The following is a 288,358-nucleotide window of genomic DNA, read 5'->3' on the forward strand; positions in this document are numbered from 1 at the left end:
TCTAAGTCAATCAGGTGTTTGATAAGAGAGTTGCACATACTTCCAATTTGACAGGAAGTATGTGCAACTCTCTTATCAAACACCTGATTGCCACTGAGACATCCTTCAATGAAACAGTTCTGTGCTGGGGCTTTCTGTCAAAATCAGAGCTCAATAGGTTAAACTCAAAAAGAGGAATGAAGATATGACACATTTGTGGCATAGCCTGTAGCCAGTAGGGAGCGCTTTGGTGAGACTGTTTGCATGTGAGCGTGTTCCATGTGATACTGATGTCTTGCAATAAAAAGCAGAAGATCACACAAAATTATTAACTAAAATTGTAATGGGTTAAAATCATATGACACCATCAAAAATGTCCTATTGGCTGAGCGCTAAGGTCAGCCCTACACATGCATCTCTATGTATAGGTTTTAACCTGTACTTGCTGCATATTTGTCACACTCAGATGTAACAGGTTATCAAACTAGTTTTTGTATAAGATAAAGTTAACCTGAGTAAATATTAAAGTCAGTTTTTCAGTGATGATTTCTCTTATTAAGAATAAATCCATCCGTACATTTCTGTGTAGTTTTCTCTGTATGTGTTGGCTCATTGTCTGACTGGAAAATTAATTGTCTCTAAGCTGAAGTTCTCTGTCAGACTGAAGAGGATTGTCCTCCAGGATTTTCCTACATTTAGCTGCATTCAATTTCCCCTCTACCCTTACAAGCCTATCAGGGCCGGCTGCTGAGAAACATCCCCACAGCATGATGCTGCTTAGAAACATCCCCACAGCATGATGCTGCCACCAGCGTGTTCCACAGTGGGGATGGTGTGTTTGTGGTGATGTCAGTGTTTGGCGTCTTGTCTGATGGTCTAAAAGCTCCATTCTGGTCTCATCAGACCATAGAACTTTCTTCCTCTTGACCATGGAGTCTCCCACAGTCCTTCTGGTGAACTCTAGTCCAGATTGAATCTGAGTTTTCTTCAACAGTGTCTTTCTCTTTGCCACTCTCCCATAAAGCTCTGACTGGTGAAGAACCCGGCCAACAGTTGTTGTCTGCAGAGTCTCTCCATCTCAGCTGCTGAAGCTTGGAACTCCTTCAGAGTAGTCATAGGTGTATTGGTGTCCTCTCTCACTAGTATCCTTGCACGCCCACTCAGTTTGTGAGGACGGTCTGATCTAGGCAGATTTACACATGTGACATATTCCTTCATTTCTTCATGATGGATTTAACTGAACTCTGGGGGATGTTCAGAGACTTGGAGATGTTTCTGTCTCCATCCTCTGACTTAGACTTTTCAAAAACCTTTTCTCTTTGAGTGTTCTTTTGTCTTCATGGTGTAATGGTAGCCATGAATACTGATGAACCAGTGACTGGACCTTCCATATACAGGCGTCTTATACCACAATAGCTCAGCTGAGCCCCATTTCTCTAACTGTAAGACTACTAGCACCAACTGTCTGGACCTCTGCTGGTCAGTCACTTTAGAAGGGGTGAATATTCATGCAGTCACGTATTTTACATTACAGATTTTTATTTAATTGACATTACTTTGTAGAAATCTGTTTTGACTTGGATTTTAAACGGGGTTATTTTGGTCAAAAAAGCCCAATTATATTGACCATGAATGATTTATAAAATCCATAAAATCTATTAGAAGAACATCCAGGTGGTCACTTCTTTTTATAGGCGCTGTATGCAGCCAGAATTCACCTGAAATAAAACATGATAAAACAAAGCACAGCCGTCTCGACTCTAATATGGCTCTAACACGTCATCAGTTTGTGAGACGTACATCTCTGCAGGTTTAAAGTCAGCCTATTAAAGGACCAGCAGTCCTCTCTGTCTGCAGAAGATCTGATGAATGTGCTGAGTTGTTCTTTATCTGATTTTAGTGTATGACTTTATTGTTTTGGTAGGATGAACTGCAGGTTTTCTACCAGCAGTATGAAGGTTTATTGTAGATGGTACATGCTCTTGCTTCATGCTTTTAGGTTCTTTAAGGGTTCAGTTTTAATGGTATAATTCATGTTAGAGCCTTTTTCACTAGTTTAAATGGTTCTTTCCTCCTTGAGCATTTAGATGCTCCTGCATGCAGTGAACCAACGCTGGTGGCTTTTAAATCCTTGTCTGAAATATTAGAAAATGTTCAACATTATGTGTATTTTTATTGAAGCAGGAATATTTTGCAGTTCATCTAAAGTATTATGAGTAAACAAATGAAGAAATTTCTGATATTTTATTGCAAAGTTGCTCTTTTTAATGTCTTTTCACCAAATCTTTCATTCATCTTTTCATCGTTTCACTCTTCTTCCAGCTCTGCCGTGGTTCAGACATGAAGAGTAACATGAGTGTGAATCCTTCATATTTCCAGTTCTCTCTGTTTGCAGATTATGGGTCCCTCAGATATCTGTTCTTCAGTCTGTGTCTGCTGATCTACATGACTATAATCTCTGCTAACGTTGTGATTGTTCTGGCAGTGTTCCTGGACAAGTCTCTGCATCAGCCCATGTATATTTTTATCTGCTGTCTGTCTGTAAACTCTCTGTACGGCTCAGCCGCCTTCTTCCCCAGGTTTCTCATGGACATTGTGTCTGATGATCATTTCATTCCCAGAGCAGCTTGTTTCACTCAGGTTTATGTTATCAGCACTTCTGCAGCACAGGACTTAGCTCTCCTCACCATCATGGCCTATGACAGATTTGTTGCTATTTGTCAGCCTTTACACTATCACAGTAAAATGACAGCTAAGACGGTGCTCTGTCTAATCATTATTTCTGTTCTCTACCCTGCGATTGTGATTGGCATGTTTCTTTATCACCTTGGCTCCGCTCCTTTCTGTGAAAATAAGCTGCAAAAGATCTTTTGCTCCAACTGGTCTCTGGTTCAGCTCTTATGTGAGGACACGACCGTGAACAATATAACTGGACAGACTCTCACTGCTGCAATCATCGCCCTCTCCCTGTCCTTCGTCCTCTACACCTACCTGCGCATTCTGCTGGTCTGCAGCAGAAGCTCATCTGAAATCAGAGGAAAGGCCTTACAGACCTGCCTGCCTCACATAGTCTCATTACTGAACTATTGCATCTCATTTTACTGTGAGTTTGCACTGACTCGACTCAGGTTAGACAAGAAGAATACATTAGTAGTAATTGTTTTATCTCTGGAATATCTGATCATTCCTCCCATCAATAACCCTCTAGTTTATGGTCTGAGTCTGCCCCAGATCAGAGGAGTGATCTTTAGACGTTTTAAAGTTTAAATGAGGAAACAGCCCTATACTGAGCAAGCTGTACGTTTAAAGGCCTTGTCAGGTATACTCAGATGTTTCCATGGTCTGTGTGTTTATGAACGTTCACTCATTGATCACTTCATTAGGTATACCTGTTTGATTATTCATATTGAATTAGTCAGTCACAATGCAGCACCCAGTGCACTGAGGCATGCAGACGCAGTGAAGTGGATGTGCTGGTGGTCACACCGAGCATCAGAACGGGGAGGAACAGTGATTTCAGTGACTTTTTACATACACTGGGCTGTACCTTGGCTCTGTGGTTAACACTGCTGCCTCACAGCCAGAAGGTCTGCTTCTTCTTTCAGTAACAATGGCAGGATTATTAAAGAAGAGTAAAAAAAATACAAGTAGACCTTGAGTTAATGATGTTTAACCTCTGCCTGATGGTTAAATCCACCTCTGCTTGTCTCTACAGAATGCTTTTATTCAGAACGTTTTCCCTTCTCAGTTCTACGATGAAGCGGGCCTCTTATAGGGAGATTTATTGAGGTCAAACTGATGGACACAGAGAGGGTTGTCTGATATGACCATTGTTACGACAGAGGCCAGAGCTGAAGCACTGCAAATGTCATGCAGAGAACACACACCCAGTCTGATAAAGGGCCTTTAAAAATACCAGACTGAGACGACAGTTCACACTGACTCACAAAACGGGACAACAGAAGGCTGGAAGAACCGTGCCTGGTCTGATGAGAATCAATTCTCCCTGCCAGATTTGAATGGTCAGAATTCAGAATAAATGAGATCAAATCTTCCACATCACCACCAACCCATGGTCTGATTCATAAAAAGGTCTTTTTTCTCCATTCTGAGGCGTAATTTGACCTTCAGAACATACTTCACCATGTCTACAAGCCTAAATGCATTTATTGTCGGTGTACCTAATAATGTGGTCAGTGACTGTTTTTCAAACTTTAGCAAACAGATTTAAAAACTAAGGTTGAAGTATTTTCTACCATTAATGTGATTTGCTCATCAAACAAAATGACCAGCTGAAAGCTGAGGCAGATCACTTCTGTCCCACGGTTTATCCTGATGCATGTCTTTATTTTTCTCTTTAAATGTACTTCACCAAACTTCAGTATGATAAAGTTTTATGTTTGTTTAAGTGATGATTAGATGAAGCAGCTTGTGTAAGAGAAACAAAGGTGAGGATAGACCACAAATACGAGAAGGTGTTTATTTTGACTTATGAAAACATGTATTTTATGTAAAAGAAGGAGAAGATGACTTTATTATAAATATAAAACTAACAGGATGTGAAAAGGAAACTGAAACAATAAAGAAAGGAAAAGTGTTTAAGGCCACAGCAGGTTCTCAAAGTTTCACTGCAGTGTGTCTGTCTGGGCTGTAGTATCCTGTCTGACCACTAGGTGGCAGCACAGCTTTGAAATGAAGACACATCTCACTGGCAGTGTGTCTGGCTGAATCTCATTCTCCTCCCTAAACCCTGAGTCCTGAACCCTCATGGATCACTGACGGCACCTGGAAAGTGACTGAGTGCATGAGGCTGCAAGGGCTCCAGTGGTAGAAACAGGATTGGGACTGTCCTTTGTGTTTTTGTTGACAGCATCTTGGAGAGCCTTAAACAGACATTAAAACAAGCGTACCTTACCTATAGACCTGTTTTCTCAGAGGATGAAGGCTGTTTTATTTAATATACTTACAGGAAAAAAATACGTATTTTTTGCAGTGTCCACCCCTTTTTGCACCTTACATGTTTTTTGTTAACATTTTCGCTCTTTCCACTTCACTTTTATAGGACTTACTGGCGGGCATCCCCCGAGATTCCCTGTCATATGTCACAATGCAATGAACTATGGGTAATTCCGTCACACTAAGTCTGCAGAGATGCCCATTCACAGAAAGGGTGCGCGAAGGGCTCAAAAAGTCAGCGAAAGATCCCTCACGCACTTTACAATTTGACAGTGGGACAGCCCTAAGCCCTCACGCCTCAAAGTCAGTGAGTGTGTGAGTGTGGACGTTGGGATTGGGCCTCTGTGTCGACTACAGGTGCACCTCAGTGAATAAGAATATCATCAAAAAACTGATTTCAGTAATTCAATTCAAAAAGGTAAACTCATATATTCTATAGTTATTCCACATAGACTGATATATTTCGTGTTTATTTCTCTTAATTTTGATGATTTTTGGCTTACAGCTAATGAAAACACAAAACTCAGTATCTCAGAAAATTAGAAAATGAATTAAAACCTATAAAAAATTATTTCAGCCCAGAAATGTTGTTTAAAGCCGTTCTCAGATTTTCCCCTCATGATGTCATGTGGGGAGTTAGCCCCTCCCCCAGGTTTGGTTGGCCCTTCCTGCTTGGAGGAAAGTTCTGCCCTTCTCTCCTGATCCTCCTCTCAGCTGAGAAGAGGAGCCACATCCATTAGACTAAATCTGAGTCTAGAATAACCTGACACGCCAGATGGATTAGTTTCACACATCCATCTGGGAAAGCTTCAATAGGAAATGTTTGAGAAAAGGCAGAGGCTTTGAAAAAAAACTCTGTGTGATTGGATGAATGTTATGTCTGTCACATCTCTACGGGCCAATAAGAGCAACAAACACGTGACGCAGCAGTTATCGAGCTGCGCGTGCGCAGCTACTAAGGAATAACGTGAAACATGGTGATTATAGACATGTCAGTACTCGACTTCTGTCGTTTTTGAAAAGAAAACAACTCACTGATGTTCTTTGTTCTTCTTTTAAAGAAGAAATGTCGTCAAGTTCTGATCAAACTGGCGCTTTAGCAGCATCCACGCTAATATCTTCCTCCAGGTTTACGTCACGACTCTGAAAGTACTGCCCCTCGTGGCTGATTGGTCCTGTCACTTTCTAATAGGGCCCAAACGTTTCAGATGGGTGTTTAACAAGATGGATTCACCAGTGACAAACAAGGAAATGGGCGTGTCCATCTGCTTTGCAAGGTTAAGTCTAGAAATCCGTCATAGCTGAGTTTGGATGTTTGAAATCAGACCCCCTTTATTTACATCTCAGTGGTGCCCTGGACTCCTGCAGGATGAGGACACGCCTCTGTTTCTGCTGTAGGGAAACTCTTTCAGAGCTTGTCTGTTAGAAGAAGCCTTCCTTCCACTCACTGAGCAGAGTTCCACATCTGTAGACCCATCACACACCACACAATATTTAGTACATTAAACTGGAATGGAGCTAATTTAATTGAAAGGACTGAAATTCAAGAGGTCAGGGTATGAGAAGCGTTTTAGAAATGGTGAGGGACATGTTAATATTTATCAGACCACATCATGCCGGTCTATAAGAAGAGGAGGACACGCCTCTGTTTCTGCTGTAGGGAAACTCTTTTAGAGCTTGTCTGTTAAATGAAGCCTTTCCTTCAGCTCACTGAGAAGAGTTCCACATCTGTAGACCCATCACACACCACTGTCTCTTGTCTTTATGCACTTTTCGTCGATAATTCTTTAAACAAGATGTGACACCATTGTGTGTCACTTAGACACTGTGTAACTGTGACTTTTTACACTAACCCCTGCTCCTGAACACTGAAGAAACACACCAGCCTGACCGAAACAGAGCAGTAGCCCAGCTGGAGAACACGGTCGATCTCCTTTTAGCTTTAGAACATTACACCCAGGTCTACCAGCTGGTGTCCTCAGCTCCAGCCCACCATCATGATACAGAGGATTTACTCACCTGTTAGCCTTGTGTGACATTTCCATCTTGCTCTGCTGCTGCTGTGATATAGTGGACAGGAGACAGGATGAAGGAAGCTCTTGGTGTGGTTTATTCTGGAATACATGGGACAGCACACAACCACAGTCGTGAAGAATTAACAGCAAGTCGCTCAGACGTCTGTTCCCACTTAGACCACAGCATAAGATTGTTATCTACTGAGACAGTGATCGTATGGTGGTATAATTTGTTCAGTTAACCCTTATGCCCTGTTCAGGGAAATCTGTGTATTTTGGAGTGCATTATATGAAATAACTTTTGGTGTGATTGAGACTTTGCCACAAAAATTAGTCAGGAGTGTGTTTTTGCATGAATTTTGATATTTTTGAGTTTCACCCATATCCACTGTATTTTGACTGTGTAGTCAAAAAAGTTATGTTCGGTTTGTTCCCTACAAAGTTTGTACCAGAGACTTCCATTATTAACACATTTTTTGACCTCCCATGTAAAACAAAGTGGAAAAAATATGTTCCCTGTAATTTCCCATTTCTCTGTAGCAAACTACTTGAAGTTTTGTAAAAATTAAGTCAATCATAAAATTGCCCCATTTTCACATCACCCCACCCAACCAAATAAAAAAAACTGACTTCCAGTGGCCAAATAAGTAATTGGCATGGCTGCAGACCAGTTAAAAAAAAACTTTTTTACAACTAAAATGGTTTTGATGTGTGGTTAGTGATAAGATCTTTCAGTCAGAGTGGTTTAAATTAAAAAAAAAAAAAATCCAGGTGTGTGTCAGTGTGTAATCTACTCACAGACAATGGGAAATTACAGGGAAAATATTTTTTTTCACTTTGTTTTACATGGGAGGTCAAAAAATGTGTTAATAATGGAAGTCTCTGGTACAAACTTTGTAGGGAACAAACCGAACTTATTTTTTTTTTGACTACACAGTCAAAATACAGTGGATATGGATGAAACTCAAAAATATCAAAATTCATGCAAAAACACACTCCTGACCTAATTTTTGTGGCAAAGTCTCAATCACACCAAAAGTTATTTCATATAATGCACTCCAAAATACACAGATTTCCCTGAACAGGGCATAAGGGTTAAATAGAAATAACCTTAAATGTATTGAAGAAGGGCCACAGTTGGCCCAGGAGCCGTTATTTGGATAACCATGATATAAAATGATCATAACCAGTATAACAGTCAGATATTTCCAACATCTTAAGACACATTCATGTGTATAATCACATCCTAACAGGTGTTAATAATGTATATGAAGAAATCCTTCTGTTCTCTCAAACACAGAGTGATAGTAACTTAGTAAGAAGGTCACATTACAGTTAAATGGTTAAAAGTAAACCTGTTACCCAGAGGGTGCACTGGACTTTTTTGTTGTCTGTCATTTTGATGGAAAGGGTCGTTAAACTCTGTCATACCATTTTTACAATCCGTCATTAATATCTGTAATGTCATATATTTCAATATGAATTGATTAGTAGTGTTTAATTAATGAAGCACCCTTTCCCAACTTATATTTAAAAAACATTCTTTAAGGTTCTGCATTTTAATGACATTGAGAGAAAGATGTCATTTTTACGCAGTGACGGTGGAACAGCAATCCCTGTAAGCAACTATGAACTGCACCATTTAAGATATCACCTACAGTTCTAAGGATATTTTTAATGTCAAGATGTTGTAGTTTGACGACCCTAGCTAATAACAAGTAGCTAAAAGGCTGCACCGTGGAGCCGTGCGCATTTGTGTCTGCTCCACAGGATGCATGATCCAAAAAATATGTCATGCACTCGGATCTTGCACACTGAGTCAGGTGCATTTGTATTTGCCTTCACTGCGAAAATTTGTAGAATGTGGCAAATAGTTTTGTACTGCAAGCCTGTGTCTCTGTCACTTCTTTAAAGTCCCGCTGAAGCCATCCTGACAGAGAGCTTCCTACAGCACAGGCTTATGTGTCATAGCACTGAGACAAGTTGGAGAGATGGAGAACAGTTTTTTAATTCAGTCTCTGTTATGACCTGTGAGTAGGCTACAAACATATGCCGTTATCTGTTATATTTCCATGGTTGATATCCACATAATACACGGGCAAACTACGGTATTTAATGTGAGGTTTTAGTGCAAGAGAGGGGGAGAGATGGGGAGTGGGTGGATGGGGGTGCGTGAACAAGAGAGAATAAAACAGCAGGTACTGATCTGAATCATCAATCACCCATCTCTGTTATATTTCCACGGTTGATATCCACAGAATAAATGAGCAAACTTTAATGTTTAAAGTGAGGTTTCAGTGTGTGTGTGTGAGAGAGAGAGAGAGAGAGAGAGAGAGAGAGAGAGGAGGGTCGGGCGGTGGTGAGCAAGCAAGTTGGAAGCAGCGGGAACTGTTTGAATCATTAATCACCCATTTAAATGACATGGACTGATACGAAATTTTGCATAAAATCTGACCTGTTCTGAATAAATGGAACAACAAAAAAACGTCAATTTCAGCGTCAGTGTGCAGAAATGAGTAGAAAAACATGAAACAGACTGATTATGTAAAGGCCGTTCACTCTGCATCCCTCTGTGGCGTACTGAGACACCTGCAGCAGCCTCTCAGCTCTGTCAGCACATAGACTAATGCACTTTCACTAATCTTTTGTGTCAAGGTCAGTGAGAGAGCCCACTGACTACAAGATACAGTTGCAAGAAAAAGTATGTGAACCCTTTGGGATTTCTTGGATTTCTGCATAAACTGGTCATCAAATGTGTTCTGATCTTCATCTTAGTCACAACAATAGACAAACACAGTCTGCTTAAACTAATACTGCACAAAAATGATATGTTTTCATGTTTTTATTGAACAAAACATGTAAACATTCACAGTGCAGGGTGGAAAAAGTATGTGAACCCCTAGGCTAATGACTTCTCCAAGAGCTAACTGGAGCCAGGAGTCAGCCAACCTGGAGTCCAATCAATGTGATGAGATTGGATGTGTTGGTTAAAGCTGCCCTGCCCCATAAAAACACACACACCAGTTTTGAATTTGCTGTTCTCAAGAAGCATTGCCTGATGTGAACCATGCCTGGCACAAAAGAGCTCTCAGAAGACCTACGATCAAGAATTGTTGACTTGCATGAAGCTGGAAAGTGTTACAAAAGTATCTCTAAAGCCTTGATGTTCATGTGTCCACGGTAAGACAGACTGTCTACAAATGGAGAAAGTTCAGCACTGTTGCCATTCCCCCTAGCCGTGGTCGTCCTGTAAAGATGGCTGCAAGAACACAGCACAGAATGCTCAATGAGGTTCAGAAGAATCCTAGAGTGTCAGCTAAAGACTTACAGAAGTCTCTGGCACATGCTAATGTTTGTGCTGACAAATCTACAGTAAGTAAAACATTAAACAAGAATGGAGTTCATGGGAGGACACCACGGAGGAAGCCACTGCTGTCCAAAAAAAACACTGCTGCATGTTTGAAGTGTGCAAAAGAGCACCTGGATGTTCCACAGCACTACTGGCAAAATATTCTGTGGACAGATGAAACCAAAATTGAGTTGTTTGAAAGGAACACACAATGCTATGTGTGGAGAAAAAAAGGCACAGCACACCAACATCAAAACCTCATCCCATCTGTGAAATATGGTGGAGGGGCCATCATGGTGTGGGGCTGCTTTGCTGCCTCAGGGCCTGGACGGATTGCTGTCATTGACAGGAAAATGAATTCCCAAGTTAATCAACACATTTTACAGGAAAACTTAAGACCATCTGTCCACCAACTGAAGCTCAACAGAGGACGGGTGATGCAACAGGACAACGACCCAAAGCAAAGAAGTAAATCAACAACAGAATGGCTTCAACAGAAGAAAATACGCCTTCTGGAGTGGCCCAGTCAGAGTCCTGACCTCAACCTGATTGAGATATTGTGGCATGACCTTAAGAGAGCGATTCACACCAGACATCCCAAGAATATTGCTGAAGTGAAACAGTTTTGTAAAGAGGACTGATCCAAAATTCCTCCTGACCGTTGTGCAGGTCTGATCTGCAACTACAGGAAACGTTTGGTTGAGGTTATTGCTGCCAAAGGAGGGTCAACCAGTTATTAAATCCAAAGGTTCACGTACTTTTCCACCTTGCACTGTGAATGTTTACATGTTTTGTCCAATAAAACATGAAAACATATCATTTTTGTGCAGTATTAGTTTAAGCAGACTGTGTTTGTCTATTGTTGTGACTAAGATGAAGATCAGAACACATTTGATGACCAGTTTATGCAGAAATCCAAGAAATCCCAAAGGGTTCACAATCTTTTTCTTGCAACTGTATTTAACAGATGAAGTAACCTCCTTGACAGTTCATGTGGGCAAAATGGAAAAGATCTATGCATCTATGTGTGTGCGCTGAAATGCAGGCTCATCCTCATCATTCCAGTCCCACAAAAGTCTGTAACAGTCCATGCAGTTTGATGCTGCATTGTTTAACTCCTGACTATTACGGTCCTCTCCTCATCTCTCTCCATCCTCGCTGTCTGTCCGCCTGCCTCATATCAGACTGCTACGTTATTACAGACACGTGATGGCCCCTTAAGCAACCAAAGAGAACTATCATCTGGGTTAAAGAGCTTCTACATATTGGTGTATTAACCATTGCAGAAACATCAAAAATGATTTTGATAATTACCAATGCTGTTAATTTAGGGCAGCTGTGGCAGAAACCTGACTTTGGGTGGTGGTCTAATAAATCTGTTAAGCACTATACGTTCTGCTAGATACTGCGTCTGTTCTTTTGTTGGACAGAAGGACAAGAGAGGATTAAGTTCAGTTCTGGACTCAAACTTTCTACCAATGACCACATAAAAGGTAAAAGTCAGCAGAGCTCTTTGTTCACACAGGAGCTAGAAGAGAGCGATGTGTGCAACATTTACGTTTACAGACTGGCAGGCTTTGTCAGTAGAGCAGTGGTTCCCAACCTTTTCAACTCAGGGCCCACTTTTAAGTCTCAAAAATGTTCACGGCCAACCTCCGACCCCATAAATACGGAGGCCATATAATGCGTTCTCAGAGCACTTTTTTAGTGGAGATTGAACATAAAGGACTGAACTGAATACAGGAGAAACATGTTGGAAGCTCCACAGTCGCCAACACAGCATCTGTAACATGTTGCAACACCTTCACATTTTAAATTTTATTTTTTTCTGAAAGTTCCAGTTAAAGAGTGTCGCTCACGTTCACTCTTTAGAGCCAGCGTGGCTAGCTAACAGTACTAGCTCTTACAAACTGAATCAAAAGTGGCTAACAAAGCAGTAAAGTTACTGTTTCTCCCAGCATTCTGTTAGATATTCATGTAAACAAGAATACTGATGGATTTTATGCTTTATATCCTCAGAATTTTACATTTAAAGCAGAATTTATGTCTAAGCGAACAGAGAAGCAACTTACCCACAACATAACGTTGTTTTCTACTGAGAGAAAGCTAAGTGCACTGTATTTAGCGCAAGGCAAACTTCCGCTGTGGATTTTCAAAATAAAATACAAAATGGTAAAAAAAAAAATGGTTGCAGTCCCAGTATAACAGGAATTTAACAATAATTACATGTCAACTTTTTTTTTACACTGTTGCACTTACCTGTGACCTCTAAGAAGATTGAGAGTGTCATTTTGTTACACAGACTCAGGGCCAAATCCACTAAATGACTGCAGTGATTGCGTGTGCTAAACCTGTGCAAACAGGAGAAAAATAGTGTGCATAGGAGGGATCCATGCAAACTGTCTGAATAACTGAGTAACATCTCAGAATTCTGTTCCATCTGACTGCTTGTAAATTGGGAATAATTTTAAAATGCATGCTAAATGGTTTCCTTCTCATGGCAGTGATCTTCGTGGTAAACAGAAAGAGCAGCACTGAGCGTGGGGGTTGGGTGCAGTGCATACCGAGTGGCACACTGATTGGTGGTGTTGACGGGCTCTCAGGTGGAGAAGGAGCTGGTGTGGATGTGTAGCGCTTCCAACTAGATAAAGGTTGTTTTTTTAAGATATTGTTTTGGGCCTTTTTATGCCTTTCATTCAAGAGAGGAGAACAGCAGATGAGTCGGAAACAGGGATGAGAGAGTGAGGGGTGACATGTGGGACAGGAGGCGGGTCTTCAACCCAGAGAGGGACTAGACTCTGGTTGGGTGGACTCTGGGTTGCTCAGGTTGAGAGGCGCTGGGTGGGTGTGCGGATACTCACAAGCCCCGAGCTGAGCACCGCTGTGCTGAAGTTCTCTCCAGTGATCGAGACAGTTGCCTCACAGAGACTAAGGCCCTGACTGAATGTCCAAAAGAATGAGATCACGGATCCGAGCGGCTGAAATGAGTTTTCTTTGGGGGGTGTCTGGGCTCAGCCTCACAGATAGGGTGAGGAGTTCAGACATCCAGAGGGGACCAGGAGTAGAGCTGCTGCTGTTGAGGGGATTCAGGCATCTGATCAGGATCCTCCTGGGCGCCCCCCTTTGGAGGTCTTCCGGGCACATCCAGCAGGAAGGAGACCTTTGGGTAGACCCAGGGGATTATATATCCTCACTGGTCTGGGAACGCCTTCGGAGCCCCCAGAAGGACCTGGAAATTGTTGCTGGGGAGAAATATGTCTGGGTTGACTTGCTCTGCCTGCTGCCACCGTGACCCGGTCCCGGATAAGTGCAGGAAGAAGAATGGATGGAAAACTTGGGCTTAAACACAGTTTCTCTCTCTTCCTCTCCACTACTGAACTGTGTGTCAGTTCTGGACAATGGAACCAGAAAGGTCCAGAACTGACCCCCCTTTGAATATGATAGAAACCTTAAATACTCTGGTACACACACAGCTGCATGAACACAGAGAGAAGAGTTTCACAAAGCCTGAAAACAGAGCCGTCATGTGCCTGAGCTTGAACGGTTCATAGCTGCCTTACACAATGTCCATTCCAACATCCCTCACACACAAACAACCCACCCCGGTGTTTTTTCTCCTTCTAACTCACTTTAAACTCTCGTCTTAATCTTGGCGTTAAAGAGAGGCTTACACGTATGTCTTGAGGCCTTCCAGCATCTACATATCCCTGCCTCACCCTGTGAGTAATACAGCTCACACACAGTCAACCTCCCCCCTCCTGTGGATCTCTTGGGAGCTCTGCCACACATTCTTGAGCGCACACTTCATTGTAACACTGATTCAGAGCCGCTCATGGCCAAATAAGACGAAAACCCCTCAGCTTACTCTCTGGATCTACTTCTGAGAGGCTGCTGTACACAGAAACACACAGACTGGGCCGTTCTCTGTGGGAGCTGTTAGTCAACGTTAGGGTGTCAGACTGTTGTACAGGCAGAGAGAGCATCAGCATCAACGACTGTAAATGCAGAGCTACAAACACGGAAAAACACAGGAATTGTCCTGGGATTTCTCTCGACCATGGTTTTACCCTGCAGGCCTCCACATGACCTTGGCTCGGACTAAACTGTACGGCGATGCCTTTGACTTGTGACTAGTAACAGTGACTTGTAACTTTGTTGGCTGTAATCCACTCTGCTTTAGAGTTATGACTTGCCACGTCCTGACACAGGACCTCTATGGCTGACTTTTCATAATGACATGGCATTACTTTAATCATTTATTTGGAATTATTTCGCAGACCCCCAGGGGTCCCTGGACCCCAGTTTGAGAACCACTTATTTGTTCAAGCAGACCACAACCCTGACAGTAATTCAGGGCCCAGCTGCAGTCTGACTCCTGGTCTTTATTAGAGGAAGAACAGGAACTAGTTGTTTTTCCTCTGACGATTTTAGACTTTTGAGAGATATTTGGGGCTCGAGCCCTGTAAGCCACCTCCCCACCTAAGGCCCCGCATGATCAGATGACTTTATTTTAGGGGCGTCAAACTCAATCACAGCAGGGGCCAGAGTCTAGTTTCAGGACTAACCTGAGGGCCTAACAGGGTCAGCTTTTTAACCATAAACTCTCAAGCTCATTTCACAAGTACGTAAAATATGAAAAAAAAAACTTGATAAATAATTTAAAAAGTTAAATTAGGACTGACAATCTGAGAAAAGTAAATGTCTTAGCTCAAAAAGGTCAAAACATGAAATTGAGATAAAAAATCGTCAAAATCATGGGTTTAAAAGGTGAAACTATGAAAAAATATTGGTTATCATGAAATTAAAAGTCTAAATATAATGGATATAACTGGTTAAAAGGGTGAAGATGTGACTTAAATTTAGAATAATGAATCTTAAAGTTTAAAATATTATATGAGAAGTCAAAATTATGAGTCGAAATGCTCAAAGTATGAAATTAAAAGTCAAAATCCTAACTTCTGAGTCCTAATTGTGAGATGCAAAATTTAAAATGTGAAATTAAAACACAAATAAACTTCTGTTTCCACATTCCTGACTTCTCATCTAAATATTTTGACTCCTTACTTTTTCAGATTTTAAGGCGTAACAAATACTTTTTGAACCATCAGGATAAGTTCAAGTTTTATACTTGAGGAAGTCTGCAGATCTCAGACTGATGGGCCAGTTAGAACAGAAATATGAGATCATCTTGTGGGCCAAATTTAACTGTTCCACAGGCCGGATTTGGCCCCCAGGCCTTGAGTTTGACAACCCTGCTTTATTTAGCATCCATGTTATTGCTAACATGAATCGGAATGATTTGAATCAGTCTGTGAAACATTTCCCATGTAAACACATCTAGAGGTAACAGTGCCAGAAGAGCTGATCCGCTTTTATTCAGCAGTTAAAATCTAAAGTTGTGGGATTTAAAATAATAAGATTTATCTTTAAAGTAACTCTCATCTTGTTGTTCTTCCCTGTAACGTTTTTAAACATTAGTACAGCAGTAAACATCATAATAAACAGAAGACATGTAGAAATGTTGTTGAAATGCGTGTTCCCTTTAATCAGTGCGGCTGGATGAACTTCCTGTTGTACGTCGGGAATCTGCTCCGTCAAGTTACTGCTCATGTGCAAAAACACAGGAAATGCAATCAACCTTCACAATAAAACCTTACTTTGTGATGAGCAAATGTGAAATGTTTAGTTCTTACATGATTCTTTAAAATCCTTGTAAAATAGAAATAATCTAATTTTTATTGGTCTCAAGCTCAAACCGTTTAAAAGAATTAGACTAAAATCAATCCTTTTATTCAAACTGAAAGCCACAGAAATCAGAAAAGATTGGTCTAAAATTCTTTAGTAGCCATTTTATGTGCCATCTTTAAAGAATGTTGTTGTATGTTTTTATAACCGCAGAAAACTCACAGTCCTGATCCACACAGCTATCCTGATTCAAGAGCAGTGGTGTGTGGGGGGTGGGGGGCACGCGGCCCAATTGTTGAAAAATACACGTTAAAGTACCCTCTTGGGACCCAGAATGCGTGATAATGTGCCCTCCTGATTGGCAAAACACTACTGTTGCAATGACTTTTATGTTGGGCCCTTTTTTGATCTATACTGAGCCAGAACGATACCTCACAGAACCAGTTTGGATTATCTGGTGCTAATATGGTGTTAAAATGCACTCGAATACAGGAAATGGCTAACCTCCAAAGCAGATGGATACGCCCATTTCCTTGTTTTTCACTGGCAAATCCATCTTGTAAAGCTCCCGTCTGCACCGTTTGGGCCCGGTCAGAAAGTGACAGGACCAATCAGCTACGAGGGGCGGTACTTTCAGGGGCAGCAGAGTTGTGACGTAAACAAGCAGCAGCAAGAGCTGGTGCAGTTATGGAGGAAGAGATTAGCGTGGATGCTGCTAAAGCGCCAGATTTACCAGAACATGACGACATTTCTTCTTTAAAAGAAGAACAAAGGACAGCAGTGAGTTGTTTTCTTTTCAAAAACCACAAAAGTGGAGTACTGACATGTCTGTAGTCGCCATGTTTCACGTTATTGCACAGCTCGATAGTTCTGATTGGCCCGTAGAGATGTGATCGAACGTTAATCCAATCACACTCTGAGTTTTTTTCAGATCTTCTGGCTTTTCTCAAACGTTTCCTATTGAAGCTTTCCTAGATGGATGTGTGACACACATCCATCTGACGTGTCAGGTTAGGAAATGGCATCTACTTAACTGAAAACATTCTGGGGGATCGGATCTATCAGACCTCTCCCAGTGACTGCCATTTTTCCTTTTGTGATGTTTTTTCTGCAGAAACAGGACCTCGAGGAGATTTGCTGACAGCATTTCTGGTCTAAACTTCTTCCTGTTCAAAGATGAGGCTGAGCTTTTCAAGTCATCAGGTCCTACTGATCCCACAGAAGTGTTAAAAACTTTATTCCAAACAAAAGCTCAGGTCTAAGGAGGTAAAGACAGCAGTAAAATACAAAATGACACAAAGACAGTTTTGAATATATTACAGTGGAGTTTAAAATATTATCAAAAATCATGTGATTAACTGCTGCTAAATACAGAAATTTTTAGTTTAGTCACAATTAGAAATTACAGTCTTTTGATAATGCTACCCAAAATATACCTCAGAAGAATTAGAAGTTCTGATTATAAAATGTACTCAAAATCAAGTACAATAAAAAGCCACTTAATTACAGTAATATGAGTCAATGTGAGTCGTTACTTACCAGCCCTGCTGGTACTTGTACTGTCGCACCAATCATAGAATACCATGGTAAAATGTATTTCGGGTTTCTACCACTTTAAAAGGCTTTTATTGTGAAGGAGGCTAACCGGATGCCGTGTAGCTAATGTTTCGCTAGCTTTAACTCGGCTTGCTGGGACCAGCCTGAGATGACACACTTAGATGTACACACTCACACATTCACGGCCTCTCGCTGGGCTCCCTCGCATGTTTCTCTCTCTTTTATCGGCTAAAACAGGCTAACGGACCGCTGAACACCGCCGACCGGAACCTGGCCTCTGTTAGCCGCTTCTACGCGTCCACCGGCCGAGGAACAAAGCGGATATTCGGTTAACTGACCTCTTCATGTCGACTAGTTCTCCGTGGTTTCTGGTGGAGAGCTCATGTAAAGAAGGCTGAGATTTGCCATCACTGTGGGCGGATATTTACCTACTAGCTAACTAACATCCATCGGTGTGTCCATCCTCACTCTCCCCGGGGGTTTCCAGCAGCCATGGCCGGAGGAGGACGCGCTGCTCTCGGTCTACTCGCCCTGCTGTGTTCGCTGTTCTACCGCTGCAGCTCCTTCAACCTGGATGTGGAAAACCCGTCTGTGTTCTCTGGACCGGAGAGGAGCTACTTCGGCTTCTCCGTGGACTTCTTTCAGACCTCAAACAACTTAAAGTAAGTCAAACACGACGAGGAAGATGGACACGGAGTTAGGGCTGGGTAAGAGGACCAGCTGAATGGAGATAAACGATATAAAACTGGACGTTTTTATTGACAAAAACAATATTCAGTCAGGCCATACACAATGTAAACCCACAGTTTATAAATCTCAGTGTAGACACAACACTTATTCTCAAGATGTAGATTTTAGCTTAGTGGCAAGAAATGGCATATATCACGGTATGAATAGGTGAATGTCGACACACGATATTTATCTGGATATTTAGTAGTAAAACAACACTTGGTCATTACAAAACCTGAACTTTAAAGGCGAGTTTAAATCAAACCACACTGAAGCCCGTTTCATACCACAACAATGAAATAGGAGTCTAACACACCCAGTACTGGGCAGATTTCCCTATTAACTCTGTCTCATTGCCCAAGTTGTACAAAAACAAGCCTATATCTGCTGTAAATATCAGCCTTACTCAGCTGTAAATATCAGTCTATATCAGCTTTAGATATCAGCCCAATTCAGCTGTAAATATCAGTCTATATCAGCTTTAGATATCAGCCCAATTCAGCTGTAAATATCAGTCTATATCAGCTTTAGATATCAGCCCAATTCAGCTGTAAATATCAATCTATAGCAGCTTTAGATATCAGCCCAATTCAGCTGTAAATATCAATCTATAGCAGCTTTAGATATCAGCCCAATTCAGCTGTAAATATCAATCTATAGCAGCTTTAGATATCAGCCCAATTCAGCTGTAAATATCAATCTATAGCAGCTTTAGATATCAGCCCAATTCAGCTGTAAATATCAATCTATAGCAGCTTTAGATATCAGCCCAATTCAGCTGTAAATATCAGTCTATATCAGCTTTAGATATCAGCCCAATTCAGCTGTAAATTTAAGCCGAATTCAGCTGTAAATATCAGCCCAATTCAGATGTAAATATCAGTCTATATCAGCTTTAGATATCAGCCCAATTCAGCTTTAAATATCAGTCTATATCAGCTTTAGATATCAGCCTAATTCAGCTGTAAATATCAATCTATATCAGCTTTAGATATCAGCCTAATTCAGCTGTAAATATCAGTCTATATCAGCTTTAGATATCAGCCTAATTCAGCTGTAAATATCAGTCTAATTCAGATGTAAATATCAGTCTAATTCAGATGTAAATATCAGTCTAATTCAGATGTAAATATCAGTCTATATCAGCTTTAGATATCAGCCTAATTCAGCTGTAAATATCAGTCTAATTCAGATGTAAATATCAGTCTAATTCAGATGTAAATATCAGTCTATATCAGCTTTAGATATCAGCCCAATTCAGCTGTAAATATCAGTCTATATCAGCTTTAGATATCAGCCCAATTCAGCTGTAAATATCAGTCTATATCAGCTTTAGATATCAGCCTAATTCAGCTGTAAATATCAGCCTATATCAGCTTTAGATATCAGCCTAATTCAGCTGTAAATATCAGTCTATATCAGCTTTAGATATCAGCCTAATTCAGCTGTAAATTTAAGCCGAATTCAGCTGTAAATATCAGCCCAATTCAGATGTAAATATCAGTCTATATCAGCTTTAGATATCAGCCCAATTCAGCTGTAAATATCAATCTATATCAGCTTTAGATATCAGCCTAATTCAGCTGTAAATATCAGTCTATATCAGCTTTAGATATCAGCCTAATTCAGCTGTAAATATCAGTCTATATCAGCTTTAGATATCAGCCCAATTCAGCTGTAAATATCAATCTATAGCAGCTTTAGATATCAGCCCAATTCAGCTGTAAATATCAATCTATAGCAGCTTTAGATATCAGCCCAATTCAGCTGTAAATATCAATCTATAGCAGCTTTAGATATCAGCCCAATTCAGCTGTAAATATCAGTCTATATCAGCTTTAGATATCAGCCTAATTCAGCTGTAAATATTAGTCTAATTCAGCTGTAAATATCAGTCTAATTCAGCTGTAAATATCAGTCTATATCAGCTTTAGATATCAGCCTAATTCAGCTGTAAATATCAGTCTAATTCAGATGTAAATATCAGTCTAATTCAGATGTAAATATCAGTCTAATTCAGATGTAAATATCAGTCTATATCAGCTTTAGATATCAGCCCAATTCAGCTTTAAATATCAGTCTATATCAGCTTTAGATATCAGCCTAATTCAGCTGTAAATATCAATCTATATCAGCTTTAGATATCAGCCTAATTCAGCTGTAAATATCAGTCTATATCAGCTTTAGATATCAGCCTAATTCAGCTGTAAATATCAATCTATATCAGCTTTAGATATCAGCCTAATTCAGCTGTAAATATCAGTCTAATTCAGCTGTAAATATCAGTCTAATTCAGATGTAAATATCAGCCTAATTCAGCTGTAAATATCAGTCTAATTCAGATGTAAATATCACTCTAATTCAGATGTAAATATCAGTCTAATTCAGCTGTAAATATCAGTCTATATCAGCTTTAGATATCAGCCCAATTCAGCTGTAAATATCAGTCTATATCAGCTTTAGATATCAGCCCAATTCAGCTGTAAATATCAGTCTATATCAGCTTTAGATATCAGCCTAATTCAGCTGTAAATATCAGCCTATATCAGCTTTAGATATCAGCCTAATTCAGCTGTAAATATCAGTCTATATCAGCTTTAGATATCAGCCTAATTCAGCTGTAAATATCAGTCTATATCAGCTTTAGATATCAGCCCAATTCAGCTGTAAATATCAGTCTATATCAGCTTTAGATATCAGCCTAATTCAGCTGTAAATATCAGTCTATATCAGCTTTAGATATCAGCCTAATTCAGCTGTAAATTTAAGCCTAATTCAGCTGTAAATATCAGCCTATATCAGCTTTAGATATCAGCCTAATTCAGCTGTAAATATCAGTCTATATCAGCTTTAGATATCAGCCCAATTCAGCTGTAAATATCAATCTATAGCAGCTTTAGATATCAGCCCAATTCAGCTGTAAATATCAATCTATAGCAGCTTTAGATATCAGCCCAATTCAGCTGTAAATATCAGTCTATATCAGCTTTAGATATCAGCCCAATTCAGCTGTAAATATCAATCTATATCAGCTTTAGATATCAGCCTAATTCAGCTGTAAATATCAGTCTATATCAGCTTTAGATATCAGCCTAATTCAGCTGTAAATATCAGTCTATATCAGCTTTAGATATCAGCCTAATTCAGCTGTAAATATCAGTCTAATTCAGCTGTAAATATCAGTCTATATCAGCTTTAGATATCAGCCTAATTCAGCTGTAAATATCAGTCTATATCAGCTTTAGATATCAGCCCAATTCAGCTGTAAATATCAGTCTATATCAGCTTTAGATATCAGCCCAATTCAGCTGTAAATATCAGTCTATATCAGCTTTAGATATCAGCCTAATTCAGCTGTAAATATCAATCTATATCAGCTTTAGATATCAGCCTAATTCAGCTGTAAATATCAGTCTATATCAGCTTTAGATATCAGCCTAATTCAGCTGTAAATATCAATCTATATCAGCTTTAGATATCAGCCTAATTCAGCTGTAAATATCAGTCTAATTCAGCTGTAAATATCAGTCTATATCAGCTTTAGATATCAGCCTAATTCAGCTGTAAATATTAGTCTAATTCAGCTGTAAATATCAGTCTATATCAGCTGTAAATATCAGTCTATATCAGCTTTAGATATCAGCCTAATTCAGCTGTAAATATCAGTCTAATTCAGATGTAAATATCAGTCTAATTCAGATGTAAATATCAGTCTAATTCAGATGTAAATATCAGTCTATATCAGCTTTAGATATCAGCCTAATTCAGCTGTAAATATCAGCCCAATTCAGCTGTAAATATCAGCCCAATTCAGCTGTAAATATCAGCCCAATTCAGCTGTAAATATCAGTCTAATTCAGCTGTAAATATCAGTCTATATCAGCTGTAAATATCAGTCTATATCAGCTGTAAATATCAGCCCAATTCAGCTGTAAATATCAGCCCAATTCAGCTGTAAATATCAGTCTAATTCAGCTGTAAATATCAGTCCAATTCAGCTGTAAATATCAGCCCAATTCAGCTGTAAATATCAGCCCAATTCAGCTGTAAATATCAGTCTAATTCAGCTGTAAATATCAGTCTATATCAGCTGTAAATATCAGTCTATATCAGCTGTAAATATCAGCCCAATTCAGCTGTAAATATCAGTCTAATTCAGCCGTAGATATCAATCTATATCAGCTATAAATATCAGCCTAATTCAGCTGTTAATATCAATCTATAGCAGCTTTAGATATCAGCCCAATTCAGCTGTAAATATCAATCTATAGCAGCTTTAGATATCAGCCCAATTCAGCTGTAAATATCAATCTATAGCAGCTTTAGATATCAGCCTAATTCAGCTGTAAATATCAGCCTATATCAGCTTTAGATATCAGCCTAATTCAGCTGTAAATATCAGTCTATATCAGCTTTAGATATCAGCCCAATTCAGCTGTAGATTTAAGCCGAATTCAGCTGTAAATATCAGTCTATATCAGCTGTAAATATCAGCCCAATTCAGCTGTAAATTTAAGCCAAATTCAGCTGTCAATATCAGTCTACATCAGCTGTAAATATCAGTCTATGTCAGCTGTAAATGTCAGTCTATGTCAGCTGTAAATATCAGTCTAATTCAGCTGTAAATATCAGTCTATATCAGCTGTAAATATCAGTCTATATCAGCTGTAAATATCAGCCTAATTCAGCTGTAAATATCAGTCTATATCAGCCGTAAATATCAGCCTTATTCAGCTGTAAATATCAGCCTATATGAGCTGTAAATACAGGTCTATATCTGCTTTAAATTCAGGCCTATATTTGCTGTAAATACAGGTCTATATATGCTGTAAATACAGGTCTATATATGCTGTAAATACAGACCTGTTTCAGCTGTAAATATCAGTCTATATCAGCTGTAAATATCAGTCTATATCAGCTGTAAATATCAGTCTATATCAGCTGTAAATATCAGTCTATATTAGCTGTAAATACAGTCTATATCAGCTGTAAATACAGGCCCATATCAGCTGTAAATATCAGTCTATATCTGCTGTAAATACAGGCCTATATCAGCTGTAAATATCAGTCTATATCTGCTGTAAATACAGGCCTATATCAGCTGTAAATATCAGTCTATATCTGCTGTAAATACAGGCCTATATCAGCTGTAAATATCAGTCTATATCAGCTGTAAATATCAGTCTATATCAGCTGTAAATATCAGTCTATATCAGCCGTAAATATCAGCCTAATTCAGCTGTAAATATCAGCCTATATGAGCTGTAAATACAGGTCTATATCTGCTTCAAATTCAGGCCCATATTTGCTGTAAATACAGGTCTATATATGCTGTAAATACAGGTCTATATATGCTGTAAATACAGACCTGTTTCAGCTGTAAATATCAGTCTATATCTGCTGTAAATACAGGCCTATATCAGCTGTAAATATCAGTTAAAACACTTAGAAAGATTTGAAATGACAACAAATCAAACCAGTTATTAAGAGAAAAATCATCCAATCCTCTTTCATCTTTGGGATTTTTATGCTCACATTGATAGAGACGGTCAGTGGATAGAGTCAGACATCGAAGTGAGAGAATGGGGGAGAGACATGCAGGAACAGAGCTGCAGGTTGTACTTGAATCAAATTCGCCAGCACACATGGGGCACACCCTAACCACTCATCCATCTGTGTCTTACCATGCCATAGTTTTACTTTTTTCCTTACATTTAAAATAAAACAACCTTCAACCCAACAACTTCAAACAAGAAGCACCCAAGTTTGAGGTTGGCATGGTCTTATCTTGATTAAAACTGTTTTTTTCCATTAGTTTTCCTGATAGGGCACTTTGAGAGTGCATGTGTTTTGGCCAATCATGACATAGAATGATATTTTAGCTACTTTCTTCCTAGCCCTCATGATGTCAAACTCAGTGATAGACTTCATGAAGGCCCCAAAATATGAAGCTAAAATCATCCCCTTATGGCTGACTGCAGCATAGGTGAATGACCTCAAAAGGTTAAAGTTCCATTAGTTTGGATGGACATAACAATATTTTTACAAGAATATGTTAATCAGACCAAAATCTTGCTTTCATTGCAGTATTTCATTGCCTGGCCCCCACAGCATCTGTTAAGATAAAGCTGGCTCTTGTGTAAATGTAATTGATGACCCCTACATTAGAGCCAACATCATCTTTCAGATCTGATTGTTCCTCATCGTTGTTAAACTATCATGTTGAAAATCAATAATTTCCTTTCTGCTTCTTAATAATAGTGTCAAGTTCTAGAATAGTTAAATCTGGTGAGCTTAGCTACAAGAATGCCATTTCCATATAGTGTGATCCATTATTGTGTTTTTTCTTTTGCACTAAACTATCATGACTCCAAGCAGATAACAGAAGATTCAAGGCTTTTGAGGAAACCTTTGGGATTTGAGCCAGTCAGCCATCCCCTGGCTATGACACTGAAGCTACCAATATACCAGTTCATAGTGCAGCTTCATGTACGCCTGTCCCATGGAGGACCACAGAGGTGCAAACGTATGTAGGGATCATTGGCAAACAGGAAGTGCAGAGGGACCTGGAAAGTGCTGGTAGGAACGAGACCATGTTCCTTTTTGTCTTTAAAAGCTGCAGACCGTCCTGAACAGGGATGCACTGATCCCACATTTTTCAGACCAGGTACTTTCAGTTGTGCTTCACCAATGCAAAGTCCAGATATGAGTTAGTTAGCTTCATTCATGTTCAGATGTTACCAAACAGCAGACACTACTTTTCCTACTTCATATAATAAGAAACTAACATCGTGCTGGGAAATAGCAGCAGAATTTAGGCCTGGTATCAGTATCAGCAGATCCCTTAGTACCAGTCAGCATGGTGGAAACGCACCGTCAGAGTTCATGTATTGATCCTGAATGGGTTTAGGGCTGAATGATTTGCAAAAACAATCTAGTTGTGATTTTTTTTCCCTGATATTGTGACTTAATATACGATTGTTATTAGATCACTCAACTTATGCATTTTTCAACAAACTCAAGCAGTAAATCAATATTATAACCTACATTCAGTCAGGAACACTTATACATTTTACCATTTCATTTCAGAATGGATGTAGTCGACAGTTTGACTTGTCAGAGAAGGCTCTAGATGCTCCCTGGGTTAGTCAGCAGCTGCTTTGAGTTTCCAGGGAGCACATGACTAGAAACCCCATATGGATGGACACATAAATGACAATGTGTACTAAAAAAAGTGAAATTATTTCAGAAAAAATTAATCCATAGTAGCATGAATCTGAATATGAGGATACAACAAGCTTTAAGCTATAAAGGAGGCGGCTGGGGTGGAGGAGGTTTAACTTGTAAAGCTGCTGCTGCTGCAAAAATAATGTATCAAACTGCTATTTTGACATATCTCAAGTTTAAGGAATATTGCAACTTCTGTGATTTGTAAATTGCAGCAAGCCATATTGCGATTTAATCTAATTTGCAATTAACTGCCCAGCCCTAAATGGGTTAAATTCCAGCCCTGTAACTAAGGCGGTTTAACTCATAAATAGAGGATAAAATTAAGCAGCTAAAGTTGTGAAACAAAGGAATAGAGTGATGTAATGCAGCCAGGGTCATGTTCAGTTTTATTTTCTTGCAGTTGTGTAAGAGTTTTTAAAGAGAAATGTGTCCCCTGGAGAGACATTTCCAAGGTACGGATGTCAGTAATTTACCCATCATCAGTCTTTGTATCCCTGTGACACCACTGTAGTTTTCCTGCTCTTGTTTCCTGCTGACTGTCTGTTTAAATGATTCAACCACAGCTGGTACAGGACGGCCTTCAATCTGACTTTACATCTATTTTATTTCAAATGATTAACAGTCATAAAGACTGACTTTAACACGTTTATAGAAGAGTAAAGGGTCATGTAAGTGCTCAGGTACTGTTAACACTGTGATCAGGATCTACCTGGAGATGTTTCAGGGATCTCCTCTAGAGGATCACATCAGCAGGGGATGATTCTGAGTAGGGCGGGGCAATGAATCACAAATTAGATTAAATCACAGTTTGGCCTGCTGCAGAGTACAAACCACTAAAGTTGTAATGTTTCTTTAACTTGAAATGTGTCAAAAGTCCAGTTTAATACTTTACTCCAGTAGAGATTTTATACACATTTGCTAACATTCAAGTTTTTTTAGAATAAAAATTCCTGCTTTACTAATGTTTATGTTTACCAATGTTTATGTTCTTACTAATGTTCAAGTTTTTCTTATTTTAAACAAGATTGACGTAAAAATTATCCCCTTTAATGTAGCGATTGGTATCGAATTTGCCATATGAGCCAAAATAATCACAATTATATATTTGTTTAAAATCCCTTTGCTCTAGTATATTCTGTCTTATATTGTGTAGGTTATAATATAAAGTGTTTTTTTGCTGTATTTATTGAAGAATATAAGATGAGTGAAATGAGATGTTAAGGAGCAGAGGTGGACTTATTTCACATCACTGTGGCTGCAGGGAGACACGGCTTAACTAAGGTGTGCTGAAAAGGTAATACAGGCACATCTCAAAAGATGAGATTATCATGAAAAAGTTGAATATTTTTGTCTCATTTCAGAAAGGTAAACCCATATATTATAGTTGTGGGAGAAAAAATCAATACAGCATAGTGTCGCGATATTTTGTCTGGTGATATGTCGTATCGTCTCATCTACCAAGTATCGATGTTTTCAAATTAATTGCTAATATGAACTGAAGTCTATGATAATGGAAAAATAAAATCAATAGTTTGAGGTTGGCAGAGGTGACGGTTATAGAGCAGGAGAAAGTTAGTACAGCAATCATGGCAGCACCAGAGGAAGGACATTAGGAATGCAGGCAGGGCACGAATGAGATGGACATGACACATGAGGTTTGTGAGAAGTGCTGCATGACAATAAAATACTGCAGAAATACAACAAACATGAGGACAAGACTAGTGCTGAATCAGCTAAACAGTTGAAGAAAGTATAGATCACAATGTATCGCAATATAGGGTATGCAATACTCACTGTATCACAAACTGTTTAAAATCATAAAAAATATCAAACCGTGGCCAAGTATCGTGATAATATGTTATCATGGGGCCACTAGTGATTCCCACCCCTAATATATTATATAGACTTGTAACACATAGAGTGAAACATTTCAAGCTGCATGAAGGTTATGTGGCTGGATCTGTTATTGATGTGTGAAACTCTGGGTGCATGTGAGTTGTTGTTTTTTATCACTTATACGTTGTCTGGGACCTTATTCTATGCAGCACTTGGAGTCCACGACACATTTCCCTGAGGTGACCATAAAGCGTATTGGATCATGTCATATCATATTGTCACATATCGTCAAATCAAGCAAGAATTTATTTTAAAGCTTAGTTGTGAACATTAACGGTTAATATCAGTAAATGATGCTAACATGATTATAAGTAAAAGGGAAAATCTGTGGACAATTATTAAAGCTGAAAACGAATAATTAATAGAAGATGAGACTAAAACAATGAAGGATGGCCAGAAGAGGACATGAGAAAAAGCTTTATGAATGGTGAAATCCATTTAGAGCATTAAAGTTAATCAAAGATGAGGTAAAAATAAATGAAAACGTTTGGATGATCACGTTCCTCTCGTTTCTTCTTTCCAGGTCAGACGTTCTGATCGGCGCTCCTCGGGCGAACACATCATCTCCCAGCAGCGTCGTGGAGCGAGGGGTGGTGTACAGCTGTCCCTGGGCTTCTTCTTCTTCCTGCCAGGAGCTGCTGTTTGACAACACAGGTACCAAAACCCCCCTCTGTTTTCCTTTTATTCAGACAGCGGGCTAATGTCTTGATGGGAGGGAGAATCAGAGCTCGGAGCTGTTTCCTTCTCCTGGTGTGTTTTTGGGTTTCTCTGAGGTATCAGGGTTCAGACTGCTGGGGATGGGATGGGGGTCAGTAGAGGCTCTATGGGACATTTTTACCCAGCGGCCCCTAATAGGTTAATCTGTCCTGCCTCAGCTGCTGTGCTGAATGAACCACAACAAGCCCAGTCGTGGGTATTATGGGAGAATGTCCACTCTGTGCCAGGAATAAGATTTATTCAGAGTGTAAATCTGTAAACTGCTGCTGCAGCCACATGAACACAGCTCTGACTGAAATACATTTATCTATGGACAGAAACAAGGCGATCACATAGCTGAATGTGTGGTAACATGTGGGATTAAAGGAAAAATTAAACTTAATGGGGGTTATTTTATTTATTCTTTTATTTTTCAGCTATCAATCATTTGATCTGCGAGGAAGAAGCAAACTTGATTTTGTTGACTTTTTAAAAGTGTCTCCTCTCCTCCTGTTTTTACTGAGACTTGAGGATCTGTTGGACTTATTCTTGACTCTAAAACATCTCTTTCTAATCATTGATCTCTGTTCTTGTGAAATTACTGCCTGCAGAAGATCAAACCTTATAAGGAGCTCATTATGAGCGTCCTATCTGTGGATGCCTGTAATCATCGGAGGGTTGGACACGTGTGGGCGGCTGGTGAATCAGTAGAGGATCAGACGTGTTTTGAAAGAACACCTCTCAAATGAACTGCTCCCAGCTGCTGATTATCTGATTTCAGTTTTTCAGATGAAGAAGCAAACCGCACACAGAGCTTTAAAGCAGCCCAGCAGCACGCTCCTGTAGGGTTGAAAGAGAGAGATGTCTGAGTCTATCTCTGAGATCAGAAACAGGCTGAGGCTCCGCTGTGATGAAGGTGTTCTGGTTTGACTTAGATTGATCTGCTCATCAGGCTAATCAAGTGTAAATGATTTGATCTTTCCTAATGACATTAAGCTCTTTAGGCCAATTTATTAAAGGAGCTTCATTTTAGTTTGTGAGGATCTCACACTCTATTTAAACAACACAGCAGGATTTATGTAGGTTTGGCCATTCGGCTACCAACAGTGATTCTTGATGCGTTGTGTTGAGTCATCTGTGTGTGTTCTGAAAGCAGTTTTAGGTCAAGGTCAGGTCAGGTTTTTCCGTCAAGCAGTCTGGGTCAGGTTGGTGCAGATTGGTACATGTTTGCTTGTTTCCATTACCCAAAGTTGGAAAGAGGGAGAGCAGGTGGCCTAGTGGTTAAAGGCGCTCCCCCCGTACGCGGGCGGCCTGGGTTCGAATCCAGCCCGAGGCCCCCCACCACATGTCCCTCCCCCACCCTTGACCCCGCCTCTGACTCCATCCACTGTCCTCCTCTATTTAATAAAAGCACAAAAAGCCCAAAAATTAATCTTAAAAAAAGTTGGAAAGAGGTCCCAAATATCAAATAACATAACAGCATATACTGTGACTCTTTTTGGCACCCTTCTTTAGGATCACCACGCTTACTGATCTGTCCCCAAAGGGTGGAGCAACATGACTGCTAGGGATGGGCGATATGGACAAAAAAATGTATCACAATATTTTGCTGTATTTATTGCGATAACGATATTAGTCATGATTAAAAAAATTAGCACCATTCAATACAGTCATTGTGGCTAGGTAAAATGTATCAAATTGGCTGCTTTACTACACCAGCTACAAATAAATAAAGATTTATCATTATATCTTTAGTTATATAAATAAATAGATATCAATTCATGTTGGGATATTTTAGTAAAAAAAACAAAACTATGTTGCTTCTACTTTTAAGAGATTCAAAGAGAAATTTAGTTGGAAATAGTACAAAGAATGTTCCAACTTGGCAGATTATTAAAAATTTTAGTGTTAGCGTTAAAAATTGACCCCAAACTCGAAGTATTTACAGCACTATTTGACCTCATGTGGCCCATCCTGGATAAGTCCAGTTTGCCTCTATCTTTAGTGTTTAAATGTAAAATACAGTCTGATATCCTCTTTTAAGTTCTGGAGGCAGAGCTGCCAGGCTCCACCATGTTTGTTTTTACACAGATAAGTCACTTAATGCAAGTCCAAGTTAAAACTCTTGTTGTTAAATTAATAAAAACAAGTTAATTTGATACATTATTTTTTAACTAAGTTTGATTCAGTCCATGATGTATAATTAGACTGAAGCTTATAATGTGGTCGTAGTAGTAATGCTCACATTTTCAGATATAGTGCATACAGTGTGGTGCTTTAATGTTTATCTGTCCCTCCACCATACACTTCTGTGTCTGTCTGTGAGGTGTGTACTAAAGACACACACCTGTGCTCTTTAATTAAAAGACAAAACCCACAGCGCTGATAAAAAATGAACATGCACCATGTTATCTATCATTTTATGTACATTCTGTGTTGTTGTAAATGTTACATTATGCTAACCTTATAGAAAATATACATGAGATGTGAGTTTAGTACTCATATATTTCTAAATATTAGACTAAGCGCTCCGTTATTTCCTCGAGTAAATGGTGGGGCCGTGTGTATTTGCGCGGCTGTAGGAATAGGGGATTGTAGAATAAAGCACACTGTGCAAATTACCGTTGTCTGCTCCTCGTCTGATTTCCTCTGACCAAACCATTTCCAGATAATGGAGGTAGCTCCTCGTTTAACAAACTCACCCTCTGTTTCAACTCCGCCTTCGGCCATGTTTGTTATGTCTCTGCATAACAAGGTTACGAGTGTGTCGCAGTTGATGACGTACGTATGCGCGATCAGTCATAGTTTATGGTTATTATCGTTGAATGCCGTTTTCTCATCGTGGAATTTTTTTTTTTTCGCGGTATATCGCAAACGATAGGATATCGCCCATTCCTAATGACCACTCAACATGACTGTCAGGGGAGAAACAGGCTCATCTCAGCCTAAATTAGGGACTTCACAGAGATCTGTACTGTCCCCACACATGTGGGCCTGACATCATACCAACCTGGTTTTGAGAACATGAAGCAGAGCCTGAAGACTCACTTCAGCCTGGTTCATCCTTGATGGATCCATCTATCCCACCATTTTTTTATACCGCTTATCCCATTCGGGGTCATGGGGGGTGGAGCCTATCCCAGCTGTCATTGGGCGAGAGGCGGGGTACACTCTGGACTGGTTCCTTAATGAATGTGAAAGTGAATTAATTTGAGGTTTTGTGATTATGAAGCTTTAGATCAGCTGTTTCTCTGTGCTTCAGTGATGCCATCATTATTTTACTTCGTTAATCAGTGGTTGTTAAATCTGTCAACAATCTGGTGTTATATTGGGGTCGTATTTTCAAATAGGATCGATGTACCCAGGACTTCTGACTTAATCTAGTACATTTTAACCCGAGTTAAAGCTTCATGTTATTTTTGGCGTGACAAACTCTCATGCTACATCTCTCAGCTGTCATATTCTGTGGTATAAACTGTTATAACGTCAGATATACGTTCACTTCATGAAGTGCTCACCAAAATAAATGCTGTATTAAACCAAATAGAAATGCTTAATTTTGAAAGGCTACTTTAGTTAATCTGTGATAAATATAGAGCTGGGCAATTAATCCAAAACTAATCCAAACGGACATTTGGTGCTTTTAATTGACATAAACCTGCCATGTCAATTATTTCAATAATTCTCTCTCCACTAAAGCATCACCACCTTAAAAACAAACTACTGGCTGTGTAGTCATGTGACAGGAAGCCAGGTGTCTCAGGGCACGTATCCTGCTGGGAAAACCCAAGAGAAGAAGTAGTTGCAGTCATGTGACACCATCCCGTTGTTTATTTGTGTGTTCCTTTCAGTTATTTGTTTTAAATTATGCAAATATTTATAGAACAAATAGAGTCAGAGTTTGGGGGTGGAATAATCATTCATTAACCGTAATCAAGGTAAAAAGTTTCATTAATTGTGACTGAGATTTTTGCCATAACTGCCCAACCCTAGATAAATATCAGTGATTCACAACTTTTTGGTCTATCTCCTGTAAACTGTTAATAAGACCTCACGGTGTTATATATACATCTATAAAACATAATCCTTTATCACTGTTATCTTAGATATTAGTTTACCGTCTGGTTGCTCTGCTGAAATGTAAGGTCTTAGTTTTCCTCTAAGGCCAGAGGAAGGCGTATGGAGGGGGGTTCAGATTAGATTCATCACTAACTGAATCTACTGTATCTACTGTAATAGTCTTGTGTCTTTGTTAATGCACCGTTATGACTGAGAACATTTCTATTAACAGATTCTATCAGCTGAGGATCTGGACCGACCACCGTTAACATCTTTAAGTTGTAATTATTAAAATGACGGCACTTTTCAGCTGAAGTAATGCGGTTTACTGTTTTCTGAAACCAACACTACTGCTCATTTTCTCTGAAAGATAAAAACTTTAAATACATGAAAACCAGTCTCTGGATCCTCGATCGCAGCACGTAGAAAAATACATTAAAATTTTAAAAAGTAACACTTCTTGTGAAAAACATGCATGCCTTGTGTTACGATAGGTTTAGGGTCTTTCTCTTTCTCACTTTTCTTTTACCCTGAAACTATGAGCTGGTATTAAACAAAGATGCAGCACCTGTGTTGTAAATATATGTTGAGTAAAGTCTGGGAAATAAGGACCACAAATCCCAGCAACACAGGTCGTTGTTGGAGACGTCACTTCCTGTCTGTGTGTATGAAGACCTGTTGATTGTGGAATTGGGGAAACCTGTACAGAGAGTGGGGATTCGCAGCCGCTGCAGAGCCATGACAGAGATGCCGTAAAGAACCCGTCTTTACTTTTACATCTGATGAACTTTGTCCTTACAAAATGTGAAGGCATATAGTTTGGCCCACACCGTGCTCACCTATTAGCATGAGTTTAGCCCGTGTGTTTTTAAACCGGCACCACCGTTTCCACCATCTCTCCACCACAAGACAAAACCTGGACGAAACCAACCAGACGGGGCTGGCAGCTCGTGGGAGCTGAAGACTGTGCTCGTCAGGTAAAAGAGGAAGGACGCTGTGGTCGAGGTCCACACTTCATGCCAGGTACACACAGCTGCCATTCATTCACCTCTGGTTTACTGCTCAGCTCATAGTTGAGTTTTCTAGTTTTCTCATGTTTGGGTGCAGAGACCTCAACTTCATTAATTGGGGTTGTCTAAATCACATTCATAACACTTGCATGAAATCATTGATGGACAGGCGTTGCACATCCCACTGTTTGTGTCATTTATTATTATTTTTTGTTTGTTTTTTTGTTTTATTTTTTTAGAATTTATTTTTTTGCTTTATCGTGCCTTTATTTGAGATAGGAGGACAGTGGATAGACTTTTAATCGTTAAGATTAAATGTCAGTGATGTCCATAGATTGAGCCAGTTGGAGCCGGTTCTCGATTCCCATCCCTACTTTTTAGAGATCTGGATTATTTGTCTCAGCTCAGTGATAAAGGTCAGCTCTTCGTTTGTGCCAGTTTGACTTTCTATGTCTTTGCGTTAACGACAAAGATGTTTCTGTCACAGAAAGAGCCAGCTCTTAGAACCAGCTCTTCTCACTGATAAAGAAGAATTCAAATGAGATACCACCCTGAACCCTCCTCCTGCTTCTGTCTCCTTCATTTCTGTTCTTTAAAAACTCAGAACAGTCACTTTCTTCTCTCTAATCGGTGTTTAGGAACATGAAGAGAGTAGAAGTCGAGCTGTGGACGAGCCCACACATCTCCAGCTCCACAAACATTCCTGAATGTGTCCTGACATGAGATAAGAGCAGCCGGCTGAGCTAAAGCTTTATTATCTCATCACTAACACACAGTTAGAGTTCAGTGAGAAAGCTGCTGCTCTCTGCTGTAAATCCTCCTGTACCTTCACACGCTGATGGCCTGATTTAGTCTTTTTTGGTTCCTCATGTTTGGAGGTTTGGGGTTTATACTCATCCACACCTCTATAGCTGGTGTTTTTCTCTCTACAGCCCGTTTGCTCTGGTCTGAATCATGGATCAGGTTGTTCCACTGTTTCGTTATAACCTTGAGTTTAGTCTGTGTTCACATTGGGACTTTTAGCAGACAGAAAATATGAGATATGATGAGAATGCCTCCAATTGGTCAGAATTTCTCACAGTTTATAGTTACACAAGAATGAAATGTTTTTGTAACCTGGGATAAAAACACATGAAATAAACGATTCTGAGTCTTAAATAAAAAGAACTGAAAGAGGATCAAACCGAGGCATGACGGTTTCCAGAGTCCACTAAACCACAGCAGGAACTGACGTTTAACAGGAGAGATGATGGGACAGTGCTTTCTTTCTGTTTTCTTGTTGTGGAAGTTTCTGGTTAAAAATCCAACTAGTGATCTAAAGTTTTCAGTTCTCTCAGACGTTACAATGACAGAGCTTTTTAGAACGCTGTATCTGAGGTGTCAAAGTGCTGAGACTGTGTGAGGATCAGTGGAGAGGCTGTTTGTTTCTTTGTGTTGAGCCTGTTTGGTATTCAGTGGGCGACCTCAGCCATGAAAGCAGGAAATAACAAACACACCACAGTCCAACAGCAATGCCCTGCCCCCATCAAACACAGAGACAGAGCGGCACAGGAGCCTGTAGATGTCGCACTGTGTAGAGGAGTTCCTCCTTCACCTTCTCTTCATAGACATAGAAGTGAGGATGATGAAGATGCTTTTTTATTTTGAAATATTCAGATTAGAAACTGTGGATGCCTTAATCGCTGGTAGGATCAGCTGATGCTCAGCCTGTCCTCGTGGGCTGTGTTTATCTATTTCAGCTCTTTATATTACTGATCTTAACCCTTTAGTGCTCCAGTGTGGCTCCACTGTAAGGTCTGCCTTCCCCCCTCGCCTTCTCCATCAAACAGCAGTCCTTGTACCGGGATCTAACAAGGTAGAGATGCAGACACATGGATCAGATTCTATTAACGTGAATCTTTGGCTAACGGCCTGTGATGATTATGTGTAGGGTAAAAAGGCTCTCAGGTATGCTGCTCCTGAAGCCTGGACTCTTCTGGAGGAAAATGTTTGCCTTGAAGAGCTGACCTCTTTAAATTGTTTTAGAAGTAGATTGAAGGCATTGGAGGAGGATGCAACAGGATGTAGATGTTTTGACTTACTGACTTTCTGATCTGTGACTCTGGATTGGTTGATCTGTGTTTTGTAGAGTTAATTGTTCAGCTACCAGTCTTGGCCAGGACACTTTTGTAAAGGAGATTCTTAACCTCAATAAATCTGCATAGAAAAATAGAATAATAAAGTGGAGTTTGCCTTTTTAATACCATGTGTTAAAAAGAGGCTGGCCCCTTGGGTAAAAGACGTTTTGGTGAATCATGCCAGCAGCTGATCAGTCTGATGTGCTGACTTCCTGTTGTCAGGTGTTCAGCTGGAGAGAGAGGTGTGATAAAGTTTTTATCTAACTGCTGTGCAGTTAAAGTTGTGGGGATATCAAAATCAGAGGCATTGTTTTTCGTCTAAGATGCGCTGCATCATGTTTAAGGTGCTAATCCATCAGGTCGAGATGTCCTGCTGCAGTCTTTTTGTTGTCATTCCGGACCGAACCGTCACAACCTGCAGGTGTGAGAAGGCAAGAGGAGAACAACTGGAGTGTGCTCTTATCGTCCAGGTGCAGCCACATCCAAGATGCTGCACTAGCCTAACCCTAACCCTAACCCTAACCCTAACCGTAACCGTAACCCTAACCGGCTGGTGGATGTGTGCAGCAAAACGGTATCAGACCTTTAAGGGTGTTACAGTTTTTTGACTGGTCCTTAACTGTGACGGGGGATGGGCGATTATGGCAAAAATCAAAACCATAATTGACTGAACTCTTGACCTTGATTATGATTAATGAATCGTTATTCCACCCCAAACCTCATCCTCTGTTTGTTCTGAAAATCTTTTTTGTAAAAAGTCAAATTTTCTAAGAAAAGTAGAAAATCAACAACTTGTATTTCTTGCTAACAAAATACATTTTTTCTATACTGTTGTATAAAAAGTAAAAAATAACTTTGCTGCTCACATTGCACAGTCAGCTCTGTGTTTGAGTTTTAGTGGACTGAATGGGGACGAGCGCATAACTAGTACTTCTTTTTCTGTTAGGTTTACAGCAGGCTACATGCCTTACAACACCCGGCTACCTATCCCATGACTACACAGCCAGTAGTTTGTTTTTAAGGGGGTGGTGCATTAGTAGAGAGAATTCCAGGGGAAAAAATTGAAATAAATGACACAGCAGGTTTACGTTGGTCATACGCTCTAAATGTTGTTTTCAATTAATTTTGATAACTACAAGGACTTTCTTAAATTAAAGAATGACAAAGCTTCCTGCCAGGGAAAACTCGTTGACAGCCTCTACTTCAGTCGTTCAGCAAAGCTAAAGAATACAGCAGAGACCATCCAAAGGTAAGGAGCTGAACAGGAAAATCATTGAATTTACATCAGCCTTTCAGCGTGGTAGAATATACGGGCTTCTGCAGGCTAATGATGCATTTAAAGCCCCGCTACGTTATTCCTAGCAGGCGCTTACAGCCTTACCTGAACTGCAAAACTACATTTCCAGTCAAGTAGAGAAGCTCCTCATTAAAGCTGGACATGTTAGCTTCACCACGGATATATGGACATAAAGTGTTCATCCTGTTAGCATGTTGAGCCTCACTGTCTCAGTGGATATGAGGATTTCACTCTGAAAAAGGAGTGCTCTCACTCACAGGAGTGCTCCGGTTCTCACTTTTAATAACATGTTTTGGATATGGAAAATAGAGATAAAGAACATGCATGTTGTGCTACGTGACAGTGTGTGAAACATGGCAAAAGTAATGATGGACTTCTGTGTGCCAGGTCTCCTGTGGATAGTGCTCTGGCTGTGCACGGTGCTCTGTCTGCAGCAGTGGAGATGTGGGTGTCACTGTGTTGTTACAGAGCTGTTTACAGTGAAATGCCCATTAAACTTGGTTGCTTAATTAGTTTGGGTTGTTTAAATCAGAATCAGAACTACTTCAGTTGAAGTTTTATTTTTGTTGTTCATCTTGAGTCTCAAAAATTTAAAATCATATTTAAGCTCTAAGCTCTGAACTATAGCTAGATTTTTTCCATTAAGCATCTGTCTGTTTGTTGTTGTTGTTGTTATTTAACGGAATTTGTCAGGAGTATCTCAGGGAGCCATCCTGCAAACTGGCTGAGTAATAAGGAGAATCAATCTGAATTTAGATGCTATTTCTTTTTTTAGGTTATTTTGTTGCTGTTTATTGCCCTCAAAGATGCAGATGACTTTGGCTGTACTGTTAAAAATACATGTAGCATGTAATGCACATGTAACCCAGGGACATTACTGGAAGTTTTTCATTAGTGTATAGCTGCATTTGAAAAAAAACAAAAAACAATACATCCTCCATTTATTTTTGGTCAGCCCTACATATGGGTCTGTATCTGTGACTGACTGACTGAGTGACGGTACTTTCAGAGCTGTACATACGGAGTTGCGCTAGTTGAACTTAGTAGTGAATGTTTACATGTTTTGTTCAATAAAAACATGAAAAATCTCTCCTTTTTTTTGCGGTATTAGTTTAAGCAGATTGTGTTTGTCTATTGTTGTGAATTAGATGAAGATCAGAACACATTTTATGAGCAATTAATGCTCATAAAAATCCAAGAAATCTCAAAGGGTTCACATACTTTTTCTAGCGACTGTATGTTCACATGGGCATGAAAATAATTATTAGAAATTGTCAGCAGGTCATTTGTGTATTGCTACTTCTTACTGAATCAACATCAAAGCATTTAGATCAATATCGAATCGTTATCGAATTGAATCGCAACCTAAAGAATCGAAATTGAATTGAATCATGAGGTTCTTAGCTATACCCAGCCCTAATCACAATAAGTTCATGTCATCCTTCTTGAATTGCCAAAAGTCTGAGCCTCTTTAAACACATCAGAATAGTAATCGTAATAGTTTTTGGACTTGCTAATTAGCATTTGCCTTGCCGATTTTAACGCAGATTTCAATTTTGTATCAACATTTTTGACTAACAGGACCTAGTATAAGGAGTTTGGTGGGGTTTTTTATCACTGCTACTCTGACCAAGGCTGAGGAGGATTACTGTTCAGCAGCAGAAGTTAATAGGGGTCTATGCTACTAAACAGCTGATGGAGTTTTTCCACCATTCAAAGGTAGGCTGGCTGCATTTTAGTTTAATGTTTCATAAACTAGAATACAGTGAAGAACTAACTTTTTGATCAATCTGTCAGCTCCTCTCGTCTCATCTCTGTAACAGAAAGTAATCTACTTTTCCTCAGAGTTTTTTAGGGGTGCACCGATTGCAGTTTTCTGGCCGGTCACCGATCTTTTAAAAGCCTGACCTGCCGATTCCGATTTTGGCCGATACCAATTTTTTTATAACTGACAGCATCCACCTTCAATGTTCCAATCTTAATTTATTGAAAAACATTGAACAATACCTGTGAAACAATACAAGCTTGTTGTTCTAACTGCACATGAGGTAGTTCTCTCAAATATAAATGAAAAGTTTAGAGCATTGCTGTCCAAACTACTAAATTATATCATTTCCTTTAGTCTTTCATTTTTCACATTTTAGTAGGTAGAGGCATCTGAAATCGATCTTATCAATCTTATTTACAAGGATCGGCCGATTGCCAATCTCCTAAAATTAAGGAAATCGGCACCGATACCGATCGATCGGTGCACCCCTAGAGTTTTTATCATCAGTGATCTATTTTTAGCAAATCCTTGTCCCGTCTTCCTCCTTAAAAAAGTTTGTTAACAAACATTAAATAAACACTGCTGTCTGTCATTACTTTGGTCCTATTCAAGCCATATCTCTCACAACAGTATGCAGCTTGGATCTGTCTATTCTTCATCATGGACGTCGACGACTGCCATCATTGCTCATGACATTATTCCCTGAGGGGCCGATGCCCTTTAACGGGACGACCATCGGCTGATAGCAGCGTTGCACTGATAGACTGTGACATTATTAGTTCTAACTCTCTTCGGTCTCACCTAACGCCCTGCCCACATACTCTCTGATCTACTAGAGTGGATCATCTCAGACCTGTTAAGAAGGAGTTTTATCCATTAGTCCTCAATGATGGAGACTTTTCTGTCTCCTCAGGCTAACAGCAGCAACCCAGCATGATAAAAAGCCAGCATCAGTGATGACTCCTGAAGTCAGCCTTCCTTGTGATTGGCTCCTGGCCTGTCTTTGTCCATAAAAGGTTAATTTGTGTCAGATGGCCCTGGTGAATCTAAAGTGCTGTTTGTAGGGGATGTTTATGTTTCAGCTGCTGTCTGTAGACTCTAAAAGGCCTGACAGAAAACCAAACCTTTTCGTCAGTATTCTGCCTCTACTAGTGTCTCTACTAATAAAAATGTTCCGACTGGTTCAAGTCTAAATTATTTTCATCCATCTTTTTTTGTTCTGTTGGGTTGTGGATTTCAACACATTTATACTTCTTCCATGTCTGTCTGCATTTTGAATGTAGAGCATTGATTTTCACTTTTGACCAAAGAAAAAACAAAACTCTTAAAGCACACCATGCTCTTATCCATGCAGAATAACCTCTTTAGCTTGTGTTAAAGTATCCTTAGCTTATGTCTGGTTTTAGTTATACTGTAAGTTTTTACAGCTCACCAGACTGGCCTCTTAGCACACCCTTTTGAATCCAATAATGCAGAGCATAAAAGAGCTTTAACACTCTCAAAATAATCCAATGGAGGTATGAGCCAAGTCTCACCTGTACTGCTGTATGTCCTGTGGGAAATACTGAGTAGAAGTCCGATCACTGAGTCCTGTCAAAAATGTTGACTTTAAATCTTATCACAACATTAGAGGCACGATATGGTATCATATCTAGTGATATTTACGACCAATATATTTAGCTTTAAATATCGGCCTATATTGGCTGTTAATATTTACCTTTATAAATGTAAATACTGGCTTATAGTGACTTTGAATATAGGCTCATGTCAGCTGTTAATATCTGGCTGTGTAAGTTTTAAATACCAACATATATCGTCAGTTGATATCAGCCCATGTCATCCTAGGATATCAGTCTATATCAGCTGTAAAAACTAGCCCCTGATGACTGTAAATATCGGCCTCTGTTAGTTGATAATTTAGCGTTTTTTGTGGTTTAAACATCAGGTTGTAAAAGTCATGGATATCAGGCCATATCACCTTTAAATATTGGCCTGTGTTGACTTATAATATATCTGCATTTAGAGGCTATAAATATTTGGTTGTATAAACTGTAGATATCAGGCTATATCAACTGTAAATATTGGTGTAAACCACTGTTAAATTTGGCATGAATAAGATGTGAAAAGTGGCCAATATCGATTGAAAGTATTGGCCTTTCATGGTTGTAAATATTGGCCTAGGTTGGCTTATAATTTTCAGAGCTTCCCTCTTAATATTTTGTTTGTAAATATCAGTCAATGTCAGCTGTTAATATTGGCCTATACCGGCAGCATATATCGGCCTACGCTGTCCTCAGATATCAGCTTAAAACAAATATCAGCTTATAGTGGCTATAAAACTTGCCTGTAGCAGCTGTGGCTGTAAATATGGGCCTATAGTGGCTGTGAATATCAGCCTATAGTGACTGTAAATATGGGCCTATAGTGGCTGTAAATATCAGCCTATAGTGACTGTAAATATCAGCCTGTAGTGACTGTAAATATGGGCCTATAGTGGCTGTAAATATCAGCCTATAGTGGCTGTAAATATCAGCCTATAGTGGCTGTGAATATAGGCCTATAGTGGCTGTAAACATCAGCCTATAGTGGCTGTGAATATCAGCCTATAGTGGCTGTAAATATGGGCCTATATTGGCTGTAAATATCAGCCTATAGTTGCTGTAAATATCAGCCTATAGTGGCTGTAAATATGGGCCTATATTGGCTGTAAACATCAGCCTATAGTGGCTGTAAATATCAGCCTATAGTGGCTGTGAATATCAGCCTATATTGGCTGTAAATATCAGCCTATAGTGGCTGTAAATATCAGCCTATAGTGGCTGTAAATATCAACCTATAGTGGCTGTGAATATCAGCCTATAGTGGCTGTAAATATCAGCCTATATTGGCTGTAAACATCAGCCTATAGTGGCTGTAAATATGGGCCTATAGTTGCTGTGAATATCAGCCTATAGTGGCCGTAAATATCGGCCTATAGTGGCTGTAAATATCAGCCTATAGTGGCTGTAAATATGGGCCTATAGTGGCAGTAAATATGGGCCTATAGTGGCTGTAAATATCAGCCTATAGTGGCTGTGAATATCAGCCTATAGTGGCTGTGAATATCAGCCTATAGTGGCTGTGAATATCAGCCTATAGTTGCTGTGAATATCAGCCTATAGTGGCTGTAAATATGGGCCTATAGTGGCTGTAAATATCAGCCTATAGTGGCTGTAAATATCAGCCTATAGTGGCCGTAAATATCGGCCTATAGTGGCTGTAAATATCAGCCTATAGTGGCTGTAAATATGGGCCTATAGTGGCAGTAAATATGGGCCTATAGTGGCTGTAAATATCAGCCTATAGTGGCTGTAAATATGGGCCTATAGTGGCTGTAAATATCGGCCTATAGTGGCTGTAAATATCGGCCTATAGTGGCTGTAAACATCGGCCTATAGTGGCTGTAAATATCGGCCTATAGTGGCTGTAAATATCGGCCTATAGTGGCTGTAAATATGGCCTATAGTGGCTGTAAATATCGGCCTATAGTGGCTGTAAATATCAGCCTATAGTGGCTGTAAATATCGGCCTATAGTGGCTGTAAATATCAGCCTATAGTGGCTGTAAACATAGGCCTATAGTAGCTGGAAATATGGGCCTATAGTGGCTGTCAATATCGGCCTATAGTGGCTGTGAATATCAGCCTATAGTCGCTGTAACTATCGGCCTATAGTGGCTGTAAATATCAGCCTATAGTGGCTGTAAATATTGGCCTATAGTGTCTGTAAATATGGGCCTATAGTGGCTGTAAATATGGGCCTATAGTGGCTGTAAATATTGGCCTATAGTGGCTGTAAATATCAGCCTATAGTGGCTGTAAACATCAGCCTATAGTGGCTGTGAATATCAGCCTATAGTGGCTGTAAATATGGGCCTATATTGGCTGTAAATATGGGCCTATAGTGGCTGTAAATATCAGCCTATAGTGGCTGTGAATATCAGCCTATAGTGGCTGTAAATATGGGCCTATATTGGCTGTAAACATCAGCCTATAGTGGCTGTAAATATCAGCCTATAGTGGCTGTAAATATCGCCTATAGTGGCTGTAAATATCAGCCTATACTTGCTGTTAATAACAGCCTATAGTAGCTGTCAATATGGGCCTATAGTGGCTGTAAATATCAGCCTATAGTGGCTGTAAATATCAGCCTATAGTGGCTGTAAATATCGGCCTATAGTGGCTGTAAATATCGGCCTATAGTGGCTGTAAATATCAGCCTATAGTGGCTGTAAATGTCGGCCTATAGTGGCTGTAAATATCAGCCTATAGTGGCTGTAAACATCAGCCTATAGTGGCTGTAAATATCAGCCTATAGTGGCTGTAAATGTCGGCCTATAGTGGCTGTAAATATCAGCCTATAGTGGCTGTAAACATCAGCCTATAGTGGCTGTGAATATCAGCCTATAGTGGCTGTAAATATGGGCCTATATTGGCTGTAAACATCAGCCTATAGTGGCTGTAAATATCAGCCTATAGTGGCTGTGAATATCAGCCTATATTGGCTGTAAATATCAGCCTATAGTGGCTGTAAATATCAGCCTATAGTGGCTGTAAATATCAGCCTATAGTGGCTGTAAATATCAGCCTATAGTGGCTGTAAATATCAACCTATAGTGGCTGTGAATATCAGCCTATAGTGGCTGTAAATATCAGCCTATAGTTGCTGTAAATATTGGCCTATAGTGGCTGTGAATATCAGCCTACAGTGGCTGTGAATATCAGCCTATAGTGGCTGTAAATATCAGCCTATAGTGGCTGTAAATATCAGCCTATAGTGGCTGTAAATATCAGCCTATAGTGGCTGTAAATATCAGCCTATAGTGGCTGTGAATATCAGCCTATAGTGGCTGTGAATATCAGCCTATAGTGGCTGTGAATATCAGCCTATAGTGGCTGTAAATATCAGCCTATAGTGGCTGTAAATATCAGCCTATAGTGGCTGTAAATATTGGCATATAGTGGCTGTAAATATCAGCCTATAGTGGCTGTAAATATGGGCCTATAGTGGCAGTAAATATCAGCCTATAGTGGCTGTGAATATCAGCCTATAGTGGCTGTAAATATCAGCCTATAGTGGCTGTAAATATTGGCCTACAGTGGCTGTGAATATCAGCCTATAGTGGCTGTAAATATGGGCCTATAGTGGCTGTAAATATGGGCCTATAGTGGCTGTGAATATCAGCCTATAGTGGCTGTAAATATGGGCCTATAGTGGCTGTAAATATGGGCCTATATTGGCTGTAAATATCAGCCTATAGTGGCTGTAAATATCAGCCTATAGTTGCTGTAAATATCAGCCTATAGTGGCTGTGAATATCAGCCTATAGTGGCTGTAAACATCAGCCTATAGTGGCTGTAAATATCGGCCTATAGTGGCTGTAAATATCAGCCTATAGTGGCTGTAAATATCAGCCTATAGTGGCTGTAAATATCAGCCTATAGTGGCTGTAAATATCAGCCTATAGTGGCTGTAAATATCAGCCTATAGTGGCTGTAAATATGGGCCTATAGTGGCTGTAAATATGGGCCTATAGTGGCTGTAAATATTAACCTATAGTGGCTGTAAATATGGGCCTATAGTGGCTGTAAATATGGGCCTATAGTTGCTGTGAATATCAGCATATAGTGTCTGTAAATATTGGCCTACAGTGGCTGTAAACATCAGCCTGCAGTGGCTGTAAATATTGGCCTATAGTGGCTGTAAATATGGGCCTATAGTGGCTGTAAATATGGGCCTATAGTGGCTGTTAATATGGGCCTATAGTGGCTGTAAATATTAGCCTATAGTGGCTGTAAATATCAGCCAATAGTGGCAGTAAATATCAGCCTATAGTGGCTGTAAATATGGGCCTATAGTGGCTGTGAATATCAGCCTATAGTGGCTGTAAATATGGGCCTATATTGGCTGTAAACATCAGCCTATAGTGGCTGTAAATATCAGCCTATAGTGGCTGTGAATATCAGCCTATATTGGCTGTAAATATCAGCCTATAGTGGCTGTAAATATCAGCCTATAGTGGCTGTAAATATCAGCCTATAGTGGCTGTAAATATCAACCTATAGTGGCTGTGAATATCAGCCTATAGTGGCTGTAAATATCAGCCTATAGTTGCTGTAAATATTGGCCTATAGTGGCTGTAAATATTGGCCTATAGTGGCTGTGAATATCAGCCTACAGTGGCTGTGAATATCAGCCTATAGTGGCTGTAAATATCAGCCTATAGTGGCTGTAAATATCAGCCTATAGTGGCTGTAAATATCAGCCTATAGTGGCTGTAAATATCAGCCTATAGTGGCTGTGAATATCAGCCTATAGTGGCTGTGAATATCAGCCTATAGTGGCTGTGAATATCAGCCTATAGTGGCTGTAAATATCAGCCTATAGTGGCTGTAAATATCAGCCTATAGTGGCTGTAAATATTGGCATATAGTGGCTGTAAATATCAGCCTATAGTGGCTGTGAATATCAGCCTATAGTGGCTGTAAATATTGGCCTATAGTGGCTGTGAATTTCAGCCTATAGTGGCTGTAAATATCAGCCTATAGTGGCTGTAAATATTGGCCTACAGTGGCTGTGAATATCAGCCTATAGTGGCTGTAAATATGGGCCTATAGTGGCTGTAAATATGGGCCTATAGTGGCTGTGAATATCAGCCTATAGTGGCTGTAAATATGGGCCTATAGTGGCTGTAAATATGGGCCTATATTGGCTGTAAATATCAGCCTATAGTGGCTGTAAATATCAGCCTATAGTTGCTGTAAATATCAGCCTATAGTGGCTGTGAATATCAGCCTATAGTGGCTGTAAACATCAGCCTATAGTGGCTGTGAATATCAGCCTATAGTGGCTGTGAATATCAGCCTATAGTGGCTGTGAATATCGGCCTATAGTGGCTGTAAATGTCGGCCTATAGTGGCTGTAAATATCAGCCTATAGTGGCTGTAAATATCAGCCTATAGTTGCTGTGAATATCAGCCTATAGTGGCTGTAAATATCAGCCTATAGTGGCTGTGAATATCAGCCTATAGTGGCTGTGAATATCAGCCTATAGTGGCTGTGAATATCAGCCTATAGTGGCTGTAAATGTCAGCCTATAGTGGCTGTAAATATCAGCCTATAGTGGCTGTAAATATGGGCCTATAGTGGCTGTAAATATGGGCCTATAGTGGCTGTAAATATCAGCCTATAGTGGCTGTAAATATGGGCCTATAGTGGCTGTAAATATCGGCCTATAGTGGCTGTAAATATCGGCCTATAGTGGCTGTAAACATCGGCCTATAGTGGCTGTAAATATCGGCCTATAGTGGCTGTAAATATCGGCCTATAGTGGCTGTAAATGTCGGCCTATAGTGGCTGTAAATATCAGCCTATTGTGGCTGTAAATATCAGCCTATAGTGGCTGTAAACATGGGCCTACAGTGGCTGTAAATATGGGCCTATAGTGGCTGTAAATATTAACCTATAGTGGCTGTAAATATGGGCCTATAGTGGCTGTAAATATGGGCCTATAGTTGCTGTGAATATCAGCATATAGTGTCTGTTAATATGGGCCTATAGTGGCTGTAAACATCAGCCTACAGTGGCTGTAAATATTGGCCTATAGTGGCTGTAAATATGGGCCTATAGTGGCTGTAAATATGGGCCTACAGTGGCTGTTAATATGGGCCCATAGTGGCTGTAAATATTAGCCTATAGTGGCTGTAAATATCAGCCAATAGTGGCAGTAAATATCAGCCTATAGTGGCTGTAAATATGGGCCTATAGTGGCTGTGAATATCGGCCTATAGTGGCTGTAAACATTGGCCTATAGTAGCTGTCAATATGGGCCTATAGTGGCTGTAAATATCGGCCTATAGTGGCTGTAAATATCAGCCTATAGTGGCTGTAAATATTAGCCTATAGTGGCTGTAAATATCAGCCAATAGTGGCAGTAAATATCAGCCTATAGTGGCTGTAAATATGGGCCTATAGTGGCTGTGAATATCGGCCTATAGTGGCTGTAAATATCAGTCTATAGGGGCTGTAAACATTGGCCTATAGTAGCTGTCAATATGGGCCTATAGTGGCTGTAAATATCGGCCTATAGTGGCTGTAAATATCAGCCTATAGTGGCTGTAAATATCGGCCTATAGTGGCTGTAAATATCAGCCTATAGTTGCTGTCAATATCTGCATATAGTGTCTGTAAATATGGGCATATAGTGGCTGTAAACATCTGCCTAGAGTTGCTGTAAATATGGGCCTATAGTGGCTGTAAATATGGGCCTATAGTGGCTGTAAATATGGGCCTATAGTGGCTGTTAATATTGGCCTATAGTGGCTGTAAATATTAGCCTATAGTGGCTGTAAATATCAGCCAATAGTGGCTGTAAATATCAGCCTATAGTGGCTGTTAAATATTGGCCTATAGTGGCTGTAAATATGCGCCAATAGTGGCTGTAAAGATGCGCCTATAGTAGCTGTCAATATGGGCCTATAGTGGCTGTAAATATCGGCCTATAGTGGCTGTAAATATCAGCCTATAGTGGCTGTAAATATCGGCCTATAGTGGCTGTAAATATCAGTCTATAGGGGCTGTAAACATTGGCCTATAGTAGCTGTCAATATGGGCCTATAGTGGCTGTAAATATTAGCCTATATTGGCTGTAAATATTGGCCTATAGTGGCTGTAAAAATTGGCCTATAGTGGCTGTAAATATTTGACTATAGTGGCTGTAAATATTGGCCTATAGTGGCTGTAAATATTAGCCTATTGTGGCTGTAAATATTGGCCTATAGTGGCTGTAAATATTAGCCTATAGTGGCTGTAAATATTGGCCTATAGTGGCTGTAAATATTAGCCTATATTGGCTGTAAATATTGGCCTATAGTGGCTGTAAATATTAGCCTATATTGGCTGTAAATATTGGCCTATAGTGGCTGTAAAAATTGGCCTATAGTGGCTGTCAATATCAGCCTATAGTGGCTGTAAATATCAGCCTATAGTGGCTGTGAATATCAGCCTATAGTGGCTGTAAATATCAGCCTATAGTGGCTGTGAATATCAGCCTATAGTGGCTGTGAATATCAGCCTATAGTGGCTGTGAATATCAGCCTATAGTGGCTGTAAATGTCAGCCTATAGTGGCTGTAAATATGGGCCTATATTGGCTGTAAATATCAGCCTATAGTGGCTGTAAATATCAGCCTATAGTGGCTGTAAATATCAGCCTATAGTGGCTGTAAATATTGGCCTATAGTGGCTGTAAATATCAGCCTATAGTGGCTGTAAATATCGGCCTATAGTGGCTGTAAATATCAGCCTATAGTGGCTGTAAACATTGGCCTATAGTAGCTGTCAATATGGGCCTATAGTGGCTGTAAATATCAGCCTATAGTGGCTGTAAATATAGGCCTATAGTGGCTGTAAATATCAGCCTATAGTGGCTGTGAATATCAGCATATAGTGGCTGCAAATATGGGCCTATAGTGGCTGTAAACATCAGCCTACAGTGGCTGTAAATATGGGCCTATAGTGGCTGTAAATATGGGCCTATAGTGGCTATAAATATGGGCCTATAGTGGCTGTTAATATTGGCCTATATTGGCTGTAAATATTAGACTATAGTGGCTGTAAATATCAGCCAATAGTGGCTGTAAATATCAGCCTATAGTGGCTGTAAATATGGGCCTCTAGTGGCTGTAAATGTCAGCCTATAGTGGCTGTAAATATCAGTCTATAGTGGCTGTAAACATTGGCCTATAGTGTCTGTAAATATGGGCCTCTAGTGGCTGTAAATATGGGCCTGTAGTGGCTGTAAACATCGGCCTATAGTGGCTGTAAATATGGTCCTATAGTGGCTGTAAACACCGGCCTATAGTGGCTGTAAATATGGGCTTATATTGGCTGTAAATATTGGCCTATAGTGTCTGTAAATATGGGCCTATAGTGGCTGTAAACATCGGCCTATAGTGGCTGTAAATATGGTCCTATAGTGGCTGTAAACATCGGCCTATAGTGGCTGTAAATATGGGCCTATAGTGGCTGTAAATATCAACCTATAGTGGCTGTGAATATCAGCCTATAGTGGCTGTAAATATCAGCCTATAGTTGCTGTAAATATTGGCCTATAGTGGCTGTAAATATTGGCCTATAGTGGCTGTGAATATCAGCCTACAGTGGCTGTGAATATCAGCCTATAGTGGCTGTAAATATCAGCCTATAGTGGCTGTAAATATCAGCCTATAGTGGCTGTAAATATCAGCCTATAGTGGCTGTAAATATCAGCCTATAGTGGCTGTGAATATCAGCCTATAGTGGCTGTGAATATCAGCCTATAGTGGCTTTGAATATCAGCCTATAGTGGCTGTAAATATCAGCCTATAGTGGCTGTAAATATCAGCCTATAGTGGCTGTAAATATTGGCATATAGTGGCTGTAAATATCAGCCTATGGTGGCTGTGAATATCAGCCTATAGTGGCTGTAAATATTAGCCTATAGTGGCTGTGAATTTCAGCCTATAGTGGCTGTAAATATCAGCCTATAGTGGCTGTAAATATTGGCCTACAGTGGCTGTGAATATCAGCCTATAGTGGCTGTAAATATGGGCCTATAGTGGCTGTAAATACGGGCCTATAGTGGCTGTGAATATCAGCCTATAGTGGCTGTAAATATGGGCCTATAGTGGCTGTAAATATGGGCCTATATTGGCTGTAAATATCAGCCTATAGTGGCTGTAAATATCAGCCTATAGTTGCTGTAAATATCAGCCTATAGTGGCTGTGAATATCAGCCTATAGTGGCTGTAAACATCAGCCTATAGTGGCTGTGAATATCAGCCTATAGTGGCTGTGAATATCAGCCTATAGTGGCTGTGAATATCGGCCTATAGTGGCTGTGAATATCAGCCTATAGTGGCTGTGAATATCAGCCTATAGTGGCTGTGAATATCAGCCTATAGTGGCTGTATATATCAGCCTATACTGGCTGTAAATATCAGCCTATAGTGGCTGTAAATATCAGCCTATAGTTGCTGTGAATATCAGCCTATAGTGGCTGTAAATATCAGCCTATAGTGGCCGTAAATATCGGCCTATAGTGGCTGTAAATATCAGCCTATAGTGGCTGTAAATATGGGCCTATAGTGGCAGTAAATATGGGCCTATAGTGGCTGTAAATATCAGCCTATAGTGGCTGTAAATATGGGCCTATAGTGGCTGTAAATATCGGCCTATAGTGGCTGTAAATATCAGCCTATAGTGGCTGTAAACATCGGCCTATAGTGGCTGTAAATATCGGCCTATAGTGGCTGTAAATATCGGCCTATAGTGGCTGTAAATGTCGGCCTATGGTGGCTGTAAATATCAGCCTATAGTGGCTGTAAATATCAGCCTATAGTGGCTGTAAACATGGGCCTACAGTGGCTGTAAATATGGGCCTATAGTGGCTGTAAATATTAACCTATAGTGGCTGTAAATATGGGCCTATAGTGGCTGTAAATATGGGCCTATAGTTGCTGTGAATATCAGCATATAGTGTCTGTTAATATGGGCCTATAGTGGCTGTAAACATCAGCCTACAGTGGCTGTAAATATTGGCCTATAGTGGCTGTAAATATGGGCCTATAGTGGCTGTAAATATGGGCCTATAGTGGCTGTTAATATGGGCCTATAGTGGCTGTAAATATTAGCCTATAGTGGCTGTAAATATCAGCCAATAGTGGCAGTAAATATCAGCCTATAGTGGCTGTAAATATGGGCCTATAGTGGCTGTGAATATCAGTCTATAGTGGCTGTAAACATTGGCCTATAGTAGCTGTAAATATGGGCCTATAGTGGCTGTAAATATCGGCCTATAGTGGCTGTAAATATCAGCCTATAGTGGCTGTAAATATCGGCCTATAGTGGCTGTAAATATCGGCCTATAGTGGCTGTAAATATCAGCCTATAGTGGCTGTAAATGTCGGCCTATAGTGGCTGTAAATATCAGCCTATAGTGGCTGTAAATATCAGCCTATAGTGGCTGTAAACATGGGCCTATAGTGGCTGTAAACATTGGCCTACAGTGGCTGTAAATATGGGCCTATAGTGGCTGTAAATATTAACCTATAGTGGCTGTAAATATGGGCCTATAGTGGCTGTAAATATCAGCCTACAGTTGCTGTGAATATCAGCATATAGTGTCTGTTAATATGGGCCTATAGTGGCTGTAAACATCAGCCTACAGTGGCTGTAAATATGGGCCTATAGTGGCTGTAAATATGGGCCTATAGTGGCTGTAAATATGGGCCTATAGTGGCTGTTAATATTGGCCTATAGTGGCTGTAAATATTAGCCTATAGTGGCTGTAAATATCAGCCAATAGTGGCTGTAAATATCAGCCTATAGTGGCTGTTAATATTGGCCTATAGTGTCTGTAAATATGGGCCAATAGTGGCTGTAAATATCAGCCAATAGTGGCTGTAAATATTAGCCTATAGTGGCTGTAAATATCAGCCAATAGTGGCTGTAAATATCAGCCTATAGTGGCTGTGAATATCGGCCTATAGTGGCTGTAAATATTAGTCTATAGTGGCTGTAAACATTGGCCTATAGTGGCTGTAAATATGGGCCTATAGTGGCTGTAAATATTGGCCTATAGTGGCTGTAAATATCGGCCAATAGTGGCTGTAAATATTGGCCTATAGTGGCTGTAAATATGAGCCTATAGTGGCTGTAAATATTGGCCTATAGTGGCTGTAAATATGGGCCTATAGTGGCTGTTAATATGGGCCTATAGTGGCTGTAAATATTAGCCTATTGTGGCTGTAAATATTGGCCTATAGTGGCTGTAAATATTAGCCTATAGTGGCTGTAAATATTGGCCTATAGTGGCTGTAAATATTAGCCTATATTGGCTGTAAATATTGGCCTATAGTGGCTGTAAAAATTGGCCTATAGTGGCTGTCAATATCAGCCTATAGTGGCTGTAAATATCAGCCTATAGTGGCTGTGAATATCAGCCTATAGTGGCTGTAAATATCAGCCTATAGTGGCTGTGAATATCAGCCTATAGTGGCTGTGAATATCAGCCTATAGTGGCTGTGAATATCAGCCTATAGTGGCTGTAAATGTCAGCCTATAGTGGCTGTGAATTTCAGCCTATAGTGGCTGTAAATATGGGCCTATATTGGCTGTAAATATCAGCCTATAGTGGCTGTAAATATCAGCCTATAGTGGCTGTAAATATTGGCCTATAGTGGCTGTAAATATCAGCCTATAGTGGCTGTAAATATCGGCCTATAGTGGCTGTAAATATCAGCCTATAGTGGCTGTAAACATTGGCCTACAGTGGCTGTAAATATGGGCCTATAGTGGCTGTAAATATTAACCTATAGTGGCTGTAAATATAGGCCTATAGTGGCTGTAAATATCAGCCTATAGTGGCTGTGAATATCAGCATATAGTGGCTGCAAATATGGGCCTATAGTGGCTGTAAACATCAGCCTACAGTGGCTGTAAATATGGGCCTATAGTGGCTGTAAATATGGGCCTATAGTGGCTATAAATATGGGCCTATAGTGGCTGTTAATATTGGCCTATAGTGGCTGTAAATATTAGCCTATAGTGGCTGTAAATATCAGCCAATAGTGGCTGTAAATATCAGCCTATAGTGGCTGTAAATATGGGCCTCTAGTGGCTGTAAATGTCAGCCTATAGTGGCTGTAAATATCAGTCTATAGTGGCTGTAAACATTGGCCTATAGTGTCTGTAAATATGGGCCTATAGTGGCTGTAAATATGGGCCTGTAGTGGCTGTAAACATCGGCCTATAGTGGCTGTAAATATGGTCCTATAGTGGCTGTAAACACCGGCCTATAGTGGCTGTAAATATGGGCTTATATTGGCTGTAAATATTGGCCTATAGTGTCTGTAAATATGGGCCTATAGTGGCTGTAAACATCGGCCTATAGTGGCTGTAAATATGGTCCTATAGTGGCTGTAAACATCGGCCTATAGTGGCTGTAAATATGGGCCTATAGTGGCTGTAAATATGGGCCTATAGTGGCTGTAAATATGGGCCTATATTGGCTGTAAATATCGGCCTATAGTGGCTGTAAATATGGGCCTATATTGGCTGTAAACATCGGCCTATAGTGGCTGTAAATATGGGCCTGTATTGGCTGTAAATATCGGCCTATAGTGGCTGTTAATATTGGCCTATGCTGGCCTCAAATATCAGCTGTAAATTTCAGCCTATATCCAGCACATCTGTATCAGTATATGAAGGTTATTCATTTTACCAATTAATTTATCAGCATACTGATATCGGTACCAATCCAGAAGCTTTACTATCTTCATGCCTGTTTTTATTTTTGGTTTCATATATTAATATTTTATATCCACTGTTTACTGTTTATATTGATTATTTTCTTCAGTGAAACAACGTCAAAAAGAAGAATCAAAGTATTTCTGTGAGAGGATCAATTCTGCTCTCTCTGGTTGTTTCTGTCTGTTGGGTTGTTTGTGAGTGGCCTACTTATGTAAAAGTGTGTGTGTTTGTGTGTCTTTGTGTGTGTGTTTTCCCCTCAATAGAGGCCTTTGTTGTTGATCTGACCTACAGGATTTCAGGCCAAAGCTTTACAGGACCATCGAGCAGAATTAACGGGAATACTTCAGCCTGTGTTTGTGTGTGACTCAGCCCTCTGTCTGTCTGTCTGTCAGTGATAATGCTGGGCCTTTATTATCAGATTAGCCTCCTACCGGATCACGTTTCCCTCTTCTCTGCAGAAAAGATGCGACTCAGAGACCTAATATTTGTACATTTTAGGGTTTTAGGCTTGAAGTATTGATATGTAACCTGACACACCAGATGGATGTGTTTCACACATCCATCTGGTAAACCTCTTATAGACAGCGACTGGGAAAGGGCAGGGCCTTTGGAAAAAAACTCAGAGGGTGATTGGATGAATGTTCTGTCTGTCACATCTTTACGGGCCAATCAGAGCAACAAAACATGTGACATGCCCTACCGAGAACTACAGAGAACTAGAACTATAGAGAACTTCATAACGTGAACCATGGCGACTGTAGACATGTCAGTACTCGACTTTTGTGGTTTTTGAAAAAAAAACAACTCACTGCTGTTCTTTGTTCTTCTTTTAAAGAAGAAATGTCATCAAGTTCTGATAAAACTGGTGCTTTAGCAGCATCCACGCTAATCTCCTCTGCCATAACTGCACTGGTCTCTTGTTGCTGCTTGCTTACGTCACGACTCCTCTGCACCTGAAAGTACTGCCCCCTCGTTGCTGATTGGTCCTGTCACTTTCTAACCTGGTCCAGACTGTTCAGATGGGAGCTTTGCAAGATGGATTCGCCAGTGAGACACACGGAAACGGGCATATCATATATCTGCTTTGCAAGGTTAATTGGTATGAGTATCAGATAAAATGAATTCGTAAATTTTGCCATATTGGATATAGGCACAAATTCTATCGTGTGCACCTCTAATATATCATTTTTCTGAATCCACTGTTTGGTTTCTAAATGTCTTCATTAAACTGAAAACAACACAACAGATAAAAACATCAGCTGCTAACATTTATGCACATGTGATTTGCTGATATTTGTCAAAAGGGCGGGTATCAGCCAATTGTCATGCATCTGTACATCCCTAATACAAATTACCAATCCATTTTACCTGAAACTGATATCCATCATATAGATGGAGTTCAGACTAGTGGGATTTAGTAATAATGTGCAGTTATATTGGACAATATTACAGTTGTGTTTATGGTATAATCTATAAATGGTATGATGAGTCTGCCTGCTTGGTTATCAGTGAAAATACAGAGACTGATGAGAGTTTAGACATGTCTATTTATCAACTCATAACATACAAGTATTAGACAGCATTAGAAAGTACTTCTACTAGAGGTGTCCCGATCCGATATTGATATTGGATAGCGGTACGATATCAGCAAAAAAACTACTATCGGATTATATCGGATTACATCTAAAATCTCTGATTTAAGCACTCCGATACAAGCAGTCCATTCCAGACTCCGCTCCAGCACTTCTATCCAGCAGCGCCGCAGGATCCAGTATGCAGAGCCCACATGATCACAACAACAGCGTGCTTGAGTGCTAACCGGTGCAAACCACTAACACAATAGCAAGGAGTAGGAGTGATGCCGGCCGTGTCGCAGTATTTTTTGTTAAAGTCAGATAAAGACGTTGCAGCTGAGTGCAAAACTTGTCATGCACAAGTTCCCCGCAGTGGCAAAGAACCAGGGAAGTTTAATACAACCAACCTCATCGGGCATTTGAAGAAGCATCACAAATAATTTTCACAAGACCACGAAGAAACAACAAGGCTCTGGCTCCTTCAAACAACTGACGCTGTCCGAAACATTTGGAAAGCGTGATAAACTCCCACGGGACAGCAAAAAGGCATTAGCTATAACAGAAAAGATCGATGACGAGCCCCTGTCAGTGGTGAGCAGTGTTGGCCAAGCTACTTGGAAATAGTAATTAGTTACTTATTAGTGATTACTTCTCCAAGAAAGTAATCCAGTTACTTTACTAATTACTTATTTTGAAAAGTAATTAGTTACTTTACTAATTACTTTACTTAGTTACTTTTCAAAAACATGATGCACAACCTGAGTACGCTATAAAGCAATGCCTGCCTCTAATTCTCTTACATGCTAGAGCGGCCTTGTTGCACTGTAAAGTGGGATTAATCCAGTGAACTGTTGCACCCATAAAACTTTTATTATTTACCGTCCAGATGTCAGCAGTGGTGGAAACAAGTTTACATCTTTGAGTGCAGCCTTCAAATTAGCGTCCATTATGTCGTATTCTCTCCCAAGGTATGCTGCAAATGACTTTCTCTGCGGCAGCTTGACACCGCTTTTGGTCAGTATTTTTTCTACGATGCATCAGAATGATTCAGAGTCTACAGTGGAAATGGGCAACATGTCTTTGACAATATAGCCAGCGACAAGCTTCTTCTTATCAGCGGCACTAAGTCCTTAAGTCTATTTTCACCTGTTTAGCAGGAGACGGGCCCTCGGAATTGGATGTGGTAGCCGCAGTGTTCATGTCAGTGGGGGTCTCCGGGGGTTTTTCAGTGAGTTTCACATTCCTATGCCAGCTTGCTAGGTGCTTTGCTCAGATTTAAGGTGGAATTTTTCGCTGTAGATAAAAGTTTTCTTCCCATGCAGAGTGTACAACGTACGCTAATGTTTTAGTCATCTTTTACCAAGTCAAACTCAAAGTAATGTCTGTACTTCCAAGCATTAAACGCTGCGTGGTCCTGCTCTCTCCTGTGCTCCATGTTGTCTTTTGTTGATCACCACACGTTTCTGTTGTTTACCACTGACGCCGCACCACTCATACGTCATTGTCACGCGACTCACGAGACAGTCTCACAAAACGAAATTACGGTTTAGGAACACAGTAACGCAGCCTGCTTGCAGGAAAGTAACAGTAATCTAATTACTATTTTTGAAATTGTAATCCCTTACTTTACTCGTTTCTTGAAAAAAGTAATCGGATTACAGTAACACGTTACTTCTAACGCGTTACTGCCCATCAGTGGTGGTGAGTGATGTCAGGTTTAAACGCTTGATTGAACCTCGAGCCTATTTTTAACCGATGGGTTACATAAATTTTGACCTTATTCTACAATTGAATAGAATACATCAAAAATAAATTAGACAAGCCTGAAAAATGACCTCAATAAATCCAATAAAAACAAATCATACTTTTAAAGTGCAAAATAACAAATGAAGTTCACCTCAGTTATTTTTTACTGCCAGTATATGGTGGGAACAACTGAGGGCAGGGGAAAAAAAACACAATATTGTCTACTGTCCAACTGCTCAAAGTTAAGAGTCCACAGCTCCAATTTCCCAATAAACACCTCACTCTAATAACAAGAGCAGAAAACAAATAATAATCAGTCAGTTAACTAAATTCCTAACAGAATCCTTCCTACTCCTCCATCTCTACTTTCTGCAGTCCGAGCATGATGTGGAGATTCTTTTTTAAGAAGATAAGCATTTCTGCTTTTCCCACCCTGTCCCCACACATTCATGCTCACAGAAAGAAACACAGTATAGACAAGCTTGTCTAATTTATTTTTGATTTATTCTATTTAATTGTAGAATGTGCTTATGTTTAAGGTCAAAATGTATGTAACCCATTGGTTAATAATAAATGGGTCAGTTTTTCTCGTACCTACTGTTGCTGACTTGTTCTCTGAGTAATATCACTTGATCAAGCCTTTTCTAACATTCCATACTACAAAATAAGTAATAAAAGTATGTTTGATTCATGCTGATATCGGTATCGGCCGATACTCAAGGCTGAAATATCGGTATCGTATCTGAAGTGAAAAAAATCTGATCGGGACATCCCTAACTTCTACAAATGTCAGTCGTGTCACTACAGTAAACCTAATAGAAACCTTTACAGTACTACTTGTACAAAAATAATTGCAGCCTTTTTTAAGTAATTGCACAGCCTGACATGGCGAGTGTTGGATTAACTGTGCAGCTCTAGCTCAGACCTAAAACATCAGTCCTCTAAAGGTTAAATCATGAGGATGAAGGAAGACTTCAGCTGACGTAGGTCTGCAGGTACAGCCTAAAACTCCACAACCTCAGTCCTACACAGCCAGTATTCACGGTGAAGGTGTCAGTTTTAAATAGCTGCAAAACATTTTACCAAAGCCAATAATTCACTTTTCAAGATAATATCTGCTGATACTGATATAATGGCAATAATATGGTGCATCCCTAATAAAACCATTGATTTTTAATGGCTGAGGGGTCCTTAACCCTACAACTGCTGTACTGGGATATAATCATGCCTGTAACATGCAGTCTGACCACAGGGTTATCAGTCTCTATGGTCTCCTCTGTAGCTGTAAGGACTTGGCTAATATTAGCATGGTAAACAGGCCAAACACATCTCATGTAGATTCCTCTGCTCCTCCTATACTGTAGAGATTGTTTAATAACACAGCCTTGTCTCTGAGCAGGCTGATGCTGCCAACTTTATGTAAGTGTAATTCTGCAACAGAGCTCTGCTGTCATTAAACACTAGATTACCTGTTTCCAGACACCTTTAATCTGACCCCGCCCACAGACGGATGATCGCAGGCGTAACACGGTGACTCAGTCCCGTCTGATTTCGCACAACCTTAGTCAGTCACTGTCAGCACTAATGGACATCTTGGCTGAGATTTAGAGCCCTCTGTGGTAAACACAGAGTCTGTCACCATGGTTACGGTGTTGTTCAGCTGGTTGGACGCTGGTTCGAACACTTGGCACCATAGTTGGTCCACATTGTGACCTTTATTAAAACTGCTAGGGTTGAAACTCTGTGTTTATTCCACAATGAAGCACTTTAGAGATGTTGGGATATCAAAACGGACCGGAGTTTTGGAAAACTGGCAACCTTGGTAGGACACCAGAGCCATTAATAGTGGAAAAAGTAAAGTAACTTTAAAATCAGTCATTCTCACAGTTAAATCTTCCCTCTATGTCTCAGATTGTCCTCGCCAACGTCTGCAGACCTTCCCAATGTGACAGGGAAATCCCCAACATTTCCTCAGTCTGCTCCACAAATAACTCCTGACACCGGCCGAAGTATTAAACTTCTATCTTCTGTATTTGTGTAATTTGTATTAAATAAACCACTACTTTTATCTCAGAGCTTGGTGGTTTTTCATGCTCGGGTTTTTACAGCCAGCTCTCTGCAGGCTGAGAGACAGAGGACAAAAACAGTTTATGGTGTTTATTCAGGAGGCTAAATGTGTGTTTGAATGATTATTGATGTTCATCTGTGAGCTCAGGGCTTATCTCTGACTTAAGATCCTGTTTTATCCTGTAATAAGACTCATAAGAATCTGGAGATATACCCTGATAATGCAGCTTCTCCTCGATGAATGGGTGATTCTCTTTAATTGGTTCCCTCATGTTATTTATTCAGAAGACAGAGGAGAAAAGACAGCTTGTCATAAAAAAATGCAATAATAAGTCCTTTCTGAATTCAGATCAGGGTGATCATTTCCCTTCGACACTACTTAAAATGTGAAGATTGAGCTTTTTCCATGTTGCCATGTTGCATAAACGCAGTGTTTGTTTATTGAGATACCAAGTGACGTCACTTTAGTCCATGCGGCCACCCTCTGCATCAACGATCCGTCTTCAGTGATGACCTGATACCAGAACTCTCTACCTCCTCTAACAGCAGCCTATCCGTCCTCTCTAACTGTGGCTTAGTATTTCTACATGCTGATCAGAATGACTGCGGGCCAGTTAGTCACCAGCTAAGAGACTAGCGGTGCCTCTTTAACAGCTTTTCTCCCTCATATTTAGCTTAGATTGAATTGGCACCTTAACTGGCATTTTTCCTTGTTTTCCATCACTACAGGCTATGGATGATCAATCCCTAAACCTCTAAACAGAAACACGGTTGGTCATTTTAAAGAATAAATAATCAATCTCTCTCTCTTTGTCTGTCCCCAGATGACCGGACGAACCCAAGTGGAGTTAAGATGGAGTTTAAGTCCAAGCAGTGGTTCGGAGCATCAGTACGATCAGATGGAGAGCACATCTTGGTGAGTAAAACACGCTTTATACTGTTTTAAACCATCTATCTGATCATGTGAGGTACATCGACCACATTTATCTCCTGTGTAGTTTTAATATTCTGTATACTTCCCTTGTCTGAAGGTTATACGGCTCATTTTAGTATGTTAAGGTTGGAAAAACCAACGCAGTTTGGTGAAAACGGTTGCAGTCGGTCATTTGAACCTTCCAATGAAGGTGATGCAGTCAATTAGCCTAAAGCCTGATTTATGCCTCTGCATTGCGTCGGCATAGCTGCGCGTAGCCCTCTGCGTCGATGCGGACCCTTGTGCTGTAGCCTGAAGCGCACCTCCAAAAAATTCTAACTACGCGTCTATGCGGACCGCAAGGGCTGTGATTGGTTCGCTCAAAACGTCATTTCCAGCAGTTGCTTTTTCTCAACGTCGGTCTCCGTGCTGACAGCGCACAGAGAGGCTGCTGTAGCCTGCAAGTGTTTCAGTACACAGGTCGACATGCAGAGGTCTTTACACAATGAGTCTGTTTCATGTTCATCATCATGTCTGCACACTGATGCTGAAATTGTCATTTATTTCCCGTTTCCTTCTTAACAGGTTAGGTTTTATGCGCAATTTCGTATGTGTCCAAGGTGACTGATGATTGAAAACAGTTCCCGCTGCTTCCACCTCGCTTGCTCTCCACTGAGACATCACTTTAAACACCAAAGTTTGCTCTTTTATCATGTGGATTTCAATCATGGAAATATAACAAAGAAATGGCTGAATGATGATTCAGATCAGTGCCTGTTGCTTTATCCTCTCTCGCTCGCTCACCCCCACCCAACCCTCCTCTCTCTCTCTCTCTCTGAAACCTCACTTTAACACCGTAGTTTCCATGATATCAGTCATGGAAAAAAACAGATCAAGGCATATGTTTGTAACCTACTCGCAGTCATAACAGAGACTGAATTAAAAAGTTGTTCTACATCCCTCCAACTTGTCTCAGCGCTGTGACGCACAGTATGAAGCTTTCTGTCAGGATGGATTCAGCGGGATTTTAAAGGAGTGACGGACAACAAAAAAGTTGAGCGCAACCTCTGGTTTGTGCTTATGTGCAAACAACATGTAATATTGACTACTGCTTTTAACCACACACCCAAGCATCCACTCTTTCATTCAAAACAGACGTCGTCCAGTTCAGCGGAGAGCAACACAGCCTCTCAGACATGACCCCTCTGAAACCGCACCCCCCGTGGACACAACGCAGAAGCATAAATCAGGGTTAAGTTTTTGTCTATCCACATAAGTGACTTAGCAAAGGTATGTGGCCATCCATTGATGTGTTTTCTGACACTGATGACATTCCACTTAGTAGTTATTTTATTCTTACTTTGAATTTTAATCATAATTTTTGGTCTAGTGCAGGGCTCCAGACTGACGTTTTTTACTAGGAGCACAGTGGCCCCTAACTTAAAATTTTAGGGGCACAAGCAGAAAATTTAGGGGCGCACACCGTACATTGACTTGCGAAATAAATGTTCACGTTTCCTCTCATTTTCACTGTATTACTGATAAATACACATTTTATGTTTTATGTTTTCACCTGAGCAAGGCTTGAACGGTGTTGCCAACTTAGCGACTTTGTTGCATATTTAGCGAGTTTTCAGACCCCTCTAGCGACTCTTTTTCAAAAAAGGGACTAGCGACAAATCTTGCGACTTTCTCTGGTGTTACTGGAGACTTTTGGAGACTCCGACGTTAAAGCATGTATCGTTGTTGCTCCTCTCCATCGCCCCCTCCCCGTCCCAATGCACTCACAGGCAGCACAGTCCTCGCAGCAGTCTGTCTCTGCCTCTACAGTCTATGGTCTCAGCTGCAGTCGGAGCAGGAGATGCTCACACCCCCATGTCAGACTGCAAATTAATCGCTTTGTAAAGGGGCCTTAACAATTTCTTCTGTGGCCTCTATTGGTTGATTTAAAGTTGTTAATGAAGACTTTATACAAAAAATATTTTTAAATGTTATGGTTAAAAATGTTAAGGTTTCACTGGAATTTGATGTTGGCTTGTAAGTGGACCATAAGGCTTAAAACTAAACCAAAAGTAAGAAAGCTAAACTTTTAAGAAAAAATAGAATGATTAATAGAATAATTAACTAAAAATTAAAATTACCCTGCCGGAGTATCTCTCGAGTCATTTTTTGCCAGTCACAAGCCCAAATAAAGGAGGAGGGTTGGAATTGTGATGTTATAAAAACAAGAATTGACAGGAGCAAGTTCATTTGGAGTTCTATACATCTTAAAGATCTTTTTACTCACTTTTAGTCTCTCTCGTGACGTTTTCCCTCTCTCCTACAGCGTCCATTACAATTAAATGCATACCCATGATTATGCAAATTAGGCGATGACATCATTTAGCGACTTCTGGTGACTTTTAGGACAGCCAATAGCTACTTTCTTTACTGAGGAGTTGGCAACATTGGGCTTGAATAATGAAGCGTGTACTGATATGATACTGATATAATCAGTATCATTACTTCTTTATTCATCAAAACACACTCCTTACACCTGCTGTCAGACAGAGTTAATGCAGGATATTGTAGTAGCCTACTGGTCACCTACAGATGAAACCGTCTCCTCTTCATCTCCTCCCTCTATGCTGCTTCCTGTCTGTCTACGTCACATACAGGTGTGCAGTAGGAAAGACAGGTTTTGGCATGATCAATAAACAATAGTATCCACGATCACTGGTTCACAGACTTCATCAACAACACAGTCAGAAGGACAAACCAGAGCAATCACGATAATCACTCCAAATATCCATGAGAGTAGAATCAGCTGTTTACAGCCTTCCGCCCTCTCTGTGAGTGACAGATGTCAGCACCGTGGACAGCGCCACATTAACACACGTGACATTTTCAGCTTTAACATCAACAGTCTCATCTTTTACAGCATGAATGCACACTTGTACACAACCTTGCATTCATTGAACAGCAAAGGTATTTATATAATCATCAAATGTATCAATCTTCTGAATGATAATATCGACTTCACAGCAGCAGAGTAAAAAATAACAATAAAACGTGAGCTTACCTGTTTATTTTGCTCAGACAGCCCTCTATTAATCCCTTGGCCTCCTTTCTTTCTTTCTTTACCTGACTGATGCTGTTAGTGTTAACTTGTCTTAGTTTTTCACGCTGTTATTAATGTTATCACTGTTCACATTCTCCGCTGACACTACTTTAGTCCGACAGACGCACCAGCTTAGTATGAAACGTATCAAAGTTGATCGTCGTTTTCACATTCCGACATTCCCTCTTGCTTCTAAACCAGATTTCAGAAATTCAAAACTTAACTCATGTAATGAGCTCAAAAAACTCCTGCTTTAGGTGTTATTTGTGACAAGACCTTTGTTCCCAAGACAGGAAATCGCCGATATGCTTTCCGCCATAGAGGCACGATATGATGCATATTTAAGTTGATGAAATAGGCCTATTTGTGAAAATAAAGTTAGAAGAGAATGAAAGAGCTACATTTTTTGGATAAAATGTTAGTGCTGTCAAATGATTAAAATGTTTAATCAGATTCATCACAGGGTTGCTGTGGATTAATTTCAATTAATCATGATTAAATATTCATTTTTAATCTATATTAATTGCGTTTCAATTTGCATAAGCAAACAGACTTTAGCTGAGCGTCTTCCATATTGAGTTGGTTGGTCACTACCGGATCATTTGCGCATGCGCGGCGGCATGCTCAATGATAACTCTACTTGGACAAAGAGGTTTCAGGGATTTTGAGTCGTTCTGCGCTGTAGATGGGTTAATTGCGTTAAAATTTTTAATCAGATTAATCATGATGATGGATTAATCTGCATTAACGCGTTGATTTTGACAGCCCTATAAAATATACAAAACTATCTCGAAATAGCATTACAAAAAATATTCGTCTAATGTGAAACGTTTTTTCCTTTATTCCAAATTTGGCACAGCTGCAGAGAGCCACTTGGGAGGGGCAAAAGAGCCGTGTGTGGCCCCGGAGCCATGGGTTCCCGACCCCAGGACTAGGCAAACGGCCAATCACTGTTCAGGGTTTTCAGGGGGGTTAGTTTCTTTTCATTAACTCAAAGTTGAACTAAATGAAACCTGATTTTTCTGTGTTTTTCAGGCGTGTGCTCCTCTGTATCAGTGGTCCACACATGGTTTGTTGGAGAGAGAGCCTGTGGGGACATGTTTCATGAAGAAAGGAGACACCGTGGTTGAGTACTCGCCCTGCAGATCCAGTCAGTTCTTTATATTGTATCTTCTTTTATTCCTTTATTTCCTCTTTTTTCATGGACATGTTATATGCACAGGGTGGGAAATATCGTGAATTTAATGTATGATTTCTCAAACATTTCCCTGCATGTCTCTGTGTTTGTCTTCCTGTCCAGACGCCATGTCTCCTGAGGGTCAGGGTTTCTGCCAGGCCGGGTTCAGCGCTGATTTCTTGAAGGTGAATATCTTTACATCTCCTGACTGACCAACAGCATGATAAATACACCAAACTTCTCCCCATTCTTTTGACCCATTTGAGCGCCAACATTTCGTCTTCACCATGTCTACGTGCCTAAATGCTGCCATGTGATTGGCAGATTAGATTTCGTTTTGTTGAACAGTGAATCTCCTGTACCTAATAAAGTGAACAGGAAGTGTATGAATGATTTCCATCCCACATAATCTTCAATATTATGTCTTAAATTCAGAACACAACAGAAGCTTCAGCTGGACCTTCTTGTGTCTGAACTTTAATCAGATAGTGTGAAGGGGAAATGTCGACTTTTTCTGCATTTCCACCCAGTGATGTGGTACAAAACTACTTCTGCTCCACTTTTAGAAGCTGTGAAATGTCCTAGAATGACAGATCCACCTAACCAGCCCTATAGAGTTTAGCTAGACTCACTGCAGTCAGCTGATAAGTTGGAAGAAGTGTCACTTCCTGTGTGACCGTGGTGATGATGGAGCCGATCCTCCCTCCTAGAATGCTGTTTATATGGCAGGGCCTGTGTTTACGTTAGCGTGGTTCTAGAGATCCAGATGTTCACCTCACTCCCGTCAGCATTTAAGTCCTCATAATTCCTCTCTGTGCGTTTGTGTTTTCAGACGGAGAGCAGAGTGGTGGTGGGAGGACCGGGCAGCTTCTACTGGCAGGGTGAGTGTTCCCGTCTGGAGGTGGTGACATCAGAGGAAGTTCAGCAGATGGGCCCTGAAGCATCTGGCAATAATAAACAGGATTCCCTCCAATGTGTAACGACAGCAGCTGCTGATGTCCTCAGGGTTCAAACAGGCTTGAAAGGATAATGAGTCTTTATCTCAACCTGTATGGAGTTTAATCTTCAGTTCCATGTTCACTAAGATCTGAAGAATCCTCTCAGAGACCTCTTATATTAGCGTAAATGTTCCTAGATAGAGTCCTAGCTTTGGATTAATCCAGGACCTTTGTCATGCATGTCTCTCTATAACATCTCTGTCCCCTCAAGCTCATTCAGTGGCTGCACTTTCCATCTCCTCACATGCCTCCTCTCTTTCCTACTATAGAATATAAGCAGTATAATCAACTGATATTCAATATTTATCAGCTCAAACTCCAACAGAATCCTTCCTGATCACTCTGGCATCCCTGTTCATTATTCTCTTTCATTTCTACCTCGGTACAAAACAGTACTTTATTTCCATTTTAACAGGAATATACAACTTTCTTTGTTCCATAAAATGTTAAATCCAGATTTGGATGCAGTGAGCTCTGGAGTTCTGTTGAGGGTCAGACCCATCGAAGCCAGTGTTGATTTCATCAACTAAAACTATGACTAAAAATATTCGTCGACAACCTTTTTTTCGTGACGAAAACTAGACTAAGACTAACAAAAAAACGATCTGTGATAACTAAAACTGACAAAAACTAAGGTTAGTTTTCATCAAGATGATTAAAACTAGACTAAAATGTAATGTAGTTTTCATCAGACATTCTAAATCCGTGATATTTCTCCACCGTGGGAAAAATCTGTCAAAAACAGCATCTGTATCTATTCTGCCTCTCAGCTGTAGAAAGCAGGGACCCCAGGTTTAGCAGAGTGCAGAGAACACACTACCATGATTAGGTACCAGATTTAGGCAAGAAAATAAATGCTTGGACTAAAAGTAAAGACTAAAATGTTTTGAGTTTTGTCAATTAAAACTAGACTAAGACTAAAAGGATAGAAATGACTAAAATGTGACTAAAATTTAAATGCATTTCATTTAAAGACTAAAACTTAGACTAAAATTAAAAGATAGCTGCCAAAATTAACACTGATCAAAGCCTGCATACAGAATATCATTAGATGAATGAGGACTTCCTGTTAGGGCATCCTGCACCCAGCATGTTTACCTGGTGGAGCCAAACGTCTGCTTACAGCAGATAGAAGCAGATGTTTGGCTAGTTTACAAGAAGCAGCTTTTGATTAACGACACCATTAAAAGAAAGACAAGCTGACACATAAGGAACAAGCGCTCGGGTTTGTAGGAGAAAATAAAGCTCAACACCAAAGTCAAAGACGGTTTCTGATCCCTGCTGTGTCAAACCAGACTGACATATGACAGGTTTTAAAGATAGTAGCACAGCCATGCAGTTATAATTATTGGATGCTGCTGGTGTTTTCCAGCCGCCTCTCCTTCTTCAGGATAGGATAAGCCAACTCATCCTGCTTCTGTTTACAGAGAAAGAAGACTAACATTTAAGAATATATCATGTAGAAAGTCCCAAGCAGTCCTTAAAGTCTACTCCCTCAGCGCTGGGATGACGTGCTGATGTTTGCTTGATCTCTCTGCTCCTCTGTGTTTTTGGTCTTTCAGTGGTTTTTGATGCTGCTGGATTAGCATGAACTCACTGCTGGGTCATTGTGGCCTCTGGATGACTCCTTCAGGTCTAAATGATTACCTGGTACCACCTTTAATCGCAGTCTTTTATAGAAACCGACTGTGACTCAGCCCAAACCCCGGTCCAACCTCTGTGAAGACTGACTGTTTGGTAGATAAACCTCAGAGAGAGCAGGTCTAGTTTAGCCGATGAAGTTAGCGGTGCATCTCTACTCCTCATCAGTTGTTATTGTCTTTACTCAGACACCTGAGTAGAAGCCCCATGCTGGGATTAGATTAAACCTTCAGGTTATTATGAATGTCGTCATTGTGACCACCTGCAGACCTGAACAGGTAGAATCCAGGTCTCTGATAGGTGTGTATGTGCACATACATGTGTTTTTATCCATGTTTGTCTGGACGTCTGAGGGTGTGACACACCGCTGACTCAGTCACACACTTCCTCTCTCTCTCTCTCTCTCTCTCTCTGTCTCTCTCACTCTCTCACTCCTGGGGTGTGTTAGCCTAATTACTGTTTCCTGTTGAGTCGACAGTTGCGCCCTCTCTCTCTGTTACTGATTAGCATCTTGTTAACACTGTGTTTCTGTGGCGGTGTTTTTGGCTCCATAATTAGAGATGGAGGGTGTTTTTCTGAACCGGCCTGTAAACAAACTCACGTTAAATCACATCAACTTTTTCTATTCTTCTCTATTTAATCCTTGGCCCTCTTTTCTTTTCATTTCTTTTGTTTTCATTTCATTTCTTTTCTTTTCCCTCATGTTTGTCAGTATGAACAATGACTTTGTGGAGTTTTATTCAGGTCTAACAGACCTACGTCTGCTGAAGTCTTTCTTTTATTCATCATCATTCCTTACACTTTAAAGCCTGCTTAAAGAACTTGTTCATCCTCAAGCTTTAAACTGTGTTTTAAGGACTAAAGTTGGACTGTAGTATATTTAGATATCAGGGTCCATATCAGTATCGGGTATTTTGTTGTTAATATTGGTATAACAGCAAAAATCCACTATCCTAATGTAAAGGTTCATGTATTTGGACTGTACGGATGAGGTACAGCCCTCTTGGTTAGGCATAGTTCTCCCTCATATTCCCCCTTTGTTCTCTCTTTGTTTCATGATCCTTCCTTTCTAATGGCGTTCTCTCCTTTTTGGTTCTCTCCTCAGGTCAGCTGATTTCTGACGACGTCTCTGAGATTTTTACCCGCTTTGAGAAGAAGTTCATCAACTCGTACGTGAACACGCTGACTACAAAGTCTGCCAGCGCTGCTTATGACGACAGTTACCTGGGTAACCTCTCACACAGAAACACTTCCACATGTTCCACTGATCATGCTCCAGACTCTGACAGTCCACATGTGTTCATGTTGGAAGTTCCTGATCATGAAATGGTTTACATCACAGAATCAGATCAGCTACAGACACAGCCTCACTGAGTCATATTTGCCCTTTAAACATGGCTGCTTGCTGACCTGAATAATTCTGCACAGAGCTGGTTGGTCATTTAACAGAAATGTATGTTAATAAATATTTGAGAGTTTCACTCAGAATTCTTGTCATGATCGTAAAAACATTACAAACAATAGCTGTTTAAGACATCAAGGACAGAATTTTAGTATAGTTTTACTGATTTGTTGCCTGTGTTTCCAGGATATTCTGTGACTGTTGGAGACTTCAATGATGACGGAAAAGAAGGTGAGAAAATACAGAGCCAGAAGACTTCTGCATGCCTTTCCTTTTATTTGTCAGCTGTGGAAATGGGCTCTTATTACCCTGCATTTGCAGAGATCCATGTTGTTGTATGCATTGTTACCCATAACACTTTGGCTCAGTGCTTAAAGGTTTGATATCCAGTAGGTCAGACTGCAAACAGAGATGGTCTGGTATGTCTTCATTTAGACTGGTTTACATGCAGGCATGCATTAAAGACCCCATACCAGCTGATGTTATCTGCTCTATTCTGCTAGCAGACAGAAAGCATGGCTGTATTTATTATGTCTGTCCAGCCTTGTTTGTCTCAGTCTTTCAGCTCCCAAACAACTCTTCATTTTGTTCCGTTTCGCATTTTTTATGTGTTTAAAACAACAACAAAACTGGGATAAATGAGCCTGGCCTCAGTCGCTCACAGAAGGTGTGAGATTCTGGGATTCTCATGTTGTGCTCTGACTTTGTCAACACAGAGGTAAATCTGCCATCCAAGGTCGTGATACAAAGCCCCACACTTCTGTTTCTACACGGGCCTGAAAGCACCTGACCCTGTATTTTTACAACAGAAAGGTGAAATGAAACAGTAGAGAAGAAAATATTTAACAGATGTTATCTGAACAGTGAGCGTGCTGTTAGGACTCTGTTAGATAACCGTGTAGAACCGTACCCTAAGTGCTTGGTCGCTGTTCAGTCACAATTTTTGGAGCAAAACATACACAAACTCCTTCTAGGCTCTACAATTTAGACAGATTTATCGTACGATCCACTTGTGCTGGAACCAGTTGACCTGTACTGTGACCCCTAACCCCCCCCCCAGCCAGGCCTGGGATGTGCCATCACTTCCTCATATGCCACATGCAGTTTACAGGGAGCAAACTCTGTGCAACTGTTAAAAACCATTGTCTAGAGCAGTGATTGTCAAACATTTTTTTTTGCCCAGGGCACACCCAAGATCAAGCCAAAACCTCTAGGCACACTATCTCCATATTCATGCACAGTCTCCTCTTTAACATGTCTTTATTTCTATCTATGTTTAATGTATAGTTGTAGAAATAATGGATGGTTGTTTAAATCCACAACACAAACCTAGGCCTTCTATGCTGTAAAATGTATGTTTTTGCAGCATACATTTCAGCTATATCTGCCTTATTCACAGTTGTTGATTTAAGCTATATGCTGTAGCAAATCCACAACTTTTTGCACCTGCTATGAGCAATTTTAACACCAAATTATCCAAAATATGTAGTTAGAAAATACCTAAAGTTGTTGTACAGTCAAAGTAATCATGCGTGGTTGTACAAATACCCAAGGCACACCAGGGTGTGCCTCGCCACACCATTTGAGAACCCCTCGTCTAGAGAAATGCTCGTATTGAGTAAACATCATGACCATGTTGCACACTGCACTTGTGCTCAAGCAGTCATACCATGCCAAAGCCAACATCCTCCATCTGTGTCGGACCGAAGGAAGTGTACTGGCACTGTGGCATGGAGCGCTCTCAGTGGTCAAACAAACAGAATGTCTGGGGTCAGAGGCACTCAAGTAGAGAGGATGACCTCATGTGAGTGCACTCAGACTGACCTAATACTTATGGACTGAATAATCAAGTTTTTTCATACCTTAGATTAAATTAAACCAAAAAATAAACTGTTTGATCATGCAGTAAAGGTAAAAAGGTCATTGCAGCTCCAGTAAAACATCTTGTTTTTATATTGTCTCCTCTCTCATCTACAGATTACGCAACTGGAGTCCCTCGTGGAGAGAAGGCACTGGGTTATGTAAGTGTTACTCTATTATCATGTGCACATGATACAATACCAAATGTTAAGCTACCGTTTATTAACATACATTATCAGATGTTTCATTGGCTATGATTCAATATAAGATACCACAGTAAAAGATATGATTCAGTATCATTGATATTAAACCATAGAATAAGATACCATACCACTGGATACTGTACAGTAGGATATGATGGGATGCAATACAGTACCATACCATAGGACAGGAAATCATCGATGATACCGTAGAGTAGTGTGTTTAATATGAGGAAAGGATATGACACAACACAATAACATTCATCAGATGCAAATGTGCAGTCACACTAATCTACATTAAACCAGAAAGTGGTGACAGAATGATGATTTCTGTGCTTTTTCTGTGTTTCAGGTGAACATCTTTAATGGCCTGAACATGGAGTCTATGGTGAACTTCACAGGAACACAGGTGAGCTCTGAGTAGTCAACTCTGGTCAATAAAGACTGGATTTAACCTAAATTTAGACACCAACTTAAATCAGCTACTATTACTCTTTTATTTGAGTTATTCCTAAATAATGTCTGAAATGTGAATGAGAGTGAAAACAGTTTACAGAGGGAGAAAAGAGAGAGAGGGAGAGAGGTCTGTAGAAACAGGGAGGAGAGGGTTTATCATCAGAGATAATGACAGAGTCCTCTCTCACCTCCTATTCATCCTCATAACTCGCCCTCTTAACACGCCAACCTCTCTTTTATCTACTTCCTGTTTCCTCTCCTTCTCTCTCCTTCAAGCTGTAAAACAAAACCCCGAAAAACAATGAAGCAAAGTCTCACATGCACCACCTCCTAATTTCAACCCAACATTTTACTCCAGTGGTTCTTGGCATGTCTAGCCTCAGGACCCATCACTTCCTCCTTCATGAGAAATTGCCACCCAAATGTCCCAAAGATTTCAACCCCTTAAATGTATGTCAATAAATACATAAAAGTTTTTATATTAAATGAAACAAACACATGATTTAACAACAAGACAGGACATAAAAAACTGTTTAAAAATGCATCATTACAGAAACCTATGGAGGACTTGCATTTATTTAAAGCTCATGCACATTTTTGTTGCTTTCCAGAGGTCTCAAGAAATGAACACATTAAACCAGCCTTCATATCCTAAAGTGTTGAGATGAACAAGTTAAGCTCTTTTATAAACAAACAAAATTTGACGATTATTACAGCAAACAGGAGTATAATAAAGTATATCGATGCATGTCTGCTCAGGGCTTCCATACATAATAGACTTTATGCTCACATTGGCGACCCACTATAAACAGCCTCACGGCCAATTCTGGGCCCTGACTCACCAGTTGAGAACCCCTGTTTTAAATCATATGGAAGTTAAAATTAAACACCCGTTCTGATATTATAAGAAGAAGTCTGCTCACAGATGCATGTATTACACATGTGGCCTTTAATGTTAACGATAATTAGAGCAGAGAGGATGTCTGTTAACGGACTACAGTCTGCAGGGTTGTTCACACACTCCATTAGTAAACTGACTTACATAGAACAGAACTAACTGCATGTCGCGCTCCCCTCCATCTCCCTCTTCCCTGAATCACCATTCTCTAAAAGAGAGGATCAGGCTAGCAGGCCACTTTTTAACAGCTTTTCTCCCTCTTTATGTTAAAATCATACCTTTAAAGATTGACTGATTGATTGGTGTCTTTATTTTGAACATGTAAACTCTAAACCAGCTACTTCCATCTTCAACTCCGTTTACATAAGCATGAGGAAGTATAAACGTATTTAATCCCACTCCTTTAATAGGGCATTAGTAAATGAACCATTTGGAGAGGGTAGAATCGAGTTCTACTGCTCTGTCTTTAAGTTTGATAAGATGACATTAAGCCTGAACTGGCCAGACCCGACCCACCCAAAGGGATCCTGACTCCACCTGGCTCCAGGTTCCAGGCTGGGCTGGGACAGTTTTAAACTTTGGCAGAGAGTCTGACATGTGGTCTGATTTCATCCAAAAAATTCTGATTTGGAATGTTTATATTAGACAGAAGTTTATGTGTTTTTATGTCCTCTGTGTTGAGAATAACAGTTTGTTTGAGAATGTAGACTTTTAAATCTCTCTAATAAACTCAGTATAAACCACCTATTTGATCATAGCCTTGCTCTCTCCTGCAGATGGCTGCATACTTTGGCCATTCAGTCGCTGCTACTGATGTCAATAATGACGGGTGAGTCTGTATCTGCATTTGTGTTTTTTCTAAGGTATTGGTATTTCTCAGTACCATGTTTTAAAACGATATACGCCTGCTACATCAAATGTCTTGTTGCTCTGATTGGCCCATAATTAAAGTAACTGAATGTTCGTCCAGTCACCCTCCAAGGATTCTTTTAAAGGTTCTGCCCTTCCCACACACTGTCTAAGGTGTGTTGCCCAGATGGTTGTGACATAAATCCACCACCATGGAGATGTAAAACAGTCTATCTTGTGTGTTCAGCTGATAGACGAATCCTGGTGCTGATTTGTGGGCGCTGCCATCTTGTGGTGGCCTCAGCGTTGCTTCAGCTGCCTGCTGACTGTGACAGCAGCATGGATAGTTGTATTAAAGTTGCTCGCTGTAGATGATTATACCTTCCTAAGATGATCTTAACGTCATTTACATTTTACATAATTAACATTTTTAATGTAGATGCCAAGGCTGACCCACTGCTGCAGACTGCCTCTTGTTGGCACTAAAGAAACTTCACTACACTGAGGCATTGGCTTCATTTTTCACCCCTCAAGTTGCTTCTTAGATGCCACACTGTAAATAATGTCCTAAAAACCAGACACATTTTCCTCCCAGCTGCAGAGAGAAAACAGCTGGAGGCATTTATGTCATTAATGTACCAAATCAAAAACAAGAGAAGAAGAACAACAGCTGATGTAAACAATTCAAAACAAACACTGTCCATGTGTTTCTGATGAAGTGAATGAATGAGGCATGTCTCTGAGGCTTCAGGGTGTTTTAGTTACACATGATAATGGAAATATGTTTGTTAATCATAAAATACCCACAGGTCATCTGTCTGCAGACTCACTGAAACCCTCTACCACTAAATCAAACTGTTTAAGATAATTTAGGATTTTAAAGTTGATTTTTATTGTATTTTCTGTGTTTATGTGCCAGTATGGTGGATCTTCTGATTGGAGCTCCTCTCTTCATGGACCGAGGGTCTGATGGGAGACTGAGAGAGGTGGGACAGGTATGAAACCAACACCTGTGCACAAACATTTTCATGCTTATCTTTAGAAGACATTACTCTGACTCATTGTCATTTCCTTGAGATTTCTGCTTCATTTTTTTTAATAAAAGCATCTTTTAAATGTGTTGTTTTAGAGCTTTAAACATATTTTTATGATTTAATTACGTTTCTTTGCACCAAAAGCTACATGCTTTTGATTGTTTTTGATTTTTTTTTGTTCATTTTCTAAGAAAAGTAAACAATATGAACTAAAGAAACCAACAACAGTGACACCTATACTACACCTAAAGACGGCAGAGCATGAAAAACAAGAACAACAACTAAACAGAATTAAAAACATGAAATTAAAGCCAAACATCAAACCAGCACGCTCTGTCTGAGGATCCTAAAGAGATACTTCAACATTTTGGCAAATTCGCCCATTGCCATACTTCCTAAAGTCTTAGTAATAGGTTTGTTTCCTTTAGTTGTCGGTGCAAGCTGTTTTTAGATCTGGGGGACCGATACACCAGCTGCAAAGCTAACACTATGGAAGCAGACAGTATTTTTTGCTTTCCTTCATCAAACTCATCAATTACACAATCCAACAACTCCAAAACGCTCTCGTGGACAAGTTGTGACCTGCACATTCACCACCCTATGAAATAATAACGTATAATTATGTAACATTACAACACATGAAGGAAATACTCGGAACTATTTCTTGAGTAAACCACTAAGCGGAGTGACACAGTGCAGAAGCCATGTCTGGAGTGTAGTTCTGGCTTTGCATTTAACTTTAAAACATCCCCGTCTCATAACGTTCCATGATTATTTCATAGCGTGGTGAACGTACAGGTCACAACTTGTCCACCAGAGCGTTTTGGAGTTGTTGGATTGTGTATTTGATGAGTTTGATGAGGGAAAGCAAAAAATACCATCTGCTTCCATAGCGTTAGCTTTGCAGCTGGTGTATCAGTTCCCCAGATCTAAAAGCAGCTTGCACCGACAACTAACAGAAACAAACCTATTACTAAGACTATAGGAATTATGACACTCCTCCTACCTCCACATCTACCTACAGTTCAGAGGATGAGATGAGCCCGTGCTGCACAGAAGACATGTAGACCTGACTCTGCAGCACAGTTGTGTTCACATCTCCCACTGTCTGTGCTCAACTGCACACTCAGTCTACACAGACTAACGGGACTCAAACCCCAGCACAGTATGCTTGTGTTCTCGCTGAACACATGCCCCAGACTTTGGGGTTTGGTGTAGTCTGGTCTGAGCTGAGGTCCCTGATGTAAAACCTCCTTAATCAATGTAACGTTAAAAAGATCTTTCAAACAAGAAAGTCTATACAGCTCGTCCAGAGAGTTTTCTGCCGCTTTTTTCAGTTTTGTTCTGTTTCAGCCTAAAGCTTCAGTCATTTAAATTCATTTTTATTCTCATTAATCCACACTCAATCATGACAAAGGGAAAACACAACTTTAGATTTTTTTGTTGATTTGTTAGGAAAAAAACCCTGAAGTCTCACACTGATGTCGGTATTCATAGCCTTTAGTAACTTTAGCTCAGGTTCCTCCATGACTCTGATCTTTGCTGAGATGTTTCTACACCTTGACTGGAGTCCACCTGTGCTAAACTAAACTGATTGGACATGATTCTAAAGGCTTGCCCCTTTCTATAGAAGGCCTCACAGCTGACAATGATTGGGCAAAAACCAAGGGTCAAAGGTCAAATAAGCTGCAGAGACGGGGTTGTTGACAGGCACAGATCTGGAGAAGGCTACAGAAACACTCTGCTGCTCTGAAGGTTCCTAAGAGAACAGTTAATCAATTAAATTTATCACAGGTGGACTCCAGTTCAGGTGTAGAAACATCTCAGCAACAGTCCAGAGAAATGGGAGGAACCTGAGCTACATTTACAACGTTGTTGGAAAGGCTCTGAGTTCTTGTGTCAATGTGAGGTATCAGTTTTTTATTTCTAATTGATTAGCTGAATTTCTAAAGTTCTGTCTTCACTCTCTAATTCTGGGGCACTGAGAGTAGTTTGATGTGAATAAAAATAAATGTAAATGACTAGAATCAGGCTACAGCATAGCAAACTGAAAAAAGTGTAGTGGGTCTGAATACTTTCTGAATAAAATGCATATATGCAGACAGGCGTGTGAACAGTGGAAATTAGGAGCTTTAGTTAGATAGGAAACACACATGGACACACTGTCCTTCACGTGTGGTTTCTGTCTGCAGCGTCACTTCATCAGGAGGAAGCAGAGACGAAGATAAGAAACCGAAACGTCAAACAAATATCACATTTTATATTTGAACTTCCTCTGACTTTATCCAACTGTTCCACTGCCTGTTTCCACTGTAAATATTTCCTATGGCTGATAATAGTAGTGGGATATTTCCCCAGTCTGACACCATACCACTGCTGAAAAGATCCAGACATGGAGACGGCATGTTGTATGTGAAAAGTCACAGTTAAAGTAGAAATGAATCACAGGGTACACTCTAAAAGTCCTCCAGTGACGATAGGTCAGCTGCTCATTTGTGTGGTCTTCTTCTTTTTTTAACTTCCTGATTCATTTAAGATGGAATAAACTTTTTTGTGATGCCTCAAAATTTCAGAAAATCAAGGAAAACGTGTGAAGAAATCCAGAAAAATGATCAGCATTGTTGAAAAATGACCAGCATTTCAAAAAACAACGCTGCTATAGCATTTTCTCTGACCGCTTTCTTCTTCTTTCGTTATTAAATTGCAGCTTGCAAACAGTATCTGGAGTTTTAGAACCACAGATGGGTGTAGGGATCTGCAGTTACAGCCAAAAATACATCTGTAAGATGATATAACATGAAAACTTGGAATTTTTATAAGTTAAATTACTATTCCAGTTATTCCTCTATGTAAGAGATCATATCATCTCTAAAGCATCATAATTACATAATTAGCTCGTTAACTTGCAAACAAACAGCTGTGGGTGAACACTGAGCAGTCATCAACATTCAGGTAAATGAGCAGATTTATCAAAGTTTAACATCTCTCTCAGAACTATAAACATTAACAGATGAAGAGAGAGTCACTGCTATGCCGGTGTTATGGTTTAATAAGTTAACCATGCTAAGTGGTATCTGCCTAACAGCCTGTGTTTCTGTGTCCTCAGGTGTCTGTTTACCTGGGTAAAGGTGGCTTCTCTTACCACCCTCCTCAGCAGCTCACCGGCTCGGAGGATTACGCACGATACGGCTCCGCCATTGCGGCACTGGGAGACCTGGACATGGACGGGTTCAAGGGTGAGAGACAAACATACACTCACACAGTCACCTTAATCAGATCTCGTCTCTGACCCCGTCTTCTCTCTTTCTTTAGACGTGGCTATCTCTGCTCCCTATGGCGGTCCAGACCGCTACGGTCTGGTCTACATCCATAATGGCCGTCCACAGGGGCCCGACCCCACACCTTCACAGGTAAACACATCACATAGTGGTGTAAAGGTAAACCGTCAAAGGTCTGAGTGCTTTGGTCTGTGGAGCATGAATCAGTCCAGCTTAACACCATAAATAATATCTCTGATAATTTTACAGCTCATCCTAAATGCTCTAGTTCAGGGTCCTTAATCCACACCGACCTTTCACCTTTACATGAGAGTTACATTAGGGGTAGGAGCTCTCAAGGTAGCTAGGTGTGCTACTTAAGCGTCTTACAGTCTTCTAGCTGAAAAGAGTCATGTGAACTCAGTATGAAGGAAAGAAAACTCTCCAAATGCCTGCCCGTCTGTACCCTTTAGAGAAAATCGCTGGGAGACTAACTAAACCCTCAGAGCCCTGTATTTCAGCTGTAAACCTATGCTAAAGTACAAAACAGAAGCATGTTTCCTACGGTCAAAAATGAGATAGAAAATCATTTAATCTCAGCATTTCTCAGAGAATGTCAAATCCAGGATCCTGGATTTTAATAGTGAACAGGAAGGAAGCTCCACACAGTCAACCCCAGTAAAAACACTCACTGTCTGATTTATGTTTGTGGTGTCTCAGGTCCTCCAGGGTAAATGGGCATCCAGCTACATGCCTGCCAGCTTCGGATACTCCATGACAGGGAACACTGACATCGACAAGAACGGATACCCAGGTACATACTTTCTCTCAGACGGGTCATTTGTCTTCACATGAACCCCTGTTTGGGACATTCAGACTCCAGGTGGTAATAATGTGCATCAATGCTTAAATGTCTGATAGCTAAGAGTGCATGCAAAGGTGGTCTGGGATGTCTTCATCCGTACTGGCACACGTTAACAACCGTCCCAGCCAGCTGACGTGATCTATTGTGTTCTGCCAGTAAACAAAATGTCTGCCCAACCTCGCTCAGAGTGATGGAAATGGTGGGGGTTTTTTTTAGAGATCTGAGCGTGTGCACGTGGAGTATGCAAATACAACCACTGGGCTTCTGCTGCCTTTATTTTGGAAGAAGAGTGGAAAAAAGAAGGCCACTTCAGTGGGAGCTGGGGCTTTAATAAGGGGCTCGTTTGCTAACAACACCCCCCTACAGCTGTCATACCAGTCAATATAACTACTGTATCACTGGGTATGTCTGCCCCCATTCTTTTATCTTGCCAGCTCATTCTCTGCACATGGCAGGTAGGGATACCTAGCCATGTAAAAGTAAGAGAAGAAAATCAGAATCACTTTATTGGTCAAGTATTCTCACACAAACAGGGACTTTGATTCTAGTTAGCATTTTTACCTCCGCCAAGGAGGTCATGTGATCGGGTGGGTTTGGTCGTTTGTTTGTTCGTTTGTTTGTTCATTTGTTCGTCAGCTAGCAACATAACTCAAAAAGTCGTTGACGGATTTTGATGAAATTTTCAGGAAATGTCAGAAATGGCATAAGGAAGAACTTTTTAGATTTTGGGAGTGATCCGGATCACCGTCTGGATCCAGGAATTTTTTAAAGGATTCTGTACTATTGGGAGATAGGGCTGATGGCGGAGGTCTGCGCTCTCCGATTGCTTTTCTAGTTCTCTATGTAAACAAATTAAACAGTACATATCTAAACTAAAAATGGAAATTTGGATTTGAAATTTAAATGTAAACATGTACAAGCTCTAATGAACCAAATACTACAGTTGTAAGGATTGAATGCCAGCATGTAGGGATGCCAAGCTGCAGTAGAAGAGCCTCAAAGATGAAGTTTTGGCTGTTGTTAGAACCAGAGGAGCGACCCAAAGCTCTGATGTCAGGCCACTGAGGATGGAGTGTTAATGCAGACACATGGACTAAAATGAACTCACCTGGTTTCTGAATGTTTGAAACAGATGTTATTGTGAGGTATAAACAGGGTCACCCAGAGCCACAGCAGGGATGAGACATGCTGCTGTTACAGAGCTGACGTTTGTTTCTGTTTCTTTCAGATTTAATAGTGGGCGTGTTCGGAGCTGATAAAGCAGTTTTATACAGGTAACTTCCTGTCTGTGTGAGCGTGCTCCTGCTGTGTGAGAGGAGAGTAATGAGCGAGGCCACCTCTGATATCAAAGAGCTGCTGTTTTACAGCTGCTGGTAGAACATTTTAACCCTTTAAGTGCTGATTAAATTACATTAAATCAATTCCACATTATTCCTGCAGATACATTGCTGTAAAAAGTGTTTCCCTCTTCCTGATTTACATAAAAGAGTCTGTTTTTAAATGATTGTTTCATTTGTTAGGAGAAAAATCCATCCAAACCTACCTGGCACTATGTGAAGTATTCAGTGCCCCCATTGTTAAATCATGAATTAACTGTGATCAACCACATTTTTAGTGAAGCTGAGTTCAGTTTGACTATCCACACCCAGTCCTGATTACTGCCAGACCTGTTGAATGAGTAAGTCCCTTAACTAGAACCTGTCTGACAGAGTGAAGCAGGCTTAAAGATCTCTTTAACACATCATGGAGCCATCTAAAGAAATTCAAGAACAGATGAGAAGCAAAGTCTCTGACATCTATCAGTCTGAAAGGGTTACAAAGACATTGCTAAGGCTTTGGGATTCCAGCGAACCACACTGAGATCCATTATCCACAAATGGAGAGAACTGTGAACAGTGGTGAACCTTCCCAGGAGTGGCCGGCCTACTAACATGACTCCAAGAGCACAACGACCACTCATCCAGGAGGTCCCAGAAGAACCCAGAACAACATTTACAGACCTGCAGGCCTCACTGACTGAGTTAAGGTCAGAGTTCATAATTCAACAATCAGAAAGAGACTGGGCAACAGTGGTATCATGGGAGAGTTCCAAGGCCAAAACCACTGCTGACCAAAAAAGAACACAAAGGCTGGTCTCACATTTGACTACAAACATCCTGATGGTCCCCAAGGCTTCTGGGAAAATATTCTGAGGACTGACCAGACAGAAGAGGAACTTTCTGGAAGGTGTGCGTCCCTTTCTCTGCCATCAGTTCATGACCTCAAGATCAAGCACACTTGGGTTATGAAGCAGGACCATGATCCCAAACACACCAGCAAGTCCACCCCTGAATGGACTAAAAACTAAATGAAGGTTCTGGAGTGGTCTAGTCCAAGTCTGGACTTGAATCTGACTGAGATGCTGTGGTGTGATCTTAAACAGGCCGTTCATGCTGGAAAACCCTTGTATGTGGCTGAATGAAAACTATTCTGCAGAGAAGAATGGGACAACATTCCTCCACAGTGATGTTAGAGACTCACTGACAGTTATCACAGGCTTGCTTCAGTTGTTGCTGCCAAGGATGGAACAACCAGTTATTAGGTTTAGGGGGAATGACTGTTTCACAGAGGACCAGGTAGGTTCGGATGGACTTACCCTCATAAATGAAATCATCATTTAAAACCTGATTTTAGTATTTACTCAGGTTATCTGTGTCTAATTTTAACATTAGTTAGAGGATCTAAAATTTGTGTAACAAATATGCAGAAAAATAAGAAATCAGAAAGCGGGGTAAAAAAATATCCTAAATATGGGTGTGAATATGATGACATTTTAGAAGCAAGCCTCAAATTTTTAGCTTTCATCTGAATGTGTTTTTTTAGTAAAAGCATTATGGGAAAAGGCAAAATGATGTTGGAAAGAACTGACATTGTGATATTTATTCTTTCTTTGATTTTTAACATTGTATTTTTATGTACAAAGGACTGACGCTTCGGGCATGAAATACTTATTAAATATCAGTATCCATATTGGAATCATAAATATCAGCATCTCTGATATTAGCAATGATCCAGTTTTGTGCATCTCTAGTTTAATTGGATGGAAAATTATGTGCTTAGGAACATCTTTACTGGTTTTGTGTCATTTTGAACTTTTCTCCTGTCAAACTGAGGCTAACATGTCCATGTCCATGAGTTTCATTATGAGTGAATGAACGGTTGAGCGAGAGCTACATGAGTGCTAACTGTCCTCTTCTGACCTGTTCACAAAGGTTCATGCTAGCTTCCACATGGCTTCAGCTATCCGGCTAATAAGGCTAAACTGAAACTTTGATGTGTTTCAGAGCTCGCCCTGTGATCAGCGTGAACGCCACGTTGGACATGACGCCTCAGATCATCAACCCAGAGGAGAAGACGTGCACACTGACTGGAACCTCCACACTAGTTTCCTGGTGAGATTTTATCAACTGCTAACTTAAATATCTATTCATTTTTTTCAGTGTTTTTCAACAAGTGTGTCAGGACCCCAAATAGGCCACAGAGCTGCAGCTGCAGCTTCAGTGGGTCGGAAATAAAACTGTATAGAAGTCTGATGTACAGAAACCTTAAGCATGCTGGATGTGCATTTATTCTAATCATCTGTCATGATAAAGGGAAAGGTCTTTTCTAAAGGACTCGACTGATTTATCTGCTTTTCTCTAGGGAAAACAAAGCTGTTTTCTGTCCCGTAATAATGAGGCAATTCCTCACTATCTTTAAAACAGCTAAAATGTTCATGCCGTCACGGGAAGCAGAGCAAAATGAAATGTCTGGATGCATGTCCCTCCAGGGCTTCTGTGCTGATCTACTTATTAAACATGCTTGTTTTCAGTCATGTTTTCCTCCATGTAAGCTCCAAACTACAGCATTTTCCCCTAAACTCATTTGAGGTCCAGATTCCTCGTTAAGAGGCGATGGGTCCTGATACTCTGGTGAGAATCACTTCTTCTCGGTCTTATTCAGGCTTCAGCTAACTGTTTGTGTGTCTGTGTTTAGTTTCAGGGTGAAGTATTGTATTAAGGCCAGCGGACTCAGAGCTCCGCCAACTCTCAGTGAGTACAACACATCCTTCAACATTACAGAGAGGAAAACACACTTTATTTACTGAACAGACTACAGGATCAATCATGCTCTAAGAATCATTTGAAAAGTGGAGGAACTTTACCAGAACTTTCTGAGTAAATATTGCAGAATTTAGAGTGAGTTCTTTGAAATTGGTTTCTATGATGTTAGCTCACCTGAGCAGAGAGACAGAAATCTACAACAGAACAGGAAGGACAGACAGAGCAGCAGCCAAGGAGAGGTGGGGGTCTGTCAGAAACAGCGACCTCTAGTGGATAGATTTAAAGGGAGATAAAAATTAGCCTTAACGCTCCTATATTAATGGTTTAACACACGATCGTTCATTATATTGTAGACGATATGCACTGACATCGCTTGACCACTAAGCCATGCCTCTTAAGCCAACTGAGTGTCCAACACTCTGAAACATGGCGGTCTGAAACAGGGAGCAAAAGAGACGGATGTCTGTCGGGTGCTTTCATTCCTAACCTCTATGGTTTGATTTAAAACAGGGGTGTTAAACTCAATCACAGCAGGACGGATTCTGGATTCAGGTCTAACCTGAGGGCTTAACCATAAACTGTCAACCTCGTTTCACCAATAATAAAATATGAAAACAAAAATTTAGCACTGATGATAAATGATGAACTTAACTTTGACATTTAAAAGGTTAAAAAGATAAGTTTAAAGGCTCATAATCTGAGAAAAGGCTAAAACATGAAATTGAACACGAAAGGTTTTTTAAGGTAAATATATTAGAAAGAAGTAAAAATCATGAGTAACAAGGTCAAAATATGAAATAAAATTTGTTATCATGAATTTAAAAGTCAAAATATGTTTCAAAATTTTAAATTGTGTGTCTAATAGGTCAAACTATGGGATTATGATGTCAAAGTTTGGAGTTGAAAATATGAGATAGAATACAATATAACTGGTTAATAAATTCAAAATATGACTTAAAAAATAGATTTATGAATCTTAAAGCTCAAAATATTATATGAGGAGTCAGAATGAGTTGAAATGCTCAAAGTATGAAGTAAAAAGTCAAAATCCTAAGTTTGAGTCCTAATTGTGAGATTCAAAATTGAAAATATGAAATTAAAACACAAATTAATTTGTTTCCTGACTTTTATCTAAATATTTTTACTCCTTACTTTTTCAGATTTTGTGACTACCAAGGATGTCTTAAATCATCAGGATAAGTTCACATTTTTATACTTGAGGAAATCTGCAGACCTCAGACTGATGAACCAGTTAGAACAGAAATATGAGATCATCTTGCGGGCCAGATTTAACTGTTCCACGGGCCGGATTTGGCCCCCGAGTTTGACACCCCTGATTTAAACGGGCTTGAGTGGGTTTGCTGAGTTGGTTTGGTTTGTCTGTGCTGTCTGCTGATATCTGGTGCAGACCAAACAACCAGACTGGACAGAAAGTATAAATATGCAATGGAGTGGCAGTAACATGAGGTCAGTAGGGTAGTTTACATTAATGAGTGCAGATTTTCAAAAGAGGTAAGGCTAATGCAAATGAGATATTTCCTCTGAATCATAAATAAACTAGAACAAGTGTCTGCAGTGGTTCTCCTCTGTCTGTCGTTTCCATTTTTTCATATTTGGGTCATTTTATGGGTGTCACTGTTTGTGCAGGGCAGTCATCAGTCTGCAAAACTGGAAAACTGGACCAGGAGAAGCCTCTGTCTGTAACAGACACTAACGTTAACACCTGTATCTCTATGAGAGGCTTGAGACACTTGATTAGACGTTTGTGCAGGCTGCTGAAGTAAACAGAGAGGATTGAGGCTGTGATGGAGGATGAGCAGAGAGTCACCTCTTCATCATCAGTCAGACTAATTTCTAACCTTGCAAAGCAGATGGATTTGCCCGTTTCTGTGTTTCTCACTGGCAAATACATCTTGCAAAGCTCCCGTCTGAACCATTTGGGCCCGGTTAGGAAGTGACAGGACCAATCAGCGACGAGAGGCAGTACTTTCAGGCGTGGCAGAGTTGTGACATAAGCAAGCGGCAGCAAGAGACTGGTGCAATTATGGCGGAAGAGCTTAGCGTGGTTGCTGCTAAAGCGCCAGGTATATCAGAACTTGACAACATTTCTTGTTAAAAGAAGAACAAAGAACAGCAGTGAGTTGTTTTCTCTTCAGAAATAACAAAAGTCGTGTACTGACATGTCTACCGTCGCCATGGTTCGTGTTATTCCTCGGTAGCTCAGTCGTGGCTACATCATGTTTTTTGTTGCTCTGATTAGCCCGTAGAGATGTGACAGACTGAACGTTCATCCAATCACACTCTTGAGTTTTTTTCAAATCCTCTGCCCTTTCCCAAACACTTAGTATTGAAGGTTTTCCATATGGGTGTGTGAAACAAATCCATCTGGCCTGTCAGGTCAACTAATTCCTGAATCTTCATCATTTAATGGCACAGCACTGCACACTGTCATGGCGGCCTGTGGCCCCACCCCCATACGAGTCAGAGACTCTGCCCACTTTGATGCCATGTGCATATCTTTAATATCTTTGTTCCGTGAAGACTCTGAGTCTGTAGTGGTGCAGCTGTGAGATCTCATCTCTGATTGGTCGTCACCCTGCAGGTTTCCGCATTGACCTGGAGCTGGATCGCCTGAAGCAGAAGGAATCAACTAAACGTGTCCGCTTCCTGCATGATCAAACGTTTCATTATACCAAAACTATGGTGGTGTCCAATGGGAGAGGCCCTTCCTGTGAGGAGCAGCTTGTCTACCTGAGGGTGAGCAGGAGTCTCAAAACCACAGAAGAAGAAACTCTCATCATCTGTCCCCGTAACACTTTAACCTTTATGCATTTTCTTATTTCTATAAGCATAGCAGCACTGACTTATGGTTCTAACAGGGAGTATCAGATATTCTCATGAGGAAAACTCTGCTCACATCTGGAAGGAATGAACTGAAAACAGCTGACGTCTCCTCCTCAGAGTCACAGTAAACGTTTCTGCTGCTTCTCTCTTCAGGATGATGGAGAGTTTCGGGATAAGATCACTCCCATCTCAGTGGCGATGGATTACGCCCTGAACTATCAGCTGGCTGCTGATGACACCGGCCTGCTGCCCATCCTCGACATGTCCACGCCGTCCAACGTCACCAAGCAGGTAACGCTGCAGTGTCCGTCTGCTTTTCACTCATCCTTAGTTTGATCGTCTGCTCTTTAATTTTGATGTTGCATTTTTTTATTTCACCTCTGTAATTTGTTGTCCGTCTTTCTGCTGGCCCTTCTGCAGGCTCACATCCTGCTGGACTGTGGAGACGATAACATCTGTAAACCTGACCTGAAGCTGTCAGTGAAGAGGTGAGACTCAGACACAGAAGATCAACCATCAATCACTTCACTTTTTACACATGCTTCAGTGGGGTTTAGATTTCTGTGTGCCGCTGTGAGCTAATCCCCCGCTCTCTTTCTTTTGCAGTGACCGTGAGGAGATCTACATTGGAGACGATAACGCTCTGACCTTGGGTATCATTGCTGAGAATAAAGGAGAGGGAGCTTACGAGGCTGAGCTGCACGTCTACCCGCCACAGCAGGCCGACTTCACCGGGGTCGTCCGCAGCCAGGTAACCTCACCTGATCACCAACACAGAGCTGCTGTCCAATCACAATCACAGACTCTTTGATTCTGGATAATCACCAGGATGAAGTTTGATTCATTAAGAGTTTCTAGCAGAATCATTATTAGTGTCAGAAAGTCTAAAATCACATCAGAGGTGTTAAGTGGTATATCCTGTTCTGATTATGAGACAAAGGCGTTCTCTGTAAGGAAGGAAAAGTTGTGACCACTGTTGTGCCCCTGGGCTCCATCCTGAGAAAGCATGGCATTTCTTTCCATTGCTATGCTGACGACAGTCAGATATACGTGCCGCTGAAAAAGAAAAATGCTTTCTCTCTCACCGCTCCTGGCATGTCTTGAAGACATCAAAGCCTGGCTGGCTTTGAACTTTTTAAATTTTAATGAGAAAAAAGCTGAAGTGATGGTGTTTGGTCCCAGTGGCCCTTGTGTATCCTCTCCTGTTGACTTGGGTCCTTTAGCTGATTATCTTAAGCCAACAGTGTCAAACTTGGGTTTTAAGATGGACAGTGATTTTAAGCTGGAGCATCAAATTAGCTCTGTAGTGAAGTCCAGCTTTTTTCAGATTATACAGTTGGCAAAGGTAAAGCCTTTTCTCGCACAACAGCACTTTGAAACAGTAATCCATGCCTTTATCACATCTCGGCTGGATTACTGTAATGCACTTTATTTTGGAGTCAGTCAGTCCTCCCTTGCACGTCTCCAGTTGGTGCAAAACGCAGCCGCTCGCCTCTTAACTGGAGTACGTAAGAGGGAGCACATTACTCCCATCCTGGCCTCCCTCCACTGGCTGCCTGTGCACTTTAGAGTCCATTTTAAGATTCTTTTATTTGTTTTTAAATCTTTGAATGGTCTGGCCCCATCCTACCTCTCTGAGCTCCTTCACCCCTACACTCAGTGCCTCAGGTCAGCTGATCTGCTGCTCCTGGAGGTACCGAGGTCAAAACGGAAGCTCAGGGGGGATAGAGCTTTTTCTGTCACTGCTCCCAAATTGTGGAACGAGCTTCCCTCCCACATTAAACAGTCCACTGTCAACTGTCAACTGTCCATTTTTAAAACTCATCTTAAAATGAGAGTTACAGCTGTAACTAAGGTTCTATGAATCCTGGATGACCGCCAGAGACGGTATGCAATACCTGGATATCATCGCGCTGTGGCGCAAGAGGTCGAGACATAATACCAACAAAGTCACATGTGACCTGGGTGACGAAAGGAATCTGATAAGAAGCCCTGTCACCCAGCAGTCGTCTCCTACAGAATCTTCTCGACAAGATTCCGAGTGACAGAGAACTCTGGCGGTCATCCAGGATTCATAGAACCTTAGTTACAGCTGTAACTCTCGTTCTATTTCATTCTTCCTGACCGCCAGAGACGGTATGCTATACCTGGATGACCCATACCAACAAGGTCACGAGGATACACACTCACCTTGCTTAGCAAAGAACTGAAGAAGCAGACAGGACTGCTGTTGCCACAGGATGAGGGGCTGCCACATTGACCCGATAGAACCGAGCGAAGGTGCTGGATGACGCCCAAGCAGCTGCAGCACATATGTCATTGAGCGGAACGCCCTTCAAGGCAGCCCAAGATGTAGACATGCTCCTGGTTGAATGACATTTCACAGAAGGGACCTGGAGGCCTCTCAGACTGTACGCCATGGAGATGGTATCAACAATCCAGTTAGAGAGCCTCTGTTTAGACAAGGCTTGTCCCTTCCTGGAACCGCCATGACAAACAAACAGTGCATCAGTTTTACGAAACTCTGCAGAAACCTGAATGTACTGTCTCAAGGCCTGGACTGGACAGAGGAGGCCAGCACCGTGGGACAGTTCCTCCACCCCAGACTGTGGGGTGAAAGCTGCCAAGTTGATAGGCCTATTGACATGAAAGGCAGAAAGCCTCTTAGGAAGAAATGAGGGGTTGGGCCACATGGCCACCCCCGAGCCATCAGAATGCCAACGTAAACAGTCACTGGAAATAGAGAGGGCGTGAAGGTCACCAACACGCTTAGCAGAGGCCATAGCGAGTAAAAAAGCGGTCTTACCAGATAACCATCTGAGTTCAGCCTGATCCAGTGGCTCAAATGGTGAGGAGCAAAGGGACTCTAAGACAACAGGCAAATCCCAGGAAGGTACCCGCGTGGCAAAGGGAGGCCGCAACTGCAGCGCACCCTTCAAGAAGCGACCCACCAGAGGATGTGAACCCACGCTACGACCATCCACAAATACATGCTGAGCTGAGATAGCAGCAACATCTACCTTAATGGTTGAGACGGAGAGACCTCTATCCAACAACAACTGCAGGTACCCGAGCAATACAGGAACAGAGCAACACACTGGATCCTCATGCTGATCTGTACACCAACTGGAAAAGAGTTTCCATCTGTTGGAATTCAGTTCCCTAGTGGAGGGAGCTCTCGAATTTAGTACTGTCCGGACCACCGCCTGCTCACAGGAGCTCAGCAGGGAGCCAGGCCCTTCAGCGGCCAGACCTGCAGTTGGTGACGTTTCGGCTGAGGGTGCCAAATGCGCCCCTCCAACTGGGACAGAAGATCCTGCCTCTGTGGGAGAGGCCAGGGCACTCCGTTGAGAAGCCGACAAACAACAGGAAACCAGACTCGCCCTGGCCAGTATGGGGGTTCCCAGCAGCACGGAATGGTTGCTTCTTTCTATCCTGTGAAGTGTCAGCATGAGCAGGGGGAGAGGAGGAAAAGCATACAGGAGGCAGTCTGGCCAGGGATGCGCTAGTGCATCCTGTCCCAGTGGACTGGTCTGTTCCGAGAGGGAAAACCACAGTGGGCAATGCGTCGAAGCCTCTGACGCAAATAAGTCGACCTCTGCTCTGCCGTACCTCTCCCAGATCATCTGAACCACTGAAGGATTCAGCCTCCACTCGCCTGGTGGGGGCTTCTCGCGGGAGAGCATGTCTGCTGCCTCGTTCTGCACTCCTGGCAGGTGCAGAGCTCTGAGGCTCGCAAGGTGGGGTGATGCCCACTGCAGTAGCCTCTGTGCCTCCCTTAGGGACTTGATGGACCTGGTGCCACCCTGGTGGTTCACATGGTAAACCGTAGATGTGTTGTCCGAGCGCACTAAGACATGTTTGCCTTCCAAGAAGGGGAGAAAATGCCTGAGCGCTTGATGGACTGCACGCAGTTCCAACACGTTTATGTGCCAGAGCCTCTGATGGGAGCTCCAAGTCCCCCCTGACCGTCCTGTGGTGCCACACAGCCCCCCAACCTGAGAGGGAGGCATCTGTCACTACTATCTCCCGGCGGGACAGAAGTGAGCCCAGGGGAACACCGCAGCACAGATAAGTTCTGTCTCTCCAAGGCTCCAGGGCCCGAAGGCACCGGCCTGATATCAGCACCGTCCTGTTTTGGTGTCTCTTGGGGTCGAGACCCAACCCGTTGACCCAGATTTGCAAAGGGCGTAACGAGAGGAGGCCTAGAGGGATGACCGTTGTTGCTGCTGTCATTTTCCCTAGTAACTGGAGCAGTAGTCTGTATGTTATTCTCTTGCCCCTCTGAAAACGAGAGACAAGGCTGAGGATATCGTTCACCCTCTGGAGGGAGGGTGTAGCCCTCATCAACATTGAGTTGAAAGCGATGCAGATGAATGTGATGCACTGACTGGGAATCAAAGAGCTCTTTGCAAAGTTCACCGTGAACCCCAGTTCCAACACATGGGACAGAAGGGTTTCTGTGTTGCAAAGCGCCTGCTCCTGTGTTGGAGCGCAAACCAGCCAATCGTCTAAGTAGGGAAGAGTTCGCATGCCTTTGGCCTGCAAAGGGGCAAGTGCAGCTGCAATGACCCTTGTGATTATCCAAGGAGCAAGCGAAAGCCCGAATGGGAGCACACGAAACTGGTAAACCTCTCCCTCAAATGCAAAGCGGAGGAACTGTCTGTGCTTGGGTGCCTCTGGCACATGGAAATAGGCATCCTTCAAATCGACACTTGTGAACCAGTCTCCCTCTGACACAGCCTGGGGAACATCTGCTGTGCGGAGCATATGAAAACGCAGAACCTTTATGTACTGGTTCAGCTTCCTGAGGTCGAGAATGGGGCGAAACCCGCCTAGTTTCTTCGGAACTAGAAAATAAGCTGAATAGAAACCACTCTTCTGACAAGAACTTTGTACAGTTTCGATGGCGCCTTTCCTTAAAAGTGCCGCAATCTCCTGTCTTAGAACCAGAGACCTCAAAGGGTCGTTGACAACAGTCACCTTGATGCCATTGAACTTTGGAGGCCGACGTCTGAACTGAATACTGTATCCCCTGGAGAGAGTCATTAACACCCAGGGGTCTGAAACAAAGGCCTTTCAGCGGCTGAGGTGCTGTGGGGAGAAGCGGCTGGCACCCATGGCTTGGGAGTCAGGTTCGGCCCCCATAGCCTTTTTGCGGCTTAGGGGGTCGGCCAGAAGAGGCCCCATGCTTGGGGCCCCTGTCCCTTGGTGCTCGAAAGGCAGGCTGTGAAGGGGTCCGATGAGCATGGCGCTGTTGAGGGGAGGAACGTCCAGCCCCCAAAGGACTCTGAGTCCTGGCTACAGGGCGATAACTGTTGGCATGCCTTGGTTTAGGCAGGGGCGCCCGGCATAGATCAGCAAACTGCTGTCTGACCTTATTAACTTGAGCACTGCGCTCCAAGGCCTCTTGGGCTGCAGACCCAAACATCTGTCCCCGAACAACCGGTAGTGTGCGTAGGGTCTTCCTGCATGCCTCTGATAAGGGGGACTGGGCCAGCCAAACTTGGCGTCGGGCCAGAGTCAAAGTGGACATAAGTCTGCCAAGCTCTCTTGTCATGAAAGCAAAAGCCTGAAGTGAAGCATCACTCAGGCTCTGTGTGAGGGCATCAGCTCCGGTGGTCTGAAGGGTCTGTGACAGAGCCAGAACAAGGTGGGATAAGGAGTTACCGATGCACCCCATCCTAGCTGCTATATCATAGCACTTGATGAGGAGGTCATCAGTGATCCTGCACTGTGGGCGCGGGCAGCGGGCATCTGGTCAGAGGGCCTCATCTGGGGAGACTATCAAAGAAGCAATAGATGCATCAATGGCAGGCATTTGGTCTAGCCCACACTGGGCAGCATCCTTCAAATTGGCCAAAACCCTGCAGTCACTAGGCAAATGGTGGAATGCCTTAGGGTCAGGCCAGCATATTTTAAGCTCCTCAATGTATGGTACCGAATGAGGCACTTGGAAGGTAGACTGTTGCGGAGTATTTTTGAAGAAGGCATTGGCCGGAGCCATCTCAACAGGGGCAACATCGAGGCCAAGCTGAGAGATAGCCAGCTGAATGGCTTTTTTAACTGTTGAATGCCCAGTGTCAGCATCTTTCATGGAATCTGACTCAAGAGAGTCCATTCCTGAAGAGTGTGAGGGCGCCTTCATCAAATCCTCCTGCTCTCCCCCCTCTTTATCACTAAAGCAGTTCCCTGAAGCTGCAATAGAAAGGACATCTTCATCTTGCAGAATAGCAACAGGGGATAGGGAAGACAAGCTATCACCCTCACCGATCATAGGAGGTGGTACTGGAGCAACAGAGCTAGCAACTGTAGCAACGGGAGGGTGGGCCTCAGGTTGCAAATTAAGGAGAAGGGCCTTAATCTGGGCAAATTCAGAGGCCAGTGTGTCCACCTTGAGAGCCAGCGGGTCCTCACGTCTCTGTTTCTTCTTAGCAACAGTGGAGCTCAACTTGTGTTTGCGTTTGGAGCTCAAAAAGGGGGTCCCGCTTAGGCTATTTTCATACCTAGCTGGCCTAGTGGCCCTGTCTGCCAACGGCATGCAGCTGCAATTACTGCAGGCCTGGTCTGTCATCGCCTGCTTTAGATGTTCAACGCCAAGGCATGTTGGACAAGTGTCATGGCCATCCTCTGCACTGAGAGGGGTCATGCAGGCATTGCAAGCTGAGAACATGGTCGCTGTCAAGCCCGGCTCGACTGCCTCCGTCTTCACGAACGTTCAGTTACGGTCGCGGGGAGAGGCACGCTAGTTAGTCAGCAAGAAGAAGCTCCAATATCAGGGTAGTGTGGGGCAAGAGCGGAAACACTCGGCTACACACCCCCCAGGAATCACTGACTTAGTACCGTAGGTCTAGCAAGCAGCAAGAGCGAATCACACTCAGTCACAAGCCTTGGGAAGCCAGATCGCGGTAGTAACGTTGGACGGTAGCTATGGAGTGAGAACACTTTCCGCTACTGTCCACAGACCTTATACACAGTTGTCGCTGTCAGGCGGGAGCACCTCAGCGAGACCGGTCAGTCGAAAAGGTTCGGAAGTAATAGCTTAGCTGAGTCGATGACACCCGAAAATAGTAAGTCAACACAAGCAACGTTAGCCGCTACAGCGGAGACGCTAACGGCAACGAGAGTAAACAAGAGTAATACCAGCCAGGAGAAAGGTGATAATACTTACCTGCAAAGGTGCGGCAAAACTCCCGGTTAGGTAATGAACACCGGCTATGCAGCCTCTGGAGGACGGGACGTAGCTCCAACCGATGGGTTACGAGGCTACTAGCATAGGCGGCTAGATGCTAAGCTGGCAAAACAAACTGCGCGACCTGCGCGTAATGGCGAGAAGATGAAAAGGAGACGACTGCTGGGTGACAGGGCTTCTTATCAGATTGCTTTCGTCACCCAGGTCACATGTGACTTTGTTGGTATTATGTCTCGACCTCTTGCGCCACAGCGCGATGATATCCAGGTATTGCATACCGTCTCTGGCGGTCAGGAAGAATGAAATAGAACCCATTTTTATTCCTTGGCTTTCAACCCCACATGAGACTCTGCTCCTGTTTTAGTGTTTTATGGTTTGTTTTTAGTTATTGTTTTATTGTTCTTAAATTGTTTTTTAAAAACAATGAAACGATTATTTTAGTGTTTATACCTATTCATTGTTTTAATTGTTTTATCCCTGCATTGTTTTGTCTACTTATGTACAGCACTTTGTTTCAGCTGTGGTTGTTTTAAAGTGCTTTATAAATAAAGTTGAGTTGAGTTGAGTTGAGTGTGTGCAGAACTAGTTGTGTCATTAAAAGTATGTTGAATGAAAAGTCGTCGTAGTTAATGAGCTAACAAGAGGGCCCTTAATAAAGTCAAAAGTCCCAAACTCTCCTGTGTTGATCTGTAACATCAAATCCGAAGCCTTTTATGATAAACTAAGCTATGTATAGAATTTTTGCATCAGTGCTTTATTTATTTGCCATATTCTTGCTTTAAAGTTAACCCCTGCTCTTCATTGCTCTGGTGTAAACAAACTGTGCTGCATATTTTTATGAAAGGTGGTGCAGACAGCGAGTTAAAGTTGTTTGTGGTTTGTAGGAGGAGGAAGTGTGAAGGTCAGACGGAACAAGAAAGAGGAAGCAGTGACGCCACAGTGAAGTGTCTTCTGTGTGAGCTGTCAGCTAATTTAATTCTTCAGGACAAAAGCTTGATCTCAAGTTGCTTATTCATCAGTCCTCTGTCTTCTGTCAAACTGGAAGTAGATTCTGATCCGCCATCTTAAAGACCGTCCCAAAGAGCCTTAGGCTGGACACACACTACAGGATTTTAAGCCTGATTTGAGGCCAGAATTGCCTCCCCTGACAATCGTGGGGGCATATCCTGAGTGGAGCCTCATCACAAACGATAATTTGTCTGAATAATCCTTGTGTGTGTGGTGTCAGCACGATTGTTTTACTACTTCAAATCGAGTCAAAGCCTCCAAAACCCCAAATCTTAAATATCAAACATGTTTGATATCTATGATTCGATGTCGTAGTGCCTCTGACAGAACACCACAACAACCAATGAGACCGAGTAGCCGGGGCAGTGTCACCAGCCAGATCATACGTACTTTCACTGCTCTGTGTTTTGACAGATTTAGCCAAGAGGAGAAATATCTCAGATTTTGAATGTCCGACAAAAACTGCATTACATTTTAGTCTAGATTTAGTCATCTTGATGGTAACTAAACGTGCCTTTTGTCAGTTGTAGTCATCACAGATCTATTTTTGTTAGTCTCAGTCTAGTTTTTGTCATAGAAATAAAGGCTGTCGATGAACATTTTTAGTCATAGTTTTAGTCGATGACATTAACACTGCTTTGATCAGGATTTTAACCTCCGACCTTCTGTAACAGCGATGTAAACCTCTGAGCTGTGGCTGAGAAGGATCAGTCAAAGATACTTACTTAGTGATGTGCTTTCTGCTTATGGAGCAGGAATCTCTTTCTTCACAAACACACTCAGGCTCTATCTAAGTGATGTTTTTATTTATTTCAGACCCTGAGCAGACTCTCCTGTGCCTACAAGAAAGAGAACCAGACCAAGATGGTGGTGTGTGACCTGGGAAACCCCATGAAGATGGGAACAGAGGTCAGCCATTGAAAGGAAAAAGTGTGGTGGGTTTGTTGTGATGGTGGTGGTGGGTTATATGTATAGGAGCTAATGATTGCACCTTAAAATATGCAAAGTCTTGCATGCCAGTTACATTAAAATAAAAATGACAGATGCATGATGGGGATAGGCACTCAGATTATTTTAATTTAGAAAAACTATCTTCTTCCTGATGTTCATGTCTGTCTTCCTAATCCCTGCCCTCTGATTGGCCCTCTGCTGTCTCCCTGCCCTCTGATTTGCCCTCTGCTGTCTCCCTGCCCTCTGATTTGCCCTCTGCTGTCTCCCTGCCCTCTGATTTGCCCTCTTCTGTCTCTCTGCCCTCTGATTGACCCCCTGTTCTCATGCTGCCCTCTGATTGGCCCCCTGTTCTCTCCCTGCCCTCTGACAGGCTCTCTGCTGTTTCCCTGCCCTCTGATTGGCCCCCTGTTCTCTCCCTGCCCTCTGATTGGCCCCCTGTTCTCTCCCTGCCCTCTGATTGGCCCCCTGTTCTCTCCCTGCCCTCCGAATGGCTCTCTGCTGTCTCCCTGCTCTCTGATTGGCCCTCTGCTGTCTCCCTGCCCTCTGATTCGCCCTCTGCTGTCTCCCTGCCCTCTGATTTGCCATTTGCTGTCTCCCTGCCCTCTGATTGACCCCCTGTTCTCTCCCTGGCCTCTGATTGGTCCCCTGTTCTCTCCCTGCCCTCTGATTGGCCCCCTGTTCTCTCTCTGCCCTCTGATTGGCCCCCGGTTCTCTCCCTGCCCTCTGACTGGCTCTCTGCTGTCTCCCTGCTCTCTGATTGACCCCTGTTCTCTCACTGCCCTCTGATTGGCCCCCTGTTCTCTCCCTGGCCTCTGACAGGCTCTCTGCTGTTTCCCTGCCCTCTGATTGGCCCCCTGTTCTGTCCCTGGCCTCTGATTGGTCCCCTGTTCTCTCCCTGCCCTCTGATTGGCCCCCTGTTCTCTCTCTGCCCTCTGATTGGCCCCCGGTTCTCTCCCTGCCCTCTGACTGGCTCTCTGCTGTCTCCCTGCTCTCTGATTGGCCCTCTGCTGTCTCCCTGCCCTCTGCTGCATCCCTGCCCTCTGATTGACCCCCTGTTCTCTCCCTGCCCTCTGATTGGCCCCCTGTTCTCTCCCTGCCCTCTGATTGGCCCCCTGTGTTCTCCCTGCTCTCCGAATGGCTCTCTGCTGTCTCCCTGCTCTCTGATTGGCCCTCTGCTGTCTCCCTGCCCTCTGATTCGCCCTCTGCTGTCTCCCTGCCCTCTGATTCGCCCTCTGCTGTCTCCCTGCCCTCTGATGGCACCCTGCCGTCTCCCTGCCCTCTGATTTGTCATTTGCTGTCTCCCTGCCCTCTGATTGACCCCCTGTTCTCTCCCTGCCCTATGATTGACCCCCTGTTCTCTCCCTGCCCTCTGATTGACCCCCTGTTCTCTCCCTGCCCTCTGATTGACTCCCTGTTCTCTCTCTGCCCTCTGACTGGCTCTCTGCTGTCTCCCTGCTCTCTGATTGACCCCTGTTCTCTCACTGCCCTCTGATTGGCCCCCTGTTCTCTCCCTGGCCTCTGACAGGCTCTCTGCTGTTTCCCTGCCCTCTGATTGGCCCTCTGCTGTCTCCCTGCCCTCTGATTGGCCCTCTGCTGTCTCCCTGCCCTCTGATTGACCCCCTGTTCTCTCCCTGCCCTCTGATTTGCCATTTGCTGTCTCCCTGCCCTCTGATTGACCCCCTGTTCTCTCCCTGCCCTCTGATTAAGCCCCTGTTCTCTCACTGCCCTCTGATTGGCCCCCTGTTCTCTCCCTGCCCTCTGATTGGCTCCCTGTTCTCTCCTTGTCCTCTGATTGACCCCTGTTCTCTCCCTGCCCTCTGATTGGCCCACTGTTCTCTCCCTGCCCCCTGATTGGCCCCCTGTTCTCTCCTTGCCCTCTGACTGGCTCTCGGCTGTCTCCCTGCTCTCTGATTGGCTCTCTGCTGTCTCCCTGCCCTCTGATTGGCTCTCTGCCGTCTCCCTGCCCTCTGATTGGCCCTTTGCAGCCTCCCCTCTCTTTGATTGGCAAGCTCCTTCCTTACTTCTCTCTGATTGGCCCCCTGCCGTCTCCCTGCCCTCTGATTGGCCCTCTGCTGTCTCCCTGCTCTCTGACTGGCTCTCTGCCTTCTTCCTGCTCTGTGATTGGCCCTCTGCTGTCCCCCTTTCTCTGATTGGCTCTCTTTTTTTCTTCCTGCCCTCTGATTGGTCTGCTGCCTCCATGCTTTCTGATTTATTCTCTCTTGTCTTTCTGCTTTCTGATTGGTCAGATAAAGGCTGAGCTGAGGTTCAGCGTTCACCAGCTGTCAGAGGAGGACACGTCAGTGAAGTTTGACCTACAGATTGTCAGGTAAGGTCAAACACAGCTCCGCCCACAGCCACTGCTTCATTGTTTATGTTGTTTTTTTTTTTTGTTTTGTTTTGGGTTTTTTTTTACTCTTTTCAACAAAAACGTGACTCCATAAACAGGAAACCACCAAGTCTCCTTTATTGCCCTTTTAACTACGGATGTTCTTAGGCGTCTAATTCTCCATCCAGCTAAATTACCTTTAACCGACTAGTCCAAGAGAAGAACATACCTACAAACAGTGAGCGTGATCTATTCTGTAGAGTGTAGCTAACATTAAGAGCTAGCACTGCTAGCCTTAGTTCCTCTTTGCAGATGAATATCATCCCTTGATGTGTGGCCTCTTTTCACTTTGGTTGAGTAGTTATTTATAAGGGCAGTTCAATCCTTGACAGCCTACATGCCGCTTAATTCACATTTATCACTTAAAAACACATCCATACTACGCTGCTCCTACTACACGCTAACTGCTAAGCTTCTCATATTTATGACCTGTGAAGGCTCAGATGGGAAGGCACCAGCTAAAACTGATGCTACAGGGGCCTCTAGTGGCGGGAGGCTCATCAACAGTTTAAAGGGGCATTATAGAATCCATGTTTACAAAGAATGATGGGTAATTAGTTTAACTGACTTGTAAATGCATTGGCTAATTTGATAACAAATTAAACCACACACGTTCCTACTTTTAACAGCTTTTCACCCTCATGCAGTGAAATTCGTCCATGAAACTAAAACATTGGTTCTTGTGTAGTAAATTAACCTGATGGAATGATGTCTTTATTGCATCTCCATAAAAGTTCACTTCCAGAAATATTTCAAAGATTTGACATAGCCTCAGTCATTTTGTATTTTTTGCATTCATTTTGGTGCAAATCTTCAACATATTGTTCCTTTATATAAATAAAAACTGACAACCGTGTTTTACACACACTGTTGAGTGTGATGTTTGTGTGGGTGAGAGAGAGAATGAGGTATGTTAATGATGGGTTTCAGCTGCTTTCACTGACAGCTCAGACTTCTTCTACTCCTTAAAAAGAGCAGCTGTCAGCAGGACGCCGTGTTCTGCAGTGTTAACATGAATTCTTAGAGATAGGGATACAGATTTTAAAACACAAGACTTTTGTTGTTTCTGAACTCAACAGGATAAAAAAGAAAGAATCCAAAACTGTGAAATGTAAGGTCATCAGTGTAACAGACCCCTATGGCTAATGGCAGACAACAGCACCATCTAGTGGCTGCTTCTAGAACAGCAGGAACAAACCTGTCACACTGTTATTTCATAGACTTAAATCAACAGGACTGCCTCGTTATGATCTGCTAAAGCTAATAACATCACAGAGATGTGAGAAAAATGAAGTATTAGAGATGTATCACATTAGATTTTAAAGTCCATAATAGTAAATTATTTTTTTAACTGCAATAAGAAGCTTTCTCGTCCCCTTCAGTTCATTTTGGATGTAAAATAAGTCCACCACTGCCCCTTAATGTCTCATGTCATTCTAAAAACTTACAGACAGGTCAGAGGTCATGTGGGCTTTGTCTTATCAAACAATTACATTCTGCTGTTCCTTCATTTCCTTTAAGATCCAGAACAATCCACTTTTGCTGTGGTTAAAAGTTCATGTTGTAATCTCTGGTCTACCTCTAAAAGCAGCTCTTCATCCTAACAGGAAGTCAGTTAGTTTAAGACAGGAGAAAAAAAACAAAATAAACACTTTCAGATGCTGAATAGTTGAACTTCAAACACAGTGCCAAGGATGTGGTTGACTACAGAGTTTTGATAATATTCAAGGCTGATGAAGGCTGTATTAGCAGGAATGTTGATTTCTTCCACTACAGATATTTAAGTCGTATCTGCTGGTACCGATATCATGCAGACAACTTTGTGCATCACAATGAAACATAGTAAAATATGAAAGTAAACTAAACCGGGATTTAAACCAGTCATCCAAAAGGATCTTAACATGATATCAATGTTATTAAACTTTTTGAAATCTAACACTAAAACTAATAAAATGAAGCATTTTTGAAAAATAAAAACTAAACTAACAAACCAGCAGTCAAAACTAATAAAAACTAAACTGAAATTGAAAAAAGAAAGTGAAAACAAAATAAAAATAAAAACTAATGAAAATTCCAAAACTATTACAACCTTGCAACTTAAAAAACATTTTGAAAAAAATACTAGATACTAGATCACTAGATTTGACTTCCCCCTTAAATTCTAAATTATAACCTCCCTCTGCTGAATAAAACATTTTCTGCAGATAATTCCTCGCCTTGTATAATAGTTGAGCCGTTTTGTGCTTCACCACGTCAGAAAATGTGTTGGATTTTAAAAAAAGCCATTGGTGTGTGCACAAATATTATAAATGATTCTCACCGCTCTTTTCTGCAGAATGAGAGTGGTTGTAGTGAGGTGTTGTAGGTGTTTCCCCATGCCTCTGTACAGTGATCTAAATAAGGTAGAACTAGTGAATTATACAGAATGTGGAGGGATTTTTGACATAGAACAGGCTTTGCTTTTGCCAGGACTGATATGCTATGAGACAGTTTGGATTTAACATGATTAGGGTGAGGTTTCCAGCTAATTTAGTCACCCATTATGACTCCCAGGAATTTAATTTAATTTACTCTTTCAATGTTTTTACCCTCTATTTGTACCTGTACCTGATTGTCTTTTATAGTTTCCAAATCTGTGTATATAATAATGTTCAGATTTAGTGATAATTTTTTTTGTCAAACCATACTTTTGCTCTACTGAATTCTGAAGTAATAACATCCAAAAGTTGCTATAAACTCTCACCAGAACCAAAAATGTTTTTGTTTTTGATTTAATAGTTTAGGTCCCAACACTGACCCCTGGTGGACGCCACACACAATATCCAGGCATCCTGATGAACAGTCTCCCATCTTCACATATTGCTGCCTGCCTCCTAAATAACTCTTATTATAACTTTCACCCAATTCAAAACTGTCCCCCTGATCCCAGACTGTTCTGATTTATAAATCAGTATGTCCTGGTTAATGGTATCAGATGCTTTTTTCAAGTCAATGAACTCTCCTGCTGCTTATTGCTTTTTTATCTCTGGACTCTGTAATGGTTTCTATGAGTTCTGTTAAAGCGGGTCATGTTGAGTGGTTCGATCTGAATCCATATTGACAGTTGTTGAGTCATCTGTTGTTAAAGAGTTTCTCTAGAATTTTAGAGAATTGACCTATGGCTAAGCCACGCCCCCTCCACTCACTCGGACAAACAATGATCATTCACTGACAGACGCTATTGCAGTTTTCACAGTAGGAGACATTTCACTGGAGGCCATTGATGGTCGATAAAAAGGTTCAGTTACAAGCCAACATTTACAGGTCCCAGTGCAAACGTGATAAACTGCATCTCGTTGCCATCACAATCTCAGACCACAAGACAGAGGATCAGCATGAAAGTGGCACTGAAGTTAAGGTTTTGGCTCATAATATGACAAAAATATAACGGCCTTTTTTACCATCTTTACCAAGAGTGTCTCTCTGGTAGTTTGGTGCTACAATATTTACACTGAATCATTCAGCATAACGTTTGCCAACCTTTGTTATCTCAGCAATCACAGATAAGTTCATGAAGCTAAGCTCCCGAAGTTAACATTAGTTCAACTAGAGCCCTTTGGACAACAGCTAACAATGATGTATGATCACCAAAGTACAAAAACTACAACAAAAAAATACCAACGAACTCCCAACAAACAACTTCACACAACGAACAATGCAGCTAGGAGCTAACGTTAGGCTAACGATAGGCTAACTTTAGCCAACGTTAGCGATATTAAAGATAACTTTATATTTCTTTCCTGCAAAGTGACAATATGTTGCCTCAAATACGATGTTGGCTTACCTTAGAACAGATGTTGCTAACTTTATCCATGTTGAGTTGATGTTGTGGTCTACTGCAAAACTTTTATCCAAAGAAGACACTGTTCTCTGTTTAGATGTGGCCCAGGAATGGGTAAAAAATACACTCCGTCGCTCAGCCTCTCAGGATACCTTGTGTTGGAGTCGCATGTGCCCCATGAACACCGTTTAAACATTTTTAAACCTAAAATCTCAAAAAAAACTCATAAAACCGGACGAAAACGGACCTTCTCCCATTCATTTCAATGGACATCCAGGCAGCCGATGTCTGAGTGTATTGGAGTGGTCTACGCACTGTGATTGGCTCATCGCGTTTGAGGGCGGGACTTAGCCATAGGTCAACTGAGGAAGGAGAGAAACAGGCCTGTAATGTGTTTTGATTTGATAATCGTGCTGTGGTTATCTAACCTTGCACCCGTTTTATCAGAACTTGATGACATTTCTTCATTAAAAGAACAAAGAACAGCAGTGAGTTGTTTTCTTTTCAAAAATGACAAAATCGAGTACTGACATGTCTGCAGTCGCCATGTTTCGCGTTATTCCTCAGTAGCTGCACACGTGCAGCTCGATAGCGGCTACGTCACTTGTTTTGTTGCTCTAATTGGCCCCTAGAGATGTGACAGACAGAACGTTCACCCAATCACACTCTGAGGTTTTTTTCACAGCCTCTGCCTTTTCTCAAACGTTTGCTATTGAAGCTTTCCCAGCTAAATATGTGAAACAAATCCATCTGGCATGTCAGGTTAGTGGTTATCACTGATGTTTGTTTTTTTTCTTTTCAGCTCGAATCAGTTCAACAACACAAGTCCTCGAGTGTCCAGCGTCACCAAACTGGCCGTCCTGGCTAAAGTCTCCATCAGAGGGTAACACTAATACACACGCCTACACTGATTCATCACACACCTCCTTCTATTGATCCCGGTGTAGTTCTGATGGCCCCGGCCGTCAGTTAGTTAGTTTATTTTTCTCCTCTTTTTAGTATTCCTGTTGTAGGTATTTGATTTTTTCAGATACCAAAGGGTTACGGAGAAAAGTCATTAGTGTATGATCTGTTTGTGTGCAGGTCGTCCTCTCCCACTCAGGTTCTTCTTCCCATCGCTAACTGGAAACCCAAAGATCCTCCTGTGAGCGGAGACGACGTGGGGCCAGAGATCATCCACGTTTACGAGGTACATGAATGCATCATTCATACAGACAGCTCTATAACTATAATGATTAAAAATCTACTCCTACTGCTCTGTTTCTATACACAGCACTAAAGTTACAGCTCCAAGGAGACATTAAAAACTAGCGTTACCACCATAACACATCAGTTTCACTCCATTCGTTATGAGGGGTGTCATGGTTCAGTTCGTACTTGGATGAAACGGCTACCAGCTGATGATCATGATAAAACTTTCCCTCTGTTATCCTTCCTGTTCAGATTTAAACATTAAAAAAACCTCATTGGTCTCCTCGCTCCTACATCACAGTCAGTGTGAGGTTTAACAGTCGTTAAGGAACAGGCACAGAAGACACTTTTACTAAACCACCGCTCCTGTGACCCATGCTCCATGTAGGCCAGGTCTCTGGTCTGCATGGACCAGGTCTCTGCTTCATGTGGACCAGGTCTCTGGTCTGCATGGACCAGGTCTCTGCTTCATGTGGACCAGGTCTCTGGTCTGCATGGACCAGGTCTCTGCTTCATGTGGACCAGGGCTCTGCACGATGTGGACCAGGTCTCTGCCCCATGTGGACCAGGTCTCTGGTCTGCATGGACCAGGTCTCTGCTTCATGTGGACCAGGGCTCTGCACGATGTGGACCAGGTCTCTGCCCCATGTGGACCAGGTCTCTGGTCTGCATGGACCAGGTCTCTGCTCCATGTGGACCAGGTCTCTGGTCTGCATGGACCAGGTCTCTGCTTCATGTGGACCAGGGCTCTGCACGATGTGGACCAGGTCTCTGCCCCATGTGGACCAGGTCTCTGCTCCACGTGGACTAGGTCCCTGCCTGATGTGGGCCAGGTCTCTGCTCAATGTGGATTAGGTCTCTGCTTCATACCGACAAGGTCTCTGCTCCGTGTGGTCTAGGTCTCTTCTCCATGTGGACCAGGTCTCTGCTCCTTGGGACCAGGGCTCTGCTCCGTGTGGACCAGGTCTCTGCACCATGTGGACCAGGTCTCTGCTCCATGTGGACCAGGACTCTGCTCCATGTGAACAAGGGCTCTGCTCCATGTGGACTAGGTCTCTTCTCCATGTGGACCAGGTCTCTGCTCCATGTGGACCAGGTCTCTGCTCCATGTGGACCAGGTCTCTGCTCCTTGGGACCAGGTCTCTGCTCCATGTGGACCAGGTCTCTGCTACAGTTGGACCAGGTCTCTGCTCCTTTGGACCAGGTCTCTGCTCCATGTGGACCAGGTCTCTGCTCCTTTGGACCAGGTCCCTGCACCATGTGGACCAGGTCGCAGGCTCCATGTGGTCTAGGTCTCTGCTCCATGTGGACCAGGTCTGCTCCATGTGGACTGGGGCTCTGCTCCATGTGAACCAGGTCTCTGCTCCATGTGGACCAGGTCTCTGCTCCTTGGGACCAGATCTCTGCTCCATGTGGACCGGGTCTCTGCTCCTTGGGACCAGATCTCTGCTCCATGTGGACCAGGTCTCTGCTCCATGTGGACCAGGTCTCTACTCCATGTGGACCAGGTCTCTGCTTCATGTCGACTAGGGCCCTGCCTGATGTGGACCAGGTCTCAGCTCCACGTGGATTAGGTCTCTGCTTCATACCAACCAGGGCTCTGCTCCATGTGGACCAGCTCTCTTCTCCATATGGACTAGGTCTGTGCTCCATGTGGACCAGGTCTCTTCTCCATGTGAACTAGGTCTCTGCTCCATGTGGACCAGGTCTCTGCTCTATGTGGACTGGGTCGTTGCTCCATGTGGACCAGGTCTCTGCTCCATGTGGACCAGGTCTCTGCTACATCTGGACTAGGGCCCTGCCTGATGTGGGCCAGGTATCTGCTCCATGTGGATTAGGTCTCTGCTTCATACCAACCAGGTCTCTGCTCCACGTGGACCAGGTCTCTGCTCCACGTGGACCAGGTCTCTGCTTTCTACCGACCAGGTCTCTGCACCATGTGAACTAAGGCTCTTCTCCAAGTGGACCATGTCTCTGCTCCATGTGGACCTGGTCTCTGCTTCATGTGGACCAGGTCCCTGCCTGATATGGGCCAGGTCTCTGCTCCATGTGAACTAGGTCTCTGCTCCATGTGGACCAGGTCTCTGCTTCATGTGAACTAGGTCTCTGCTCCATGTGGACAAGGTCTCTGCTCCTTGGGACCAGATCTCTGCTCCATGTGGACCAGGTCTCTGCTTCATGTGGACCAGGTCTCTTCTCCATGTTGACTAGGTCTCTTCTCCATGTGGACCAGGTCTCTGCTCCATGTGGACCAGGTCTCTGTTCATGTGGGCCAGGTCTCTGCTCCATGTGGACCAGGTCTCTTCTCCATGTTGACTAGGTCTCTGCCTCATGTGGGCCAGGTCTCTGCTCCATGTGGGCCAGGTCTCTGCTCCATGTGGGCCAGGTCTCTTCTCCATTTGGACCAGGTCTTTGCTTCATGTGGACCAGGTCTTTGCTTCATGTAGGCCAGTTCTCTTCTCCAATGGGACCAGGTCTCTGCTACAGTTGGACTAGGTCTCTGCTTCACATTGATTACGTCTCTGCTCCATGTGGGCCAGGTCTCTGCTCCTTGGGACCAGATCTCTGCTCCATGTGGACCGGGTCTCTGCTCCTTGGGACCAGATCTCTGCTCCATGTGGACCAGATCTCTGCTCCATGTGGACCAGGTCTCTACTCCATTGTGGACCAGGTCTCTGCTTCATGTCGACTAGGGCCCTGCCTGATGTGGACCAGATCTCAGCTCCACGTGGATTAGGTCTCTGCTTCATACCAACTAGGGCTCTGCTCCATGTGGACCAGCTCTCTTCTCCATATGGACTATGTCTCTGCTCCATGTGGACCAGGTCTCTGCTACAGTTGGACCAGGTCTCTGCTCCTTTGGACCAGGTCTCTGCTCCATGTGGACCAGGTCTCTGCTCCTTTGGACCAGGTCTCTGCACCATGTGGACCAGGTCGCAGGCTCCATGTGGTCTAGGTCTCTGCTCCATGTGGACCAGGTCTGCTCCATGTGGACTGGGGCTCTGCTCCATGTGAACCAGGTCTCTGCTCCATGTGGACCAGGTCTCTGCTCCACGTGGATTAGGTCTCTGCTTTCTACCGACCAGGTCTCTGCACCATGTGGACCAAGTCTCTGCTCCATGTGAACTAAGGCTCTTCTCCAAGTGGACCAGGTCTCTGCTCCATGTGGACCAGGTCTCTGCTTCATGTGGACCAGGTCCCTGCCTGATATGGGCCAGGTCTCTGCTCCATGTGAACTAGGTCTCTGCTCCATGTGGACCAGGTCTCTGCTTCATGTGAACTAGGTCTGTGCTCCATGTGGACTAGGTCTCTCCTCCTTGGGACCAGATCTCTGCTCCATGTGGACCAGGTCTCTGCTTCATGTGGACCAGGTCTCTTCTCCATGTTGATTAGGTCTCTTCTCCATGTGGACCAGGTCTCTGCTCCATGTGGACCAGGTCTCCGTTCATGTGGGCCAGGTCTCTGCTCCATGTGGACCAGGTCTCTTCTCCATGTTGACTAGGTCTCTGCCTCATGTGGGCCAGGTCTCTGCTCCATGTGGGCCAGGTCTCTGCTCCATGTGGGCCAGGTCTCTGCTCCATGTGGACCAGGTCTTTGCTTCATGGGGACCAGGTCTTTGCTTCATGTAGGCCAGGTCTCTTCTCCAATGGGACCAGGTCTCTGCTACAGTTGGACTAGGTCTCTGCTTCACATTGATTACGTCTCTGCTCCATGTGGGCCAGGTCTCTTCTCCATGTGGACCAGGTCTCTTCTCCATGTGGGCCAGGTCTCTGCTTCATGTGGACCAGGTCTCTTCTCCATGTGGACTAGGTCTCTGCTTCATGTGGACCAGGTCTCTGCTCCATGTGGACCAGGTCTCTTCTCCATGTTGACTAGGTCTCTGCTCCATGTGGGCCAGGTCTCTGCTCCATGTGGGCCAGGTCTCTGCTCCATGTGGGCCAGGTCTCTGCTCCATGTGGACCAGGTCTCTTCTCCATGTGGACTAGGTCTCTGCTTCATGTGGACCAGGTCTCTTCTCCATGTGGACTAGGTCTCTGCTTCATGTGGACCAGGTCTCAGCTCCATGTGGACCAGGTCTCTTCTCCATGTTGACTAGGTCTCTGCTTCATGTGGGTCAGGTCTCTGCTGGATGTGGGGCAGATCTCTGCTCCATGTGGGCCAGGTCTCTGCTCCATGTGGACCAGGTCTCTGCTCCATGTGGACCAGGTCTCTGCTCCATGTGGACCAGGTCTCTGCTTCATGTGGACCAGGTCCCTGCAGGACCATAGACCTTCATGTTGGCTGTAATTATCAGGTGTTTTGATGTTTTCAGCTGCTGAACAGCGGGCCGAGTACGTTCAGTAAGGCGTCTCTGGAGGTGGAGTTTCCGTATCACTACAAGAACGACTCCCTGCTCTACATCATGGACTTCTCCACTGAGGGGCCGATGAACTGCACCACGGACATCAGGATCAACCCCTCAAACCTGTCGGTGAGAGAACAATCACATTACCACACACCTGACTTCATCACATGACCCTTCGTTGGTGGGGGCAATGCTTCCTCTTTTAACTCCAAAAACAGAAAACAGCCTGAATATTGTCTAAATGGTGCAACTCCATCAGAAACATATCTTCATCAGGGCACTTCTGCTGTCATGCAGCAGCTTTAATCGGAAATCTGTCTAAAAATGAGTAAAGTGGTGGACCTTTTGATTCTGTCGATCATTAAAATAAATGGGTTGTGTCCTTAATAACACATGGTATTGACAGCTTTACCTTTGACTTCGCCTTTTCAGCTGTTTGTCCGGAAAATAAACAATGGTGTGTGTTTCTCTGTGTGTATTTTGTGTGTTAGAACCCGTCCTCAGAAAAGAACACCACCGTGGTTCCTCCCGGAGAGCGAGAGGCGGAGGGACGAAATGCAAACCAGGTCCGCAAAAGGAGAGAGCTGGAGTTGACTAGAGACTCGCAGACCGACCTGCATACACTGGTACACAGACTCACAAACTATAAATTAAAATCAGTGTGTTCACCCTGAATTTCCACATACTCCACCTGCACTGTCATCCAGCATGCGGCGGTTTTGCTCTGACGCCGTCATCCACTGGATAGACACTAGTTCACAGGATGACTGCCAGTATACATGGGAATAGTGTGAAGCAGCAGATTACGTAGCCTCTCTGGGGTCGATTCGTCGTTCACTTCAGTGGAGACTGTTTGCAGTCTGGTGGTCCTGATGAGGCTGGAATGCCTGATGTGGGTCTGGTAGTAGAAGCAGCCATTAGGAATGAAAGGGAATGGAGTAAAGTTAGCTCTAAATGGACGTTTACGCTACAATTATCATCAGAACATTTCTACATGCACTGGCTATGATCTCTAGTCAAGTGTTGTGTAATAGATCTAGTGCTTATATTGAGCAGAGCAGGGGGAAGCTTTTGGGACTCGCTGGAGAGCGAACAGCGTGCGATTTTATTTGCAGATCGCTGCACAGATGAAGGATGTGGAAATTTAGCGGTCAGACTCATCTCAGTTGAAGTTCAACTTTGATGACAACAGGATTTATGGTGTTAATCGATGTTTGTGTGTGTGTGTGTGACTGCAGGACTGCTCTACAGCAGACTGTCAGCGTATCCGCTGTCAGGTGGGTCGACTAGAGAGGAGGAAGAACGCTATCCTGTTCATCTACTCCAGACTGACCGTCAACAACTTCCTACGGGTAAACAACAAACACAAACAAAAACACCAATGGTGTGGTCCTGGGGGGGTCTCTGGTTTTTTTTCCTAACAGCGCCTTTAACTGTCGCTCCACTGTACCGTGGATTTAAATGTCCGAGTGTCCTTCATGACATGTTTCCTGTGGTGTAAAGGGAATTATTTCTGCTGTCATGACTGGTGTTTATTTCATCAGACGGAGAATCAGAATCGTTCCTATGTGATTCGATCGACGGCGTCCTTCAGCGTCATCGAGATGCCGTACAAGAACTTGGTGTCTGAGCTGCCGTCCAACAGCACCACAGTGAGAATCAGACTCATCCACTTCCTGTTTCTGGTCATATAAAGCTTCATATCAGTGTTAATGGCGTGTCTGTTTTCAGGTGAGCGTATCCGTCATGTGGGTGGCGGAGCCTATTCAGTCAGTCCCCGGTTGGGTCGTGGCTCTGGCGGTGTTGGCCGGTCTGCTGCTTCTCGCTCTGCTCATCTTCATCATGTACAAGGTGAGACACAAACATGATGAGCCGTAACAGTAGAAATAAAGACCTGGTCTCCTCTGAAGACTCAGGGTTTACAGTCAGAGCTAAGTAAGGTGGTTAAAATCCTCAAGTGATGTCACTCAGGCCAGCCAATTAGCTCTCAGTATGTTTTAACATTAGGCATGAATGTTTGGTGCTGTTCCAGGTCCTGATTTTTACTCTCCCCTCCGCCCTGCTGTCAACACCTATTCTTAGTTTAGTCTCAGTCTTCAGATTTAAATGTCCTTTAATTTTAGTCACACTATTGTCATTTTTAACCTTTATAGTTTTAGTCATTAAAGATAACGCTGTTATACCACCAGGCACACGTCTTTATGTTCCTGTATCGATTTCTTTGTTGTTGTTGCATATTTGTCAGATGTAAATGTTTGAGATCATCAGACAAATTGTAATATAAGACAAAGATAAGCTGAGTAAATACAAAAGTCTGTTTTTAAATGATGATTTCATTTATTTAGAGAAAAATCCATCTAAACCTACCTTGCCCTATGTAAAAAAAAGTCATCACCCCCCTTGTTAAATCATGAATTATCTCTGATTAACCACATTTTTAGTAAAGCTGAGTTCAGTTTGACTATCCACACCTAGACCTGAATACTGCCAGACTTGTTGAATGAATAAATCCCTTCAATAATTAGAACCTGTCAGACAAAGAGAAGCAGGCTAAAAGATCTCTGACACATCATGGAACCATCTAAAGAAACTCAAGAACAAATAAGAAACAAAGTCACTGACATCTATCAGTCTGAAAGGCTCTGGAACTCCAGCCAACCATACTGAGAGCCATTATCCACGAATGGAGAAAACTATGAATAGTGGTGAACCTTCCCAGGAGTGGCCGGCCTACCAACATGACTCCAAGAGTGCAACAACCACTCATCCAGGAGCTCCCAGAAGAACCCAGAACAACATCTAAAGACCTGCAGGTCTCACTGTCTCAGTTAAGGTCAGAGTTCATGATTCAACAATCAGAAAGAGACTGGGCAACAATGGCATCATGGGAGATTTCCAAGGTCAAAACCACTGCTGAGCAAAAAGAACACAAAGGCTCATCTAAAAACATCCTGATGATCCCCAAGACTTCTGGGGAAATATTCTGTGGACTGACCAGACAGAAGAGGAACTTTCTGGAAGGTGTGCGTCCCGTTCATCTGGAGTCAAACTAACACAGCATTTCATCAGAAGAACATCAGACCAAGATTCAGACATGGTGGTGGTAGTGTAATGGTCTGGACCAGGACCTGGACCACTAGAACCATGAATTCTGCTCTCTATCAGAGAATGTCCAGCCATCAGTTCATGACCCCAAGCTCAAGCACACCTGGGTTATGGAGCAGGACCATGATCCTAAACACACCAGCAAGTCCACCTCTGAATGGACTAAAAACTAAATGAAGGTTCTGGAATGGTCTAGTCAAAGTCTGGACTTAAACCTGACTGAGGGCGCTTTCACATTAGGCCCAGTTGTTTAGAACCGCACAGGGGCACGATTCCTCCCCCTCCCCCTTTCCCCCGCTGGCTTGCTTTCACACTATATGTTCGAACCGTGCCCGGGTCCACTTGCATATTTACTCAGTCTGAAACAGCAGGTGGCGGTATGCACGTAGCTGATTTACAACCCCGCCAAGGAGGAGAAAGAAGAAGAAGCTACCATGGCAACCACTGGGGTCATGACCTGAGCGAATTGTATTTGTTTTGCCCCTTCAAAAAGTCCATCCTGCAGCCATGGATGATTTAGAATCACTTTTGAAGATTCCGGCAACTTCACTCTTTGTATCTGTACATCTGCTACATCTCAGAGGATTAAATCGGCTTGCGCTGTGCAGATACAGCGGTTTTTGAGGTGACAGGAGACTTTTATTGCCTTTGCACCTCCTCTCACTGACACCAACTTGTGTCCATCTGTAAGGTGAGTCACAACAGACCATTTATTGACTGGATTCTAATGATCTGCACTTGATTGAGGAAAAATGTGAACAAAGTGCCGTTCTTTGGAAAGAAGTTTAGTTTTTACAATGACGTCATAAAGCTGATATGGCGCTCTGTCCCATATCCGGGCGCAGTTGCATTCACATCTTATCTGAACCGAGCCAGAGCCCACTTGAATTGGGCCCGGGACCACCTCCCCAAGTGGGCCCGGGTGCAGTTTGTTTGCATTCAAACTACCAAAACGAACCGGACTTTAGGCTCAAGTGCACTCGGATCTAGGACTGGGCCCCTAATGTGAAAGCCATCTGAGACTCAGAGCAGGAGTTTGTGATTTTTGATGATTTAGAAGAAGAGCTGGTCTGACAGACTTTAGTTTTTGTCGCTCATGTATCACACAGGTTTCTAGAGCGCAAAGTTTGAATTTCAGATATGCTGATAACCCAATGTTGACTGTATTCTTGTTCCCTGTCACTGATCTTCGACCGAGTGTAAGGTATTATAAAAATGAGTTTTAACCTTCATCCATGTCTTCTTCTCTTCTTCCTCAGCTGGGTTTCTTTAAGCGTGTCCGACCCCCCCAGGAGGACTGCACAGAGAAGGAGCAGCTTCAGCCGGAGGAGAACGGAAACACTGACGCCTAGTGGTCAAAGTGAGGAGTAGCGCCCCCCCCCCCACTGTTGTACAGAACTATTCAGGGTAACACGGCCGCTTAGACAGAGTCACTGTATTCACTGTTGGATGGGAGGAAATGGTACAGGTGAAAGTTTTCTACCTTTATTCTGTTCTTTTATTAGTCGGGTTATGTTTGTGCCAAACAGACTGAGTCACGCATGAAACTCTCAGAGGTCAGGTGATTTAAATTAAAGGAATAATTCAAACTTTTAGTGTTAACCGTACTGGTACTAGTCCATTTTGGGCCCTACATGCTCTGAATTTGAACAAAAACACAGCTGTGCCCAGAGCCTTGAGGAACATGATGAACTATTCCTTTAACTTAGATCTCTGAGGGTTCATGGGCCAAAACTTTGAGGTCATTCCACCATGAGAAGTTAGAGCTATCATGAGAAGTCAAGTGACCCTCAGAGATTTGAAGAATTCTCTGCAACAGAATAGGAGGAGTATGGCCTAATTTTTAATTTGCACATTTTTGTCCAAATCCAAAATTATCAAAAATGTCCAAAACTGCTGATAAATGATTATATTTTGTTTATTTTAGGCTAAATGGGAGCTGCTTGACTTTTATAAAAATGGCCTTGCGGGGCCACTGCAACACTCCTAAGCATGAAATGTACATACTGAATTTAAAAAAAACAGAAAAGAAGAACACAAACACTGAAAAAGTGAAATAATTCTGCTAAAGCACACATGATTATTTAAATTTAGGCCTATGATAGTAAGAAAAGCCACAGCCTATAATATCTAAAACAGCATCCCTGTTAGAATGACATGATTAAATGTTTGTTCAACAGCAATAAAAATTCAGCAATAATAAATCTGATCTTTCAATCTTTGATATCAGCGATAATGAGGACCGCAGTGTCCCTTTTTCTATGTTTGTTTTTTATTCTGAATAAAGTGGGTTTGATTTTCTTTGATTTGGGTTGATGAGAAGTGTTACAGTAATATATTTACCCTGAAATATTTTTTATTTTCTTTGTTTGTTCATTGGGAAGCTGGTTTCATTTGTTTCTGCTTTGTTTGATTTTATTTTTGGTATTTTTCTACAAAAACAACGATGTTAAAAACACAAGATGGTCCGGCTCATTTCAACACGGTAAAATAATGTTTGAACAGAGGTTTTTATTCTGGATGGAAAATAATGTTTGGCTGGAAAATCAATGAAAGTTCTTGAATTTATGATTCTGATGTTTAGTCAACAGTTTGCTAAGCTCCTCCTCCTTTCACTGATGGCCAATCACAGCTATCTGTCAGTCTCTGATGGGCTGTTCTGGTTTTAGAGGGGAATTCCAACTTTCAGATCCTCTATCAACATTTCAGAAAATCCTTATTTTAATATTTTTAATCCATAAACTAACCCAACCAGCTGCCTGGACACTCGTTACTGTTGAACATAAAAAAGCAAAAGAGTGTCATTCACTCCCCGGTACCTGTACCTCTGCCCTCCGGCCCTTTAACCAGGTGTTCACCCAAACAGCTAAAAGACCACGGGGTGCCCCAGCTCTCCCTCCTGCACCCCTAATGCTCCCGTCCTGTTAGTGGCTATTAGACTGTACGCCACAGAACGCTATTACCCACAATTCTTTTAGTGTTGTGATGTTTCAAACAGCCATAGGGGAAACTAAACAGTTGTTTCATGAAGCCAAGGAGATAGAGGAGATGTTTCTCTTTAAAATAGTTTTCATCATAAAACTCGTGAAGCTGAGGTCACTGATTCACAGCCAACATTAGAGTTTAGAAAGATTTCGCATGTGCATTTTATCAATGCTTCCAGCGTGAACATGGAAGTGCACTTTTCAGTGAAACTCCCTCATTGTGAGAAAGTTATGAATAAAAATGTCAGCTGTCCGTTCAGTAAGGATGCCTATGAGGTGACAGGACAGAGTCCTCGCATCAAAATCGGTCGTATCGGTCATATTGTTTTGATTGAGAGCCCCCTGGTGGTGGAATTATACAGGCTCTGCATTTACACAGTTGTAGAGAATAGAAAAAAAATTGGAACTGAGAAAGCTGTGAGTTTATGAACTCAAAAACTTCAATTTTTTAAAGTTTAAGATTTTTGTCATTATAAAGTTGTAAATTTAACAGAGCTTTATTATCGTGGTTGGATAGACGATAGTCTCTTCTTAGTCCAGATAGCAATGATAATCATTCTGGGATAAAAAAAAACCAAGTATTTCTTATTGATTAGTCCCAGTTTAAAGGATAATCTGATTAGAGTGCAGGACAGCAGCTTCATCTGGTTTAATTTTCTTCAGTTATTTCAGCTGTATGCTCTCTAAAATTCAACATTTGGCTCTGGTAAATTTGTGATTTTTCAAACTTGAAACTTCTACTTTTTTTCATGTAAAGTTTAGACTTTAAACTTAAAAATGTAATATTATTTTCTAAGTTTCTAAGTTTTTAAATGTTTTCAAAGTGGTCCTAATATGTCTTCGTTCACTTCCACAAATGTGCTCTGTAAGGAAAACCTGACGGTTAAAATGCAGGAGACAAGTAGAGGACTGTGGGTAGCGTAGTTCGTAAGCTGTTCTAGACTGGCAGCCATAGCAACAGCAATGAAGGGGAGGGGCTTAATAAACAGTCAGTTGGTTACTGTTTGTCTTTCCCGCCCTGCACTGAGGCTTCTTTGACATTAAATGATTTTTTTAAAGTATTTAGAACTTTTCAGAGTCATAAATCAAAGCTTTGGTCGCTGTTTTTATGTCTGTGTGATGAAGAGAATGAGAGAGTGTGAATATATAAAATAGAATCTTTGCTATGAATTCACCCATATTGGGTTTACATCCTGAGTTAATGTAAAAGGTTGGTGATCATTTATAATATAGTAATCATATTAATAACTCCACAGCACTCCTAGGTTAGCTTGCTATGTCATTTTTCATGTTATTCACTGCTTTATGTTGTTCATGTAATACCATCTGCTACCACAAGGTGTCACTATTTCATTTTAATATTGTGTTCAGTATCTCTTGGCTTAAATATAGAATGAGGAATGCAGTTAAAATGTCAAACTTTTCCTTTAAATCATGAAAATCTGGATTTAGAATGACTGGAAATATTATTTTTCTTTTATTTTTCATGTTTTTAAGAAGAAACAATCAAGTTAGACAAACTAGAGCTTTAAACCTGCAGTTTCCACAGATCCCTGTCCATCCTGTTCCATCTTCACCACGGTTTTGCTCCAGTGTGCACCTTTGCCCACTTGATCCTTTTCTGGCACTCAGCACAGAAGCATTAAAAATGTTGGCTTTAAATTGTGCTTGGTTCTCTAGCACAACTAACAGGACAGACCAGGATGAGCTCAGGTAGGGTCGGACTAGAATTACGGGGTCTGATCTGAGCTCTAACGTGGATTTATTCATGCTGGCAACAAGCTTTGTTCAAATAGACTGAGTGTTCCACATCCTGTGGTCTTAATCCAGAGATGGACTAGAACAGGCTGTGGTCCACTCTGGACTACAGGAGAGAACGTAGTGCAGACAGGGTTTGTGGAAATGCAGGTTAGTTTTTAAGAGTTTATTTTCCATATATTCAGCTGTTACTGGAGAGATTCAACAAGTTTGTCTTCATGGTTTAAAATCTGAGTTCTCACCACAGCAGGCAGTCTTTTTACTGAAGCCCTAACATGTTAAACACCAGATAGAGCTCTTTAGAGTTCGTAACAAACTAAATACTTCTCTGTCCAGCTATGAAGGCTAATAATGAGAAGGTTAGGAGCTCAGTCATGCAGATTTCTTCTGAACAATATCAGATTGATCCTCAGTGAACACATTTCTCTCCACACTGTTCAGATTTTGGATAATTCTTTAGGTGTCCTGGACTGACGCCCATTCAGTTTAAAATGTCCTGGGTTTATTCAAGATCAGTGAAACTGATCCAATCAGATCTGATGTGTCATCAGTCCTGCTGCCTGCCTGCTGTTATTTCACTTTGATATTTAACACCACTTTCTGTCTGTATGCCATGACAAAAAGCCTGAAACTATTTTATGATGTATGTATTCTTTCACCCAGAAATTAAATTTAACTGTTTGATACGGCGATGGATTCACTGAGCTGAAATAAACCCGTCTGGTCACATTTTAGACTCTGTTTCTTCTTTTTGAGCTGCAGATAGAAACTAAGAATATTAATGGGTTAAATGGAGGGTTCATGCTGTAGAAGCAGGTCAAATTTAAGCACATTTATCAAGCACTTTCAAGGCGTTTCAAGCTTTTCCAGCACCTTAGCTCTTTGGGATATTATATTATTAATGCTGATGCATTAAAAGTTATTCCACTGACTAATTTAAAAATGTTATACTGTAAACAGCCAGGATCATGTTTGGTGATAGCAACCTAGTGATGGATGACAAATTAAAGGAAAAAACAAAAAACATTATAAACTAATTTCCCAAAAACATTCCATCATATTGAAGAATTTCCTCATGGAAATGTGGACATGATGAGCCATAACAGAAACCCTCGATTTAGATTTTCTTCTAAAGAGAGAACATAATATCCATTATTTTATTCATTTTTATGTGAAAATACCATCAGATTTATTGTTTTTCTCAACCTTAAAACAACTTTTATTCACAGCTGTTTTTAATCATAACAACAAACACTTTATCTAAACTCCAGTAACCTTTCAAACCTTGATAGTCTAAAAGTTTAAAATTTAAGCAGGAAAAAAAAAGAGCTCTGAGGATTTTTCTTCAAAAATATTTATTCTGCTTCCACATACATGATCGTCCGATAAAAGTCGTCCACAACGGTGACATGATGTTGGTGACACTGGTAGTTGCTGCACTCTGATTGGTCACTGACTCAGCAGGAAGCTGAGGTCACTTCCTGGGTCATACTCCACTGCAGGCTTCCCTCTAAAACACAGAAACCCTATCACGGTTAGAGCTGGACTCAGAGATCTCTCAGGTGAGCAGTTCTGAGGTCTTACCTGGTGAAGAGTCTGGCCCGGGTTGTTCCCAGCAGCGTGGCTTTGTTTCCCTCCACCAGCAGCATGGAGCCCTCTCTCAGACCCTGAAACACCAAAGTACTGTTAACCTGCTGACATCAGGTACACCCTCACCTTAACCTGGACTTTACTGTCAGCCTTTCTTACAGTTCTACAACCACATCATCCAGGTGTCTCTCTCCCATTTAGCACCATTCAGTCCAAAGTTTGTGTTTTCTAACTGCAGGTAAACTGGCTGACAGATTGGATTGTGAAAAAAGATCCCCCTGAAGGTCGATAAAGTCGATCAGAGCCACGTCTAGCTAACGTTAGCTCCATCGACAGTTTCCTGTCTCTGACTGTGAACACGTTTAACCAGCAGGTAAAAATGAGAACTAAAGGTGGTTCTCACCAGAACACTGGGAGTGTCGGGTTCTTCGTGGAACTGGGTGATCCTCTGCTCTCTGGTCTCCTGGAAAATAAAAACAGCAGCATGATTACAGACATGAGAATACTGATGGATTGAGGAGCAGGGCAGCCTAGAGCATGGGGAAAATCTAGAAACAGGATGAGGCATTTAAAAAGAGAGGCTGGGTGTCTCAGGTATGCGGGCGGCCAGGGCTCAAGTCTAGCCTGGGGCTCCTGTCCCACGTCTCTCCCTCACTCCTGTCCTTGTTTTCTAATCTCTCCACTGCCCTCTCTGCAAAAATATATCTAAAAAAAAAAAAACAAGAAGGGACTTTCAAGAGCTCGTCTTTTTTATGTAAAGACCGACGGTAAAATATGCAGACAGAGACGTAAAAACAAAGACTGGAACCCTGTCCTTGACCCCCTAGCCCAGGAAGAACAGCTGATGCTTATGATAGGGCTAACGGAGATCCCCTGGTTTATGGCCGTTGTGGGATATATGTCAGGAAGGATAGAAAAACCTCAGAGGGTGATTGGACAAACGTTCTGTCTGGCTCATTCATTACGAGCCAATCAAAGCAAAGATGGATGTGACATAGTATGTGCAGCTCCAGGGTGAACTCATCCTGCTAACTGATCTATCTGATCACTAATACTGGGATAACAGACAGAGGAGAAGAGCAAAAACCTATTTTCCAACAAAAAAGTCTTCAGTGTGTCTCTTTGCTCTTCATTTAATAAAGAAATGTCCAGTTGTGATCAATCTGTCTCCTTGGGCTTGAGCAAATTGTGCAAAGTTGAATGAATCACTATTAGATCAGCCCAGACAGACGACCCAGAAACACCACACCTTCAACCTCAGCTGCTGCCATGGAGACATGAAAATACGCAGAAATAAAGACATGAAAAAAGCAAACACAAAGAACTGAACTCTACAAGGCTTGTCATAGACCAGTGGCTGTGGTGCACCTCAGGGAAGTCCAGATGCATGATGGGAATGTGATGGGAATGTGCCCACGTACAAACAGGCGTCAGGGGTCTGCAGTGATGTGGGCATCGTCTTGTAACACAGCTGCTAGCAGGTTACTGTAGCTTTAGCTACAGTAACCTGCTAGCAGCTGTTGCTCCAGGGTTATGGGCATGGTTAGATCCTCAGTGTTAACATAGAAGTTTAAAAACCACTGTCAGAGATGAATAAATCCTCTAATACTGCAGACGTCATAAAGACAAACAGTATCTGTGTGCTGACTCAGCGTTTCTTTTTAAAAGCTCAGCAGTTTTCACATGTTGGATCACTTCCTTTAGACAAGAGGAGAAGAGCATGAGAGGAAAAATAGAGCTTTAAATGAATGAACACTACTGATGATATTCACCCTGAGAGCACTAATGTCAGGATTGAATGTCACTGATTAACACTGAGACTGATATGGAGGACTAACAACCAACCAGAGAGAGGTACACATCACCTTTAGTCTGCGAGGTTTCAGCAGAACAAAGAGTTGTTCAGGTTTTACTGCATCTTTATCGGAGCTGTAAAGATCCACGTTATCAGATTACAAAGCTCAGAGAGGACTGAGGGAGGAATACACACCCTGGATTTCATTAGAGTCTATAAACCATGCTTTATAAATACTCCACTACATGTTAAAGTCCGGTTTCAAATTTTCTCTTATTACTAAAAGCACCGCAGAGAGAGGGAGCAAGCAGGCATTCAGAGCACTGACAGAGAACAAGGAGGAAGTTTAGAGCAAAGGCAGGTTTGAATCTGAGCCCAAAACCAATAAGCCACGCTCTCTGAATGTTCAGATTTGCTCTTGACTTTTCAGTGATAATCTAATCCCTTTTAACTGAACCCCAGATACTGTGAACGCTGGTGTGAATGTTTAGTTTTTGCAGGCGTGGGCGGTACTGGTGAAAGATCCATCAGAGGAAGGTTAAAATGACGTCCATCCTGCTGCAGTTTACAGATAAATATCTACAGAAACGCCCCGCCCTCCCTCTGATTTTCTCATTTGACAGGTCGCTAACAGACACCATGTTAGTCTGAGGGTGTAGTACTGACCCCCATGTGGCGGCTGTTGGGGTTGGTGTCCAGGTAGTGTGGGTTGATGTTGAAGGGGACAAGGCCGATGGCGGAGAAGGAGGGGGGGTAGACGATGGGCATGTCGTTAGTGGTGTTGATGCTGACGGTCGCCACGTTGGTGCCAGCGCTCGAGCCCATGTAGGGGATTCCGTCCTGAGGAGGGGGTGGGACTGTTAGATAAATCTTCTAGTCCCAGTATCTGTAAATATAACTGATAATACAAGTGTATCGTCACCTCCAGCACCCTCCTCCTGATCTCTGACACCACCTTGTTGTCATAGAGACTCTTCAACAGACGGAAAGTGTTTCCTCCTCCTGAAATGGAATAGTCACAATGATAACGTCTGATTACAGCTGAGAGAGACGACAAGCTGACACAGGTTAGAGGAGGGAACAGGCTGAGGAAATAAGGGGGAGCAAATAGAAGTCAAACACTAAAGATGCTCGGTCCTCTCACCAATAAAAATGGCCTCCGCCTTTCTGACGGCTTCCACAGGGTCCGACGCCTCGTGGATACCGTCAACCTCATAGCCTGAATGAGACAAACACAGACCAGAGTTATCGGGAGGATAATAAACCAATTTTAGAATAAACACTGATCATTACAACAGTAAATGATCCTTAATGTACATGATGTCATTTTTTATTTATAGTGACACCAATCTGCAGTCAGAGTATAAAAGATCAAAATGTGTGATGAACACACAGAAAATGTTATAAACCTGCATAAAATTACAAAACATGAAACCTGTTCAAAGACCACAATGAAGGAAAATCCCAAAAATCATAAGTAAAAACATTTAAAAATCAGACAGGAATATTTGAATAATCCAGGACCTGCATACACATAATAGGACCAGACTGGATCTGTTTATGAAGTGGTTAAAATGTTGGTACCCAGAGTCCTGAACTTGTCCCTGGCAGTCTTGGTGTAGGCGTCTCTGTCGTGGAGAGCGTAGGGAACGAAGAGGACCCTCTTCACATCTCTGAAACACAAAGTCAGTCAATAAGCAGCCTTCATACATCAAAATGAAACTCATATCTTTAATAATCACTGTGAAGTCCAGATCTGACCTCACACTGTCAGATAAAGTTATTATTTTATGCTTTACAGAGAAACATCACCATCTAGAATAAAATTATTTCATATTTTACATCACATTTACCCTACAAATAAGACAAAATAATAAAACAACTAAGTATTTCACAGATCAGTGAGACGGTTGGCTGGTTAGTTGGTTAGGCCACAGATTGGTTTGCTGGAGGGCTAGGTTGACTAGTTGGTTGATTGATTGATGGATAATGTAATTGTTTGATTGGTTGGTTGAATGATTGGTCAGTTGGCTGTTTGGTTGATTGATTGACTTATTGATTGGTTGGTGGTTGTTTAGTTGTTGGTTGGTTGGTTGACTGGATCAGTGCTTGGTTGATAAATTGGTTGGTTGGTTATTTTTTGTTCACTTGTTTGATTGGTTGGTTGTTTACTTGTTTGACTGGCTGATTGATTTGTTGGTTGTTTGACTGATTAGCTGTCTGGGTTGCCAGTTGGTTGGTTGGTGGGTCAGCTGTCTAAATTACCAGTTTGTTGGTTTGTTGGCTGGTTGGTCACCTGTTTGGGTTGTCAGTTTTTTGGGTGGTTTTCCGGTTGGTTGGTTGGGTTGCCATTTGATTGATTGGTGGGCTGTTGATTGATTGATTGATTGATTGATGACTGGATGGTTGATTATTTGTTGTAGATGGCTGGTTGATTAGCTGTTTGATTGACAGACTGAACATTGATTGACTGATCGATTATTTACTATAGTTGGTTGATTGGTAAGCCTTCTGGATTGACTGACTGATTGATTGATTGATTGATTGATTACTGTAGTTGGCTGGTTGGTTGGTGCTTGTTTGGTCCATTGGTTGTGTGTGTGTATAGTTGAGTGTTTGTTGCTCTGGTCACTTGAGTTCATCAGTATTACCTCAACAACACGGTTTGTTTATTTCATGTATTTGTTAATGTTATCTATCATTATTAAATATTTCATTTCAGTCATCTGTTTTCATTGATTGTTTTCTAAAGTATGAATGTTAAAGTGTTCAGAAGGTAGGAGTTAATAAATGCAAGTGATGCAGACTTTAATCCTGTTCAGTAATCATGATCTCAATAAAATCAAGAAAATAATCATGATGTTCAAACGTACTTTTGTCAAAGACAACCTCTGTGGAGTCTGATTGTTAACAGTAAAGCAGATCTGCATCATGACTTAAATACGTGGAATAAAAACCAACTTGAGCAAAAGAGCCGTGATTAGAGTGTCATACTTTAACATGGTCATTACAGAAATGTTTGCTTTAGGTGAGGAAATACTAAATTATTATTTTTTAAGCACACCTGGGTCTGCTGTTGCTGCTGAAGGTTTGAGATGTTGGTCTGATTTTAAGCTCTACAAAGTCTGATATGGTGTGGTTTTAGACTTACTTCTTGAAGAAGTCTGAGATGTTGGTCTGACAGTGGTCCAGGTATCCGCTGCCGTGCAGGGTTGAGTTTGACACCAGGAGAAGTCTCCTCTTCATGTTGGGGATCAGACTCAGACCCAAAAACAAAGGCTCTGACCCGGGACAGAGACGGGAGTAAACCTCCTTAAGGATCCTCAGCTCTGGGTCCAACGTCCAGCGGAGATCCCGCTGACAGCAGCTCTCTGTCGGACTGTAAACCCGCTGATAACGGCGGAAATAAACACCGATAAGACGGTTTAAGATAACCTGCTGCCGTTAACCCGAACACTCCGGTGCTGTCAGCTGATGAGGTGAAATCAGAGTTCAGTTATGAAGTTGAAGTTTCTGTTTGCTCCTGAAACAAATCTCATTTTGCAGTCACGTGGTTGACTTTTTTAAACTATAGAAATGTCAACCTAGAAGCCCTCTGGGCCACTACTGCTCACAGAGATGACTGTGCAGGCGCCATCTTGGAGAGGGGTGGCTGACGTGAATGTAAGCGTATGACGGAAGGAGGGGTATTTTCAGTTAAATGTTGATAACTCAATAAAATATGACTAGATGTTATATTTGTCTCCATAACTGCTAACATCAGTCATGTACTAACGATCCAGGATACTTGTTCCAGAGAAATGTAGACTTTTTTTTTATCAAATGTGACGTATCTTATCAGAGGTTACTGTGGTGAAAAGTGAAAACCCCTGTATTTTTAATAATCCAGTATCCTGGATCACTAAAAGACGTCTAAAAATTGTAAAAATTAAAACAATAGAAAATCATTTCACATTTCAGTTATGAACATTAAAATCACGGAAAGGGCCTTGCCAGCATCATCTACGTGTAGATTTCTGTGGTGAGAAGATAAAATCACGTGACTTCCGACCAGTTTCTTACAAAGTAAACTCATTTTAATACATTTACAGCTCTTTTCAGTTAACAATGACTAAAATGTGCTTTTTAAAACATTAAGCGAATAAAGGACACATGTACATAAATTATCATGACGTTTAATGTAAATTAATAGGAAAGATAAAATTCAGGAGCTATTTTCAGTGAATATTACAGATTGTGTCCACCAGGCGGCAGCACAGCATCAAACCAGTATGACCAGTTTAGTTTAAAGGGCCACCCCTCCCTACTGGTGACTTTCCAGATGAGGTGTGCTAACTCTGAGAGGACAGAATAATAATCTGACCATATTCTTACAGGCAACAAAGGGATGCAAATATTTCAGACACTAACTGTGAGAAAGTTACTATTATTGACATAAACCTGGGTGTTTCAAAGTGTTAATAATGTAATGTTTACTAAAACGTTGCTGTTTCTGTGCTTTTTCTGTCCCCTTATTCTGTAATCTTTTGTTGTTTAAATGTATATATCCATAATGCCCCGATGGATAAAGACAGAGCAATTACAGCAGTAAACAGCAGCATGAATCATCTTCATCATCACCACTGCTTTAACACCGGTCAGCTTCCTTTTTGTGTCTGAATGTGGAGAAGAGCCATCAGCGTTTCCCTTCTCTGCTGACAGAACGCCATCTTCATCCTGACCAGTGGTAGCTGGGACCAACCAGGACCCCTCTGGAATCTGAGTGGCCACCCTAAGATCCACCCCTGCACGGCACTGAAAACACACTGAGGAAACTGATTCCTGACTCAAATTCTAACATGGAATCAACCAGTAATGGTTTAAATAGTAATCAATCAATGGCCCTGGCTCTAAATTTACTTTCTTTAAAAATAAAGGAGATTTTATTTACTTTGACACCTGAAGGAGGAAATTCCTGAACTTGCCACCCTCATATGGGCTGCACCAGCAGGGTCCTGAGGATGTGCAGCAATACTCCAGTGAGCACCGCTGCCCACAAGGGGGCGCTGCCTGAGCAGCTAGGGGTTCAGTGCCTTGCTCAAGGGCACCATGGCGGCACTCATGAGGTGATCTGACACCTCTCCAGCCACCAGACGAATTCAGACTTGGTCTGACTTGAGTTGGCAACCCTCTGGTTCCCAGCCGAGCTACTGCTACCCCCACTAATCCTGCCTTTGTCATCTTTGCTCTGTAGATTTTTAGACTTTCCTGAACTGTAGGTCCTTCCCTCTGGTCTCTCTGAGAGCAGCAGACACGTCAGGAGAGAGAGAGAGAGAGAGAGAGAGAGAGAGAGAGAGATCAGCAGGAGGCGGGCCTTAACCACATCTGGATGAAAAACATCTGGCCCCTCTCTCTCTTTGACACTGGAGCCTTAGACCAACAGACGGAGCAGCAGACGGACTGACAGACCGTTCCCCTTAGGTTTGAGGATGATGGCTCAGTTCTGGACTCTTTGGACCGGGTTCCTGCTCCTCCTCACGACCGGTGAGTGAGTCCGTTCTCTGCCTGCTCTCTGTCCGAGTCTTAGGGCTGTTTGTGGAGCTCTAGAGGGAAGGGTGGATGGAGGAGGGGGTTTGTTTTGGAAAATCTGCTCTCATACAAGAAGTCATCTGATCCTTTATTAGATTAAACTAACAATACAGCGTTTTTAAAGCTTCAATGCAAGTAAAAGTAGTGAACCATCTAAATCCTGCCTGGTTAGGGTACTGCAGTATTCTCAGCTTCTTATAGCCAAAGTATAAGTAAGAATACTTCCTAAAGTCCAACCACAGAAGTATTCTCAGTGTCACTGGGTATTTCTTTATGATGCCACAACTTAAATGTAGTACAGCACCAGTAAAAGTCCTGGTTTCAAATCAACACAAGTACCAAAAACTTTCAGCTTCATTTAGAAGATGTTTCACCGTACATGCTGACAGACTTTCACAGCTACGTGTTGTTAAATAACCACGGTTACTTCATGTAGTTTAATGAGAGAATTGAAATCTTGCAGGTTTCATCTTTTAAAAGAGCTTAATAAATATCACTTTAAAAACTCCTTTTACAGTTCACTTAGTATGCAATTTAGATCAGAAGTTTGCCAATCAGATATTAGTGTTCTTCATTCAGAGTATACTGGCAATAGCCAAGACAGGAGGCATTATGTGTTTGAGATGTCCATGTATGTCAATGGTAGTCTGAGCATCAACACGTAGGCAGGTACACAGCTGCCCATAGAGTCATCGGGGCCCCTGATAAACCCAGAGAATGGACCCCGATAGACCCAGAGAATGGACCCCGATAAACCCAGAGAATGGACCCTGATAAACCCAGAGAATGGACCCCTGATAAACCCAGAGAATGGACCCCTGATAAACCCAGAGAATGGACCCCTGATAAACCCAGAGAATGGACCCCTGATAAACCCAGAGAATGGACCCTGATAAACCCAGAGAATGGACCCCTGATAAACCCAGAGAATGGACCCCTGATAAACCCAGAGAATGGACCCTGATAAACCCAGAGAATGGACCCCTGATAAACCCAGAGAATGGACCCCTGATAAACCCAGAGAATGGACCCCGATAAACCCAGAGAATGGACCCCGATAAACCCAGAGAATGGACCCCGATAAACCCAGAGAATGGACCCCGATAAACCCAGAGAATGGACCCCTGATAAACCCAGAGAATGGACCCCGATAAACCCAGAGAATGGACCCTGATAGACCCAGAGAATGGACCCTGATAAACCCAGAGAATTGTCCCTGATAAACCCAGAGAATGGACCCTGATAGACCCAAAGAATGGACCCTGATAAACCCAGAGAATGGACCCTGATAAACCCAGAGAATGGACCCTGATAAACCCAAAGAATGGACCCTGATATCCCCAGAGAATGGACCCTGATAAACCCAAAAAATGGACCCTGATAACCCCAGAGAATGGACCCTGATAAACCCAAAAAATGGACCCTGATAAACCCAGAGAATGGACCCTGATAAACCCAGAGAATGGCCCCTGATAAACCCAGAGAATGGGCCCTGATAAACCCAGAGAATGGGCCCTGATAAACCCAGAGAATGGGCCCTGGTTAATCCAGAGAATGGCCCCTGATTAACCCAGAGAATGGGCCCTGGTTAATCCAGAGAATGGCCCCTGATTAACCCAGAGAATGGGCCCTGGTTAATCCAGAGAATGGCCCCTGATAAACCCAGAAAATGGGCCCTGGTTAATCCAGAGAATGGCCCCTGATAAACCCAGAGAATGGGTCCTGGTTAATCCAGAGAATGGCCCCTGATAAACTCATAGAATGGACCCTTATAAACCCAGAGAATGGCCCCTGATAAACCCAGAGAATGGGCCCTGGTTAATCCGGAGAATGGCCCCTGATAAACCCAGAGAATGGCCCCTGATAAACCCAGAGAATGGGCCCTGGTTAATCCAGAGAATGGCCCCTGATAAACCCAGAGAATGGCCCCTGGTTAATCCAGAGAATGGCCCCTGATAAACCCAGAGAATGGCCCCTGATAAACCCAGAGAATGGGCCCTGGTTATTCCAGAGAATGGCCCCTGATAAACCCAGAGAATGGCCCCTGATAAACCCAGAGAAGGGGCCATGGTAAATCCAGAGAATGGCCCCTGAAAAACCCAAAGAATGGGCCCTGATAAACCCAGTGAATGGCCCCTGATAAACCCAGAGAATGGACCCTGATAAACCCAGAGAATGGCCCCTGATAAACCCAGAGAATGGACCCTGATAAACCCAGAGAATGGACCCTGATAAACCCAGAGAATGGCCCCTGATAAACCCAGAGAATGGCCCCTGATAAACCCAGAGAATGGCCCATGATAAACCCAGAGAATGGGCCCTGGTTAATCCAGAGAATGGCCCCTGATAAACCCAGAGAATGGACCCTGATAAACCCAGAGAATGGACCCTGATAAACCCAGAGAATGGCCCCTGATAAACCCAGAGAATGGACCCTGATAAACCCAGAGAATGGACCCTGATAAACCCAGAGAATGGCCCCTGATAAATCCAGAGAGTGGCCCCTGATAAACCCAGAGAATGGCCCCTGATAAACCCAGAGAATGGGCCCTGGTTAATCCAGAGAATGGCCCCTGATAAACCCAGATAATGGCCCATGATAAACCCAGAGAATGGGCCCTGGTTAATCCAGAGAATGGCCCCTGATAAACCCAGAGAATGGGCCCTGATAAACCCAGAGAATGGCCCATGATAAACCCAGAGAATGGGCCCTGGTTAATCCAGAGAATGGCCCCTGATAAACCCAGAGAATGGGCTCTGGTTAATCCAGAGAATGGCCCCTGATAAACCCAGAGAATGGCCCCTGATAAACCCAGAGAATGGCCCCTGATAAACCCAGAGAATGGGCCCTGGTTAATCCAGAGAATGGCCCCTGATAAACCCAGAGAATGGCCCATGATAAACTCAGAGAATGGCCCCTGATAAACCCAGAGAATGGGCCCTGATAAACCCAGAGAATGGCCCCTGATAAACCCAGAGAATGGCCCCTGATAAACCCAGAGAATGGACCCTGATAAACCCAGAGAATGGCCCCTGATAAACCCAGAGAATGGCCCCTGATAAACCCAGAGAATGGACCCTGATAAACTCAGAGAATGGCCCCTGATAAACCCAGAGAATGGCCCCTGATAAACCCAGAGAATGGCCCCTGATAAACCCAGAGAATGGCCCCTGATAAACCCAGAGAATGGCCCCTGATAAACCCAGAGAATGGCCCCTGATAAACCCAGAGAATGGCCCCTGATAAACCCAGAGAATGGCCCCTGATAAACCCAGAGAATGGACCCTGATAAACCCAGAGAATGGGCCCTGATAAACCCAGAGAATGGACCCTGATAAACCCAGAGAATGGCCCCTGATAAACCCAGAGAATGGACCCTGATAAACCCAGAGAATGGCCCCTGATAAACCCAGAGAATGGACCCTGATAAACCCAGAGAATGGGCCCTGATAAACCCAGAGAATGGCCCATGATAAACCCAGAGAATGGGCCCTGGTTAATCCAGAGAATGGCCCCTGATAAACCCAGAGAATGGGCCCTGGTTAATCCAGAGAAAGGCCCCTGATAAACCCAGAGAATGGCCCCTGATAAACCCAGAGAATGGACCCTGATAAACCCAGAGAATGGGCCCTGGTTAATCCAGAGAATGGCCCATGATAAACTCAGAGAATGGCCCCTGATAAACCCAGAGAATGGGCCCTGGTTAATCCAGAGAATGGCCCCTGATAAACCCAGAGAATGGCCCCTGATAAACCCAGAGAATGGGCCCTGGTTAATCCAGAGAATGGCCCCTGATAAACCCAGAGAATGGGCCCTGGTTAATCCAGAGAATGGCCCCTGATAAACCCAGAGAATGGCCCCTCATAAACCCAGAGAATGGCCCCTGATAAACCCAGAGAATGGCCCCTGATAAACCCAGAGGATGGCCCCTGGTTAATCCAGAGAATGGACCCTGATAAACCCAGAGAATGGACCCTGATAAACCCAGAGAATGGGCCCTGATAAACCCAGAGAATGGACCCTGATAAACCCAGAGAATGGACCCTGATAAACCCAGAGAATGGACCCTGATAAACCCAGAGAATGGGCCCTGATAAACCCAGAGAATGGACCCTGATAAACCCAGAGAATGGGCCTGGTTAATAGAAAGCCCAGAGAATGGCCTAAAATGACCCCAGAGATGGCCCTGATAAACCCAGAGAATGGCCCAGAGAATGGCCCTGATAAAGAGAGCCCTATCGAATGATAAACCCAGAGAATGGCCCTGAAATATCCAGCCATGTGTGTTTTTAGCAGTAGCATTGATGCTAGCATCCTTGCTTACAGTTTCCTCATTTTGGATTTTAATTTTGAAATCATTTTTTTGTTCTACTTCTAGCCTTTCCAACACTTTTCCTTCTATTTTTCACTTTTATTTTTTTCTCATCTAACCCATTTTTGCTCTTTTGCCCTTATTTGTCACTCTAAGAACAGTTGTAAGGGTTTTGGCCCCTGTGGCTATTATTTGCCACTCTTTTTCCACTGATTTACTTTCTGCCCTTTATGACACTTGCTTACTGCTTTTATGGCCATTTTTGCCACTTTTTGCCACATTTCTCTCTCTCTCTCATTTTCTTTTCCCAATTGTCATGTTCCTTTAATGTTGTCCTCATTTTATTTTCTGGCATCCTGATGTTTGTGCATATTATGCTCATCTAACGTTGCTTTTTGGTTTGGTTCAGTGTGCCCATCCACATTGTAACATCTCCATACTATTGTTGTGTAGCATACCTCAACCAGTCATTATAGATGTACTTTAATAATGACGGTCATGTTTGAGATTAGGGGGCCAAAGCTGACTAAAACCCATCGTTGATAGAATTTGATGGAGAACACTGGAGCTTTAGAGACCTTCTTCAGCTTTCTACAGATGAATTGCAGAAACCAACCCTGATGAACTTTGTTATCCAAGTAAATTTATGATAAATAGATGAGCTACTGAAACACTGTCGGCAGTTAGGGAGGAAAACTGAGCTGGAATGACTAGTTTTAGTGAGCTGTTGTTTTCTCTGTGGAAGCTAACAGACCCATCAGCTGATCAGATACATGGAGGAGGAAGAACTCGTAGCTGGTACGTGCTCTCTGTCTGAAAAAAAAATACGTATAAGTTTTCAATATAGCGTACCACGTGGCCAACATTGTTTTTGGCCCATTTGTACCTAAAATTCACCTAAAACTAAGCCATATAGCAGGGTTTTTAATTACAAATTCAACTGGGCCAAATTTTAAAATAAAGAATGTAGCTGGGCCAGACATGCTTGGCACCCAGTAAACAGCTGTTAACGTCAAATTTCAAACCAATACAGATCAATTTAATGAAAAACATGCACTTCTTTATCCATAGTCTCCCTTTTAAATTTGGCTACATGACAAAAGCACACCAAAAAAAGTGCGTAAAAACACAACAACAGAGCTGTTGTAGCTACACTTGAAAAGGACAAACTTGAAAGGTTTGAAATACTGCAGGAATTTATGAAAACTTGTGAAACAGGTTGCCCTCTGCATCTCTGGCATGACCACAGATTGGGCCACTTGGGGGTTGGTTCTGGGCCGCATGTTCTGATTGAATAGGCCTGCTGTATAGCCTAGTTTCTCCGTCCTGTTTGTAGGTGCAGCGGTCTCTGAAATCACTGCAGGATAATGCCTCTGTTAACTTTATTCACCATAACTACTGTAACTAGTAATATCAGTGTAACTGTTATACTGCTGAGTACTTTATAAAACCTAACTGCAAAACTCCAGAGATGTCCCTTTAAACCAACGGCAGAGAGTAAACTGATGCTGAATCAGGATTTTTCATGGACTAACAGCTGCTTGGTTTGGTTCTAGTTGGAGCCTGGTGAAGGAGGTCTGGATCCAAAAGTGGTCCACTCCAGAGGAGTTTACTGGTGAATCTCAGAATGATGGAGATGTAGCACAAAGCCCGACCTGGAGTTCACTTTCAAACAGCTCAAAGAGTTCAAACAGCTTCTCTCCATCCATCAAATGACACTAAAGCGCTGCTCCACTGAGGAGTGAAGAGCATCACGGAGTCTGACTGAAAGGACTCCTCAGGTCAACGAAGGGGGGCAGAGCTCAACGGTTTGTCTAAGCTTCCTGGACTGACTCAGTGGATCTGGACCCTTGACAGATCTTTAAACTTCACATCCATGTCCTCTGACTCAGGGATGAACAGATTTGATTTTGGAGGTCAAAGGTCAAAGGCCATGATTGTATTTATGACTGCCTGCTCTCATGACACTTACATTTCACTGACCACAGTCCAGCCTTCTTATTTGAAGCTCAAGATCAATTTAAACCAGACAGGAAGAGCTGTACCAAGTTTTATGGAAAAGAATCCACAGGGTTGACTGTGGTCCGAGGAAACCAGATCTACTCACTTCCACCACTGCAGTCAGAAAACATCAGCTGTTCACAGGCCTGAGGACAGCCAGTATGGCCGCCAGATGTCTGAGGATGGACAAAAACATGGTGATAGAAATGTTCCAGAGAAAGCTGCTGATAGAGTTTTCTACAGAAATCTGAGTCCACATTAGAGCTAATCACTTGGAGCTAACAGTACCCTTTCACAGACACCATAGTTCTGTCATTTATCTGTCACTGAGCAGCTGTTTATCTCCATCAACCAGAGGATTCATGTAAATACAACAGGATGGAAACATGCAGCAGGCGTTCTTCAGATTATCCTCCAAACTATTTGGTCAAATCTCCTCTCTTTAATCCCCAGTTAAAGATTTCCTTCCAGACTACAGGAAGGTGTAAACACCCGCTGGGATAGTTCTGACACACAGAAGCCAAAGCTTAAACCCTTACAGCCCTGTTCAGACCAAAGACCAGGACCCTGGTCTTCACCCACTCCTCATGGAGCATTGCAGCAGTGGTGTTGTTGAATGTGACGTCAGTGAAAACCCTCTAATGTGAGTAGCTCCACCTCTCTGGGACAGATAGGTTAGCCTGGCACCCACGGAAGGGTGCCAAAAAGTAGGACAGTACGGGTCAGTTATCTGGGACTCTTTCCAACGTTTGAAAATAGAAACACAACAACAGGAGTGCCGTGCTGTACCACACTGACCCGGGCTGCTCAGTGGAAATGGCCTGTCTTTGGAGGGGTGGGGGGCTCCGGCCGGTTTAGAGCGACATGGCCCTTCAAAGAGATTTTCTAGAGGCACACCTCCCAGAATGCATACTGAAGCATCAGCAAGGTTCGAACATTATGAAAACAATCCGTTATCATTATTTAAAGTTGCAGTGCATCATGGTCCTTTTGATCTGGAGAAAGCACTTATTTAAAAATCCCTGGTAGTAGAAATGTTCCACATCGTTGTTTCCCATAAATGCTGCGGACAACTACTGCTGATGAATCAGGAAGGTGAAAGGTGTTTGATTTGACCTTTAACCCCTGTGACCGTGATGATGGAGGCAGTCATTATAGAGGCTAAACGTTAGAGCCTCAGTCCTGTTCATTACGTTTCTGTTTATTTAGAGTTTCTGTGCCACGACTCTCTCACAGTGAGTGTTTCTCTCTCAGACTGAATTAGAGTCTCATGAATGAACAGAGTGTGTGATTAAAAAGAAACCCATTATCTCACATCCAACAAAGAGCGAGTCTCTCTGAGACACACCAACGCTCGCCGGAGCCCTGGCTCCGTCTGAAGACACTGGAGCGGAGAGAGACTGGCACTGACAGGAAGTGTGTATGTGTGTGGATAAATGTGTGTGTGGTTAAATGTGTGTGTGGTTGAGTGTGTGTAGTTAAAGTGTGTGTTGTTAGAGTGTGTGTGTAGTTAAAGTGTGTTTTCTTGGTGCTAATGTAGATACTGAGGTGTCGTGCTGATGGTCTGATGGTCTGAACACAGTCCCTCAGTCCGGCCCACAGCTGAGGATGTGGTTTCTGATAATCTCTGCTCTGTTCTGACACACACACACCCCTACACACACACACGCACACACACACACATAAAGAGTCATCTGAACTTTAACTCTTTGGTTTACTTGTTCAAACTTCAGGCTGGCTGATGATTTTATCCCCCCTCCTTCGGTGATCAGGGGCTGCTGCCTGTTCCAAGGCTTACCACTGCTAACATTTGTCCAAATATTACTCATATGTTTGTCATCAGTGGGATTATTTCCCTGCTCCTGATGGAGTCAGACCTAACTCACATAGACTGACTCCCATCCCATCTGCTGAGTTAGAAAAGAGTGACTGAAAGCTTTGTTTTAAACATAACTGTCTGCCTGGGGACTAGACCTTACAGCTCTGAGTCTGTGTGGATAGGTCCCAGTCAGGATCAAACATCTGGACTCTGGAATTTTACTCCATTCTTCTTTGACAAACTGCTCAAGCTCTGTCAGGTTGATCAGGGATCAGCTGTGAACAGACCTTTAAAGTCCAGACACAGATTCTCTGTTGGATTGAGGTCTAGGCTTTGACTTAGCCACTCCAGAACATTCCCCTCGTTGTCTTTAACCATTTCTGTGTAGTTTTCTCTGTATTGTTCGGCTCACTGTATGTCTGGAAAATAAATCTTCTCTGAGCTGTAGATCTCTTTCAGACTGAAGAAGATTGTCCTTCAGGATGTTCTTAGATTCTGCCCCATTCATTTTACCCTCTGCCTTTACAAGCCTTCCAGGGCCGTCTGCTGAGAAGCATCCCCGCAGCACGATGCTGGTGAGAAGCCTCCCCGCAGCACGATGCTGCCTAGAAGCATTCTCACAGCATGATGCTGCCTAGAAGCATTCTCACAGCATGATGCTGCTGAGAGGTGTCCCCACAGCGTAATGCTGCTGAGAAGCATTCCAATAGCATGATGCTGCTGAGAAACATCCCCACAGCATGATGCTGCTGAGAAGCATCCCCACAGCATGATGCTGCTGAGAAGCATCCCCACAGCATGATGCTGCTGAGAAACATCCCCACAGCATGATGCTGCTGAGAAACATCCCCACAGCATGATGCTGCTGAGAAGCATCCCCACAGCATGATGCTGCCACCAGTGTGCTCCACAGCGGGGATGGTGTGTTTGTGGTGATGTCAGTGTTTGGCGTCTTGTCTGATGGTCTCAAAGCTCCATTCTGGTCTCATCAGACCAAAGAACTGTCTTCCTCTTGACCATGGAGTCTCCCACAGTCCTTCTGGTGAACTCTAGTCCAGATGGAATCTGAGTTTTCTTCAACAGTGTCTTTCTCTTTGCCACTCTCCCATAAAGCTCTGACTGGTGAAGAACCCGGCCAACAGTTGTTGTCTGCAGAGTCTCTCCATCTCAGCTGCTGAAGCTTGGAGCTCCTTCAGAGTAGTCATAGGTGTCTTGGTGTCCTCTCTCACTAGTCTCCTTCTTGCACGCCCACTTGGTTTGTGAGGACGGTCTGATCTAGGCAGATTTACACATGTGACATATTCCTTCATAATCCTCATCTCACTAACTGTGAGACTACTAGCACCAACTGTCTGGACCTCTGCTGGTCAGACACTTTAAAAGAGGTGAATATTTATGCAGTCACTCATTTATATTTTACATTACATGTTTTTATTTAATTAACATTACTTTGTAGAAATCTGTTTTCACTTTGACATTAAAGAGTTTTTTTTCTGTCAAAAAATAACGTTGGCCACGATTGATTTTAAAAAATCGATAAAAGGGTAAAAAAGAGGGGTGAATAGTTTTCATAGGTCGTGTGTGAGCTGGATGTCCATGTCATTGTGGAGTTTCTGTAAATGTGATTGGCTCGTGGTGCTGGAGGGAGGAGCCTAATGATGTTATTTGTTTACCTCTGGAAGAATTCAACCCCAGGACTGGATCTAATTCATGTATCTCATATTTGATCTGCTGTTCGAGCTGTTCTCTGTATTTATGTCTTTGTTTTGATCTTTTTGTGATTTATTGGCTGTTTTATTCACTTTTTACATGATTTCTTTTAATTTCTGTCTTTACTGGGATTTCCACGTCTTGTGTGAAGTACCATGGCTCGTCTTGTGTAAAATAAAGCAGCTGCTCAGATGTGAAGGCCTCCTCCTAGCAGCGTGGACTGCTTGGATTTCCCATGAGCCTTTAAGGGCGGAGCACTGGATGCTAACTTGGCTCTGAATGCAGCACACTTCTGGCTTCAATTTATTTCTGGAGGCACACAAATACACACAAACACACATGCACACACACACACCGATACACAAATGCACAGAGTTCCAGCATCTAAACACAAACTGGTGTTAAACTGCAGTAAAAACACACAACTCACATTCAGCCTCTCTACTGTCTCTAACTCACTAATGCATGGATGTACTTACACACACACACACAAAACACACACACATCAGCAGTAACACACACATCAGCAGTAACACACACAGGTTGTGATGATAATCAAACAGAGCATTTTGCTGCTGACACACCCCGACCTACCCCCCCATTCCCTCTCTCTCTCTCTCTCTCTCTCTCTCTCTTCTTTGTCTTCGCTCCGTTTGGAAGAAACATCTGGAACAACTTCAGCTCTGTGTGTGCTTTTATGTGTGTGTGCGTATGCGTGTGTTTCAGTGAGTGTTTAAGTGAGTGTTTAAGTGTGTGTTTCAGTGTGTGTTTCAGTGTGTGTTTCAGTGTGTGTTTTAGTGTGCGTATGTGTGACTTGATGAAGTGTTGTGTAGTGTGTGTCCACTCCTGTGTGTGTACAGTCATTGTGATCATGGTTCAGTGTGGTCAGGTTAGTCTGTGTGGATCTGTACTGTTGTTGGTGCAGATCTTCATGCAGCTCCAGTTTCTGGTCTCCCTGGCATTCCTGGATTTGATCACCGCTCCTGTTATGATGTAGACGGAGCATGCTACACATAAACACACAGATAAATACACAAACATACCATGAATGCACACAAAGAAAGCCCATTAAAAGAGAACACAGAATTTCTATTGAATTTTTGCTGCTCTGCTTTTATATTAAGAGAAGATTCATGCCAGCGTGTCTGATCATCATGAGAGTTAAAGGGACACAGAGGTGGCAAAAGTACTCAAGTAGAAGTACTGATTCGACTCCTTTACTCAAGTAAAAGTAAAATAGTACAGGCTCTGAAATGTTTTCAAGTACAACAGTAATTCTGACAATGATAAAATGTTCATTTTAAACATCTTTGGTACTCTCATGGATTCTACAGGCTGGATGTCTCACCTGTACAGAGCTGGTTTCAGTTATACGGGTTTTAGGCAAAGATCTATGTCACACTAAAACTGGCATGTACAGGAGCAGATGCTGCATTCAAAGATCTTACATAGAGTAAAACCAACGTAAAGCACAGTTGCAGAGAAAACAGACACAACTTTGCAAGTTACTGCAACCAAAGAAGAAGTTTTCTGGTAAAATTTCAAAATTAAAGCATGGTGTGAAAACAGTAGTCTCACCACAAACACGGATCGGGATTTTACTTTGAAAAACAAACCAGAAGAGTACCAAAGCTTCAGGTAGAGACTGAGCAAAGTTCTAAAGCTACAGACTGAGCAACGTTCTTCAACTACAGACTGAGCTACGTTCTTCAGCTACAGACTGAGCTACATTCTTTAGCTACAGACTGAGCTACATTCTTCAGCTACAGACTGAGCTACATTCTTTAGCTACAGACTGAGCTACATTCTTTAGCTACAGACTGATCTACATTCTTCAGCTACAGACTAAGCTACATTCTTTAGCTACAGACTGAGCTACATTCTTTAGCTATAGACTGAGCTACGTTCTTCAGCTACAGACTGAGCTACATTCTTAAGCTACAGACTGATCTACATTCTTCAGCTACAGACTAAGCTACATTCTTTAGCTATAGACTGAGCTACATTCTTTAGCTATAGACTGAGCTACATTGTTCAACTACACACTGAGCTATGTTCTTCAGCTACAGACTAAGCTACATTCTTTAGCTATAGACTGAGCTACATTCTTTAGCTATAGACTGAGCTACGTTCTTAAACTACAAACTGAACTACATTCTTTAGCTATAGACTGAGCTACATTCTTTAGCTATAGACTGAGCTACATTCTTTAGCTACAGACTGAGCTACATTCTTTAGCTATAGACTGAGCTACGTTCTTCAACTTCAGACTGAGCAACGTTCTTCATAAACAGACTAAGCTACATTTTTCAGCTACAAACTAAGCTACGTTCTTCAACTTCAGACTGAGCAACTTTCTTCAAAAACAGACTAAGCTACATTTTTCAGCTACAAACTGATCTACATTCCTTAGCCTTATACTGAGCTATGTTCTTCAGATTCAGACTGAGCTACGTTCTTCAGCTACAGACTGAGCTACATTCTTTAGCTACAGACTGAGCTACATTCTTCAACTTCAGACTGAAATATGTTCTTCAGCTACAGACTGAGCTACATTCTTTAGCTACAGACTGAGCTATGTTCTTCAACTACAGACTGAGCTACATTCTTTAGCTACAGACTGAGCTACATTCTTCAGCTACAGACTGAGCTACATTCTTTAGCTATAGACTGAGCTACATTCTTTAGCTACAGACTGAGCTACATTGTTCAACTACAAACTGAGCTACGTTCTTCAGCTACAGACTGAGCTACACTCTTCAACTACAGACTGAGCTACATTCATAGCTATAGACTGAGCTACGTTCTTCAGCTACAGACTGAGCTACATTCTTTAGCTATAGACTGAGCTACATTCTTTAGCTATAGACTGAGCTACATTCTTTAGCTACAGACTGAGCTACGTTCTTAAACTACAAAATGAGCTACATTCTTTAGCTATAGACTGAGCTACATTGTTCAACTACACACTGAGCTACGTTCTTCAGCTACAGACTAAGCTACATTCTTTAGCTATAGACTGAGCTACATTCTTTAGCTATAGACTGAGCTACGTTCTTAAACTACAAACTGAACTACATTCTTTAGCTATAGACTGAGCTACATTCTTTAGCTATAGACTGAGCTACATTCTTTAGCTACAGACTGAGCTACATTCTTTAGCTATAGACTGAGCTACATTCTTTAGCTATAGACTGAGCTACGTTCTTCAACTTCAGACTGAGCTACGTTCTTCAGAAACAGACTAAGCTACATTTTTCAGCTACAAACTGATCTACATTCCTTAGCTATATACTGAGCTATGTTCTTCAGATTCAGACTGAGCTACGGTCTTCAGCTACAGACTGAGCTACATTCTTTAGCTACAGACTGAGCTACATTCTTAAGCTTCAGACTGAGCTACATTCTTTAGCTACAGCCTGAGCTACAGATTTCAGCTACAGACTGAGCTACATTCTTCAGCTTCAGACTGAGCTACATTCTTCAGCTACAGACTGAGCTACATTCTTCATCTACAGACTGAGCTACGTTCTTCAGAGTTCTTCAGCTTCAGACTGAGCTACGTTCTTCATCTTCAGACTGAGCTACGTTCTTCAGCTACAGACTGAGCTTCTTTCTTCAGCTTCAGACTGAGCTACGTTCTTCAGCTACAGACTGAGTTACATTCTTCAGCTTCAGACTGAGCTACATTCTTTAGCTTTAGACTAAGCTACGTTCTTAAACTACAGACTGAGCTATGTTCTTTAGCTATAGACTGAGCTACATTCTTTAGCTATAGACTGAGCTACGTTCTTCAACTTCAGACTGAGCAACGTTCTTCAGAAAAAGACTAAGCTACATTTTTCAGCTACATACTGAGCAACGTTCTTCATAAACAGACTAAGCTACATTTTTCAGCTACAGCCTGAGCTACATTCTTTAGCTTCAGACTGAGCTACATTCTTCATCTACAGACTGAGCTACATTCTTCAGCTACAAACTGAGCTACATTCTTCAGTTATAGACTGAGCTACATTCTTTAGCTATAGACTGAGCTACGTTCTTCAACTTCAGACTGAGCTATGTTCTTTAGCTATAGACTGAGCTACATTCTTTAGCTATAGACTGAGCTACGTTCTTCAACTTCAGACTGAGCAACGTTCTTCAGAAAAAGACTAAGCTACATTTTTCAGCTACAAACTGAGCAACGTTCTTCATAAACAGACTAAGCTACATTTTTCAGCTACAGCCTGAGCTACATTCTTTAGCTACAGACTGAGCTACATTCTTCAGCTTCAAACTGAGCTACATTCTTTAGCTACAGCCTGAGCTACAGATTTCAGCTACAGACTGAGCTACATTCCTTAGCTTCAGACTGAGCTACATTCTTCAGCTACAGACTGAGCTACGTTCTTCATCTACAGACTGAGCTACATTCTTCAGAGTTCTTCAGCTTCAGACTGAGCTACGTTCTTCATCTTCAGACTGAGCTACGTTCTTCAGCCACAGACTGAGCTTCTTTCTTCAGCTTCAGACTGAGCTATGTTCTTAAACTACAGACTGAGCTACATTCTTCAGCTTCAGACTGAGCTACATTCTTCAGCTATAGACTGAGCTACATTCTTTAGCTATAGACTGAGCTACGTTCTTAAACTACAGACTGAGCTACGTTCTTTAGCTATAGACTGAGCTACATTCTTTAGCTATAGACTGAGCTACGTTCTTCAACTTCAGACTGAGCAACGTTCTTCAGAAAAAGACTAAGCTACATTTTTCAGCTACAAACTGAGCAACGTTCTTCATAAACAGACTAAGCTACATTTTTCAGCTACAGACTGATCTACATTCTTTAGCTATATTCTGAGCTATGTTCTTCAGCTACAGACAGAGCTACGTTCTTCAGCTTCAGACTGAGCTACATTCTTCAGCTTCAGACTGAGCTACATTCTTTAGCTATAGACTAAGCTACGTTCTTCAGCTATGGACCGAGCTACATTTTTCAGCTACAAACTGAGCTACGTTTTTCAGCTTCAGACTGAGCTACATTCTTCATCTACAGACTGAGCTACATTCTTCAGCTACAAACTGAGCTACATTCTTTAGCTATAGACTGAGCTACATTCTTTAGCTATAGACTGAGCTACGTTCTTCAACTTCAGACTGAGCAACGTTCTTCAGAAAAAGACTAAGCTACATTTTTCAGCTACAAACTGAGCAACGTTCTTCATAAACAGACTAAGCTACATTTTTCAGCTACAGACTGATCTACATTCTTTAGCTATATTCTGAGCTATGTTCTTCAGCTACAGACAGAGCTACGTTCTTCAGCTTCAGACTGAGCTACGTTCTTCAGCTACAGACTGAGCTACATTCTGCAGCTTCAGACTGAGCTACATTCTTCAGCTTTAGACTAAGCTACATTTTTCAGCTACAAACTGATCTACATTCCTTAGCCTTATACTGAGCTATGTTCTTCAGATTCAGACTGAGCTACGTTCTTCAGCTACAGACTGAGCTACATTCTTCAACTTCAGACTGAGCTACGTTCTTCAGCTACAGACTGAGCTACATTCTTTAGCTACAGACTGAGCTATGTTCTTCAACTACAGACAGAGCTACGTTCTTCAGCTTCAGACTGAGCTACGTTCTTCAGCTACAGACTGAGCTACATTCTGCAGCTTCAGACTGAGCTACATTCTTCAGCTTTAGACTAAGCTACATTCTTCAGCTTTAGACTAAGCTACATTCTTCAGCTATGGACCGAGCTACATTTTTCAGCTACAAACTGAGCTACGTTTTTCAGTTTCAGACTGAGCTACATTCTTCATCTACAGACTGAGCTACATTCTTCAGCTACAAACTGAGCTACTTTCTTCAGCTTCAGACTGAGCTACATTCAAGCCTTCATTGGCCCGTTTAGCTTTAAAGGAGACATATTTTACCCCTTTTTCCTTCTAAGTATGTCATTTTGGGACACCTTTAGAATAGTTATTTATGATGTGCAGTTTAAAAAACTCCTCACTTATCTTATGCTGGCGATAGGAAACCCCTATTTTCAGCAGATCTCGCCTACTGATGAAAACGCTCCGTTTCAGTCCTGTCTCTTTAAGACTCAGAGATGTCCGTGACCTTACCGTTCTCTGATTGGCCAGCTTGGTCAAAGCTTCCTGGGGGCTGAACAATGGGCCGAACTGTTTTCTCGGCCCATTGATCACCGAGTTTTGCTTAGTTTACTCATCGGGCTTTTAATCAGCACAAGTCAAGACTTAGTACTGTAAAGGTACACAACGTTTCACAGCATAGTTTTGGGTAAAAGGGCGGATAGTTATGAAGAACTGATGACAAAGTTTAGCACACATTAGCTTCCCACTGACCCATGGCTGGTTTTAAAGTAATGTTATAAAGTGACTTACAGCTTGTGGTTCTAAGCCTCCCTGGGCGATCTTTACAGAGGGAACAGCTCCATGTTTTAGCAGCAGATTAGACACAAATCCAGCGTCTCACTGTCCTTTATTGACGAAACAATCGTCGTGAAGTGACGAGTGCAGGGAAAAAAGTTTGCGGGCGGTCGGCTCCATGAGACAATTCCCACTGCTTTCTGCTGCTTTCTTCCTTCGGGAGCACATACAGAGTAGATTTATCGTCACAACCAAAAAAACACCAATCAGTTTAGAAGACATGCTGACCAGAATAAATCCACACGAGAGCAAGAATCCAAACAACAGCAGCGGTGTATACAGCGCCGGGGAGGGGGCGTGGCTGAGAACCAGCTGTTCAGAGAGGCCGGTAATCTCGTTTGCAGGGTTTACGGAAAGACGCGTGTCTCTTGATAAAATGAAATCGGTATGGTTTAGAAAGGATCCTCAACATTGTAGCATTGTATGCAAGTGTTAAAATATGACTTAGTATAATATGTCTCCTTTAAACAAGCTGTGAGCCTTTCAGACAATGTAAGGAGCAGAAATTTCTGATATTTGTGTTCAAGTTTAGGGAGAAAAAGTTAAAAGTCATCAGAAAAATAAAAACTCAAGAAAAGTTCAGACACCAGAAAAAGTACCTAAGCACTTGTACTCTGTTACTTCCCACCCTGCCTTTCTCCATCGCCCCCATTGTCACTGCACGAGTCAAATGATGATGAGTCTAAGGCTGGTTTCACGTTAGGGACTTGGCTCTGGTCCGAGCGTATCATAATGAAGCAGGAGTCTCTCAGGTCGTTTGCAGATGAAATCCCCTGATGGGGGCTGGAGGTGATTTGTGCACAGAGCAAAGCTAAAGGCTAAAGTTTGTGCTGTTTATGGCTGAGCCGACCATTCAAGCCATGACAAAGAAAAGTATCTCTTCTTCTTAACATTGCTCCTCTCTGTCTCGCCCTGCAGGTCCTCTCGCTGTCGTCCACTCTTTCAGCCACCTGAGCTTCAATCTGTGTAAGTGGTGCGAGTCGTCCAGTCCGGTGTGTAAAGACAGCGTCTGCTCCAGTAACTGCAGCCTGTCCTCCTTTTGCACCGTCACTGAGGAGATCTGCATCGCTATATGGTCAGTATGACCCCATCCTGTCCTTACACTATCACCATGTTGGCTTTTCTCTCTCTTTATATTAAAACACTTCATGTTCCACATATTCCACATTTTCTGCCCCCAAACTGCGCTGAAGGGTGTGAGTCGTTGTCTTATTTCTGTTCAAACCACAATCATAACAATAGTAACAGGTTCTCCCTCTGAACTCACCAAACCATGTCTCTGTAGTCCTTCTTTGTGCTCTGGGCTGGAGTCATGTTGGAATAGAAAAGGGCCTTCTCCAAACTGTTGCCACACAGGTGGAAGCATAGCATTGTGTAGCATGCCTTGGTCTACTTAAGTATTAAGATTAGCCTTCACTGGAGATAAGGGGTCTAGCCCAGACCCTGATGTTTGAGACTGCATGGATAGGTGAGGATGTTGTACACCTGTGGGTCTGACTGAAACACCTGAGTTAAATAATAAATAGGTGTGGACAAATACTTTTGTCCATATAGAGTATCTCTTTTATGTGAGGCTGCTAGGGAACCACTGTGATGGTCCATCTAAAGTCCAAATGACATGTTTTTAACAAAGATGTTTGATTGGTGGAACATTTTGAGAAATTTGGGTCGTAACTTCTCATGGAGGAAGTCGTTCTGATCCCTGGGGCTAGAAGCTGCTCTACATTATCCTCAAACATCTGACGCATGTCTGATAGTCCTGATTTACTGCTCTTTCTAAAGATGATTTAGCATCTCGCCCAGTCAGTCTCCTCGTTCTTGCCTAACTGAAGAGCAGAAATAAAACCGCTATGTCCTGCAGCCTCTGGTGTCCCACAGAAATGCTGAAATCTCCTGTGCACTCCTTGTTTTCCTTCAGCTGGATCCCTGAGCCAGCAGTCCACCACAGAACAGCTAAGCTGCTCCAACATGTTGTTGATCAGCGCTGTGAAACATCCTAGAGTCATTCCTCTCTGTTTGCTACTGCTGCAGAAATAAAACATGTGACAGTGATTTTTCATAGTGAATTCAAAGGTTCACACGGTCGTTTTGTGCTGATGAGAGCACGCAGACCCTCCAGAGCTTCAAAGATTCGCTGGCATCACTTTCTCCTTCTGGGTCTGAAACTTTCTGCTGAGTCGTGCTTTTGTTTGGATAGCAGAGCGACGCTGGGATCCCCCTCGCTGCTCCCCTCTCATTTCCTGTTCATGTCGGGCTCACAGCCCCTCCCAGATAGCTGCAGGAAACCAGTGATAAGAAGGAGTGAGTGGAGAAGAAAGAAGGAAGAGGAAAAAGCTGGTTAATTCAGGTCAAAGTTGAACAGAAGCAGTTCAGACTGTCTGCAGACTCATAGACAGAGGCAACGATTGTGAACGCAACTCTACTCAGCCATCACTTCAGCCAACAACCAGAGAAACCAGAGTTATTTCCCAGTAACTAAACCCTCCTGAGGGTGACTCTAGATAGACAGAAGATCATCAGGTCTTAGCTGGTCTACCCTCAGGATCCCCGAATGACTCTTCAGAGAGAGAGCTCCACCTAAACCTATGGTACCAGTCAGATTAACCTGATAAAATCTAGTGCCTGAAATCTTCTAGTGTGTTGTCAGCGTTACAAAAACATTGATTGATGATTTCATTTATGAGGGTAAATCCACCCAAACCTACCTGGTCCTCTGTGAAACAGTCACCCCCCTCTAAACCTAATAACTGGTTGTTCCATCCTTGGCAGCAACAACTGAAGCAAGTGTTTGTGATAACTGTCAGTAAGTCTCTAACATCACTGTGGAGGAATGTTGTCCCATTCTTCTCTACAGAATTGTTTTCATTCAGCCACATTGGAGGGTTTTCCAGCATGAACAGCCTGTTTAAGGCCACGCCACATCATCTCAGTCAGGTTTAAGTCCAGACTTTGACTAGACCACTCCAGAACCTTCATTTAGTTTTTAGTCCATTCAGAGGTTGACTTGCTGGTGTGTTTGGGATCATGGTCCTGCTCCATAACCCAAGTGTGCTTGATCTTGAGGTCATGAACTGATGGCCAGACATTCTCCTTCAGGATTTTCTGCTAAAAGGCAGAATGTATGGTTCTAGTGGTCCAGGTCCTGGTCCAGACCATCACAGTATCACCACCTAGTCTGACTGTTGATCTGAAGTTCACCTGATGAAATGCTGTTTGACTCCAGATGTACGGGATGCACACCTTCCAGAAAGTTCCTCTTCTGTCTGGTCAGTCCATAGAATATTTCCCAGAAGTCTTGGGGATCATCAGGATGTTTGTAGTCAAATGTGAGACGAGTCTTTGTGTTCCATTGTCAGCAGTGGTTTTGGTCATAAAACTCTCCCATGATGCCATTGTTGCACAGTCTCTTGGAGTCATGTTGGAAGGCCGGCCACTCCTGGGAGGGTTCACCACTGTTCACAGTTTTCTCCATTTGTGGAAAATGGCTCTCAGTGTGGTTATCTGGTGTCCCAAAGCTTTAGAAATGTCTTTGTAAGCCTTTAGACTGATGGATGTCAGTGACACCTCTGGGCGTGGATAGTTAATTCATGATTTAACAAGGGTGGTAACGACTTTTTCACATGGAGTCAGGTAGGTTTGGATGGATTTTTTTTCCTTGATAAATGAAATCATCATTTAAAAACTGACTTTTGTATTTACTCAGGTTATCTTAGTCGAATATTAAAATTAGTTTGATGGTCTGAAACATTTAAGTGTGACAAATATGCAGAATATAACAAATCAGGAAGGGACAAATACTTTTTCACAGCTGTATTTTGTATCTTGGTGATTACATGTGCTGTAAATAGTTCATAAATCTGGCCTCAGATTTCTCCATTAACTTCCTGTTTTGTATTCCAGGAGAAAAACCAACGACACCATGACAGTTCACACAATGTGTCACAACCCCTCCCTGCCACTAGAGGGTGTGGACCCCCGCCTGCTTCTGAACTTTACCTCCAGAGAGTGTCACATGACCCAACAGCCCACAGACGAAGGAGCTATGATGGTCTGTGGTTGTCATGGAGACCACGAGTGCAATGACATACTCATCTTTGACAAAGGAGCCAATGGTGAGAGGATGGATGGATGGATTGATGGATGGATGGATGGTTGGATGGATGGATGGATGGATGGATGGATGGATGAATGGATGGATGGTTGGATGGATGGATGGATGGATGGATGGATGGATGGATGGATGAATAAATGGATGGATGGATGGATGCATGGATGGATAAATGGATGGATGGATGCATGAATGGATAAATGGATGGATGGATGGATGGATGGATGGATGGATGCATGGATGGATAAATGGATGGATGGATGCATGGATGGATAAATGGCTGGATGGATGCATGGATGGATAAATGGATGGATGGATAGTTGGATGGATGGATGCATGGATGCATGAATAGATGGATGGATGGATGGATGGATGCATGGATGGATAAATGGATGGATGGATGGATGGATGTATAAATGGATGGATGGATGGATGGATGGATGCATGGATGGATAAATGGATGGATGGATGGATGGATTAATGGATGGATGCATGGATGGATGGATGGATGCATGGATGGATGCATGGATAGATGAATGCATGGATGGATAAATGCATGGATGGATGGATGGTTTATAGATGGATGGATGAATAGGTGGATGGATGGATGGATGGATGGATGGATGAATGCATGGATGGATGGATGGATGGATGGATGCATGGATGGATGGATGGATGGATAAATGCATGGATGGATGGATGGTTTATAGATGGGTGGATGGATGAATGGGTGGATGGATGGATGGATGGATGGATGGATGCACGGATGAATGCATGGATGGATGGATGGTTTATAGATGGGTGGATTGATGAATGGATGGATGGATGGATGGATGGATGGATGGATGCATGGATGGGTGGATGGATGGATGAACGCATGAATGGATGGATGGATGGATGGATGGATGCATGGATGGATGCATGGATAGATGAATGCATGAATGGATAAATGCATGGATGGATGGATGGTTTATAGATGGATGGATGAATAGGTGGATGGATGGATGGATGGATGGATGGATGAATGCATGGATGGATGGATGGATGGATGGATGCATGGATGGATGGATGGATGGATAAATGCATGGATGGATGGATGGTTTATAGATGGGTGGATGGATGAATGGGTGGATGGATGGATGGATGGATGGATGGATGGATGCATGGATGGATGGATGGTTTATAGATGGGTGGATTGATGAATGGATGGATGGATGGATGGATGGATGGATGCATGGATGGGTGGATGGATGGATGAACGCATGAATGGATGGATGGATGGATGGATGGATGGATGCATGGATGGATGGAATGATTGTTGGATGGGTGGCTGGATGAATGAACAGATGAAGAGGAGAATCTTGTCGATCCTCTTGTTCTCTCCCTTTTTGCAGGGTTCTCCAAGCTGCAGAGTAAAGATGTGATCCCGGTGGTGGTGGTGAGCCTTGTCCCCCCAGTCCTGGTCGCCATAGTTGCCACCGCTGCCTTCTACTTCTACCGTACACGCCGTCCAGACAAACCAAGCCCTCCTGCACGCCCTAACTGGCCTACCAAGCACACCCCCGATCTCTACCAGGCTTTTGATCTGCCATGTGGGGGTCTGGGGACTCGAGGTGATGCAGGAGGTGGGGGGACAGTTCCTGGAGGTGAAACAGAGGACTCGAATGCTAAGGTTCCCAACAACATGAGCTGGGAAGACCCAGAAGCTGAACTACTGCCCATCAAACTGGAGGTTCTGGTGGGAAAGGGACGCTTTGCCGAAGTGTGGCGAGGATGCCTGCTGGAGGGCGAGAAGGGTGGAGTTAGCGGTTATGAGACAGTGGCAGTGAAGGTGTTTCCTGCTGTAGAGTACGCCTCCTGGAGAAACGAGTGCTCCATCTTCACAGACCCAAAACTGGAGCATGAAAACGTGGTGCGGTTCTTTGCAGCTGAAGAGAGGGGCCCACCTGGCCACACCCTCAGGAAGTACTGGCTTGTTTTGGCCTATCACAGCCTGGGGAACCTGCAGGACTTCCTCACTGCTAACATACTGACCTGGGAGGAGCTCATCGCCTTGGCAGGAAGCATCGCTAGAGGGTTAGCTCATCTTCATAGTGACACAACTCCCAGTGGGATGCCAAAGGTGAGCTCTGCAAATAAAGTCTGGAAAAGACAAATGCACTCAGCGGTACCTAATGAGTTTTATTATTTTCATCAGTTAGAACCACCTTAATGAAAATCCTGACAGCCCTTATATGCACTAGGCCTGGGCTCAGGTAATTCAATATGGCAATAAATACTCATATTCCCGTTGCTGAAACAACATGAAGTAGCATCGGCTCCCTCTCACATCAAAATAAGTTTGAGATTGTTCTCAAACCGGTATCACTGATCAGTGTTTTATCTACTGCCAGCAAGGCTAAATGCAAAGACAATAGAATATTTCCAGTTTCTTTAACATCAGACAGTCAGGAGCTGGGTATAAGTCCAACAAGCTGTGCAGTAAACAAGGTAAAACACGGAAGCAACACCAACCTTCACCAACAGATGACAGCGGGCTAATAGCAGTTAGCAACAACAGCTGCGCTCTCTGGGCTTGTCTGTGTCATCCCAGCCATCAGGAAATGACGCTGTAAAGTCAACATTTCCCTCCACTTCCTGATGCGAACAGGAGATCATGAGCAGTACAGCATCGCTGATCAGGAAGGCTTCAGGCAGCCAATCACTGAGTGTTAGTAATGCCATTTAATCCGCACTCATCAGTTCATCACAGACTCTGTGGTGCCATTTTAAGCAGATGTAAAGAAATGAAGCCGTTCTTACAAATGCAAGTGGGTTTATTGTGAATAGAGACCAGGATGCCAAATGAAAAACTCCAGCAAGAGAGACAACAAAGAGGGATATGTCAAGTTGAAAAGTTAAATACTGTAGTTGTATTTATTAACAGCTTCATGGTTAAAAATAGATTATTTTATGAGTTGGCTCTCTGAGATCTGAATTTAAGTGTTTTAAAATGTAGGATCCTAAAAGCTGTACCTTTTCTTTCATCCTCGACAATAATGAACATTTACTGCAGTGAATCCTGACTAATCTTTTTATTAGGGCCAGTTTATTATTCCAAATCATTGTGCATCCTGATGAAAACCTCAAAAACGAAACTTACTTTGGTCTAAATGTTTATTATCAAAGATCTATTTTTAGCTCGACTTAGTCTTTGCTTCGTCATGTAAAAATCATTGTGGGTGACACTAACTCTGATGTGTAGGATTTTATTATAAGACACTTTCACTATATTGCCAAAAGTATTTGCTCACTTGCCTTGACTGGCATATGAACTTAAGTGACATCCCATTCTTAACCCTCAGAGATCACAGCTATTTTTTTCATCATCATGTCTCGCCTGGATTTTTTTCTTCAAAAGCTTGTAAAACATTAACCCTGTGGTGCACAGTCAAGTTCTATACATCTTTTTTTTTTCAGGACAACCTGGGCTTTAATAATATGTCTACTACAGTAATGTCACTTGAATTATGAAAATGTTCTAAGACTCTGAAGACAAAATAAAAAAAGAAATCGGAATTTGAAACTCAAAGATTTTCATTGATAACACAGTAAACAATAGTGACTACACATTTTCTTAGCATAGACTTGTTCTCCCATCTCTTAGGGACAAAACAGTGAAGTAATAAACATTCTGTGACTAATGATTTTCAAAATATCTAAATAAATACAAGACAAGTCAATGCGCTTTTTTGCAGTTATATTCATTTGTGCCGTTCCTTTAAGCAGTAGAAACGCCGTGGATTTAACATTTAAAGACCCCAAAAAGTTACATAAGTTCCTGGCTCGCTAGAACGGCTTCTTTATGTGCTACAGAGACATCGAGGGTAGCAAATGAATGGCAAAATGGTCAGCTTTCAGGGGAACAAAAAGAGTGTCTCAACATATGGTTCAAAAGTTATTAATATTTTATATTTTACATTTTTCTGAACTGTGTCGCTTCTTGTTGTATACGACCCCGGGAAGTCAGCCAAGTTCTGGGCTCACTAGAAAAAGTTCTGTAAGAGCTATGAATGCATGAAGAACATACATAGAAAGGCACAACACAGAGCTTTCACATGAAAAAACAAGTTAGTATCTATGACTTATGGTTCAAAAGTTACCAAGCAATTTACAAAGGGGTGTGCCTCAGATCTGTGCTGCTGGAGCTCTAAGGGTTAATCCATAGGGTTTGATATGACATCAGTCCACCCTTTGCAGCTATAACAGCTTCAACTCTTCTGGGAAGGCTTTCCACAAGGTTCAGGAGTGTGTTGATGGGAATTTTTGACCATTCTTCCAGAAGCGTGTTAGTGAGGTCACACACTGATGTTGGACGAGAAGGCCTGGCTCTCAGTCTCCGCTCTAATTCATCCCAAAGGTGTTCTATGGGGTTGAGGTCAGGACTCTGTGCAGGCCAGTCAAGTTGATCCACACCAAACTCTCTCATCCATGTCTTTATGGACCTTGCTTTGTGCACTGGTGCACTGTCATGTTGGAACAGGAAGGGGCCATCCTTCAAAGTTGGTAGCATGGAATTTTCCAGAATCTCTTGGTATGCTGAAGCATTCAGAGTTCCTTTGACTGGAACTAAGGGGCCAAGCCCAGCTCCTGAAGAACAAGCCCACACCATAATCCCCCCTCCACCAAACTTTACACTTGGCACAATGCAGTCAGACAAGTACCGTTCTCCTGGCAACCACCAAGCCCAGATTCATCCATCAGATTGCCAGATGGAGAAGCGCAATTCATCACTCCAGACAAGGCGTCTCCACTGCTCTAGAGTCCAGTGGCGGCGTGCTTTACACCACTGCATCTGATGCTTTGCGTTGCACTTGGTGATGTATGGCTTGGATGCAGCTGCTCGGCCATGGAAACCCATTCATGAAGCTCTCTACCACTGTTCTTGATCTAATCTGAAGGCCACATGAAGTTTGGAGGTCTGTAGCGATTGACTCTGCAGAAAGTTGGTGATCTTTGAGCACTATTCGCCTCAGCATCCGCTGACCTCGCTTCATCATTTTATGTGGCCTACCACTTGGTGGCTGAGTTTCTGTCGTTCCCAATGGCTTCCACTTTGTTCAAATACCACTGACAGTTGACTGTGGAATATTTAGGAGCGAGGAAATTTCACCACTGGACTTGTTGCACAGGTGGCATCCTATCACAGTACCACGCTGGAACTCACTGATTCCTGAGAGCGAGCCATTCTTTCACAGATATTTGTAGAAACAGTCTGCATGCCTAGGTGATGATTTTATACACCTGTGGACATGGAAGTGACTGGAACACCTGATTTACATTATTTGGATGGGTGAGTGGATACTTTTGGCAATATAATGTATTTCACACAGGTTTGAATTAGTGGTTAAATGATGTTCCTTTATCAGTAGCATCAGTTTTTAGAATAAATCTGACTTTGAAAAGTGTACTTGTTTTTGCAGTGTGATGTAATTTCTGTTGACCGCTCTATCTGAATGAGTACACTCAAAAATAAATGTATGTAGCAGATATTTATTATTCAACATAGAACCTTTCAAATAAATATTTCCTCTATGCTAAAAAAGTCTCCATGCTAATTAGGAGAAACATACACACACATCAAGCTTACGATGACTCAGCATTGATCACAGAGACCACCTCTGCAGTTTAAGACCATGGATCCCACAGAGGTTCCTCTGAGAAACTTTCTTGAGCACAAACTCAAGAGAAATCTTGAGAAGATCATGTTGAATGAAGCCCATTGTTCGAGGAAAGAGTGCACTTCTAATTGGAGAATGAATTTAAAGTAGAGATACTACAGCCAAAATCTGCAGGATTAAAATAAGCAACCTGAAGTCTAAATAATCACAATGCAAAAACCTGAGTGGAATAAGGGGTTACATTTGCACTTTGTGTTTTTTCACATTCTCTTTTTACAAAGACTGCATGCTGAGAAAGGCTTCTAGAAGCATCCTTAATTTGAGTGCAACAGAAGAAAATACATTTTCATGATTGGTCCAGTTGCTCTGCCACTTTGAACATATTAAAGGTACAATCTGTAATATTTTGTTGCATTTAAAGGAACATACTAGGTAAATGGAACATATTATTTATAGATAGGTCTATCTAAATAGGTGATTAATCACCTAAATATATAGATTGTTGAATTTATTTAAAAGCTTTTTAATCATACATGAGGAGGCTCCCCTCCATGGGCTGTCATCTTGCACTGCCCTGTTTCTACAGCACCACAGAAAGGGACCGAGTCACAGGAACAGGTTTTATTAAAGTCCATCCCTGCTAGAATCACAGCTGACATGCTACAGTCAGGTTTGATTGAACTCTGCTATCACCAGAAGTGAGTGTTGCTGTCTAGTCTGTGAGATGTTGCTGATATTCTCATATTTACATGCTGTACCTTTACTGTAGATATGTTTCAGTTCTTTTCATGCTGGGTTTTCTTCTTCCTGATCGTCCTGTTGCCGGTTACTTCCACAGGTTCCAGTCGCCCATCGTGACCTGAAGAGCAGTAATATCGTGGTGAAGAGCCGGAGGGAGTGCGCTCTGTGTGACTTTGGTTTGGCGTTGAGGTTGGACCTCTCCCTGACTGCTGACGACTTCGCCAACAGTGGACAGGTAAACTCTCCGTGACGGTGAAACGTGCCTAAAATCCACAGGTGGAAGGAACTGATCTCTTTTACTCAGATTACTCTAAATGAGTAGTTTTGGGTATTTATACTTTTATTTGCACATTTTGAAATCAGTATTTTTTTCTCAGATATGTTTTAACCAGAGTATACAGATAAAAATATTCATCCAGATCTTCTTTGAAAAACTTTTTGCAATTTTTTAATGTAGATTAATCTTTGTATAAACTACTAATCCGTCTCTGTTCGAGGAAAACAAACTGGAGGAACATTAATTTACTTAGTTTATTCTGTGAAATACATTTCAAGTCAGCTGAAAAATCCACACAGCTTCACATTTTCTAGATTTCACTTTACAAAGGAAGTTTTTAACGAACACTGAAGCCTCAGACTAAAATCTGAGACAGTCAGATTTACTGTCAGGAAGTGATCTCTGTTCAGCGTTCAACATCTACACTCACCTAAACACATTTAAACACTTTTAAACACATATAAACTCTCTGCCCCAGGGCATCATGGGAAAATTCTGCCTACATGTCTCCAGATTGGAATTCCACCAATCTGATCTACCATCACTGCAGTGTCCTCAGTCAACAGCTCAGCTGTTCCTGACTGTTAGAAAAGCGCTTTATTACTTACTTAAAAATACCCACAATGCACCACAGGGAGCACTGATTCATGAGTAATGTAGTATTTAGTGTTTGACTTAGAGAATGGAACTGAGTAAAGATAACAAGATCAGGTTTATCTGTGGATGAACTTACATTACCTAGATTGTATTTGTTCATGAAAATGTTCACAATGTCCTGTTTTAACAAAACTAGAGGATTTTTAACCTTGCAAAGCAGATGGATACGCCCATTTCCACATTTCTCACTGGCTAATCCATCTTACAAAGCTCCTGTCTGAACCGTTTGGGCCCGGTTAGAAAGTGACAGGACCAATCAGCAATGAGGGGCAGTACTTTAAGGCACTGTCGTGACGTAAACAAGCAGCAACAAGAGACCAGTGCAGTTATGGCAGAGGACATGAGTGTGGATGCTGCTAAAGCGCCAGTTTTATCAGAACTTGACAACATTTCTTCTTTAAAAGAAGAACAAAGAACAGCAGTGAGTTGTTTTCTTTTCAAAAACCTCAAAAGTCGAGTACTGACATGTCTGCAGTCGCCATGGTTCACGTTATGCAGTTCTCCATGGAGTTTACTCCTTCAGTAGTGGCTACGACGTCACGTGTTTTGTTGCTCTGATTGGCCCGTAAAGATGTGACAGACAAAGGTGTAATGAACAAAACATTACAAGAAAGACAGTCTGCCGCGGTGCCGCGGATCTACGACAGAGTATTGTCCTGATTCTGATAATAATTTGATGCTGATGTGCCAAAAGATGAAGAATTTCCTTATTTCCTAGCTTCACAAGATGCCCAACGTTGCTCATTTTAACAGAGGCGGTGCCACGGCAGACTTTCTTTCTTGTAATATTTTATTCTCGTAATATTACGTCTTTTTTCTCATAATATTACAACTTTTTTCTCGTAACATTACGACTTTATTCTCATAATGTCAAAAAAAATCAATTCTTGTTTTTTTTTCTTTTCGTGTGGCCCTAATACTCCGTTGTAGAAAACATCTTTCACAACATGCAAAGCTTTAAGGGTTGTTTTTATTCTTTTTTCATACAGAGATGTGCTCCAGTTCTAGTAGGTCACTCAGTCAGACTCAGACAGAGCTTCTGTAGGTTTTAACCAGTGTAACTCTACTTGAGTACATTCTATAGTTTTTGCTGGTTTTATCAGACTCTCCTGTTGCTCCTTGTCCAGGTAGGAACAGCTCGCTACATGGCTCCTGAGGTACTGGAATCAAGAGTGAACCTGGAGGACCTTGAGGCCTTTAAACAGATGGATGTTTACTCCATGTCTCTGGTTCTCTGGGAGATGGCGTCTCGCTGCCAGACCATTGGTGGTAAGAGCATTTTCATCAACATATACCGTCATTTTTCCAAAGAGATGATGAGGCAGTTAGGGGTGGTAAAGTTATGTTAACCCCATAGGTATAGTTTGAAATATCCCAGTGACAAACAGGTGGATCCTTGTGTTTCCCAACAGGATCAGTCTAACCAGTCAGTGAGCTCCTGATCAGATTCAGATTCTCTTTATTGTCCCATGAGGGGAAATTTGTTTTGCAGCAGGAGCACACAAAAGACACGGTACACAAAGACAACATCAGAAATAGGACCCAACTAAACACCTAAAAGTCAGACATGATAAGAATAACACAATATAAGAAACACCATGCACGTACACTAAGTCACTAATAAAAATCTGTCCAGAGCTCATACCGAAAATGGAAAATTATGACCAAGTAATGCAAATGTGAAGATGTGAAGATGTGCAAATGAGCAATAATAGTGCAAAAAGAACAAGAGCATCCTAAATGCTAACTGCCATTAAGTAAATAAGCTGCACTGGGGCTGAAGGTCATCTATTTCATAGATTGGAGCTATATTTGGTACAAACTCTCATTGTACTTGTGCAATCAATTCTGAAAAGCTTGGTGATCACATGATTTTAATTTCATCTCCAACTACCTGACTGGGAAAGTACCTAACCCTATTACACTGTTGATCTCTGGGAACATTCCTGAATGTCTGTGGTGTTTATGAAGTGGAAACCTGTTTGTCGGTGCAGAGGTGAAGAGCTACGAGCCGGCGTTTGGCTCCAAAGTTTGTGAGCAGCCATGTGTGGACAGCATGAGAGACCTGGTGCTGAGGGACCGAGGACGACCGGACATCCCGTCGACGTGGACAGAGCATCAGGTCAGACAGGAAGGGCAAGTCTCTGATATCCTGTTTATGTGTTCCCTTGGTTCAGTGATGTACCGGTAACACTTTAAGCTCTGATACTGATCTGATACTGGGGCTTTGGAAATCTGGAGGCACTACCTGAGGACAGTGATGCAGCACACACTAAAAACTGTCCTAAACACACAACAACTTGGAGCTTTGTGGATCAGCCTCGAAGTTCGCCTGATGGACTGGCCATAGTCATGATACCTGATGTCTGAGTCAGGATCAGACCTGATTCTAGGACTGGATTGATGTACCCCTGGTTTAGTTGTCTAACTCCAGTCTTTTGTCCTCCAGGGGATGAGCGTCTTCTGCTCCACCATCACTGAGTGCTGGGACCACGATCCTGAGGCCAGACTGACGGCTCACTGCGTGGTGGAGCGGTTCAACGCCCTACAGCAGGAGGAGGAGGAGGGAGGAAGGCAGGAGGAGGATGTGAGGAGAGAAACTCAACGTGAAGATGGAGGAGAGAGTGAAAAGGACTCAGAGATACCAGACAATAACCAGAGCCTGTCTCTCACCAATGCTGCTTCATCATCCTCTTCCTCCTCCCAGATCCCTCTGTCAGACTTAAAGACTGGAGGAACAGAGGTGTCCCATGATTCCCTGGCTCACACTGGCTCTGCAGTATAAACAGCTGACCTCGTCACACCACGTTTCATCCTGTTCAGGCTGCGTTACACTTTTGTCTGAGTCTTTGGTTTACCACATGATGCTGGACCGCAACAGAACCAAAGGACTCAATGGCAAAGAACTGAAACTGAAGTGTAGTGACCAAATACTGTCTGCACCCCCCACGTCTTTGGAACGCACCACTTTATCCTCAGCAGCAGCAGGTTCATCTCAGCTCTGATGTCACTGTGTCAGAGATACTTGGTTGATTTTCTTTAAATTTTCTAGAGACCTCCATGATCCCTGGGCAGTAATGACTAAGGACTTTAGTGATTGTCCGACTTCACCTCTACAACCCTCTATATTTAAGTACACTTTGTTCACTTAGCTCAAACCCTTAGCTCATGGTATGATGAGATGTGTCATCAGTACTCCAGGAGACAACATGGAGAGCCCTTCTTCAATGAAAACTATTTCCCCTTCCTGATTTCTTATTTTTCTGCATATTTGTCACACTTAAGTTTTTCAGATCCTCTAACTAATGTTAATATTAGACACAGATAACCTGAGTAAATACTAAAGTCAGGTTTTAAATGATGATTTCATTTATGAGGGTAAATCCATCCAAACCTACCTGGTCCTCTGTGAAACAGTCACTCCCCCTAAACCTAATAACTGGTTGTTCCATCCTTGGCAGCAACAACTGAAGCAAGCATTTGTGATAACTGTCAGTGAGTCTCTAACATCACTGTGGAGGAATGTTGTCCCACTCCTCTTCTCTACAGAAAGTTTTCATTCAGCCACATTGGAGGGTTTTCCAGCATGAACGGCCTGTTTAAGATCACGCCACAGCATCTCAGTCAGATTTAAGTCCAGACTTTGACTAGACCACTCCAGAACCTTCATTTAGTTTTTAGTCCATTCAGAGGTGGACTTGCTGGTGTGTCTGGGATCATGGTGCTGCTCCATAACCCAAATGTGCTTGAGGTCATGAACTGATGGCTGGACTTCAGGGTTAGAGAGCAGAATTCATGGTTCTAGTGGTCCAGGTCCTGGTCCATCACACTACCATGTCTGACTGTTGGTCTGATGTTCTTCTGATGAAATGCTGTGTTAGTTTGACTCCAGATGTACGGGATGCACACCTTCCAGAAAGTTCCTCTTCTGTCTGGTCAGTCCTCAGAATATTTTCCCAGAAGTCTTGGGGATCATCAGGATGTTTGTAGTCAAATGTGAGACCAGCCTTTTTGTTCTTTGTTCTCAGCAGTGGTTTTGGCCTTGAACTCTCCCATGATGCCATTGTCGCCCAGTGCCTCTCTGATTGTTGAATCATGAACTCTGACCTTAACTCAGTCAGTGAGGCCTGCAGGTCTTTGGATGTTGTTCTGGGTTCTTCTGGGACCTTCTGGATGAGTGGTCGTTGCACTTTTGGAGTCATTTTGGTAGGTCGGCCTCTCCTGGGAAGGTTCACCACTGTTCACACTTCTCTCCTTTTGTGGATAACGGATCTCAGCGTGGTCGGCTGGAGTCCCAAAGCCTTTCAGGCTGATAGATGTCAGTGACTTTGTTTCTCATCTGTTCTTGAGTTGAGTAGATGGTTCCATGATTTGTTGGAGATCTTTTAGCCTATTTTACTGTCAGACCGGTTCTGGCAGTGATCCCTGTCTAATATTAAAATCTGTTTGATAGTCTGGAACATGTAAGTGTGACAAACATGCAGAAAAAACAAACAAACAAAAAAAAGATTTGTGTTTATGCACAGCACTGCATAAACACAAGTGATAGGTATGATGGTACGGAGCAAATCTGAACCATTGTTTTGATATTTGATTGGTCAAAACCAGGACATATTGGTGTTTTACAGAGATTTGTTGGGACTCAGGACATACACCTTAGAAATGGGATTCCCAATTGTATGGTCACTCTACTCTAATGCCATGAACTGGATGACAACAAGCTGGAACTCTAGATCCATGGGCCTTTCTCCAGGATGCTGCAGTTTTTAGATCATGCTCATGAAGTCCACCTTTTCATGACATGGAGGCTAAAAATTCCATTTTCTGATTGGCTATCACTCCTGATTACACTACAGTCCTGCTCATGCCTGCTCGTCTGTGTTCCCCCATTTAACAGGATTTCTGATCGTAAATACTGAGCATGCTCAGTGTTTAAAAATCAGATTGTGGAGGATATAATCAATCTAACACGTGTCACACCAGAGGGATCTGGAGAGATTCTCTTTAGAACCATTAGATAATCAGGATTTTACTGGTCAGAACAGGACAGGGTCCAGAAATCAATTACTTCCTTATAGTGTTTACCTGCTTTAGACATCATGGAACACTTTAAAGACTGTTTACCAACAAAAGAAATATAAAACTGTGGTGTGAAAAAAAACAGAGAATCACCAAAAATATCTGGATTGATACGATGAGGAGCATGAACATCTGAACAACAACATTACACGATCCATTAAAGGATCGAGGTGGGATTTTAGCTCAGACCAACCCAACGGATCATCAATAATCAGTGATATTGATCCGAACATGTGAGCACAAATTTATCTTCACAATCACCAAGGGTTCATGTTTGTTTCTTCACTGATTTTTGACCCAAAGAGCAGAGAAAACGAACCAAAGACCAACTTTGTGCCTTGATTGATCCTGAAGTGTTTTTCTGCAGGCAGACACGTAGAGTTCATGTTTTTGTCTGAATATTTTCATTATGTTGGAGCTGGTCTCCGTGTTATGACTGCTACAGTTTTATCTGTTTATAACCCACATCTTTGAATAAATGTAAGAGACTCTGTCCTGTGAAGTGTTTCTGTCTGAGCGGTCTAAGAACTGGTCCAAATGTCTTTTCATTAATCTCAAAGTTTGAGTCAAAGATGTCCGGATCTTCTTCTCAAACAGGCTCATTATCTTCATCATGTCTGCAGCACAGGTGGAAAATACTTACACCAATGTTCTGATCATTAGAAAGAGAAAGCAGGAACACAGGGACAGAAACAGCTGAAGGATAGAAACCACAGGAACGGATCTCTTTGTTTCTCTTTTTAATAAAATGTGTTATTGATCAGTGATTCCTGATAGTGTCCATCTCTGGCTCTATCACAGTCAGTATACAACATGGATGTAGTCTAAGGTAGCATCCATCCATCCATCCATCTATAAACTATCCATCCATCCATCCATACATACATACATCTATAAACCATCCATCCATCCATCTATAAACTATCCATCCATCCATCCATACATACATCCATCTATAAACCATCCATCCATCCATCTATCTATAAACCATCCATCCATCCATCCATCCATCTATAAACAATCCATCCATCCATCTATCTATAAACCATCCATCCATCCATCCATCCATCTATAAACCATCCATCCATCCATCTATCTATAAACCATCCATCCATCCATCCATCCATCCATCTATAAACAATCCATCCATCCATCCATCCATCTATAAACCATCCATCCATCCATCCATCCATCTATAAACCATCCATCCATCCATCCATCCATCTATAAACCATCCATCCATCCATCCATCCATCCATCTATAAACCATCCATCCATCCATCCATCCATCTATAAACCATCCATCCATCCATCCATCCATCCATCTATAAACCATCCATCCATCTATAATCCATCCATCCATCCATCCATCTATAAACCATCCATCCATCTATAATCCATCCATCCATCCATCCATCCATCTATAAACCATCCATCCATCCATCCATCTATAAACCATCCATCCATCCATCTATAAACCATCCATCCATCCATCCATCTATAAACCATCCATCCATCCATCCATCTATAAACCATCCATCCATCTATAAACCATCCATGCATCCATCCATCTATAAACCATCCATCCATCCATCCATCTATAAACCATCCATCCATCCATCCATCCATCTATAAACCATCCATCCATCCATCCATCCATCTATAAACCATCCATCCATCCATCCATCCATCCATCCATCTATAAACCATCCATCCATGCATCCATCCATCCATCTATAAACCATCCATCCATCCATCTATAAACCATCCATCCATCCATCCATCTATAAACCATCCATCCATCTATAAACCATCCATCCTTCCATCCATCCATCTATAAACCATCCATCCATCCATCTATAAACCATCCATCCATCCATCCATCTATAAACCATCCATCCATCCATCCATCTATAAACCATCCATCCATCCATCCATCCATCCATCTATAAACCATCCATCCATCCATCTATAAACCATCCATCAATCCATCCATCCATCCATCTATAAACCATCCATCCATCCATCCATCCATCTATAAACCATCCATCCATCCATCCATCCATCTATAAACCATCCATCCATCCATCAATAAACCATCCATCCATCAATAAACCATCCATCCATCCATCCATCCATCCATCTATAAACCATCCATCCATCCATCCATCCATCTATAAACCATCCATGCATCCATCCATCTATAAACCATCCATCCATCCATCCATCCATCCATCTATAAACCATCCATCCATCCATCCATCCATCCATCTATAAACCATCCATCCATCCATCTATAAACCATCAGTCCATTCATCCATCTACAAACCATCCATCCATCCATCTATAAACCATCCATCCATCCATCCATCCATCCATCTATAAACCATCCATCCATCCATCAATAAACCATCCATCCATCAATAAACCATCCATCCATCCATCCATCCATCAATAAAACATCCGTCCATCCATCCATCCATCCATGAACCATCTATCCAACTATCCATCCATCCATCTATCCATCCATCCATCCATGAACCATCCATCCATCTATCCATCCATCCATCAATAAACCATTCATCCATCCATCCATCCATCCATGAACCATCTATCCAACTATCCATCCATCCATCTATAAACCATCCATCCATCCATCCATCCATCCATGAACTATCCATCCATCCCTCCATCCATCCATCTATAGACCATCCATCCATCTATCCATCCATCCATCTATAAACCATCTATCCATCCATCCATCCATGAACCATCCATCCATCTATCCATCCATCTATAAACTATCTATCCATACATCCATCCATCCATCCATCTATAAACCATCCATCCATCCATCCATCCATCCATCTATAAACCATCCATCCATCCATCCATCCATCTATAAACCATCCATCCATCCATCTATAAACCATCCATCCATCCATCTATAAACCATCCATCCATTCATCCATCTACAAACCATCCAAACATCCATCTATAAACCATCCATCCATCCATCCATCCATCTATAAACCATCCATCCATCCATCAATAAACCATCCATCCATCAATAAACCATCCATGCATCCATCCATCTATAAACCATCCATCCATCCATCCATCCATCAGTAAAACATCCATCCATCCATCCATCCATCCATGAACCATCTATCCAACTATCCATCCATCCATCTATCCATCCATCCATCCATGAACCATCCATCCATCTATCCATCCATCCATCAATAAACCATTCATCCATCCATCCATCCATCCATGAACCATCTATCCAACTATCCATCCATCCATCTATAAACATCCATCCATCCATCCATCCATGAACTATCCATCCATCCCTCCATCCATCCATCTATAGACCATCCATCCATCTATCCATCCATCCATCTATAAACCATCTATCCATACATCCATCAATAAACCATCCATCCCTCCATCCATCCATCCATCTATCCATCCATCCATGAATAAACCATCCATCCATCCATCCATCCATCTATAAACCATTCATCCATCCATCCATCCTCTGATTGCGGGTCAGCAGGTTAAAGAAGAACTTGAAGGAAAAAAGAGGGAAATTCAGATCAGCTGTTAATGTCTCTGACCTGCTACATGTTTATGCCTCTTTGATGTAACTATTAACAGAATATGAACATCCACTCTCTATGCCTGGCTCACAGAAACTGCCAAATCTCTACAACAAAGGCTATAAAGTTTGGAGAGCTGAATTAAAATGGAAGAATGGGCAGGGTCGTGGTGAACGCCACTTTAACAAGGCGGAGGTTTAGGCAATTTTCTCATTCTTAGTCAGAAACCACAACACAGAAAACAGAGCAGGAATGCCCAGTTATGACGACAGAACGGCCTAACTGATCCTTTAACATGAAGAAGATTTATTTTCAAAGATTCAGGAGCTCACTAATCTATTATCATTTCAAAATAAAAGTATGTCTGTATTGAAATCCATATTTTACAGCCAACTGTTTTTTTTTTTTTTTTGTTTTGTTTTGTTTTGTTTTGTTTTAAATAAAAAAATAAAAACAACCTGTTTCCACCTTAAAAGTCACATTGTCAAATTTTACAGGAGCATTTTTAGAATACGTTGGAGGGGAGCCTGGAGCAGGAGTTCCTTAACTTCTCAGCCGTGAACCCTAAAATAACAGCCTGTGACCCCCGTCTCTCTGGCACCAAAGAATTACAAAATAATCCTTCTGTGACACAAAGTCTTCACAATATTAACATTTTTACAAAAACAACAAACACCCTTGCACTTTTGGAAACTTAAGTCATTCTTTAAAGCACTACCTATCTGCAGAGACTGTGGGACACGTCACGGCCTCTCTGTGTCTGTTTCTCTTTAATACGAGTCATTCAGGCTCCCTTCTTCAGTTTCAAAGTGTCTGCACATACAGTGTTCAGCAAAGCATGACATGATGACGAAACAGCCTGCCATTGGTTGTCACAGCCCAGTCACAATGCATTCTGGGATACAAACATTATGGCAGTGGGCTAATGTTTGAAAAATGGATTATAAAGAGACCAAAGGATGTCCAATACTGGAGTTACTGGTGTGGATTTAATATATAAAGGCCCTAGAAAGACACCCAAGTTCCAGGCTCGCTAGAAAATGTTCTGTAGGAGCAACGAGGGTTAAATTAAAATAATCTGAAGAATATCTTTAATGATCATGGATCATATCTACTCTCATTTTTTAAACTGCTCCTTGTTTTTTGGGAAGCACCCTCACTGTAAAAAAAAATTAGTTGAGTTTACTTAAAAAAATTACGGAAAGTCGTTGCCTCAAAAATAACAAGTAAACTACACTTGACTTTTGTGAGTTATAAAAACTTGTTTGTTAGTAGTGTGCAGTACTTGTTCTACTTGAACTATTTAAGTATTCAATACTAGTTTAAAATCAATTATTTTAAGTTTTCACAACTGAGATTCAAATGTTAATTTAAGTTTGCAGGACCTAGCCTAATTCATCTACTTTGAGTGCGTAATACTTAATATTTTTTGTGCATTGTACACACTGATAAGTTAATAGCACTCAAAATATCTTAGATAACTGATTACCTTAGAACATCAGCTAGTACAAAAGTTTTGTAAGTCATCATTTCACCTAAGGCAGACTATCTTGTGCCACCACATGCAGCAATGGCTGTTGGTGACCCACTTTATCAATGACAGTGTGCCATACAACTTTACTGATGCTGATAACAGTGTCAATACTCCCTATGGGCGGGACATCTTTAATTGAGACATCAACTTCACTCGTGGTGCATTTTACTTATTTGTCTTATTTCACCTTTTTTTAACCAGGAGAAAACCTCATTGAGATTAAAAATCTCTTTTTCAAAAGTGTCCTGGCAAAGACAGCTGCAGCAAACAGAGTGCATAAAGGTTTAGTGCCCAAAGGCATTCTGGGAAAACTGCAGATTTGCCACAACTCAAATAATATGAGTTATAACAAAAAATACTTAAATTGTTTGAGTACAGTTCACTTAAAACTGAAATAAGTTCCATCAGCTCATAAAAATAGAGTTCAAATCGTTGTTTTGGATTTTTAAGTTAACACAACTTAATTATACCCGCTTTTTACTTAATTTTTTTAAACAAAGTAAACTTAAGTAAATCAAGCCCTTTTGCTGTTATGACCAAGAAGTACAATTAACTTGTTTATAATAAGTATTTAGAACAGGTTAAGAAGAACTGAGTAATTTCAACTCAATGTTTATGAGTAAAATGGATGTTGCTTTTTACAGTGCTGTGACCCCCACCAATCTCGAGACCTCCCTGGGAGTCCCGGCCCCGACTCTGGGAGCCTCTCTGTTCATATTATCATGTTGTTTATATTCATATGAGCATCAGAGAAGGACCTTTTACAGCTTTTCTTCAAACAAGGAGCTCAATTATCCTCTTTTTATTTTCCTTTTTTTCTTTTTTTGATCTAGTACAGAAATAATGACATATAAATTTAATGTTTTTTCACTCATTCACTTTCAGAGAACAGGGGGAAAAAAGAGGATCATTTTTCCTTTATCAATCTTTGAGAAAGCTGTGGACTTAGAAAGCATCACACAGAAACAGCTTTAACTGTTTTTCTCTGTGGGAGACACCAACATACAGTCCCACAATACTCTACTCTCTCTCTGACTGGCTCAGCTTGGAGTGATTAACCAACCGATGAAGGCCACAAGGAGTACTGGCCAATCAGAGGCAGAGTAAGGCGATGAGCATCATAGGAGGTTTAGAAGTGGGAAAACAGGGGAGTCAGGTGGGACCGCTGAGGAAGATGGCAGCACGCTAGGAGAGCTCCTGACCACCGTCAGTAAATTTTGTCAATTCTGAGACACACAGTTCAGTTTTCACTATTCAACTAGTGCCTTTTACTAAAGTTAAGTGTTAGAACCGTTGCTCAGCGACGAAATGTCGAACAACAACAGAGCAAACTTTTTCACGGGAGCAGCGACAAGAAGCAAGCAAGCTAGCGCCATGAGAGACAGCACGCCAGCTGGGGACACTTCGGCTAACAGGGAACAGATGACGCTAACTCCAGTATTGCAAGGAGTGAAGATAATGTGTTAGAGGAAAAAAGAAAAATGAGCGCTACTCTACAGATGTTTCCACAATTAAAGGAACAACGAAAGAGTGGAAAGATGCAGTGGAAAACATACAAGTCAGACTCAGGGAGGCAGAGCAACGGATTTCACACATAGAAGATGTTGCCAATCAGATGGAAAAAGATGTGGGAAAATGCAACAAGAAACTGGAAACACTGTGGGCTTGTGTGTTAGACTTAGAAAACAGAAGTTTATCTCTCAAGGACTGGGTCTGGCTGGTAGCGAATTCGATATCAAACGGGCTCATCGCTCCGTTGCTCTTCAACCGGACCCGAATGAACCACCCAGAACCATAATGATCCGCTTTCTACGTTCATCAGCCCGCGACGAAGTGCTACAGGTGGCGAAGGAGAAACGTGGAATACAATGGGAGGACAGTAAGCTGTCTTTCTTTGAGGATCTGACGAGAGAGCTGGCAGAGAAAAGGAGAGCTTTCGTCCCGGTGAAGAGACGGCTGCAGGAGCTGAACGTGAGGCACAGGCTGGTACACCCTGCTACGCTCTTGTTTACATGGAAAGGACAGAAAATGGTGTTTCGAAGCAGCAAGGAGGCCGAAAAGTTTCTGCAGGATGTTCATTAGAGGACGACGGACTCGGTTATAGGAACATACTGAGGTGTGTGAAACTAAACTAAGGTAACTGTTATGACGGTGGGCGTGGGGCCAAGTTGTGTTGCCCATGGTTTACAATCAACACGCCTCACGGACCGAGTAAAGGTTGACGGGGGCGGGGGGGTGCTTAGCAACACCATGTTCAGTGTTGCGTTAGTTATTAGGATAATGTTCCGTTTGTTCGAGTGTGTTTTGTACATGACATGACAGTATACGTGAGATGGCCTGATGATTTTATGTTCATGCTTTTGAATATGTGCTCTGATGAAAGTGTTGCAGGGACGGATATTTTGCAGTTGCAGCCATTCTGTATTTACAAGGATGAGAATGATAAGTAACAGGTACCTAAATATAATATCTTGGAACATAAACAGTTGTGGGAACCATGCTAAAAGGTGGAAGATCTTAACGCATCTGAAATCCAAAAATACAGATATAGCATTCATTCAAGAGTCGCATATGGTGGGGAATCAAGAAGCGGAGAAATTTAAGAAAGGTTGGATAGGCAAAGTCTTCCATAGTTCTTACTCCCACAAACGAAATGGGGTGATGATGTTAATCAATAAAAATGTAAGCTTTGTCATGTTAAAACAGCATAAGGATGATGAGGGTCGATTTATTTGTATTGAAGCCCTGATTAATGGAGTCAGAATAGTGCTCTGTAACATATATGCACCTAATAAGGAGGAGCCTGATTTTTTTCATGAAATTAACAGAGTAGTTGGAAGTTTGGAAGGGCAAGTTATGATAGCAGGTGACTATAACCAAGTTATGGATGGAATAATTGATAAGAGTACATCTAGTGGAAAATCCACACCAAGGGATGGAGCTGCAATTCAAGTATTAGCAGAAGACTTGGGCCTTGTGGATATATGGAGGTTGGTGAATCCACAGGAGAGGGAGTATACCTTTTATTCTCATTGCCATAAATCACATTCAAGGATTGAGTTTTTTCTGATATCGAGCACTTTGGTGAATTTGGTGGTAAACTGCGAGATAGGTGTAATTGCTTTGAGTGATCATGGCACAGTGGAACTACATATTAATTTGAACACAGATCAAATGAATAGAGGCCGTTGGAGACTTAATACCATGCTTCTTCAAAATGAGTCCTTTAGTAATTTGTTAGCAGAAGATCTTAAATCTGTTCTTGAGATTAATATTGGTTCCACAGAAAGGATCTCCACAGTATGGGAAGCGTCTAAGGCATATATTTGAGGTAAAATCATCGCCCATTCCTCAAAAGTAAAGAAAGAGAGTGTAAAAAAAGAAAAAAGATCAGAAAGAGAGAGATGTAATATGGAGAAAGATCTGGCACAACACTACTCTTATCATTTAGACCAAACTCTATGCAACCTTAAATACATGAATTATACAACAAAAAAGTTGAGTATGCTTTATTTAGGCTTAAAACCATGTTTTAAGAAAATGGAAAACTACTAGCTCGACAGTTGAAACAACAGAAATACTCAAACAACGTCCCAATGATTCAGAAAGATAACGAAGTCGTGACTTCATCAAAAGAAAGATCTTTGAAAACTTTTATAAAGATCTTTATACTACGACCTGTTCACCTAGTACAGAAGAAATGGAGGCGTTCTTTTCTAATTTGCAGTTACCTTCCATCTCTAACAAGCAAAAACGAATGTTAGATTTCCCATTACAGAGGAGCAGATACGGGCCACTATTGTATCGATGAAAACAGGAAAATCGCCTGGCTTGGACGGCTTCCCAGTGGAATATTATAAGAAATATATAGATATTCTGGCTCCTGTGTTACATTAGGTGTTCTTAGAGGCATTCGAAACAGGCTCTCTACCTGATAGTTTTAATGAGGTTTTAATCTCTCTCATCCCTAAGAAAGATAGAGACACTTCAGATCCATCAAACTTCAGACCTGTAAGTTTGCTTGGGGCAGACTGTAAAATACTAACAAAAACTCTGGCATCACAGTTAGAAAAGGTACAACCAGACATTACAAATGGTGATCAAGTAGGCTTCATTAAAACAGCTGATAATTTGAGAAGACTTGCACATCTCATTCAATTAAATCATAACAATTCAATACCCGGCTTTCGACCAGTGGAGTGGGGGTTCTTAATGTTATCCTTATCAAAATTCGGATTTGGATCAGGATTTTGTAAGTGGGTGAAAGTTTTGTATTCCAATCCAAGGGCAGCTGTTATCACAAATGGGCTGGTATCACAATTTTTTCCCCTTTCTAGGGGAACTCGGCAGGGTTGTGCACTTTGTTGATCACCATATTTTTGGAACCACTGGCTTTAGCAGTTAGAGCAAATGCAGGTATCAAAGGTGTGCATGCAGGGGGTAGAGAGCATAAACTGTTTATGTATGCCAATGATATTTTAGCTGTGATTTCAGACCCTACCAGCTCTTTACCAGTGTTACTTGAGTGCATTGGTCTATATTTGAAATGATCAGGTTATAAGATAAACTGGCATAAGTCAGAGGGTATGCCAATATCCAGTACATGTCATTCTAGAGATATTACATCATTTCATTTTAAGTGGATACCCTCAGGCATGGAATACTTTGGAATTTACCTAACTCCAAATTTGGAGGAGATAATGTCTTTAAATATGGAGCCCATTCTCCAAAAATTAAAAACAAACTTAGATAAATGGGGAAAATTGAGGCTTTCTTTATGGGGTAAAATCAATGTGATTAAAATGGTGGTTACCCCACAATTCAATTATGTTTCCATGATGTTACCTGTTGATATTTCACCACATCTGTTTAAACAATGGGATTAATTGTCAAGGACATTTTATGGGACAAAAAGAGACTGAGAATTAATATAAAGAAAATGTGTTCACCAAGGGATTTAGGAGGTTTGGCCCTCCCAGATGTAAGGTTGTATAATTATTCATTTAAAAAGTCAAAGCTGCTTAAGCATTGGAAGGGAACAGACTCAGAGCTGAGCAGGGTTAAAACTGAACAAGAACTTGTTAGACCTTTTGATCCATTGGGTGTTCTGTCCCATGGGCCGGCCGCCAACAAACATAGCTACTCCACAAACCCAATACTGGCACACTCTAAGACTGTTTGGAAAGAGATACACAAAGTTTGTGGTGTGTCACATTTAAGACAATCTTATTCCTCTCTGTGGAAAATCCAACCATCCATACACCGCGTTCCACATTATTATGCAAACGACATTTTTCTCTGATTTTCTAAATATCAATGCAAATGACAGTCATAATATTTTTCAAGTCTTCAACAGTTAGAGTATAATTCAAATGTTTTTGAACAAACTTCATAATGATTACTATTATTTTTTTAAACCCTTATAATACACTTTTCCACATGTTCCACATTATTAAGCAGGCCACAGGTTTCAGCAATATGGGAAAGAAAAAGGATCTCTCTGCTGAAAAGTGTCAAAATAGCAATGCCTTGGACAAGGAATGAAAACATTCGATATTTCAGGAAAAATTAATCATGATCATCATACTGTGAAGAAATTAGTGTCTGATTTAGAGCACAGATGGGTTCATGCAGATAAAGACATAATGAGGAAGGTTTCTGACAGACAAATACATCAGATTAAGAGAGCAGATGCTAAAATACCATTACAAAGCAGCAAACAGGTATTTGAAGCTGCTGGTGCCTCTGGAGTCCCACCAACCTCAAGGTGTAGGATCCTCCAGAGGCTTGCAGTCGTGTATAAACCTACTATTCAGCCCCCCCTAACCAATGCTCACAAGCAGAAACGGTTGCAGTGGGCCCAGAAATACATGAAGACTCATTTTCAAACAGTCTTGTTGACTGATGAGTGCCGTCCCACCCTGGATGGTCCAGATGGAGGAGTAGTGGATGGTTGGTGGATGGCCACCATGTCCCAATGAGGCCGGGACGTCAACAAGGAGGGGGCGGAGTCATGTTTGGGCCGGAATCATGAGGAGAGAGCTGATAGGCCCCTTTAGGGTCCCTGAAGGTGTGAAAATGACCTCGGCAAAGTATCTAGAGTTTCTGACTGACCACTTTCTTCCATGGTACAAAAAGAGAACCGTGCCTTCTGTAGCAAAATGATCTTCAAGCATGACAATGCACCATCTCATGCTGCAAAGAATCCCTCTGTGTCATTGGCTGCTATGGGCATAAAAGGAGAGAAACTCATGGTGTGGCCCCCATCCTCCCCTGACCTTTAACCCTACTGAGAACCTTTGGAGCATCCTCAAGCTAAAGATCTATGAGGGTGGGAGGCAGTTCACATCAAAACAGCAGCTCTGGGAGGATATTCTGACATCCTGCAAAAAAAAATTCAAGCAGAAACTCTCCAAAAACTCACAAGTTCAATGAATGCAAGAATAGTGGTGATATCAGAGAAGGGCTCCTATGTTAACATGGAACTTGGCCTGTTCAGATGTTTTTGATTGAAATAGCTTTGATTTCAGTAAATATGACCTCCTAATGCTGCAATTTCTACAAATGACCATTTTCAGTTCTTTACAACCTATAAAATGTTTTAAAAAGCTGTTGTGCTTAATAATGTGGAACAGTGCATTTTGAGGTTTTTATTTGTTAAAAAATAATTTTTGTCATTATGAAGTTTGTTCAAAAACATTTGAATTATGCTCTAATGGCTAAAATATTCTGACTGTCATTTGCATTAATATTTAGGAAAATCAGAGAAAAATATCATTTGCATAATAATGTGGAACACGGTGTGTGGGGAAAAGCTGGGTATGTTGGAATCACTGGCTTATAAAAGGTATGTGTAAGATAAGTGAGCTGTACAAGGATGGAGTTTTTATGTCTTGGTCAGAACTGTCTTGGTCCAGTGCAGCACACAGAACAGCTCTATGTTATAAAACCTTCAATAGATTACAAAAAAACATTTGTAAAAACCTGAGGATCATTTGGCAGACGGACTTGGGGTGTAATGTGAGTGAGGAAGAGTGGCTAAAAATATTATCAAACACGGGCAAGAACATAAGAGAGGTGAGGGGGAAATTTACTCAATACAAGTTATGACACAGATTTTACTTCACCCCTTCTAAGCGCCATAGGATGGGTCTGATGGGAAATAATCTGTGTTGGAAATGTCAGAACGAAACAGGAACATTTTTACATGCAATTTGGAAATGTAGACTTGTTTTTCCCTTCTGGGAAAAAGTAATAGAATCCATCGGAAAGTCTTCAGGTATTGCAATACCTGTATCCCCTGGAATTGTCAGCCAGTGTATGTAAACATGATCTCATAGTGATAAAGGTCGGGGCTGTCACAGCTGCTAGAGTGATCCTCAGGTTATGGAAGAGTTCAGTTATGCCAGATATTCAAAAGTGGATGGAGCTCATGTTAGAAATAATATCATATGAACAAATGTTAGCTAGAATTAGTAATGAAAGTGAGAACTTTAAGAAGTCCTGGGAGCGTTTTCTGGTGCAAAATCAGATTAGTATAACTGTTTAATATAGACATGCTTTGATCATCTAAAGGGACAAATACATCACAGGCCTGTTTTTGTTTTTTTGTTTTTTTGTTTTTTTGTTAATTTATTTATTATATTTTATTATTTTGTTGTCCTGCATATTCTGTAGAGTCAAAGTGAAAATAATGTCTGTAATTTCTGCTGGAATGGACAATAAAAACTTTATTAACAAAAAAAAGAAGCGGGAAAACAGACTGAAAAATATAGGCCATATACCTGTGGGTGTCCTGCTCTTCACCTCTCATGGTCGAACGATGTGTTCTGGCACAAACTTTAAAGGAGACATATTTTACCCCTTTTTCCTTCTAAGTATGTCATTTTGGGACACCTTTAGAATAGTTATTTATGATGTGCAGTTTAAAAAACTCCTCACTTATCTTATGCTGGCGATAGGAAACCCCTATTTTCAGCAGATCTCGCCTACTGATGAAAACGCTCCGTTTCAGTCCTGTCTCTTTAAGACTCAGAGATGTCCGTGACCTTACCGTTCTCTGATTGGCCAGCTTGGTCAAAGCTTCCTGGGGGCTGAACAATGGGCCGAACTGTTTTCTCGGCCCATTGATCACCGAGTTTTGCTTAGTTTACTCATCGGGCTTTTAATCAGCACAAGTCAAGACTTAGTGCTGTAAAGGTACACAACGTTTCACAGCATAGTTTTGGGTAAAAGGGCGGATAGTTATGAAGAACTGATGACAAAGTTTAGCACACATTAGCTTCCCACTGACCCATGGCTGGTTTTAAAGTAATGTTATAAAGTGACTTACAGCTTGTGGTTCTAAGCCTCCCTGGGCGATCTTTACAGAGGGAACAGCTCCATGTTTTAGCAGCAGATTAGACACAAATCCAGCGTCTCACTGTCCTTTATTGACGAAACAATCGTCGTGAAGTGACGAGTGCAGGGAAAAAAGTTTGCAGGCGGTCGGCTCCATGAGACAATTCCCACTGCTTTCTGCTGCTTTCTTCCTTCGGCAGCACATACAGAGTAGATTTATCGTCACAACCAAAAAAACACCAATCAGTTTAGAAGACATGCTGACCAGAATAAATCCACACGAGAGCAAGAATCCAAACAACAGCAGCGGTGTATACAGCGCCGGGGAGGGGGCGTGGCTGAGAACCAGCTGTTCAGAGAGGCCGGTAATCTCGTTTGCAGGGTTTACGGAAAGACGCGTGTCTCTTGATAAAATGAAATCGGTATGGTTTAGAAAGGATCCTCAACATTGTAGCATTGTATGCAAGTGTTAAAATATGACTTAGTATAATATGTCTCCTTTAAAATCAGGTTTGTCCTTGAACCTTTTCCAGTGTTCATGTTTTTACCACAGGTAGAACAGGAACATCATCACAGCTTCCTCATCACACACACAGAATCCAAAAATCAATCCTGACAGAAGTTGCTTTGTTTGTTACAAAAATGAATAAGATAAATGAAAAACAAGAGTTGGTTTGATAGGGTTTCTGTATACAAATAATTCACAGCTATCTAAGCCTGCGCTCAGTTACAGTATGACCCATCTTCCTGTCTGTGCGTCAGCTGCTCATTCTAATAGGCCGGCGCCCTCACCACCTGCAGGGGGCGCAGACAAAATCAAAGAAAAGTTCACAATGTCAAATTAAACCATGTCAATAAAAAACAAAATGTTGCTCCTACATGATGATTTCTGCAACCAAATTTGTGCGTCTTTCTTTTACAAAGATTTTTTTGGGTGATTTTGAGCGTTGGTAGTCCGGACAGCCATGGAAGAGTGGAGGAAAACATCCACCAGACAGCTTCAGGATAAGGATCTGATCTGACCAGAGCATCGAGGATGAAACCAGTGCCCAGTCTGCACTGGTTCCTGCACCAGATTGATAAACGAGGGCTGCTGTGAGGAATCAGCGGTCATGGCGAGCAGTGCTCTGACCAAAACCATGCATGTCAGAGAGTCATAAACAGCCGTGTGGAGACAGGGCAGCCATGTTCAATTCTTGTATTATTCCTGTCCAGGTAGGACAGAGACGTGTCTGATTGGTCTGCACTCTCTAGCGCATGTAGAGCCGTATGAGTCCGTCTTTGTGGAGCTGCTGCCAGAGGTTCATCTCCATCTTAAAGTCGTGGTATTGATGGAAGCTCATTGGCTGGTGCGCCCTGTCGTAGTAGTACTTGGAGTACCTGCCATAGTCCGGAGTCATGAAGCCGTACGCGCTCACCTTCATCACACAGGAGACACCAAAGACAGTCAGAGACAGGAAATGATCATGATGAACTGAAGAGACAGATAAGAGACACACTGATCCACCATCAACACATTTACATGTTTCAAGAGTCTCTCTGCTGTCAGGCTGAGCTTACACTGTGAAACATGGTTGAATGTCTGAATGGTTAACTATGCACAATGGAAATGTGCTTGTTAGGGATGGGTACCTTTCACATTTGAACTGGGACGGTACCAGTTCCCAGTTCCTGTGAACTGGTATCAGTACACGTTACCCATTTTTGGTACTTTTCTGTGTGAATAATACACAATAATAAATGTTATATAATCTCAAACCTTCTGAGATTTGAGATATTTATTTCTTAATATCAAAACATTATAAAATAAAAAATATATCAAAACAACATCAAATACTGTTTGGGATGGAACATCACAAGTGCTTTAACAAATGAAAAAACCTAAACTACTAAAACTACCCAGTGGTTTTTCTTTATATTGCACATATTAAAACCCAGCCCACCTCCTCCTACTCCTCTAACTTACACTCCTGGAAAAATGTGTGTTGGGGTCCATGGAGGGAGAATAAGTTTTAAACACATGAACAATAGAGGATGGAGTCAAAATAACTAAATAAATAAATAAAGGTATGAAATTTCACCAGTTAAGGTTTTACAAAAGAAAGTAAACTAACTACTTCCTCTACCATGGACTTCGTGTACTGCACATCTTCTTTCCTCATGCAGTTCTTTTTCAACTAAACTCAGACGCCATCTTTCCCTGGTGAGAGCAGAGTCTGCTCCTCACTCATCAGTCATGTGACCATCCACGCAGCACAACCGGGCCTTAATACGAAAAAACGTCACACACCTGAACCATGCACACCGTTACGTTATATTTTTATATTTACTGCTAAAGTTAACAGAAAGTAGCACATTGACTAATTCTGCAATGAAAATAAGCAGTGAGGACGAGGCTGTGGCTCTGTCACTCCTTCAGAATCACTCTGGATCATCCGTCCTGACAGAGAGCTTCAAACAGCAGCAGCTGTGCCAAGCTGGAGAGATGGAGAGCAACTATTAGGACGCACTCACACCTGGCAGTCCGCACCACGCCTTAATCCCGTGTCTGTAAGGTGACTGAGAAAACAAACATATCCCTGTATCTAGTATATTTCCATGGCTGATATCCACATAATAAACGGGCATATCACGGTGTTTGAAGTGAGGATCCAGTACGAGAGAGAGAGAGAGGGAGGGGGGCGAACGAGCAGGAAGCAGTGGGAGCTGATCTGAATCATCAATCATCACACTGCTTCCTCAGATTAGAAGTTTTGTCGTGGTAAACTTTGACCTTCATGTCACAAATATTGCAGTGTACCCTGCATCGTAGTTTAAAAGTGGAGCGCTACCTTTGACCTTCCCATCAGCCATGCTTGTTCTGTTGATTCAGTGAGCTGCTACCGACGTCATCACTCTCGTGCATGCAATGCTGCATTCATGTCCAGCATGGAAAATTGACTTCCACTCTCTTGCAGTCACAAGGATGCGTTTAGGTGCCAAAACATTTTATGTGAATAGTTGTGAGTACCTACAGTACCTGTAGAAGTACCGAGTTCTGGACCCATCCTTAGTGCTCGTATTGTATGAGTGAAATCAGGACAAACAGGGACTAAAGTCATTCAAGTTTCTGTTCAACAGTCTCACAGACAGTGGCTAACATCATTTCTATGTAAACAAACCATGACAACTATTCTCTGTCAGCTGGAGGTCCAAAGATGTTCCAGCTAAGTCATATCTAAAGTGACAGGAGAAGAAAGATGCAAAAAGGGTCCGAATGGAGAGGAAGAGGAACAGCAAAAAGCAAAACAGCAAAGAGGGAAAGAAAGAAAGAAAGAAAGAAAGAAAGAAAGAAAGAAAGAAAGAAAGAAGCAGCTGGTTGGACCATTTCCCTAACCCTTAAAGATTTAGGTTGACTTTTAGAAAATAAAACACAAAGACTCGAAGACTCTACTTTTCTTTCTTTTTTTTTTTTGCATGAACTGAAATTCAACTTAATGTTTTGAAAAAACAAACAAACATCTATTTATTTATTTATTTATTTAGTTTATCATGTTTACTAAACTAAAGAGAACTGAGTTTAAAGGTAAACTTGTGGATTTTGTACGCAGCTTATTCCCAGTTTTTCCCTGCTCTTCCTTTCAGATTTAAATATCTTTTTGGAGCCTCTATCATCATTGAAGGGAGAGTTTTCTGTCATTTATTCTAAAATCAGGTTCTCCTAGTGCCCCTTCAAATATTTGGTGGACAGATTTCAGATGATATGTGGGAGAAGATTTTAAGAAGGGGTCACAGGTCATCAGTCTCTGCTAAACATGGTTTCACTCTCTGCAGGATTTTACATCGGGCTCACTACACCACAGCTCGGCTGGCAAAAATATCTGATAGCATCTCCTTTATGTGATCGATGGCAACAAGCTACAGAAAATTACACGCTCGTGTTTTGAGGAGGCCTGGCTTTAAATAAATTCTGCTCTGAAATCTTTGAAACTTTATTGGAGGTAACAGGAAGGAAAATGGTTCCTAATATTTCACTGTTTTGATTTGTGTGGGGCCTTTTCCACTCAGTTTTTCTTCTGCTAATAAGGCCTTGCTAGCTTTTACATCTTTACTGGCCAGATGGCTAATATTGTTAAAGAGGAAATCCTCGTCTCCACCAACATCTTCAGAGTGGATCAAGGAGGGCCTTTATTTCCTCAAACTGGAAAATATTCGTTTGGCTTTGGCTGGAGCCTCAGACACATCTGAAAGAGCTGGACTCCTTTTCTGATTTATGTTAATAAGTACGATATGCCATATTTATTTGCACTAATCTCTGTATTTTACAGCACTGGTGTGCCTTAGTAATTCTGACTTATTATTTTATTACTTATGGTTATATTTTTGGTACCATTGAATGTGGTGATTTAGTCCTTCTATTATTTTTAAAAATTATTTATGTTTTCATTCATGTAATCTGGTGGGGACGTGCTCGGGGAGGGGGAACTAAGTCCTTTTGTGTTTATGTAAAAATCCCCTAATAAACGGTTAAAAAAATATGCACAAAAACACAGATGAAGAAAACTAGAAAGATGCAGAAAAGGTCAGAGGAAGATGCACAAAGGTCAGAGGAAGATATACAAAGGTCAGATGAAGATGCACAAAAGGTCAGAGGAAGATGCAGAAAAGGTCAGAGGAAGATACACAAAGGTCAGAGAAAGATACACAAAGGTCAGAGAAAGATACACAAAGGTCAGAGGAGGATACACAAAAGGTCAGATGAAGATGCACAGAAGGTCAGAGGAAGATGCACAAAAGGTCAGATGAAGATGCACAAAAGGTCAGAGGAAGATGCACAAAAGGTCAGAGGAAGATGCACAAAAGGTCAGATGAAGATGCAGAGAAGGTCAGAGGAAGATGCACAAAAGGTCAGAGGAAGATGCAGAGAAGGTCAGAGGAAGATGAAGAGAAGGTCAGAGGAAGATGCACAAAAGGTCAGAGGAAGATGCACAAAAGGTCAGAGGAAAATGCAGAGAAGGTCAGAGGAAGATGAAGAGAAGGTCAGAGGAAGATGCACAAAAGGTCAGAGGAAGATGCACAAAAGGTCAGAGGAAAATGCAGAGAAGGTCAGAGGAAGATGCACAAAAGGTCAGAGGAAGATGCACAAAAGGTCAGAGGAAGATGCACAAAAGGTCAGAGGAAGATGCACAAAAGGTCAGAGGAAGATACAGAGAAGGTCAGAGGAAGATGCACAAAAGGTCAGAGGGAGATGCAGAGAAGGTCAGAGGGAGATGCAGACAAGGTCAGAGGAAGATACACAAAAGGTCAGAGGAAGATGCACAAAAGGTCAGAGGAAGATGCACAAAAGGTCAGAGGAAGATGCACAAAAGGTCAGAGGAAGATACAGAGAAGGTCAGAGGAAGATGCACAAAAGGTCAGAGGGAGATGCACAAAAGGTCAGAGGAAGATACACAAAAGGTCAGAGGAAGATGCACAAAAGGTCAGAGGAAGATGCACAAAAGGTCAGAGGAAGATGCACAAAAGGTCAGAGGGAGATGCAGAGAAGGTCAGAGGAAGATACACAAAAGGTCAGAGGAAGATGCACAAAAGGTCAGAGGAAGATGCACAAAAGGTCAGAGGAAGATGCACAAAAGGTCAGAGGAAGATGCACAAAAGGTCAGAGGAAGATGCAGAGAAGGTCAGAGGAAGATACAGAGAAGGTCAGAGGAAGATACAGAGAAGGTCAGAGGGAGATACAGGGGTGAATAGGAAGTTGCTCATCCATGTCAGTGAGATGACAGACTGGAATGAGGGTTCTACTCCGTGCATTGCTCATGGGCTCTTGAACAGCTACTATGATAAACGGTTTATTTAAGCTGATTCTGTTGCTGATGCTCGCCTGCTGTCATAAACCTACAGAAAATTCAAAATGCACTGTAAGGGGTTACTTTATGTCCTGATATTAATAGCTGTTTTATGCCTTAGTATTTATTTTTATACTAAGGCACATACTATACAGCAGAGGCGGGGGACTCGAGTCACGTGACTTGACTCGAGTCAGACTCGAGTTGCAAATTTGAGGACTTGAGACTTGACTTAGACTTGAGACAGATGACTAGACAGGACTTGACTTTTGTAATTTAAATATTTGCATTTTTTTTAGTTAGATTACATTAGAAATTATGTTTTATTTTGAAACATGATCAGCTGATTTGACAGTGCAATGCATGCAGCCCGCAGCACGCTGCATGGACTAACAGCGGTCTGCAGGTCAACGCAGGAGCAGCCGTCATGGAGGCAGCTAGACCAAGAATTACTCAGTTTGGGTTCAAGGATTATGTTGTTGATGACGGTATGAAGAAGAGAACAGCGGTATGTAAGGTCTGCAGCTCAGAAAATCAGTGACACGACCACCACAACCTCCAACTTCATCTGTCACTACAAAACCCACAAAGAAAGGTAAGCTACGTGAATGTGTCTTTTAGCTAGCTGTTACGGCTGTTAGAAAGCTAACCTTTGCTAGCACTAACGTAGCCTAAACAAGCTAACTAATGTATATGTCTTCTCAATAAAATGTGCAGTAAAAGTGTCTTTAGTTAACTTATTGGCTTGTCAAATGGGTCAAACATTAACTAGAAAGGATGTGTTTGCATGTGTGTGTGTGTGTTTGTGTGTGTGTGTGTGTGATATGGATGTGTTTGCGTGTGTGTGATATAAAGTTTGTGTTGATTAGCTTTTTGTAAGCAGTTTGATTCATATTTGTTGTCCAGTGTGGACAGATTGACTGGCGACGTTCTGTATTTTTGTACGTAGAGGCAGCAGTGTATTTACACTGTCTGATGGTAACGTTTGCTAACACGAATGCTAACGTAGCTTATTGAACTAATGTGAAGTTTAAGATGTGCTTAAGATTAACGTGACATTATATGAAGTAATATTCATTTTCTGCAATGATGACCAGGCGGACAGCAGGGTGATTACATCCCAGGTGTTGATTTTCTCATGGCAGACGTTGCTTCATGAATTATTACATAAGTTACGTTATTTTCTGATGATCAAATTCATTGTAATTTTTTTTTTCCTGAAAGTTTCTGAAAGCCATGAAATGTAGGCCTTTGTTGAGGGTCACTTAATAGCGTACACATGCACAATAATAATCATCAGCTTTGTAAATGTTAAATTTGAATATGTAATATAAACACATCAAGCTATTATTACGTTGTTACCTTACATTGTAAAGCAGCCTCAAAAAAAGGGAAGTGAAGAATATTGATTTTGTTAACATTATAAATTTATCCTAAAGTCGATATTTTCTGGGGTAGATCATACGATTTTTTGTATGACTTGACTTGTGACTTGCTTGGTTCTCACCACAGTGACTTGGGACTTGCTTGAGACTTGAAGGTTATGACTTGAGACTTGCTTGTGACTTGAAGGCTATGACTTGAGACTTGCTGTGACTTGAAGGCTATGACTTGAGACTTGCTGTGACTTGCACATGAGTGACTTATTCCCACCTCTGCTATACAGTAGACATCTGAAAGACTGGTGTGGTGATGAGTTGCTCTACCTGGTCACAGGTGTGGAGGGCAGTCAGCAGCGTTGCAGCTCCTGTGCTGACACGGTACATATCAACAGTTCTCCTCAGGTGTTTAGTGTGGAGGAATCTGAAATAAAGGACACGTGGCACAGCAGAACATGAAATCTGAAGGACACTGAGGCTTGTTGGAGGGTCAGGGTTGGTATTCTGATGTTAAAGTCACACGTTAAACCAACTCCAGGTCTTTTGGGCTCTTAGGCTGGAGAGCGTATAATGCCGTGTGTTTGCTGAGCACATCAACAAATATGAATGTGGTGTAGAGCCATGGAGATCTCTGTGAGACAGCGCCCTCTAGTGAGTTTATTTAATTTCACCCCCACGTAACAGATGTGTGAGATTGTGGGCAGTGGCCGATGTATCAATGAAAACCTGATACCTGATTTCTGTTTTTTTACATATTTTCACACTTGAATGTCTGACACCATGAAATAAATTTTAATAGAAGACAAGATAATCTAAGTAAATAGAAAAGTCAGTTTTTAAATGTGGATTTTATTCATAAAGGTGACAAAATCCAAACCTACCTGACTCTATGTAAAACATTCAGTGCCCCCTTGTTAAATCATGAATTAACTGTGATCAACCACATTTTTAGTAAAGCTGAGTTCAGTCTGACTATCCACACCCAGACCTGATCACTGCCAGACCTGATCCCTGCCAGACCTGATCACTGCCAGACCTGCTGAATGAATAAGTCCCTTAACTAGAACCTGTCTGACAAAGAGAAGCAGGCTGAAAGATCTTCAACACATCATGGAGCATCTGAAGAAACTCAAGAACAGTAGAGAAACAAAGTCACTGACAACTATCAGTCTGAAAGGCTTTGAGACGCCAGCCAACCATAGTGAGAGCCATTATCCACAAATGGAGAAAACTGTGAACAGGGGTGAACCTTCCCACCAACATGACTCTAAGAGCGCATGGACGACTCATCCAGGACGTCCCAGAAGAACCCAGAACATCTACAGACCTGAAGGCCTCACTAACTCAGTTAAGGTCAGAGTTCATGATTCAACAATCAGAAAGACATGTCAGCATATTTTTACATGGATATGTATTTTATTGTCCCCGATTCTGTAAACTCTTGTGCCATTTTATGCAGTTAAATGTTGTACATCTTATGAACTGTTAACTCAAAGGCCCAACTAGGGACAAGAGTGGAAATTAGCAATTGCTATGAACTCTCTGTGCAGCACATCAGATTTATGCTCTGCGGTGAAACTCTGTTAAACTTCATCATCCCGATCAAGTAAATAAATTTAATAAAAAACATGTCAACATAATGTAAGACAGTGTAGCAGCTGATTTAGTGACTGTGTAAACTGGTGACAAACTAAACAAAGGCTCATTTGTGAGGACTCTTTCTGTTTTCATTATCTCTGTAACCTTTTAACACAATCTGCTGAAAGTCACCAGTTCACATGGTCACCAATTAAAGCCATACACCAGGGCCATCACGTCCATGCATGGAGGAAAAAGTTGGAGAAAGGACATACCAGTGGTGCTGAAGGTGCTTTCTGACACCAGTCATGAGTGGCCTGATCTGATGTTACTGTGGATCAGTATTCATTTATCGTGTAAACCATGTTTGTAGTTTACATCCCACACAGCAGGTAATAGTAAACAGCCTGAGCTCTCTGGTGCCCTCTAGTGGTATCATTCAGAGTCATATCCAGGCACGTGTATTTAAAAGAGTGCTAAGACACAGCTGGACATGAACACAGGACGAAACAGGGAGTATCTCCCCAGCCTAAATCTCTGAGCCTTCACTCACCTGTTCCTGATGTAACGCATGAAATCAGGATGAAGCATCTTGAATTTTTTCACCGACAAGTTTGGTCCAAAAATATCAGCTGGACTGTGAAGAAAACATGACATTATTATTATATAAATCATATAAAACCAGAGAGCTGAAATGTTCATCCTCGAATTACCCCAACTCCAAAAAAGCTGGGTCGCTCTGTAAAATGTAAACTAAGGAGAGGAGTCCGGGTCCTGAACTGGTCTGCCTGCAGTCCAGACCTTTCACCAATAGAAAACATTTGGAGCATCAGAAAAGGAAAATTCAGCAAAGAAGACCCAGGACTGTTGAGCAGCTAGAATCTTACATCAGTCAAGAATGGGACAACATTCCTCTCCCCAAAAATCCATCATCTGGCCTCCTCACTTCCCGGACGTTTACAGGCTGTTGTTAAACACGGCCCTGTCCTACTTTTTTTAGATATGTTGCTGCCATCAAATTCAGAATGAGCTCATATTTTCCTGAAATGTTCAAATGTCTCAGTCTAACATCTGATCTGTTCTAGTGTGAATCAAATATGGGTTTATGAAGTTTGACAATCATTGACTTCTGTTTTTATTTACATTTTACACAGCGACCCAGCTTTTTTGGACTTGGGGTCGTATGTTCAGTCATTAAAGAATTGTTGTTTGCGTTGGTGTTAAGAAGCCAGCATGCTGTAGATGCTGCACCCATCCACCTGTTGATCTCTCAGTTCCTTCTACCCTCACTCATGAAGGAGACCTGAGATCAGCAAAGACGGACTCCCTCCACCAACCAGCTCCATGCATACCACCACCTGCTCCATCCACCTGAGTGTGTACAGAGGAGTGCTCCTGATGTGGAAGGAGACAACAGGAGGGAGGAAAGGGGGGAGCAATCACACTCCAGCGGTTTATGTGAAAATGCTCTAAATCTGTCCCATCAGCTGGCCTGTAAAGGCAGAGTTAACCCTGTTTGATTATGAGGCAGAAGCAGTAGTTACTTCTTTCTCTTGTCAGGCCCTCTCTCCACCACAGTGTGGGTGACTGCAGCCTTCACCAGCAGGTAATCGTACTGATCAGACGGCAGCAGAAGGTACCGGGTTTCCTGTGGAGAGCAAACCAGTGTCCTGTGACTCTTCAAGTCCTCCTTTTAGCCTTGAATGAAGGAAAATTTTTACATTTAGTCCTCACCTCAGACTGAGGGGGTCCTCTGAAGCCCAGTTTTCTGTAATATTGATACGCCCTCCTCAGCGTGGTGCTTGTGAACGTGTAGTGGGTGGTCCGACTGCCCACGTCTGCCTCAAAGCCCTTCAAGAGCGCCCCATTGGACCTGAAGATACCAGAGTCCAGAAACATGAATGAGTGGATAAAACCCTTCACTTTTAACATTTAGAGAGCGTGACATTGATCCAGGACTCTTCAGACTCTTCTCTAAACCCTGCTCTGTGCTCTAATCCAGTGGTTCTAAAACTGGGGTCAAGGACCCCTGGGGGTCCATAAACATTTCATTAAAAATCCCATTACAACACTTTTAATCCATGAAACAAGATAATCAGCACCCTGAATACTCACAACTGTTAAAGGGGACATATTTGATCTTTTCAAGACAAGTTTATATCGTTCTCAGAGGTCCCTAAAACATGTCTGTTGAGTTTGTTGCTGAAAAAACTCCAGTATAGGATTTTTGGCTGTCTAAAACCTCCTCTGTTTCAGCCCTGCTCAGAACAAGCTGTTTCTGTGTTTCTGCTTTAAATTTTTCTGAGCTGTCTGACTCCGCCCCCTTCAGGAAATGGATGTGGCTTTCCTGTTCTTCCTTTCAGCTGGCAGGTGAGCGGAAGAACAGAAGAGGAGGGCAGAACTTTCCTTCAAGCGGGGAGGGCCGACCTCAGGGCCGAACCTGGGGGTGGGGCTAATTCCCCACATGACATCATGGGGTAAAATCTGAGAACGGCTTGTTTCAGCACACATTTTCTGCAAGGTGGAGAAAGAGAGGGGGGAAGGGAGCGAATTTTTCTGGTACTTGGGGGATTGTGGAAAGGCCAGAAGCACATATTTTTGTTAGAAAAGCCTGAAAAGTGATTTTTGCACAATATGTCCTCTTGAAACATTTGATTCAGTTAAAAATTTGGGAAAAACACGAGAACAAGACTGTGTACATATTTCTTTACAGGGAGGAAGGGACTGTGTATCCCACAATCCATTGCAATTCATTATTTGTTGTTGATGATCCCCACCACCTCCTGCTCCCTCAGATCCTCCTCCTTCCACCTCACCATGCTCTCCGCCCGCCTCAGCACCATGGGGAGCAGAGCTTTCACTCCCACCAGACATCTGGAACATGGACTCTCTTCCTGTCTTCAAACCCAGACTCAGAAGCCTCCTGTTCAGGATAGCTTATTCATTGTAATTACTCTGTTTCATTCTATCCTGTCAGCTTTTATCTGTTGTTTTATTGTATTTGTTTCTATCTGTAAACTGAGAAAGGCGCTTAGGAAAAAAATGTATCATTATTATTTTAAAGCAGCCTGTTTCTCCATTGTTTTTTATTGCAGTGTTTATATTTGAAATGATAATGTTGTGAAATGTCCTGGTTTAAGACTTCGTCTCTCTGCACTGATCATAGATGAACTGTCGATATCTGTGAGCTCTGGTCTTGTAAAGGAGGCCAGCTTCTACCTGAAAACATAGTGGTGGCTGTCGATCTCTTTCCCTTTCCTTGAATTTTTCAGGATCCCACCGTTCCCCACCACAGCACAGCGGATACACTGGGAGTTCACGCTGCGATTCTGCCAGTCGTCATATAACCTCCAGTCAGGGGAAGAGCTGAGGAGAGCGAGAGTTTCCCTCACGGCTGTTGGCACAGAGAAACAGAATTAAAGTGGGTTAGACTGTTTTAACAAAGACCTAAAGCTCTGAATGAGGACCGGAAGCATTCCTGAACCCTGCACCCTCTAACTGGAGCTTCCTGGTGCAGGTCTGTCTGCTCCTCTGCACAGCAAAAACTGGAGTGTTAAATTCTCAGTGTTAAACATTTCAGTGTTGATTTTAACACTCAGAGTGTTATTTTAACTCTATTCAGAGTAAATGGTCTTCAGTGTTGGAGTTATTTGACAGTGTTAATGCACTAGTGTTACACTAACACTGTAGAGTGTCAATTGATCCAAGCCCCACCTACTGCATTTTCAAATCTGGAGGGCAGAGTTTTCCCATCATGCCTTTGTGCAGCATGTATAGATGTGTTTTAGATGTATTTAGATGTTTAGCTATGTTCAGATGTTGCCTGTTGTACAGGGATCACTGCTGGGATTCACTTGCACATGTTTCTTGAATTATCTTGAGTTCTTGAAGTTTTTGACATTTAACACTTTTGCACCATGAGTGTAGTCGTCTGCTAGGTTGATCCTGACTGTGAGAACTGCTCTGTCAAATCAGTGGAGAGAGTACAGTCTGTCAACTCAGAGCACGTTTCAGCCCTGAGACTGCCTCATTACTCCATGATTGCCATAAAATACCTCATGTAGCTTCAGTTATACAGTGTGAGTCGGCGATCAATGATATCGAGTGTACCTGATTTAATTGTTTTGAGAGACTTGTATCTTGTTATTAATAGATAATATTCCACATCCACTGGAGTTAGTTGTCATACACTCACTAGTGTTATCACAACAGAGTTACATGAAGTCCAGTAAAGTTAACTTTTTTCAACACTGACACCAGTGTAGAGTACTATCAACACTACTCAGTGTAAATTTTAACACCATACAGTGTTGGAGTAACACTGGTTCAGTGTAAAAAAAAGTAACACTTTGAAAAGTGTCAAATTAACACTCAAAAGTGTGGACAGATATAAACACTTTTCTAGTGTTAGATTTAACACTCTCTGTGGTAATCTAACACTGGCGATTTTGCTGTGTAAGAAATGTAGTCAACATTGCAGTAACAAAAGCTGAACCTCACTGTCGTATGGCACGTTTCTCCATCCGTGGACCGGTTTGTAGGGACTCAGGCGCCGGTGCTCCTCAGGAGTGATGTGTTTAAGCAACAACTGGACCGGAACGTTCTGCAGAAACTTCCCCCCAATCGTGGAGTTCATGACCCGACTGCGTATCCCGTCTGGGCATTTCTGTACGGAGGAGATAACACAGCAGTGTTAAAATCAAAGCACACACAGAGTCTGTCTCCAAGCTGAGGTCAGACTACATGGCGTTTATCTCTGATAGGCTGGGTCATGTGACCACAGAGCCATTAACTCATGCTGTGACTTTACTGACTGACATGATAGATGACACTCAGGTAGGTGATCAGTCATGGTCACATGACCCACAGAGATGACTGTGAATAAACACACCGTACTCTACCGTATTTGATCGATCCAGAATTTGTGGTGAATTATATGCTAGCTTAATGCTAATGGCAGTAGCTTAGCAGGCTGTTTAAATACGTTAGCTATAGAGCTCAACAGTGTTCACTCACTTTTTTGGCAAAGCTTCAACACTATAACTGAGCAAAGCAGATGGATACGCCCTTTTCCGTGTTTCTCACTGGCAAATCCATCCTGTAAAGCTCCCGTCTGAACCGGTTAGGCCCAGTTAGAAAGGAATAATCAGCGACAAGAGGCCGGTGCAGTTATGGCGGAAGACATTAGCATGGATGCTGCTAAAGCGCCAGTTTTATCAGAACTTGACGACATTTCTTCGCTAACGGAAGAACAAAGAACAGCAGTGAGTTGTTTTCTTATTAAAAACGACAAAGTCGAGTACTGACATGTCTACAGTCGCCATGGTTCCCGTTATGCAGTTCTATATGGAGTTTACTCCTCGGTAGCAGCAACAACGTCACGTGTTTTGTTGCTCTGATTGGCCCGTAAAGATGTGACTGACAGAACGTTCATCCAATCACCCTCCGAGTTTTTTTTTAAGGCTCTGCCCTTTCCCAAACTCCGTCTGTCAAAGGTTTTCCAGATGGATGTGTCAGGTTAACAAGACTATGTACATATTTCTTAACAAGGATGATGACAAGACTACGTTACCCATGATCCATTGCAATTCAGTTTATTCCTTGAAGCATATATGAGCCTTCTGTCTGCGTGTCTCTTTATTGTAGTCTTCAAGTGTTTGTACTGCAGGACTATCGTGTTAGGATTGTGTCAGTGAAAAATCACGTCATCATCATGGGCTGACAGACGGCGTTGGTGGGATTTCTACCAACCACAAACGCTGCTGTGACACTCTGAGAGTCTAGGTACTCTAGGATGTTTGGCAGAGATTGCATTTGAAATATATTTTGTTAAAAGAGGATGAAGACATTTAGGTGAGTCAGAATTCACCTCTGAATGATTTCACTTTTTTAAATGAATTCCCATCAGCCTCAGTGTGTGAAGGCCGTAACACGTCCTCACAGACAGGTGAAGTAGAAGAAATCTTTTCTCCACTCACTGACTGCGGTGGGAGGTCTTCACTGGTGTAGCTGTCTCCAATGAGAGGAGACTCGGCTGCTCTGGGTTCCAGCTTCTTCCTGGGTGCAGGGGTCGTCATCCTGGTTTTGTGTCTGTCCAGGACACTAATATTTGCATTAATACATTGCCTTCTTACATTTAATAGCTCTCTTAAATATGCTGCAGGTGCACAACAATGACAGGATACACCCAAACTTTCTGGTGGTGCTGTTACTTTATGATTGCTCATATACCTTGTCTTGATGTCCTGCGAGCTGTTCAGAAATATGAAGTAGACCATGAAGAGGGTCCAACCGAACAAGAAGACAAGCAGCCACCTACTGAGTGCCATCAGTGACAGGGGCTTGTCTGCCTGAAGGTTCAGAGTGGTTTTCTGTCTCCTAGTGTTGGATCACTCTGGAGGACGCTCAGTGTTGATCGTACTGGAGTTTTAATCAGCTCACAGCCGGTCTGGACTCTACTATGGGCTCTTTCACTGCTGAGCTACGAACAGAAATACAGTAGGAACAAGGAAGAGAACATAAACGGGCACATGTCACCTTTCACCTTTTCCAGAATCAACTTCATTCCCACAAACACATAACCCCAGAGAACCCCCCCTGATAACCCCAGAGAATGGACCCTGATAACCCCAGAGAACCACCCCTGATAACCCCAGAGAACCGCCCCTGATAACCCCAGAGAATGGACCCTGATAACCCCAGAGACTGGACCCTGATAAACCAGAGACTGGACCCTGATAAACCCAGATAATGGACCCAGATAAACCCAGAGACTGGACCCCGATAACCCCTGAGAATGGACCCTGATAACCCCAGAGGATGGACCCTGGTAAACCAGAGACTGGACCCCGATAAACCCAGAGAATGGACCCTGATAACCCCAGAGAATGGACCCTGGTAACCCCAGAGACTGGACCCTGATAACCCCAGAGAATGGACCCTGATAACCCCAGAGAACCGCCCCTGATAACCCCAGAGAATGGACCCTGATAACCCCAGAAAACCGCCCCTGATAACCCCAGAGAATGGACCCTGATAACCCCAGAGAACCGCCCCTGATAACCCCAGAGAATGGACCCTGATAACCCCAGAGAACCACCCCTGATAAACCCAGAGAACCGCCCCTGATAAACCCAAAGACCGGACCCTGATAAACCCAGAGAATGGACCCAGATAAACCCAGAGACTGGACCCTGATAAACCAGAGACTGGACCCTGATAAACCAGAGACTGGACCCTGATAAACCAGAGACTGGACCCTGGTAAACCAGAGACTGGACCCTGGTAAACCAGAGACTGGACCCTAATAAACCAGAGACTGGACCCTGATAAACCAGAGACTGGACCCTGGTAAACCAGAGACTGGACCCTGGTAAACCAGAGACTGGACCCTGGTAAACCAGAGACTGGACCCTGATAAACCAGAGACTGGACCCTGATAAACCAGAGACTGGACCCTGATAAACCAGAGACTGGACCCTGATAAACCAGAGACTGGACCCTGATAATCCAGAGACTGGACCCTGATAAACCAGAGACTGGACCCTGATAAACCAGAGACTGGACCCTGATAAACCAGAGACTGGACCCTGATAACCAGAGACTGGACCCTGATAAACCAGAGACTGGACCCTGATAAACCAGAGACTGGACCCTGATAAACCAGAGACTGGACCCTGATAACCAGAGACTGGACCCTGATAACCAGAGACTGGACCGTGATAACCAGAGACTGGACCCTGGTAACCAGAGACTGGACCGTGATCACCAGAGACTGGACCCTGATAAACCAGAAACTGGACCCTGATAAACCAGAGACTGGACCCTGATAACCAGAGACTGGACCCTGATAAACCAGAGACTGGACCCTGATAAACCAGAGACTGGACCCTGATAAACCAGAGACTGGACCCTGATAAACCAGAGACTGGACCCTGATAAACCAGAGACTGGACCCTGATAAACCAGAGACTGGACCCTGATAAACCCAGAGAATGGACCCTGATAAATCAGAGACTGGACCCTGATAAACCCAGAGAATGGACCCTGAAAAAACAGAGACTGGATCCTGATAAACCAGAGACTGGACCCTGATAAACCAGAGACTGGACCCTGATAAACCAGAGACTGGACCCTGATAACCAGAGACTGGACCCTGATAACCAGAGACTGGACCCTGATAACCAGAGACTGGACCCTGATAACCAGAGACTGGACCCTGATAACCAGAGACTGGACCCTGATAACCAGAGACTGGACCCTGATAACCAGAGACTGGACCCTGATCACCAGAGACTGGACCCTGATCACCAGAGACTGGACCCTGATCACCAGAGACTGGACCCTGATAACCAGAGACTGACCCTGATAACCAGAGACTGGACCGTGATAACCAGAGACTGGAACCTGATAACCAGAGACTGGACCGTGATCACCAGAGACTGGACCCTGATAACCAGAGACTGGACCCTGATAAACCAGAGACTGGACCCTGATAAACCAGAAACTGGACCCTGATAAACCAGAGACTGGACCCTGATAAACCAGAGACTGGACCCTGATCACCAGAGACTGGACCCTGATAAACCAGAGACTGGACCCTGATAAACCAGAGACTGGACCCTGATAAACCAGAGACTGGACCCTGGTAAACCAGAGACTGGACCCTGATAAACCAGAGACTGGACCCTGATAAACCAGAGACTGGACCCTGGTAAACCAGAGACTGGACCCTGGTAAACCAGAGACTGGACCCTAATAAACCAGAGACTGGACCCTGATAAACCAGAGACTGGACCCTGGTAAACCAGAGACTGGACCCTGGTAAACCAGAGACTGGACCCTGATAAACCAGAGACTGGACCCTGATAAACCAGAGACTGGACCCTGATAAACCAGAGACTGGACCCTGATAATCCAGAGACTGGACCCTGATAAACCAGAGACTGGACCCTGGTAAACCAGAGACTGGACCCTGGTAACCCCAGAGACTGGACCCTGATAAACCAGGGACTGGACCCTGATAAACCAGAGACTTGACCCTGATAAACCAGAGACTTGACCCTGATAATCCAGAGACTGGACCCTGATAAACCAGAGACTGGACCCTGATAAACCAGAGACTGGACCCTGGTAAACCAGAGACTGGACCCTGGTAACCCCAGAGACTGGACCCTGATAAACCAGAGACTGGACCCTGATAAACCAGAGACTTGACCCTGATAAACCAGAGAACCGCCCCTGATAACCCCAGAGAACCGCCCCTGATAACCCCAGAGAATGGACCCTGATAACCCCAGAGAACCACCCCTGATAAACCCAGAGAACCGCCCCTGATAAACCCAAAGACCGGACCCTGATAAACCCAGAGACTGGACCCTGATAAACCAGAGACTGGACCCTGGTAAACCAGAGACTGGACCCTGGTAAACCAGAGACTGGACCCTAATAAACCAGAGACTGGACCCTGATAAACCAGAGACTGGACCCTGGTAAACCAGAGACTGGACCCTGGTAAACCAGAGACTGGACCCTGATAAACCAGAGACTGGACCCTGATAAACCAGAGACTGGACCCTGATAAACCAGAGACTGGACCCTGATAAACCAGAGACTGGACCCTGATAATCCAGAGACTGGACCCTGATAAACCAGAGACTGGACCCTGATAAACCAGAGACTGGACCCTGGTAAACCAGAGACTGGACCCTGGTAACCCCAGAGACTGGACCCTGATAAACCAGAGACTGGACCCTGATAAACCAGAGACTTGACCCTGATAAACCAGAGACTTGACCCTGATAAACCCAGAGACTGGACCCTGATAAACCAGAGACTGGACCCTGGTAAACCAGAGACTGGACCCTGGTAACCCCAGAGACTGGACCCTGATAAACCAGAGACTGGACCCTGATAAACCAGAGACTGGACCCTGGTAAACCAGAGACTGGACCCTGATAAACCAGAGACTGGATCCTGATAAACCAGAGACTGGACCCTGGTAAACCAGAGACTGGACCCTGGTAAACCAGAGACTGGACCCTGATAAACCAGAGACTGGACCCTGGTAAACCAGAGACTTGACCCTGATAAACCAGAGACTGGACCCTGGTAAACCAGAGACTGGACCCTGATAAACCAGAGACTGGACCCTGGTAAACCAGAGACTGGACCCTGATAAACCAGAGACTGGATCCTGATAAACCAGAGACTGGACCCTGGTAAACCAGAGACTGGACCCTGGTAAACCAGAGACTGGACCCTGGTAAACCAGAGACTGGACCCTGATAAACCAGAGACTGGACCCTGGTAAACCAGAGACTGGACCCTGATAAACCAGAGACTGGACCCTGATAAACCAGAGACTGGACCCTGGTAAATCAGAGACTGGACCCTGGTAAACCAGAGACTGGACCCTGATAAACCAGAGACTGGACCCTGGTAAACCAGAGACTGGACCCTGGTAAACCAGAGACTGGACCCTGGTAACCCCAGAGACTGGACCCTGATAAACCAGAGACTGGACCCTGGTAACCCCAGAGACTGGACCCTGATAAACCAGAGACTGGACCCTGGTAACCCCAGAGACTGGACCCTGATAAACCAGAGACTGGACCCTGGTAAACCAGAGACTGGACCCTGATAAACCAGAGACTGGACCCTGGTAAACCAGAGACTGGACCCTGGTAAACCAGAGACTGGACCCTGATAAACCAGAGACTGGACCCTGATAAACCAGAGACTGGACCCTGATAAACCAGAGACTGGATCCTGATAAACCAGAGACTGGACCCTGGTAAACCAGAGACTGGACCCTGGTAAACCAGAGACTGGACCCTGATAAACCAGGGTCTCTGGACCCTGATAAACCAGAGACTGGACCCTGGTAAACCAGAGACTGGACCCTGATAGACCAGAGACTGGACCCTGGTAAACCAGAGACTGGACCCTGATAAACCAGAGACTGGACCCTGATAAACCAGAGACTGGACCCTGGTAAACCAGAGACTGGACCCTGATAAACCAGAGACTGGACCCTGATAAACCAGAGACTGGACCCTGGTAAACCAGAGACTGGACCCTGGTAAACCAGAGACTGGACCCTGATAAACCAGAGACTGGACCCTGATAAACCAGAGACTGGACCCTGGTAAACCAGAGACTGGACCCTGATAAACCAGAGACTGGACCCTGGTAAACCAGAGACTGGACCCTGATAAACCAGAGACTGGACCCTGATAAACCAGAGACTGGACCCTGATAAACCAGAGACTGGACCCTGGTAAACCAGAGACTGGACCCTGATAAACCAGAGACTGGACCCTGATAAACCAGAGACTGGACCCTGATAAACCAGAGACTGGACCCTGATAAACCAGAGACTGGACCCTGATAAACCAGAGACTGGACCCTGGTAAACCAGAGACTGGACCCTGATAGACCAGAGACTGGACCCTGGTAAACCAATGTCATGCTTGTGTGTTGGGTCAGTAGCATTGGTTGCTAACAATGATTGCTAACCGTTACTTCCTGTCAGAGCTGAGCTGTGTGTTATCTGGTTCTGATAATGAGATTATTTATTTGTAGTTTTTTTAAACCATTGTTGACACATCTTTTTTCCACTTTTAACCCATTTGTGACATTTTTTGAATTTTCAATGTATTCTTCCCACTTTTTATCCATTTTTTATCTCTTTCCACAAATGTTCTGCTCTTTATCAGTGAGTGTGTCTCAGCTTCTTCTACGTCCGGACATTTGTGCACAGTATGGCCTAGCTAAATGTGACATCACTTTCCTATCATTTAGTTCAGTGTGCCCGTCCACATTGTTAACATCAGTAATAAAAATATATTTGTTTTATGAAAAGGGGTTTACATTTTGAAAAGTGCTCTATTGTGCTACAGCATAAATTTAAAAACAAGCTTTTTTCCCCTCTGCTTTAATAAGAGTGGTTATTACTCAGGTAAGACATAATACCTGGTTATCACAGTATATTACCCTGGACCCTGGTTTTGCTGACCTCCATGGGCACCTCAAATATTAGAACGCCACAAAACAGCAGTTCATAAAAGGATTTATGGTGCAGAAACATTGACCCTTTATGTCTTTTTATTTCTCCTGTGCATGCTGCTCTGACCCGCTGCTCTGCGTCTTTGGATATTTAGGATCATCTTCTTACTCTTTAATAAACCTCTACCACAGATAACAGCAGAAACATGTAAAAGTAATAAAAGGTAGGAGAACTGTCAAAGATCACACTGGCATAGAGACAATGGGAGGAGATGGAGACGTTGTAAAAAGAGGTAAAAATGGTTCAACAGAGGCCAAAAAATGGGCTAAAAAGTCATAAAAACAACGGTGTTTCATAGCAAAAGTGCCCAGAAAAGATGGTAAAATGGGATTTAGATGTGGAAAAATGGGTAAAAGAGGTTCAAGTTGGTAGGAAATGGCAAAATGTGTTGTCATGATCCAGATTTTGATTTGTCTTGTTCCTGAGTTTCTCTGGAGTTTTCCTATGTACCAGGGGTGAGAGTTGTTGTCCCTCCAGAGGACATATAAAAGAACCAAAAACTTCACTAAACGAAAAGCTCTTCATCATCCGCTGGGTCCATTTTTCTGGTCAGATCATACTGTCACAAGTTGGCCAAAGAGGCAACAACAAAAGAGGGAAGGACCCAAATGCAGGTAAAAACTCCAACAAAACTTACTTCTGAAAATCAGAAAGCAGGTTAGAAAAATCCAGAACAGGAGGAAGACACAGGAAACAGCAAAGGATGAAGGGAGAAACAGAACCTAAACACACAGGGAGTGACTGCACAAGGAGAGACAGGTGTGGTAAAGGAGACTCAGGTGAAACTAGTGTGGGCGATCAGAGCGGAGGGAAACTGAGACAGGAAGAAAAACTGGAATCACACACAAGAGAAGGAAACTACAAAATAAATCAGGAAACTTCACAAAGCACAAGAACGCTGGAGCAGGAAGAGACACTAGGGAGTTAAACAAGACATGAAACACAGGGGAAGAAACGTTAACTCACAAAATACCAAAAAGTACAAAGTAGGAAAACCTCAATACAAAGTCAAACTAGAAACATGAAAATAACAGAGAATTAACAAAGGAAAACACCAGAGAAACTCAGGAACAAGGCAAATCAGAATCTGGATCATGACATGTGTCGAACGTGACTAAAGTTGGACTAAAAGTGGCATAAAAATAGATTGAAAGTGGCAACAATGGGCAAAAAAATATCCAAAAATCATTAAAAATTGATGTAATGTAGCAAAAATGGCTCAGAAGGGTGGTGAGATAGGATTCAAAAGTGGGAAATGAGTTTAAAGGAGCAAAAAACAGGCAGAAAGTGGCACAAACAGGCAGAAATCGAGCACCAATGATTAAAAGTGGCACCAAGAGTAGCACCAATGCTTCTGAGCCAACACACATCCATGGATACGATCAGTGAAACAGCAACAGTCTGGATACCACACTGGCACACAAATACAGCTGCATCTAAAACAATAAAATATCATTAAAGAAGTTTTTTCCTGTTATTCAATTCAGAATGTTAAACTTCTGTGTATTCTAGATTCATCTCATACAAAGTGAAATAATTTTGTCTTGTTTTAATGTTGATGGTCACAGCTTACAGTCCCTAAAATCCCACTCATCATTTCATCTCACAACTTTAGAAAATCACAAAAAAGATTGATAATACAGAAATGTTGACCTTCTGATGACCACTTCAGTTTTCCTTCATCTGTGATCCATAAGCTGGTGGATAATACCTTTGTCTTTTTTAATCCTCGCCTGCGTGCTGCTCTGGTGCGCTGCTCTGCTTCCTCAATATTTAGGATAATTTCCTTTAGTAAACCTCAATCACACGCAGATCACAACAGAAATGTAAATATTAATAAAAGGTAGGACTATTGTCACAGATCACGCAGGCACAGAGACAATGGGAGGAGGCGGAGACATGTGGATAAGAAACCTGAGGAGGGTTAAGATCGATAGATAAAGTCAAAGAGGACAATCAGGTTTCATTATGAAGCAGACACATGATCTTATCTATGAATGATTTGGTTTACTAGACAACTGGTCCCATTCTGCCTTATTACTTCAACACTTCAGAAGTCATTTGTTTGGGGACAAAATAGGCAAGGCTGTCTTTAAGAGGGGATTAAGACGAGAGCTTACAAACTGGTTTGTAAAACAGTCAAAAGGATCACATTGGCTATAAATATAGTTCAAAAGTTGAATGTTGGCGTGAGGGGCTACGTCACATCTTTTGTTGCTCTGATTGGCCCATAAAGATGTGATAGACAGAACATTCATCCAATCACACTCCAGGTTGTTCTTTCAAAGGCTCTGCTCTTTCCCAAATGCTGTATATTGAAGGTTTCCCAGATGGAGTGTCAAATTAGTATAATACAGTCATAATGTTACATTCTGTTATAGAATACAGTCATAACATTACATTCTGTTATAGAATACAGTCATAACATTACATTCTGTTATAGAATACAGTCATAATGTTACATTCTGTTATAGAATACAGTCATAATGTTACATTCTGTTATAGAATACAGTCATAACGTTACATTCTGTTATAGAATACAGTCATAACATTACATTCTGTTATAGAATAAAGTCATAACGTTACATTCTGTTATAGAATACAGTCATAACGTTACATTCTGTTATAGAATACAGTCATAACGTTACATTCTGTTATAGAATACAGTCATAACGTTACATTCTGTTATAGAATACAGTCATAACGTTACATTCTGTTATAGAATAGAGTCATAACGTTACATGTTGGAGTATAGTACAGTCATAACGTTACATTCTGTTATAGAATACAGTCATAACGTTACATGTTGGAGTATAGTACAGTCATAACGTTACATTCTGTTATAGAGTACAGTCATAACGTTACATTCTGTTATAGAATACAGTCATAATGTTATATTCTGTTATAGAATACAGTCATAACGTTACATGTTGGAGTATAGTACAGTCATAACGTTACATTCTGTTATAGAATACAGTCATAACGTTACATGTTGGAGTATAGTACAGTCATAACGTTACATTCTGTTATAGAGTACAGTCATAACGTTACATTCTGTTATAGAATACAGTCATAATGTTATATTCTGTTATAGAATACAGTCATAACGTTACATTCTGTTATAGAATACAGTCATAACGTTACATTCTGTTATAGAATACAGTCATAATGTTACATTCTGTTATAGAATACAGTCACAACATTACATTCTGTTATAGAATACAGTCACACATTACATTCTGTTATAGAATACAGTCATAAGGTTACATTCTGTTATAGAATATAGTCATAACATTACATTCTGTTATAGAATACAGTCATAACGTTACATTCTGTTATAGAATACAGTCATAACGTTACATTCTGTTATAGAATACAGTCACAACATTACATTCTGTTATAGAATACGGTCATAACGTTACATTCTGTTATAGAATACGGTCATAACGTTACATTCTGTTATAGAATACAGTCATAACGTTACATTCTGTTATAGAATACAGTCATAACGTTACATTCTGTTATAGAATACAGTCATAACGTTACATTCTGTTATAGAATACAGTCATAATGTTATATTCTGTTATAGAATACAGTCATAACGTTACATTCTGTTATAGAATACAGTCATAATGTTACATTCTGTTATAGAATACAGTCATAACATTACATGTTTGAGTATAGTACAGTCATAACGTTACATTCTGTTATAGAATACAGTCATAACGTTACATTCTGTTATAGAATACAGTCATAACGTTACATTCTGTTATAGAATACAGTCATAATGTTATATTCTGTTATAGAATACAGTCATAACGTTACATTCTTTTATAGAATACAGTCATAATGTTACATTCTGTTATAGAATACAGTCATAACATTACATTCTGTTATAGAATACAGTCATAACATTACATTCTGTTATAGAATACAGTCATAACATTACATGTTTGAGTATAGTACAGTCATAACGTTACATTCTGTTATAGAATACAGTCATAATGTTACATTCTCTTATAGAATACAGTCATAATATTACATGTTTGAGTATAGTACAGTCATAACGTTACACTCTGTTATAGAATACAGTCATAACGTTACATTCTGTTATAGAATACAGTCACAATGTTATATTCTGTTATAGAATACAGTCATAACATTACATTCTGTTATAGAATACAGTCATAACATTACATTCTGTTATAGAATACAGTCATAACGTTACATTCTGTTATAGAATACAGTCATAACGTTATGTACTGTTGTTTAATACAGTCATAAAGTTACATATTAGTGTATTTTACAGTCGAAACCTAGCATGTTGGTGTATGATACAGTCATAAATTATCTTTTTTGTTATTGATACAGGCCCAGAGTTGCATGTTGGTCAGTAATATAGTCACTAAGTTAATTTTTTTGTGTATAATACAGTGCTAAAGTTACATTTCCATATATAATAACATCCTCAGGTTACATTTTAGTGTAAAATACAGTCAAAAAGTTACATATTGGTTTGTAATACACTCATAAACTTAAGTTTAGGTGTAAAATACAGTCCTAAAATTTAAATATTGTTGTGTATTAGAGTCATAAAGTCACATATTGCTGTCTAATATGGTCATAAAGTTAGATTTTGGTCCATAGTACAGTGCTAAAGTCTCTTGATTCTAATGATGATAATGTCAGAAATGCTGCAGGACTTTATGTTTGCTGTACACTGTATTCATCAACATTAAAACATCTAAACTCTTACATGATTTTACTTTGTTACAGATGAATCTAGAATTTATGGAAGTTCAACTTTTTGAATTAAATCTTAGAAAACAGCTGATTTTTCCCCTGATATTTGTATTTTTTAGATGCACCTGTATACAGACTTGAACATCATCAAACGTCTTCCACCATCCAGCCTCTTGAAATTAAAAAAAGTCCTCAGTCTGGTTCTGCTCCAGGTTTCTGCCTGTTAAACAAAGATTTCCTCTCCACCTTACCTTTTTAAATCTTTTCACTGCTGAGCTCACGGTGGAATCATGTCAGGCTCTCCCCTGCTCTCTTTATGAACACATCAGTGATGACTTGATGCTTTCCTAATATAGACTGATTGATCAGTAGCTCCTGACTCTGAAGAAGACTAATTTCCTACCGCTGAAACAAAATCATAAAGTAAAGACAAATTCCTCTCACCGGTGGAGAATCTTCTTCACTGACTCTTGATGAAGAATCAAATAGAAGCTCTTCTACAGTGACCTGCTGCTGTGGGAAAGATGGTACGTCATGAATGACAGTGAGTCAAAATCAGTGCAGGGTGCAGAGATAAAAGCTGGTTTGCATTGTTTCTATAGAGCCCACATACAGCTCATTCAGAAAGTATTTCAATCTGATGATACAGTCAAAAATGTGTTTTCATTCTCATTAGTCTACACTCACTACCCCATCATGACAGAGTGAAAACTGAACTTCAGAAATGTTTGCACATTTGTTCAAAATGAAAAACTTAAACATCACATTGACATCAGTTTTCAGACCCCTTTGCAAAAAGCCTGTAAATGTAGCTCAGGCTCCTCCCATTTCTCTGGTCTTTGCTGAGATCTTCTACACCTTGATTGGAGTGCACCTGTGCTGAATGAAATCACACTGAGGAGAGTTTTCATTAGTCCATGAAGTCCGGAGGGCTGCAGTGATGGTTGTCCTTCTGGAACTTTGTCCCATCTCCACTCAGGATCTCTGGAGCTCAGTCAGAGGGACCATCAGGTTCCTGGTCTCCTCTCTCACTAAGGTCCTTCTCCCCCGATGGTGGCCAGCTTTAGAAGAGTCCTGGTTGGTCCAAACTTCTTCCAGTGAGGATTCTGGAAGTCTCTGTTCTCTTGGGAACCTTCAGAGCAGCAGAAATGGTTCTGTAGTCTTCCCCAGATTTGTGCCTGTCAACAATCCTGTCTCTGCAGCTCCTCTGACCTTTGACCCCTGGTTTCTGCTCTGATATTATTGTCAGCTGTGAGGCCTTCTGTAGAGAGGTGTGTGCCTTTCTAAATCATGTCCAGTCAATTTCATTTACCCCATAGAACAGGCAGCTGTGTCTCGGTTGGTTTTGCCTCTTGGCCTGGCAGAGCAGTCCCGTCTCACACCTAAAATATCATCAGTGCAATCGCTGTGTAGGACCGGTTCTCAGCTGGCCAAGAGTCAGGACTGCAACCCAAATTACTGAAAACTTTCAGTCATAACTAATATTTTTTTTAATTTAGATGCACCTGTGTTTTGGACATTTTAAGCCTTTATTGATAGAGGAGGACAGTGGATAGGTTTGGAAACAGGGATGAGAGAGAGAGGGACAGACATGTGGGAAACATAGACTGTAGAAAGAATTGAACAAACCCCGTGTGACGTCAGTCGTCTGCTTACAGTAGGCAGACTCAAACAGCTCTTGAAGCCAGTCTGTGGAGGCTTCCATATTGAAATCACGGTCTCAACCAAACTTTGGATCAACCTAACAGCCCGCACACTAAGCGCAACCTCCTGTCAGCCTGCTAGCTAGTGTACTGGTTGACAGAAATTGAGCCTCTGCCTGCCGAGCAATCTGTCAATCAAATAAGATACACCAATCATCTTTCATCCTACATATAATCCAAACGATCGTGGTACAAAAAATCCACCCCCCGTACAGTGGGAGCACAATAAGACACTAGCTAATGAGACACGTTTGGTGTTTTGAACCAGGCTGGAAACCAGTTTATTTCTAGTGTCAAACTGGCTGTTTAACATGTGTGCAGACCGGACTTCAGGTGTTCCTGCAGCCAGCCTCAAGTGGACACTCGCGGTATAGCAATTATTTGCACTTCCGCATTGGCTTCATTTTCAGGACCGGAGGTTGCCACTTGGTGGGAAAGGAGCCACAGGCCAGACTTGAACGCAGCCCACATACACAGGGCGGGACCTTACCACTAGGCCATCTGCGACCCATGACTGAATGTTTGAAAGAAAAAAAAACGGTTGGATTTGAAATTTGAAAAAGGTGTGATGAAACGAATGGAGACATGTCAGTCAAAATGAAAGCACATCATAGACTTTTATTCCAGGCACACACCTGTGACCCACTGAGAATGGCACTGTGACTCAGCCTCAGGTGCCATCCACTTCCATCCTGTCCTCACTTCAATCCCTGCCTGAGAGACCTTCGGGTCACTAGACTCTCGGTATTACAGCACCTTCTTCGTACGGCTCACCTTTAACTCTTCAGTGAGGCTGCTGGAGGGAAGCCTCAGCATGTTGTCCTGCCTGTGGGCGATGCTGCTCAGGCTCCAAGGCAGGCCCGGCCACTTGCACAGGAACCAGCTGACTCTCCTCTTGAAGCCCTAGATGGTAGGGATGGGACCTCATAGACCAAGAGGGGCCAGAGGACCCTTGGGAGGATGCCATGTTGGTATATCCAGGCCTAGCCTGGTAGGCCGGATTTGTCCACTGAGTTTAGTGAGGGTATTGATAGCGTGACTGCTGAGACAGATTCTTCTTTTATGTGACTAAAATCAAACATGTCCTTTATCTCATCCATGTCTAAGAATGAGGACTAACAGGTGGTTATCTTTGTTTGTTTCACATGCTGACTTTATCTTCACACATGCCAGTGTTGAACTTTTGTTTCCTTCAAGTCTGAACCTTCAGTCTGAGACACATGGGTAGAACAGCGTGTCAGCTATCATAATAAACACTGGGATCATTCTGTTCCCCATGACAGTCTGACATCAACTTCCTGCTGCAGTCTTTCTGAGCCTCCAGTTTTCCCATTATGACAATAAAATAAAACACCAGTTTGGTGCAGGTGTTCCTACAGCCACAGCTGGCTGCAGCCACATTAGAACAAAAACGCTTCAGTCCAGTTTCAGACCGATTTCCAAACTCCCCTCCCTTTACCAAATCTTTTTTATGAAAGCTGCTTAAGGCTGGCCACACACTAGACGATTTTTAAATCTGAAACCATTTTAAAACTGTGGGAGACCACAGACTTCAGGACAATTTCCAAAGATTTTTCCTTTTTAATCCTCTGAACGCACACACACTAGAGGACTCAGCCAGACTGTCAGATCACTGGAGACCACACACCTGCTGACCTGCCAGCGACCTCAGTGATCACGTGACTTCAGAGGAAAAATACAGATGTCTGTCGACTGAACTTTTAAGGTTTTTATTGAATGATTTTGGACTCAGCTGCTCTAACAGTGCCTTTAAAAACTATTCATCCAGATGTTTATCCTTTTATTGATTTTATAAATCAATCATGGTCAACTTAATTTGGCCTTTTTTTACATAAAAATGTCAACAAACCCTGTTTAATGTCGGAGTGAAAACTGATTTCTACTCAGTATTGGTGCTGGTAGCCTCACAGGTACTAACCTGGGGATCACCCCAGATGTGTCTCAGTGATTGTAGTATAAAAGACACCTGTGTCTGGAAGTTCCAGTCACTGGTTCAACAGTATTCATGTTACCATTACACCATGAAGACAAAAGAACACTCCAAGCATCTCAAAGAGAAGGTTATTAAAAAGTCTAAGTCAGGGGATGGAAACAAAGGCTGTGAACGTCCTCCAGAGTTCAGTCAAATCCATCTATTGATGAGCAGACGCCTGATTGTCCAAAATCACTCCCTATTCACTATGAGTGGATACGCCATTTTGGAGTGGCGTCCGAATTCTGAATGAGCATTGTTAATCACTATATAATTCACTCACTCTATCCCACAATGCATTTTGAAAAGTAGTGAACAACCAATGCTCACTAGCCCAGCAATATTTCCCATCATGCATCACGGTAGCTGCTCTCAAACATGACGGACAAATGGGTGGAGTTCAGGAACATATATAAAAACTTTATTTAATACTTTTTTGTTTTTTGGTTTTAACCAAATCTGTAAGAAAATGTTAAGGATTTAAAACGGAGTAACTCTGATGATTACAAGACATGAGACCATCCTCTTTATGCAAAAACAAGTTACATTACACACAGAAATGTTCATTATTTTGCCACTAAAGACACAAGCTTTTTTATCTATTAGTATTTTTATTTTGGGGGAAATACATCACATTTAGTGTCAGTTTTCAGTGAAATTTTACGGTTAATGTTGATCCTCAGCTGTTGGCATGGAAAGCTACGAGCCGTTGATGCTAAACGTTTTAATTGTGGGAAGGCGATGATGTCATTTCGGATTAGTGTCCAAAATCATTTTAGTGTTTTGCAGTCTAGTCTATTAAACGTGACCGAAGCCGGATAAAGTTCCTGCAAGTCCGCGTTCCAGTGGTTGAGAAAAATGGATACAAAGTCGTTTTCTTCAAAATGATCATTTTTCGTTTTTTCTCATTTTATGCAAGTCCAACATTTAAACTACTCATTCGATGAAAAGAGTAACACAAATGCGATATTTAAAAGTGTTAATTTTGTGTTTTAAAATGCCCTGTTTTCGGAGTTTCTGCGTGGGGATTGAGGAGAGGGGAAAGTGAAACTGCAGGGTGATAATTGGCCACTCAGTCTGCCACTGTTCCCAGTTTCGCCCATTCAGATGGACAATAACAAACACTGCATGGCTCAAACGCCGCCTGTATCCTGCACGTAAATACACTGTTTCTAGTTATCACCTTTTATTAACAAGCCTCAAGATGCACCCTGCAGCGAAGAAAAGTAGAGCAGACGATATAGAAGCCATAAGAAGTATCAACAGACTTGGGACAACTTCAGGATCACTCCACAGTGAAAGTTTGATGAAGGCGGATTTTTTATTCCTATGGGAATATTTTGATGAGCGTCACCAGTCCGATTCAGAAGCTTGGTTTGGGTGGACTTTATGTAAATGTGTCCCTGTTGTTCACGCTCATTACCTGGCCTGCCTGAAGGTAGGAAAGTCCTGAAACTTTGAGCCTGGTTTTCTCAGAACAAACAGGAACTAGAAGTTAACATTCAAATGAGCATATCTTTGTAAAATATGCTCAGATTAAGGTGTATGATACACCGTTAGAAAGCTTGGAATCTACGCCTTCATAATGGGTAAAAAACTCAAAAATCATGTTGGACAACTTGCAGGAGTTTTTTCCAGATTTGGTCACATATAGTCCACTTTATAGTCCACTATAAAGTCCATCAGTCCGCTGCTGCTCACTATAGAGTGGATAGGGAGGAGGGAATGAGTGAGTGCAGGGCTTGACATTTACATCCGCCAACTAGCCAAATGCAGGTGGATTTCAGCCGTGGCGGGTAGCAGCATGACTCTAACTAGCCACGATGACGGGTTGAATTTATCAGTGTCACAAGTGATGCTTCACTCTGACCGTGCTTGTCTGTTAGCCCTTATGATTTAGGCTTACAGAGAGACCGTTCGGCACATTAAAGCTCAAATTTCCCTCCAAAATAACTGAAAAGGCTGGTCTCTTCATCCGTTTGTGCGTTTTTACGCAGCGCCAAGGGCTTTGATGCTGCATGACAAACTGATACACACTCGCACTGATGTGTTGGTAATGTAGACTGAAGGCTTCTATCTGTTTAGGGAAAATGTTTCAGACTGTTGGGGGATAAGCTCAGACCTGAACTTTCTCCTTCAGCTTTAAAGCTTCTCTCTGTCCATGGAGGATCAGCGCGTCAGCGCCGTTTGTGTGTGTGCGCCACATCTGTGTGTCTCTGACGCTTGAGGAAGCCAGGGTGTGTAGTGTGTCTGAACATTGTTTGATTAATACTCCATCTACAGTATGTGAACCCTTTGGGATTTCTTGGATTTCTGCATAAACTGGTCATCAAATGTGTTCTCATCTTCATCTTAGTCACAACAATAGACAAACACAGTCTGCTTAAACTAATACTGCACAAAAAAATGATATGTTTTCATGTTTTTATTGATCAAAACATGTAAACATTCACAGTGCAGGGTGGAAAAAGTATGTGAACCCCTAGGCTAATGACTTCTCCAAGAGCTAATTGAAGCCAGGAGTCAGCCAACCTGGAGTCCAATCAATGTGATGAGATTGGATGTGTTGGTTAAAGCTGCCCTGCCCCATAAAAACACACACACCAGTTTTGAATTTGCTGTTCTCAAGAAGCATTGCCTGATGTGAACCATGCCTGGCACAAAAGAGCTCTCAGAAGACCTACGATCAAGAATTGTTGACTTGCATGAAGCTGGAAAGGGTTACAAAAGTATCTCTAAAGCCTTGATGTTCATGTGTCCACGGTAAGACAGACTGTCTACAAATGGAGAAGGTTCAGCACTGTTGCTATTCCCCCTAGCCGTGGTCGTCCTGTAAAGATTGCTGCAGGAACACAGCACAGAATGCTCAATGAGGTGAAGAAGAATCCTAGAGTGTCAGCTAAAGACTTACAGAAGTCTCTGGCACATACTAATGTTTGTGCTGACAAATCTACAGTAAGTAAAACATTAAACAAGAATGGAGTTCATGGGAGGACACCACGGAGGAAGCCACTGCTGTCCAAAAAAAACACTGCTGCATGTTTGAAGTGTGCAAAAGAGCACCTGGATGTTCCACAGCACTACTGGCAAAATATTCTGTGGACAGATGAAACCAAAATTGAGTTGTTTGGAAGGAACACACAACGCTATGTGTGGAGAAAAAAAGGCACAGCACACCAACATCAAAACCTCATCCCAACTGTGAAATATGGTGGAGGGGCCATCATGGTGTGGGGCTGCTTTGCTGCCTCAGGGCCTGGACGGATTGCTGTCATTGACAGGAAAATGAATTCCCAAGTTAATCAACACATTTTACAGGAAAACTTAAGACCATCTGTCCACCAACTGAAGCTCAACAGAGGACGGGTGATGCAACAGGACAACGACCCAAAGCAAAGAAGTAAATCAACAACAGAATGGCTTCAACAGAAGAAAATACGCCTTCTGGAGTGGCCCAGTCAGAGTCCTGACCTCAACCTGATTGAGATGCTGTGGCATGACCTTAAGAGAGCGATTCACACCAGACATCCCAAGAATATTGCTGAAGTGAAACAGTTTTGTAAAGAGGACTGATCCAAAATTCCTCCTGACCGTTGTGCAGGTCTGATCTGCAACTACAGGAAACGTTTGGTTGAGGTTATTGCTGCCAACAGAGGGTCAACCAGTCATTAGCCTCAGTTTTGGTTTCATCTGTCCACAGAAAATTTTGCCAGTAGTGCTGTGGAACATCCAGGTGCTCTTTTTCAAACTTCAAACATACAAGTGTGTGGTTTTTTTTTTTTGGACAGCAGTGGCTTCCTCCGTGGTGTCCTCCCATGAACTCCATTCTTGTTTAATGTTTTACTTATTGTAGATTTGTCAGCACAAACATTAGCATGTGCCAGAGACTTCTGTAAGTCTTTAGCTGACACTCTAGGATTCTTCTTCAACTCATTGAGCATTCTGTGCTGTGTTCTTGCAGCCATCTTTACAGGACGACCACGGCTAGGGGGAATAGCAACAGTGCTGAACCTTCTCCATTTGTAGACAGTCTGTCTTACCGTGGACACATGAACATCAAGGCTTTTAGAGACACTCTTCGAACCCTTTCCAGCTTCATGCAAGTCAACAATTCTTGATCATAGGTCTTCTGATGCATCTTGAGATCAGCAAACTCAAAATTGGTGTGGGCAGGGCAGCTTTAACCAACACATCCAATCTCATCACATTGATTGGACTCCAGGTTGGCTGACTCCTGGCTCCAATTAGCTCTTGGAGAAGTCATTAGCCTAGGGGTTCATAGACCTTTTCCACCCTGCACTGTGAATGTTTACATGTTTTGTTCAATAAAAACATGAAAACATATCATTTTCTGTGCAGTATTAGTTTAAGCAGACTGTGTTTGTCTATTGTTGTGACTAAGATGAAGATCAGAACATATTTGATGACCAATTAATGCAGAAATCCAAGAAATCCCAAAGGGTTCACATACTTTTTCTTGCAACAGTATATTCTTTGTCTGTTAAGGGCAATCTAAATGATAAAACCTCTGCAAACACGAGCGTAATTTAAACGTTATTAAAATCTTTGATATGTTTGTATAATGATTTGTCATATATCGATAATTAACAGATATAAAAGACGAGAGAAACTCCAAAACTTCAAATCAGTTCACTGAGGCAGTGAGAAACAGAGGCAGAAGGATAAAAGTCTGACTGTTCACTTAGGAATCACACAGAATTCAACGAAACAGGGATTTTTTTTTTTTTTGCTTCTAATATTAAACAACAGTCCAGTTGTTTAATGTTCTCCAAACGTCACCTTCATGCACCAAATGTAAGGCGTCTATTATTCAAACAGATTTTTAAATTAATTTTAGACAGGCATATGAAGAAATTTCCACCTTACAGTTTAAAGGAGAATAGAGCAGAGGACTGAAGTTTGACTCTCATTCTCTGGTGGAGATTTGGAGAGTAACAATTAGAGATGTTCTTGTAATCTGCTGCAGTTTTTCCTGATAAACAGCCAATTAACAGAATTTTAATAGAAGCATAAACTTAATATCTATTGAAGAATATAAAATCTAAGATGACTGTCTCTAACAGTGAAGTATGACATAGCTCTGTAGTGTGTTGTGAACAGGGAGAGGTGCTTTATTAAGAGGAGAGCTGATGTTGATCATATTGATGAGGGAAAGTAGAGCAGGTGTGTCATATCATACCCTTGGTACCAAATAGCTCATAGTTTCCAAACACCAAAGTTGTGGCTAGTGGAAATACTGAGTGGCTAGTAAGTTTGCAAAACCACTAGGCACCGTGGCTGGTGTGCAAAAAAGGTCAATTTCAAGCCCTGAGTGAGTGTTTCAGACACAGCCATCAACAAATCCCCAACATTGGCAGGTGGACTTCCTGGTTTGTGCTGCGAGATACTCACAAAGCATTCTGGGAACACTAAATGCAAACCAGGAAGGCCACTTTTAACCGCTTTTCTCCCTCATGATGTGAAGTTCATCCATGGAGCCAAAATATTGGTTTAATATTTAGTCAAGCCAAGTCAAACTTTATTTCTATTGCATATTTCATACACAAGGCAACACAGTGTGCTTCACAACCACAGGCAGATTCAAAACAAAATCAACGGTACAGAAGAGAAATGAAAGACGCAAGTCAAAGACGTACAACACACCCATCACACATTAGTCACATAGATTAAGGCACGCAAACACACACCCACACAATACACACACACACACACACACGCACACCCACACCTACACACACACACCACCACCACCACACTGAGAAACAAACAATGAGATCTAACCATAAACTGAAGCAAAGAGTCAAGTTTTCTCGCCGCCTTTAAAGGTGTTTACTGTTGGAGCCGCTCTCTGGCGGTCCATCGGGGGCGTGGAAGCCAAAAGCAGCCATTTAGTGTTTTCTAGAGAGACAGTTTTAACGGACATCCTGAGAAACAGTTCCCTCATTCTGAAGATCTGAAGAAGTGTGTCAGGGTATTATTGAGTCTGACGTTGAGATTGTTTCATTGTGCCACTATTTTTTTAAGGGGGATAAATTTGACCCTTTTAAGACAAGTTTATATTGTTCTCAGAGGTCCTCAAAACATGCCTGTGAAGTTTGTTGCTGTAAAAACACTCCAGTATTGATTTCTGTGTGTCTAAAACCCCCTCTGTTTCAACCCTGAGCTGTTTGTGTCTGTAGCTTTAAATGCTACTGAGCTGTCTGACTCCGCCCCTGACCACACCCCTCTCAGGAAGTTGATGCAGCACTCCTGATGTTACAGACACTTTTATCCAGTGGGTAACCCACTGAGCTATCCAGCATCTCAGCTGGTGGCTGAGAGGATCAGTAGAGGAGGGCGGGACTTTCCTCCAAGTGGGGGAGGGCCAACCAAACCTGGGGGCGGGCTCTTACTCCCCATGTGAGGTCACAAGGTGTAGAATCTGAGAACAGCTTGTTTCAGCAAACATTTCTGAAAGGTGGAGAAAGAGAGGGGGAGGGGATGGATTTTTCTGGTACTTGAGGGGATTGTGGACCAGGGGCGCAGATTTAAGTTAGAAAAGCCTGAAAGAGGGATTATTGCATAATATGTCCCCTTTAACCATTTTTCCTCCATCTCTGCCACTTTTAACCCACTCCTGCGACTTTTTGGTGACTTTTTGTGTCTGCACTTTGAACTCATTGTCAGCACCAGGTTTAGAGACACTTTCAACCAATTTCCACCACTTTTTGACAATTTGGTACCATGTCTCGATGTTTTTGTCACATTTCCCCATGCAGACCACTCTTTGGCCAGTTTAAACCCCTTTCCCCCACTGTCTGGCCTCTTTTTTGCAGCTTGCAACCCATTCCTGCCACTTGATTTGGCATTTTGTAGCTCATTTTCTCTCTGTTTTTGTCACTTTGAACACATTTCCACCACTTTTTGGTCATTTTTAACCCAATTTTACGGTGTTTTTGCTGCTGTTAACCCATTTTTACATCTTTTTCCCACTTCTAATCCATTTCTGCTGCTTACTGGCAATTTTGAACCCATTTTTTAATGTTTTTGCCACTTTCAACCCATTTTGACCACGTTTGCTTCCTATAACCTACTTTTACACTCCTTTGCCACGGTTCTTCTTTCAGGGCTTTTGATGCCTTTCATCAGAGAGGAGGGTGAGAGAGTGAGGAGGAGACATGAGGCTGGAACTGAACCTGTGTGTCGTTGATATGTGGAGATCATGAAGAAGGCTGTGTCTCACTACAGCATTAACACACAGATTTATGTTTTACTGCTCTGATCAGAGCGATTATCATTCAGGCTAAAAATAGAATATGGTAATCACAGCTAACTTTACAATGGGTCATGATTTTACTGACCTCTGTGGGTCCCCAGTTGTTGGGGTCCTAGAAAGCCCTCCTCTTTATCCCCCTATGGGCAGCTTTGGATAAGACTCTGGGGAAGGACAGCTTTTTTCTAAAGCTTCTGTTCTTAGTTTTGGCTTAAAGAAGCTTATTTTGAGTTAATTACACCTTATTTAGTGTAGTTTGTTGATAAAGTTTCCCCTTTATGTGGATTTTTCTGGTCTCCCTTGTCCTTCAGGGTCTTTCGTTCTTGTTCCTCTCCCGGTTTCCTCTGAGAACGTGACACATGACGATAACCAAACATTGGGGTATAATCCTCCAGCTGAGTCACATGAAACTTTGCTAAACTTTGAATTATTTTATGGAGCTCACATGTTCAGTGGATAGGGATCGTGGTCTCCTGAAGCTTTGGGAGCTTATCCTGGCCCGTCCTTCTCATGAGTCTGGTGAGAGCCGTCTGTAGATCCAGAGAGGAGAGGAAGGAACCCAGACGACACAGAGCATCCTTTCACTGCTCATTTAGCCATCAGAGACTCGGTGTTTTCTGCTGCCTAACTGAAGCCGCCCTCACATTAAAGGGGTTAATCAGGTTTTAGTGTCTGTTAGAAGCCCTGAGAACCATCCTCAGACTCACACACCAGCTTAAGAAGACCACAGTCCTGGAGGAAAGAAGCACATTAAGTTAACCTCATCTATCTCTGTTCTTCCACCGACAAACATCCTGAACTGTCTGCAGGTTTGTTCTGATATTATCAGTTTAATCAAAGGTGAACCCACATTTTAGACATTTAACTGGATTCTTTTTGACAGGTTTGATTTGTTATACGGCTCATTCAGAAAGTACTCAGAGCCCTTCCCTTTTATCAGTTTAGCTATGTTTCATCCTGATGCTACAGCCATGAAAATGTATTTTTATTCTCGTTGATCTGCTCCCATCATGACAAGGTGAAAACGGAATTTTAGAAATGTTTGCCAGACTGAGCAATCAGGGGGAAGGGCCTTAAAGAGGGGAGACCAAGAACCTGGTGGTCTCTCTGACTGAGCTCCAGAGCTGAAAAACACTTCAACTGGTGGCCCCCGGGCCATATCAGGCCCCCCAAAGCTTCCTGTCCGGCCCCTGAAAGATCATCAAATTCAGAAAAGCAGATGTTGTGGTTTTAGGAGAATTCTTTAACTTTAAACGTCTGCAGCTGTTAAATCCACCCCACTAACAATTCATGTTGAAATAGTTTGAGAAAGTCTTAACATTTGATCTGTTTTACAGAAATTTACTGTCATAATTAGTAGATGTTTAAAAAAGGGTTAAGCTTGGCAGAAGTGCTGCAAAAATGTCCAGATGAAGTGGTGAAAAGCGGTTAAAATGTGCCGAAAATTGGTTAAAGAAGGAAAAAGGGCAAAAAGTATCATAAATTGGTTAAAATGACAAAAATAGAGAAAAGTGTCAAAAATGGATAAAGAGTGCACTGACAAAAGCAAAACAATGCTGTTGTAGGACTGATGTGATTTTTTGTTTAATAACAGCCTAAAATTATTGATTTGTTCATTAAATCTAAATCTTCTAGATTATCTAAATGGTTGAACCTAGATTTTTCTATTTAAACTGGCAGCTGGACACCAAATTAAATTGGATCAATGTATTTTTATTGCATTAAGCCTGCTGTGCACATGCCCATCCGTAACAACATCCTGTAGGTCCCGTTGGATTAAAAAACACTGGATGCAACAGCAGCCGCCACCTCTACTCTCCAGCACAGGCGTCCAGCGTTGACCTACGTGTCGAAACTCGTCCGTTGTGGTCTGTTATGCCTGAATAAACGTTGAAAGGACATTTTGAGTGCAGATTTTCCTGCTTCCAGTTTAGCTCAATGGGTTATCCTGCTGACTTTTGACTGGGAGGTTGATGGTTTGAATCCCAGTTTGGTCCTAGACTTTGACTGGTCTACTTTGGACTTACTTTGGAAGTGCCTGCAACATCAGGAGACATCCGTTTCCTGCAAGAATCCTACTACGGTTTTTTCAGCAATAAACTTCACAGGCATGTTTTGGGGACCTCTGAGACCGATATAAACTTGTCTTAAAGGGCAAAATATGTCCCCTTTAGAGGAAACATATAATGCAAAATCACTTTTTCAGGCTTTTCTAACAAAAACATGTGCCCCTGGTCTGTCCACAGTCCCCCGAAGTACCAAAAAAATCCATTCCCTCCCCCGTCTTTCTCCAGCTTTCAGAAAATGTGTGCTGAAACAAGCTGTTCTCAGATTTAGCTCCTGGCGACCTCACCAGCCCCCACCGACCTTTATAAAATGGTTGTATGAACTTAAACATTTTAAGTTCACATGAGTGGAATATTTATATCGGTTGATTAAAGGAAATTTTTATTTTTAGTTTAGGACAATCTAAAATAATAAGGTTTGCTAAACCTTTAAATATAGTTTCTGTGAACTTAAAAAAAATTACATTTACCTAATGTTAAAAAAATTTACTTGATTCAATTCAAAATGTTTCGTGTGATTGATTACTTCATTTTATTTAAGTTCAACCAATGTTTTACTTTTTTCAGAGTGGCACAAAGAGGATAAAACACATGGAAAAAAAAGTGGTTTAAAGGGGTTAGCGTGGCAAAAACTGTGTTAAAGAGGCAGAAAGAGGTTAAAATGAGTTAACACTGGTGCTAAATCACCATTGTGGAAGGCCCCTTCTCTGGGACTTTCTGGGGCTCAGCCAACATGTTGTCAGGCCTGTCTCCCCGTGGCCTGCTGCATGAAAGATAACAGAGACTGGTCTCACTGGTAATGCCTAAAAATGTCCTGCGTTTTGGAAGAAAATACAAATATGTTAACCAGACCAAAATATTTATCTAATTTTTGTGTATTCTAAAGTCAGAGTTTCTGTCCAGACTAAATCTGGCCCTTGTGCAAAGATACTTGATGACCCCTGCTTTACACGCTGTTTTAGCCCTACCTCCAGGCTTGGTTTCACCTTTCATTGTTCCTCATGTAGTCAGTTTAGACCATTATTTGGTCTTTAAAGCGTCCCCATCGTCAACTCCATCAGATGATAAGATAAAACCTGTGGCTGGTGTTTCTAAAAATCTTCCTCCAGGGGGCGATTTACAAAAGAGTGTGAACACAAGGACCAAATGCACAGAAAAACCTCCATCTGGAAAAATACCCATGCATGTGGACTGGCCTGAGAAAAATCTCAAGAAAACAGCCCCAACATACTTGTTATGAGGGAGAAATGATGTGTTGATGAAATCTATGGAGCATGACGGCATATTAGAACACTTCCAAATTCATAAATAAATAAAACGTAAGAAAAACTAAAGGGAGAACTAAACTTATGATGATTAAAAAATAGATTTTAAAGTAGTAAAATCATAATTTAAACTCAAAATTTCTGTTTTTTAATATAAAAAGTTTTACACTTTTTTGGTAAATTAGTGAGGATAATCTCCATGAATGCTGACTTTTTCCCTCCGGTAAATGAACTTAAAGAAAACAGTGATAAATATTTTTAGGCAAACAAAGCTTATGGTCTACTTGCTGTTGTCACTGGAGACAGACTGAAATTCAAAGTGTGGGAAAACGTAAATAAATCCAGTCAACTTGGAATTTCAACACCTATTACCCTGGCTATTAAAGGGCCAGGGACATCCAACCTGGCTGAGAGTGAGTGCTCTTAATAACAAACGATCTTTGGGCTTTCGTTTCTCTGCAGAGTTTCAACGGTACAAGGAGTTTCGGTTTGAGTGACTCATCTTCCTCACAGACGATCTTCACAGCGCCGGTCTCTCCTCAGCTGACACCGAGCACAAACCGGGACCAGCTGTCAGCCAGATTGTTACCGTTACCGGCCAGTGTAACCTCATCACTGCTGTCATCTTCTCACGGATTAAAATGTCGGCCGTTTCCCGGGATGTTAACATGTTCTGATTCTGCCTGCGAGCGATGAATGAACCGAGCGCCGAGCGGACTGGACCGGCGGAGGTTCTGTTGACTTCGGGCTGCTCGGAGGAGGATGGAGCCGAGGCTGAGCGGGGATGGCAAGCCGTCCGTGTCCTGGATCCTCGGCCCTGCCCTCGTCCTCTCCGTCCTGGCTGTGGTGGTGAGCTGCCACGGGACGTGCAGGCACCGAGTCCCCGCTCCTGATGAGGTGAGCCCCGGTCCGCTCTGATGACTTTAAGCTATCCGAGCTAAGCTACTACTAAGCTGAGCTAACTGCAGTATAATGACAGCTGAGTGGCTAAGCTAACGAGCTGGTGTAGAGGTGTGGATAGTGACCGTGTTAACTGGTGACTTCTGCGCTGAATGCGTCTGTGATTTTCAAAAAGGTGTCCAAACTAGTGCCTTTCTCTGTGGTCCTTTTAAAATAAAATAATGTTAATAAATGTTTAATTAGAAAACCCTAGCATGGGTTTTAAACAAGTCATACTTCATAAATATAACATTAAAGATTAAAACTATGTGATAAACATTTAAATTACAGGATTAAAATTTAATGTATGTGTAGAAATATAAAAAGTCAAATAAAATAAGTAAATAGAATTCATAATTATGAGATTAAAGTGGAAATGATGTGATCGAAATGTGATAGGAATTCGAAGGATGACACAGTTAATCAAACGATAACAAAAATAAGTTCTGATCATGCCATAGATAGGTGAAACCATGATGTTAAATAAAATATATTAATATAGTTATTATTATTATATATTATGATATATATTTATACAACCTTTTTTAGCTTTTATATGTGTGCTTTTTAACGGACTGAACTTGGCCATTAGATCGTTTGTGTTACGAAAGATTAATTAAAAGGCATTTCGGCATTTTCTATACCTACGACCATAGACTGTAGAAAGACTACGCCTACGACAGGCACATTGGTTAAAGGTCACCAGATAACACGGTCACTCTTTGCAGCTCAACACCGGCTTCCCGTCTCAGCTAGTGAACTGTTTAAATCTATCTGCGATTAAATAACGCCAGGACTTTGTCGTGTATAAAAATAAAGCGTACGACTAAAAAAAAGAATATATTTGAATCTGATAGTGGGGTTCAATGTATTTATGAATGATTAATTGGGTAATGTTGCAACTTAATACTTTAGTATGCTGAGTTAGCTTCTTCAGAGAGATTTGTTAGCCGGAAAGCTAACAGACTGAGTTCGCTTTTCTGTCATCGATAAGTTTAACTTTATTTTGTAACAATAACTGTGATGGCTAATTTATTAAAGCTACATTGAAACTGTTGACAGTATTCACATTTTATTTACATTTCTCTCATTTTAAGGGAACTCTTCTTTTGCCTGGGTTCCCCTAGCAACAAGCAAACCCAACTTCCTGCCGAGTTTCTTCAAAATAAAAGCACGATCTAACGTCAACTCACCTTGACGTCTGTACAGACCTGACATTTTTGCATATACTTGCTCCAGAGTATCTTCATTCGTTCTGTTATTTTTCTTTGATTGTGTTATATTTATAATTCTAATAATATTTTTATATAGTTGTAGAATAATAAGAATTAATAGTAGTAATAATAATCATGATATCGCTAACAATAATTGTTTGTGTTATTATTATTATTATTATTATTATTATTTTAGAATACATTGTATTCTGTGGTGAAGTGTTCCATGGAGAAGTGGGTATACTCTCTATTTATAAAGTCTTTTTTAGGGCTGGGCATTTATTCGATATTTAGATTCCCCTGCAATATGTCCTGCTGAATTTTTTCAAATTGCAGAAGGTGCGATATTTCTTTTACCTGAAATATGTTCAAAAATTTAAAGTTTAATACAATTTTTAAGGCAGAGATGTTATGCTCCACACAACATGTAAACATTCAAGTGTCAATTTTTTTTCTAGAATAAGTTGCAAAAAAGGTCCCATGTTTGTCTTGATAAAATGAGAAACATAGTATCGTCACTCCCGTTGAATTTGCAATGAGTCAAAATAAGATTTAAAATTAAGAACATAAAAAACATATAGAAAGACTGTAAACTGAATGATGTAATGTATAACAGTATTAATACTAATATGATATTATTCCTAATGTTTGTCAACACAGTTTTATTATGAACAGCTCATGACTGGAACATCTGCTTTTTTGTTATCTGTGTTTTCCCTCACAACTTACTAAACACTTTCAGGTAAAAATATGGAGAAAAATTTGGTGAATAAGAAAAGACTACAAAAATGTGATTTAGCACATGTGAAGGGCAAGACATTATAGCCAAAAATGCAAAATGACAAATTCAGGTTAGGATGTTGTAGTTAGCGCTGTGTCCTTACAGCAGGAAGGTTCTTGGTTGGCTCCCTGCTCAGGGCCTTCTGTGCGGGGTTTCCATGTTCTCCCTGTGCATGCGTGGGTTCTGTCCATGTGCGCTCACTTCCTCCCACCACCAAAGACATGCTCATTAGGTTAGCTGGTGGGTTTAAATTGACCGTGGGTGTGGGGGTGACTGTGCCTGGTTGTTTGTCTCTTTACATCAGCTCTGTGATTGGCTAGTGACCAGTCCAGGATGTACCCCGCCTCTCGCCCAATGACTGCTGGGGTAGGCTCCTTCCCCCACAACCCCAAAGCCAGGATTAGCAGTGCAGAAGATGTATATATTATCTATATTACTCTGCCTAAACAGGAGTTCTCTGTCTAAATAAACACAAATTGTCTGAGTATTTGTGGATTCTTATAGTCTTCTCTTGGCCTGTTTCAGGTCCACCATGTTTACCTGAAGCCCGAGCGTCTGACCAAGAGGAGTTCTCCTGAAAACCTCCAGCTGAAGATCAAAATCATCTACGACTACAGCGTGGACCTGTAAGGCTCCACTTATATTTGCTGCTATCAACATGTATGTAGGCACATTATGGCTGCCACATATCCCAGCGTTTGTTTACGATTGCTCTGCACATCCTCAATGTGAGAGCAGAATGGTCTTTCACAAGAAATTCATTGATCAGTTAAGAAGACACACACATTAGTAAATAAAAATACCAATATGATAACAGCAGGCAAACAAAGCCACCCTCAGCCTGCTGTTAATTCTTTATTTACAAATCATTTTTAACATTTTAGGAAGATCACAAAATTATTTCCCTGTCACCATGAAACTAAACAGAAGAAAAACTTTTCATGGTATTTCCCTGGTATACCAGGGCAGAGGAAGCTCAGTTTAATCTCTGGTCATTGAATCAGAGTTATCAAGCAGTGTGACTAGTCTGCTAGCGTTTAAGTGATGTGTTTCTGTCTTTCTCCTCAGACTTCCTGCTGATAAGAGGAGACTGGTGAAGGTGAGGAACACCAAAGAGCTTTTAAAACACCCACTGTCTGTCACATTTGGATTCTGAATGATGTGTAAAAAAATAAGAAGGAAAACTTTGCTGAATGATTGCAGCACCAGACTTTTTCTATGCTCAATTAATAAAACAGGGGATGAATGCAAAGCTAAAATCACATAAGAGATACTTTTCTCTACATAAACACAAAAATAGTATGGGCAACTTTTCACCTGGATGTAGTTCTAACCTCCAGTTTCCACATACATCGCTCCCTCTCTAGTCTGTCAGAGCAGTTCCACAGCCGGCCCTCCAGACCGGCAGCGGTGCATCCCGCTACAGGTCCTTTTTCAGCGCCAGCCGCTGCCAACCCGCATTAATAACCGTGGATCAGAAAGCACCAATCAGGAAGTCATGGGGGTAGACTATCCAGTTCTTTCAAAATACAACAAAATGCACGGACTCCCCATCACAAATCATGACTATATCAACATTACGTCTCATCCTGCAGTGAGAGCAAAGGGTCACCAAGAGGTCAGTGGGTCACTGAGCTACAACGGCGCCATTGACGAGAGAAAGTTCACTTTTAAGGACATTTAGCCAACGAATTTTGCATAAAACCACAGATCCTTTAAGCAAAAATTAACCTTTTAACTTCCTAGTGTACTCACCCAATGGTGGAAGCAACAGTATCATGGACTTATACTGGAAATGATGATAAATTAAGCCCAAAAGGTAAAATAATCCGCTGTTGACATCCATGATCTCTGCCTGCTGATCAGGGCTGCACGCACTACAGAGACACTTCCACTGGGCGAGGTCTCTTGCCTTCAGTTGGAGCAAACCCCCGTTGCTTCGGTGTGCAGTGCAGTCATTGTATGTGGAAATTGCGGGTTAGTCTTTTACGTAGGGGATAGTGAAAGTTTACTTTCTAATGTCAGTGTTTGTGGCTGCAGGAATGGAGCGTTTTACTGACATGCTGCAGTGATGTTGGACTGCACATCAGAACACCGTGAGATGACTAGTGAGTGTAATGAAGCTCAGAGAGGTTATTGTGTTTGTCTCCTCAGGATAAGCTGTTTCCTCAGGCCATCGATTACCTGCAGAGAGCCTTCAGCGTGAGACGCAGAGTCGGGCCTGTGCTGCTCAGCAGGTACGTCGACATCCTCACAAATATGACAACAAGCCGATGGAACGTTAATGCTGCTGAGTGAGATGGAAGCAGTCATGCACTGAATGAAGAAAGGGAGAAAGACTGACTGTGATATTTGATACACAACATAAACAGAGAGTGTTTATGCCGCTGACAAAGGCTTTAGCGTACAAACCCCTGTCTGCATCAGCTGTAAGCAGGATGTGCTTCATTGTAGGAGCTAAAACATTAGAAACCAAAGACTGTAGGAGAAACCAAAGACTGTAGGAGCTAAAACATTAGAAACCAAAGACTGTAGGAGAAACCAAAGACTGTAGGAGCTAAAACATTAGAAACCAAAGACTGTAGGAGAAACCAAAGACTGTAGGAGAAACCAAAGACTGTAGGAGCTAAAACATTAGAAACCAAAGACTGTAGGAGAAACCAAAGACTGTAGGAGAAACCAAAGACTGTAGGAGTCAAAACATTAGAAACCAAAGACTGTAGGAGTCAAAACATTAGAAACCAAAGACTGTAGGAGCTAAAACATTAGAAACCAAAGACTGTAGGAGAAACCAAAGACTTTAGGAGCTAAAACATGAGAAACCAAAGACTGTAGGAGAAACCAAAGACTGTAGGAGCTAAAACATTAGAAACCAAAGACTGTAGGAGAAACCAAAGACTGTAGGAGCTAAAACATTAGAAACCAAAGACTGTAGGAGAAACCAAAGACTGTAGGAGCTAAAACATTAGAAACCAAAGACTGTAGGAGAAACCAAAGACTGTAGGAGAAACAAAAGACTGTAGGAGTCAAAACATTAGAAACCAAAGACTGTAGGAGTCAAAACATTAGAAACCAAAGACTGTAGGAGCTAAAACATTAGAAACCAAAGACTGTAGGAGAAACCAAAGACTGTAGGAGCTAAACATGAGAAACCAAAGACTGTAGGAGTTAAAACATTAGAAACCAAAGACTGTAGGAGAAACCAAAGACTGTAGGAGCTAAAACATTAGAAACCAAAGACTGTAGGAGAAACCAAAGACTGTAGGAGCTGAAACATTAGAAACCAAAGACTGTAGGAGAAACAAAAGACTGTAGGAGTCAAAACATTAGAAACCAAAGACTGTAGGAGTCAAAACATTAGAAACCAAAGACTGTAGGAGCTAAAACATTAGAAACCAAAGACTGTAGGAGAAACCAAAGACTGTAGGAGCTAAAACATTAGAAACCAAAGACTGTAGGAGAAACCAAAGACTGTAGGAGCTAAAACATTAGAAACCAAAGACTGTAGGAGAAACCAAAGACTGTAGGAGCTAAAACATTAGAAACCAAAGACTGTAGGAGAAACCAAAGACTGTAGGAGCTAAAACATTAGAAACCAAAGACTGTAGGAGAAACCAAAGACTGTAGGAGAAACCAAAGACTGTAGGAGAAACCAAAGACTGTAGGAGCTAAAACATTAGAAACCAAAGACTGTAGGAGAAACCAAAGACTGTAGGAGAAACCAAAGACTGTAGGAGAAACCAAAGACTGTAGGAGCTAAAACATTAGAAACCAAAGACTGTAGGAGAAACCAAAGACTGTAGGAGAAACAAAAGACTGTAGGAGTCAAAACATTAGAAACCAAAGACTGTAGGAGCTAAACATGAGAAACCAAAGACTGTAGGAGTTAAAACATTAGAAACCAAAGACTGTAGGAGAAACCAAAGACTGTAGGAGTCAAAACAAGAGAAACCAAAGACTGTAGGAGTCAAAACATTAGAAACCAAAGACTGTAGGAGTCAAAACATTAGAAACCAAAGACTGTAGGAGTCAAAACATTAGAAACCAAAGACTGTAGGAGTCAAAACATTAGAAACCAAAGACTGTAGGAGAAACCAAAGACTGTAGGAGCTGAAACATGAGAAACCAAAGACTGTAGGAGAAACCAAAGACTGTAGGAGAAACCAAAGACTGTAGGAGTCAAAACATTAGAAACCAAAGACTGTAGGAGCTAAACATGAGAAACCAAAGACTGTAGGAGTTAAAACATTAGAAACCAAAGACTGTAGGAGAAACCAAAGACTGTAGGAGCTAAACATGAGAAACCAAAGACTGTAGGAGTTAAAACATTAGAAACCAAAGACTGTAGGAGTCAAAACATTAGAAACCAAAGACTGTAGGAGCTAAAACATTAGAAACCAAAGACTGTAGGAGAAACCAAAGACTGTAGGAGTTAAAACATTAGAAACCAAAGACTGTAGGAGTCAAAACATTAGAAACCAAAGACTGTAGGAGAAACCAAAGACTGTAGGAGCTGAAACATGAGAAACCAAAGACTGTAGGAGAAACCAAAGACTGTAGGAGAAACCAAAGACTGTAGGAGCTAAACATGAGAAACCAAAGACTGTAGGAGTTAAAACATTAGAAACCAAAGACTGTAGGAGAAACCAAAGACTGTAGGAGCTGAAACATGAGAAACCAAAGACTGTAGGAGAAACCAAAGACTGTAGGAGAAACCAAAGACTGTAGGAGCTAAACATGAGAAACCAAAGACTGTAGGAGAAACCAAAGACTGTAGGAGCTAAAACATTAGAAACCAAAGACTGTAGGAGAAACCAAAGACTGTAGGAGAAACCAAAGACTGTAGGAGCTAAAACATTAGAAACCAAAGACTGTAGGAGAAACCAAAGACTGTAGGAGCTAAAACATTAGAAACCAAAGACTGTAGGAGAAACCAAAGACTGTAGGAGCTAAAACATTAGAAACCAAAGACTGTAGGAGAAACCAAAGACTGTAGGAGAAACCAAAGACTGTAGGAGCTAAAACATTAGAAACCAAAGACTGTAGGAGAAACAAAAGACTGTAGGAGTCAAAACATTAGAAACCAAAGACTGTAGGAGAAACCAAAGACTGTAGGAGCTAAAACATTAGAAACCAAAGACTGTAGGAGCTAAAACATTAGAAACCAAAGACTGTAGGAGAAACCAAAGACTGTAGGAGCTAAACATGAGAAACCAAAGACTGTAGGAGAAACCAAAGACTGTAGGAGCTAAAACATTAGAAACCAAAGACTGTAGGAGAAACCAAAGACTGTAGGAGCTAAAACATTAGAAACCAAAGACTGTAGGAGAAACCAAAGACTGTAGGAGAAACCAAAGACTGTAGGAGAAACCAAAGACTGTAGGAGCTAAAACATTAGAAACCAAAGACTGTAGGAGAAACCAAAGACTGTAGGAGAAACCAAAGACTGTAGGAGAAACCAAAGACTGTAGGAGCTAAAACATTAGAAACCAAAGACTGTAGGAGAAACCAAAGACTGTAGGAGAAACAAAAGACTGTAGGAGTCAAAACATTAGAAACCAAAGACTGTAGGAGTCAAAACATTAGAAACCAAAGACTGTAGGAGTCAAAACATTAGAAACCAAAGACTGTAGGAGCTAAAACATTAGAAACCAAAGACTGTAGGAGAAACCAAAGACTGTAGGAGAAACCAAAGACTGTAGGAGTCAAAACATTAGAAACCAAAGACTGTAGGAGTCAAAACATTAGAAACCAAAGACTGTAGGAGTCAAAACATTAGAAACCAAAGACTGTAGGAGAAACCAAAGACTGTAGGAGAAACCAAAGACTGTAGGAGCTGAAACATGAGAAACCAAAGACTGTAGGAGAAACCAAAGACTGTAGGAGAAACCAAAGACTGTAGGAGTCAAAACATTAGAAACCAAAGACTGTAGGAGAAACCAAAGACTGTAGGAGCTAAACATGAGAAACCAAAGACTGTAGGAGTTAAAACATTAGAAACCAAAGACTGTAGGAGAAACCAAAGACTGTAGGAGCTAAACATGAGAAACCAAAGACTGTAGGAGTTAAAACATTAGAAACCAAAGACTGTTGGAGTCAAAACATTAGAAACCAAAGACTGTAGGAGCTAAAACATTAGAAACCAAAGACTGTAGGAGAAACCAAAGACTGTAGGAGTTAAAACATTAGAAACCAAAGACTGTAGGAGTCAAAACATTAGAAACCAAAGACTGTAGGAGTCAAAACAAGAGAAACCAAAGACTGTAGGAGTTAAAACATTAGAAACCAAAGACTGTAGGAGCTAAAACATTAGAAACCAAAGACTGTAGGAGCTAAAACATTAGAAACCAAAGACTGTAGGAGCTAAAACATTAGAAACCAAAGACTGTAGGAGAAACCAAAGACTGTAGGAGCTAAACATGAGAAACCAAAGACTGTAGGAGAAACCAAAGACTGTAGGAGAAACCAAAGACTGTAGGAGCTAAACATGAGAAACCAAAGACTGTAGGAGAAACAAAAGACTGTAGGAGCTGAAACATGAGAAACCAAAGACTGTAGGAGAAACCAAAGACTGTAGGAGAAACCAAAGACTGTAGGAGCTAAACATGAGAAACCAAAGACTGTAGGAGTCAAAACATTAGAAACCAAAGACTGTAGGAGTCAAAACATTAGAAACCAAAGACTGTAGGAGTCAAAACATGAGAAACCAAAGACTGTAGGAGAAACCAAAGACTGTAGGAGAAACCAAAGACTGTAGGAGTCAAAACATTAGAAACCAAAGACTGTAGGAGTCAAAACATTAGAAACCAAAGACTGTAGGAGTCAAAACAAGAGAAACCAAAGACTGTAGGAGTCAAAACATTAGAAACCAAAGACTGTAGGAGTCAAAACATTAGAAACCAAAGACTGTAGGAGTCAAAACATTAGAAACCAAAGACTGTAGGAGTCAAAACAAGAGAAACCAAAGACTGTAGGAGTCAAAACATTAGAAACCAAAGACTGTAGGAGTCAAAACAAGAGAAACCAAAGACTGTAGGAGTCAAAACATTAGAAACCAAAGACTGTAGGAGTCAAAACAAGAGAAACCAAAGACTGTAGGAGTCAAAACAATAGAAACCAAAGACTGTAGGAGTCAAAACATTAGAAACCAAAGACTGTAGGAGTCAAAACAAGAGAAACCAAAGACTGTAGGAGTCAAAACATTAGAAACCAAAGACTGTAGGAGTCAAAACATTAGAAACCAAAGACTGTAGGAGTCAAAACAAGAGAAACCAAAGACTGTAGGAGTCAAAACATTAGAAACCAAAGACTGTAGGAGTCAAAACATTAGAAACCAAAGACTGTAGGAGTCAAAACATTAGAAACCAAAGACTGTAGGAGTCAAAACATTAGAAACCAAAGACTGTAGGAGTCAAAACATTAGAAACCAAAGACTGTAGGAGTCAAAACATGAGAAACCAAAGACTGTAGGAGTCAAAACATTAGAAACCAAAGACTGTAGGAGTCAAAACATTAGAAACCAAAGACTGTAGGAGTCAAAACATTAGAAACCAAAGACTGTAGGAGTCAAAACATTAGAAACCAAAGACTGTAGGAGTCAAAACATTAGAAACCAAAGACTGTAGGAGTCAAAACATGAGAAACCAAAGACTGTAGGAGTCAAAACATGAGAAACCAAAGACTGTAGGAGTCAAAACATTAGAAACCAAAGACTGTAGGAGTCAAAACATTAGAAACCAAAGACTGTAGGAGTCAAAACATTAGAAACCAAAGACTGTAGGAGTCAAAACAAGAGAAACCAAAGACTGTAGGAGTCAAAACAATAGAAACCAAAGACTGTAGGAGTCAAAACATTAGAAACCAAAGACTGTAGGAGTCAAAACATTAGAAACCAAAGACTGTAGGAGTCAAAACATTAGAAACCAAAGACTGTAGGAGTCAAAACATTAGAAACCAAAGACTGTAGGAGTCAAAACAAGAGAAACCAAAGACTGTAGGAGTCAAAACATTAGAAACCAAAGACTGTAGGAGTCAAAACAAGAGAAACCAAAGACTGTAGGAGTCAAAACATTAGAAACCAAAGACTGTAGGAGTCAAAACATTAGAAACCAAAGACTGTAGGAGTCAAAACAAGAGAAACCAAAGACTGTAGGAGTCAAAACATTAGAAACCAAAGACTGTAGGAGTCAAAACAAGAGAAACCAAAGACTGTAGGAGTCAAAACATTAGAAACCAAAGACTGTAGGAGTCAAAACATTAGAAACCAAAGACTGTAGGAGTCAAAACAAGAGAAACCAAAGACTGTAGGAGTCAAAACATTAGAAACCAAAGACTGTAGGAGTCAAAACATTAGAAACCAAAGACTGTAGGAGTCAAAACATTAGAAACCAAAGACTGTAGGAGTCAAAACATTAGAAACCAAAGACTGTAGGAGTCAAAACATTAGAAACCAAAGACTGTAGGAGTCAAAACATTAGAAACCAAAGACTGTAGGAGTCAAAACAAGAGAAACCAAAGACTGTAGGAGTCAAAACATTAGAAACCAAAGACTGTAGGAGTCAAAACATTAGAAACCAAAGACTGTAGGAGTCAAAACAAGAGAAACCAAAGACTGTAGGAGTCAAAACATTAGAAACCAAAGACTGTAGGAGTCAAAACAATAGAAACCAAAGACTGTAGGAGTCAAAACATTAGAAACCAAAGACTGTAGGAGTCAAAACATTAGAAACCAAAGACTGTAGGAGTCAAAACAAGAGAAACCAAAGACTGTAGGAGTCAAAACATTAGAAACCAAAGACTGTAGGAGTCAAAACAAGAGAAACCAAAGACTGTAGGAGTCAAAACATTAGAAACCAAAGACTGTAGGAGTCAAAACATTAGAAACCAAAGACTGTAGGAGTCAAAACAAGAGAAACCAAAGACTGTAGGAGTCAAAACATTAGAAACCAAAGACTGTAGGAGTCAAAACAAGAGAAACCAAAGACTGTAGGAGTCAAAACATTAGAAACCAAAGACTGTAGGAGTCAAAACATGAGAAACCAAAGACTGTAGGAGTCAAAACAAGAGAAACCAAAGACTGTAGGAGTCAAAACATTAGAAACCAAAGACTGTAGGAGTCAAAACAAGAGAAACCAAAGACTGTTGGAGTCAAAACAATAGAAACCAAAGACTGTAGGAGTCAAAACATTAGAAACCAAAGACTGTAGGAGTCAAAACATGAGAAACCAAAGACTGAAGGAGTCAAAACATTAGAAACCAAAGACTGTAGGAGTCAAAACATGAGAAACCAAAGACTGAAGGAGTCAAAACATTAGAAACCAAAGACTGTAGGAGTCAAAACAATAGAAACCAAAGACTGAAGGAGTCAAAACATTAGAAACCAAAGACTGTAGGAGTCAAAACATGAGAAACCAAAGACTGAAGGAGTCAAAACATTAGAAACCAAAGACTGTAGGAGTCAAAACATTAGAAACCAAAGACTGTAGGAGTCAAAACATTAGAAACCAAAGACTGTAGGAGTCAAAACAATAGAAACCAAAGACTGTAGGAGTCAAAACATTAGAAACCAAAGACTGTAGGAGCTCAAACAAGAGAAACCAAAGACTGTAGGAGTCAAAACATTAGAAACCAAAGACTGTAGGAGTCAAAACATTAGAAACCAAAGACTGTAGGAGTCAAAACATGAGAAACCAAAGACTGTAGGAGTCAAAACATTAGAAACCAAAGACTGTAGGAGTCAAAACAAGAGAAACCAAAGACTGTAGGAGTCAAAACAAGAGAAACCAAAGACTGTAGGAGTCAAAACAAGAGAAACCAAAGACTGTAGGAGCTAAAACATGAGAAACCAAAGACTGTAGGAGCTAAAACATGAGAAACCAAAGACTGTAGGAGTCAAAACAATAGAAACCAAAGACTGTAGGAGTCAAAACAATAGAAACCAAAGACTGTAGGAGTCAAAACAAGAGAATCCAAAGACTGTAGGAGCTAAAACATGAGAAACCAAAGACTGTAGGAGCTAAAACATGAGAAACCAAAGACTGTAGGAGTCAAAACAATAGAAACCAAAGACTGTAGGAGTCAAAACAATAGAAACCAAAGACTGTAGGAGTCAAAACAAGAGAAACCAAAGACTGTAGGAGCTAAAACATGAGAAACCAAAGACTGTAGGAGTCAAAACAATAGAAACCAAAGACTGTAGGAGTCAAAACAATAGAAACCAAAGACTGTAGGAGTCAAAACAATAGAAACCAAAGACTGTAGGAGCTAATTTTCCGTGGAAAATTAATGATTCTCAGCAGATTTTAGTTATAACAAAAATGAGCTAACAAAGCATTTGTATGTTTTCAAAGCTCTGAAAGTCTGCTTCCACCCCACGATGTTGATGTCCGTAAGTTCGAAATGAGTCACTCTCATACAAATGTTAGACATTATCAGGAGTAAAACAGCGAGTGATCAGTACTGTCCCTGTTTGTAAAAAACAAATGAATCATGTGAATATGAGAGACTGCGAGAGTCATTGCTATAGAAATGATGCATCATCTCCTCTAGTCCTAGCAGTTTTTATCTGGTCATTGTTTAGAACATCACAGAGCATTCTGTCAACCTGTCTCATTGTGAATCTTTGGTCTGAATTTGTTTTAAGACTTCCACTTTTAGTTGTCATGGCATCAAACGGGTCCTGATATTTGGTTTTCTACAGAAGCCTGTTAAAGTTTGAAATTCTGGTCGTCTAACGTGTGCTTTCTGTGTTCTCAGACAATGTGCGACCAATCAGTACCTGAGGAAGAGAGATGACCCTCATCGTTACTGTCAGGGCGCCTGTGCAGACGTCACACGCTGTGGCCCTGTCATGGTACCACAGCACCACCTGCAGGTTAGAAAGAGATACTACAGGTGTTGTAGTGTAATGTTGAGACAGTGTGCTTTAATGCTAGTGTTCACCCCGTGAACTGTTGACCACATCCTGTCTTAATCTAGAAGACATGCTCACTCTAGTCGGGTCTTTTTTTTATATCTCGCAGCAATGTAAGGTCTGCAGTGAATCAGGGAAGTCATGCGGCCCCTCAGGGCCCCCGGACGGCCCCGGGGTGGAGGGGTCAGACTTTGTGCTCTATGTCAGCGGCATCACTACGGAGCGCTGCGGACAGGAGAACATCGTGGCCTACGCCGCGTACTGCCAGCTAGAGGCGGAGCTTGACAGGTGAGGATGGCACCATGGAGAGTCTCTGTGTTTGTGTTTGAACTCTGGCACATATAAACCTGATATCGATCATTTTAATAACTTTGATAAATACAAATGTAATTGCAAAGCACTTTGAATACAAGTATCCACATCCATGCAGAGCAACGCGAAAAAACTCGGATACTAAATAACCAAAACAATCACACAGAATCCACCATCTAAGGCACCAGAGCTCAAACAGACAGAGCAAACCAACATTAATAACACGAATATGATAGGAGCTCAAGAAATACACATGAGAACCCATGCACAGGGTTCCACGGATCCTTGAAAAGTCTGAAAAAGTCTTAAATGTTAATTTTGGCTATAAAAAGTTTTTGGTTTGATATTTACCAGTGAGAGGTCTTAAACTTTAAAATGCAACTCAAAACAGAAACGAGGATGTCGAGGCTTTAAAATTAGATAAGTAGATAAAAAGAGGTAAAAACAATGAGAAATTAAAAAAAAGATTTAAGACTTTACAAAGGAAAATAAAAGTATAAAATTAAATAAACATTAAACAATTAAAATTAGAACAAAAGCACAAGGAAGAGTTAAAACAATATAAGAAAGGGCGCGCCGGTATTCAAGTGGTTAAGGCGCGCGCCATGTACAAAGGCGACCCGGGTTCAAATCCGGCCTGTGGCACTATCTCCTGCATGTCTCTCCCCGCTCTCTTCCCTGTTTCCGACTCTATCCATTGTCCTATCAAATAAAGGCCAAAAAGAAATCTTTAAAATATATATATATTTATATACATATAAGAAAGTAACAGATAAAGATTTAAAGCCAGGGAAAGGATTTAATACATCAATGGAGAAAAAGCAGTAAAAAAAATAGATGTAGAAATAATTAAATAGAATAAGAGGACAATGAAATAAAGTGAGGTTATCAGAGAGATGAAATGAACAGAAGAATAAAATAAAAAAGTAAAGGAAATATGCTGATAACTGTATGGTTTGTGATATATAAATAATATTTAGGATGCTGCATATAAAGTCTTTAAACACAAAGCAGAAACTAGAGCATCATCGTCATAAAGCCAATAAAGATGTCCTTTAATGCATTAATAATGTGATTTTAATGATGATGTCTCTCTGGTCTGACTCCATTCGTTTGTGTTGTTCAGACCAATAGCCGGCTACGCCAACCTGTGTCCCACCATGATCTCGTCTCAGCCTCAGGAGTTTGAAGGGATGCTCTCCACCGTCAAACACGAGATCATCCACGCTCTGGTCAGTGCTTAAGCGCTTTGTCTCCTCTGTCAAACTGTTTGGCTTTTTTTGTCTAAATAACAGGATTTTTGCCCTATAAAGGTTCCTGCTGCAGAGCGCTAAGGGAGCCTGTTTTTTGTGTGATATGGTTTAAATGATGAAAAACTAAGACTGAGCACATGAAGCCCAAAACACATCTTAACATACCACATGCCTCAAACGCCGCCCAAACCCTCACCCGTAGCAGTGCGGTCAAACTCTCCTCCAGCCACTGCTGGGACAGGAGTGAGAGCCTGTCTTGGGGCTCACCTCACCAGGTAAGGGAAAAGGTGATGAGAGCGCTGGTATTTCACTGGTGGCCAGAGCCTCCCATTTATTCTGCAACTTGAACAAAAGATGGCGCTGAATGTCTTTTTCAGTGCTCTCAAACAGAGCTGCTACTACAGATGCTGAGACAAAACAGCTGTTCTCTTCAGGAATACCCTCTGCCAGCCATGTTGGCTGTGCTGGGAATAGAGCAGGTGTGTCATGAGAAATGATGGGGGCAGTTGATTGGACACCTGTCGTATGGCGCTGATTTCTGTTGATTTAAACCTGATAACTGAGAGTAGTTCCTTTGTCCACCAGGGCTTCTCAGCTGGTCTTTTTGCCTTTTATCACGACGATGACGGTAAACCCCTGACTCCTCGCTTCACCAGCGGTCTGCCCGCCTTCAATGAGAGGTGAGAATGTTCACTTTACCATAGCAGATTTGTGTGCTGCTCCTAATGTCCTCACATTTTAACAAAGAGAGCCCATCTTAACCAAACTCTGAAACAAACCACTACAAGGTTTGTAGGTGATGTCTGAAAGTCTGCAGATGGATCTGCTAAGATCTGAATGTTTTTATGATCTGACAGACAAGCATAAAAGTGGATTTTTAAGGTTTATTCTGACCTTTTTGTCATTGGCTGCAGATAATCCCAAAAGTCTGTGATCAAACTTTAACAACATATTTTTACCAGTACACAGGTTTGTGGTGCTCTCGTCAGCCTGGGTCACTATAGCGTAGATCTAACACAGAAGAGCAGGCTTTCCTCAGCTATTATCCTCTACTAAATCTGTCTGCTTGTGTCAGCCTGGGTCTGTACCAGTGGAGCGAGGCCGTGATCAGGCGGGTCAGCCGGCTCTGGGACATCAGAGGAGGATCCATGGTGCGACACCAAGTCCACGTCCTTGTCACTCCTCGAGTTGTGGTGAGAAACAAGACAAAGAAAACATTTTTATTTATCCGAAATATTCAGCTGTCTTTTTATTGAATATGTATTTTTCTGTTTGCATGTAGAAAGTGCAGAAAACAATGAAATTAAATCAGATTTAAATCAGATGCCATTGATTTAGTGATGGAGAAGGAGAAGATGTTCTGTTATAAAGCAGGTTTTCAGAATTGTTTCAGCAATTTTAATCTGGTTTAACTTTTATTTTTCACTTTTCTTGTGGTTTTAGGACTTGTGCTTTGAGGTTGCATTCAGTTTCATTGTACTTGAACTATGACAGTAAAGACTTTACTTCTTCTTCTGGTGGATTTATGCCTCTCTGAGGTATATGATTATAGGTCAGTTAAAGTGGGATGAGTGGTTGAGAAGAATGGCTGGGGTGAAATGTTATAATTAAGACCATGACCTTTACCTTTGACCCATGACTTTTAAAGTCTACTCAGCTCATCTTTGAGTTAGGCTGAACATTTGTCTTAAGTTTGAAGAGAATCCCTCAGAGTGTTCTTAAGATACCAGCTTCTTAAGAATGACCTGGATGTAGGTACAGATGACTCAGAAACAGTGGGCGTGTCCTGAGTGGAGGTTCAAGTCCCCCTCCTTTCTTGCATGTTCCCACTCTCTAGGCTTATTCTCTGTGCTGTGTGGAGGTGTGGGATGCATGCCTCTCTGATGTTCTGCCATCACTCTGAATGCTGGGGAGGCTAAATGGGGGGAGGAGTGATCCTCCTATGAAGGCGTTTTGGAGGTAGTGACAGAGATGTTACAGTGGCGATAACAGGATCAGTGTAGTCAGTCTGACTGTGTTTGTATGTGGAGCTGGGCCATTCTCTCTCCAACAATGGTGAACAAACAGGAGACACCAAGATCACGTTATTCTAGATCCATCATTCATCCATCCATCCATCCATTTGTTCATCAGTCCATTCATCCATCTATCTGTCCATCTATTTTCGTCCTCACATCCAAAGCTGAGTAGTGATGGCAGCAGACTTCACCAAGTTTACCCAGAAATTCCCAGATATGTCTTACAGCTTCTCTTTGGGAATTCTGAGGCGTTCCCAGGCCATATAACCCCTACAGGGAGTTCCAGGTCTTCCCCAGGGTCTCCTACTAGTAGGATGTGCCTGAAGGACCTCCACAGAGAGGCAATGAGAGACCTGCCCCACCTTAACAGGCTCCTTATGATGTGAAGGAGCAGTGGCTCTACTCCGAGCTCCCCGAAGTCTGAGCTCCTCCAAATATCAGATCTTAAAGGATTTTCATTTGGTCTTCTAGTATCCGCGACCTATTCTTTCAGCAGTAAGGGCTGGAGTGAAGATAAACGGGTAAATTGAAGCTGTAAGTGTGATTAGACAGGGCTCCGTTACAGCGTCGTTGTGGAAATCTACTGGGAAAGCAACTTCCTCTCTACTCTATTCTCTGTCCTGTCCCTTGAATAATGGCATAAACCACCAAAAAAAGTCTTTAACAAACACGAAACATCTGTTTAAGCTGTTTGTTCACTGAAGGATTGTTAGGACAGATTGTTGTCTCCAGCCTTGTCTGGTTGTCTTTACAACGAGTGTTTGTTCTTCCTCTACAGGAGGAGGCCAGGAGACATTTCAACTGTCCCATCCTGGAGGGGATGGAGCTGGAGAACCAGGGTGGGACAGGGACTGAGCTGAACCATTGGGAAAAGAGGCTGCTGGAGGTAAAACTCTCACTCTCTTTGTGGTGACATTTTTGTGTTTGTGCTTGTTTTAATCGTGTTTTCTCCTCGACCAGAACGAAGCGATGACGGGCTCCCACACGCAGAACCGCGTGTTCTCTCGGCTCACGCTGGCCATCATGGAGGACAGCGGCTGGTACCGAGCCAACTACAGCCTGGCTCAGCGGCTGGACTGGGGGCGTGGCCTCGGCTGTGACTTTGTCATGAAGAGCTGCAAGTTCTGGATGGACCGACAGCGACAGAGGTCTGTTCACTGTAGACCAGGGATGCCCACAATTCATGAGCTTGTAAGCTACCTTTGAAATGACCAGCTCAACATGATCTATATAACACCCTCTGTTGTATATGCCCTACACAATCTTAACAGGTAAAAAAGACAGCTGAGCAGTCTCTCAAAGTTCCTGCTCCTTTATAGACAAAAAATAGTTCATAGTTCTGGTAGTGTTGTATTTACTACTACTTGCAGATCTCTCTTTCTTCCTCTCTCCCTCTTGTTAACCGTCCTTTCATTTCCCTGTGAAAACCACAAATAAACCAAACTAAGGGCCAATCCCATTTCTACCCCCACATCTTTACCCCTTACCCTTGCCCCTCGAAACAGTGGTAGGATGAAGGGGTGAAAACCTTCCCTTAAGAAACGAGACACAACTTCATCATCACACATTGGTGATAAACAGCTGCGTCATCAGAGGTGACAGTAAAGCTTTCACCATCTTGTTTACGGATTTCCATGTTGGTCTTCTCCGTATATTTATACAGTTAATAGCCCTGGTTTGCACGTGTACACACCAAAAATACAACACACTCCCATCCCTAGTAGCTGAAGATTGAATATATGAGAAAAGACTACTGTTGTATTTCTGTAATCGTTTATTAATGCTGAAAATATTCACGTTCATGTGCCTCTTCCAATGTAAGTTCATTGTGCCATTTCACAAGTGAACGCATTGCATGGTGGGAAAATCATCAGGTGTGGTCCTGTAAAATCTTAATTTCTAGGGCTCTGTAGGCCTTGGCCCTTAGCCCTCGATTCTACTACTACTACTAGGTCGTCCTCAGACGAGCCCTCCATCTTCACGTCCAGTGATCCCGGTTCTCATCTAGCCAGCTCGTCGGTACTTTGCTCTCCTATGTCTTTCTTGAGTACATCCACGTATGTTATTGTGGGACGGTCTTGTGACTGGTGCCCATGTGTTGGTTCCCATAGCACCAATTTGCTAGCTGGCAGTTCCTGATGTCTTTGGCAGTGTCCTGCTAGTCTCATCTTCCTGACAGCTATTTTCTCGCTCACCCTTGGTGTTACTTTGTACAGATTCTCGTTGGTAACACCCTTGATTCAAAAGAGAATAATTCACCCCTAAAACTGACATGAACGCACAAAACTAAGGGGAGGGGCTCAGATAAAGGCTAAGATAAGGGCTGAGATAAGGGCTAAGATAAAGGCTAAGATAAGGGCTGAGATAAGGGCTAAGATAAAGGCTAAGGTAAAGGCTGAGATAAAGGCTAAGGTGAAGGCTAAGATAAGGGCTGAGATAAAGGCTAAGATAAAGGCTGAGATAAAGGCTAAGATAAGGGCTGAGATAAAGGCTGAGATAAAGGCTAAGATAAAGGCTAAGATAAAGGCTGAGATAAAGGCTAAGGTAAAGGCTAAGATAAAGGCTGAGATAAAGGCTGAGATAAAGGCTAAGATAAGGGCTAAGATAAAGACTAAGATAAAGGCTAAGATAAAGGCTAGGATAAAGGCTAAGGTTAAGACTAAGATAAAGGCTGAGATAAAGGCTGAGATAAAGGCTAAGATAAAGGCTGAGATAAAGGCCAAGATAAAGGCTAAGATAAAGGCTGAGATAAAGGCTGAGATAAAGGCTAAGATAAAGGCTAAGATAAAGGCTGAGATAAAGGCTAAGATAAAGGCTAAGATAAAGGCTGAGATAAAGGCTGAGATAAAGGCTAAGATAAAGGCTAAGATAAAGGCTGAGATAAAGGCTGAGATAAAGGCTAAGATAAAGGCTAAGGTTAAGGCTAAGATAAGGGCTATGATAAAGGCTAAGATCAGGGCTTAGATAAAGGCAAGGATAACTGCTAAGTTAAGGGCTAAGGTTAAGGCTAAGATAAGGGCTAAGATCAGGGCTAAGATAAAGGCAAGGATAACTGCTAAGTTAAGGGCTAAGGTTAAGGCTAAGATGAGGGCTAAGATAAGGGCTAAGGTTAAGGCTAAGATTAGGGCTAAGATAAGGGGAAAGGGTTAGAAAACGGATTGATCCTGTCACAGCCTCGACTCACGTTCCCATACACTTAAACAGTAACGCTCTCCATGGTACTGAAACAACATCACACTATCTATTGTTAAATACACAGCATGCTACACACACAGCAGGAGCCACATCACAGTCCATTTCACTAGATTTAGGCGGTCCCTACCTCACTCTGATGACTGGCACTGCCTGGAGTCAGACAGGGTCACATGATGCAGACAGTCACTGCTGTTAGCTAGTCTCAAGCTTATGATTATCAGTCATGGTGGAACAGTATTTAGACTTTATAATCTTCTTGTTGGAAAAGGATGGCATAAATAAATCGACCCAAAAAGCTCAGTCAGTGAGGCCGCACATTTCACTGAGTGAAAAGTGACTGCTGTCCCATTAACTGCGGTTTCAGGTCCCCAATTTTTCTTTTTCTCTATTCACTTTTGGCAGGGAAGATGCTGTCAGAGTTTTTATGAACAGTAGAAAGTGCCTCTCCATCTGACAGATCAGGCAGATGGACTGCTCCTGCTCCCATTCCACATGGAAGTTCTAGGTGTCCTACTGGGACCAGCACTCGTTTTTCTGTCGTCTGTTGCTCCTCATGTTACGTGTTAGTTTAAGCTAGGCTGAGATGTTTGCTCACTAAACAACTAACTGCCATGCTTTGCACTTGGGGTTTGACAGACTGGCCGCTCTTCACGTCAGTCACGTCATTCACGTCAGTTAGGTCACAGCTGCATCAGGTGGCAGATGCCTGATCGATCGGGATTGATGTATTCTCCCCCGCTGTAGACGATCTAAATGAACTGTTTAGAGAATTTACTAGACTGTTGAGTTTAAAGGTTTTTATTCAGTGGTGCCCTGAGATTTCTTTCATTACCACTTAGAAATGAAAAAAAACAAAATCTAAAATGACACAAAGTCTTTTTTTGTAATCTTTTCTGCACAGGGACTATGCGGTGTTAACCTAAAAACAAGTTGTACAATCAGATTGAAACTCAAGCTGTAGCCTCTGTGTATTGTTGATGTTGCAGGCGGCACGCTGTGACTCCTTTCTGTGACACGGTGCGGGCGTCTCCTCTGCAGCTTACTTGCAGACAGGACCAGCTGGCTGTGGCTGTCTGCAACCTGCAGAAATATCCACAGGAGCTGCCCATAGAGTACCAGGTACACAGGCACATAAAACACAGACATACTCTGTTCACTGTCTTTAGGCTCAGCAGACACAGAATAGCTCAAATAACAAAATCAAATTGAGATCTCACCAGAAATGGACAACCTTAATGTAATATACAGCTGATAGAGGCTGATTATTCAATATTATTTTCATAGCAGATAAAGAGAAGTATTTACATATTCAGGACTCTGTTTTTAGAAGCTGTAGGTCAGCAAAATACAGGCCAGTAGTTACAGCTGACAAAAGCAGCCATTTACTGCAAATATATGCTGATATTTAAAGCCAAAACAGGCCGATATTTACAGCAGACATTGCCTGACATTAACAGCCGATAAAGGCCAGTATTTAAGGTCAAATATAGGCTGATATTTACTGCTAATATTTGCTTATATTTGCTGCTGATATTAGAGAATATTTACATCAGATTTTGCCTGATAGTCAATATGGGCTAATTCTTAAAGCAGATACAGGCTGGTGTGTCCCATATAAGCACATATTCTACAATATTTTCATATCTGCCAATATCATTCAGACAATATGGTGTTCTTTAACTTTCTCTGTATTGTTGTATTTAATAAAGCTGCACTCAGGCTCAGATTTAAAAGGCATTCAGGTGTGCTGCTGTGTTTTAGTATTTTGACAGGATCCCAGAGGTGTCAGCTGATGAGCTGTCGATGTTTGGCGGTGCGGTGGAGATAGCTGATTTCTGTCCGTTCAGTCAGGAGTTCAGCTGGCATCTGAGCGGAGAATATCAGAGGAACTCGTACTGCCGAGTGAGCGAGAACCAGCCGGGTAAATAGACCCTGATTGTGTGGTGTGTTAATATTAATGAGAGGTCCTGAAGTGAAAACGATGGAAACAAGAGAAATAGACTTGTGACCTTATTTTAGACAACAGTGGTTTAACATTGCCCATGTATTTTTGGATGTAATAAGCCATAAACAATCTTCTTTTTTGAATGACCTTTCAGTTAAAAGAAGAAAATACACTTTAAAAGACATTTTTATGACAACCAAAGGTCCTGCCTGTTGGAGGTGAACAGCTCCTGCACAGTGAAAACAATAGTGACCTGTGTATTTGTGTGTTCAGACTGGTGGAGGAACTACGGGGCGGAGCAGTACGGTCCAGACTCGGTCTGTCTGTATCAGAAGTCTGCGTTCGTCATGGAGCAGTGCACCAGAAAGATGACGTACCCAGACTGGGGCTCCGGCTGCTACAAGGTGCTGACAGTGAAGTCTGACCTCTCTGTCGTTTCATGAGCAGCGTGGGTCTTAACCATGTCATTTCCTGCGTTTGTGGTCTCAGGTGCTGTGCTCGGCTCAGGGTCTGACTGTCTACGTGCAGGACCAATCCTTCCTCTGCCTCCGTAAAGGTCAGCTGCTGAGCATCAGCGTGCGGATCAATGACTGGGTTTATAACGGTGTCCTCGTCTGCCCCGCCTGCACCGACTTCTGTGATGATTGTCCCCTCCCTCACCAGATCCCGCCCACCAATGCCTCCAGGAGCAACCCCATTGGTCAGTTTGTTTTAATACTTTGAGCCCATGCTGGTACGTTTATTTATGTAGGGTGATCTGGATGAGACAAGATCTGACTCTGACTGACAGAGACAGACTCTTTATTAATCCTGAGGATCAAGGAAATGGTTCTAAGTCTGAAGAAAATACAGCTGATGAAACGGCATGCTGTCTCTGATTCAGTCTTGTCACTTTTTCTCAAGCTAAGTTACATTAGTGAAGCATAGCATCGTCCAGAATGTCTTGGTCTGCTGAACCCTTAAGGTCGGTCTTCACTGGAGATAAGGGGTCTAGCCCAGACCCTGATAAACAGCCCCATACCATTATCCCTCCCCCACCAAACTTCACAGTCAGACAGGTACCGTTCTCCCAGCATCCTCCAGACCCAGACTCACCATCTGACTGTAAACAGAAGATGACTGGTCACTCCACTAAACACGTTTCCACTGTTCCACATTCCAGTGTTGGTGTGCTTTACTCCACTCCATCTGACGTTTTCGTTGGACTTGGTGATGGACGTGCATGCAGCTGTTACCATGGAAACCCATTCATGTAGCTCCTGCTGCAGTTTTAGTGTTTACATGAATGTCAGTGGAAGTTCAGGACTCTTCAGCGATGGAATCAGCAGAGACTTGGAGACTTTTACCCATGAGCCTTAGCAGTCGTTAACCCAGCTCTGTGATTTAACGTGGTCTTCCTCTTCATGGCAGAGCTGCTGTTGTTCCTAAACTCTTCCACTTTGTAATAACATCACTGACAGCTGACTGTGGAATATCCAGCAGTGATGAAATGTCATACCCTTATATAAACTGTTCCTGCAGGAGGAATCTGCTGCTGAACACTTGGTGTCTTTAGATGTTTTTAAAGGTAGATTGAAGGTATTGGAGGAAGATGCATCAGGTTGTCCGTAAATGTTTTGACTGAAGGTTGTCTGTTTTGTGTCTCAGGATTGGTTGATCTGCGTTTGTAATCGTTTTATGCCTTGAAGGCAGTCAGATCTGTCTGCAAATGTTTTGAATGATGTGTTTGATCATAGCTGGTTTTAACAATTACTTGCTGCTTTCTCTTTCAGTGTACTGTTGTTTGACATTTTACTTGTATGTTTACTCGTTGTTTGTCTGTAACTTTGATTGTGCTGCTGCTGTCTTGGCCAGGACACTCTTGAAAAAGAGATTTTTAATCTCAATGAGGTTGTTCTGGTTAAATAAAGGTTAAATAAATAAAAATAAATAAATGTCTTTAACTCTGTTGAATATACTGTTGCCTCTCTTTAAGAATAAGACTTCTCTTTGTTTGATTTGAAAAGCTTACATCAACCAATCAGATTCCGCTACCTTCTTCATGTCTGTTCTTTATCACATTTAAAAATGCCTCATTATGAATGGATAGTTTCTCTGGATGTTTGATGGTGTGTTATTTTTATGGGTATGTTGTAAAATGTCTGTAAGGATGAAGAATAGCGTGCTGTTTTTTGTGTTTCAGACCCGTGCTCCAGCTCTCCAGGTTTGGCCTTCACGCTGTGGCTCCTGCTGCTCAACCTGCTCCCTCTAGTGGCCGGACTGCTGCTCTGTGACTGCAGCTGATACACATATGACTGGACAGGAAGCTGGACTTTTGACAGGCCTCCACACTACACTCCTTCTACCACCAGATCCAGAAGCCTCCTCTCTTTTTCTCTATCATTCCCTCCTCAGGTCCTTCCCTCCTCTCATCATTCCTCAGACGACTGTTTCTTCACCTCTCCTCCGTCAGGGATCTTTCAGCTGAAGCTGCGTTCAGGTGTCAGCTCAGCATTAAAACAGTGGATCACTCCTCCAGCTTTACACCAGTCTGATCCCTCAGAATGAACCTCCAGCTTTGGTTCCTCCTGCTTAATTTAAACCAAGATTTAAACTCTATACTGTAGCACCAAACACGACGGATCACTTCCTTTTTACCTTTGAATTTAGATGACGATCTAGAGGAAAGCATCTCCAATTTCACCAACTTGAAGATGATTTTGTTGTTTTCTGTGGCTCCATTTGAGCCAAACCAGGAGGAAACATTTGAAATTTTCACCTGGTGCTCACTGACTGTAAGAAGAAGGATTCAGAAATTGTCAGTCTTGAATGTTTGCACACGTTCAATGCTTCAAACACTCAGACTTTTCATGTGAAAGGCTGCTGCAGTTCCTCTCTGCATTAGGATGGGTGCAGCGTGGTGACATCTGGTGTCTGCAGGAGGTAACTGCTCCTATTTTTAAACTTTTACACCTAAACTGGTCGTGTAAATAGAATTAAGAGACTTTCCTTAGACACATTTGCTGTTTTTAAGGGAACTAGGGGCGGGGTTTAGCTCTGACTTAGGTGGGATGGATCTGAGACAGCAGCAGAGATGTGACCGGAAGGTGTTTTTATTTAAACTTCACAGTTTTATCTGATTTCCTCCATGACAAACAGTAGCATATTTTGGTGCTCAAATGTCAAAGTTAAGTTTTTACATCCGCTTTGGCTCAAATATCTCTCTAAACATGATAACACACAACATTGAAAGACACCCCTAGCATGGACGGAGCAAAGTTAGAGACGACAGCAGATTATTTTAGATGAGGAGGCAGACAGGAGAGGAAGAATAAGCCATGGAAACAAACATCTGCACAACTGTCAGCCAATCATGAAGAGGTGTCGGGTTCCAGATGAAGACCAAGCCATAGTTTGATGGAGATGATGCTGAAATTGATCCACAGTTTCAAAAGGATCTTGAGAAAGTAGCTCCAAACAACACTCGCTTTTTGACTGTTATTTTTAATTCCCCTGCAGAGATGTTAAATTCACAGCACGATGTCTCACTACAGTGTTAAAGCTCAGTCCCAGTCGCTCCTTGGCCCCTTCCTCTTAGCCCTACTCCCGTGTTCAGTGAGTAGGGTGTCCTCATTCTTGCTGATGGAGGGTGAAGTGAGCAAGGCTGGACAGACATAAGTAAATCCTGTTAATGCGTCTTAGAACCCCAGAGTCTGTTCTGAAGGGAAGCTGAACTTGAACCTGACATGTAGGCAGAGAAACTAGAAATGGGACTGAGCCAACAGGACGTAGCGGCCTGTTATTTTTCTCGCTTTTCATTTATTCTGAGGGAGATGAGATTATTGTGAACAAGCGAATGCAGAATTGTAACGGTCTAATGGGAATGGTATTATTCTCTTAAACCAAACTAAAGAAACAGGAAAAAATGATAAAAAATGTCTACAAACCAGAGCTAAAAAAAAAAAAAAAAAAGTTATTTATTAAGTCTTTTTCTATTCAGGTTCTTAAACGTTAATGTGATGATTGTTTGAAATATTTCAGAAAATGTATAAATCTTTGTGATGACAGGCAGCTGCTCCTATTTCATTTGTTTTACAGGGAGTTTTTATGTTTTTTGATTCTGAGATAAAACCATGGGATCTACAGTGCTTTAACAGATTTATTAGACCACCTGTCATATTTATCTCAAAGACCATCCAGCATCATGAAGTGCTTTAATGCAGACTCTTTCTTTTTCAGTCAGCTCTCCACATTTTACCATTTTGAACAGGAATGAGGAATTTCAGACTTAATTTCACCTTTTTATTCCCAAATCTCAGCCGGCTCACTGGGCTTCTCTGAGAAGTCAGGAATTAAGCAAGCATAACATTCAACCACTAAAACTCATTTTTCTGTTCAGGAATGCCAGTAAATAACTATAATTTGACATATTCATCAAGAAATAATAATGTGCTTTTTCAGGTTTTCTGTAAATCAGTAAATTTGTAAATTCATGGATGAAAATAATAATTCTATTTTAGCATTAAAAATATCATTTGGGTTAAAGAGCTTCTACATTAACTATTGCAGAGACATCAAAAATGATTTTGGTAATTACCAATGCTGTTAATTTAGGGCAGCTGTGGCATAACCCTTACTTTGGTTAGGGTTAGGGTGGTCTAATACATTTGTTAAGCACTGTATCTTTCTGAACTTTAAGTTCACCACGGTAATGTCAACACTGAAGCTTTATTAAACTTTCACCTACAAACACTGAGCTACGGAAGCCCAAAGCAGCCATGCAGCCATGCTAGAGATGCCTCATTGTTTCTGATACCGATTATCTATGAGTGAGATGACGAGACTGATTTAGACCACCGCTGCCGATGGTTGCAGCAGCCTGAACCAACCTGTTACAGCTCAAATCAAGCAGCAGACACAGCTCTATATGAGCTCATAGATGAGAAATTCAAGACTGTAGGAGCTGAATTTGTACATGAAAAATTAATTCTCTTCATTCCAACCGGACTGAGCAACTAAAGTTTTTAGTTTAGTTTTTAGCTGTGTTTTCATGACGATAAAGATGCAGAAAAAAACGTTAACAACCTGAACTGGGCTTTACAGATACTATGCATGCAGTTATTTATGTCTGCAGCTCGGCTCTCTTACTAAAACCAGGAAGTGCATCGGTATTTTCGTGTAATACAGAGTATGTGGTAAATTTGCTCAGTAAATGACAGTAAATACTGTCATTTATGAGCACATGTCCTCTTTGGGCTTCCGTATCAAACACTACCTTTCTTTTTTCTTCTGTTGTGCTTTTATCGTAGCGTCTTTAGCTCATCAACTGCAGCTGTGTGATGATGGGAACAAAAGAACTGGCCTTAATGTTGAAGGACTTTTCTCTCTTATTTATTAATGTGTTGACAGTTATACATGCAGGTTTTATTTATGCTGACATGTCAGCCGTTTGTTTGGAAAGAGCTGCTTGTCAGAGAACGTTTGCTTCATGTTTACAGACATAAATATGATCAGTGTGGAGGGATGAGAGTCTGCAGAGCGGCTACACACCAGGAGATTTTTGACCCAAAAGTGGGTCCTGACCCACCAGTCGGCTGAGTTTAGTTCATAGTAAATAATGCTTGCACCACGTCTTATTAGTAACACAATATAAAATGTAATGATTCACTATTTACTTATTTGGTAATTGGCATATTTTTCAAACAGAAATTTTGGCCATAAAGATTTTTACTTCCTGTCAGACCGACCATAGAGCGGCACATGCTGGTTAGCAGAAACTCTGAGTTTCTGGTCATCTCTTTATTCTGGCTTACTAAATCAAAGTGTGTCCTTCCTGAGTAATTTCTTCTTCATCTTTTTAGAGTTAGGGTGAAATACAAACCAGAGAACTGTCACAGGGTTACGAGGAATGACTTAAAATCAGGACAATAGTACCAGCTTAATCTGTCCTTAGTGTGACCATATTTCTGAGTTATGACTTGGTAAAAGGCCAGCTTATTAAAGGGTAATTATGGCTTAATTCACCTCAAGTGTTACCTACGTCTGATTGATTGACAAATATGAGTTCTCATCATGGAGCACCTGGTCTCAGGGCTAGACCAGTTGAGACCCGCTAGTGTTAGGTTTGATTACATCAGTGGAGAACGGTACTTTCCTTCTAGTCAGAGCCTCAAAGAGGAATCATAAATATCATACGTGTGCTGTTTATGATTCCTGGGGCGCCCTCTGGTGGCAATGGCCAGTGAGAGTGAGCTGGGAAGTGTCACCCACCTGATGTAGCGTGCTTTTCTAGAGCAGCAGTGAACATCAGCCTGTCCTCATCTCAGCCAGGATTACAACCACCTTCTCTTTCTGCAGAACAGCCAGCCGAGCACACCAGCGGTTATCGAATCGTCTAGGTCTCCCACGTTTTTAAAATGTCAACAACCCCCTGGTGTGTGGCCTGCCTGAGCGGACCGATGATTTAAAGGAACATTTCACCTTTAATTGACACACCTCTGCAGATGGCTTTATTTGATTGTACTGAAGATGGTTTACTGTGACGGCTGAGGGGCCACTGACTCTAAGAGTGTTTTCAGTGAAGTCTCTAATGTTTCCTCTGCTGAGTCAGCTCACAAACATGTACCTGAACTGGATGGTTTATTTCTTTTTTAATAAAAGGGCTGCTTTTTAAGACAAATCAAGACAACTCTGACACATTTGTCTATGAGAGAAAATAAATAAATGCTGTCTGAATCCCAGACATGAGTGTTTGTGAGTTTATATTTAGAAATGATAACGGCGGGGGCAGCATTTACAGGTGCAGCTCAAAAAGTAGAATACCAAGTAAAAGCGCATTTTTGTTCCTGTGAACGACTTCAAAGTTCAACTCTCATAAACTCTAGATTCATCTCATGCAAACTGAGATATTTCAAGACTTTTTTTGTTTTAATCTTGATTATTACAGCTTACAAAATCTCAAACCCACTACCTGTAAATGTTAGAATATTGTGGAAAAGTCAAAAGTTTCCTGAGCCTTCATTCTCACTCTGGTTCAGTTCACACGACCACAATCATGGAGAAGACCGCTGACTAGATAAACATCCAGAGCACCATCACTGACACAGAAGGTCACCGCTGAAAGGCCAGGCTGTTCTCAGATTCTGGATCGGATCCCTACAAATCACGCTCACTTGTGCTACTTGCTTAGTTTAAGGTTAATTTAGATTAGTTTAGCTAGGCCTTAATTAGCTTTAGGTTAGGTTTAGCATTTATATTCCACTGGTTAGTGTTAGAGTTAATTTATTCTATGGATCGTTGGGCGTGTTTTGTATGGAGCGTGGTTTGTAGCGGCTGCAGCTAGACTCTTCTCACTCAGTGTGACATGTCGGCCATCTTGGAAAATGGCCACCATCTTGGATTTGTGCGTGGCCAGTGGTTTTTCATTTTTAATTTTTTTTAAGTAGGCTTTAAAGAGAACACGTACCAAATTTCATGCTTGTATCACCATTTGAACAATTATTTCACTTATCTGATTCTAAAAATAGCATTTCTTACCTGCGCACCTGCAGGTTGCTGCAGGAGAAAGACACCATTGTTATCAAGATCCTGCGCTGGATTCACAGTCCAATATAGAAGTGGGAAACTTTGATTCTTTAAGTAAGGGTGATAAATCTGACATATTTTGATGTTTAAATAGATGAATAATTGCCAAGATTTGTCTAAAACAGCTTTTAAAAGCTAACTTTGTCCTCAGCATCCCTTTATTTACATCTACTTAGGTGAATACAGTGTATAGGTAGTGCTGAGTCATATATCTCAAAGTACCCACGTTTCCTAAAGTCAACATAACTGGGAAGGCTCTGAGCCTTCTTTGCTACGCTGTCGCTCACAATTCCACACCCTTCTCAGTCGAGACCACGCCCCTCACGTCAGAACAGTTACAGTCCTTAACAAATGTATTAGACCACCCTAACCCTAACCACAGTCAGGTTTCTGCCACAGCTGCCCGAAATTAACAGCATTGGTAATTACCAAAATCTTTTTTTGTGTTTCTGCAATGGTTAATACACCAATATGTAGAAGCTCTTTAACCCAAATGATATTTTTAATGCTAAAATAGAATTATTATTGTTATCCATGAATTTTCAAATTTACTGATTTACAGAAAAAACTGAATAGTAAAGCACATTATTATTTTTTGATTAACATGTCAGATTATAGTTATTTACTGTCATTCCTGAAGAGAAAAATGAGTTTTAGTGGTTGAATGTTATGCTTGATTCATTTCTGACTTCTCAGAGAAGCCCAGTGAGCCGGCTCAGATTTGGGTGAATTTAGTTTGAAATTCCTCATTCCTGTTCAAAATGGTAAAACGTGGAGAGCTGACTGAAAATGAAATAGTCCGCATTAAAGCACTTCATGATGCTGGATGGTCTCTGAGACAGACAGGGAAAGACATAAAGTGTTCTCACAGAGTGGTTAAGTTTGCTTTGGAGTCAGCTGCCCAGACTGGTACTTACAAAATGTGCCAAGGAAGAGGCAGAAAACCAAAGTTAACTAGAGCAGATGTCAGACACCTAAAGATTTGAAGTACTAGAGACAGAAGGAAGACCACTGCTGATCTTCAGACAGAGATGAATGCTTCTACATCAGAGTCTGAGAAAGTCTCCAGAATGACCATAAGCAGACGACTGAGGGAACAAGGCTTAAAGGGAAGAATAGCTGCTAAGAAGCCATTATTGAGGCCTGCAAACATCCAGAAAGGTCTCAGATTTACCAGGGAGCACAAACACTGGACTGTTGATGACTGGAAGAAGGTACTCTGGACGGACCAGTCCAAGTTTGAACTCTTTGGTCAGCACCGTCATGTTTATGTCTGCAGAAAAGCTGGAGAAGGTTCTGATGCCAGATGCACCCACAGTGAAACACGGTGGAGAGTCCATTATGGTATGGGGTTCCATTTGTGGATACGGCGTGGGCAAATGAGTGAAAATGGACGGTATCATGAACAAGAACGTCTACCACAGCATCTTAGTGCATCATGGAATCTCTTCTGGACTGAATCTGATTGGTCGTGGGTTCATATACCAACAAGACAATGACCCCAAGCAGACTTCAAAGCTGTGCAGAGACTATTAGACCAAAAAAAGGAATCTGGAGTACTGGAACTGATGGACTGGCCAAGTCAAAGTCTGGATTTGAAACCTATTGAACAAATTTGGGATTTAGTAGATTCAAAGATTAATGGCACAAAAGTTTCATCTAAAGCAAGTCTGTGGGAACAGCTAGAAACTATTTGGAACTCAATAACAAAAGAGACTTTGGAAAAGTCCATAAAAACAACGGCAGCAAGAATGAAGCTGTTATCAAGGCCAAGGAGGCCACACACAATATGAAGTTTTTGGTTATTATGAGTGAAAAAGGACTGTTTAGTTGTTTCAGTTTGTTATTTACCAAATAAATAACAATATCATTTTTAGTTTAAACAAGTTTTTGAAGGATTTCTAAAATATTTACGTCTTCTCATTTTTTTGACAGGTGGGCTTATACATTTGTTAAGCACTGTATATATTTTTCTCTAAGGAGTGTTTGGTTTGTTAATTAAAGCTGGGTTTATTTCTGCTTTGCTAAACTTCTATCAGTTGTTTTCTTCACATGCAGACAGTATGACATCAGAAAAACCTCCTGATTCATGAAGGTTTAGAAGATTCATGATGTCTCATGAATGGAGCTCCCATCAAACAGGCTTAAAAGACTGTTAATACTATTTAGGTCTCAGGTGAAGTTTGGATAATAAGGAAGTGAGACACCACAGTTTGGCTCTTTGGAGTCCTGCGTTGCTCTCGCTGACCGAGTGTTAAACTCTGCTGCCCACTTCCTAAAGTGGAGGATGACTTTAGAGAAACACGTGAAGATCAAATAACAATAGAAGAGCTTGATGCAGCAGTCAAACACCTCTCTTCAAACCAAGCCCCTGGCTCGGATGGCTTGACAGGAGATTTTTGCAAACATTTTTGGGAGAATATGAGAGAACTACTGCACCAGGTCATCTCAGAAATGTTTGAAAGCTGCATCCTCCCACCCTCAATGAGCCCAGGAGCAATCGTCTCAATTCCAAAACTAAATAAAGACCCCAGATTAATTGAGAATAGAAGACCCATTACCCTTAGAAACTATTTTTTCTCTCATCTCCAGACAGGAATTTCAAACCTTCTTGCAGAAACACAATCAGGTTTCTTAAAGGGACATATTTAACCCTTTTAAGACAAGTTTATTTCGGTCTCAGAGGTCCCCAAAACATGCCTGTGAAGTTTGTTGCTGAAAAAACACTCCAGTATTGGATTCTGCATGTCTAAAGAGCCCTCTGTTTCAACCCTACTCAGAAAGAGCTGTTTCTGTGTCTGTGGCTTTAAATGTTAATGTCCTGTCTGACTCCACCCCTGACCACACCCCTCTCAGGAAATGGATGTGGCACTCCAGACCTGTTTCTCAATTCAAAGTTCACAAGTTCGAACTTGCATTCTCTGGAAATTCGGACTTGGCAAGTTCGTCCCAAAGTTCGGACTTCAGGGGTACGGGAGTCCACAGAACGATCCTACTGTTGGAAAAAATAAAAATAAAATATGATATAAATCACAGCCCTGTCTCATTTTTTATTCATTGTAAAATAATTTATATGTTAATATAGTTGGATCTTCCTGGGTACAAATAGCCAACCAACGGTGGGAAAAACGGGCGTTGGTTTAGGAGAAAAATACAGATTTACTTGCTTTATCTTACCTGAATTTAAACTACTCAAATCTGATCAAACTAATCAAATTTAATCCAGCTATCAAATCCAATCAAGAATCAATTCAACATGAAGAGAGTCCAGCTTGTCATTGCCGTCGGCATCCTGTACATCGCCACCAAAGAGGAGGCAGCTCGTCTGAGGAAGCAGATCGGTCAGAGAAGGGCTAGGATGTGGCGGAGGACGGAGAGGAGATGCGCCCTTCTGGCCAGTTTCGCTGCCTTTGTACGTTCAATTCATCTCATTCAGATTTGGATCCACTGATTATCTTTACAGCAAGCATAGTACTCATCCTTAATGTGTACTGTAATTTGATACTGTATTTTATGAGGCATGGCGCATTGAGGAAGATGTACTTTTGTTTACCTAGCTGCTTAATAGCTGCCAAAATTAGCACGTCTGCCTTATCTTTACTCATGATGGCCTCAGTGTGACCGTCAATCAGAAAGGGGGCAAAAACTTTTTCACAGCGCTGTAGGCTCAAATGGTTTTCCTATGATTAAGTGATTTTGGGGCCTTAGGCAAACTCAGGCATAGGCCCCTTCATCTCTATTGTTCTACCCTTTCAGATTCTTTTTAGCAAAGAAACTTCTTCTTGTAACTTGATGTAAAAGACAATCAGAAACGACTGTTGTGCAGTGTTAATGTATAGAAATATCAAAAGAGGATTCAAAAGGCCCACTGAAGACTCTAAATAGACGTCTGGTAACCACATGAAGTTTGCTCGTTGATTTCAATAACAAAAAATGACAATTTCCTCAAAGGAAAACTATACTTTTTCCATTTTGATGTTTTTTAGTCATGTTTTACAAACCCAGACCTCTCAAAATGTGGCCAAATATATCTATGTGATCATAAATCTGTTGAATATTCATTCTAAAATGTTGATGTTTTTAAATGAAAAAATAAAAAAGATGTCATAATTCACAGAAATCTTTGCATTTTATTTACATTACAGAAAGAGTTGAGTAGTCGACCCCTAACCCCCCTGGTAGCTGGTGACCGGGCAGAGCCTACTGTGCCTAAAGGTAAAGTCTGCCTCTGCATCAGAGACTAAATCATGACTTTAATGTCTCAGTGAGAAGCCAAAACCACCTGAGGGACTACAGACTGTTCTGAAGTGTTGTGCAGGCGCCAGTTTGTGGAGGCTGTTCTGTCCAAGTAAAGGCAAAAAAGCTCCAAAAATAATCTCAAAAAAGTGAGCCGACTCTCAGAGCGCTCTCCTTTTGACACAGAAGTTTTTAAGTTAAAATACCAGAGAAAATCCGACATTTTCTTCACTGCTATTCTAAATCAGCAATCATTAAAAGAGAATCTATCAAATAGTATCAAAGAATTGAAAATTACATCAATCTTAGTTTCTATGAACATCACAAACTGTCCAATCAGCTGTTCCCTGAGTCTCCAGTCCACCTGCCTCCTTTAAGAGGGCGGAGTCACACCAGTCCCTCCGTCTCTCTGATCCACAGGTATCCCACCTGGGTGCCAAACTCCATCCCGTCTCTGCGGTGAGAGAAGAAGAGTTCAGGGTGACAGGAAGTGCAGGGAGTCACAGATGGACGCTCCGTCACTGTGTCATCATGGATGTTCTCCGGGAGGACGCCGCTGCCCTGGAGGAGGAGTCTGAGGAGGGACAGGAAGTATTGATTACCTCATCGATAACGCAGAATACAGGGTTAACGTTAGGAATGATAAAACACTAGGAGGAGACCCACACAGCAGTTCATCAAGATTCACTGATGGCAGAAACGGAGCCATTAACACGCCACTGAGCATGCTCATTTCAAAGCATGTTATTAATAAACATACCTGGATGACTACTGGTTACAGGTGTTGAGAAAATTATTAAATTATTTTAATTGAAAAAACAATTTTCAATTCATATGCAGAAATAAAGCTTCTCTAGTTTTGTATGTGCACACGTCTATGAATAGGTTGCTGCTGCAGAGCCGAAACCTTGCTGACAGAAGAAGTGTGAAGGCCAAAAAGCACGCTGAGGCTTCTTCTGCATCGCCATCTTAGAAAGACAGTGAAGGACAAAACAACAAGGGACTTTCTGGGTGAACTTTTGAACTCTGAGTTTCTGTGAACTTGGTGAACTCTTGGTTTCCAAGAACTTCAAAACTGTGACTGAAGTTCAACTCGAAAGGGCGGGACTTTCCATGACGATACGTCAGGGGAACCAGGTGTAGAAAAGGGGCCCCTGGTTGCCCATCGGGTCTCTTGCAGACTCCAGCCTGTTGGCTTGATTGGTGTGTACCTGTTCTTCGGTCCTGAGACCTTCTGTGGGTGATGTGTGATAACTCTGACCGGTGAACAAACCAGTTAAGGGTAGTTACTACCTGTAAGCTGAAAGGAAACTTATCTGCAACAAGAAGGTTAAACTGGAAGCTAACAAGTTCTACCAACAGCCATTAAAAGTCAGGGAGGCCCATGCTGGTATTTTACTCACTGAAGGTAGCGTCAGCCCATTGGAGAAAACAGTTTATATGGTCCAGGATGGAGAACTAAATTTAACCAAAAGCTATCTTTTGTGGTTTCAACTCATGAGGGTTATGGACCATTTTTGAATTTTTGGTACCTAGATTCTCATGTTGAACCAATATGTTTGTTTTTGTTTCTAAATTGATTTTTACATCATTTTTCATCTGTGGAATCATTTAAAATGTTCATGTAATCCATTTTTGTTGGTGATGAATTTACTTTTGCATATAATCTGTTAAATCTCACAACTTGATTCACAACCTGGCTTTTTGAGTGAATTGATGCACTTTTCACTGAGCTGCAAATAAAATAAAAAGGTTTTTTAAAACCATATCTTGACCTCTGGTGGGACTTTGTCACTAAAACTGCTGGAGTAACCTTACACATTTTCGAGGATTTAAATTATTTCTTTATCTTGTGGGATTATTGAGGACATATTTTCAGGAGGGTTTTTTCTTCGGACCACACGAGGCTCCCGTAGTGAGTCTGAGTCGACACAGCTTCTCTCTCTGTTCTTTTCTAAAATACAGCAGGCACATTTACACACATCTAAGGGGGGTTGCTTAAAGCAGTAGATTGTTATGCTCTCAGTTCTCGCTGCCTGACAGGAAACCACTAACCCTAACACTACAGCAGATACGAGTGAGTAAGGAGCTGCAGATTGAAGACAGACAGGAATCAAACAGTCCTTGTAACTTTTCAATACTCAGTATTTTATCCTGGATCTCATAACACAGGGTTTGCCACAAAGAGAGGACAGGTACATCTATGACGGACAGGGTTCCTTATTAAAACACATTCATCATCCATCCGTCCATTTAGCTGTACCTGCTGTCTTCTATCATGTTATACTCGGATGTTTCGTACCTGTTGGCGAGCCGGATGTTGACATGCGGCGAGTCTGACTCTGGATCAGGCACACAGTTGGGGTGGATGTTGTAAAAGTCGACCGCTTGTTCTTTATACAAAGTGAAACAACACGCCCCCACTGACGGTCCCACGGCAACCAGGATGTCCCTCACACGGCAACCAAACTCTGTCATCATGGCCTCCACTGTTGCCATGGCAACCCCCATCAGAGTGCCTTTCCATCCTGATATAAACAAAAGTGCACACGTCTATTCAGGTACAAGCATGATGAAAGGATATTTTCCTACAGAAACGTAACGCTACTTTAAGTACCAACCTGCATGTGCGACTCCAATTACTTTAGCCACCGGGTCGGCGAACAGGATCGGCATGCAGTCAGCGCCCGGGGCGGCTAAAACCACCCCGGTCCAGTTGGTTACCATGGCGTCATAACTCTCCGGCTCCTCTTTCCCCAGAACCCAAACATCAGAGGCGTGGTTCACCTGGAGATGAGAGCACACCTGTGAACACTGAGACCTGAGGCCATATTCTGCCTCCTGTCCCTCCATCACTCCTCAGGAACGCTGTAATATCCATCAACAATAGAAGAAGAACCAACAAGGGGAGAAGAAATCACACAGACCACCAGTTCTGATTCATAGCTTTTAGTCATGTGACCTCACTGAGGCCTAGAGGGCAAAAAGAGCTGAGGATAGTAGCAGCTTCTGTTGACCACTAGATGGAGCACCACCGGGCAGTTTATTCTCCTGTGACTAAAAAGGAGGCATGTTTACATCAGGACAGCCTCAGAGATACAGAGGTAGAAATCCAGACAGCTAGTTTGTCTTTTTAATGGCATTAAGGACAGCTTGTTGTGTATTTCTTTTTATCAGTAGATTGAGCCATAAAACTTTTACGTTCTCAAACATAAAATGATCAGGTATTTCCATTCTCTAAATTCATTAAAGATGGTAAAACAGCCAGCGTATAAATCATCCTTTATGGACAACAGAGCATAAAGAGTTAAACAGAATCAAGTGTAAGGTTTGTGGACTTTAATTGAATATCTTCTCCAGTTCTTTGTTTGTTGTTCACTAATTTAGTGAAACTTCCTGTCAGAGGGACTGTGCATCACATGAGGAGCCAGCAGGTGGCAGTATAAGCTGGGTCTAGGATCAGTTACTGAGGCGGAGAACACAGACGGAGGAGGGGCCTGGGGTCCGTTTGAATAGTCAATTTTGCTTAGGAAGGTTCCTAACTGAGTGAAACGACCCATGATAGAGGCCGTTCCAATTCTCCAACTGAAAAATAAAAAAGAAGCTTCATTGTTTCCTTTTTATCTCCTTTAGCCCAGGAAACACTGGACCATCCTTTACCAAAGGAGAGACGGAAAGATGACCCACAATGCTTTGCGTAAACTTCATTTAAAGTGACGCACCTGTTGACTGCTCATCAGAACAAGTGAATAACTTGACTGTACCTTTGATAGCCCCGATTTAAACCATAAAATTCAAACATGTCATACATGTGATAAACGGAAGGCAGTAGGGATGAACAGACAAATATTACAGACATGAAAACTTTGTCATTCAACTTAGGATAACGATTTCAATTCTTGTCATTTCCACTTTATTCAAATAGCAAACCGACCAGTCAGTATTTTAAACTGTATTTCTTTTGCTATTTTGAAATATTAAAGTAAATGTGATGTTAATGCCCGACGAGGTGTCCAATTATCAGGGACTGATGGACGACGCGGAGGTGTGAACCGTCCGACGCGAAGCGGAAGACGGTTGCCTCCGCGGAGTCCATAGATATGAAGTCACAAAGGAACAAAAATATAGTCCGCTCAGCACACTTTCAGAACGGATTTATCAATGAAATGACATGGAGACGAGTGAGACGGAGAGTCATGTGATCAGACTATAAACGGTATTCACACTAAAGCTGCTTTTTCTTTGTAAAATCCAGCTCATTGTTAGCAGCTGTCAGCCTCAGCTGTGGCTCCCACTAATGCTGCATGATTCACTGTTAATGTGTGATTGTGATTAGAATGGACTATGCTGCTATTATGTTATAATCCATAAATGGAGTCATGAGTCGACCTGCTTGGCTATCGTCAAAAGGCAGAGAATAGTGGTAGTTTAGAAGTTTCTGTTTCTACAAATATCTAAGAGCTAAAAATACAAATCCTAAAGTTTTTAAAGAACTGCTTTCAAAATATCCAAATATTTTCCAAAAATATCAAACAGTACTGAATACTGAAATAACTCAGGCCTTTTATCAGTGCACAGCCTGACATTAGGGTTGGAATTAGATCACCTGTGCAGTTCTAGCGCTCACATCTCCTCCAACTGCTTCTCAGACAATTTACATTTACCTGCACACATGAATACATCGCTCCGTTATCTTCAGATGCTGCACAGCTTTGCAGGTCACATATTGTGCAAAATACACTTTTTCAGGTTTTTCTAACAAAAATCTGTGCCCCTGGCCTGTCCAGTATCCCCTTTAGAATCAGAACCCTCCACCCCCTCCACCTCTCAGAAAATGTGTGCTGAAACAAGCCGTTCTCAGATTTTCCCCATCATGATGTCATGTGGGGAGTTAGCCCCGCCCCCAGGTTCAGTTGGCCCTCCCTGCTTGGAAGAAAGTTCCGCCCTCGTCTCCTGAGGTTTAGGAAAGCCACATCCATTTCCTGAGAGAGGCGGAGTCAGACAGCTCATTAACATTTAAAGCCACAGACACAGAAACAGCTGGATCTGAGCAGGGCTGAAACAGAGGAGTTTTTAGACATGCAGAAATCCAATACTGGAGTGTTTTTAAACTTGTCTTAAAGGGGTCAAATATGTGACCTTTAAGGACGCACTGATAGCTCAGCAGGCCACAACATGAATAAGCGTGCAGACTGACATCAGATCTGGAGGAGTCCATCAGAATCTCAGTCCTCTCATCCCTGTTTCCAGCTCTATCCACTGTCCTGTCTCTACTGTAAAGTCAAAAAGCCCCAAAACAGACCTTTAAAAACTGAAAACAGCTACAATATTGAAGACCTTATGGTCTTCCATTTAAGACTATTTCAAACTTTTAAAAGCCTTTATTGTCATTAAATTTATTTATCAACTTCTTACACTTTCAAAGACCCAGCAGACATCCTGCTGGTGTTTAGGTGCATGACAAAAAGCTAAAATAAAAACTAAAAAATAATTTCTTGAAAATGCAGAAACAATAAAACTGATCATTTAGAAAAAGATTTGTAGAAGAAGAAAACGGTGATGCTTCTGCAGGAGGATTCATTAACACAGTTTGGTACCTTGACCAGACGGAGCTGCTGAGCGGGGAAACCAGCATGGAGGGCCAGACGGCGTCTGTTCTCCGTCACCGCGGCAACAGAGTCCCTCCTCCTACTGCTGTTGAACAGGTTCAGTGAGGACATGGTGGAGATGGAGGACACGCCGCCGCCACGGGTGGAGAAGCCGTGACCGAAACATTCTGAGAGAAAGACCCAAAAACACCAAGAACTATTACGTCACACCAAGGCCTGAGCAAACCAGCTGATTTTACAGTGACAAAGTCATTGTTTGTTGGACTTTTATTTCTTTAAAGTCACTTCACACACACAGCTATACAACATTTCATTGTGGCTTTTACTTTTCCTTGAATTTCAGTGGAACCAGATGTGATGGAAAATAGAGATGCACGATATCATCGGCCTGACATCGGTAGATATCAACCTTTCTGCTGATATTTAAAACCAATGTTTTGGTTGTGAGTATCAGCGTATATGAACGGTACTTTTTAGACTTACAGGTTTGTAAAGATTTAGGCTGGACCAACAGACCTAGGCCTGTTATGGTGTTTTTCTCTGTTCATTAATCATTAAACTTCAAAGTGTGTTTTCAGTACTCTAGTCTGTGTCTGTGTTCATCCTGATACATTAAATGTGTTCAAAAGACTGCAGTTTTAGGTCTGAAATACATATTTCTATATCAGTAGAGATATCGGCCAAGATTAATCTGTGAATATCAGGAAAAAATCCAATAATGTGCATCTTTAATGGAAAACAGACTTGGACAGTGGATATAGTCAAGAGAGTGTGTGATGGCAGGATGGATAGGAGCCATTTTTAATTTTAAATACTCGTGCTATAGGATACAGGTAAAAACCAGACCGTACTGATACCTACTTTAATACCAAGGGAACAAAAGCTGACCTCCTGAACGCCCAAAACTGGTGAAATTACTGATATCTGATTCTTCACCTGCACATTAGAAAGACTCACTAAATACAAACCAACTACACTCACACTGTTAACGGTAGTACAGGCAAAATAAATCAGGTTTTCCCAAAAATAATCACCTAAGTGACAACATCAGAGACCAGGCTTCTGTTTCGCTCTGTAGATCTCTTCTTGTTTAGAACAGAGGACTTAAATAAAATCTGCTCTCCATAAAGTTTATCTACAGCGCTGGGAAAGTATTACCACTTCCTGATTTCTTATTTTTCTGCATATTTGTCACACTTAAATGTTTCAGATCCTCTACCTCAGTGCTTCTCAACCTTGGGGTTGGGACCCCCTTGGGGGTCATGAGACACTGAGAGGGGGTCACCCGTCTTTAAAAAAAAAAAAAAAAAAAAAGAATATTTTTTAAATTACACTTTTGCCACTTTACACCAATTACACCAAATTTAACCCCTTTTCATCACTTTTAAAACCAATTTTGCAAATTTTAGCACATATTTGCCACTTAAAACCCATTGTTGTCCATTTTTAACCAACTTTTTCTGCCTGTTTTTGCCACTTGAACCAAATCATGCAACTTTCTGCCTATTGTTGCCTCTGTTGACCCATTATTGCCTCTATCAAACACTTTTTACACCACTTTTTGTCCATTTTAACCACAGTTAACCCATTTTTGCCAGTTCATATCACATTTCCATCCTATGTTTTTAACAAAAATGATTTCATTTAAAAAAGGCTAAATGAATAAATAAAGACATTTGCTTTGGATAAAAGTGGTTATTTCTAGGTCAAATATAAAATATGGTTTTCACAGCTTAACTTTACAGTGGACCATGGTTTTGCTGACTTCCATGGCCCCCAGTTTGGCTGGGTCCCAGAAACCTCCCCCTTTATCCCCCCTTACGGACAGCATTTCTGCACATGACTATTCAAGAATGTTCATGGCTGTTCAACCACATTCAGGTACTGTGGGGGTCCCCGGTCTCTTGCACCTTTATTTTGGGGGTCGTGGGCTGAAAAGGTTGAGAACCGCTGCTCTACCTAATGTTAATATTAGACACAGATAACCTGAGTAAATACTAAAGTCAGGTTTTAAATGATGATTTCATTTATTGAGGGTAAATCTATCCAAACCTACCTGGTCCTCTGTGAAACAGTCACTCCCCCTAAACCTAATAACTGGTTGTTCCATCCTTGGCAGCAACAACTGAAGCAAGCATTTGTGATAACTGTCAGTGAGTCTCTAACATCACTGTGGAGGAATGTTGTCCCATTCTTCTCCGCAGAATAGTTTTCATTCAGCCACATCAGAGGGTTTTCCAGCATGAACAACCCGTTTAACCTCTTAAGCGCCAAAGTCGCAAAATTGCGACAAGCAACATTGCTGAATTAAACCGGCTCTAGCAGCAAATATCTAGTCTTTTTGGGTATGTTTCTATTCAAAGTTTGGGAGTTTATAGAGTTTGAAAGACGCACCCCCGCTCGATGAGACGAGTCAGAGCATACCAGAGAGAAAGAGAGCGAACTGTAGTGAGAATCCTCATAAAGCCGGAAGGAATAGAGGAATATTTACCCTCTGACGTGACTTTCAGTTGTCTGGTCAGACCATGAGAGAGACTGACGGTTCATCAGTTGGCACCAACAGGCACTCCATGCATCATCACAGTCCACACGCAGTGCAGCTGATGCTTTGCCCCACCGTGCATTACCACCCACCGGGGTGGGAATGATCGATGGATGCCCCGGTGTGGGGACGTGGGGACATGGTGGGGGTATCTGGGGGTGTCAAAACACCGCAAATATTGACGGAGCTTGTGAATCAAACACACCGTGGAGGAAGAGACGCACAGCCAATGGCGGTAGAGGCTGCCTGGTGATGTCAGAATATGCAAATTAGATAAGTGAATTTACTCCCAGCACAAACTTTGGGTCATACTGAAGATTTTTCTCATTTACAGTAGGCCTTTTTCTCTAACCACTTTCAAGCTACGGCCTTTTGAAACCTTAATACCAAAATGGAATATTTTCTTGAACAAACTCTGGCGCCCAAAGGGTTAAGGTCACACCACAGCATTTCAGTCTGATATAAGTCCAGACTTTGACTAGACCACTCCAGAACCATCATGTAGTTTTTAGTCCATTCAGGGGTGGACTTGCTGGTGTGTTTGGGATCATGGTCCTGCTCCATAACCCAGGTGTGCTTGATCTTGAGGTCATGAACTGATGGCCGGACATTCTCCTTCAGGATTTTCTGCTGGAGAGCAGAATTCATGGTTCTAGTGGTCCAGGACCTGGTCCTGGTCCAGACCATCACACTACCACCACCATGTCTGACTGCTGGTCTGATGTTCTTCTGATGAAATGCTGTGTTAGTTTGACTCCAGATGGAACGGGACGCACACCTTCCAGAAAGTTCCTCTTCTGTCTGGTCAGTCCTCAGAATATTTCCCAGAAGTCTTGGGGATCATCAGGATGTTTGTAGTCAAATGTGAGACGAGCCTTTGTGTTCATTTTGCTCAGCAGTGGTTTTGGCCTTGAACTCTCCCATGATGCCATTGTTGCCCAGTCTCACGGTTCCATGATGTGTTGGAGATCTTTCAGCCTGCTTCTCTTTGTCAGACCGGTTCTATTTAAGGGATTTATTCATTCAACAGGTCTGGCAGTAATCAGGTCTAGGTGTGGATAGTCAGCCTGAAACTCAGCTTTACTAAAAATGAGGTTAATCACAGTTAATTCATTATTTAACAAGGGGGTGATGACTTTTTCACATAGGGTCACGTAGGTTTGGATGGCCATTTCTCTTAACAAATGAAATAATCATTTAAAAACTGACTTTTGTATTAACTCAACTTATCTTTGTCTAATATTGACATTGGTTTGATGATCTGAGACATTAAAGTGTGACAAATGTGTAATAAAAATAAAGAAAAAGGCACCTGCCTCCACTTTTTCCAGTCATTTATTTTGGGCCCTCTGAAAACAGCTCCATGGCCCACTCAGGGTCCCAACCCACCTGTTGAGAACCCCTGATGTATGTGAGATAGATGTAATCTTTAACTGACCTGGTATCAGAGTAGACCTGAGGACAGATATCTCTCCTCTTAGCGCGGGAAGCTGCTGCATCAGCGTCGCCACTTCCTCTTCTATGTCACTAGATGAGGGCTTGTGGGCGGAGTCTCTGCAGCTCGGACAGGTGAGGTCCACCAGTTTGTACTCAAAGGTGTAGACGGGGGTGAACAGCTGTTTCTGGAACACCTGCAGCACGTCTTTGCCCCACGGTGACGTCACGACGCAGACCGAGCTCACGTCCAGTTGGTCCGCGGTCTGTTTGAACCGTAACAGGCACTCCGCTGTGGTGTCCGAGTCCAGCACGCATGCGCTGTCACTGTTGCTGTCACTGCAGGAGATGAGCTCTGAGAGGTAGTCGGAGTCCCGGTAACTGTTACCGCACAGCAAGAAGACCCGCGAGGACGGCAGCGGAGACTCGCCTGTGCACGTGGGGCAGGAGTGGATGAGGTCAACGAGCACGAGCTCAGACATGACGGCGTTACCGGGTACAAATGGAAACAAACAGCGGCTGTTTACTTCCGGTAGTGCTTCTCCCTGTACTTCTGTTCTCTGTCGGTCAGCAGACTGCCTTCAGCCCTTCTCCCTCCTCCTGCACTCTTCATCATAGTTATCAAACTGAAACGGCAGCTCTCTCTGCACTTCCCGGTCCCGCCCCATTGTAGTTCGGCCCCGCCCACTCTGGAAACTCCTGACGTGGACTGGAAACTCCTGTTTGTGCTGACAGAAGGAAACCCTGAGAGTTTAAAGTTCACTGCTGCAGACCTGATCCTCTCAGAGCTGGGGGGGGGGGGGTACAGGGTCATTGTGGTGAAGTAGAAGAGCTCTAAATCTGGTTCAGACAGACAGACCTGATCCTCTCAGAGCTGGGGGTAGGGTCATTGTGGTGAAGTAGAAGAGCTCTAAATCTGGTTCAGACAGACAGACCTGATCCTCTCAGAGCTGGGGTACAGGGTCATTGTGGTGAAGTAGAAGAGCTCTAAATCTGGTTCAGACAGACAGACCTGATCCTCTCAGAGCTGGGGTACAGGGTCATTGTGGTGAAGTAGAAGAGCTCTAAATCTGGTTCAGACAGACAGACCTGATCCTCTCAGAGCTGGGGGTACAGGGTCATTGTGGTGAAGTAGAAGAGCTCTAAATCTGGTTCAGACAGACAGACCTGATCCTCTCAGAGCTGGGGGGGGGGGGTACAGGGTCATTGTGGTGAAGTAGAAGAGCTCTAAATCTGGTTCAGACAGACAGACCTGATCCTCTCAGAGCTGGGGGGGTACAGGGTCATTGTGGTGAAGTAGAAGAGCTCTAAATCTGGTTCAGACAGACAGACCTGATCCTCTCAGAGCTGGGGGGCGGGGGTACCGGGTCATTGGGGTGAAGTAGAAGAGCTCTAAATCTGGTTCAGACAGACAGACCTGATCCTCTACTCAGAGCTGGGGGGGTACAGGGTCATTGTGGTGAAGTAGAAGAGCTCTAAATCTGGTTCAGACAGACAGACCTGATCCTCTACTCAGAGCTGGGGGGGTACAGGGTCATTGAGGTGAAGTAGAAGAGCTCTAAATCTGGTTCAGACAGACAGACCTGATCCTCTCAGAGCTGGGGGGGTACAGGGTCATTGAGGTGAAGTAGAAGAGCTCTAAATCTGGTTCAGACAGACAGACCTGATCCTCTCAGAGCTGGGGGGGTACAGGGTCATTGAGGTGAAGTAGAAGAGCTCTAAATCTGGTTCAGACAGACAGACCTGATCCTCTCAGAGCTGGGGTACAGGGTCATTGTGGTGAAGTAGAAGAGCTCTAAATCTGGTTCAGACAGACAGACCTGATCCTCTACTCAGAGCTGGGGGGCTACAGGGTCATTGAGGTGAAGTAGAAGAGCTCTAAATCTGGTTCAGACAGACAGACCTGATCCTCTCAGAGCTGGGGGGGTACAGGGTCATTGTGGTGAAGTAGAAGAGCTCTAAATCTGGTTCAGACAGACAGACCTGATCCTCTCAGAGCTGGGGGGGTACAGGGTCATTGTGGTGAAGTAGAAGAGCTCTAAATCTGGTTCAGACAGACAGACCTGATCCTCTCTCAGAGCTGGGGGTACAGGGTCATTGTGGTGAAGTAGAAGAGCTCTAAATCTGGTTCAGACAGACAGACCTGATCCTCTCAGAGCTGGGGGGGTACAGGGTCATTGAGGTGAAGTAGAAGAGCTCTAAATCTGGTTCAGACAGACACACCTCATCCTCTCAGAGCTGGGGGGGTACAGGGTCATTGAGGTGAAGTAGAAGAGCTCTAAATCTGGTTCAGACAGACAGACCTGATCCTCTCAGAGCTGGGGGGGTACAGGGTCATTGAGGTGAAGTAGAAGAGCTCTAAATCTGGTTCAGACAGACAGACCTGATCCTCTACTCAGAGCTGGGGGGGTACAGGGTCATTGTGGTGAAGTAGAAGAGCTCTAAATCTGGTTCAGACAGACAGACCTGATCCTCTCAGAGCTGGGGGGGTACAGGGTCATTGTGGTGAAGTAGAAGAGCTCTAAATCTGGTTCAGACAGACAGACCTGATCCTCTCAGAGCTGGGGGGGTACAGGGTCATTGTGGTGAAGTAGAAGAGCTCTAAATCTGGTTCAGACAGACAGACCTGATCCTCTCAGAGCTGGGGGGGTACAGGGTCATTGTGGTGAAGTAGAAGAGCTCTAAATCTGGTTCAGATGGATTGAAATAAGAGAACTGCTACTGGAGTTAAAGGACTTCATTCAGAGTTTATTCAAACTACTGCAGGATCCTCTGCCAAGGGCTCAGCAAGTCAGAATTATGAGATTAAAAAATCAGAATTAAGATTTAAAAGTAAGAATTATGATATAAAAGTCAGAATTCTGATGTAAAGGTCAGAATTTTGGCAGAAAAGGTCAGAATTATGAGATAAAAAGTCAGAATGATGAGATAAAAAGTCAGAATGATGAGATAAAAAGTCAGAAATTATATCAAGTCAGAATTTTGATATAAAAGCTAGAATTATGAAATAAAAAGTCAGAAATTATATCAAAAGTCAGAATTATGATATAAGAAGTCAGAATTATGACAGGAAAAAGTCAGAATTATGGTTTAAAAAGTCAGAATTATGAGATAAAAAGTCAGAAATTATATCAAGTCAGAATTTTGATATAAAAGTCAGAATGATGAAATAAAAAGTCAGAAATTATATCAAAAGTCAGAATTATGATATAAAAAGTCAGAATTATGACAGAAAAAGTCAGAATTATGATATAAAAAGTCAGAATTATGACAGAAAAAGTCAGAATTATGATATAAAAAGTCAGAATTATGACAGAAAAAGTCAGAATTATGAGATAAAAAGTCAGAATTATGGTTAACAAAGTCAGAATTATGAGATAAAAAGTCAGAAATTATATCAAGTCAGAATTTTGATATAAGAAGTCAGAATTATGAAATAAAAAGTCAGAATAATGATATTAAAATCAGAAATTATATCAAAAGTCAGAATTATGATATTAAAAAGTCAGAATTATGGTATAAAAATTCAGTGAATTAAAAATCAAAATTGTAACATAAAAGTCATAATTGACTAAATGACTTTTTATCTCATTATTTCGACTTTGTATCTTTTAATTGTGATTTTTTTTTTATCTCAATTTATTTTTAATCTTATAATCATGACTTTGGATTTCCTTTTTTTTATTTCTCTACTTTCACATTTTTCTTTTTAGAGAGGCAGAAATGGGCTTCGATATGCCTACAATGAAAAGTGTGTTTTTATTTAATTTTTCTTAATAATTAGTGTCATAAGTGTATCAAAAGTGACTAAAAGAATTGGTCATCAGACTTAAATTTGTATCAAATAAAGTAAAATACAATTCTGGGGTCCCGCTCTTAAAAATGTCCAAACAGTGTCCTCCAGCACATCAAAATAATGTGAGTACATTTAATTTAGCCATAGTACAAAGAAATGCTCAGAAGTTGGGAAATTTTCATTCAAAATACATCAAAAGTCATATATTTTTGTATTGTATTTCCTCAGTATGCTACAAATCTCCATCCAGGAGATTATTTTACTACACTTTTAACCACAGACAAAGAAAAAGGAACACCATGCATGCACACACAATAATCTGGATGTTGTTAATAAAAGTCATGTGCTGGAGAAGCCAGAGGAACCATGGGCGCTTGTGGTGTGAAAAATGGAACCGCCTGAAAATAAAAACACAGCATTTAAAAACATGTTGTGTTGATCAGACGATCAGACAGCAGACGCTGATATCTGACAGTTCAGCCTCTCTGAATCAGTCAGACGTGACTGCCTGACCGCCCATTGTTATTTACTTCCTTTTATGAACTGAAGAGTCTTTTCAATAAACACTGACTCAACCATGTGTTCTTACCTGTCATGAAAATACTGATGTCACTTCATGATTCATGTCACACAACAAGGGCACACTTTGGCAGCAATTTTACAGTTATTTCATATTATATATATTATATTTATATAATATATTTTATATTATTGTAATACTACTAATACTAATAATACTAATAAGTATTATTAGTATTATTATTGATTGATTGCACTTTATTGATGTGTCATGCACAAACAGTCCCCAGCCCTCTTGGGTTTTTAAGACACCAGAAATATCATTGCAGTGTTATAAAAAACTCAGTTTATTTGAAGCATTTCCAAAGTTGTATGATGTTTCTCCAGCTCAGTAATAAACGAAGCATTCTGCTTTTTCTCCCATCAGGCCTAGCAGATAAAATCTGATATAAAACTTCCTTTTCTGGAGCAAGACTCCAGTTTTTCATAATAATCAAACCAAAAACATCAGCATTGATCAAAGACATTTTCCTAAAACGTACACCCAATAATAATTTAAAAGTTGGACTGTAATACAGAAAAAGAGTCACACTTCAAATACACTCTGTCCTCTGGGATGTATGAAGCGTGCAGCTCTCTAAGACTGAAGTTCCTGCACTCATAATGATCTTTGTCTTCCTGTTAGATTACTGAGCATAGGACTCAACAATATCACCATTCTTCAGTAGGCCGTGCTCCTCGTGTCCTTATGTCCATCTGCATTATTATTAGCATAAAACCCTGATTTCTTTGGCCCAGGGATGACGATGGAAAATAATAATAATAATAATTATAACCTTTATTTATAGAGCACTTTCCAGTTACAAAGTGTTAGGTAGGCAAAAAATGCAAAAACAAAAGGCAGGATCCAAATGCAGAATGAACTTTGGCCGGACACACTCTACAGGATTTGCCTCCCCGGTGATCGTGGAGGCGTATCCCGAGAGGAGCCTTGGTCGCAAATGACTGTTTGCCTGAATAATCCTCATGAGTGTGGTGTCAACATGATTGTTTTACTGCTCCAAATCACGTCGTAGCCTCCAAAATCTCATAAATATCAAACATGTTTGATATTTGATTCACGTTTGCAAAGCTCTTGTCTGAACTGTTTGGGCACAGTTAGAAAGTGACAGGACCAATCAGTGACGAGGGGTAGTACTGTCTGGCTGGGCAGTTACCTGCCTTTGCTTGACTGATGGGTATTTTAATGAACTTTCCAGCGCTGGAATGTCACAGTCTGGAAAAACAAACCAAAACTTCCTCATGTTTTCGTCTTCCTTGTTTCCTCCTCTGGTGAGATCCTCCCTCTGCTGTTAGAGCCCTGGACATCCTGGTTTATCCTGTTACTGTTAGTTTAAGGTTTTATTAGCAATAACCTCGTCTTAATCCTCCTTTATCTGCTCTAAAGTTCACTCAGGAATTTCTCAAAGCCACAAACCAGGCCAACTTCATGATTCACTACTGAGAAACGCGGCCAGCACGTCTGTGGAGTCCACGGAGTGTTTTTATTTTATTGTGCTGGATCTGGGTTTGACAAATTGACTCTGTGGTTATTAAAGAGGCTGGGGAAAGTCCAACATCCCTCACTCATGGAGCACAGAGTTCATGCATGTAAAGGCAGCTTATATTTCCTCTTTTCATCTGAACAACATGCCGGGGAATGTTTGGAGAACTTGAAATGCTGCTCATGTGGAAGTAAAACGGCTGTTTAGGTAGAAACACTCAACACAGTTAAAATAAGAGTTTCTCTGCTTTGAACAGGGCTTCATTCATTACATCAGGAGAGTTTAGACTGTGGTACATGGGCCAAATGCAGCCTGTGGCTCATCTTTTACAGGCGACTGCTAACACTAATAATAAAGGAAACAGAGCCTGCTGTAGAGCATGCATGTAAACGTACAAGTTATTCATTTTAGTTCAGTTTCAGACTCTTATCAAAGTCTTGATAAGAGTCTTCATTTCCTCGACTAAAAATGTTCAGCATCTTCTATGAGGAGAACTCAGACTAGTTAAATAAAACTGTGAGGAGAAGTAGCTTTAGTTTTAGTCAAGGAGATCAAAATCAGTCTAAAATGTTCTTTTCTCTCTACCAGCCTGTGAATCCTGTCAGTTATTTGAGAGGCATCTGGCTGCAGCCCTCGGGCAAACCTCTGCGCTGGGGCGTTCGGTTGGAGACCTCTACGCTGGGGCAAAACCTCTACGCTGGGGCGTGACATATATTGCCCGAGCCCGCGGACCTCTCTACTGGGGCGTGACGTATATTGCCCGAGCCGGCAGACCTCTATGCTGGGGCGTGACGTATATTACCCACGATGAAATTTCAGCTCTATCCGCTTGCCGACAGGCTGACCCTAAACCTAACCAGTCGGATTTTAATGCCTAAACCTAACCAGTCGGATTTAAACGCCTAAACCGAACCAGTCGGATTTAAATGCCTAAACCGAACCAGTCGGGGTAGACCCCGTCGGCGATTGCTTATGCACGGTCCAGCGTAGACCACTACGTAGGGGTCGGGGTGTGTTGCTGCACTCCCAAATATAGCCCCGTACGTACGGGGCTATGCTAATGTGTCATAAGCACAGCGTTGTAGTCATGCTAACAACAGCTAACACGCTGCACGCCCAGTCTAGAGGTTTGCTCGAGGGCTGCAGCCAGACCCTCTTGAGTTATTCTGTACTGAGTATATCATCTGTGCTGTTCATCTGCATCCTTAAACGTCAGAGAATTTACATGAATAAATGTTTGTGCATTCAAAGATGTGTTAGGTTAGGTTAGGTTAGGGTCAACTAGCCAAATGCTATTAGCAGCTGTTAACGTTGTAGTCCTTAAAGTGCTCAGTTTAAAAAGTCTTCAGTTGTCATTGATGATATCTGCGTGTCAATTACTTATGCAGCTGTGGAGAGCTGGTAAAAATCAGGGTTTGTGCAGCCACAGCCACTATTGAGTTGTATCAATTATTATCTTGAGTCGAGGGCTGAGAAGCTTCTGATATTTGCGGTTGTGATGATGATGATGGGGAGGAGGAGGAGGAAGAAGATGCACTGTTCCTCATAACAGCAGCACATTCAGAAGTTAGTCTCCTCTCTGCCTCTGCAGCTTTGTTTGGGCTAAAGAAGTCTAACTTTTTAAATCTGGGATCCAGCAATGTTGCCAGAGACATGATGCTCACTGACTGCAGTACATAAAGTTTCTCCTTTAAAGAGCTCCTCAGTATGTCAGCCATCACTGAGCTCTCTGGAGTTTGGACTACACCCATTTCCTCCTGCAGTGCATGGTGCAGCATTGACAGTAGGGGAATGACTTTGGATCCAGAGACCCTCTTCTCCTCAGACAGCTCAACTGTGACATCATTGAACAGGGCTAGCACTATAAGACATTCTGCAATTACTAAATATTGTTGTGACGAGAGTGGGGCGATGCCGGTGCGAAGGCCTGCCAGAGTTGCTCCCACAGGTTCCCTGAGGTCAGAAAGCCATTGAAGCATATGGTACGTGCTGTTCCATCTCGTTTCGACCGCTTGTATTAGCTTAAGTGCCGGATGGCCCATTTGCTCCTGCACCTGTATCAGCCTCTCCTATAACATTAGCAGACGAAAAGTGATTCAGTGTCACTGCAGCAGTAGCTTAAACAAAACAGGGTTATTTAAAATACTGCAGCCAAATAAAGGAGCTTGCCTTTGCAGTGGTGCTGATCTTAAAATAGCCCACTATCTTTCTTGAGTTTGTGCACATATAAAACAATATGGGGTTTTGCTCAAGAGCCTTTTTGATGAGCAAATTCAAAGTATGAGCCACAAAATTTGTGTGACGCAAATGCAGCTCCTTAGCACAGTCACAGAGTTCCTCTGATGACCACTCAGGAGTCACAGAGTTAATCTGGTGACCACCCCACAGTCACAGAGTTACTCCAATAACCATCTAACAGGCACAGAGTTCCTCTGATGACCGCTCAACAGTCACAGAGTTACTCTGGTGACCAGTCAACAGTCATAGAGTTCCTCTGATGACGACTCAACAGTCACATGGTTACTCTGATGACCAGTCAACAGTCACAGAGTAATTTTTTGTGATGCAAATGCAGCTCCTAATCACAGTCACAGAGTTCCTCTGCTGACCACTGAAGAGTCAAAGAGTCACTCTGATGAACACTCAGCAGTCACAGAGTTATTCTGATGACCACTCAACAGTCACAGGGTTACTATGATGACCACTCAACAGTCACAGGGTTACTATGATGACCACTCAACAGTCACAGACTCACTCCGATGACCACTCAATAGTCACAGAGTTACTCCAATAACCATCTAACAGGCACAGAGTTCCTCTGATGACCGCTCAACTGTCACAGAGTCACTTTGGTGACCAGTCAACAGTGACAGACTTCCTCTGATGACCAATGAACAGTCACAGAGTATCTCTGATGACCATTCAACAGTCACAGAGTTCCTCCGATGACCACTCAACAGTCACAGAGTTACTCTGATGTCCATTCAAAAGTCACAGAGTAACGCTGATTTCAACTAAACAGTCACAGAGTTACTCTGATGTCCACTGCACAGTCACAGAGTAACTCTGATGTCCACTCAACAGTCACAGTTACTCTGATAACCAGTCAACAGTCATAGAGTTCCTCTGATGACGACTCAACAGTCACATGGTTACTCTGATGACCAGTCAACAGTCACAGAGTAATTTTTTGTGATGCAAATGCAGCTCCTAATCACAGTCACAGAGTTCCTCTGCTGACCACTGAAGAGTCAAAGAGTCACTCTGATGAACACTCAGCAGTCACAGAGTTATTCTGATGACCACTCAACAGTCACAGGGTTACTATGATGACCACTCAACAGTCACAGGGTTACTATGATGACCACTCAACAGTCACAGACTCACTCCGATGACCACTCAATAGTCACAGAGTTACTCCAATAACCATCTAACAGGCACAGAGTTCCTCTGATGACCGCTCAACTGTCACAGAGTCACTTTGGTGACCAGTCAACAGTGACAGACTTCCTCTGATGACCAATGAACAGTCACAGAGTATCTCTGATGACCATTCAACAGTCACAGAGTTCCTCCGATGACCACTCAACAGTCACAGAGTTACTCTGATGTCCATTCAAAAGTCACAGAGTAACGCTGATTTCAACTAAACAGTCACAGAGTTACTCTGATGTCCACTGCACAGTCACAGAGTAACTCTGATGTCCACTCAACAGTCACAGTTACTCTGATAACCAGTCAACAGTCACAGAGTTACTCTGATGACCACTCAACAGTCACAGAGTTACTCGGGTGACCAGTCAACAGTCACAGAGTTACTCTGATGACCACTCAACAGGCCCAGGGTTACTCTGATGACCACTCAACAGTCACAGAGTAACTCTGATGACCAGTCAACAGTCACAGAGTTCCTCTGATGACCAGTCAACCGTCACAGAGTTACTCTGATGACCATCTAACAGGCACACAGTTCCCCTGATGACCGCTCAACAGTCACAGAGTTACTATGGTGACCAGTCAACAGTCACAGAGTTACTCGGGTGACCAGTCAACAGTCACAGAGTTACTCTGATGACCACTCAACAGGCCCAGGGTTACTCTGATGACCACTCAACAGTCACAGAGTTGTTTTGGTGAACAGTCAACAGTCACAGAGTAACTCTGATGACCAGTCAACAGTCACAGAGTTCCTCTGATGACCAGTCAACCGTCACAGAGTTACTCTGATGACCATCTAACAGGCACACAGTTCCCCTGATGACCGCTCAACAGTCACAGAGTATCTCTGATGACCAGTCAACAGTCACAGACTTCCTCTGATGACCAGTCAACAGTCACAGAATTAAGCTGGTGACCTGTCAACAGTCACAGAGTAACTCTGATGTCAACTCAACAGTCACAGAGTTACTCTGATGTCCACTCGACAGTCACAGAGTAAGTCTGATGTCCACTCAACAGTCACAGAGTTACTCTGATAACCAGTCAACAGTCACAGAGTTACTCTAATGACCAGTCAACAGTCACAGAGTTACTCTGATGACAACTCAACAGTATCAAATACTGTCAGAAAGGTCACTTTGGTAAAAAGCCTCATCTTATTTGCATATATTCTATTTTTAACCACTGCTGTAAAATGCCTCAGCTCAAATGCATGTTTGCAATAATTCATCCAAGTGAAATACTCATTAATAATTTAATCTACAAATTACTAATTGTATCTTTTTACCATGGTTATAACTGATTTGATCTTTTTACTGTACTCAAATGCTGTGAGAAGGCTCTCTCTGTTAAAATGCCTGACCTAGTATGCACATTGCACTTCTCAATCTACCAACTGTAACTTAAATCACTGCTGTAAATGCTCATATGTAGATCTGCACTCATCAACTATCTTAAATTATCCTATCTCTTGTAAAGCAGCCCGCATTCCTGCATACTTTATTCCTCTGATCATGTCTAGTCAACATTCTTACACTATTTGCACATCTTGCAACCAAACAATCAATACACACTGACTGTGCACGTATAAACTATATGTATGTACTAAAAAAGTACCAACAAGAGCTTGTACCAGCTAAAACTTAAGTATAATTGTTAATTTGGTCAGGTTTTTCACTTCTGTGTGGAAGTTTGTGTAAATTCTGTTTTGGTTAATAAGTGTGTGTGTGGGTTTGTGTGTGTAAATGTTGAGATGTCTTGTGTCATGTGTCTGTAAGCTCCTAAATACTTTGAATTTCCCTCAGGATTGTTAAAGTGGTCTGTCTGTCTATTATTCAAAGTCCTGGGTTTTAGCTTCTGGAAACTTTGCTCTTTATAGAGTTCAGTGGCCCTGAGAAGGGCCTTTTGTTTGTGAAATAGTGTAGGGTTGGTAGCAACTAAATATGTCCAGGACCACTCGGCAGCCTCAAAGTTGAAATACCAGGTGAACCTCTCCCTCTGCTGCATCAGTAACCTGGTGGACTTGTTGGATCCAAGACACCCAGCTTTTTCCATGGGAACTGAGTTGTTTTCACACAGGCTTCTACATGTGGGGATGTTACCCCATCACCTGCCGGAACACCTGGAAACAAAGATCCCAAATTTGCACTCTGCCCCCAGCAGAGCCCAAGAGAGATGGAAGATGAATTTTATACATACATATAAAATACATGCATGGGGTATCCTGAGAAAGTAGTGCTTACCGGTTATGTGGCTGTCTTCAAATGAACACTGCATTTGACTACTTAAAGTCAGGACTGAGAGCCCAGCTCAGCACATTAGTTAAAGTGACTAAAGCTCTACAGTTAGCTGCAGACAGAGGTCTTTTCTCTGAGCTTGCTTCATTACATCTTAGTGCTGCTTTGATGGATTGTCCATTTTATCTTATTCCACAGACTACAACAATAACTGGACAGTCCAGGAGCTGCTTTAAATCCTTTCCATCTGATCCATCTCAGTTTGTAGAAGTAAATGAGCTCTCTGCACACATCAAAGTTAGCTATGGAGTTCTACAAGGTTCTGTGCTTTGACAGATCCTTTTCCCTGTGTTTATGCTTCCTCTAGGCAATATCATGAGGATATACTCCACAAGTTTTCATGGTTTTTAGAGGATAGCTATCATTAGGAATGAAGCCAGACGATATCAATCATCTAACTAAGCTAGAAGTGTGACTTAAAGACATTAGGACCTAGATAATCAGGATTTTGTTGCTGCTGAACACAAACAAGACTGTGTCCTGGCTCCCACAGCCTTTAGATACAGATCATTTTTTCATCATTACAATAGGAATGAGTGATAATACTGTAATACCATATACGGGGGTATTAAAAAATGGCCATGGTATTGCTTCAATTACCGTCATTAAGACAGTGCCATGTAATGAGTGCAGCTTTTGAAATAATTGCCTTAAAATATGTGTCCCCCTCCACCAGCAGCACCACTGCCAGTGTGTGAAGATGCTTTAACATGATAAATGCTTACAATTTCATTTCAATTTGGCAAATGATGAAGGCGCTCAGAGCTATGCCGGCATATTTAAAGTGGTGCGCGGTGCACAATGGCCTGGCTCCCTGGCACAGCGGTGAGGTCTGTCTTAGTCAAAGTGTTAAAGTGCACTGCTGGCTATAATGTGGTTCACGGTATGTTGAGTTAAAAAAACACGCTAATTGTTCTTTCTATGTGTAGATCAGTTCTGAGAAATGTTAATGTTTAGGCTATTAATAACCTCAGGTGCTGCGTGCTGCAGCAGCAAAGTGGAACATAACTATCCCATTAACAGATTTTAAAAACGTCTGAACTTTACTTAAGCCCTTTTCTGGGAAATGTAGATAAAGTTTATCAATATTTGTAAGTAAAGTAGTCAGTAACTTTTTATAAACTTCCTATAAAGTAAACTTACAGTGACAGAGCTCATCAGGCTGTAAAACGCAGATATAAATAGCTAATTAAGGCCGATCTTTATCTGTTTTGAAGCAAACGGGATATTGCTTCACACTCATAGATGCTGTATACCCCGGTAAAATTTGGGGAGGGTATGACGATGTTAAAAAGTGGATACCGCCCAAGCCCACCTTACAACAAAGTAGAAATCTGGCACATCCTGCCTCAAAATGTAGCAGTAAAACTTATCACTGGAGGCTGCCTTAGCAAGTCACTACTGACTCCTCAGCTGTTCCAAAATGCTTGTTTTAAATGTGCAACAGTTTGTAGGGCTGAAGTTTATCACATCAATTTAAAAGTGAGGAATCACCAAAGACGAAGGTCCAACTTTAAGGCTTTTATTTTCAGGCTGTCAAGTGTTGTTTTTTGACGCACTTGACAGTCAGGGTAGGAACAGATCTTGACAGCAGCTGAGCAAACTGAACAATAGGCTCTGGAGTCCTTTATAGACCTCTGATTAGGCCTCAGTGGCTGCACCTGTGGCTAATTGTTGCAGGCTGCACACTTGTGCCTGCTGATCCCAAGAGGAGCCACACAGACATGAAGGATCTCAACAATGCTGCACTGACAAAAACTAAAACAGAGATCTTTATTCTATATTGACTTCTTTGCACCGTCTGCCTGTAAAATCTAGAACATACTTTAAAATTCTTCTCCTCACTTACAAAGCTCTCTTGACACCGGCCCGCTCGTAGTACCCTCAGTCTCTAAAAGTAGTGTGGGAGGTAGACCCTTCAGACTCCTCTCCTTTGGACTCATCTACCTGTCAGAGTCAATCTTAACTTTTAGAGCAGGCCCAAAATGTACCTTTTTAAATAAACTTTTCCTTAGGCATTCATAAGGCTTGAATCAGCCCTGGTTATTCTGCTACAGGCTTAGGCCGGCCACACACTAGACAGACATCAGGTACATTTTGAACCATTTTTCATCCTTTATCCTCTGAAGGCACACACTAGATGGCTCAGCCAGGTCACTGGAGACCACATACCTGCCGACCTGCCAGCGACCTCACGTGATCATGTGACTTCAGAAAAAAAAAAGAAACAAACACAGATGTCTGTCGGTACCCTCTCGCACACTGAGCTACTGCCTCTCCTGCTCCTCTTTGTGCCATCATGTTGTATTAAATGCGTGCAGCTTACTTCAAATCTTTCTATCTCGTTAATTTTACTGAACATTTATCTCCCGTATCTTGTTGGTTCTTCTAGATTGTTGGTGTGGATGACCTGCTGCCAACTCCAATAGCTGCAACTATCATCATCAATCTACTTGTACCATTATCACTAATGCTAAAGTCATTTTAGAGCTTGTGGAATAAATATGATCAATCCTCCCACCATCATTCTAGTTAATAGACCTGATGACTTCAACTGTTGATGATGATCAGTCTGTTTTTATTATAAATACTGTGCTATCTGTGCTAATATTCTGCAGATGTACCATTATGAAAGGCATGGTAACAACAACTCTGGATTAGATGCTGGTGTTGTTGCTCTGAGCTTTTGTCTTTCAGACACTCTCTGCTGGTGGTTGCTCAACATGAGTCTAGTTCTGTTCAAAGTTTCTGCCTGTTGGGGAGCAGGTGGCCTAGTGGTTTAAGGCGCTCTCCATGGACGCAGGCAGCCTGGGTTCGAATCTGGCCTGAGGCCCTTTACTACATGTCTCTTCCCCACTCTTGACCCTGTTTCCAACTCTATCCACTGTCCATCCTCCTCTATCTAATAAAGGCACAAAAATGCCCAAAAAATGAATCTTAAAAAAAAACGAACGTTTCTGGCTGTCAAAGTTAGCTGTCCTTGTAACTATGCTAACTGTGTTAGCAAATTGGCAAACGTGTGAACACCAAACGTGGACTTCTGGTGCATTAATGTTGGGTCTCTATGAAGTACAATCTAGGTAGGCCTGCTCTCTGTGTGAAATGCCTGTATCCCCAAGTATCCCAAGTCAGTGGCGCTGTCGCCAGCCGTAATCCTGTACGCACTGTGCATACATTCTTTTTGCCAGTATACATATTTTTAATGAAAATAAAAGCGTGATAACAGCTGGTGGTAGTTTAATTCAGTATCTCTCCTCTTCCTGTTCATGAGTTGCAGTCTGTGCTGCGTCCTCTCACAAATGTCATGACGCTGCCAGCGAGTGTGTGTAAAAGTAAAATTGCGTGTTAGTTTTCAACTGTGTAGAGTGGTACTGACTGTGTGACTCTATGTTGCAGCCTATGGATAGACAGGCTAAACAAACAAGCGCCTATCACATCCTGATTTGTGTGCAAAAGCATCATATCTTTAAACACCCCACCAATCACAATCAAGTGCTAATTTCTAAGTTAACATTAGCAGCGAGAGTTAATTTTAGCTAACAAAATGGACAAAGGAAGATTTTTGAAGGCAAAAGATAAAAACAGCTTTGACCCAGAAGTCATCAGCAGAAGTGGCGACACTGAAACAACAGCTGATGCACCTGCCTACACTGAGTTACCGCTCACCTGTACAGGCTGCTGAGAGCTGAGATGAAGAGTTAGCAACATCTGCCAGCAGGCTGCTATCACTGGGTACCAGAATCACAGCAGAACTAACAGGACAGATCTGAGAGAAACACACATCCATGTCAAAGTGTCACATATTGCTATAACGTAAGATGATGTTTTAATTATAAATTTGGCTGCCATGCCTAACATGAGCACCTGGTTTGAGCTGCCAATCATTTTTTTCATGCATTTATAGCTTTATTATGAGATGAAAACAAGCTGTCAGCTCATCATTTAGTGGCACCTGAAGTGCATGTATTCTGCCATGTGAGCTGTGCAGGCTCTGGTTTCAGCCTTTCTGCTGTCTTTTTTGGTAGAGATTTGATTATATGTAAGTCCCGCAGCTACCAACGTGGGCATGTGTGCTGTGAACTTTGTAAGCAGTCTACATCATTTAGTTGTGCCTGTGTTTGAGGGCCCATCTGTGTGAAAATTAAAAAGAAGAATCCTTTACAAAATTCCTGGATCCAGACAGTGATCCGGATCACTCCCAAAATCTAATCAGTTCTTCCTTATGCCATTTCTGACATTTCCTGAGAATTTCATCAAAATCCGTCCACAACTTTTTGAGTTATGTTGCTTGTTAATTAACTAACCAACAAACCCTCCAGATCACATAATCTCCTTGGTGGAGGTAATAAAGTTATTCTCACCTTTGGCTTTTAGGTATTTATTTGATCTCACCCTGATGTGATCCATGTCTGTCCTCTTGATTCTTTGTAGATAAAACTTCAATGACATAAAATCAAAACTCCACCAAAAGAAGACAGTAATGAACAAAAACAATCAAGTGGAAGTGGTTTTTCAGTCAATATGAGCACTAGAACATAAAAATGGAATACCTGCTGTTTATGGACAGTGAAATGACATCAATCTGTCTCAAAATCTGCTTTTCTTCACATCTCATTTTTTGATCTGTTTGTTTACTTAAACCCACCACTGCCCCCTACCATCGGAGGACAAATAGCTTTTAGTGGGACAAAAATTTCACTATTTTTAATTTTTTTAAACTACCTTTAGAAAATTTTTATGATTAAACTAGAAAATTAATGTCTGCTGTCATCTAAACCAGTGACCACCACCCCTCATCAGGGAACGAATAACTTTTTTATAGTGAAAAACATCAACATTAAATGTTTTTTCATTTTGAAATCTACTTTAATTTATTTTTAATTATTAAACTAGACAATTAATGTCTGTTGTCATCTAAAACCTCTGCCACCCCTCCTCATCGGAGGACAAATAATTTCAAGCTAGTGGAAAAATACAATATTTTACTCTTTCCTTTTTGAAACTGGAGTGGCATGGTGGTGCAGTGGTTAGCACTGTTGCCTCACAGCAAGAAGGTTGCTGGTTCACTTCCGAAACAGGGCCTTTCTGTGTGGATTTTTATAATACTTACACTAGACAATCATTATCTTTTCTAATCTTATACCGCCACCAGCCCCCCTCATTGCAGGAAAAATAGTTTTATTCTTGTGAAAAAATACAAAATTTTCCTTTTTTAAATGATTAAAAACTACTTTTGTTCTATTTTTTAATTTGTTAAACTACACATTTAGTGTGTGTTGTCATCTGAACCAACCACCACCCCTCCTTATCAAAGGACAAATAACTATTCTAGTGAAAAAATACAATATTGTCTTTTTCTCATTTTTAAAACTACTTTGAATTTTATTTTTAAATAGTTAAACTAGACAGTAATTATCTTAAACAATCTAAAACTGCCCCCTCCCCCCCATCATCGGAGGACAAATAACTTTGTATTAGTGAAAAAATACAATATTCTACTTTTTACATTCCTAAAACTGCTCTAATTCAATTTTTAAATTGTTAAACTTGACAGTAATTATTTTTTATAATCAAACTCCACAATGACCCCCCCCCAGTGGAACAACAACTAACTTTGTCTAAGTAACAAAATGGGAATATAAGTTTTTAATTTATAAAATTATTTTAATTCTATATTTTAAATTGTTAAACAGCACAATTAGTGTGTTTTGTTATCAAAACCCGCCACCACCACCCCTCATCAAATAACTTTATTCTAGAGCAAAAACATATAATAATATAGGTTTTCTAATGTTTAAAGTAGTTTAATTCTATATCTAAAATGGTTAAACTACACAATTAGTGTGTTTTGTCATCTAAACCTGCCACCACCACCCCTCATAGGAGAACTAATAACTTTTTTTGGGGGGGGGGGTAAAAAAATTCAATAACATGTTTTTGTAATTTTTAGAAGCAATCTTATTCTCTTTCAAAATTATTAATAACTAGACATTCATTGTCTTTTATCACCTAAACCCGCCACCACCCCCCCTCATCGGAGGACAAATAACTTTATTCTAGACAAAAAAAAACAAAAAAAAAAACAGTTTTTTTTATTTTTAAAGTAGTTTTTTCTATACTTTAAATCATTAAACTACACAATAAGTGTGTTTTGTCACCTAAACCCACCAACACCACCCCTCATCAGAGGACTAATAACTTTGAGTGAAACATTACAAGAGTTTTCTTTTTTAATCTTTTAAACTACCTTTTTCTATTTTTAAATTGTTAAACTAGACAATTAATGTTTGTTGTCATTTAAACCCACCACCACCACCCCTTATTATAGGACAAATAACTTTGTTCTAGATAAGAATTCAATTCTATGTTTTCTTATTTTTTAAAACTTCTTCAATTGTATTTTCTTAAATTGTTAAAATAGACAAACATCTTTAAAAACTCTAGGCTAATACTATTTAGATCTAGCAAACCCCTCATCAACTGATCCTGTCATTTAATCAGCTGCTGTCTCTGCCGCTCGCTCTACCTCTCCTGTAGATCCCTGTGCTTCTGTAAGATCCTATCCACTATTTCCCTAGTCTCCTATAACTCCCTCTCCTCTCTTTCCCTCTGCTACTGTCCCATCCTCACCTCTCCTTCCTTTACCTCCTGTATCTCTTGATCCTGTCTTTCCCTCTGCTCCTGTATTATACTCTCCTCTCCTCCCACTTTCTCTCTTTATTCTGAGTGTCCTCTCCCTCTCTCCACCTTCACTCTCTCCATCTCCTCCTCTCTTATCTTAGAGTGAAGGAGGAGCTGGAGAGAGTGAAAGAGGAGCTGGAGAGAGGGAAGGAGGAGGAGGTGGAGAGAGGGAAGGAGGAGGATTGGAGGGAGTGAAGGAGGAAGTAGGAGAGAGTGAAGGAGGTGGAGATGGAGAGAGTAAAGGAGGAGGAGCGGGAGAAAGTGAAGGAGGAGAAAATGGAGATGAAGACAAAGATAAGAGTCTTGTTTCATTATCTCCTGTCTTCTCCTCTCCTCTCGTTCCATCTGCTCATGCTGAGCTTCTACTCCCTCTTCATTTCTCTTTAGAAGAGCTTCCACCTTCCTCTGTCTTATCTTTTCTTCTAAAGCTCCCTGTTTCCTAAGAAACTTCTCATTCTTCTCCTTGGTCTTGGTCACAGCATTGATGATATTGTCTCTGCTGTGTTCCATGTGGCGGAGCGTAAGTCTGGAAATGATGCCCTGCTTGGGATGAGTATCTTCTCTCATCACCTCCTGTCTCTCCTCCTGCTCCCAACCCTTTAAGTCTTTCGGTAACACCCTATCAGAATCCTCCTCTTTCTCTCTCTCCTCGCTCTCTGCATTCTCCTTTCTGTTCCATTTGTCCTGCACCTATCTCTCTCCAGCTCCTCTTCTATCACTCTCTCCATCTCCTCCTCCTCCACTCTCTCCTTCTTCGTCTGCACTCTCTCCATCTCCTCCTTTGCTGTCATCTCCTCCTCCTTCACTCTCTCCATTTTCTCCTCTTTCACTCTTTCCATCTCCTACTTCACACTTTCCATCTCCTTCTTCAGTCTCTCCATCTCCTCCTCCTTTGCTGTCATCTTCTCCTCCTTCGCTCTCTCCATTTCCTCCTCTTTCACTCTTTCCATCTCCTACTTCACACTTTCCATCTCCTTCTTCAGTCTCTCCATCTCCTCCTCCTTCACTCTCTCCATCTCCTCCTCCATCACTTTCTCCAGGTCCTCCTCCACTCTGTCCAGGTCCGCCTCCACTCTCTTCATCTCCTCCTTCACTTTCTCCATCTCCTCCATCACCTTCTCCGGCTCCTCCTCCTTCACTCTCTCCATCTCCTCCTACTTCACTTTCTCCTTCTCCTCCTCCTTCAGTCTCTCCATCTCCTCCTTTGGACTTTCCATCTCCTTCTTCAGTCTCTCCATCTCCTCCTCCTGTACACTCTCCATCTCCTCTTTCAGTCTCTCCATCTCCTCCTCCTTCACTTTCTCCATCACCTCCACCATCACTCTCTCTAGCTCCTCCTCCATCACTCTCTCCATCTCCTCCTCCTTCACTCTCTCCATCTCCTCCTACTTCACTCCCTCAGGCTCCTCCTCCTTCACTCTATCCATCTCTTCCTCCTTCACTCTCTCCATCTCCTCCTCCTTCACTCTCTCATCTCCTCGTCACTCTTTCATCTCCTCTTTCACTCTCTCCAGCTCCTCCTCCTCTTTCTCAACTCCTACTATACTCTCTTCAGCTCCTCCTTCACTCTCTCCATCTCCTCCTCCTTCACTTTCTCCAAGTCCTCCTCCACTCTCTCCAGGTCCTCCTCCACTCTCTCCTTCTCCTCCTGTACTCTCTCCATCTCCTCCTCTTTCAGTCTCTCCACCTCCTCCTCCTTCACTTTCTCCATCACCTCCACCATCACTCTCTCCAGCTCCTCCTCCTTCACTCTCTCCATCTCCTCCTCCTTCACTCTCTCCATCTCCTCCTACTTCACTCCCTCAGGCTCCTGCTCCTTCACTCTTTCCATCTCCTCCTCCTTCACTCTCTCATCTCCTCCTTCACTCTCTCATCTCCTCGTCACTCTCTCCAGCTCCTCATTCATCCTCTCCATCTCCTCCATCAGTTTCTCCATCTCCTCCTTCACTTTCTCCACGTCCTCCTCCTTCACTCTTTCCATCTCCTCCGTCACTCTCTCCATCTCCTCCTCCTTCATTCTCTCATCTCCTCCTTCACTCTCTCATCTCCTCGTCACTCTCTCCATATCCTCCTCCTTCACTCTCTCCATCTCCTCCTCTACTCTCTCCATCTCCGTCTGCACTCTCTCCATCTCCTCCTTCACTCACTCCATCTCCTCTGTCACGATCTCCATCTCCTCCCTCACTCTCTCAATCTCCTCCTTCACTCTCTCCATCTCCTCCTTCACTCTCTCCATTTCCTCTGTCACTCTCTCAATCTCCTCCTTCTCCTTCACTCTCTCATCTCCTCCTTCACTTCTCCTTCTTCTTCAGTCTCTCCATCTCCTCCTCCTGTACTCTCTCATCTCCTGTCACTCTCTCCATCTCCTTCTCCTTCATTCTCTCCAGCTCCTCCTCCACATTCTCATCTCCTCCTCTACTCTCCTCAGCTCCTCCTTCACTCTCTCCATCTCTTCCTCCACTCTCTACATCTCAATCTTCACTCTCTCCATCTCCTCCCTCTCTCTCTTCATTTTCTCCTTCACTCTCTCCATCTCCTCAGCTTCTCCTTCACTCTCTCCATCTCCTTTTTCTCCACTCTCTCCAGCTTCTCCTCCTTCACTTCTCCTTCTTCTTCAGTCTCTCCATCTCCTCCTCCTGTACTCTCTCCATCTCCTATTTCACTCTCTCATCTCCTCCTTCACTCTCTCATCTCCTCGTCACTCTCTCCATATCCTCCTCCTTCACTCTCTCCATCTCCTCCTCTACTCTCTCCATCTCCGTCTGCACTCTCTCCATCTCCTCCTTCACTCACTCCATCTCCTCCTTCACTCTCTCCATCTCCTCCTCCTTCACTTTCTCCAAGTCCTCCTTCACTCTCTCCAGGTCCTCCTCCACCCTCTCCTTCTCCTTCTTCACTATCTCCAGCTCCTCATTCACCCTCTCCATCTCCTCCATCACTCTCTCCATCTCCTCCTCCACTTTCTCCACCTCCTCCTCCTTTACTCCTTCCATCTCCTCCTTCACTCTCTCCATCTCCTCCCTTCATTCTCTCATCTCCTCCGTCACTCTCTCCATCTCCTCCTTCACTCTCACCATCTCCTCCTTTACTCTGTCCATCTCCATCTCCTTCACTCTCTCCATCTCCTCCTCCTTCACTGTCTCCATCTCCTCCTTCACTCTTGCCATCTCCTCCTTTACTCTGTCCATCTCCATCTCCTTCACTCTCTCCATCTCCTCCTTCACTCTCATTATCTCCTCCTCCTTCACTCTCTTCATCTCCTCCTTCACTCTCATCATCTCCTCCTCCTTCACTGTCTCCATCTCCTCCTTCACTCTCATCATCTCCTCCTTCACTCTCTCCATCTCCTCCTTCACTCTCTCCTTCTCTGTCTGCACTCTCTCCATCTCCTCCTTCACTCACTCCATCTCCTCCGTCACGATCTCCATCTCCACCCTCACTCTCTCAATCTCCTCCTTCACTCTCTCCATCTCCTCCTTCACTCTCTCCATCTCCTATGTCACTCTCTCCATCTCCTCCTTCACTCTCTCCAGCTCCTCCTCCACTTTCTCATCTCCTCCTCTACTCTCCTCAGCTTCTCCTTCACTCTCTCCATCTCTTCCCTCTCTCTCGCCATCTCCTCCTTCACTCTTTCCAGCTCCTTCTCCTTCACTCTCTCTAGCTCCTCCTCCTTCAATCTCTCCATTTCCTCCTTGATCACTCTCTCCATCTCCTCCTCTCTCTCCAGCTCCTCCTTCACTCTCTGCAGCTCCTTTTTCACTCCCTCCAGCTCCTCCATCACTGTCTCCATCTCCTCCTTCAATCTCTCCGGTTCCTCCTCCTTCACTCTCTCTATCTCCTCCGCCTCCACTCTCTCCATCTCTTCTTTCACTCTCTCTATCTCCTCCGCCTCCACTCTCTCCATCTCCTCTTTCACTCTCTTCTCCTCCTACTTCACTTTCTCCATCTCCTCCTTCACTCGCTCCATCTCCTCCGTCACTATCTCCATCTCCTTCCCTCTTTCCAGCTCCTCCTCCACTCTTTCATCTCCTCCTCCTTCACTCTCTCCATCTCCTCCTTCACTCTGTCATTCTCCTTCCTCCTTCACTCTCTCCATCTCCTCCTCCTTCACTCTCTCCAGCTGCTCTTCCTTCACTCTCTCGGGCTCCTCCTCCCTCACTTTCTCCATCTCCACTTTCCCTCTTTCTTCTGAGCATCTTGTCCCTCTTCATTTCTCTCCTGAAGTCGCTTCTCCTTCTTCTGTCTAATCATTTCCTCTAAGGCTCCCTGTTTCCTGATAAGCTTCTCAGTCTTCCCCTTTGTCTTGGCCACAGCTTTGACGATCTTGTTTCTTCTGTATTCCATGTAGCGGAGCTTCAGTCTTGAAATGATGCCCTGCTTGGGATGAGTATCTTCTCTCATCTCCTCCTGCTCCAAACCCTCTAAGTTGTTCTGTAAAACCCTATCTACATCATCCTCTTTATCTCTCTTCTCCCTCTCTGCATGCTCCTTTCCGTACCATTCTTTCTCCAGCTCCTCCTCCTTCACTCTCTCCATCTCTTCCTCCATCACTCTCCCCAGAGGCTCCTTCTCTCTGTCCATCTCCGTCTCCTTCACCCTCTCCAGGTTCTCCTCTCTCTGCAGCTCGTCCTTCACTCTGTCCAGCTCCTCCTTCACACTCTCCATCTCCAGCTCCTCCTCTCTCTCCATCTCCTCCTTCACTCTTTCAAGCTCCTTCTCCTTCACTCTCTTCATCTCCTCCTTCACTCTCTTCATCTCCTCCTTTCTCTCCAGCTCCTCCGTCACTCTCTCCATCTCCTCCTTCACTCTCTCCAGCTCCTCCTCCTTCACTCTCTCCATCTCCTCCTTCACTCTCTCCATCTCCTCCTTTCTCTCTAGCTCCTCTGTCACTCTCTTCAGCTCCTCCTTCACTGTCTCCATCTCCTCCCTCACTCTCTCAAGCTCCTCCATCACTCTCTCCAGCTCCTCCTTCACTCTCTCCAGCTCCCCCTTTATACCATCCATCTCCTCCGTCACTCTCTTTATCTCCTCCTCCTTCAATCTCTCCATTTCCTCCTCCTTCAATCTCTCCATTTCCTCCTCCTTCACTCTCTGCAGCTCCTTTTTCACTCCCTCCAGCTCCTCCTTCAATCTCTCCATCTCCTCCTCCTTCACTCTCTCCATCTCCTCCTTCACTCTCTTCATCTCCTCCTCTCTCTCCATCTCCTCCTTCACTCTCTTCAGCTCCTCCTTCACTGTCTCCATCTCCCCCTTCACTCTCTCCAGCTCCTCCTCCTTCACTCTCTCCATCTCAATCTTCACTCTCTCTATCTCCTCCTTTCTCTCCAGCTCCTCCTTCACTCTCTTCAGCTCCTCCTTCCCTGTCTTCATGTCCTCCATCACTCTCTCCATCTCCTCCTCCTTCACTCTCTCCAACTCCTTCTTCACTCTCGCCATCTCCTCCTTTACTCTGTCCATCTCCATCTCCTTCACTCTCTCCATCTCCTCCTTCACTCTCATCATCTCCTCCTCCTTCACTCTCTCCATCTCCTCCTTCACTCTCTCCATCTCCTCCTTCACTCTCGCCATCTCCTCCTTGACTCTCTCCAGCTCCTTCTCCTTCGCTCTCTCCATCTCCTGCTCCTTAACTCTCTCCATCTCCACCTTTACTCTCTCCATCTCCTCCTCCATCACTCTCTCCAGCTCCTTCTTCACTCTCTCCATCTCCTTCTCCTTCACTCTCTCCAGGTCCTCCTTCATACTCTCCATCTCCACCTTCACTCTCTCCAACTCCCTCTCCTTCACTCTCTCCAGCTCCAGGTCCTCCTTCACTCTCTCCAGTTCCTCCTCCACTCTCTCCATCTCTTCCTCCATTCCCCTCTCCATCTCCTCCTGCACTCTCTCGAGCTCCTCCTTCAGTCTCTCCAGCTCCTCCTCCACTCTCTCCATCTCCTCCTTCACTGTCTCCATGTCCTCCTCCTTACCTCTCTCCAGCTCCATCTCCTTCACTCCCTCCTTCTCCTCCTCCTTACCTCTCTCCAGCTCCTCCCTCCTGCTTCTTCCTCTCTCCTGGTCTGACATCGTCAGTCTTTCCAGTCCTCTCTCCGGTTTTCTGAGTTCCAGTCACTCTTTCTTTCGAGCTTCTGTCTCTCCTTCAGTGGTGTTGGGTCTCTATCCTGTAGTTCTACTCCGTTCGATGGTGATTGTCTCTCACTTCACTGTTCTGTAAAATAAATTCACTATGTTGTATTAGTAAAACTGCAAAAGATTTGAACAAAAACATACTTTCATACCATATTTAGAACCATTATTGGAGCATCTCTTGTGGTTCAGGGTGGAAATTTTCAGAGACAATAGGTCATAGGACATTTTCAAAGAAGCTGTAATTATTAAGCATGAAGGATATCAAAGAAATTAACCATATAAAATTATTGCTTATCATTTCAAACAGAAAACCAGATCCATCTGACCAGAACGTACCCCTCAAGAAACAACAATATCAAAGTACAGTAAACAGAAAAATTCAAAATGATGAGTCTAAAAGGTCAAGGAGATTATAGTCAAAATCATACGTTTTAGAGGTCATTAATGAGATAAACCTCAAAACTGTACATCTAAAAATGTCAAAATATGTGATCAAATTTAAAGTTGTGAGTTTGAAAGCTCAAAATATGACACATTTAGTCAAATTTGTGAGTTTACAAGGTTAAAATATGTGATTAAATTCAAAATCATGAGTTTAAAAAGTCAAAATATGACATCAAATTCCAAATCAAGAGCCAAACAAAATAATATTACACTAAATAAACATCAAAATTGTGAGTGTAAAGGTCATATGAAATCCTTGTCAAAATCACGAGTCAAAAAAGTCAAAAAATTAAATAAATGTTAAAATCCCTACTGTAAAATTGTAACATTGTAATAATAAGCATTAAAATAATAAGTCTGAAAGGTCACAAGAAAAGATAAAAGAAGTCAAAATATGACAAATAAAGTAAAGATTGTAAGTTTTTAAGGTAAAAATATGTGATTACAGTCAAAATAATGAATTTGAAAGGTCATAACATGAGAAACATGTCAAATTTGTGCATCTTTAAGGTCAAAATATGAGAATATAGTCGAAATTGTGAGTCTAAACAGTCAAAATAAGAGATTAAAATCAGAATTGTGAGTCTAAACAGTCAAAATATGAGATTAAAGTCAAAGTTGTGAGTCTAAACAGTCAAAATATGAGATTAAAGTCAAAATAGTGACTTTAGTGGGCTGTACTGTACTTTTAGTGGGCTTATTTGGAACACAAATAAACAAATATTCATACAGTAACATGTTATACATGTTAAACAAAATTGATTTTTTGAACTTGGATTTAATGTTTGGCTGTAACAATGAGGATTTTAGGACAGTTGCTGTAGTTCTTCCTTTTTGTTGGCATTTTTCTCACTGTAAACAAATCATTATGCAAAATTAACTGACATAACAATTCTTCTGGGCAGTGTGTGATCTGTACTCATGTTAATGAAGTTAGTATAACAACATCCAACACAGGATTACAGTGACAAGCTATCAAAAATGTCATTAATTCCTACTGAAACACATAAGGTGGGCTTAAATGGAACACACTGGGCTTAAATGGTTCTACAGTGACTTCCAGGGAGATAAAGATAATATTTTCTCACCAAAATGAAACAAATGTATAAAGAAATGCCTGTAGCCTAAATATGCTGTAAAACTTGCCATCCCTCTTTAGCCAAACTTTCTGAATTATCAAGGAATTCTTGTTCAAAGCTAGCTTACGCTAGCTGTTTTTTGGGTCACTGTACCATTTAAGCCCACCTTGGAAAAAAGACATTTTTTGAAAATATTTCACCCACCCAAACCATTTTTTGTGTCTTAATTTGAAGATTTATGTAAAATGAATCAGAAAACACTTTTAAATCCTTAAGCAGTGTATTTATCTGTAGGGCTACATGTATTGACTAGTGATTAGCTCGCTACGCTAGCTAGCATGACTCATCTTTTCACATGAAACTAAACAGTAAGAAATGACAAAAAACTACTTGTTTATAAACAAAAAACAAATCAATAATCTCTCAAATTACATAATATGAATGTATTTACCAAGTCAGTGGCTGAAAATAGTTGAAAAGAGTTTTTTTCTGAGGGGTCCCAAAACACCAAAGCTTTGAGGCGACTTTATCTGAGCCTCCTTGAGACTGCACGAATGTAGGCAAGCCTTTTTCAGCATTGACAAATGTGATTGGTGTCAAACAAAAACTGACATTTAATTAAGAAATTTTGTGATTGGAAAAAATAATGTATAATATTAGACAGGCCCCTCTTTTTTTTTTTTTTTTTAAATTGACTTCAAATTTGCAAGTGGGCTTAAATGGTGCCTGGGCTTAATGGGTACACTTACCTTAATCATCAAAATTGTGATTTTCAAACTCAAAATATGAGATTAAAGTCAAATTGTATGTTAAAGGTCAAAATATTAGATACAATTCAAAATTGTTTATCCAAAAGGTCAAAATATGAGATTAAATTCACACACAAACACAAACAAGTGTGCAACACAGATCATTAAGAACCAGACAGACAACTTTAATAATAGCTGATTATTTGAAAGACTGGCCTCAGTCTTGGCTAAAGATTCACATGGAAAGTTAAAATTTAAGGCCTTATGTGTGTAATGTCCTGGCAGCAGAATTGTATTCAAAGTAATGAGCAAAAACAGAAGTACAAACAATACAAAAATCTTTTTCTTCTTTCAGAAAGATGAATGTAATGGTGTGTACCTCAATGCATTACAGACTTAATTTCCTATGCAGCTAAGTATTTCAATTTTTCCTTAAATCATGAACACTCTGTTTTTCCTTACTTCAGTGGCCTCCTACAAATCATCTCAAGATGCAATCTACGAACTACACACTGAAATATCAGTGGTGTTTGACCCATTTAGTGGTAATGGCTCTGTACATTTCACTCTGAAATATTTTTAAATAACTTGTTTTTCTACAGTAGAGTGAACGCTATCATTGATGTTCTACTTTAATGCTGCTGCACTGTGGTGATAGTAATCCTTGAGTATTATAAAAACAGGAGTGAATGAATCACAAATGTTGCTGAAAACTTTACTAGCTTCAGAAAAGACAGCCATTTTGTGACAATTTTGTGCTAACAAGCTCCAGGCCCCACATTTAAAATGGCCGACATTTTTACATTCAAACAGCAGATCACAGCCACTTGCGGAATATGACGTCAGAGATCAGAGCCCTCTTTGGAAAGTCCCTAATGATGTCATTGGATTTAAATAGAGCTAATTTCTTTGACATATCGATGCATTAATGTGAGAAAAACGACAAAATGATATTTTATTTTAAACATAACACATAAGGTTGGCTTTTCCTCTCTTCACTCGACATATTTCTTTAGATTTTCAGCATTAAGAAAATCTCAAACCCTCAAATTTGATTTAGAATCTTTAAGGTTTCAAAATCAAACCTAACATTTCTCAACCACAAACCGTTTCACTTTTTAAATAAACCTAACAATATTTCTGATAACAAAGGCACACAACTCTTTTTTCAAACCCAACATGATACATTTATTCACAAAAAGTAAGCAAAAATATAAAATGACCGAGCTCAGCTAGCTTAAACTAACTGTTAGCCTAGCTTGCTAGCTCAGGATAAATACATACCTCCGCCAAAGTCTCTTGGTGAAATGGGACAGCGTTCTTCTCAGCTTGTATTTATACCCTCAGGATGGTTCTAGAATTCATCTCCACCAATCACAAGTAAGAAACCTTACGTTTTACGTGCATTTGTCCTACTTTACCAGTGTTGCTTGCATAAACAAAGGCGTAATAGTTATCAGATTCTGAGCTCTTTAAATTAACTTTAAGAAACAAGAATAAAATATAGAATTATGACTTGATGATAAATATTCTAATGAAAAGTTACAAATATGAGACAGCAACAAGTTACTGATAAATGTCGTTTCAGAATCAGTTATTATAATTATCAGAAGTGTCATTTTCTTCTTTATAATTATTTATTAATGTCACTGTTTCAAACCTGTTTTGTTATTTAAACCTATATTTTCACATTTTTCCTCCCTGTAGTCCCAATCTGGCCAATTTCCACTGTGCAAGTGTTCAAGACAGCCCTGATGACTTCATTTATAAAAAAATTAAATTTTAAGACACTTCAGACCATACTCTTTGTTATATAAGAAAAAAGAACACACACACACACACACACACATATATATAAATATATATATTATATAAATATATATATATAAATATATATATATATATTTACTTTACGAGAATAAAGTCGTAATATTAAGAGAAAAAAACTCGTATTACGAGAAAAAAATAATAATATTACGAGAATAAAATATTACAAAAAGTCTGCCGCGGCCCCGCGGACCTACGAGTATTGTCCTGATTCTGATAATAATTAGATGCTGATGTGCCAAAAGATGAAGTATTTCCTTATTTGTGAAACCGATACTAAACTACAGCTTCACAAGATGCTCAGCGTTGCTCATTTTAACGGCAGACGTTCTTTCTTGCAATATTTTATCCTCGTAATCTTACAAGTTTTTTCTCGTATTATTACGACTTTTTTTCTCGTATTATTACGACTTTTTTTCTCGTAAAATTACGACTTTATTCTCGTAATATTACAAGTTTTTTCTCGTATTATTACGACTTTATTCTCGTAATATTACAAGTTTTTTCTCGTATTATTACGACTTTTTTTCTCGTAAAATTACGACTTTATTCTCGTAATATTACAAGTTTTTTCTCGTATTATTACGACTTTATTCTCGTAATATTACAAGTTTTTTCTCGTATTATTACGACTTTATTCTCGTAATATTATGTCTTTATTCTCATAATTTAAAAAAAATCTTTTATTCTTTTTTTCTCTCCGTGTGGCCCTAATACTCCGTCGTAGCTTTGGTAATGTGTGTCACATTATTAGTCATGTTATTATTTCATCTCTCATTTTGTCTGTAAAGTTTGTTCTGTCAATAAAGTTTATTGAAAGTGACGTGATCGTGTGGCCGGGGAGCATCGAGGGCCCAGAGAGAGAAAGTCGCGGGTCCAGCACATAGACTGTAGAAAGAATCCAGGGTTCGGGGTCCAGCACAAGAACTTTATACTCCCACTGTCCCTTTTTCATTCCCTTCTGTTGGTCATCAGGCGAACACGGTAAATATTAGTCATTGTTGATATTATATATATTCTTTCTACAGTCTATGACTTTTACACACGGATGGAAGTTTGTGATGGACTTTAATGTCTTTCATATAGCATGCAGCTAACGAGTGTTCACGGTGGAGAAGAAGGAGAAGCTTCCAGTAAACCCGCTGATAGAAAGCCACTTGTGTCTGCCTGTGCTTGGAAGGAATGATAATATTTATCTTATTGCTCACGAGTTGTTAAATGTTACTTTATTGACGTATGATTTATTGTTATTCATTTTCAGTTTCACGGTGCTCCATGATGTGAACATCCTTCCTTTGTTGTGGACATCAGTGTGAATCGTGGACTCTTCAATGACCAGCAGGTACAGTATGTATTCTCTTATCCAAACACACACTGACAGATATAATAGCTGTCTGTGACTTCAGGCCAGTCAGGCCAGGTCACAGTAGATTTGCTTGTAGCCCCATCTTGTGGACTTAAATGGATCTACAGAAAAGGTGTGGAGGATTGCAACAGCGAATTCTCAGCAAAGGCATGAATTCTGTTTGAATACACGTGTTTTTATCACCTTCATAGTGATGAAAAATCACGTGAAAGAGTACTTTGAACAGAGATTACAAGTCTTCTTGATTTTGCACTTTTTCTTATAAATTGAGAACAGGATTTGAAATTTCCCTCCACGTGTGAAGTACATCATTTTGTAAGTACATTAAGTGTTGCTTCAAACTGAACTTTTTGATAGGTTTTATCAAAAAGTTCAGTTTTTAGGTTGGACCAGCTCTTAGTTCAAGGTCCATTTTAGTGTCATTCTGGACACGTGAAAAGAACAAGACTAGACTCAGGTCCAGGAGTGTGCTATAAAGCAGTGGTTCTTAACCTTTTCAGCCCGTGACCCCAAAAATAAAGGTGTCAGAGACCAGGGACCCCCACTGTACCTGGAGGCGGTTGAACACAGCCGTGCACATTCAAGAATAGTGATGTGCAGACAAGGCTGTCCATAAGGGGGGATAAATGGGAGAGCTTTCTGGGGCCATGCCAAACTGGGGGCCCGTGGAGGTCAGGAAAATCAGGGTCCATTATAAAGTTAGCTAGATATCCATATCGATATTTGATATTTAACCTGAATAATAACCACTCTTAACATAGCAACGGGTATCTTTTAAAGTCAGTTGTGCCGTAGTTTATATTCATCCTAAAAATGTCAATCCCTTTTCTTAAAAACAGAATTAAAATAGTAAAAAACAGGTCTAAAAAGGTTGTGGGAAAGGTTGTTAAATGGGATTTTAGAAGAAGCAGAAATGGGTTAGAAGTGGCATAGATTTGATAAAAGCAGAAAAAATAGCAAAAAAATGGGAAAAATGTGTTGAAGTGGCAAAAACAGGCACAAAAAGTGGTAAAAATGGATTAAAAAGTGGCAAAAAAAGTTTTAAAGTGGCAAAAAATTGGTGAAATGGGATTTCAAAGTGGTAAAATGTGCTTTAAACAGGCAAAAATGGGTAAACTGGAGCAGATAAATTGGCAGAAATGGGTTGAACTGGTAAAAAAGGGCATGTCAAACAGTGAAATGTAGTTGAAATGGGCAAAAAATGTGATAAAAAGGGGTTAATAGTGGCAATGATGAGGCAACAATATATGAAAAGTTGCAAGAGTTGGTTTAGAAATGGCGAAACGGGCAGTAAAAAGTGGTGTAAAGGGTTTAAAATTGTTAAGAATGGGTTTAGAGTGGCAAAAATGTGTTAAAATTGGCAGAAATTGTTGGTAAAAAGGGATGAAAATGGGTTAATATGGAGTAAAGTGGCAAAAAAAATCCAACTTGTGTAAAATTGATGAAAAGTGACAAATAATAGTCCAAAAATTGGGTGAGAAAAAATCATTTCAAAAGTATTCTCCATTTTCATCTGGCGATCCCCTCTTAGTGTTTCGTGACCCCCAATGGGGCCTCGACCCCCAGGTTGAGAACCCCTGCTATAAAGGACAAGTGTTGAGTTTAAGTTAGTATCGCCCATACAAATGAAATACAACCAGGATCAAAGCTGTTAACACTATCTAAAGGATATGTTTTAGATTGTTGCTGCTACAGGCTTGGACTGCAAGGGGAACCGGCACTAAGCTGGCTGGTTTAAAGGTGTTTCATTTAGACAGGTGAAAAGTGAGTTAGGATAGTCCAAACAGGAGGAAATGAATGCATGAATAATCATCTCCAACTGAGCTGTGGAAACAACAGACTGAAGTGATAATCTCTATGAGATTTTTAAAAATGTGTTCATATAGAATTAAAGCTGTAAATTTAGCCTTTAAAGTTGAAGCTGAAATCTACAAGATTAAAAATAGGCTAAAGCGGGCAACTGGGTTATTCTCATGGGTAATATGCAAATCCCCCTCATTATTATCATTTTTTCTGACTGTCCAATGTTTGCATGCGTTCTCTGTAACTGATGGACTCTCTACCTCAGCTGATTAGGACTGTGATTAGAAAAAGGCCTAAATCAAAGACAGTGGTCTCATGTCAGATCAGATTATTTTTACTGATATGCTTCTGTATTTTCAGCAGTCAGCTTTTAGGTTTGAAAGTAGGCATTTATACTGAATGTACATTAATAAAATATATGAATAACTGATTATTGCATTCAAGCTGTACCAATGACCAATAGCTGACAGGAATAACCCACATAACCTCTGTCAAACACCAGTGAAACATTTTACTACAGGTAGTATAACACACCCTACTTATCAATGATCAATCAGCCCAACTTATCAGTGAGGTCATACCCTATAACAGGGGTCAACTATATTTGTACAAGGGCCAGCTTATGTCTATGCAGACACTGTGAGGGCCGGCACATTAAATGAACTAAATCAAATAAACATTTATGTCTAAATAATTGTATTTTCTTTGAAATGTACCTTATTTTAGCATTTAACGATGAACTCAGTCCCTATTCACACACTTATACTACAGCAAGCCACAAGGGGGCGATAGAGATATTCAAGCCACATGTTTATTTCCATGTAGTTTGATGTGAATACTGTGAAAACACATGAAGGAAAAAGATTTTTTAATTCTCAGGCAGGGAAGCATAACTCTTAACCCCCCAAACTGTTACATTTATGCAGAATTCTGCTGCTTTAATAAAAATGGACGTATGTGTAAGTTTCTCATGCATCTTAAGTGCTCGTAATGGTTAATAATAGTTGGATTTTTGTAAAGTTAATAATTTTTCCACCAGATGGCGCTACTTCTTCCCATTCAAAGCATGCCAAAAAAATGTCCAACTTTCTACTGTAGGACACACGCCCTCTAGGGGGCGCTTTATCATCCTCTGAGAGGAGGGTCCTTCATGTTTTACCTGTCATGTTGGCATCCAGAGGGGTAACACGCCCACCCCTGAGGAGGGAACTCCCCACCTCTCCACCACAGGGTCCAGCCACTCAGAGCGTTTTTTCCTCTCTCATAGATATGATCAGCAAAGTGTACAGGGTCCGCTCTCTCTCTTATCACTATTATTAGTTTAATAATTGGTGGCATTTTCAGTTAGGAGTATATAAAATAAAAGGTGCATAACAGAACAATGACAAAAACACACTAAAGACAATTACAAAAACAGAGAGGCTGCCAGTATAGAGTCACAGAAAGCCTTTTACAGCCTGTGTCACAACAACAAAGCCTGACATGTGAGGTGAAATGACTCCAGTTTTTGATGCCAAGCAGACAAGGCCTACTGGATTTGGACTGATAGGGTACAGTCCCAAGAAAGGGCCCCAGATCTTCTCAAATCTGTCTTTTGTGTTTGATTTGTAGAGGTGCAGTCTTTCCAGTTGAATGACACGCAGGAAGTCCTTAATCCAGTATAAGCTCAGTGGTGAGGTAGACTTCTAGGAGAGAAGAAGACGGTTTTTAGCAACCATCATTCCCAGGTGAGGAGCAATCTGCACGTCATGTGCCAGACCCAGAGTCTCTGTAGCGCGTCCCAGGACGGCCGAGCTGGGGTTGGCCTGAATGTCTTTGGAATAGGCCTTTGAGAAACGCTCAACAATCAGCAGACCTACAGGAGACTCTGATGGACAGATGCGGTTAAGTTTTGTGGTGGAGTAATGCAGTCTGTGCTTCACTTTGAACTGGCTTAGCCTGACGTGTGCTAACAGAACAATGGTGAACCTGAGACAGCTTCTATCCAGAGCTCTCTGGGTAGTTCTATATTCAGATCTTTCTCTCTCTTATTGACATGTGCTGCACAGGAACTCTTGTCATGTTTCTCTGCAGCCTCTCTTGTCAAACTTCTGCCATGTGAGGGCCGATCAGAGCTGAATGTAAATCTTCCTCTGATTCCTGCCTGTTGTTTTTAAAGCTGATGAGTAAGGCAGCCTCTCCTCTGCTTATCTGTGTTTCCACGCTGATATCTCTGTCTGTCCACAGTGTCTTTGAGAGAGAGAGAGGGGTGTTTGTTTATGGAGGGCAGATGTCTCTCTGTCACTCAGCGGGGTGATAATCCTTCTGGAGACCACGACTATTTTTACCAGCCTCCCTCCTCTCAGTCGCTCTCTCTGTTTTTGGCTCCACACGTTCAGCAGCAGCAGGAAAACGTGCCTCAGGTACTGTCTTTACTCTTCTATTCCCTCTCTGTAGGAGCTGAGTTTGTTCTTTAATACCTGCAGGTTATCAGTGACTTTAGAAAGAGACTGATCCTTATTTAATAACATGGCAGAGAGATTACTGATTTAAAAAAGACAACATCATCTCCGTCCGTCTTTTTGTTGGTGCTGATAGAAATGACAGGCTCGGTTAGATAAACTCTGAGTATTTGGACTTTAAATCTGATGAATGAAAAATAGGCTTAAAGAGTAGTACAGGCATGTTTTACTTTATTTCAGTTCTTTTTATCGGTCTGGCTTTGAGCTTCCAGCACTCCTACCTTATTCACCCTCTAACCCTGGGACTGATGTGTCCTTCAAACCTCTGAAACCACAGATTTGATGGTTTTTAATGTCAGTGTTGGGAACGGTGAATTTGGCCGTTCTCCTGGTTTTAGCTGCTGATGTTTTGTCAGTTTCTGGTTTTCATGGATGTCCACTTATCTCAGGTACTTTAAGCCGTGTTTCCATCAGGGAGTCCGGTTTGATTCAGTACGGTTCGGTTGGCTAAACCCCAAAATAGTTTGCATTTCCACAGACACCCGTACCCTCACTGGGCGGGCTGTGAAGGCATGAATGTGAAGTCACAGTCAGAGCGAGTCTGCTGGTCCAGCCACAGAGTTATAGAAAGGCTGAGTGACAGAAATCAGTAGGGAATAAGCATTAAACAGCTTTATTTCAGCTGAAAGTGCTTTTTGAAGATAACTACATCTTAATGATGTTAACTGCTGTCAGTACAGATCCTCAGCTGATGGAATACAGAAACCTTTAGAGTCGTAACTCTATGTTAATAAGTGAATATATCTAGTCTACAACAGTTCATACGACAAAATATGAACCTTTAGAGCTGCACTGTGAGAATTCACCACAATAACAATAAAGTCAAAGTTGAGCTGGTGTTAAACCAAACTAGGTTTGGTCAGAAATCTGGGGTGTGCTGATCTGGATTTAAAAAAGGCTGCTGATGTTTTCACAGGATACCTAACGTAAGAAGTAGATGAATAACTAGTTACAGAAGAGACTGAGCCATCACTCAGAACCTCGCTGGCCAACAGGGATACGCCCCAGAAAAGCCCGCCCACGTGACATTTGTGTCAAAACTGAGAGCAAAAACTCACTGAGAGAGAAAAACAGGAGCTGTGAACAAAAAGACAGATGTTCAAAATTCAAAGACTAATAATTTGGTTGCTATTTCAAATTTGTTCTCTTGATGTGAAGATTTTTTTGCTTGGTCCACATGTTTTTGCTCTCAAATGCTAATTTTTGTTTGATACTGAAAAGTTTTGTTTGAATCTTTTTGACACAAATCTCATTCCATAAGAATGAACTGTTCCAAGGCTTCGTATTCACAAAACCTCAGCATTAATTTAGCTTCACATCCATCGTGGATAGACCAGGCTGATGTGAGCCTTCAGGCTCTGCTTTGTGTTCTTAAAATCAGATCCAGATAAACGTCAGGAAACTGGATTTGTGGCCAGATACCAGTATCCACAGACTAGGAAACAGTTTGGACTTCTGTTGAGTCCAAACATCCCAGATTGAAGCAGATATCAGTCCGTCTTTCTCCCCCCATTTCTCCGCTCTCAGTGCAGACTTCCGTGTTTTGAAGCCTGGAGCCGAGCAGCTGACGTGACGTCAGCACAACCCCCTATTGTTGTGTGAGTAGCTCCACCTTTTCAGTACGGATAGGTATGATTGGTACCCCTACGGAAGGGTCCCGAAAAGTGGGACGGTACGGGTCGGGTTTTTGGGACCCTTTCCAACTTTTGCTCTATGGAAACGCAAAAAAATGCGTGCCGTTCCGCACCGAACTGAGCCGGACCGCTTGGTGGGAACGACCTCTTAGCTAGCATGTTCATAGAGCTAGTTTTCCTCTGGGCTGCTAGTCTTGTGTCCCGGCTTTAATCAGATCTTTAGAATAAAATATCTGGAGGTGAAGGCAACCTTTAACTCTGGTTCTCAACAGAGGGGTCGAGGCCCAAAAGTTGGCCGCTGAAATGTGCCGGTGGGACAAGAGATTTTTTTTCTGTAGTTGATATTTTTGAGGGCAGAAAGGAAACCAAAAAGTGATTGATATTTTTTCTGAAATATTGTAAAAATTTTCCCCAGAATTTCTCTGAAACCTTTAAATATTTTTATTGTAAACATTTAGAGAAGAGCTGACGTGAACTAAGGGTTCAGATTTTTCCCTCAGTCTTTGGGAGTTTTCTGTTCTGTTGTTTTTTCCTAGAAACCTTTGGCAATGTTCTCTGGGACTGTTTTACGTAAATCTAAAGAAACTACACCAGAAACTGAGAACTTTTTGGAATTTTCAACAATAATTATTTTGACTTAAAACTGCCTTTTATTTATTTTTATGATTTATTTTATTGCACATATGAAGAATAAAAAGGGAAAAACAGCAGAGAAAAAATGACCGTAAACACATGCAGAGCAGGATAATAATGTGAAATGATGAATAAATGTGCAGGAGAAGCTCAGAGAGCTGAACAGCCTTTTCCAGGAGGTTTTCAGGAATGTTTTACTGGAAACAGTGGGGAATATTTGGGAGCGTTCCTGGAAACTTTAACTGGAATGAGTTCAAGAACCTTCCAGCAGTCTTTCTAGGAGATTTCCAGGTACTTTTTTGGGATTTTCACTGTGAAATAGTAGAAGGTTGTTGAGGGCCCCAGAACTTTTAACAGTCTTCTTTGATATTTTACTGAGAGACTTTTATCAGATACAGAAGAAAAATTTAAAGTCTTATATCTACACGAAAACAAACTCAGAATTTTTGAGCTTTAAAAAGTCTTAAATT

At 41.9% G+C, this 288,358-nt stretch overlaps 8 protein-coding genes across 9 annotated transcripts in view; 5 read left to right on the forward strand and 3 right to left on the reverse strand.

Annotated features, from left to right (window-relative positions):
* The first annotated feature begins 2,319 nt into the window (after positions 1-2,319).
* On the forward strand, positions 2,320-3,246 carry LOC121522562 (putative gustatory receptor clone PTE03). Its single transcript, XM_041807096.1, has one exon. The coding sequence runs from the start codon at positions 2,320-2,322 to the stop codon at positions 3,244-3,246; it is 927 nt and encodes a 308-aa protein (XP_041663030.1).
* A 14,437-nt stretch (positions 3,247-17,683) lies between these two features.
* Positions 17,684-113,104, forward strand: itgav (integrin, alpha V). Its single transcript, XM_041807313.1, has 32 exons — positions 17,684-18,203; positions 27,920-28,050; positions 58,884-58,975; positions 63,108-63,222; positions 63,373-63,434; positions 64,082-64,130; positions 66,994-67,116; positions 67,477-67,521; positions 69,268-69,311; positions 69,703-69,759; positions 71,481-71,533; positions 72,473-72,548; positions 75,694-75,823; positions 75,900-75,997; positions 76,565-76,658; positions 77,938-77,983; positions 80,033-80,140; positions 80,724-80,779; positions 83,394-83,548; positions 83,789-83,926; positions 84,056-84,123; positions 84,242-84,386; positions 92,652-92,744; positions 95,033-95,112; positions 99,795-99,875; positions 100,076-100,181; positions 104,496-104,654; positions 105,020-105,154; positions 105,767-105,880; positions 106,073-106,180; positions 106,260-106,379; positions 108,893-113,104. The coding sequence occupies exons 1-32, from the start codon at positions 18,034-18,036 to the stop codon at positions 108,983-108,985; spliced, it is 3,144 nt and encodes a 1,047-aa protein (XP_041663247.1). The 5' UTR covers positions 17,684-18,033; the 3' UTR covers positions 108,986-113,104.
* Positions 113,105-113,695: 591 nt separating this feature from the next.
* On the reverse strand, positions 113,696-119,338 carry si:dkey-69o16.5 (uncharacterized protein LOC100149419 homolog). Its single transcript, XM_041807384.1, has 8 exons — positions 118,912-119,338; positions 117,345-117,433; positions 116,905-116,979; positions 116,683-116,762; positions 116,427-116,600; positions 114,369-114,428; positions 113,960-114,042; positions 113,696-113,885 (listed from the first exon to the last, which is right to left on the reverse strand). The coding sequence occupies exons 1-8, from the start codon at positions 119,004-119,006 to the stop codon at positions 113,825-113,827; spliced, it is 717 nt and encodes a 238-aa protein (XP_041663318.1). The 5' UTR covers positions 119,007-119,338; the 3' UTR covers positions 113,696-113,824.
* Positions 119,339-121,175: 1,837 nt separating this feature from the next.
* tgfbr2l (transforming growth factor beta receptor-like) lies at positions 121,176-152,479 on the forward strand. Of its 2 annotated transcripts, none has more exons than XM_041806524.1 (8): positions 121,176-121,283; positions 138,527-138,683; positions 141,509-141,720; positions 143,111-143,838; positions 148,215-148,352; positions 150,179-150,320; positions 151,046-151,173; positions 151,501-152,479. In XM_041806524.1, the coding sequence occupies exons 1-8, from the start codon at positions 121,229-121,231 to the stop codon at positions 151,834-151,836; spliced, it is 1,896 nt and encodes a 631-aa protein (XP_041662458.1). In that variant the 5' UTR covers positions 121,176-121,228; the 3' UTR covers positions 151,837-152,479. The 2 variants fall into 2 exon arrangements, with proteins under 2 accessions (XP_041662458.1, XP_041662459.1); XM_041806525.1 differs by lacking the exon at positions 121,176-121,283 and adding an exon at positions 127,785-127,839.
* A 16,380-nt stretch (positions 152,480-168,859) lies between these two features.
* On the reverse strand, positions 168,860-182,465 carry LOC121522563 (alpha-N-acetylgalactosaminide alpha-2,6-sialyltransferase 2-like). The gene is made up of 8 exons (XM_041807097.1): positions 182,367-182,465; positions 180,889-181,054; positions 179,608-179,782; positions 178,123-178,261; positions 177,933-178,036; positions 176,942-177,025; positions 175,138-175,234; positions 168,860-169,027 (listed from the first exon to the last, which is right to left on the reverse strand). Exons 1-8 carry the CDS (start codon positions 182,463-182,465, stop codon positions 168,860-168,862), a joined length of 1,032 nt encoding a protein of 343 aa, XP_041663031.1.
* Positions 182,466-208,057: 25,592 nt separating this feature from the next.
* Positions 208,058-234,291, forward strand: lmln (leishmanolysin-like (metallopeptidase M8 family)). The gene is made up of 16 exons (XM_041806556.1): positions 208,058-208,398; positions 210,961-211,061; positions 211,504-211,534; positions 212,590-212,672; positions 221,191-221,308; positions 221,457-221,635; positions 222,786-222,891; positions 223,498-223,592; positions 223,988-224,105; positions 225,709-225,816; positions 225,891-226,078; positions 229,112-229,244; positions 229,887-230,046; positions 230,344-230,474; positions 230,560-230,770; positions 232,253-234,291. The coding sequence occupies exons 1-16, from the start codon at positions 208,264-208,266 to the stop codon at positions 232,351-232,353; spliced, it is 1,998 nt and encodes a 665-aa protein (XP_041662490.1). The 5' UTR covers positions 208,058-208,263; the 3' UTR covers positions 232,354-234,291.
* A 7,452-nt stretch (positions 234,292-241,743) lies between these two features.
* On the reverse strand, positions 241,744-252,098 carry lacc1 (laccase (multicopper oxidoreductase) domain containing 1). The gene is made up of 5 exons (XM_041806554.1): positions 251,459-252,098; positions 247,467-247,645; positions 244,491-244,656; positions 244,172-244,397; positions 241,744-242,443 (listed from the first exon to the last, which is right to left on the reverse strand). The coding sequence occupies exons 1-5, from the start codon at positions 251,934-251,936 to the stop codon at positions 242,257-242,259; spliced, it is 1,236 nt and encodes a 411-aa protein (XP_041662488.1). The 5' UTR covers positions 251,937-252,098; the 3' UTR covers positions 241,744-242,256.
* A 33,343-nt stretch (positions 252,099-285,441) lies between these two features.
* ccdc141 (coiled-coil domain containing 141) overlaps positions 285,442-288,358 on the forward strand; it is a 67,664-nt gene continuing 64,747 nt past the window's right edge. The window contains exon 1 of the mRNA XM_041807098.1: positions 285,442-285,522. The gene's annotated coding sequence lies outside the window, so the exon portion shown is untranslated. The remainder of the gene's footprint in view (positions 285,523-288,358) is intronic.

This window comes from Cheilinus undulatus, linkage group 15 (assembly GCF_018320785.1).
Source record: "Cheilinus undulatus linkage group 15, ASM1832078v1, whole genome shotgun sequence".
Classification (NCBI taxonomy): Eukaryota; Metazoa; Chordata; class Actinopteri; order Labriformes; family Labridae; genus Cheilinus; species Cheilinus undulatus.

Coding starts and splice junctions, on each gene's coding strand:
- LOC121522562 (XM_041807096.1), top strand. CDS start 2,320: ATGAAGAGTAACATGAGTGTGAATCCTTCATATTTCCAGTTCTCTCTG.
- itgav (XM_041807313.1), top strand. CDS start 18,034: ATGGCCGGAGGAGGACGCGCTGCTCTCGGTCTACTCGCCCTGCTGTGT. Junction 80,780..83,393: donor CAGAGCTCCGCCAACTCTCA/GTGAGTACAACA, acceptor GTCACCCTGCAG/GTTTCCGCATTGACCTGGAG. Junction 99,876..100,075: donor GCTAAAGTCTCCATCAGAGG/GTAACACTAATA, acceptor GTTTGTGTGCAG/GTCGTCCTCTCCCACTCAGG.
- si:dkey-69o16.5 (XM_041807384.1), bottom strand. CDS start 119,006: ATGAAGAGGAGACTTCTCCTGGTGTCAAACTCAACCCTGCACGGCAGC. Junction 117,434..118,911: donor ATCTCAGACTTCTTCAAGAA/GTAAGTCTAAAA, acceptor TTTGTGTTTCAG/AGATGTGAAGAGGGTCCTCT. Junction 116,980..117,344: donor GGACAAGTTCAGGACTCTGG/GTACCAACATTT, acceptor TGTCTCATTCAG/GCTATGAGGTTGACGGTATC.
- tgfbr2l (XM_041806524.1), top strand. CDS start 121,229: ATGATGGCTCAGTTCTGGACTCTTTGGACCGGGTTCCTGCTCCTCCTC. Junction 141,721..143,110: donor CTTTGACAAAGGAGCCAATG/GTGAGAGGATGG, acceptor CCCTTTTTGCAG/GGTTCTCCAAGCTGCAGAGT. Junction 150,321..151,045: donor TCGCTGCCAGACCATTGGTG/GTAAGAGCATTT, acceptor TTGTCGGTGCAG/AGGTGAAGAGCTACGAGCCG.
- LOC121522563 (XM_041807097.1), bottom strand. CDS start 182,465: ATGACGACCCCTGCACCCAGGAAGAAGCTGGAACCCAGAGCAGCCGAG. Junction 177,026..177,932: donor GGGCCTGACAAGAGAAAGAA/GTAACTACTGCT, acceptor TTTTCTTCACAG/TCCAGCTGATATTTTTGGAC. Junction 169,028..175,137: donor CCCTCCACACCTGTGACCAG/GTAGAGCAACTC, acceptor TGTGTGATGAAG/GTGAGCGCGTACGGCTTCAT.
- lmln (XM_041806556.1), top strand. CDS start 208,264: ATGGAGCCGAGGCTGAGCGGGGATGGCAAGCCGTCCGTGTCCTGGATC. Junction 229,245..229,886: donor AGCTGCCCATAGAGTACCAG/GTACACAGGCAC, acceptor GCTGTGTTTTAG/TATTTTGACAGGATCCCAGA. Junction 230,047..230,343: donor AGTGAGCGAGAACCAGCCGG/GTAAATAGACCC, acceptor TTGTGTGTTCAG/ACTGGTGGAGGAACTACGGG.
- lacc1 (XM_041806554.1), bottom strand. CDS start 251,936: ATGTCTGAGCTCGTGCTCGTTGACCTCATCCACTCCTGCCCCACGTGC. Junction 247,646..251,458: donor CAGGTCTACTCTGATACCAG/GTCAGTTAAAGA, acceptor TCTTTCTCTCAG/AATGTTTCGGTCACGGCTTC. Junction 244,657..247,466: donor AGCAGCTCCGTCTGGTCAAG/GTACCAAACTGT, acceptor TCTCATCTCCAG/GTGAACCACGCCTCTGATGT.